Source organism: Passer domesticus, chromosome 8 (assembly GCF_036417665.1).
Source record: "Passer domesticus isolate bPasDom1 chromosome 8, bPasDom1.hap1, whole genome shotgun sequence".
Lineage (NCBI taxonomy): Eukaryota > Metazoa > Chordata > Aves > Passeriformes > Passeridae > Passer > Passer domesticus.
The window spans coordinates 35,500,338-35,781,447 of record NC_087481.1 but is presented as its reverse complement, the minus strand read 5'-3'; the positions used below and the strand labels follow the sequence as shown (position 1 = coordinate 35,781,447).

At 38.4% G+C, this 281,110-nt stretch overlaps 3 protein-coding genes and 2 long non-coding RNA genes across 13 annotated transcripts; 1 reads left to right on the top strand and 4 right to left on the bottom strand.

The window, feature by feature from the left end:
- Positions 1-37,667: 37,667 nt before the first annotated feature.
- On the bottom strand, positions 37,668-133,953 carry DLG5 (discs large MAGUK scaffold protein 5). 4 transcript variants are annotated; one of them, XM_064430340.1, is made up of 34 exons: positions 133,536-133,953; positions 98,607-98,675; positions 87,636-87,801; positions 82,334-82,477; positions 80,631-80,814; positions 77,170-77,429; positions 75,870-76,182; positions 71,839-72,069; positions 70,630-70,814; positions 69,877-70,002; positions 69,088-69,220; positions 66,152-66,279; positions 65,283-65,458; positions 64,674-64,777; positions 63,850-63,942; positions 61,976-62,995; positions 58,800-58,938; positions 56,861-57,008; positions 56,238-56,359; positions 55,121-55,210; positions 53,736-53,904; positions 50,675-50,752; positions 49,854-50,016; positions 48,834-48,967; positions 48,090-48,254; positions 47,563-47,746; positions 46,757-46,905; positions 46,287-46,457; positions 45,756-45,952; positions 44,918-45,061; positions 44,603-44,730; positions 43,749-43,858; positions 41,921-42,030; positions 37,668-39,516 (listed from the first exon to the last, which is right to left on the bottom strand). In XM_064430340.1, exons 1-34 carry the CDS (start codon positions 133,834-133,836, stop codon positions 39,413-39,415), a joined length of 6,138 nt encoding a protein of 2,045 aa, XP_064286410.1. In that variant the 5' UTR covers positions 133,837-133,953; the 3' UTR covers positions 37,668-39,412. The 4 variants fall into 4 exon arrangements, with proteins under 4 accessions (XP_064286410.1, XP_064286411.1, XP_064286414.1 ...); XM_064430341.1 differs by having other exon boundaries at positions 56,861-57,005; XM_064430344.1 differs by lacking the exon at positions 133,536-133,953 and adding an exon at positions 115,561-115,630.
- A 12,086-nt stretch (positions 133,954-146,039) lies between these two features.
- On the bottom strand, positions 146,040-178,131 carry POLR3A (RNA polymerase III subunit A). 3 transcript variants are annotated; one of them, XM_064430346.1, is made up of 33 exons: positions 177,955-178,131; positions 176,996-177,131; positions 176,353-176,490; positions 175,658-175,829; positions 174,313-174,467; positions 173,147-173,386; positions 172,072-172,234; positions 171,742-171,878; positions 171,114-171,217; positions 170,288-170,429; positions 169,659-169,799; positions 168,442-168,511; positions 167,628-167,755; positions 167,018-167,156; positions 165,661-165,825; positions 165,224-165,396; positions 164,503-164,614; positions 163,081-163,199; positions 161,640-161,777; positions 160,396-160,566; positions 159,476-159,589; positions 158,815-158,850; positions 155,488-155,574; positions 155,320-155,402; positions 153,784-153,954; positions 153,120-153,213; positions 152,918-153,010; positions 152,306-152,470; positions 151,473-151,637; positions 151,002-151,133; positions 149,658-149,790; positions 147,449-147,634; positions 146,040-146,895 (listed from the first exon to the last, which is right to left on the bottom strand). In XM_064430346.1, exons 1-32 carry the CDS (start codon positions 177,996-177,998, stop codon positions 147,486-147,488), a joined length of 4,209 nt encoding a protein of 1,402 aa, XP_064286416.1. In that variant the 5' UTR covers positions 177,999-178,131; the 3' UTR covers positions 146,040-146,895; positions 147,449-147,485. The 3 variants fall into 3 exon arrangements, with proteins under 3 accessions (XP_064286416.1, XP_064286415.1, XP_064286417.1); XM_064430345.1 differs by having other exon boundaries at positions 146,040-147,634; XM_064430347.1 differs by lacking the exon at positions 158,815-158,850 and having other exon boundaries at positions 146,040-147,634.
- A 130-nt stretch (positions 178,132-178,261) lies between these two features.
- RPS24 (ribosomal protein S24) lies at positions 178,262-184,949 on the top strand. 3 transcript variants are annotated; one of them, XM_064430349.1, is made up of 7 exons: positions 178,262-178,354; positions 179,675-179,740; positions 180,306-180,515; positions 180,937-181,047; positions 181,888-181,904; positions 183,967-184,002; positions 184,853-184,949. In XM_064430349.1, exons 1-5 carry the CDS (start codon positions 178,352-178,354, stop codon positions 181,891-181,893), a joined length of 396 nt encoding a protein of 131 aa, XP_064286419.1. In that variant the 5' UTR covers positions 178,262-178,351; the 3' UTR covers positions 181,894-181,904; positions 183,967-184,002; positions 184,853-184,949. The 3 variants fall into 3 exon arrangements, with proteins under 3 accessions (XP_064286419.1, XP_064286420.1, XP_064286418.1); XM_064430350.1 differs by lacking the exon at positions 181,888-181,904; XM_064430348.1 differs by lacking the exons at positions 181,888-181,904; positions 183,967-184,002; positions 184,853-184,949 and adding an exon at positions 181,169-181,814.
- Positions 184,950-207,620: 22,671 nt separating this feature from the next.
- LOC135306434 (uncharacterized) lies at positions 207,621-223,901 on the bottom strand. 2 transcript variants are annotated; one of them, XR_010367256.1, is made up of 3 exons: positions 219,650-222,823; positions 217,406-217,468; positions 207,621-211,718 (listed from the first exon to the last, which is right to left on the bottom strand). It is a non-coding gene; the product is annotated as an uncharacterized LOC135306434 (long non-coding RNA). The 2 variants fall into 2 exon arrangements; XR_010367257.1 differs by lacking the exons at positions 207,621-211,718; positions 219,650-222,823 and adding exons at positions 222,830-222,893; positions 223,733-223,901 and having other exon boundaries at positions 216,686-217,468.
- An 18,414-nt stretch (positions 223,902-242,315) lies between these two features.
- On the bottom strand, positions 242,316-258,274 carry LOC135305858 (uncharacterized). The gene is made up of 4 exons (XR_010366847.1): positions 258,122-258,274; positions 248,956-249,018; positions 245,407-245,540; positions 242,316-242,445 (listed from the first exon to the last, which is right to left on the bottom strand). It is a non-coding gene; the product is annotated as an uncharacterized LOC135305858 (long non-coding RNA).
- Between the last annotated feature and the right edge of the window lie 22,836 nt (positions 258,275-281,110).

Here is a 281,110-nt window from a genome sequence, read left to right as displayed (position 1 = left end):
TTAGGAGAAGAGACTGTGAAAAGCTAGGTGAACAGAGAATGGCAGCCCATGTTCTGCAAAGCAGAAGGCTGTGAGACACCAACAGCCACTTCCATGTGGAGCTTGAAAATTAACAGGCAAAAAGAAAAGTTTGAAGGCTAATGAAACATTTTCTGAGATACATACAAAGAGTTCTATCAGAGTTCACATTGTTCTGACATTCCACCTTGCCAGCAGCAGCTTTAAATTGAATACATGGGGGAAAAAAAGTAATTTCATTGTTTAACAACTGTCCAGTGGTCCAAAGCAAGGAGGACACACATGTAAGGGGTGGAGCTACAAGGGCCATAGGCTTGTGCTCTCTTCCTGACCTTGACATTGTCCTGTACAAGATCTTCAGCAAACAGGACTGTTTTGGCTCTGTGTCCCCTTAACCTTCTTGACCATTTTGGCTATGGAGTATTATGATGCTACAGTTGCATACTCCTATTTGCTGTCTCTCATACTCCCTTCTGATTAGGTAAGGTTTTTAACAGAGTCACATCTCTGTAAATCTCAAGGCCCTCCCTAAATTTCCATGTTTAAATGAAAAAAAAATTTAAAAGGCTTAAAGACTGCAAATAGTTATTCTACATGAAAGTAAAAGTGATGAATAATTCAAAAGCAGAATTCAAGCAATGGTCATACTCTGGATGTACTCAGTAACCACTAGAAATAACAGTTATTAGCAAGAGGCTTTGGAAATGCCTGCAGGGTTTTTCTCCTTCAGTCCTATAAAGCTAACATTCATATTTTATTTCCTATTCTCTGCATTCTACTCCTTTGTTTTTCACATGCATCATTATATAGCAAAGAAATAGGTTTTCTTATTTAGTATTTTTCCTCTTCAAAAAAATAAGACTAAATAGGGAGAAGAAAAGGGATTTTATTTACTTTGGGGCCAGGACATATTTCTCTGGCCTTTTGCTTGCAGGCTGCACTTTAAGGAAATAACAGATTTGCCTTGTTCTTTTCCCTCAGGTTTTCATTGTAAGGTGTTCCTCAAATTTTATCTGCTATGCTTTTTTCCTGTCTAGAAAATTTTCTTCAATTTTCTCCCCTTCCCTTCTCACAGAGAGAGGAAAAGATGCTGATTTATTCTGGAACAGTTATCAAAGAGGACCAAGCTTACACATCAGTGCAGCGAAGCTGAATAAAAAAAAGCTATAGTGTACTTTAAAAGAGAGACATGAGCTGAAAGGTAATGAGGGATAGTCCACTGGTAATAAGAAACTCACTCTTGGGACCTCATGCATATAACAAAAGACCAGCTAAAGGATAGAATGCCCTAAAACAGGTGCATATATAGGACAGGACTGCAGCAGGAAGTGTCTCTGATGTGTCACTCTAATCAAATCTGACTTAAGGAAATAAAGTGCTTAAATGCCTGCACAAATGTTGCCAGCATGGTGGAATAAAGAGAGGAGGGAGCCTACAAATAGAGCCTATGGAAGGACCTGGTTGAGTAGAACAGCCAGGTCACAGGAATGCATGGCAGGATGCCAAGCTGGGGTAAGACCCTTCCCTCCTAAGCTTTATACCAGTTGTGTCACCAGCTGTTAATGAAGAAAAAAAGAAAGGGGAAGTTTCTAAAATAAAGGCCACTTCTGTGGCTAAGATCCTCTAAAATATAACACTTTTCCTCTCCCTTTCAGCTTTCTTTGCTAAATAAATGAATAATTGGATTGCAAAACATGACAGAAGAATATTAAAGGCTGTTAGCATGTGAAATGAGTGTCTGCTGGTGCAGTTCTAACCCCATGTAGTACAAATCTATGTAATTTGTAGGAGACTGATAGATAATGAGTCCTCAGCACTGCTGGAAGTCTCTGACGTGTGAAAAACAGACAAACTTTCAATAATGTTTTTTCTGCCACTTCCTTCCCAGTCCCACCAGTATGTTCCAGTCATCCACATATAACTGAACGTGTAGCAAGGCTGAAAGCTGGTTCTGAGGCAGATACAAGGGAGGCAGCAGCACTGCTGGCTACCAGCCTGGCTCTGGCCTGAGCTCCACTCTGCAAACTCTGCTGGGAAAAGCTCTGGAGCCCTGCCCACAGATTGTGCTGCATCAGCTTATCCGGATCAAACACAGAGTTGAAGTTCTCTCTTTGTCTTTGAGGGCTCTTTGCTGCCTGGCATAAGTCTAGCAAATCTTTTCCTTTCACACAACCACTGCAGCTGAGGGTAGGTTGGAGGTGAAGCCAAGACTCACATAATAGTGAAACAGGAGAAGAAACACAAGGGTAGAGCTCTGAGCTTACCCTTTCACAGCTCTGAATGCTGCTGAAGGCGTGGGAGTCATGACTGGACTCAAGGGTATCCAGACTCAAAACCTCCACCTTGAGAGGAGGAGTTACAGCTTAGCAGGTTCCTATTCTTCCTTTCATACTGAGGCCAAGGCAGGCAGGAAGACAGCAATGCCCTGCAAAATCTGGATTGCACTTCTGTGTAACAACTGCTTTAGTGCTTCATAAACTTCTGTGCAGATTGAAAAAAAGAAAATGCAAAATTTATTAGTGAACAAAATGTCTTTTTTTATTTTTCTTTAGATATCTTTTTTTCTAGCTTCTTTAGACTAGGGAATCACTCTTTGCCAAAGGACACACACTTCAACTCCTGTTCTTTACTGTAAGAATAATACTTATTCAGGCTAAAATAAAAGTTTCCATTTTCTATACTGGGACAAAATCTGTATGACAAATGTTCCTGCTGATAGATTCTGCAGCTATGCCAGCTAAGGAGACCGCACTACAGCTCTTCATACTCTGTCATCTCCTAACAAGGCTTTCAACCATGCCCTCAGTGAATACATAGAGCTCTTGGGTCTCTGTAGAGCTGATAAGAAGACATCTAGATGTGCCTGCTGTTCCAAAACTCCCCCTTTGCCCTGCAGTCCAAATAGAGAACTTAGTACTCCCTGAAGCTCTTTGGAATCCATACTCACTGTATAGACAGTGCTGGTTTACATTTTTCTGGGTAGTATTTTGCATCCTACTTCAGTCTCCAAGGATTCACAAATTGCTTACAGGAAAGACATGGTGATACATGCAAACAGGTACAGATTTACATGGACCAAAAGCACCTCACAAAATTCTAACTGAGCAAGAAGGAGACCATGGTAAATTACAAAGGTTGTAGAAAGGCAGTTTACTCTGAAGTCAGCTGAAGAACCAGCAGTACAGCTGGTGTCACACTGACCTCCCTGGCTTCCATTTCATATTCTTCCTGTTGATGTACATGTGTGTATATTCATATATATACACATGCACACATTAGCAAAGCAGCTGAGATTTTCCAGATTTAGTTGGACAAGGTTTATTTATTTTGTCATTCAGATCTTTTGCACTGTGCAAACATTTGCTGTTGGAATATCTGGAAGAAAAATCTCCAGCAAGCCAGTAATACCCCAGAGGCACACAGAACGTAGTAATCCCTAAATCTGTTACACATTGCGTGGTAGATCTAAGGAATCTCTCTCATCTTACATGAACTGTTTACTTACCTGAGCTTGAAGAAATGAGAAGAAATAAGAGCACAGAGGAGGAAAGAGGAAGAGTCCAACTGCATTAGCAGCTCATTGGGAGATCCTAATTGCTCTAAGGGCTGCTTGTTCCCTCCCCTTGGCATTGGTATTCAAATGGCTGCATGGATCAGGTCTTGCATTCTGTAATTTTAATATGGTATATTTAATAGCCACCCAGCACTGTCTGCTGCCACACTGTAAGATTTGTGGAGTCTGCCACCATCTACAAGTTGATTATCCCTTTTCATTTGGATGTACTGGGCTTTTTTCATTAGAGATTATATATTTTAATACTTGTGATAGTAGTAGGTAGCTATATATTTCTTTATTTCTTCTTGGAATATGGCTGCTTTGGGAGTTCTTTCTTTGCCTGAAGTTGCAAGATTCAGTATGATTCATGTTCTCAACATTTTGTTGGGGATATAAACTGTGAATCTTACCCTGTACATGACAGAAATACAGATTTGCTGAGCCATAGAATCATCAGAGAAAATCCAAAGTTGCATCATTCCCCAATCTATCTTATTGCGTTAGTCTCTTTACTGTGGTTGAAAGTTATTCTTTAACTTTTAACTTGTAAGTCTAGTACACAATCACTGGAGAACACCTTAAGGGAGGGGTTAGCTAAAAGCACCCAATGCCCTTGTGCTCATGCCAGTCATCTTGTTCTACATTCCCTGCAGCTCATTTTCAAGCATTAATCTTGCACTGCAGGTTAATGCACGCATTCACCCAGCTAAGTTCTAACCATGTAGCTGCTGCAGACAGATTCAGCTGGAAAACTTGCCCAGGAACTAAATAAATATTCAGGCAGCGAGCCCACACTGAGCTCCAGTCTGCCACAGCTCTGTTGATAGCTGTATTTCATTTGTGGAGTTTAAAGCTGGCTGCTTCTTGTGTGTGTGAGATGCAGGGATGGCAGTGCTGGTAATGTTCTCAGGAAGGACAGGAGAGGAAGGCAGGCAGTGTGTGACCCCACCAGCACTCCCAGTTTCAGGTAACCATGCAGGAGATACCTGCTTCAGGAGAGTCACACGACATCTATTCCTTGGCTATGGCACAGGTCACAGAACAGCAGCGCAGTAAGAATATCTTCACCATAATGTGCCTCAGGAAGGAAACAGGAGGGGTCACGAGAAATCACACCTAGAGCTTAATAAATAAAACTTGTAAATAACCCTAGTTAGTGATTGTGCAGAGATGGAGGTGGAAACCTACCACAAAGCTTCACAGCCTGATCTGGGCTCTCCCCACCGTGATTGAAGAAAATTGCTTGAAATAAAGAGTGGGTTCTTACCTTCAAATGAGAGTACAGGTTACTGTGAAAGAAATTTGAGTTTGATGTCTGGCTTCATAGATCCTGCGGCTGAAAGTGTTTGACAATTTTCTGGGAAATTGCTCTCTGCCAAGATGATCTGGAATGGAGCTAAACCTTGATGAGACCCAGGACCCTCATTTATTTCAGTTTTGACTGCAGTTATATTTAGCATAGATACACTATCTTAAAAATAATAATAAAAAAATCTCTAAACTACTTGCCAAAGAAAGTTTGTGCCCATATATGTGATTCTGTGTCATAACAACTCAGGCTCTGCTCCGTGTCTTAATGACGCTCATGTGATATCAGTTATAAATGGGAACTGTGAGAGCAAGTGACACAGTGTATCTGAGAAGGAGTTATAAAAAAATATGCTAATTCTTGGAAGATTCTTGGAAGTAAATTTGAATATGTTGATGGAACTCCACAGAAAGGAACATATTCCTCCACAAAGACCTCTCTGTTGCCAAGAACCTCTTTTTATCCACCTTAAAGTATTACTTTTTATAAATGCAGAACTGGTGTGTATTTTTACAAAAGAAAGAAAATTCCGTCTTAGCTGTGTTCACATGCTCTTGGGGATGCAAAATCTTTAATCAGCCATTATGTTGTAGAGCTTTTCAGATGTCTCTTTATCTTCCAAATTCTGATGACTGAAACATGTTTAGAACAAGAACAGCTATATCTGTAAAAACTTGTGCCTTTTTGAAAAGTCATGGCTAATGATAGTTTTTTGAAATGAGCTTCTCAGTACTCTGTATCCTCTGGAGAGCTGGTGGGAGGAAGGGATTGCATGTGTTCATGGCTGCTCCCACTAGCTCCTCATTCTACTTCTGAAAGCTCTTTTATGGCTTTCTGAAATTAGCTGTTGTGAAAAAGAGACAATAAATGGAACACTAAAGCCCTTTGTGCATTTATCAGTTGCACCTTAACCCATTTGCAAAAACAGAATGCTTTGGAATCTTCCCTACCTTGATTGAAAGTAGAGTAATAGCCAGAATATTTCAGCTCAAGCACCTCTGCTCAGGAGATGCTAACTAGTCAGTCACATGCAATTTTTTTCCAAGAATGTTGAGTTTTTGCAGGTTGGTTTGAGTTTGTATGAAAACGCATTACCTTTTATAATTACTTATAATTTCTTTCTAAAGTTTTTGCTCTAGTGTTTCACACTGCATGCAGTGTTCTTCAACTTCTTTCCTTCCCCATGAGCTGTGACTCCTCACTATGTGCCCATGCAATGTCCAAGGCTTCCTCACAAGAGGAGACTGTGCTGTGCATCTACAGATGTAATTTATCCAAAACCAGCTGTACAATAACCACACTACTCCATCTCAAGATGGAAACAGAGCTGTTTTCATTCACAATATTATATGGATTATTTCCCATGGTTTTCATTAACACCCACAATGTAAACTGATGATTGTTCATATAACAGTTGAGATGCAGTGTTAAATCATTCAGTATGGATGCTGTGATATGTAACCATGTATTCATATGATGTGATTTTGGTTCTTTCGTAGGCGAGTATGAACACTAAAGGCCAATAACAAGATTAATGAACTGAAGCACAGGTCTAATTGATTCCATTGGTAAAATCAAGGTAGTAGCTTATATCTCTCTTTTCTACAGCTTCCAAGTTTGAATAATCAGTCCAGGGTCAGTACTGTTGCCCCTAGACACCTTGCATTATGCAGCACTGAGAAAGAGAAATATGAAATCATGAAAAAAAATCCAGAAATCGATAAAAAACCCCAACAACAATCTTGCTAATTTCTTTAGTTGCTTTAGCAGCTAACATATTTCTGCCAGAAATTAAGCCTCCCCCGCTTTTTCTCCATGAAGATAGTGATAATTGATGTCAGAGCAACACAGAGAACATGCATTCCTAGTACCTAAAATATTTGACCAGAAACCCTTCCCGCTCCTTTTTAACTCAAGTAACATCAAGACAAAAATATATTTTTTTCCTTTATGCCGCTCAAATGAGGATGAAGAATAACAAACTGCAAATACAGAATGGGGAATAACCCCACTATGTCAATTAAATGGACAGTATAAGGAAAAATGTTAGTGAATTCACTATTGATGTTACAACATTTCAGCTTGAATGGTATCTCTGGGAAAGCTTCTTATGTCTACAGGGTTTTTCCAGAAGAGAACATTTATAATAGTTGTCTTGGCAACATGAGCTCTGTAGAACTATAAATCAGAGCTTACAAAGGTTCGTTTTCAAACTCTGAAATAAAACAGAAGAAAAATAAGGCAACTAGGTGAGCAGAATTTTATGATCTTAAATGCATGAAATGACCAGATCCATTACACGTTAAACTATTCCACCTTGCTTTGTGCTAATGAAGCCTCGACTGAGGTAAAGTCTTGAACAGGAGCCAGGAGCAATGCACAGAGAAAGCTGTAACAAGCTGCAGTGAGCACACATTAAAACAGCTAACAGGATAATAAGCTTAGAGGAAGAGGACCCTTAACAAAGTCAGAAGGAATTCAGAGTACAATGTAGGAGACCGAAGGAACTAATGGTTGTGATTTTTCAAAACCTAAATGTTGTTATAAAAAGAACAGTTATAAAACAGTTACAATAGTTATAAAAAGAACAGTTCCACATGGCCATCAGGATCCCAGCCTTGAGAAGCAATGCAGGGAAGGACTAAAAAAATTCAGCTGAAATGGGGTGCAATTTTATCTTGCTAATTAACATCTTTAGACATATTAAAAAGTTATCTAGAAAACCTCTTAATCATTAATAATTTTTAGGTAGACACTAAACAAGATATTTTGATTATTTGTCCTTGTGCAGTCACAAATTGCTCCCAAGGTTTGCAGAGTTGTAAAACATTCCATCCCATCACATATTTTACTGGAAAACCAGCAATCCCTTCCTCTTGTCCACCAGGAGAGCCTGGCACGAAGCAGGGTGTTTACAGTGCTGCCATCTGAGTAACAGAAAAACGGGGCACAGCTCCACCTGAGCAAGCACACAGCCTGGCTGTCATTGCCTTCATATTTCCCTTTATTGAGAGTCATGAACTTCAAACTGGAAATCAAAGTCTTGGAACCTTTCTTCTCCTGATATTTTAACTACAAGTTTCATCTAGCAGCAATTGAAAGGAAGAGCAGAGATATGTGTGACCCTGAGGGAGCTGAGCCTTTAAGAGCTGCCCCAACTCCCTACTCCCACCAGAAGTTTTTGTCCAATACCACAAAGAAAATATGTTATGAAATTTCAAAGAGGTAGCTGAAACATTTCTGTCTACACAGCATGCAAACCTGATTTCAACAGGAGACAGAAGGTACTGAAACATTAAAGACAAATCCACCAACCAGTGATTTCAGCCTGGATACACATGTCAAGAAAATTTTGACTGTGTTTTCCCAAGACCCCTGCCATGTCTTACAAAGAACTTATTTCTTGTTCAACTTTCTGGACAGCAGCAGTATATTTCTAGCTTGGCACCAGCCTAACAAGGACAAATACACTTCCTTCTTCAGTCAGCAAACACTAGTAAAATGATAAAGGAAACAATCAACTAAAGCTCCCATGACACCAAAAAGAAATCAGACCAATTTGATAGGAAAAATGCCATTTATGTGATCCCACTGCTGCTGTTCCATTTAAAACTCAACTGTGATCTATTAGGAATAAAAAGAGGTAGTCAATGGCTAAAGTTACACTAACTCAGAATTTCAAAAATTTCAGTAGCACTTTTTGTCAGAACTTTTGTCCTTCCTTGATCTCATAAACTCATCTCATTATAGCTAATGCTCTTAAAACACTGTCAAGGACCTTGGTAGATGAAACCTAACACAGAAGCAGCATGTCTGGATAGAAATCACTCAATGTCTCAGTAGGGCATTTCTATTCTTTCTCAAAGAAATGTTCAAAACCTTCTGATCTTCAGAAGGTCTCAATTTATTTCTGTAGAGGTAAAAAAAAAACCAACAAACCTCTGTGTCTCCCTGAACTTTCCTTTATTATCTGTGTCCTTTAGCACCTGTTAACCTAAGATGTAATAAATCATCTCTATGCAGTAGGGCAGACATGCAATGCACACCTGTGATCCTGAAACTTGCTCTTGTCTTCATCTCAGACGTAGGGAGGGACAGTAACAGCAGCTACAGGAAATGTTTTGAGTTTTGCTGGTGCTGCACATCACACAGTCCTGATGTGCAAAGAGAAAACTGCTCCCGAGCATGACCTGCTTGGCACAACAGCCACAGAGTAAAGATTCAAAGGACACAAGGGCACCGACTGAAGCTCTTTAAGGAAGGAAAGCATTGCTTGAAAGTATTATTTAGGAAGCTGGTACACTTTGAGATCATTCACCAGACCGCAGGTCAGACTGTTGTCTACTCACTGCTTAGGAGTTTGCCTTGGCTAAACTTGTTAAATTTCATCTTTCTTGAGGAAGCTGCTATCTTCCATTCTTCCCTGTTGCCCATTACTGAAGTATCTATGAAACTTGAAATTTGAGATGTACTTGTCTTCAATGCATCACGGTGAAACAAAGATAAAGTACAATTTCCCCCATTTTATGGGTGGGTAACAGAGCTGAGATATTTAAGATTGTACCTAGGATTCCAGGAAAACTGTCAGAATGAAGAAAAGAGCTCCACTTTCCCAAATTTTCATCTGACATATGAAACCTCACTCCATTTAATGCTTTTTCTCTCTTTTCTCTTTTTTTACTATGCCAGTTAACAGTCTGCGAGTGATTTCTTGATAGAAACAATATAAGTGCAGGGGAAATAAAACCTAAGATACATTTAGAGATTACTGATGCACAAGAATATAGCTCCTTATTTGTATGGGGATGGTTTTCAGTGTCAGCCAAGTTTGGTTGTGTTAAAACAAATAAGACTGTGTTTGAAACAGGTGTTTTTACCAGCTCGAGTACCACAGCTACTGTGATGGCTGGATCATTCAAATATTCTCCCAAAAGCTGCAAGATTTGGTTTTCTTTCTCATTTCCAAGGTGGAAGGATGTATACTTACATGATGGAAGTAAGAAGGAAAATGTTTAAGCTGAGGAAGGCAAATGTTGAATTTTCACAATTGCCTGCAAGGACGTGTTTTCAAGAGACTCCAGTCTAAAAGCTGCTCTTTCACTTGCCATCTTGTCCTCAGAGACAGGCTTTGCTCATGTCAAGATTGAGTGATCTCAATATCTGAAATGGCAGCATGATGACAAGCACAGAAGAGAATGAGAAATAGAAGCACTCGCTCTCTATTTCAATCTCTTTTCATTTGATGCTTGCTGCTGATGCCACTGCAGGTGAAATCATTATATTTCTGGTGCAGAACCTTTAGCTGGAGACTCAGAGGTGGTAGTTTTAAGGAAAAAAATAAGTGGTGCTGTTCACTATATTTTGTGATTGTCAAGAGATACTTCTGCTTCACTAATGGAATCCAGTGCAAGCTTGTTGGAGGAATTACCAGGCATGGGGAGATATGGTAACTACCAAAAGAATTTTAACTTTCTTTACTCCAAACTTTAGCTGTTAAAACAGTGGGCAGAATGTTGTATGCATTCTGGAGCATCAAAACAGCTGCAGGCATCAGAGACCAAATTCTGTAGTGGCATTAAGGTTGTGAGCTAAGTATCAGCCAGCAGGAAAATATCTAGTAAGAGGAGGTAGAAGAAGAAAACAGCTAGTGTAACAAGGAAACACTCTCTTTGACTGGCTGGGGTCTCTCTCCAATGATTATCCCTCAGAAACCTTAATTATCATCATGAATACTTTTTTTTTATTTTGCTCAAAACCCATTTAAACACCTATAATACAGGATGTAACAACTTGGATGCCACAGTGAAAAATGTCACTGGAAAGGCTGTTTTCATAATGCTTCTTACTGTCAGAAACAGAATAAAGACTAAATCAGTTACCGTTTGGGGTTAGTGGAAGAAAATTAGTTTTGTGATCAAAGTATTTTCAACATTTTTTGTATTTTTTGTGATTAAAGTGGTGTTTTCTAAATGTTTTGTGCTTTTACAAAGTGGTAACTATTCTTGAAGGCATTTGCAAAGCATAATGTGGTGTGGCAGTTATAATCCTGGATTGAAAATGTAAAAGTAAGATGCTGCACTGCAGCTGGGGAAATAGGCAATTAAATTATTCCTCCATTGTTTCTTTTTCTGATTTTTCTCTATAAAACTCTTCCCCCTTTGATGTTAGGAATTCTGTAAACCCCACTTAGAGCATTTCCAAATGTAGACATATTAAGTGACTTTTTTAATACTTTACATCTGCTGATTGACCTCCTGTCCAAGTGACTGCTTTAAAAATATGGGCTATTTTCGTCTAGAATTCAACATATTGTGGTGTAAATTTCAGATCTTATTTATTCTGTTAACCCATGAAATGCTACACAACATTAGGTGCTCTGAAAAAAATCCTATTCCTGTAAGTATGAAAACAGATTGTCAGAACCAGGGAACAGCTTTAGAATAAATAACTGCTTTTCTCAGTTCTTCATCTGTAAGTTAGGAATGATAGCATTCATTTTATCTCATAGTGACAGCAGTAATGAAAATTAATATTACACATAGTTGAGATATTTTAAAGATGAGAAAAGATCATGAGGGTAGAGGATATGTTGTTATTTTGCCATCACTAAAGATGCAGTAAATCTTATAAGTAAAAAATATACCCTAAATAATTTTTCATTATTGCTTGTCAGTTGGGAAAGGTCACCATGAAATAAGCAATTTCTATGATAAACTGATTTTGAACAGGTCTGTTGGCTGATCTGCCTCAAGACAAACAATAAGAGCCCAGAATTAATGCTGCTTTTTGTGCTGAAAACCCACACCATTAGGAAACTTCTGTGCATAGGGAAGTCACTGAAATTTTATTCAAAAGGGCCAAAGGAGGACTGAACTCCTTGGGGGAATACCTAGAATGAGTAAAGCAAGAACACACCATGATAAATTTAACATGAAACTTTTGTTTCCCTGTCAAATATTTTTTTAGCATAGGCTATGCTGTTACAGGTCTGCTACCCATTTCTGTGAGAGGGCATTTTAAGAAGTGTTCTGTTTGAGCCACATCAAACTAAGCTCTCCAAACCTATTAAAGATTTAATTTTTGTGTGTGTGGCTAATTAACAAGGGATGGGAGGAATCTAACTTTTTACCCTAAGTCATTTTGGCTGCAAAGACAGTCATGAAAAAAAAACACAGAAATTATCTTTGGTGGTAGAATACCCCTCTCCTCTCTCCTTTCCCCCAAACCCAATCAGAATTAGTCTTGCTCCATGAAGTTTATGGAGCTAGTGCTCATAGGGACAGTAGCCCTGGCAGAGAGCTTCATAATTATTATGAACAGTTTATAAACCTTATCTACCATTGTTCTGGATCCTTCAGTACTAGGACGTAATGCCACAATAAAATGTCCTCTCTTGATTTCAAAAGAATGCAGGATCACACCTTCTGGGAACAATGTTTTTCTGCTAATTATGCTATGTATTACATAGCATTAAATTAATTAGAGGGCTTGTTAATGGTCCCTAAAATAATGGCATCTTTGAATGTGAAATGAACACAAAATTAAAACCAACATTTTAAAATCCTAGCAGAATTCCAAAATTCTAATAGATTTGTAATATACTGTAATCTATGGAACATTTATTCCTTGTGTTTCTAATAGATATTATATTCTGATGCATTTTAAATACAATGAAGTTATAACTACAGCTCATAATGGGAAGTGTTCCTTACCAGATATGATTCTATCTTGATAAAAAACTCATACACTATTATGCATAAAAATCTCTTGTTAAAATACTTATTGAGCAAAAATATACACAGAGAAAAACACCCATTAGCTTTTCTCATTATAGCTAATGGCAAAACCTCATTGATTACAACAGGAGTTCTTTTCAGAGAGCATTTCTGCTTACTTTCACTGCAGGCCAAATTATACCTCTGTCATCTCTGGAACCCTCAGTATTTTCCATTGCCACGTCAACAGCTGCTAGCAAGTGCTCAGCCTTTATTCAAGTGCCTGAGCCTCTGCTGATGTCCCCAGCCAGCCTGCTCCACGGGTCACATCTGAAATGCACACATTCTGCTGCTTGAATCGTCATTCTCCTCCCATCTAATAACTAATCTCAGCAAGCGTTTATACCAATCAAATGAAAGATGGGCAGAACATGGTTATTTGAGTGTAAATCTCTGCATACATTCATTTTTGGGATAGCAAATCAATTTAGTAAAGGTCAGTGACAAGCCTATTTTAGCTAAATCAAGATTAATTACTGAAATGCTAAGTAATAACATAGTCACCAGTTGGACCTTGACAATGTTTTAAAACATGTTTTTTGTTAATTTGATTTAAATTTATTTTGATTAGTTATCATGTATGGAAGGGAAGCAGATGACTCTTTACTACATGTATATAAAATATACATGTTGTTAGCCATTTGTCATATGGTTTAAGTAAAGATGCTTGAATCTTAGCCCATTATTTTTGCTTTCTGTGAGCATGAAGAATGGGATTTTGAGTTTGTTCACATGAAGATAACTGAATTTCAAAACTTCCTAGCTATCAGCATCAGTTGCTTTCCAAAAGTGCAATTTGCCCCCTTTTCATGGTCACTCACTCTGGAAAAACACCCAAAATATTACAGTTCATGTAACCAAATGCAGCTATACACAAAATAGCATGTATTTTTAAAATTTGTAGTAGATCCTGGAGTAAAAAAATGTTTAAATAGTCATAAAAATCAGTCCCCACAAGGGGTTCTGAAATGCGAAGCCTCTAAAAAACCATGCAATAAAGATTTACACAAATTCATAGGGGAACTGTCATTTGAGATCTCATCCAAACTCCCATCTGATGGCTGCAGATGTAAACACACACCCTGTTTCTGACAGGGGTCTGCACCCAGCAAGATGCAAGGAGCTGTCTACATGTATGGGAACTAACGAGGAAAAAAATGCCTGTAATGTGAATTATTTTCCCGGCTCTGACAAACTCTTGGCCATTAATTATTTCTCACTTAGTTAGCCCTGTCAGAGAAAGGCACTGATTGTGGCAAACTCCTCCTGTCTTCATGCTAGTTATATTCTCCAGTTCTATGCTAAAGTTTCTGTACACTTTTCATTTGTTATCCTGAGTGAAATATTTTACCTTTTTTTTCTTTCCTGGAAATTCAGCTTTGTCTATTTCTCTGAAGATGACAGTAAGTTTGTTATTACAATGAAGTGATAAAATATACAGTTCTTCAGCCCAGGCCATTTGCAGCTATGGAGCATCATTTATAATGATGCCAACTGGAGATGCCAAGGGCACCATTAACCAAAGATAGAGAAAATTCAACAAAACTGCAGAACAACCAGCAGGATACATTTCCTGTTATTATTTTTCACTCTCTTTTAGTAAGATATGTTTTCAATGAGCCGAGCCAGAACAAATGCTATGGCCAAACTTGAGCTACCTTGGAAAGAATCTATCATCAAAAAGACAATCACAGCATTATCACTGCAGTCCGTAATGACAATGCAAAAAAATATTTAATTTATGTTGTAACCAGATAAAGAATTGAAGCCATTATCAAACTGACAAGGCTGCTGACATAAAGCATGCAGGCAATTTTGTACATTGATGGCTATATTTCTCACACAGGGTATTTAAGCATGATAGCTGCTCTTGTCTTTTGCTTCCCATGTTGGATTTTCATGGGCATTATTAACTACGCAGAGCAGCATCTAAGCTTGTTGGATTCACTATGCAAAGAGCTGGGCTCACAGGATATATTCTGTACAAATTCCTGCTTACCTGCCTTGCTTTTGTCCATTAGGTGTTGCTTCAGGGCCTATAAAACTGTTCTCAGTTACCTGCTGCCTCCTTGAAACAGGAGCAAGAAGCCTTGGGGATCCAAGATACAGGAAGGCCACTGGTGGAGCTCCCTGGGTCTGCAGGGACAGCAGTGGTGGACACCAACACGTATGTGTAGGGAACACACATGCAGTGGTTAGCTATGGATCACATCAGCTACACACACGTTTATTTTCTTTTTGCAAATTGCTTTGCATTTGCCATCTTACAGCTCCCTGCAGCTGGCTTTTGAGCTGATCACCTCAAAGGAACTTCGGTCAAGTCACTTTTTCTCTCTTTCACAGATAACATAGGAATAGGCTGGCAATCTCCTTCTGATAGAAAACTAAGCTCTTAGTTGTCCCCTTTCTTTTATTTTGTTCTTGATTCAGAACTGAACAAAGCCTTCGACTGTGTTAATAAACTCAGAGGTGTGAGTTTATGCCATCCCATTTACAAAGGTTCTCTCACCTCTTGCCCAGTATATTATAGCTACCTCTGTCTACTAATTGTATTCTTTATTACAGTTCTACTAATTTGCCTAGCATGCAAATCAGACTAGCAATCAACCTGCAGCTTGGGCCCAAGACAGAGACATGCCAGGCTCTGCCTCTGGTAACTGTTATGGTATGTTACCTCTGAGGAACAGGTAACATACCACGTTGCTACATGAACCATTTCTATTTAACATATTTTTGAATGTGAAGGTAAATAATCTTAAATCCTGGCACTCTTTACTCAGAGTGTAGAGGATTTCTGTAAATAACACTTCTTTTATGGTATCTTCAATGTTTCTCCAATTAATGCCTAATTAAAAAAAAAAAAGTACAGCAGAAAGAATTTCTTTTATCACCTTTTCCCTGAATAGTGATGCAGCCAATATATTTAGCTTTTCAGCAATGCCTTTTATCTTCCCCAACTACTCCCCAGATCAACAGTCTGCTCCAAACAACTCTCTCAAACCCTTCCTAAGTTCTGATGTGATAAAACCAGATTTTTATAAAATCAGATTTTTATATAAGTTTTCATATCTGTAATAGAATACTCCAGTTTTAGCTTTAATGAGCAACATTCATTGTTGCTTGCACGGAAACAATCTCTGCTTGGAAAGACTGAGTGTTGGAATTTTTAAAAATTTCTTAAATTACTTCCTTTACATGACTGTGGAATCATGTTGACCTTTGAAAGTCCTTACAATAAAATAAAATAAAATCAAATCCTACTGCAGTGGGTTATTTTCAACATTTCTCCTTGAAAGAAATGCTCTTCTTTATTGAATATATCTGCTAGATCTTGAACACTAAAATGGCAAGTCACAGCACACTATGGAATGCCATATCCCACATTATGCTCATCATGCCATTTATGTAAATGTCATTATATGCCATGAAACAGTGCATTGTTTTATTTTTAATACATAAACCATTTTTTTAAAATGTGGTACATGTTTAACATCTCCTTTCTGATTTATTGAATAGCTTGCAAGGGAAGAGAGCACCAAATTCAATGAAAGCATTTAATACAAGGAAGAAGAAAAAGAGATAAGCATTCAGCGTCCTAATTAGAGGAGCAGTTATTTTTTGGATATGTCTCATAGCCTGGAATAATTTTTCTAGAATATCCAAAACAGATGCTCTTTTAATTAGAAGCAGAAAATCTGAATTTCGGCTAGCAGCACCCAAGAGTACGTTTGAGTGCACTGGAGATAAAACATCAAGTTTACATAAGTTCTGCCACCTTCTGTTATGTAAATGTCTGCTTGTGTCTGCATCTGCTCGGTGGCATCAGCTCAGCCTGAACGTGTGCCACTCCCTGTGGCTGTCACAGCCTCCCCTGCACGGAGGATGGACTGCAAGCCACTGAAAGAGCATGATCTGCTCTTCTGGAGCAACAGTGGTGGAGACCTGCAGCTTTTCAAGCACTGGATCCTGGTGCCTGTGCTGCCTATATGCAATTTAGTTAGCTGCTGCTGTCTGAGGCTATATATAGAACCAGATTTATTACTATGGGTGTGTTACCAAGAGAGCAGATCCAGCCTGATAGGAGAAAAAATATTAATTCCATTGAGTTCAAAAAATATCTCCTGTAGCCTGCTTATCCTTGTCTCTTATTTTATAGCCATGACAGCAGTAATAGATGTCTGAGAAATACCTAAGCCATAATAAATCTCAGTAGAAAACCCAAAATGAAATGTGACCTCTCAAAAATTGTAATTTTATGACAGCAAAAATACAATAGCACCTTATTGCAAATGACAACTTCATAGACACAAAGAAACCAAACCCATCTTATCACCATAGTTCACTCCATGTCTAAATGTGGACAAGAAGAATGAGAAAAGCACAGCCTTGTTTACAATACTGTCTTCTTGAGGTTCAGGCAGCCATTCCAAAAATAATAGCCAGCAAGTCACAACAAAAAGCCTTGCCTGGACCTTAACTCCTTTTGGCTCTACATAAGGTAAAAGTTAAGTATAGCAGTTTTATTCCTTCACAACACAGGGTTGTCCATGACAACACAGTTACCACAATCCTTATCTTTCACACTGTTTTGACTGCCTGCAGTTGCATTCTTTTCACTGCATTTCCAAAGGCAGAAATATCCTCACGTTTCAGCTCTCCCCTGGCTCAAGTCTCGGCTGGAAGCTGAGAGGTGAGTGTGCAAGAGGTATCCTTGGTGGTTTAAGGTAACACAATCAATCAGGAGACTTACCTAAGCTCAGCCCAGAGCCAGTATCAAATATTCTGAAAGCCTTAGAAGCTGGGATGTCTACCAAAGACTGCTTACTCTGATAAAAGGGAAAGACAACTTCTTCATGAGCTCTTTTAGTTACTTCACAGAATGAAAAGAGGAATAAGATTTAATGGAATAGGCCTTTAATTGGCTCACCAATGCTAATGAGGCCCTCAGTAATTATCTTGCTCAATAATTTTTCACTGGATTTAATGAAAAAGGTTGGGTATTTAGATTCTCCTGCCATATTGAACACAGGTACCACATGAGCTTGCAGACCCTGGCCCTAAGCAGACCGCAGCACATGTGAACACAGACTGTAGCTGCTTGTTACTATAGAGAGGACAGTGTGGGAGGCAAGCTGTAGAGTTTTAAATAGGTTTTTAAGACCTAGAAAAAAAGCCTGAGTCAACTGCAGAGAATAGGGAGAGTGAAGGGAAGGAAAACTGATAATGCTAGATGCATAAGCAGATTGGCAAAACTGGTGACACTTGGTGCTTTCCTCAGAGCTTCAGCTTTTAGAATTAAGGGGCTAAGGAGAGAGATTGATTTAGTTTAATATTGGAATACTTTTAACTCTTGACCAGGTCATTCCAACATTAAATTTGTAACAGCCTCTCTGAAATTACACATTACAAAAAACAGTGAATCCTTTAGAAAGGGGAAAAAAACATTCAGGAGCTGCATCATTGATACAACTTATCTATTGAGAAGTGAAATGTTCTTAACATAAATAGTCTTGTTTTGTTTTGAATGTCAGTACTACTTGTTTTGAATGTCAGTACTACTTTGACAGAATCACATGGAAGTATCAAAGGAATCAGCAAAGTTTTGGAGAACAGAGGGCTAAATGAGAATAAGATAAGAAAATAAAGTGCTTTCCTTCCATTGTAGCTGCCTTGGTATGCAGAATACAAAGGCTAGCTTCAAACTGCATAGTCCTGTCCAAAGTGAATCTTGAAATCACGGTAGCTGGAGCTGGAAATTGGAAGATGCACTGTAGATATCTTCTTCCCAAGGAATGACTTGTTCTATTATAAAAAACTTTTTTTTTCTTAGAATTCAAAGAAATAAAAAGTGACTATATCCATGGTTGCCTGCTGATCACTGGGACTGCTCTAAGGCTCCTGAAGCACTCTGGAAATACAAATTCTTTCATTCACACGCAGGCGTTGCAAAACCAGCCTTGTAGCTATGTTACAGAAGAATAAATGGTGGTTGGGGCACACCACATGACAAGCTCAAGGTCACAGAGTTAAGGAGGAGCAGATCTTGGAATAAACCAGAACAAGCCTATAATTCCTGGTCCCTCTTGGTTGGCATTCTTTCCTATTCCTATGCTCGAGTCTGATGACTCTACAGCACTGTAAATACCAGCCAGTCCTTCAGTACAGAAGGACAGGGTTTGCTTTAATGCTATTTTTAGTTAAGCAGATCCCACTTTTAAATCTGCAACGCCTTCATTTTCAATATCGTGATTATGTTTAATGTTCCATAGGAAGATGAGGGGATTAGTATGAATCAGAAAGCACAATGCAGCGTAGGCAGTACCATGCTGCCTTCTGAAACACCAGCACAGAGCAAGTAGGAGCTTCGGAGGGGGATCTGCACAGGGAAAAGGCATTAGGCAGCTGGACGTGTCAGCTGGGTGCCTCATCAGGCAGCTGGTGCAAGTGGAAGGTCAAGAGCACATTTACTGTTTACTGAATTTGTAAATTACTAATTATTCAGCTCACTAAGCAAGGCAGGCTTATTGCCTGCGCGTGATATTCCCCCTACTGTCAAGCCTAAGCACATATGGAAGAGAAGGAATTCTCAACTATAATGACTTCCATCTATCAAAATAAAGTACCATAATAAAGGATGTAAAGAGCTATGATAGGTAGGTCACTAGTAAATATAAGCACACTTCGGAGCTGGTCAGAGAACAGGTGTAGAAGTCCAGCTGAGCACTGAACACAGCAGTTCTCTGTCTCTGCAGAGAGCTCAGGGGCTCCTTGCTAACCAGCAGATTGTAGGATTTGGTGTCTGTGTCCATGGGAAGCAGTGGCCTAGGAGTTAAAGAGTGGTCTGCACTCACATTCCACTGCGGGAGACAGAGGCAGTAGCCAGGCAGACACTGCCTCAGAGCCAAGGAGATTTCAGAGCTACTGGCCAGCAGAAGCTACACCACAAGGAAGGAGACTGCCAAGAAAGGAAACAAGGAAATGGTCTGCAACATGAGGGTCAGGAAAAAAAATTGTGTGGTGGGCCTTGAACCAAGAAAACACATTTGTTCTTCCTGTCCTGTCAGCAAGAGAGATTATTTTGGAAATGAGCTACTCAAGAATTTGTAAGAAAGAGACCTGAGACAGAGTATACCATCATCTCAAGTTGCAGAATGAATGAACTCTGATGTCTTTTAGTCTGCCTACATTGGAGCAGTCAAAGATGACTGACATAATGATGCTTGTGGTAGCTTGAACTGAATAAACCCAAATGAGAGGAAAACTTGATTAGGTTAGCCATGTGGCCAAATAGGCATGTCTTCTTCTGTAAAAGTGTATGCAGGGAATATCTGCCAAAAGAGGGATCAAAATATGACACTTGTGGAGTGAATAGGACTAAAACCCTCTCTACCCAGCTTTTGGGTATATGCAATATCTACCAAGACCCCTTATGAAGAGGGATACAAGATTTACCCCCTCCTGTACTTGACTGCTCAGACATGAGTAGCAGTGAAAATTAACAAGTTACCAGATCTTCCTGGGGTAAAGACAAGAAAAGTCAAGAAAAGAGGAATTTAAGTCAGTGTTTGGCATAGAGGAATGGAAATAAGGGCCAACTACAGCAGACAAATGGGGCAGTGCATTTCTCAGATATTGGAAAAACAGAGGTAAATAATCCAGGTGGGAGGATGGACTTGAAAACAAACACAATTTAAAAATCCTAGGATGCTTATACCAGTGGAAGAAAACAACGCAGCAATGAAAATTAGCTGTTAAATCCAACAGAGAGACTTTGGATAAACTGTATTCTTTCAGAAGTTCTGCACCAAGGCCCAGGCATGCCACTCAATCTATACATATCACTAGAAGCCAGGCTTTATAGGCAGGGATCAGCCACTGGGAGCAGGGGAAGTGAGGTAATGCATTGGTGAGAGGGCAGTGAAGAGTATTCTGCTAGATATGCCAAAAAGAGCTGGTTTTGTGACAGCAACTTTCATTTCTCAATTCTGGCTGGGATAATTCTGCATCAGAAAAGGGATATTCACCTGAGATGACTTGGAAATGACAACACTACACAGCTTTCTTTTTTTTCCTGTCCTTATTTTTAGAGTAGGACTACTTGAATACAGACTTCCATGGAGACAGTTCAAGACCTTTTCAATCACAGTTTGATTTCCAGACCCTGCATTATCCTAAAATGCATGAAATTGCATCTGACATTCTGAAAGATCTGTTTCAAAAGTAAGAGGCACTATTGGCTTCTCAAAGCACTTCATGCAAGTAAATTCCCAGTGGACAGATGGGAGCACCAAGGGGCTGCCAAAGCATATCTCAAGTCTTGCAGCAAACAGAAAATGCATATGCATCTACTGGTTTGAGTGTATGTGAAGATGTTCCTCTAAGCCTTCTCAGTATCATTTATTATATTAATGTCTATCTCAAGTTATGATCTCGTGTCTACACCCGGTTGCCTACCATGGCACTGTGCTAAGTGACCTTGGTGAGGTTCAAACAGCCCTGGAAGGAGTGGAACTTTGAAGGAGATTTGAAGAACTCCCTGAGTCATGATGTCGTGCTGGGCAGTGCATACCCAGATCTTGGAAAGCGTTGCTCCTACAAGTGACTGTGCACTTGCAGGGTCATGGGTCAGCGGGGCATGGATCCCCTGTGGGAGCTGACTCTGAGGGGCTTGGAGAGGAGGGAAGGCACTCTGCCTGGTTCAACTTTTATTTTAACTCCTACTTTAAAAGCTGTCAGGTTAAAAAAGAAATAACATTCCCAAGAACTTACTAAAGAGATCTATGGGAAAAATTAAGCTGGCACAATTACTGTGGGATAAATATGGTGCAAACAGCAGGCAGAAAGGCAGGCAACTATTTCCTATATGCAAGTATGGCTAGAAACTGCTTCTCCCTTGTTTTCATCTACCCTCAAGTACAAAAGGGCTAGGTAAAATCTATACCAACATCACACCTAGCAGGCAGTGTCCATATACCCCTGGATTTTGAGCAGTATCTTGACTCCCTTGTGCTTTCCCCCTTTGTTTCCTTCTGAAGTACATTTCAACTCAGTTTGTCTTTTAAGCTTAAAAGAATATTCGAGAAGTGAAACTTGTAAGTGAAAAGCAGATTTAGAGATCATCAGGCTGTTGAAAAATGGGATTATGGATCTTCATTTTTTGGAAGGATCAGCAAAATGTGATGCATTAAGTTGCAAAGACTTTAGCACATCTTTTCAGTGAACTATACATTGCTATACTTGTGATCTGCTTTCTACAGAGGAAGACCAGTCACTCCCACCACAGACTGGAAGCTTCTTTTGAAAAAGAAGGGCAACAGTGAGATTTGGAGTTTGCATGAACTGCTAGTGACCCCCTTTGCTGTTGTGTCAGAGGCTCTGCAGCACTGCCTCTGTGCCTCACCCATCCCCACACTGAGCTTTCAAAGGTCTGTTGGAAATCAACTGCAGAATAATTACTGCAGCCCTTGGCTCCAGCTCTAACTTGGAAAGCGCTAAGTCATCAGCTCTACAAGATATAAATTATCATTTCTGGTCAGTTTCAGTGAAAAATATGAAAGCCACAGCATCTTGAAAGAGCATCTGGACATAGCAAGTCCAGTCCAAATAAAATAAAAACACATGATGGGAAATGTGTAATGCTTTCTGCAGTGGCTTGTGATGGCTTCAGCACAAAGGGGCAGACAAGGATGGCTTTGAGACTGAGCAGTGCATGTGCTGTCCTGTGTACATTTCTTATGACCTAAACCTGGTCTGAAAAGCCAAAAAGACTTGTATAGTGGAACTTCTCCATAATCTTAAAACAAAACAATCTTGACCACCTTCCTTTTCAGAGTTCCATTCTTAGTGCCTGACTGCAAGTTAAAAGTCACATCTGGACAGAAGGAGAAGGTCAAGGAGATTAATGCACTGCAAAAGATATTTTGTTTATGAATTGCTATTTAACATTTCCCAATTCTCACATTTACTAATACTAAGTGATTTCTGCATTAGGTTTTCAAGCTAAAGACTAAAAAATTTAATTCTTTAAAACCCTAGTCATGCAAACCACTTGATAAAAAGCTCACGTGAGCTGTTTGCATTAGAGTGAAATCTTCTTTTGCAAGTAGTTGTCCTAGAGTTCAACATTTGCCTTCTTAAAATACTTTTATTTGTCTAAGATTAGCTGTTTCACAAACATTCCTTGCCATGATTTCTTCAAACTTCCTTGCTAAAGTACTGCTAAGATGAGAATACTGCTCATAGGTAAAATTCTCCATTTTCTTTAAACAGAGACAAAATGTACTTTCATTTATTTGTTGTACTGTGCTAACAGAATATTAATCAAACTATTAAGAAACATTTATCCAGTTATTGTGCAGAAGCCAGAACTAAGTACCTCACAGTCTTATACAGAAAATGTTTCTATGTGGAAAGGATGTAGCAAAGATCCTATTTTATAGCCTAAAAGCAAGGCCTAGAGAGGCTGAACAACCTTGTAGAGATCGCCCAGAGCCTTCGAGAAAAAGGAAAACATGAACAGGCACTCCTGTTTATGTTTTCTTTTCCTGAATAAAAAGGAGAACTAAATTACCAAATGACCCTCTCCAAACAGCACCACTCAGTCACAGAGCCCTGATGCTTGTCGGATTCTTTGAGGAATATTCCAGGCTTTGTTTTAGCCTCTCTAACACTTTGTCTAATTCCTGAATCCCAGTGGTATTGAGATAGGATATATTTTGGCACACCACAAAAAGTCCCAAGCTATTGTGAAAGATTTACTTAGATAACTTTCTGTAAAAAAAATGCAAGAATCATTACAAGTATCCGATTTACTTCTAACTTTGAAGTTAAAAAATCACAAATGCTTTAGCTAGCTAAATATTTATAATAGCTCGTCTTTATGCATGCAATGCATAATGCCTTCCAAGTACTTTAACAAGCTAGAAATAGAGAAACATCCAAAGCTGAAAGAGCCATATTTGGGGTGAAAAATGGAAATTGTTTAAAAACATCACATTCAGTTAGAAGAGAAATGACACATTTTAATGTATGGGCTATTTTGAGTCAAGCAGGCGGTAAGGAGTATAGTTAGAATTTGGCCAGAATATCAGACCAGGATATCATACTTGCAAAAGAGAGCAGCTGTCAGTAATAAAAGTAAATAAGCAATAGGAGCCCTCCAAAGAGAGAGACATCTGCACCCATGGCCAGCCTGGAGGCCGAGCTCAGGCATGACCTGTGTACAGCAATTTCAGTGCTCCTTCCTGCAGTGCCCTAGGTTTCCTGGTGAGGAAGCATGCCTTGAAATAAACACCTACTGTCCAAATTACCCACACGATGCCCAAGGCACATAGTGTAGTTGCACCCATTTGTCTTACAAAGTTCTTGGAACATGGATGCTCTTCTTTCAGCATAGGTCTTCCCTCATTCAAGCACCAGCACTCCCTTTTCTAAAACTTGGATTTCTTCCCTGAACACCCCAGCCCTTAGATTTCAGCCAGCACAGCAATGGCAACAGCTGAAAGCCCTGGGTTCTTTCCCAGTCTGTGCCTACAATTGCTGCAGATAGAAAACATCTTTGTGAGAAGTTCATGATGCTGGCAGGAACAGCCACAAGATGGGTATTCCAGTGATGCTACAAGCTGTCAATATTGCCACTCGACAGCAGTTGGCAGCAAAGCTTGTCACTGCAGGCCTGACCTCATCCTTCACTGCTTGGGTACTCGCAAATCCACCTCCCACGTCACTAAATGCTATTTTCATTACTGGGAAAGAATGAAGGGGGACACATTTGCTCTGCAATCAATACATTTATCTGTGCAGTCAAAACTTTGGGTAGACAGGTACATAATTAATTGCCCAAAGTGCTTGAAAATTTGCATTAAATTAATTTTTATATATATGTTCCATTAGCCAATTTTCTGCAGTTTGTCCATCTATGTATTAATTGTTATGTGTTCCTGCAAAAGCTTTATTCTCTATAAATCAAGAACTCCATTGTGGCACTTCTGCCCTTTGTTTTTTCTCTACTTTTAAAGTCTGTTTGCCAAATGCTGTGGTTTTGTTTGCTGAATTTTCACGACAGATGCAGACTGGTAGTGCAATGAAAATGCATTTGACCATTTCTGTGGACTCCCAAAGAGCTCAAAGCAGAAAGGCATGGGAGAAGGAGGGCAGGGAGAACCAGCACTTCCCTCATGTCACTTGGCTGTGGAGACTCAGCTGGGGGCTGTAAAGCACTGAACATTCTGTGACCAACAAATAACACTCTGTTTTGTGTCTCAGTTGCAGCTCCAGCCCCCTCCTTTCACCAGACAGGCTGTCTAAAAGCTGTTACATTAATGCTTTCTTCCACATATAACAGTTCTGGAAATTTTCATATCTGGGTTGCTCAGGGGTCACAAATGAGATCCTAACCTCTTTCTACAAGGTTTTATACAAATTTACTGATCAGAAGCTAGAGCCTGAAGTCAAATAAACTGTCAAGGAAAGAAAAGTGGTGTTATTCTTCACCTGAGTGAGACAGAGAATGACACTTCTTTGGGGTGCATCTCCTTAGTCTAGATGGCCCATGAAGAAAACACACTACAGAAGGTATAGACAGCCTGGGGCAAAGTTTCTAAATTTGAGGTAGATTTATTCCAGTTCAAGGCTAGTATGACTATAATATTTTTTTCCTTTCCTTTCAGCTCTGAGATTTTCACAGAATACCTAGTGTCAAACCAGACCGACTTGCCTAGGATAATAAAAGGCATCATTTCCCAGAAATGGGAGACAATTTTCTGAATCCCCACCTAGTACCTTATCATACCTTCCTTCCTTATTTCTGCATCTTGCAACACCACTTCCAGTATATCGAATGCAACCTTGGCTCTGAAAAAAAATAGTCTTCTATTTAGAGACAGAACAGGTCTATACACGAGTCTCTAAGCTCCTATCCTACCTTTTCCCAGTCAAGATACACATCAAGGGCTTTGACAAGGATGGAAGAAAAGTAACTGAAGTAACTGTTTCGAAGCTCTGTGGCTGACAGAAAACTGCCCCATAATATAAATATGATACATATGTACAGCTATAAGAGAGTATCTCTTTGGAAGCACACACCTGACAAATCCCTTGCAATCTTCATCTAAACTATTGTAGCTTCAGATGCACATATTCCTCCAAGACTCAGAATATTCACTGACTCTCAGTTAAAATAGAAAGGCATTACTAGCAAAGAGCTAGTATGCCAAAAGGAGATGTTGTGAACTGCTCTCAGCTGGGAGTCTGATTTATGCAGTTTACAGAAAGGCTCTGAAAGCCACACATGAACGTGAAACACAAATGCTAACAGGGTACAATGAGGCTGTTCTCACAAATGTCTCATCAATAAACATCATAAAAGACTTGCATCAAGAAATAGTACTCCATCTACACTATAAGCAAACCATAATAAATAGTGAAAACATAAATAGGAGAGCAATAAGGAAGGCAGGCAGAGAGTACAAATGTGACCACTGAAACACAAAGCAGCAAGGTGACTGGTGAAAACAGGATATTTTCCATATAGGAAATTGTGCATATCTTTCTACTGCAATAGACGTCAGTACTGGGGTGAGGAGTAAAACACATGGATTCATTCTTTTATCAAGATGCTGGAGTACAGGGAACCAAGCCCTTTGTGTTTGCAAAGAGTCACTTGGGAAAAAGTAATTGGAATTTATTTTTAAGTGAAGCACTTGCACACCTCATATTGCAATGTGAATCAGAATTCAAAGAGCTTTTATTTCTGCAGTGTAACTTACTTCAAAAAGCCTCTGTTCTTGAGTATATCCACACAGTCCATTTTGGTTTGTGCAATCAGTGTTAAATTCACCTGACTAGATTAACTGTCTGAAGCACCTCCACACAGACAGACAGTAAATAAGGAAAAGAGATGCACCATAGACAAAGAAAATAAAAAGACAGGGCTACAAATCTCATTTTATCTCGTGCTGCAGGCAAAGCTTGTCTCTAAAGGTATCAGGTGAGTGCAAATGCAGTCCTTAATTCATCCAACAAATGCACAAACCATATTAGCACAAAAAATTAATAACCTAGCATTCATATGAAAAGGCTATTGAAAAACTAAGTTGAAGATAAAAAATGGAATCTATTTTTTCTTGAGCTCTTAAAGGATTGGCATTTTCTTTAATTAGAAGCAAGCATCCACATAACAAATGCAACCTTGTAACTTTTAATAGCTGGAGCATAATCATAATCAGTTATGATGGAAATTCCAGATTGCACGCTCTCATCTCTTGACCTTGGAGTCACCATGTTTCTCCCTATCTGTAATTAATACCTTTGTATTAGGGTGAAATGACTTTGTTGGGAAAGTCAATAAATACAGGCAATCTAATGTCCTTTGTATTGTCACAAGTGCCACAGGGTGAGTCTGTGTTTGAAGCTGCAGCTGCACAGGCAGCACTTGTCATTCTGGGCAGAAAGGACAGAGCACAGACGGCCAGGGAGGTGCTCACCCCATTTGCAAGCGCAGTGGGGAGGGCACTGGAGAGGTGACCTGCTCAGCTTCATGCAGCTCCTGGTCACGGACTCCCTTCTGCAGCAAAGAAAGGGATGGGATGATGGTGCACAGAACCTGCTGGAAATCAAGGCTGTAATTCAACTGCCTTTCAGATGTGCTGCACGTGAAACTGGAGCTACCAAGCAGCCGCATAACAAATACTGATCTTCTAGCACCAAGTGGTAGTAGAGCAGAACAAAATGCATTAACAAGCTAAGAACCAACATGGTCCAGACCTTTCTCCTTCAAATTGCTCCCTTTGTTCTGTTTTGTTTTTTCACAAAAACTAAACACCAAATATTCACACGTTGTTGGGAGTTGTGTCCCTCTCTGCTCTTCTCCAGGCTAAAACTAACTGATGACTTCCTCCAACTCTGGCTGGAGGCCATGGCAACATCAATTTTGCGGGACTGTCCAGCTTTATACTTGGAAGAAACTCAATTTTACTTTAAAAAAAAAAGTCCCACACATCCAAAAAGAGAAAGAAAAAAGGAAGAAACCAAACCCCACAAACAAAAGAGCAACAAATTTGTATTTCATCAGTCTCTCTGCATTAAAAAAAAAATTAGAAATTAATGGTTGTGTCCCCTACCCTCACATGTCAGAATTATTGGGCTGCTGAAAAACAACAAAAGGCAACAACAAGTTTTGCCTTTGAGCTGCAAAAGAAATTGGCACTTGGGCAAGAGCTCAAACTCTGTGCTGAAAGACCAGAAGAAAGAGGATCAGAATGATGCAAGGAGTAAACTCAGAGAAATGCTGATTGTGAGATACTGAAATGTTATTTCCTGAAGTAATTATTTGCCTCAGTGAGTGCCCAGAAATCAGCTACACTTAAGGTAGTTTGACACCTAACCCAGCTTTGTGTAACACAGCTCCCTGGACAAGCTACATACTTACATGAGCTCTAACCTGCCTCTCCTCTTTATGGCATCATTTAGGACATTTTATTAGCCATATTTTAAAAATCCCACATGCTTTCTTCAAACCTGGTCTTTATTTGCCTTACAACTTTCTGTCTGTGAAATAGGATACAACTTCCTATCTGTATGATATCTGTAAAAAAACCATTAAGGTGCATAAAAAGGATTCTATAATCTTCTGGGATAAAACACAAGCTCTTTCAAGAACAAGAGGCACTCAAAAAAGCCTCCCACCCTTGCCCCTGCTATCACATCTGGAAATGTGGTGCTCTGACTTTCACAGAGAATTTCACTCTTAAAGAGCTTGTTTTAATTATTTTCCTATTGGAAGGAACAGCTAACCACTCATTGACTTCCCTGCCACATTCCCTCTCTCTACCGCGAGATTTTGCACTAACACAGGTGTAAACCCAGGTAATTTCACAGCACATCCATTGGATTAAAGCAAATTAAAAAGTATAGCAAACAAGGCCTCTGGAGCCTCCAGCAGGGTGATGAGAGAAGCAAGAAACACAGGCAGTGTCTCAGTCCCTTCAAAAACAGCAGCCCAAAACGTACAGAGCAAGCACAGCAGGCAGAGCTGGAGCGCGGCCACACTCCTCCTCGCGCCAGAGCGAGCCTGTTCCTCGTGCCCTTTGATGGCAGAGGTTAGCACTGGCAACAGGCACACAGAGCTTCAAAACCTGTGTGTAACCTGAATAAAGAAACTCAGAAGTGAAAGGTCACGGCCCAAGGCATGGCTCACAGAAGGAGAGACACGTAGCGCTTCTCGTGGGGCACTGGGACGATCTGCACACGCTGCTGTACAAGACAGCAACACATGGCAGAGGAGCTTGCTGACAACTTAATGACTGTGTTACTTACTCTGGTGGCTAAACAAAAGAAGATGCAACTCTGCAGTTTTATCAAGGAAATTCTGTAAGTCTAACTTAGGAAGCTGGTACCTAAAAGTGTGCATCTTGTCAGTAGGAAATATGCTGTTATCACTGAATTCTGGACCATGAAAAGGAAAAGCTCAAGGTCCAAATAATTAGACACTGGTATGTCAGAAACTTGTGCCTTAGAGGGCTTCCTCTACAAATTTGTATGAATATACTGTAAAGGACTGCAGAGAGCTCTGAATATGTCATAAAAGGAAAATGCTACTCAAGCTGTACATGTTTCCATAATGAGAAAAAGCACTGTATCCATGAAGGCTTATACAACAGTGACTTCTGCTGTGAAAACCTTGTCAAACCAGCACATCAGTTATGAGGGTTAAAATTGCCTGCTGTTGCTCCCATTGCTCAAAATACTAAATATACTTGAAATAGAACTTAGCAACATGCTTCTGAAATGTGATGGGCTTCAGCTCCTGTTCTTGCTCCTAAAAGTAAGGTGTCTGTTTTAGTGGGACAAAGATGCAAATATAAAAATCCAACCATTCACTAGTGCCAAAACAGAACCAAAACATTTTCCTGGAATTGTGAACACTTAATTTTAGTCACAGGTGGAGTCAAAAGAGTTTCCAATATATGGCATCTTGATTAGATGCCATTGCATCTTACCTGAGTAAAAGCAGAGGCAGCTTTAGTGAGCTTCTGTTGTGCCTGCATCCTAGGAATACTTACAGAATTTCCTTCCAGGGAAGAGTGCAACAACATGTTTGAAAGCCTATGCCTCTAAGAAAAAAAATAGAACATAACAAACTAGCAGAATATAATAAACGAACAGGCTTGGAAGCTTGAAAAAAATCTCTTGGTTCTATTTTTTTTTTTAATTGAGTGGTAAAAGAGCTCATGAATCCTCACAAATTTTAATACAGGCTTATCTTCTGGAAAAACAATTACTAAAGAAAAAAAACAAGCCATCTGTTCCCCATAAATTAAAACTGGTTAAATATTGGAAAGTATTTATTTGACTAAGTAAAAGAACTCTCTGCGCCCCTCTATGTTTAAAGCCAAATATTCTAACTAGTGTATTCACGAATAGGTGGAAAATAACTGTCTGCACAGGCTATACACATTAAGTTAGTCTGCATAAACCGTCACAAAGGCTTTCCATTTTAAGTCATACCTTTTATAAGAAGGACTTGACACTAAGCCAGTGAGCCTGATGCTCTCTCATGCTTTTTGCATACTTGAGAGACTAGATTATTATTGTCTGGTCTCAACTAAAAGTCTCTGGCCATACAAGGCTTAGTATGCCTTCATCGATTTAGAGTGATTGTTATAAAATAGCCCATAATAGGTGTCTGATTTTGACACACTAGAAATCTTGGATCTACAGATAAGCAATATGCAATACTTTTCAATCCCTTCAGAAAAAACAATATTTGAAATCCCACTGATTTTGCATTATAGACTGCCACACACATTATTTTAAGATTCAGTTACTTTGTTTTTCCATGCCTTGCCTGACAGCTGCTGATTTAGAGTCATCACTAGGGCTGCAAGTTCTCACCATCAATCTTGCTGATACTTTCTGTCTTATGGAAGAAATTGTCTTAGAACACATACAATTTGATTTTCATAAACCTAAGCATGTTTGTGCGCTACTTTTTTATTTTGGTTTGAAGGTTTTTCTTGTTTGTTAGTGAAGTACTTCATGATTTACAAAAAAAAAAGAATTTACTGCCAGGCTTGTGACCTTGAGGAAGATAGTTGAAAACTCTGCTCTTAATCTTGCAAGAAAAACAATCAGTGCTATATACAGCATAAAATGACTGTAAATGAGATGTTGTAACTCTAAAAATAAATAGTGTCAGAGGTGTTTGATGTGTGAGTTTGCATCAAGGGACAGGTTCTCAGATTTTAAAAGAATAATTTGATAAATGCAAGTCATATTCCACATGTTGCTGAAGAAATGCTTTTTAGTGCCTTTTCTGTTTTTTTTTCCTGTTTCTGTACTGCTGTATTAGAAAACTGTGAAAAGAAACATTTATTCTCTCTCACATACCAGAAATAATTTTTTTCTCTAATCACTTTACATTGTGTACCACACACAGAAAAAATCCACAAGCATCAGCTTTGAATGATGAGCAATTATGTAGCATAACTCCTGTTTTCAGTAGCTGGCTTGAGGCATCTTTTAAAAGGTACTTTATTTTTCAGAAATTACTGATCATCTTTCAGGAAAACAGTAAAGACCTAGATGAAATAGAACACCTTTCCTTTTGAGGAATGTGTCATTTCAATGCTTATTAAATTAAGTATCCCATTCTAGAGCTTTTATTTTCCAAATGTAACTTTCCGGCTAATACCCTTTTAAGGCAGGTATATTAAAATTAGATACAAGGCTATATTGAAAACAGAGTACCAGGGTTTCTCGATTTTATGTAACCCATCAGCTTCACTTTAAACTATTTTGCCATTTTCTCTTTCACACTGATTAACAAATCATGTATTCGTCAATTACTTATCCGTAGAGCCACTGATTTTCAAGACACTTTCTTGGTGTGTGTGGTGTCTGCAGAATTAGAATTTTAAAACTTACAGAAAAAAAAAAAGAGAGAAAAATGCTCCACTCACAAAACACAGGGACATAAATACATTAAATGGGCAGTCCCACACTGGATAACTTAGCTGGTCTAACTTGTTTCCCCACTGAGAAACATGACGCTTCAGTTTAGAGTGACTGTACAACCATGAATTCACACCATCAATCTGGTTGATGGGTTATGATAGGAAAAAACCTTGATTTAAACAAAAAACCACATCCCATAAATAGCAGGGGGTAAGAAAAAGTCATAAATCCAGAATCATTGAAATAGATGAGGCTTACATCTAATAAAACAGAAGCTGAAAGTAGTCTACATAATGAAGTACATACCCTGAGGCAGGGAAGTTAAAATAGTATTTTCACAGGAACAAGTATTAAGGTGCCACAGATGCTTTTGGTTTGGACAACAGATTTTTAAAAATAAGGGAGCCAGATATCGAAAGTCTTATTACCACAGCACTAAAAACAAAAAAGAAAATAACTTTCAAAACCCCATCTTAATTTTTTCAAGAAAGGATTTCTCTTTCTGATTGGCTCCTTATAAAACTAAGAGAATTGAAAAAGGATTTTAAAGGCCCATGACTTGCAACATTCAACAGTGGTTTGCTGCAGCTCTTGTTCTTTCCACCATATTGTGTATTATAGACTACCTGCATCTTGAAATGGCTGACATTACAGAGGGTGCTAACTAAAAATTGGGCTTTAGGGCAAGAATAGGGTGGGGAAAAAAAGATAAAAATGGTTACTTCTGGCAAATTTTAGTATTTCAGAAATCTTTATAAACTGTCCTCTTGTAACTCCAGTAATATTCTATGTGATAGCAAAACAGGTCAAAATTAGACTAGTATTAGCTCATTTCTAGTGAAGGTCGGGCACCATTTGTGGATCTCAGTAATTTGCAGCAAATCAATTCAGCTGTACCTCTGCATACCTTATCAGTCAGTGCTGGCTTATCACAGAATGTGAATAGTGCAGAGGGAAACCCAAATCAATCCAAAGACTGAAGCCTCTGTAAGCCAGCAGAGGTCACAAAAATCTTAAGGCAGGTTTGTGGACTTTCTCAAGTTGTCTTCTGTTGCTTACCGAGTATGTCCTGCTACAAATGGACTGCTGACACTGCTGGAAACATAGCAAGGCACCACTTTCAGAAACTGCAGACACGCAGACCTTGCTAAAACATCACCTGAAACTGCTGGCTGCTGAATGCTGGAGTGGATTAGCCACTGCTGCTCACGAGATCATCAGCAATGAGGACAAGAAGCATTTAAAATCAAACCAGTGATTAATACATAACCACATAGTATGCTTTGTGAAACAAACAGACTTTACATAATGTCCCAAAATACTTCAGCATTAGATAACACGGCAAGGAAGGGACGAATTAGGTTGCATCAGCAATGGAAAAAATATCTTTGAGAGTTTAGATGTGTAAGCGAAGCATAATGCAAGGAATGGGGCAAACAGGAAAAGCTGCACTGCATAAGGGACATACCTTGAAAGAAGGTTTATCTACTAGTGATAGAAATACTATAAAGCAAAGGAAAACTAAAGGCACATGTAACAGTAAAAGAAGGGGAAAGTTTGTGATGGTACCCATAATACAGCTCTCACAAACTACAACCTCCCTCCTAATCTTCACAGAGCACTTGACAAAACTCGGTGTCTGTGTATGGTTACACAGCAGAAAAGGGACTACTGAAAGGAAAAAGACAGCAGAAATTGCCCATCAGAAACCCCATTTTGGCTCTGGAAGGCAAAGAAAGAACTGCCCTATGGAGCCAGAACTGGAAGCAGTTTGCTAGATTTCACTCAATGCCTCCTCACCCCACACTGCCAGGGAACAGCTCTGATCACTGTGCAGGACAGTAGAGCAGTGTCAACATCAGACAGGAATTCAAGTGAACTCATGGCAGATCAACTCTTGCAGCTCTGAGGGAAACTGCCATGTAAAGACCAGGAGGAGGGGAGGAGTCCAACTGATTTTTACAACTTCATTTGAATTATTTTGCAGCTGTAAAACAGTCACTCAAGCACGAAATATGTGGTACCACCCTGACAAATGAGTTCTAAATAATTGAACTGAAAATCAGTCAGAGCAGGTTTCAACAGATCACATTATAATTGCAGCTATTAACAACACATTTTTTAATGCAGCACAAGTCAGAGTATAAAAGTATGAGAATTCATCTGAATGCTAGAAATATATTTTCAGCCAGAAGCTCTTCAAGGCCATACAGTTCAACCAACCCCAGATAAAAGTGATACACATTTGCCACCACGGGACCAACCTTGGCAGTTGCTGAGAACATGCAGTTTTCATCACCTTTCTAGAATTCAGCTCCATGTGTTTGGTTTCTTCAGCAATTGCACTTACTCATCTTTGCATCACAAACCTACTTGTTACTATAATGATACGAGCAATTGCTGGCACTCTTAAATCCTATTTTCACAGCAGAGGACAATTTTCTCTCTCTTACCTTAGGATCTCTTGGCTGACTTTGTTGGAATTATCCTCTCAAAATGTTATAACTAACAGTTATTTTCATCACAAAACTATAAAACTTACAATCACATTTAAACTCCTTGCACGGATTTAGATAAAAAAAACAAAGCATTTTCAGCCTTTTATTTCTTACAGCCAAAAAGACAAGCTGGAAACCTAATACCTTAAGTTTATCACAGTGGGCTACAAATATCGTCTCAACCTGGTTAAAAAAAATCTGATGATTGAGCTAACTGCTGACCTCAAATGGTAAGCATTTGCGGACCAAACAGATTTGTCAAATGAAGGAATAAAGATAATTTTAACTGATTGCTGTTATTGCTAACAAGCAAAGATTAACCTGCAGGAAAATGAGGTGCAAAAGTTGCCAAAAAAAAGGACACTTACTCTGAAGATCAAAGTCATCATCTTCAGAAAGCTGATCATTCCCTACCTTCAGAGAAAGGGCATTGGGAATATTACATAAGGTATGTCATTAACATTTGCACTGAAAAAGAAAATTTAAAATTAAAAAAAAGCTATTGCAAATATAAGTGTGATATTATCAAGAAACTTTTTTTTTCAAGCTGTTGAAAGAATTTAACATTTTGACAGACTTGTTTCTAATTCTGAAGAAATATGAAGTATGTTTGTGAATTCAGAGTAAACTGCTCTCTTTCCTTTTTCATGCAAGTTTCATGTATCTTCAGGAAGACAGGAAGGACATGAAGTCATAAAAGAGCCAAGTTGGACACTTTGGAAGTGGAGTTTGATGGGAAAGGAGTTGTTTTGTTTTGTGCATTGGGTTTGGCAGGGCTGGGGGGGGCGTTGTTGTTTCAGGCTTGGGTGGTTTGCTTTTCTTAACTAGCAGCAGCAGCACTGTTGGACACTTTATATTGTGAGCCAGGGAAGGAAAAGGGTCAAAAATGAAGATAGCATCAAGGGCTGAGGAAGTTTTCAAAGATAGACTATTTTCTTCATAATGCTAGACAAAGAAAATATCTCTGTGAACACACACATTCAGCATATAATGTACTGTTAATTAAAATAAAACATATCAATGGCAGATAATTCACCATAATATGAAGTGACTAGGCTATATAGTACTGAGATTTTAATGATTCGATTCTTGAAACAGTTATGTCTCTTCAATTTACCCTCCTACATTTTTAGAATAAAGACTCATATTTTAAAAACCTGTGTGTACATCTTGTTAAAAAAATCACCTAGAAATTCACACTTCACACAGGAGGATAAAACCTCTTCATCTTTAAGAGGTGCATTTTGTAGAGAAAAATTAATTAAAATTGCTTAATTGAATGAGATCTAAGGAAACGTTAAAAAAAACTCCAATGCACCTCTTCTTACTGTTTTTTCATGTGAGTTAAGTAATAAACTTAAATAAATATTTTTTTAAAAATTAAATAATCGTCTTCCACACTCAAAGTCTACAAGATAACTGCAGAACTGAAAATGTTTTAAATTTCTTTAGTCACAGTATGCTTCCACAGTTAACCACAGTTTATCCACAGTTTGCCTCAAGAAAAGGATCCACATAGACAGACAACTGATGAACTTGTCTAAATATAAAGTTCCAGTCCTCATCTAAAATTATAGGTACTGTAAAAAACAACTACTCTTACAAAAGCTTGTAAGGAATTGTTTGTTAAAACAGATATGAACAATCCCAGACGAAGCTGGTATTTTCACACTTAAGTAAGAGGATCCCCTGTTCACCTGGTTTTTGGATTCATGCTCACATCATTTGTGTCGTGTCAGAAAAAGCATCTCTTTGTGATCAAAGAGAAATGACAAACTGAATAGCTCAAAAGTTACTTACCAGATGTTATCAAAAATGTACTTTTTCAGCCGTTTTATAAACAAAATGATAAACAAGTTCACATTGGAAAAAAACCCAATCAAACGAGTAAGAAACTCACACTCATGGGCACAGCAGCCTAAGAAAATTTACAAGAGGCCAAGCACCTTTTTTCTGCTCTTCAGAAACTTCTGTTGCAGTTCTGGAGCCTTCACTAGCTGTTGCACAAGACCAAAGCCTATTGGGTATCTGTATTTTTCAGAGTATTCTCTTTAGTTTCCAAGCCAGCGCGTATTTCTCCAGTGTGAGTCTATTGCAACAGAAGCTGTCCATGTGAATTGTAGGCACAGAATTGTAGAAATTACATGGAGCCTTAAACAAAAGTCTAGAAAATATTACAAGATGGTATTTTAGCCACGAATACATCCATCAGAGACAGACCTAGGAGAACTGTTCAAGACTGCTTAAAGCAATGCTTGCATTCACAACAAAGGATTAGGATATGGCCTCCAACTTTATCAGGCACTGAAAAAGAACCCTTGTCTGAGGCAGAGAGATTGGCAGCTGTCACAGGGTAATTTTGGATCAGGTAAACACTTGCCCTGCAATTCAGGTCAATGCAAACAGAATGTAAAGGTTTGAAAGCAAGAAGATGTTTGTCAACATATTAGCAACAAATCACACATAGATGGGCTGCAGTATCTTCAGCCATTTTATGTCAGTTCAGCTGTAGAAAAATGAAGTCCGAAGATTTTTATTTCTAGGTAACTCTACCTGCAGTCACACATGCTCAACTGTGGCTTCTAAGCATAAGGTGAACTTTTCACACTTTTTGTTTCTAACGTTACTATTTTGAAACTCTTTTTAAAATACCCACATTAACTATATTCTTTATTTAAATATCTGGACAGAATTACTCTTTCCAGAACAAGGGCTAAATTTATGTCTGGCATATAATATTGTAAAAGAAAATGGTATATCAGGAAACTCCTGATCTGAGCTAAAGGCATCTCTTCCTAGTGTTCAGTCACGACTTCAGTTCTACTTGGTTGTGACAGAAGATATGCAATGTATGGCTGTTACCTACCTGCCAGAACCTGCCTATTCTCCTTTTCTTCATCCCCTATTAGATGATGTTACCAAGGTGTGGTTTTTTCAAGAGCAGGTAAGGTGCAAGTCCTTATGACTAAAGGCTATTACTAGTTATGCAGATTACAAGACTTGTCCATCCACAAACTGGGTTCATGCTGAAGCTGACTATCTGGCATCTAAGAATAAAGAAACTGATAAAGCAGAAAAGTTAGTACATAATAATTATCCTTCCTAGGCTTTCAGGTAACTCAGTGAACAAAAGAGACTGGAAATTCAGAAGTGTAAAAACTGAGAGCATTCTACAATGTGCCTGTGAGCTAATATTCTCATTTTTCCCTAATGACACTCCCTTGGAAATATCAGTGATAGACTCATTCTTCAGTTAAAGCCTCCATCCAATCAACTGGCACTTCCATCTGAAATCCTTGACACCAATGGGCCAGAACATTAAAAATGTTAACACAAACCAACGCCTACCTTCTTGTCTCCTACAGTTTGCAAACATCTCTGGTATTTATGCATCCAAGGATAGGCAAGAGCACAAAACAAACTTGTTCTTCTCATGGTGGGTATTTGAAACTATCAGGTGGATGTGCCAATTTTAGTCAGAAATTCAAACCTTGTATGAGGACTCAGCTAAACAGAGTTAAGAAGAGCATGAGCTCTATGCAACCATTACACACAAGTGAAGTTACAGAAATTGACCTTTATTTAGTAATCAGTTTCTTTAACTTTTTTTTGATACAAAGTGACATTTTCATTTAGTACAGAAAAATCCATGTCAGAACAGTACCTGTCTGTTTCAGTTGTACCACTGGAGTCTACTCTGATCACGAACTTTAAAAAAGAAACAAAACAAACAAAAAATTGAGATAAACAAAAAACAACTTCTGTCCCTCACCATGAGAAGTACTTCATCCATTCAATTTCGTATTTATTTATATATACAGTATTATAATAGTATGGTGTAATACTATATAAAATACTATATATATTTTAGATGTTTTTATAGTTCAGAATACTCTATATAGTGTGTAACTATATAAATACTATAAAAAGTATTTTGAACTATAAAATAGCAACTGTAAAACAGTATTTAAATTTAGGACCAGATCTTTCTTGAAGAACTGTGCAAGAAGAATCCCTTTTTTTAATTATAAAAGCTGCAACCAGAAGCAAAATTACAGCCTGTAGTGTAAAATTAGAAACCCTACATAATGAAATGTTAGAAACAGTGACTGAGAAGCAGGTCTATTCAAATAATATTTTAAAAACAATTAAAATACAGTACCCTGGAGACATGGCACATGAGACAGAAGAAACAGGTACAAAACCTGTGTCAGGAACACAGAGTCAGAAGTGCAAAAAAACAAAAAGGGAACCGATATAATAGAGTTTGGTACAACAGGTAAATAAGTATTGCAACCAAAACTAAACGATCACTTATTTTTTGACAGTGAAAACACTAACAATTTAGTACCTTTCTAAAGGCTTTTAATCAAAGCCCTAAAACTGTGTCTGCTCTTAAATAAAAACAGTCTATGTGAATGCTACACACTGAAGTACAAAGCTTAAGAATTACCCTGCAAAATTGCACCAACATAAGCTTTCCATATTTACAGTATCTAAAAGTGATAGAACACAGCATGCTAGGCCTAGTTTATGATTCTACCCCACCTGTACTTAATCCAGGCCCAACAACCAAAAATTATTATTTGTCAACACATGTTAAACTTGGATTGCTTAGATACATTATGATGTTTAAATATTAGCTTCATGCATAAAACAAGAAACGATATCTTTGACAGACAAGCATTGACAGGATACAAACAGTGGTCTGCCCTGTGTAGGAGTGTACTTCCTTTTGAGCTTACTCCCAAGACGTACCGATTCAATCCCACGTTATTACCTGGTTGTCAAGTCAACAATGTGCTTAGAAATGGTCAAAATTGTAACTAAGAGTCACATTGTGCATAAACTGCCCGCTCATACTCAGAAATTTCACTCCACTTTGGAGAGTTACCTCATTAAGTGAAAGGACACAGAGTTAAAAAAAGAACAAAACAAAACAAAAAGACATTCAAGTAAACAGCAAGAACCAAATACTTTGAAAAGGTTTTTGTAAACGTGTCATTCTACAGGGTTTTGCAGCATTGTTAAATTCATTACTCTTGGACAAGTACACACAGGTCACAACCCTTGTGACAAGCTGTCATGTGTACACGTACGATGTGAGAGACAAGCTCGGTGAAGTGATCTGCCCCTTCCCACATGCCTCGTCAGGTCCTCGTGTGTTCAGTGTTATCATTCCCCTTCACGAAACAGAAATCACTTATGGATATCTTTAAAAAGACAGAAATCAACTGAGTCCGTTGGGTAGAAAGTTAGTTGGTTATTTACACCTGGAAAGTAGTTTCACAGCAAAATAAATCTACAGTGGGCCAGCTGGGATCCACAGGACCTTGTTTTGTTCTTGGTCGACAGTCGTCATAATCTGAGTGCAAATGCTTGAAAGGGCTCCTCCCTGGACAATGCCTGGAGAAGAAGAAACCCCACATTCAAATAAGACTGGAACAAACAGGTTTGAGTAATTACCAAGAACAGTCTTCTGCATTTATCTGCAAAGTGTTTATCAACAGATGAGAATTAAGCAACTCAACTCAGTATCTGACAGATGCATGTCTCTGTTTAAAAAAAAAAATTAAACAGAGCTAAGAGGTCAAGCATTCAACACACAGTTTCTTCTACTAGCTCCTAAAACAATCCAGGGAAGTCAAGGAACTGATGGCTATAATCAGCTAAGACAACTGTTTTGTAAGTGGCCTCCATGTACTATTTTCAGAGGCATCAGGTGGCAAAGTTTAAGTCTAAAGATGGTCAGAACCTGCTATAATAAACTTTCTCTGTTCAACATGTGGTGCTAAGAGTTTTATATTTACGGGGTAATATACATAGAGACTATAGCTGTAGCAACTAGACACTATTTACAAATATTAGAAGTAAATTATGAGCAGCTCACAGATCGCTGAGCTAAATAAAACAGCAGTGGTTGCTACTCCAATTCTTATCATCAACCAGATGCAAGGAACAAAATGCCAACAGCAAGCAACTCCCTGAAAATCAATTCACAAGATAAATGAACACCTTTTATTCTACCCTTGTTAAACACAAGAAGTAAAATGCCACCACTGACACATGAAAGGAGAACATACTGTCTTCAATACTTAAAAACAGAGGAACTTCATGACTTGAGAAATATGTCAGCCAGCAAAGCCTCTGGCTACAGCTATCACTAATGTTGAAAAAGTATGGAAAGTCTTACACAGCTTAAGGTATAATTTTTCTTTTTGAAAAGAAAAAATATGATGTCACATAAAATATATAATATTTGGCTCTGCAATATACACCACAGTTAATGATGTCTGGTGACTTTGGATACAGAATACAGTAACTGTATTCTGAAAAGGTCTATGAACAGTGACAAATGGCAAGCAAGAAGTTATTAAGATTACACACTGTGTTTACAACTTGGTAGAGGAAACAAAGCCAACTGTGAAGTCATTAGTCAAAAACTGATGTCCATGAAGCAGTTAAAGAGCTCTTAGTAGTTAAAGAGAGCGTGACTTATAGCTCCATGACTAATCTAACAGGGACAACATGCTTATATCTAGCTACATGCTATCTACAGGCTTATTTCATGCACAGTATTGTAACTTCAACAAGCTTCAATGTCAGTGCAATTTGAACAGCAACCCTCTCTGACTACCAGCATCTGGAAGTGCTTCAGACAGCTGGAGTCCACTGCACAGTGGCACCAACAGAAGGAGGCCCTTCCCACAGGGCACGTGAGAAGACACATGTAAGACTCTCTTGGACTGAGTGCCCCTTCCACTGTCAGGGTCAAACTAAAATGCCACAAATGACTAAGCAAGAAGCAGAAGATAACATGTGGTGAAGCAATTTGGCCATGTGCACGTCAAGTTCTCTGTAGGTTTAGTACGCATCATGTAAAAAACATTTGTATGGCTATTACATAACACTTTGTTGAGAACACATGGCTTCTCTCACGATGCACTGAGAGAGCTCTAAACTAAACACACCCTTTTGTCTGTCTGCACTTGGCAGTTATGCCTCAATATATTTCTGTAAGAATACCATTGTTCAGGAGATGAAAAGTTAGGTTTTGGCTAGCTAGGGTGTTTGTTTTTCTATTTAAATTTTGCTGCCATGAACATCAAGATACATTCAGAAGAGTGGTGATAAAATTCTAGATATGTGGAACCCCATGGAAATATACTCTGAAATGAACAATCTCCAAACACTGTTGTTTTTTTTCCTCTAGTAAAAATACTACAATCCAAGACTGATTTCATGATTTTATGAAGTTAAAGAGGCTTCTAAAGTTGAATTTAATTATTCCAAATTACAATACATGCTCAAGAAACCTTGGACAATTTTTTTCCATTGTTGAAACATTTAAAGTATGGCTCACGAATCAAAATCACACAATTACAGAAGGGTTGAGGCTGGAACGGACCTTTGGCAATCATCATTTGTTAGTTTAAACTACCAAGGGTTTCCGTTGTTTTGTTTGATTTTCACAATTGAGAAAACCCTTCTACTCCTTACATGGTATAACACTGACAATACAATGTCAAATCATCAAATCTTGACCATACTTTCTATGCTACTGGCTAGTAATAAAAACCTTTTCAGAACCTCTTTAGACCATAAGATTATAACATTCAGAACAAAGGAGATTTCTATCTTGACATTTCCTCTTCTGGTAAAATAAAATAACAGAACATGAGTTCATCAAAAGAGAAGGCAGAATGAAAAAATCAAGATGCTCATTGAAAGGACATTGATCATCTGAATTAAAATGCAAATGGATTAAATTACCACTGCGTTCCTACTGAAAATTTGATTGAATACGAACCTGTAAAGTACTTGCTATACTCCTGTTCTATTTTTTGAGCTGTCTCAAATTGTTCTTTGGAATGCTTTTGTGTAACTTTGTCCCTCAGGAAGATTGGGTCTTTTTGCTCTCTGAAAAAAAAAAAACCACAAACAAAAGAGAAAAAAAAAAAAAAAAAAACCACAAAACACCTTCTATAAGTAATTTTTAATGGACTTGAAAAGAGTGCCTCTAGTTGGGTGAATAGGAAAGGCTAATTCACATGCAAGCAGACTCCCAGGCCCAGAGTGCCATCTACTGTGTTTCAGCAGTATCAGCAGTCATCATGATCATTTCAGTTCTTTAAAGTTTCAGAGACTAGGAGGCAGCAGATTAAGAAAGAATATTTTTTTTTCCAGTTCATATGAATTGGACCATCATCTCATATACATGCTAGTAATTCTTACACAAAGCTGGGCACAAGTACCACCCTAAGGGCTGGGGAACTATCGAGCATCAACTAAATACAGTATTTCCATGTTATCATATCTATGACACATTTTTGAGATGTCTCTTTTTCTATTATGCAAGCTCTTGAAAATAAAATATGAAAAAAAACTCCAGAGAAATGCAAATGCCAAAATAATTATTTAAAAACATAATTACTAAACTAACCTATCACTGCTGTGTGCATTTCAGAGAATGCCAATAGAACTTGTGCTGTATGTAAAAGGGTGTTTGGACAAACTTTTGGTGCACACAACAAGTAGCCAAAATGTGCCACTGCAACTTATACTGATGACTGCCAGAAATTCTTACTTGATTAGTTTGACCACTGTACCTTTCCAAAAAAAGGAAACAGCTGTAATGGTCACAATTTCACTTCCAAAGTGGGTCAAGACATGACAGTACTATTTATTATTTAAGCACGCAATCCTATGGTGGTAATGAAATACACCTCATTGCTCTATGTCCTGTTTCCACTTTACAGTAGTAATAATTATCTTTTTTATTAAAGAGATAGTAAACAAATTTACCTACAGATCAAGAATATAAGAAGTCTTCAACTTTAGATACGAAGACAGCACAAGTATAAGAACTCTTAGCAAAGTGTTTCTCAATATTCATGTTGGGAGATTATTTCCCTTCTTGCCAAATCAATCTATCACACTGTGTGAAAGCTTTTTCAAACATCAGGGGAGGGACTGGCATTTGCACATCCTGTGCTCTGTTCCTGGCTATATTCAAACAGGAATTTCACCATTACTGAAAGAACACAGCCTGAGAAGACCACAGCATGTGCACTTTGTGGCAAAAGGGGACTTCCCTTGCTTTGTTTACTGGAGAATGAAGGTGGGAAAGCTGAGGCTATGAAACAATTGGAACTGCATCCATACTCTTGGCCCTTCCAAGAACGTGAAGAACACTTCTTTGTCATGGTCAATGCATCAATGGATCTCATCTGTATCAGTCTTACAATGTACCACAAAGGTCAGCAAAGATCCTCCTAGCGGACATTCAGTTTGGTCTTGATGGATTTCTTTGATAGAGTCACTTAACTGTCATGCAACCCAAATGAAGTTAAGACCATATACCTCACAGTGGGCTTTATAAGGACCATTTTCCCCATTTTACAGAATCACAGTACGTTCAGAGTTGGAAGGGACCCGGAAGGATCATTGAGTCCAGCTCTTCAGCAAGTGGACAGAACCCACAATCCTGGTGTTATTAGCACCAGGCTCTGACCAACTGAGCCAACCTCAGTGGCCTTCCTAAGAGATTTAAGATTACTAGGATGAAACAAACAATAAACTTAGACTTATTTTAAGGTAGAATAAACATTCCTGAACTATACCCCTCACAGACTTACTTGATTTGTTTAGCATTTTTGTAGCGAATAAAAATTACAATAGGGTAGATATGAACACTGTGGAGCCGTTCGATGGCATGAGGAGCGATGTCAAGCAGACAATGACAATCCTAAGATCAAATGTAAATGCAAAACACTCATTCAGTTAAAGAGCACAAGCACACATGCAAATCCCCCATTTCTTCCCCTACTTAAAAATCATAGCAACCCAACAGAGTTTTGCCATACATACAGCATTTTGGGACTACTGAGCAATTTGCACCCAAAGGATTTATAACAAAAGAAAAAGATGAAAAACCGCAAGAAATTGCATTCATAGTACCAAAACCATGCACTGACAGGAAAAAAAGTACTTGAAGAACTTATGAAATGAAAACTCAGACTGAAATATATGCATTACATTTTTCCCAAGTTTAAATATTCCTATTAATTTTCTCATTCAGAAATTATAAGCAAACACAAGCATTAATGGGACTTTCCATGTGGTTTGATTGAAAACTGTAAGCAGTGAACAGCCTTCAGGTAACATTTGTCTCCAGGATTATGATGATGCTTATATTCTATAGGACTGCATTAATGGAATAGTTAAAAAAATTAAATCCTTTTTTGGAGGTGATAGAGGATGAATTAAAGAAAATTATTTCTAACTTTATTTAGTAATACTGTAAAAGTTTCTACAAAGGTGAGCTCATTTTAAATAGTCACATGCAAAAGTAAGGTAAGTTTTATTTTATTTAACAGCCTGTGTAACAGTTCTCTGAATGTCTTAAAGGATGATGCTGCTACCATAATTTCCACCCCCCAACATAAGTATGTAAATTGTGCAAAGAACTACAGCATTAAAATTGACTCACCTTTTCTGTTATCTCTTTTATTGAAGCTACAGTTGTCACATCAAAATGTCCACTCCTCCGTTTGTAGTCAATAAACAGACAATCCTTCACACCTCGCTCAATGGCTTGCTGGGAAGCCTTCATCACCTCTGTTGCACAGAAGAGATCCCCTTTCATTACTGTTCCTTAGGCACAGAACAAGGCTAAGAACACAATGTCTGCAAATTCAGATTCTTGGGGTGTTATCCATCCTCGTGTTGTCATTTTGTTGATTTATATAGATGTTACTACTGTGTATCCCAAACATGAGTAAATTTGCTATATTTGCATACTTACCAAGAGGACATCTGCAAAATTTCCCAGGGGATTCTTTGACCAGCATGTCTTTCACAGCATCAAGTAAAGGTCCTAGAATAAGTACAGGCCTAGGGGAGGTACAGTCCACTTTCTGGACACGCTGATAAGCCAAACTTGCAGAATCTACACACACAGAAGATATTTATTTGTAAAAGCACAGATTTCCAGGCATTCCTCAAGCAGGCACAAACATCCTTATAGGAATTATGAGAAGACCTCCTCTGCAAAGGAGGGCAAAGGGCCCTTGACAAAATACAACATATGGTCAGTCATCATTGAAATTTTTCCACTTGACAGCTGAAACTAGGCATTTTTCTAATTGAACCTATTGTTCAATTAAAAAAATTGAACTCCTCACCATTCCCAATCATCCCTAAAAGTGTAAACAATACACAATATTTGATATCTCTGGCTTGATTAGTTAAGCTCTTACAAGAAGCAAGTATTCTAACCAACATGATTTTTCTAAAGGAGTGAAGAAAGTGAAGATTTTGAGTGATGCACAGGATTTCTGTCGACACTAAGCAACCTGGACCGAAATTAAATTGTTGAAAGGAAGATCAAAACCATGCATCAAAAACAATCTCCCTCTCCAAATGAAATAGTAACGCTAATAGGTCCAGGAAGAAATTACGAAAATATTTTGAAACACACTGGATTGTAATTTAATACAAAAAAATTCTTGTTGGAGATAATGATCACTATTTGTATTCACAGCAATTAGAAAGTAACATTATTTGTTGTGCTGTGCTGCACCTGATTAAAAATGAAAGGGAAATAAAGGCAAAGCCCTCCCAAGTACAACAAAGGTACTTGCCATCCAAGAAAGGAATCGAGTCTGTACTGATTGTATCTAGAGCCAATAAATCTTTTCCATCTTTGGAACCACTTCGCTTATGTTTATGCTTTCTTCTGAAGAATGACCTCCTTGCTGCTGCTGACAATGTCTTAGATGAACTGTTTTCATCTTTAGCCTCGGACATGCTGTGTCTCCTGTAGAATTCCTGATCCATCCTAGAATAAAACAGACAAAATGGCTGGTATTTAAAGTTATATTTTTAATACTTTTGACAGTATCACAGCTGGTGATGCTGTGCCTGATGAGCCCCAGGACATTGTCATTTCTAGTTTACTATTTAGCAGCATTAAAACCAACTTGATACAGCAATATATTTAATTCAATGTATATTAAAATGGAATTTAAAATGCCATCCTTAAAATGACATATCTAAGAATTACCATCTCCCAGAAAAACAGAAGCAAACAAGTCTTTTATATCACATCTCACTAGTCAGACTTGTAAAGACATACACTTTTTAAAAATTAATCCTGTCACTGAGTCACTTACATATATTTACTGGGAATCTGCCCTCTTTCCAGCTTCTGAGCATTCTCATCTAGCTGCCAAGCCATCCAACAACCAAAATTTCCCTGCGGTAGAGTGTCATCCACATACAAAATGTCATCTTTCTTAAAGCTTAAATCCTGCTCCATCTCTGCCACACGGTCATAAAGTGCTCTGGAAAGGAAGACAAACAGGCTCTGCAACTGGTCTCCATCAACTCAAGGGAAGAACACAACTTTTCTGAAAAAAGTTAACAGATTTGTGGCATCCTCTTCACTCAGGAACACATGAGTGAAAAGGGAAGACCTGCTATACTAGACTGTGCACTTGCTGTGAGGGAATAGCTGGATAAATCAGTAAATTTCAAATTTAAAAAAAACATGGCAAAACGTATGTTCCCCCTCTCTCTCATATGATGGTCAGCATATTATCCTAACAGCCTTATGCTGTCATCACCAGACATGCTCAAATACCTGATGTAGAATCCATCTCCAGGAAGTTCTTTTATTTTATTAAACTCTTCTATTCTGTATTGAGTCTTTATTTTGATGTTTTCTCCAGGCTTCAACATTTCAAGGTAAGCTTCCTCAGCTGTTTTATTTCGCATGTCAATGGACCCATACTGCAAAACACAAAAACAAACCTTTAGATGTGAAATTGTATTTTAACAAGCCATAGAAGTAGGTGAGCTTGCAAAACAAGCAAAATTAGTTTCTCACTTACAAGTTCAATGGGAAAGTCTCAGTGCTCACTTGTATCTGAAAAGCTCACAAAAATGTGTGTTTATCACCTTAACAGTCTTGACAAGTAGATAAATATTCTCATTTCAGACACAGAAAGCAGAGTCAAAGACACAATATATGGTTTTCCCTAAATTCTCTTGAGAATTTCACAGTGGTAAGATCAATATTATTCTCTGCTTCACAGTATTATTCATATCCTTGCCTTTCTCCTACATACAGCAATTGGGTTCAAAGCTTCCCATTTAGCTGAAGGGAGCAGGTGTTAGTAATTACAGGTAGACATAGGTGAGTTCTTCCAACTTCGGGGCATCTTGCGCTATCAACAGTGATAGCTCCAGATTCACATCATCCAGCTCCTCGTGTGCTGCAGCCAAAATTCAAGTTTGCTTTCTAACCGTTCTTACCTGGGTTTTGTGGCAGGAACTCAATGCTCACAGAACATTCCACACTGTGGGACAGCACAGCACTTGGCACCACTCTCTTTATGCCATCCCAGCCATTAGCCAGTACGCTGCCGACATTTCTGAAGTGCTTACCTCAAGTATCATGTCACCCAAGACTAGTCCATCAGGTCCTTTTGCTGGGCTGTCGTCATCTACATCTGAGACAAATATTCCATACAGGTTTCCACCACATATCTGGATCCCAAGATCAACTTGGGATTTTTTAACAACAACAATTCTAGGTTCAGGGGTCCTTTTGTTTGTGTCGACAGGGCCCCTTTTGACAAAAAGAAACAACACACACACTAAAATTTAAAAACTTGCCATCTAAAGAATATATATTTATATAAATTACTCAGAATAGGTCACCTACAGAGTCTTAAACAAAACATCACCTTTTAAACTAAACCAATCTTGCAGAAAGCTTTCTTCACTCCTTGCAGATTTTTCAGAAACAGTCTGAAAACATGTACATTTCTATCCTGGGGTCCACTTAACTTGTCTGCTGACTTATTGCAACCAGACACAGCATTCACAGAAGCATTCACTTCCTGATTTAATACCCTTCATATCCACCCTGACCATTTATTTTCCTTTAAGACAGAAGTTTCACTGTCTACCTTAAGGAATTCCGGGGACTTGTAGTTGGAGTGGTTTGTTTGGATGGGGGTGTCATTGTCCCTTCGTCCTGCTCACTCACAGTGTCGATTACGGAATGATTGTCAGGCGTTGCAGCTCCGCTGCCTTGAGGGGTGGAATGGTTACTCACAGGTTCTAAGCGAGAACTGGGACAGGCAAAAAACAGTAGAAAAGATTGGAGGGTTAATGCCAAATATTTTCCACTCAAAATTTTTAATTTGGTTTTAAGTCAATTTTAGAGTAAGGGAGACAAAAGCCAAACCCAATAACTCAAATGGGCATGCCAAAAAACATATGTTCACCGTAAGTCTATGAGAAAGACAAAGCTCTGTTTTGAAGTGTGATCATGCACCAAAATAGGATGGGTAATTTCAACGGGTCATATACCTTCTCTAACTGGAAATTCCAATTCTAGGGAAAAAAAGTAACAAATACTTGAAGTATTAAAATTTCATAATCCTACGAAGAAGTAATCTTGGATTTTATTTTAGTATATTTAGGGATTATAGAAGAAAAAATAGAAATAGAAGAGAAAATATATTTAGATGCATCAAGCATCAATCTTTTGACAAACATGTATTCACACATTATTTTTCAAAGCAATCACACTTATCAGCACTCGTGTGCTCACGTTTGCAAACATGTTAAATGTACAGAAGTAAGCTACTAGCTAAATAACTGTGTGGACAGCAGAGCTGTCTTTTTCCAGTTCTAGCCAGCCTTACCTTGACCGTGAGTGATTGCCAAGCTGATACATGTGTGGGTTATACTGAGCCAGAATAGTGATGGTGTCACATTGTTGCCCAATGATTAGTCGAGCCTGTTGCTCTGTTGCATTTCTCAAATTTATTCCATTAAACTATGGAAAAATTGCACAAATCAGAATGTCAATTTCTGAATGGAAACCAGCAAGCTCATTCTTTCAGTGTCCTAATTAGTGTAATGTCTAAATGCTCACTTATTCCCACTGGAGAAAACAAGAGAATAAAAATGTTGCTATACAGTGATTTCTAAGGTTTACTCCTTGGAAGGAATCATCATAATTTTCAAGTATTTTGTAACCTGACAATGAGTTTAACAATACTTTCACTATTAAAAGACATACATATTCTGAGCTGTGCTATGATTTGATATCACTGATTAAATACAAGTTGTTTCAGATCACCAATATGAGTAAATTCAGAATTTAAAGATAAATTCAGATCTATTCAGGTCTATTTTAGAATAAGAAACACACTGTGCAACAGAAGGTGCTTTAACATGATGTTACACTTACAAAGCAGTCCTGTACTTTACAAAATGCTACTCCATGTGTTTATCTAACACAGTAGGCAGAAACATCATTGAGCCTACATAAGTAATTTTTTAACCAGGTATCTTAGCTAAGAATATGGCATAGCAACAACAGCATGAAACTTGGCAAAAGCCAGCTGCTTGAAAATGTACTCCCCTTAATAGGCAGAGTATGGGATTGGGACTATTTTGTTTTAAGTACTGAAACTAACTAGCTTTAAATTGAATTACATCTATATAAGATGCAGAAATACCATCAAAAGCTATTTTTATGACAAAGCCTCAAAATGCCACAACAATCACAATTATGGATTATTACAATAGAGTGTATCCTTTGCTACATCTCACAAGTGCACAAGGTTTCACAACTTAGTTGTTTTAGAGAAGGCAGTTATGGCTGCAGTCATACAAACTGATTTATTAAACCTTAGCAATAGGAAGCAAGCAATTACCTCCAGTAACTGATCACCATATTCAAGGCCAGCTTGATGGGCAATGCTCCCACCTGTTACTTTAGAAACAAATATTCCACCATTTTCTCCGCTCACAATGGAAATCCCGAGCGGCTCAGAACCCTTCTGCACTTTAACATGGCGTGGCTCTTCCATGTAGGGCCTTTTAAAGAGAAATTTAAAACTGAGTTGGAAAAAATTGCACTTGAACCACCACAATACCATAGTTACATGCAATATTTATGTCTGTCTGAACTGTAATAATAAAACAGCTTTGAACAGTTACTTAAAAAGCCCCACTAATTGTCAAGGGTCTTAAATGCATTCCTTTAACACCATGCAATGTACAGTGGCAGAAGTAAATGTATACCAGATACATGACTGCTCCAAAAATGATGGTAAATATGAATTATAAATAGAATGGTCATGAAGTTGATAGGAAAGAAGCTTCCAGATGCATATTATATGAAAGTAATTGAACCGCTGTATATAATATGTCTTTGTCAAACCATATTCCAGAAGGGTATGTTACAAATACAAATGCTGGGAGTCTTCACTGCCAGTGAAAATAAACATAATGAATAGTAAGGTGGTAAACCAAAAGACAACAAAGCACAAATAAAATATTTCATATTTGTATGCTGGGAAAAACAAATTAGCAATGAAAATTAAGCAGTTGCAAACTCAAGCCATTAAGACAGCAGTTTGCATGGTAGCATTACAATTACCATGCAAATTCTCCTCAGGGCAATTATCCAAACGTAAAAAAAGCACAAAGTGCGCAATACTGCTCGAGAAGGACAACCTTAGATCAGGCCAACCTCAAACTCCTTAGTGATGAGAACCTAGGCCTAGGAGCCACAGGGATTCTCAGAAAAGACCTATTACGGAACAGATATCTGAAAGATGCAGAAGATTTGAGAAGACAAGAACACTTAGAACAAGACAAACAGTAGTAAGACACTAGTAAGTATAACAAGAAAAAGGCTTATACAAAAGAATACCCTGAAACATTCCCCTTTCCTACCCCCATATTTGGGATGTATCCACCTGTAAAAATGAGGCTGGTCCATCCATGATGTGCATAAACTGACAGTAGCCTTCTAAAAAGTCCTGGTTTTCACTATTATAAACTTAAAAATGTCTACACAGAAGAAGCATCACCAGGCACTAACAGTTGAGCTCAGTGTGAATGAAACAGCTTGGGCACCAGGTGTGGTGTATTTTTTATTTTAATACCACTATACTGCATTTGACATGCATTAATTTGAATGTTTTCCTTCCTAGAAATTCATTATGCCATATAGATGTTCTCTAAATTGTGCTAACTGCTTAAACTATTTTATTGTACTTTTCAGAGACCAGAAAAGTTAATTGGACTTCACTCACTACCACTCAAGTGAGTGAGACTGAAGAAGGATATTTTTGGGAAAAGTAGGATTTGGGGCTGGGAACAGAGGGAAGAGGACATTGGCTCATAACCATGCATATTGCCAGTCTTTGAAGGGATCTTTTTGGTAGCCTTCTGCAGCAGAGGCATAATAGTTTGCCAGCTTATTAATGCCTATGAGAGGAAAAACTGTTGTCTACTGATATGAATGCAAGTCTGGAACTCAGACATCTTACATCACCATTAGAGGGAAAGCCCTCAGCAATTGTTACCCACATAGTGAACTTATTATAATGCTCACATTTTTTGCATGTAACCGAAATTAACTAAATTCTGATAACTTGCAGAAAACTGATTATTTTTTCACTCGCTTATGAGAGTGTAAGCAATATTTCATGAAGTTTCTTCTTGTCACAAAATTTACCAAGGTCTATTTCCAATTTAAAAACTAAAACTGCATCTTTCAAAGCTTTGTTTATTGTACCTTTCTGCTTTTTCATCTACCACACCCCTTTTAATTTGTTTCAGATTGGAGTAAGATGGAATCAAACCTATACAAACATATCTGAGAATTCTAGAAAGAACATAATGACATATAACTATGCCTGTATAGCAAAGCACTAATAAAGTAAAAAAGAAGGATAACATTAAAAAGGTGTTTTATTTGATAAGCAGTTTTATCAAAATCAAATGAAGCACTTCTTTATAATATTCAGACTGCCTGCCAGAATCACTAGACATGGAGTAGAGAAGAAAAGTCCTTATTGATCAGATCTTTTCATTTTAATTAACATCAACAGAACAAATAGAAATATTGCATTTTTTCAATCTATTTAATTATTAATTTCATCTGGGGAAAGGCCAAGTGAATTATTTGTATTTTGTGGGAAACAGAAAGCTTATAAAACCCCCCCAAAATTTAAACATTTCTTAGGATAGATTTAAGTAGCTACTTCCTTAAACTGAGAACTGCTTAATAGTTAGTTTTCTTTTAAAAACCCACCACCAAACCTTAGCATTATTCTCTTTTTAGAAAGTCAATATGGCTTACACATAAGCACACATCAAGAGCGATGGAGCTGGAACCTGGATGTACTTCAATAATATGATCAACATTAACAAAAAATTGTTATTTCCCAGAGATCAGAACGTGTATCTTGTGTTCAAAGACACAGAGATACAGACTGCCAAAACTCAGCTTGTTCAGCTGAACACTCACATTATTAGTCATGTGAAAGAGAAAAGACACTTGGAATTTGCAAGTGACAATCAGAGAAACATTTATACGAGAACAGAAGTTGAGTACATGCAGTACAAGTGTCACACTGAAGAAAGAATGTAAATTCACAAAAAACGTCTTTACGTTTCCTTTCAAATAACACTGTTCTTTGTATACAAGACATTCTATAATTGCTACAATAACTTAGTCACAAATTCTTCAAACAAGACAAAAGTTTCATGTATTATTTTATGAACAACATTTTATTAATATCAGAAAAGTTAAAATACAGAATATCCTCATAATTTTATAATTCACATTTTTATGGTCAGTGTTTTCACATAAATTAAGCATACAAAGGGGTCTTGAAGTTGACATAAATCTAATCTATTTCAACACATCAGAGCTCCTTTACACTGCCAGAATGGCATTTAGCTGCCTTATTGGAAATAAAAGTCTGCTTCACATTTATGTCTTACTGTTCTATGATTTGAATTTGTGTAAAGCTTTTCATATATTCAGTCTAGTCAGACCATGATAAAATGAAAACAGATGTCCAAGACTGATACTATAAGCAACGTATCCTTGAAATATTCATTGTGAGATATAAGGTCATTAAACACAATGCACATGTTTTTAAGAAAGTTATCATATTAGATTCCAATTCTTCAAACACCTACACATATACTGAATGCTATTACTAGCAGTGGTCCAGGTACAGCCAAAGGGATCAGTCAGAGCAGTGAAATTACATCTGTACATCTTCTGTACTGTTGGCAGTAAAACTGCACCTGTACTGTTCTTCCACAGTTATGTGCTCAATTTTTCATGTTATCTGGTTATATGGAATCAAGGCACAGTGGTTGGAGCACACAGTCTGCAAGGCTAAGGCACCTGATATTTAGCTATCAGATGTTACTAGGTCTTAATTTTGTTTAGATTTCTAGAGTACAGAACAAGGCTATCATAAATAAGCATGTGAGGTAGTTAAACTGAAAGGGTATATTCCAATTAAACTGCTCTTACTTGGTGTTGCCATTAGTCTAACATGGAAAAAACAAAACCTTTATGAAATCACCTATTCTTAAAATCCACAGAGATCTCTTACATACTTGCTAAAGAAAAAAACATTCAATAACATGACTTAAGATGCACCTCTGCATCTCATTATTTTTCATTTAAATTAAATGCTCACATTCCTTCAGACTAATAAACAAACACAAAATTTTCTCAGTCACATTGGTATTAAAAACAAAAAACATGGGGACCTTACCTATCTTTTCTACGTTCTCCGACAGCTACGGGGCTAATGGAAATCCTAGGTAATGTAGAAAGGGAGTTCTGAGACTGGCTGCTGGTGAAGGAGGATGTTTCCAAGTTAAGAGGTGACTGGGGAGGAGTTATCAGGCTGGGACTGCTACATTCTGAATGTGACAAGGAGCCTAGGAAGAGGCAACAGTTGAGTTTTAGTGTCCTGCATCTGTCACAGCTGGCAGATCTACCCAGACACAGTGAAGCACCACACACATCTGAGACAAGAAAGAGGACTGACTGATCACTACCTATTAGTCATTTAAGGCGCTTAGGAAGACCAAGTAACTCATTTCAGACAGTGCAAACTTACTGTCCTTAATGACTGTGTTAAACCTGTCCTCTCCAAGTGCCAACAACTACTGCCATTTTCAACAGGAGACAAGGTTACAGACAAGCTACACCATGAGCATGTCTGAAAAGCACGTTAAAGAAAAATAAAAGACAGGAAAGAAGTAAGATAATCTAATATGTAGGTTTGTTTTCAAATAAAATATTTATGTTCAGCCCTTCTCTTTACATAAGATGTATATTATGTGACACCTGAAAAAGATAATACAAGTCAAGCATGCACCCTACAAAGAGACAGGAAAGCTCTGAAATTTCAAACAAGCTTGATATTACTTAGATTGCATCTTTACCCTGCTTGTACTCTTCTTAAGTAATCTACAGAACAAGTGCCCTGACAGTTTGCTCCCTTTGAAAAGCTACAGAAAATAAACCTCAAATTATTAATCACAAATGAAAGCTGTTTTTCAGAACTGTCTTGGCCCAGTTAGGAAAAGCACTGCACACAATACATTAAGGCTGCAGAACATCTGAGCCATGATGGCAGCAAAGAGTTGCTGATTGCTGTCAGCAAACTCCTGATTCTACAGCACTCCAACTACTGCTTGTCTTTAAACATCTTCCACGAAACAATTTTGAGTGAAGTACTGAAATATTTTCACTGCATTTCAAACTATAATTTACAATCAGTGATCAGTAAGCAAATAATACACTTAAAGAAACAACAAAAAAATACCCGCATGTCAGCTCACTGTTAAAATTTTCAGGGCATCATTCTAGAAGAAACAACAACTACAAAACATACAGCAATGCTTATTCTTACTTCTATCTGCACCTTTACTCAGTGTGCCAGTATTCAAGCCAACCATCAAAAAAAACCAACTTTCACTAGAAAGTTTCTTCTCTTTTTTTAACATTTCTCTGGCAAAATGCAGATTTTGTAGCCTTAATAAAATTGTCTTACTTAGACGGTGGTACAACCTGATTTAACAACTGCAAGGGCTTTGTTTTGGTTATGCTGAAAACAGTATGACTAAAATTAGTTATTAAATAATTCACCTCTGTCAGAGCCCATCATGGACCTTGGATATCTTGGTGTTAAAGGGATCTTAATTCGTTCTGTTCTATACTGCAAGTTACTCGAAGAACCTATTTTTAGAACAAGGAAAAATTAAAAAGACAAAGGTAAAAGCACTAATATTAAGAAAAAAAGGTGCATTTAGATTGTACTTCTTCAATGAGCATTAAAGTGGCCTCTAAATGATCAAGGCAAAATCTTGGATGATTATCCTCATAAATGTGAATATGACAATTAGAGCAAATTATCTTGATTACACAGTCAGTATAAATAGAACACAATGCAGCTACACAGTATATATGCACTGTACATTCTTGTGTGAAAAAATATTTTTAGTATTTTCCAACGAAATTAAACTTTAGTCCAAGTCCAAGCAAGAATCTAACACCTCTATTTACTAAGAATTCATGGGACTTTGCAAAGGGCATTTAAAATATTCTGACTACATTCTGCTTGGATGAATATTACTGATACTGGTGGAAATGGTTATGCCCCTTTTTGCTTATAAAGCTACCATCCTCTACTCAATCTTTGAGGGAACACAGGAACACAAACACATATAAAACTGCAAGTTATTATATAATTTAAGATTTAAATAAATCTAAAATATTAAAATGCCACTGCTACAAAGCATACATAAAAAAAGGCATAAAAAAATTACATGTCAATCAACTAAAGATAAGTATACTTTATTTTCCAAGAATGCAATTTACATTTGGCCATTACTCATCACTGACTTGATGTTCAAGGGGCTCTCTCCTTTCCTTTCTTCTCATCAGCACATTGAACCTCAACCTTTGGCCCTGTGTCCCATCTCTCTAAGGATACTTTTAAAGAGTAACAGGCATGGAAAGGAGAATCCCGCACACACAGGGGATTTCAAAGTGTCATTTCAAAGAGACTCTAAAGAACAAATTAAAATACAGCAACTTCCAGGGAGCACTTTTAGTCACAAACACACGAGAAATGAAGCAAAGGAACACTGGAGGAATGCCAACTATGAAAATCCCATAACAAGGGTACTTAAGGAGTTTTCAATTTATAACTTTCTCCAATATACAGGAGTCCCACAGAAAATAACTCAGAAAAGCTGGTTACCAAGTCTGGCACTAGATGGCAATGAATTTGAGCCGTGAGATGCTCTTGTACGTGAATTTTCAGAGTAGTCACTGGAGTGTTTATGACTTAGGTCCAAACTCAGGCGACCTTGATGCTGGGAACTACATAAAAAGAAAAGCAGAATAGAGCAACAGTTAGAGCTGGGCAAAGAACCTCAGCAAACAGAAACTGGCCAATAAAAAATGTTGGTTAGCCCATGTACTGAATAAAGTGAATGCTTCTCTCATTTTTCCTTCCACGTTGTCCCATCATTTTGTGAATTATTAGAAGCCAGAAGAGAAATAGCCCTGAAGTACTATAAAACAGAAAAAAGCTTTGTTTGGTTTGGCAGTGACAAGAAAAAAAAATAGAAATTAGTTAATTAAAGAAATTAATTTCTTTGTCAGTATCAGCCAGCGGGGCAGAGGAAAACCTAATCCATTAGTTACTAAAAGACATGAAAGCAACTGGCACATCATTTACATGCCATAATGGTTTTGAGACCACTGGATCAAAATAACACACAGCAAAGTGCATGTTTCACTCTGCACTCTACCAGACTACTAGAAGCAATTTTACCCTAATGAAAACAAAAGTTTAGGGAGACATAAATTTTAAACCACCTGGGATGCAGGTGCTGATGACATATTTGGCTGGCAACTGATGGGCAATTGCTGGTGTGAACTCTGTGGCTCCAGGCAGTATAGATTGGATTTCTCATGACAGCAGTGACTGCAGGACACGGTGCCAAGCTTCTTGGTACTGTCCCTGCTTCAATGATATAAGCATATTCTTATCAACATTATTAGCATACAAAGTCCAGATTTAAAATATACCTTAATAATTCATAATTATATAGTTTAACATTTACATGTATGATAAATAAAAATATTAGTATATAAATACATTATTAAGCACCATACGACGCCTTTTTGATAATACATCCATGTTTAAAATCATCTCTATAATTGTGTCATGAGTCATAATAAAGTGGATTATATTACCAAAAATGAAGCCAATCACAGCATATGATTTTAATAAGTGCTAGTAAATAAAAGACTGTTTTCAAGTACAGAAATTTTTTAACCAGGAACAGAAATCCCGAATTTAGTCATCCAACCAGCATGCAAGATTTTATTTGACACTTGAACTGACTGCAGCTATAATCATTCTGGTTCCTCTCTTTTGTTGCCTCAATGAGTCCCAGTTGTATTGTGACTTCAAATTCTAACATTTATATCTGAAATTCATTACTCAAGCTGCTTTTTAAAGTATATTCATCCTTCAGTACTAAACTGAAGTAAAACTTAATATTTCCTCTTAAATGACTTGGTAGTATAGAACACAGCAGCAAAAATTTCAAGACAAACTCATATAGTCTAATATTCTGTAACGTAGGTTTGACTTAGTTATTGTGCAAAAGTATCATGCTAAGATAAAAATTAACTACAAGGTTAGAAATAATACTTTTAATACTATTTCTACTCCAATTAAGAGAGAAAGTGAGAGGAGAGTAAAAGAAATCCAAGAACAGAAGCTTCTTGGTCTGAGCTACTCTTGAGCATGTCTTTTCAGCTGATTGGGGCACCATTGCTTGAAGCTGTCCACTCTTCCAGATACAGATTATTACCTTCATGTTCTCCAGTAAGAATAAAATCTTCCATAAGTTCTAAAACTTACAGGAGTTTGGGGGCTTCACAAGAAGAGAGGATAAACTCATAAAAATCAGTATCACCTGATTAAAAATTTAATATACAGCTGCTGAAAACTGAAACCTAAAATCAGACACTAAAGACTGAGCTATCTAACGACTTATTTACCAAATGTTTCTTACAAATTAACTCTCACAAATTAACTAGCATACAATATCCTAGTTACGTCCTTAAGCACTCTATTTAGTCAGTGCCAATTCAAAACCTGCTAACATGAACTTCAATATCAAAAACTGTTCTGTCAACTGAGACAAAATGCTGTTTTCTGCTCCACCTGATTATACTGATATACAATGAACTTCTTGTGAATCTCCTCTCTAGTATCTTAATATCTCAAACACACTCACATTTAACCTTTCACTTGGATTAAGATCACAGCCAGTTTGGGCACTCAACATCAGATACCCCAAAAGCTTCCAACCGGTAGAACTTAATGTTTCACTTCCTGAATATCAGATTTTTTTCCTCGGAAGAATTTCAGAAATAAAGCAGCTAAAGCCTGGGGTACCTTCATTTACTTCAAAAATACTGAAAATCTTACTTTTCCTCCTAAAGGACAGGCTACACCTTGTTCTGCACTAATGTATTGAGAACTCCTCTGCACAGAAACTGATGAAACACAAATCCTTCAGCCACAAGTTGCTCAGCTTCCTTAGCAATTCTTAATGAGGCTTCACTTCTTTACAGTCCAAAAGCTGAGCACACCATGTTCAGACTACAACAGACCATGGAAACAGGTTTTGTGAGTCGTGTTTCTTCCCTACTTAACACGACTAATGCCCAGTCTTGTCCAATGTGGACAAGTGCCTTGGGGCTTTCCTAGAAAGCAGTCTGGAGTTCTGTCACTCACCTGCTGGCATGCTGCCAGGGTATAAGGCAGCAGGCACAAAGCCATCGCTGTGCCTAGCAGAACGTTTGGGGGAATATGGTGCCCATTCCTGCAGCTCTGGAGACAGGTGCTCCTCACTAGCTGGAGCATATTTCTGCACCTACAAGAACACAAAAACTGAATTACAGGAGGCTGGAGATTCAAAAGAGTAAAACAGACAAACTGTGGAACAAAAAGCAACATCAAACTTTCCAGTACCTGTTACAGAATGTGCCACCACAGAACTTCTTAAGACATTTGCCTTTCAATTTCCTTCTATTTTTTCTCCATCAAACTTTGTTACTATTTATTATTACTTTGTAATCTTCTTAGGCCAATATTTGCAATTTAACTGATACCTTTCACATCAATGAAACACCCAGCATACAGTCACATTTCTCCTTTAAAAAAACACTTTCACAGGATATTTCAGCTGCTATTGTCGCAAGTGTTTACTATAGAAAACCTGGCTAAAAAGCCAGAAAGCATTTTCCTCTAAGCCTGCATTTCCAGACACATGTAGAGTAACCTCTCTTCAACAAGCAATTCAGGTTTTAGAACCTCACAACTTCTGTTTTATATATAACAAGTAGACACTGGTGAATTGAGAACATATAAGAATAGCTCAGACATTGACAGTGATGCAGGAGAGCTGCAAGTGCAGGGCTCAGCACATTGCATTCACACATTTGAAATCTACAACACAAAATATGTGACTGATGCGTGTAAGAAGTGAAAAAATAATTATTGAAAATGTGCTTACAGTTTTTTATGATAGCAGTATTTTAATTAGATGAAGAATTACTGAGAGCACAAAGACTCTAAAAGGCAGAGGTGCATTCTTAGAACCAGTACTTGATCATATTCATGTCTGCACTAGTAATTGTTCCACCTACTATTCAGGAATTAGAGCATGCCTAAATTTATCAACTTACCAAAGTACACAAAATTAACTGTGTACACACACATCTAAGTAAAATGACAACACCCAATATGGCTACAAATTTAAACTACGCTATATTTTGCCATTACAAGTACTACTTCAGGAGTGAATGCATGCAGACTGGGCACTACTGCCACAAACACCCTGATGTAGTTGCAACAGACAAGGGCAATTCCACCAGAAAATAATTTTCAGAGTGACTAATGCCCACATTTTGAGGCACAGTACCACTTGTGCTCTCTGGCCAACAACTTAGAGCTACAAAGCTTTGCCTATTTTCTGGGTGGACAGGGGAAAGAGAAGAAAAATAAAAAAGAATCATAGAACCTAATTTTAATTTAATCCTAGAGACAAAAAGTAGCAACAACAAAGTAACCTTAAAAAAAAGAAAATTAAAAAAAAGTCATTGTAATTCTATTATATAATTTTCTTCTTTACCTCAAACCAACACCTACTTGCCACCTGTAACACAGCTTGGGCACCACATCGAAGCAACCACAGTAAGTCCCCAAATTCCCTCTGGTCTCTTCAACAGTGAGTGCCAAAACCACCCACTCTGTTCCAGCTAACAAATCTCCTGGGCATAAGTCCCCACCTACATGTGTCCTTGTCACAACTGGCAACTCTACTCAGTACACAAATATTCCTACAATTATAACCAGGGCGTTTATAATTGTAGGAATATTTGCATATGCCCATGACGATGCACGACAATGAAGATGGGACTCTCAGTGCTAATGGATCAACTTGATATTCTATATAAAGCAAACACCCCATATTCAAACGTGTTCAGTATCTTCATCTTGTTTGGTTGTTTACACACATGCTAAAATATATGACAATATCCCCTCCTTCACTTCATGCAGTGCAGTTCCTGTGGCCTTCCTCTTAGCCATAATGCTCTTCAGAACAAATCTGCTGATTACAGCTACAAAATTAAACTCATGCTTTTCAGTCATTTGTTGTGCTGGTTTTGGCTGGGACAGAGTTCATGTTCTTCATAGTAGCTACTATGGACAATGGTTTTCTTGATTGTGCCGGTAATAGAGGTATGTTTTAATTTTTTGCTGAGCAGTGCTTACACAGAGGCCTAAAGCTCTCCATAACTATTTTTCCCTAAAAATGTTTGGGAATGCATAAGGAATGGAAGTAGACAAAACAAAATTGAAGCAAACCAAAAAAAAAAAAAAAAAAAAGGCATAAAAACCTGCCAGGTATTCTCTTGTATTGAGAATCCAGTACTTTGCAGGATACGGCTCTAATCCTGCACTGCTTCCAATTCAGTTCTGCCATCTGTATTGCTTCTAAAACTCTTTGAACAGGGTGGAATTACCCAGGTATAAACAAGTAAGGGAAAAGAATATTAAATTCTAAGTCATTATGATGTAATTATATTAAAAAACCCAAAAACACTTCTATAAACTTCTGTTTTCAGTTGGAAAATTTTTTAAAAAAATCTCTATCTGCCAGTTGAGCAAATCTGAGGCAGTGGACGTGAAATAACATTATTGATTATACGTCACTTTTATATAATGCACTCATATAAACAGGTCCTTTCCAGAGCACAAAACATTTTCCTTCCATCCACTCTGTCAAGACATGGCCCACCATTTTCTTGGCAGGGTTGTTTATTCTAACAAATTATATGCTGATTTTGAACATGCATCATATTCTAATAAACAGTTCACCTTTATAGTGCAATGGGCCTCATAGTGCAATGGGCCTTTGAGTTTCAGGTAAGATGTACAAAATTATTTTGACACATCAAAAGACTTTAAAAAAACCAACACTATGGGTGGCACACCTTTGTCCATTGAATTGTACGCTGATCTGGACAACCAATCTGACTTAGTAAAACTTCAGAAACCCTACTTTTACTTTTCACTTCTAAAGCTGATACTTAGTGTTTTTTATTTATGTATTTTCATGTTGTCAAAAACATACAAAAGCCCAGATGTTCCAACAAGCAGCATTAAAACCTCAGGTATGGCAGAAAGCAGAATACCATCTTTCTGTTCGGAGGCCACCACTGCCTGTTAAATACTGGAACTCCACATACTGGTTTTGTATTTTGTGATACTGCTAAGTGCCAAGTGAACCTGAATTCAGAGGATGGGCTACGCTGCTCCTGCTCTGGTCCATAACTAGGCACCCAAAACCACACTGTTAATATCCTTCAAGGTCTCTAGTTTTGAGCTATATACCAAGGTTCTACCTGAAGTGCAGGATTAGGAATGGGCACAGGGGTCATTTTATGCCTCAGAGCAGGAGCCGATTTTGGCCGCGGTCTTTTGATCTCTGGCTCTTCAACTCTTTGAAAACCAATGTCATCTTCACAGGATTTCCTTGAAGACAGGTGAGTGCAGTCAATTCCCTCCTCCCGATAATAATGCCCAGCATTCCTGCTGCGCCCCTTGAGAGTAGCAGAGTCCTGTTTAAGTGCCAAGGAAACTGGAGCTTGGGCAGTGGCTGGGCTGGTGGGTGGGGATCCCGTTGTTACTGTAGACTCTGATGCAGAGCTTGCCTGCTGTTTATGTTTAAATTTGATGGAGTCGCTTCTCTTAGGAGGAGTTGGAGGAGTGGAAGCCACTTCAACTTTTGATGGCTGAGGTGAATGGCCTGTCACCTGATTAGGAGAAAGGTAGTCCAGTTTGGGAGGAGTTGGTGGCCTTTTGAAAGTATCAGGGTCAAAGATAGATTTCCTTTGTTTTGGCTTTTTATACACAGAGAACTTTTCCGTTTCTGTTGCTGAAATATTAACCATGACTTTTGGCCAGGTACCACCGCTATGCTTAGTTCCATGTCCTTTGTCAAACGCTGTCTCAACCATCACACAGTCAGTTCCTGTTGGTTCATAAGGCAGCCTCCTGCTGTCCAAGTCAACAGCTCCATAGCCTTGGTCCCCATATGTCTCTGGGCTGAAGGAGCTGAGACTGTGCTCTGAATTACTATGGCAACTGTGCACTGTGTTCCTACGAGAGTCAACTCGTAATGTGTTACTAGGGAAAGGTTTGTGATCGCAAAATGAAGTGCTGCCCTGATCGCTCTGCTCCTTCTTGCCATCCATGATGTCTGGATTGAAAATGTCGGTCTGGGTTGAACTGTTGAGTTTCAGGTTTCTTTTATTTTGTGCTTGTATCTCTGATGCATGAACTCTACAGTTTGATATTTTTTCTGGATCCTTCAAATTTTCAAATATATTTTGACCACTCCAAGATGAACTCTGAGGAAAAACCTAAAACAAAAACCACACGTGATCACATTATTGTGGCTGATTTCTGTTTAGTATGACTCATATCCTAGCCTTCTTGATTTATCTATACCTGTATATACACTTAGTAATACCTTACAATTCAAAGCACAGAACATGAGATGACATGAAGCTACCAAAACTTTTGTAACATTTTCAGAACAATTCCAAAAGGGCAACTCCACATGGTGGCAAAAGTACTCAATTAAAAGTGAAGGGCCCTTTGTTCTACTTCGGCCTCTGATAAGTGATGCCAATAAGATAACTTTCACTGCCCATTTCCCTCTAACATAATCTTGTTACGTTCTTAAAACCTCAAGCTCCCTAGTGCTGAAATTATGACTCAAAATCCATGTAACAGGCCCAGAATAATGGGATTCTAAACTCAAAAAGCAAAACAGAATAACTATTTTATAGAAATAAGCGTGAAAATCAAAGCCTTAATCTTCATGATAGCAAGAGTTCAGTTTTCTGCACAGCTCCCTCCTGACTAAAAGCTAACTTTCTTTAGTCAGCAGGCAGTTTATCTTTCAGGTACAAAAGTGCTGCAGCTCTGAAGCAAAACCCAAGAAGCAGCAAGCAACTGTGGTAGCACTCATTGTAACCACCAAACAAATGGGAAAGAAGACAGTAAGTTAGTCTCATTTCCTACTAGATGGCACAAGAGCCTTACTTTGGAAAAAACTGTCGAGGAAGCGTACCACCAGAGAAATGCATCCAGATGGTTGTCTCCTTCCCATTTTGATATACCCATTTTCTTGCATATACTCTTCCTTGAACAACTACAGTAATTCTGCAAAAATTAAGAGAATTCTGCAAATTTAGCTTCTGCTACTCACCTTCATGAGTGACAGAGTAAGGGAATCCCTACAGTTTCGTAGTAGAGCTTCGCATTCAGTAAGTGACTTATTATCTAGTGCAATGCCATTGATCTGCAGACAAAAGAAACCACAACACACATCTGTAAATCAAAGGTAATAGGTAAGGAGGATTTAAGGTAGATGATCTCTGAGACAGGGAAAACACTGGGCTGCACATGTATATGTGACTAAAGTCTGGTTGATGTTTGTGAATTTTCAAGAGTGGAGAATGGACAACTCCTAAGTCCAATCTGCTACTGCTGCAAGGACACAGGGGGACACCACCAGTTCACAACACCCTCTGTGCAGTTGTACCAACAGCAACCACCTCCCCCTTGACAAGTGCACAAACCACACCCCTCCTGTAAGGCTGCAAAGGCAGCAGGGACAGAATCCCTCCCCAGAACAGATGACAGCTGTGGTACCAACATTTACAAGACAAGGAACACCTCATCCAATGAAGGGATGCCTTTTTGAAACTGATCTTTCCTAGTCAGTGTAAGAATGACAGGTATCACTACATACATATATATATATATACATATATATATAAAAGCCAAGTGTGAAGAATAAGCTAATGCTTCTGACAAAAACTCTCATATGAACTCAGGAAATAAGCTGCACATCATATTCATCGCTCAGCATACAAAAGCTTTTAGAATAAATATCCAGTGAATTTACAAAAAGGACTTAAGGTTGCAAAAGTAAAAATTGGAATGTTTGGCATCTTAAAAAGTAGCATCAATAGTAACACTTCAAAATAAATAAAAATTCAGAAAGACAAATGTAGTTTTAGGACTTACAGCAATTATTCTATCTCCCACAGTAAGGGAACCCTCTTTGGCAGCGGGGCTTCCGGGCACAACAGCAGCAACAAATACTCCATTTTCCAGACTGACCCCACTATCTGAAATAGATAAAGAAGAAATTGATTCAGCAATTCAAATATATTGCTTAAATGGCATGTCTGACCTGCCTGCACAAAAAAGAAATATGACTACCAATCTAGCTGAATCTCAGTTTCTGAAAGCCCTTTCAAAGAAATAACAAGACAGGGAAAACAAGGACTTTCAATATCCCAAAAATACACAAATACGGGGTAACTGGGTTTAACAGACTTGTTTACACTCCCACGAACATTCTAAACAGGCAGCCAACTAGAGACAAGTATTTAAAAAAACAATCAACTAAAACGCACCAAGGACAAAAAGAAAACCTGTAGTTACAAGATGAAGCTATTATCAATAACAGCATTCTTGGTTTGCTTAAAAAAGTATGAAAACTCCCCTCTAGGACGCCATTAACATGTAAATGTGATTTAAGCAAAGGCTCAGAAAACATGTACCATTATGCCAAGCCTTATTTGGTTGAACAGACATTTGCCATTTACATCTGTCCTTGTTAGTCATTACCTTTATGTCCAGAAACATTGATGTGAAGAGGTGTTATCACTCGCCCACCTAAAGACTTCCTCCTTCGAACCACCATATTAATAACACCTCCTCCATTCAGAACAGCTTTTATAACTTGCTTTTTATCCTTATTGGTAAGATCCACATCATTTATCTTCAGTAGCCAATCATTCACTCTGGTAGATACACAGAATTAGGTAGGTCAGTTATAAGCACACTTTGCTGGACACACCACATGAATAACGTTCCATGAAAAGGCATGCAACAGAGCTGATCTCAATAAAATCATCCTTCATTATCTGGAGTTATCCATTCCTGAAAAAGCATTAAATAGCAGCTAAATGAAAACCAGGACTGCTAGTCTGAACTTCACCAGGAAAAGTACATCCTGAAATCAATAATTACTACTTCTTGTTTAAAAGCAATGCTTTGTACTGAGAGGAATTACTAAAAACCTTCTATCAACACCAAGAATTGCAGAGGGTTCCATATGATCCCTTGCTCTACTCTCCTTTTCTCTTGCCCTCCCTCAATAACTTACCCTCATGTCTTTCCCAAAATTTAAATGAATAGATACAGGTTTGAGGAGAGTATAATAATGGAGTAAACAGGGCACAGTGCAACAAAAGAACATTTCAAATTCTTTTGGGTTTTGAGTGCTGAGTCAAACAGTGTTTAATTTCTGTAATGCTTTTAGGCATCAGTCTTCTCAGTGTGATTTCCCAGCCAACATGAATAACATACACATGGAAAATGATAAAGAAAACAGAACTTCAAAAAATGAAAATAACGGTGACAATTTCCAATATGCACAGATTTAGTTTATTATGATCAAAAACCAACAGGTATCTTCTGAAGTCAGAGCCTACCTTAACCGACCATCAGCAATACTTCCTTTGTCTACTTTGGTAACGAAGATCCCGCAGTCTCCAGGGAGGTACGGCTCATTCACACCTTCTGCCACATCAAAACCAAGTGCTTTCAAGTCCATATCATCCTAGAGAATATTAATAACAAGTGATTCCACTGCACTGGCAAACACAGTCTGTTACCAAGAGGCATTACTGCATGTTTGCACCACATACTTCTATTTACAGTGTTCTTGCATCAGGTAAAGTTTTTTTTTTGTATGTAAATATATAAACTCCCATTTCCACTAGTCTTCTGGCATTAGAATGATCCTTCTCTCTCAGACTAAGGCTTAAACAATACAAATGGGGAACTTCACCAAAGAGGAACAGAAAAGCAGCTAAGCATGTGAAAAAGCCCATTCAGACTCATATAACCTGTTGTAAGGTACAATATCGGTTGTGTAGTAAGAAATAAGGACATGTTTGCCAAGAACAGGGGAAAAAACAACCACCAAGGTAAGGAACCAGCATTGTGTGTTAGTGGTGAACTCAGGCAGACCTCTGCTGTGGTATGACTAGAGACCAGAAGTAAACAGGGAAGACAGCTCAGACATTATGGGGGACCATTTCTAAATACAGATTTAGAGGTGATATTCTACCAAGCCTGACCCAAACTACATCATTCTTGATGTGAAAAATTACAAACATCTTTAAGAGATCGGTCATTGAACAAAACAGGGAAATTTTAATGTAGTGCTTGCTTTGATAAATAATAAGGCCACTGAAAGAAAAAAACTGATCCAAAAAAGAGTAAACTGGTATCAACTGACCACAAACTGAATTATTATTGCTATTTTCACTGTTAAATAATACACTTGTAAAAATTAGAGAACTCTACTTGAAGCTGTCTATTGGATCAACCCTCTCAGCAAAATGAAGGGTGATGGTACTTTAAGTTTAAAATCTAACACGAAAAAAATAGAGTCTAAAGTAGATGGGTAAGTACAGTTCAAGTTAACCCTTCAAAATCAGAAGAGCATAATGTCTTCAGGGAGTACAAACGGTGCCTGATAAAAGCTGAAGATAAAGCATGCAAAAAGGTCAAGATTTACCAGAAAATAACTTGAGCTAAAACTGAAAAAGAAAATTAAAATCCTTATGATTCTTCCACATGTCCTATGTAAGACAAAAATTTAATAGGGAAGAGCATGAGGCTGCCACAAAATAAGGATCACGTAGAGATCAGACTATCATTACACAGCATCAGAGTTGACAAGTGAGTATTATTTCTCTTCGTTTTGAGCTGAGTGATTATGTATAACACAAGTTTAATCACAGAGGTGAAGTTTAAGCAAAAATAAAACGACTGAAATGTATTAAACTCTATAATCTTGACCCTGGAATTCAAATGCTGGTAGGTCAGCAAAGATTTTTCTCTGTATTTGAACAAGGTTGCACAGTATTATTACTATAATTTGAGAGCTGCAAGTGAAATACCTATGTTTAAAAAAGGGAAACATATTCAAATGACAAAGTGCACATATTTGATCTCAGTGAAGCAAATATGTAGAGCATTCTTTGAAGTAAAGAAAAACTGAATAACTACACATGAATAGAAAATTCATCATGCTGCAAAGTTGTTTAGCACAAGCACATCTTTTGCTAGACTTACTAATTAATTCACTAGACAACAGAAAAGCAAAATTATTAGTTATGAGTTAAAACAGAGGAGATGGCAAGGAACAAAACTGATGGAGCTGATCAGAAGTGCTGAAACAGCTTGGTCAAAGGGAAGAATTCACATATGGCGATTCTGATGGATCAACATTGGTACTGAGTTCACCTTATCTTTTCAATATGAATTTCAAAATATAATAACACTAAAATCTATTTTTGTGTCAAAAAAGGAACTTATTAATGATTTGCAGGGATGGACTGTCAGAACTCAGACAGATTGGAAGAGCATAAAAAAGATGACCCCTGAATACTGAAAATAAAAGGAATTTAATTTGACAGAATTTAATCACTAAAGCTTGTCATTCAGGAACGACCAAGAAATTCTGGTATATACAGAAGTTACTGTAAATTAATCACAATCTGGAAGACTACCTGTGTATTTTATGTGTTCAAAAAAGTTACTAATAACAATGGGATGTACCAACCAAACATTTCACATAGAAGAGCATTCAGAAATTACATACATTGCAGCAAATCAAAAATTTTAGACTACAATGAAAAAATGGGAAATTATATGGAGAAAAATACTACTAGGAGAATAAGAAGCAGAGGTTATCTGGATTGCTAAACTTAAGAACCTTACTTAATACGTAGGCCAAAATAGAAAAGAGATTTAATTTCATCTACAGACAAGGAAGAGATTAACATCTCCTTTGATCCCAGATTTTCAAAAAGATCAGTAATATTACCCTAAAATGCACCCTCACCATGAGTAAGTACTTTTAATACTTTAAAATTTCTAACCAGCAGATCTGAGCAAAAGTGGGAGAAACAGCTTAGTGTAAAACATGAACTATTTTACGCATAGATTTTAAGGGTTATTCCCAGCAAAAGACTGGCCTCTAATATAACGGTTTCCTTCATATTTCAAGTTTTGGCTGCCTTAGCACTGCCATGTCTGCAATGAATCACAAACTTAAGAACATTATACCATACGGACCTGGGTACCCTGCAACATTACATGTAGGAACTGTTTTTATTTATACTGCATATGAAGAAAATTATAAAGCTTGTATATAACAGCTTGGTTTTATCAATTACTTTAATGTAGCTGTAACTGCACTTGCTGCCTCCATGTGCACCTACATGGTTTTTTTGTCAAACAAAGAACTAAAAAGACCAAAATCATATTTTTAATCTTAACTAGTATTTAAAGACTATAACTGGCTTCAGAGCTATCCAATACACAAGACAATGCAGTGTATCATTTTACTTACTCTGTCTTTTTCAAATTCTACCACTTCTGTTTCCCATTCCAGAGAATCTGTATCTATGGCTGAATCATGGGAACTATGGGCCATCAGTTGACGAAATCTGGCCTCTTTTTCCAATTGATTTTCCATCTTTTCCCTGGGCAAAGAAAATTATTACTCATAGACACAGACAACCCCCTTTTAAATCAACTGAAAAATAATGTTAGATTGTCATGGATATTGTATTGGTTTGCTAAATACAAAATGCAAGCTGTCAAAAATTTCCTCTGGCTTCTGTCTTTCCAATATGCTTGGTTTGCTACCAAATTATCTTTCCATTTCTATATACTGTCTTAACATAGTCTTACATTTTTTGCAATATTTTTACACAAGTAAGTGCACAACTAGGTTTCTCACATCTTCCAAAATGCATTTACCCTCAAAAGAGCTTCATCAGTATGTAGGGCATGAGAAATACCAATGGCAAAACCTCTCATATAAACCAGTGAGTAAACAGTTGAGAGGAACTAAGCTGCAGTTAATATGATTTCCGTGAAAGGATCCAAATATTGCTGAAGTTTATCTCCACAGCACAAAGCTCACACTATGAGTCTCATTAATAAGATCAAACAGATACTGTCCAGTATAATAATTTCCATGATAACTAAAAATTTAGGCAATGCTTCTACACACAATAACATGAATGCCTGCTGCCTACAGCTGCAACAACACATGGCTCTCTTAAGAACACAGCTAACAAAACAAAGTTTTCATCACAAACTGTAATGCAGTTTGGTCATTTCTCTAACATACTTCAGTTCCTTCAGCTCACGAACAGCATCATTTTTCTGCTTTCTCATGTCATCCAGGTTGCGAAGAGCTTCAGCCAAGTCACTCACAGCTCGGTCTCTCTCCCTCCTTAAGTTGTCACACAAAGTTCTTCAAAAGAAAAAGGTTTCAGTCTAGTTACTTAAAACCCCATTAAAGTAAACTGGTTTTACCACATTGCATAGTTAGCGTAAAATTTCAAAGAGAAGTTTCATAACGTTTCTATCTGCAAAATAAAAAAGGCTAAGGAAGAAAAAAATTACATATGCTAGGTCTTAGTTTTTCATCCCTTCGTCCCTTTCAGAACCTTATTTCTACTTATCGTCTTTAAACTAGCAGAAAAAAAAAACTTAAATAAGTATTTTTCTTAGTTCCTTAGATATATTTAGTAGCAGACACATTGGATACTTTTTGTGCATGTCCCCACAGGCAAAGAATTATGTGCAGGACTAGAGCTACAGCAGGATTATTAGTATAGCATGCCTAATATATTGCACAATTGGCTGTTCCTACACAGCAATGCTGTTAGACTTAAGGGTATTTACTAGAGACATTTTGGTTATGATAGCACAGAAAACGACAAAGATCTTGTAAGGTGGCCTCAACATTTTTTAAAAAAATCACCATGTGATAGCTAATGCAGAGGAAGTGCTGGCAAAATCCAGCCACCCTAGAACTGAACCAAGTGTGCACCAGGTGTTACAGAGATCACTCAGGTATCATCTAGCAGTTGTTTACCGTATGCTTTCCCTTTCTGCAACAATCTTATCCCGCTCTTGAAAGGCCCAATCCCTCCTACACTTGGCTACTTCTGCTTCCTGGACAGCTTCCTTTAGTTCTTGTGACATTGCCTCATATTGCTTCCGAAGCATTTCAATTTCTTTGTTTGCTCTTTCTATGTCTAGAGTAGCAGAATCTTGTATCTAGGAATTAAGAAACACAGATAAGTATTTTAGGCACAATTTTTAGGTAAATATGCACAAACAGCTTTTGTTATTTGTATGTTGCCTGATGTATTCAATTCTTACGATTTCACGAAAAATATTCATTTATTTCAGCAGCAACTTTGGGAGGGTTGGGAGGAAAGATAAAGCCTGCTGTAATGCATTTCATCCAGTAGCACACAAATTTGTACAACTATGTGAATAAGAATCTCACTTGAAAATAACATCAGTGAATGTGTCATATTTCAGAGATGACATTCTGTGCTACAATCTTGATCTGCTTAGCAGACAGGAAAAACCTTCAAGTACACTTAGAAATCAAGATACCAGCATATGCAACTGCATATAGTATATATATAGTACAGATGAACAGCACATATTTCCTGCATTAACATCTATTATTTACCCTGAGACAGCAATCCCAAGACTTGGGACTCATACAGGTCCCTTAATTCCAAAGCAATGAAACTGAAGAGCAATGGAATTGAAATAAAGTTTTTATTTAATGTTTCTTGTTTTAGATAAGAATTACTTGATTCTTAAGTTAACTTGCCCCTCCAAAACTCCCTACATTGAAGAGAGATGGTGACAACAGTGAGACAAATACACAAAGAGAACTCCAAGCTTGCAGCACAATAACACAAGCCAACTACAAACAGTACAGCCCACCAGAAGCTGTGGGCTTGCAAACAACTGTGCGTGGTTAATTTCAAGAATGTAAAACAAACTAATGAATCTAGACTTATTGACTTCCAACTCGGTTAAAATGTAAACTTTTTCTATTTATATTTACAATCAGAATCTTAATACGAAGCACAACCACATTACTTCCGAACAAGAATTTCTGTCAGTATGTCTTGAAGAACACACATGCACGTGTTTGTGTTTTAGAGTGACTTCAGGAGAAGAGGGAAGACTCCCAATGTGCCCAGACCTTTGTCTTGCAAGTTACTGACCTAATTAAGATAAAAAAGAAAAAGGCATTAGTAAAGACTTGCAATACCTGACGGGCTTGATAATATTCCCTTAGCAGATGGTCTCTCTGGATGATCGCTTCTGTTCTCTCTTTCCTGGCAACATCTCTTTCTTCCTTCACTGTCTCTATATCCTTGCAAGCTTGATCAAGTTCCTTCTGGGCCTCAGCTTTGTCCTTCACTTCATGACAGTATTTTTCCAGTAACTCATTCCTCTCACAAATTGCTCGATCTCTTTCCACTAGAGCAGAGTTTAGCTCCTAAAACAAGATCCATTGTTTGTAGAAGGTTAAGTTCAGAAGGAAATAGTTCATCTTTCCAACTGAATACATATCATGACACCTTAAAAGCCTAGAGAGTTTACCACTAGTGTTCTGAAAAATGGGGGCAGATCACATTACATACAAGTAAGTACTAGCAAAGAATATTAAATGTGGTATTAAAAATATCACACCATCACATGAGCACAGGGCTCTGCCAAAAGTAAGCAAGATTCTAGGAGCACTGATAACTTTCAGGAACCTAAATGAAAAGTGATTAACCAAACAGACTTGGTGTTTAAAAAAAGATGTTGTTAAATATGTCAAATAGTAAGCATATATGACAAATATTTTTCAACAACTGCTTCAGTTTTACAGGACTGAAATAATTTAGACAACTTAGCTACATAAGCATCTTACAGCTTCTCCATGAGCTTTAAAGGAACATTAAGATAGCAATATGCTACAGAAGGTTGAAGATAAAACCGCAAGATTCGATAAAGCGGAATGACAGTACATCTTAAGCATGGAATTCAACAGCATTGTAATAAAAAAGATAAGGCAAATGGAGAAGTGCTCTAAAATAATATCTGCCCTTCTAAAATTATTTAAATTAGACTCCCCATTAGAAGAATGGGTCATTGAAACAATCCAATTTCATGCCACGGCATTTTCAGATGGCTCAGGTCTCTAGAAGCAGTCAGTCAATGGCTAAAAGAAATCCTAGCTGGAAGCTACTGATGTTTTGACTGCTAAAAGCTCACCAGAGACAGTTGGCATCTCGAAAGCAAAATAAAGAAACAGCTGAAGTGCTTAAGGACAGAAAGACATCACGTCATAAACTGATTTTCATTTTATTTACTTCTACAGTTTGCAAAGAATAAAACTGAATATTTGAATCCCAGTTGAAAATTGCATTTTGCTGTACTAACAGAATTGTTTTTGAGACGTGCATCAAAGTAAGGCTAATCAGACTGTTTAACAATGACATTAAGAGTGCCATTTCTGCTGTAGAGTAGGAGATGAGCACTGATTAATGACACACTCTGTAGGTGAAATCTCAATTACCATTAACACCCAAGTGCATTCAACACCAGTAAGACTTCCCTTGCTCAGTAACTCTGAAGAGAGAAAAATCCCTGAACTGTCTGTTGTTGCAGGCTAGTTTTAGTACTGAAATCAGCATTTTGCACAGTTTAACTATACAGATTGTATAAAATGTGCATTCAAATGTGTGTATAAAACTTAAAGAATAATATTAAGTCTTTTCACACAAGCAGCTGAGACGAAAGTCACCAAGGCAGAGGGAAAACTCTCAGCAAGACCATCACTAAAGAGGAATTTACTGTCCTTTAAAGTGTTTGGAAAAAAATACATATGACCATGAAGTTTAATTCAGCATGCTCAATATAAACCCTCTGAATAGGAGCAGCCATTGCCTCTGGTGGTCAGTGATAAAATTTCACCTCTGTCTTTTTCCTAGGACATTTGCACAAAATTACAACTACACAGCACAGGGGAATGCACCATTTGGCACTGACTAAAACAGATTCTGTTTGATAACAGTAGAGCAGCTTGAGTTGGATGATTCTGAATTTATGAATTATTTTTATGTTTTAAGGAAGTTCTCACATCTGAATGTAACATAAGGACAAAACATAATGGATCTCTTAAACTGAGGGGAAAACTGACTATCACTGAAATGAAACATAACATTCTAAGTATTTGCCAGAGTAAAAGATTATGTCAAACAGAAAGAAAAGCATTGGAGAAAGGAGAGGGAGAAATCTCTAACATCCAATCCCTGACTTTGATTGGGTGAGTTCCTAAGACGCTAATCCAAAATTGTCCATTAGTGCAAAAATAATGAGATTTCTTCTATCATTTATAAATACTAAATTAGTACATTTTATATGTCTATTAAACCAATAAGTTTGGACATGTGTGACTAAAGAAAGCTTACATGTCTAACTTGGAAATTAACTGTGTGACCTCAGCAGTAGCTCTTCAGATATAATGCTTTAAAAAAAAAAAATCAAACTCTTCTCCATTCCAGTTGCTTTACAATTTCTCTAGGACACCAATGGTGCACTACAAAACATAAGCTTCAGAGAAAAAACTACATTTACAATTACCTAAATGAGTTCTGAGCTGTTTTAAACAATCAATGAGCGCAGCACTATAGAGCACTTAGAGGTGCCATGTATCTCAAGAAAAATGAAAACCACTAAGATGTCTTTTCAGAGAGCACCAGAACAACTTTGCACTGAGAGGGCAATCCCACTTACAGGGGACATATTCCAGGACACTATTTCAAGTTAATCAATGCATTTGATACATTTTTTAAATATTTCCAACATTTTCCTTAACAGATCTACAAAATCCCTTATGCACTGAACACAGCTGCAGCAATCCAGTGCTATGTGACACAAGAACATACTTCTTTAAAAGAGTCACAGCTACAGGAAAGAAAAATGGGAACAAAAAGACAACTGAAGTATGGCTATTTTACACCTTGCAGAATATTACAGCAGCAGTCATTTCTGATTTCTGAAGAGCCAGTTCTGGGACTGAAGAAAAGCACATGTCTCTGCCTTGCCAGTACCACACTTCCCAGATCTAGGCTCCTGCTGATTCTTGTTCAAACACCTCTGTAAGTCAATATCCATGCATTTAAAATTTTAATTCCCTACCCCTTAAGGCACTTTGGCAAATTACTCATAGTGCCACAATGACAGATATAACAAATTGGAACAGAATGACTAATTGTGGCTATTTCCATGAGTATTCCTAACCTACCCTGATCCCACTGAAATCAATAGGTATTTTGATTGGCTTAAATGCTTTGATGAAAGTAGAGGAGGTATGAAACCTCACTCACTGTATAGCTGAATTACTGAGCTGACAAATATGCAGGGCTGGAAAATATGACTTATTAAAACCAGAATTTAGTCATACTTAGAAGCTCTGATGCCACATGTCACAGTTCACTTATGTTCCTCAAAAGATCGTGTTATTTATTTAAAAGAAAGCTCCACCTTTAATTTTTTGTAAGAATGTTTTGTTCAGATGTAATGCTGTGAAAAGAGTAAAATAAGATTTATAGGCAATGGAATATATTTGCTTGTATCTATTTCAAGCTGAATTATTTATGAACCAAATAGTAAAGTGAATGCATGTCAGCAGAAATGAAACTGAGCAGCAAACTGTGTTCTGCAAATCATAACAGGTTCATTCTGACAAGGCTGTCATATAAGCATTTCAAGAACATATTGGAAAGTTCTGGTTTTTTACACAGTTTCAGGCATGCCTAAATTCTAAAGAAAAAAATCCTCAAAATAGCCCCTTGAACTTATAGGCAATAGAAGGGCAAACGAGTAAGAACGTGCATGTCAGCACAGGCTTTGCATAAGTATTTGAGATGACTTGATCATGTACCGTCTTAAGTCACAGCAGATAGTATCCAGTGGTTCCTGTAGAGGTTAAAAGTTTAAAATAATGAATATTTAGAGCTATGCTATTATAGAAAGCATTACTTAAGAAGATATGAAAGACTAATACAGCAAACGAAAGGATTTATAATATGCAAGTCAATTAAGTGTATAGCAAATTTCAACTGGTAGGTACTCTGTTCAAACATGGAAATTGACGGTTAAAAACGACTGGCATAGGAAAACTTCAGAACACAATTACCTCTTTGGAGCAGATTCCTATTTTCCCTTAATCAATTCTACATTCCTGATTCCAGCATCAACAACATACACTCATTTCCCTTCCCCACTAAAACAATAGCTTAGTACCTGTCTTAAAGCTTCCATCTCTTCACTGGCCACTCGCTTCTCAGAAGAAGTGTTCTTCAACTTGGACTCGGCAAGCTCCAGTTCTGTTTGAAGCTTATCCACCTCTTTGATTACTTGATCTCTCTCACTCATTATGAGGCGGTACTCATTGAAAACTGAATCCCTTTCTTCCTTGTATTTTTCTGCATCCTTGGTTGCTTTCAGCTGCATTGTTTTGAACCTTGTCACCTCTGACTGTAATCGCTCCATCTCCCTCTGCAACTCTTTGTTCTGTGCTGTGGCGTTGCTTAGTTCCTGCTGTACTGATTCAAACCTGAAAACAAGCGGAAACACTACTAAGACACTTGTTATTCATTTCATACATTAAGGATTTGGCTTATGTATCCACGGGTAAAACATAACCACAGAGGACTTGTTAGAAAATGTATTCTCTCTGCTGAAAAATAACCACTGCTTTGAAACCATTTTTGACTTTGGTCTGTGGGAGTTCTGCATGACCCCTAACAGTCAATGAAAACATTCTTAACACACCCATGGACGATCTCTGCAGTCCTCATGTGTGCTGGTCCTTCCTACCCCATACGGTTGACTAGGCTTGGTATCAAGGAGCAGAGAGGGGCTAAGTGTTCTAGGAGTGTCTGTGTCCTTCCATTTTAACACACATGCTGTTCATAGCAGCACCTTCTCAGTGAAGCAAGACTCCCAAACACCTGCAGCCAGAGAACTCTGCTGCCTCCCCAAAGCCCTGTCTCACAGTCCTCCACAGTCTGCAACTCTAATACCATGAAAAGTTAACTTAGGCTTGAGATGATCTTCATCTGCAAAACACCTTTAGAAATTATATTCCCTTACTGATTTGCTTTTATTATTTAAGTAAGGAGATATATCTACAGGCTTGCCATGAGTTGAAGAATTTGTTTGGAAAAAAGTCTGAGGTTTAACAAAATTCTGGTTATATTTGACTCCTGTATCTACAACTAAAAATAAACATATGTTGAAAAGTAGAGTATCCCATTCTCACACAAGGTAAACAATGGTTAAAATTCCTCATATAATTCCAAAACCACAAATGGGAAACCCTTCTCTGAAGAAAATGCACCATTTCTCCTATTTAGCATCCCCATCACACATTCTAGAACCTTCCAGAAAATTTTACATAAATACACATGCTTAGTCATCACAGAAGATTACATACACTAGAGGAACATTTCAGAAAAAAGATTAGAAAGGTATTTGTGATTCAAACACAATGGAACTACATTAGCATTGATAAGTCAAAGGCATGAAAACTCAGTTATACCTCCTCAGAGAGGATGAATATTGCTGCTGGAAATGAATTGCTGTGTCCCTTTGCTTCATGAGCATGTCAATCTGTTTCTGCAGACGCCTGTTCTCCTCCTCAGCCTGCTCCAGGCGGCTCAGATCTGTGTTGTGGCTCGCGATCTTCTCGTTGTACCTTTTCCGCAGCGCATCGTAGTCCTTCTTCACTCCCTCCAGCTTGTCCATGGCTGTGTCATAAAGTTTATTTAGTATCTCTGATGATCCATTTTGCTTCATAACCTGAAAAAAATGCCAGAAACTCTATCAATAACCTTTACTGTTAATCAGTTCAAGAAATTTGATTTAAGATACAAACATAAGAAACAAAATTAGAACTAAAATATATAGACTGATTTTAGTAATCATTCTTTTTAATGACAAAAGAAGTTCAGTCTTTCCTTAAAGTGCCACTGTTACACTAAGGATTGTCACATCTGCTTTCTGTTGAGTTAAAAGTCTGCTTTATCACAAGTACAAGTGTATGAAAATCTCTCTCTTATGGCAATTCTTATGAACACCTATTAAACCCATGTTGTTTTTGAAGTACTTGTACTTTTAACAAGTGGTAATCACTTGATCACCAAAATGATAGTGGTAATTTAGGAGATGCCCACGAGGTGGCATTCATGGTAGGTTGCCTGTACCCTCTGAATGAATTAAATAATTAAAAGCATAATAAAAATAAAATCTACCCAAAATGTGTTATACATTCGGGCATATTATATTAATATTCATACAATATTTCATCTGAGAACTTCCCACAGAGGTTTGTGTTTCAAACAGCATACATAAAAGATGAACAGGAAGAGAAAAATCCATTTAAACATGAATAAATCTTGACCTGATTAATTTACATCAACATAGGAATCTTGCTGTAAATTGCAACACTGATGATACACGACCAGCAACAACATAACAAACTCCTAATGAGAGTCAGCAAATCTAGTCCTTGCTCATTCTCAAAAGGCAAAACACATGCCTGAAATAAAGCACTAAGCTTTTTTTATTTTTGTTCCATATTCCTTTTTTCTGGTTTTGTCTTTTATATTGAAATCTGGCCTTGATGGAGCAGTGGGAAGAAACAGGAATGCTCTATATACAGAGGTGCCAGGAATTATATAATACTAACATTAGCCTGCAGAGGTATGTCCCTAACTATCTGAAAATTTAAAAAAAGTATTAAAGAACTAGAAGGAAGACAGAAGAAAATACGAGCGCTGTAAAAATTTGAAACCCAACATGCAGCAGCTATCCTGCACAAATTGGCTCCTGATCTTTTGTGTCTTACATTCGAGTAAGGACCAGTTCCTGAACATGGAGGAACCTGGATGCCTGCAGAGCAGAAGGGAAGGGGAGAGCAAGAGGCTGCCCACTCTTCACTGCCCAGAGGTAAAGGCTAACAACTGTCACTATTAATAAACCACTTTGCTACACAGGCAAGATAACACAACAGAGACAAAAGTTCTGCAGCCTGGCACTGGTCTCCTTTATATAAAAGTGGCCCTGGAACAAGACTGTACTTAGGCTATTTCCACACACATCCAAATCCTCAATGGATTCAGCAGCACAACATGCACAGAGCTGGACACATGATTAGCCAGCATGCTTCAATGAACCATTTCAGATAAACTGAACACGTGGTAAACTGTAGGCATATGTAAAATGCAAATACATAGATTTTAACCCACTCAAGAAAGCCATTTTCCTGAAAACTACTTTCCGAATGAGTTTAAGAACAACTTGGAGAACAAATTATTTAAGAACTCAAACAAACCACTTCTCACTATCTAGAGCATATATGGAAAGCATTTATGTTGAAAACACACTAAATAATTAAAGAAGAATTAATACACAAGAAATTTGATGGGATTCAGGACAAACTTGCTAACACAGACCTGCCAAAGGAAAATGGATGCACCAGTGCAATAAACATCTCCCATTCAAAATCCCAATGAAAGAAAGTAAATAGTCCCAGCTGGCCCAAGGAACACAGCCATGGCAACATGAAACTCCATATGTGAGAAGCAGAAACTTAAGCCGGTCAGCTGCTACACAGCAAATCCATGACAATCCCACACAAAGAGTAATTTGATCAAAAGCTTTTGCTCCCTGAGGCCACCAAGATGTATTTTGTTATGGCCTGAGAACGAAACAACACGTCAGAGGGATCAACAGAAAGTTAGACTAATTCATATGTGAAATTACAGGGACAAGATAAGACTTTTGGCACCCCTTCAAGACACCATGAATCACTCTGACAAGCTGAGAAATGGAGTTAGACGATTTTCCCACTAAGAGTCACATACATCATTTTCTTTAAAGGTTTAATCATGATGTTGACATAAGACTGGATTTCTTTAAATCAATCCTGACAATGATACATCAGCCTCCTTCTGTGCTTCCAGATAATTCCAAGCTTCAGGACAGAATGGCAAAATAGAATAGCCTTCTCTCAGAGGTTTTGCATCCCTACCTTGCAGACTGGGAAACTGAGGCACAGACCAATTTAGCTATTTGCCCAGGCTGACACAGGAAATCATTTCTGCTATCTTCTGAACCGAGCCACTAAACAGTTTCACACCAGAACTCACAAGACAGTGTTAGAAAAATGGATAACAAGGAAGAACCAATCTTCAAGCACCTCCTAAAGTACCATTCAGCTTGCTTTGACCTTTGCCCCTCCTGCCCTAGCAAATAATTATTTTGGCTTGCATAGATTTTGCTTCTGAAGCCTAATGTTTGACTTGCAAGTTTGCCCTGTGAATCAGCCTACATACAGTGAACCCAGACACTCTGTTTAACCATTCCACATGCTACTGTAACAATTCTAACTAAATGAACAGACTTTTTCCGTAGCTGAACAGTGAACCTGATACAACCAGTTGCTCCTTAGCATTACTCTTTTTTAAATTTTCAGAATATGTGAACAACGCTGACCTGGAGACAGCCCGTTCTGAAATGACCAACTCTTCCAGTCCTGAAAATTGTCTCTTTTTGTTTCAAGTTCAAAAACATGAATCAACCTTTTGTGATTCTTCCCAAAAAATACAATAAATATTGCATGCAAGTTTAAAGTAAACCCTGTCCCATAAAAATACCTTAGGAACACAGTCATCTTTTTAATCACTTTACAACTTTAAGTGAGATTTGTGATGACTTTCTACCCATTTAAAAAATATATTGTACAAATACCATCTTCATGTACACTTTTTCATCTCTGCATTTAAATACTACTTATTCTTTTCCTTTTTTTTCCAACTAGACAAAGAAAATCAATTAGTAATCAAGATGTCATTGTCTCCCCTAATACTGTACAAGGCAAGGAGGCTATTTGGGACCCAGCGAGACACTCAAGGCACCAACGCTGCACATTCCCATTTCTCTATGAAAGGGAAGCAGCCACGATCTCTTCCAGCACACACACTCCAGGCCGTGGCTCACCTGCTGCTGCTGGCTGCGCAGGTCTGTTATCTCCTTCTGATCCTCATCGTGGAGCCTCTTCATCTCCTCACAGGACTGCTGCAGGTGGTTGTGCTCCCTCACCAGCTGTGTGTTCTTCCTCTTCAGGGTATCCATGTCCTCCTTCAGCTGGGACTGGTCGCTCAGCAGCCGACTGTGCAACGTGCTGCCACGGCACACAAAAAACGCTCTTAGAGGCAAACTTGGAAGGACAAAGTCCTGGAGTAATTCATTTCAAGCATGAGTTTCCTACCAAGAAAGCAGGTCAAACTAACTCAAGTCTGCATATCAGTGTATTCCAAGCACCAGGAAAAAAAACAAAACCTGAAACAAACAGGGGCTTAAGTGTGAAAATACACAGACATACACAGCACCCTTAAACCTCATCAGAAGAGATGATGAATTTATGCCACCTGTCAATGTCACTTCACAGCCATTAAAAGCAGGCAGACAAACACAAATAGCATAATATTATGATTCCTGAGATAATAGCCATTATCCCACCGATCATTTCCACTTTGTCTTGAGCTCCTCATCTGAGCAGAAGCTAAACAAAACACACAGGAAAATGACAAATATCTCCTTGTGTGCTACTGTTTTAAAAACAAAAAACCTATCAAACTATAAAAAAAACTCCACAACCAAGAAAACCACACTATGTATGTTTCAACTACACTCAAGATAAAAATTTCCTCCAAAGTTCATTATGCCAGCTATAATTATGGAAGAAATACACTCTCACTTAAACAACTGAGAGGTACATGAGAAGGCTATTATTCAGATTAAAATTCAAGCTACAAGCCTAAAATTATACTAAACCAATGCTGAAAAAGAGCAGATAAGTCAACTGAATGTATTTTACTGCTACAGATCAAAAATTAAGTTTTAGATACTGACAAGGATTTCTATCATTGAAACAGAATGGTTCTACTTAAACTCTCATACTTGCTAGTGAATATGTATTTATATATAAATATGCAAATATGTATTTATATATAAAAATTTGTGTTCTAAGATATGTTGCATTTCTTCCTTATCAGGTTAAATACCAACGTTCCTGCACAGAGTGACCAAAGCATTAAAAAATTTTCACTAAAATTAGAACAACCTGTTAAAAAACAAAATGCATTTTCACAAATTATATCCCCACAATTAAGCATATGTAATCTTTACATGCAGATTACTACAATGCTGTCATTCAGATTTCAGTGCAAATGGTAAAGTCTTTAGAAAGCGAACTTTCTTTTAAAAAGAACACAGGGTTTTAGCAACTGCTGCAGGAGAAAATAACAGCTGAATTAAACCTGTTATAATTTAGATCATTACAACAGCTATTTCAATCTATTAAAAGAGAGTAAGAAATCCCACTCTCTTGGATTATATTCTGCTCTCTAGCCTGACAGTAAAACTGTTAGACTGCAACTTCAAATCAGTAATCAGGCTTTCTTTTCTGAGCCTATGAACACATTGGGGATTTCTTTCTCAAACGTCTAGAAGTAAAACAGGCAGTCCATACATAATCATTTCAAATGGGCCAGAAATGGTTTATCTGATGGATTTTATCCATCTTGAAATTGAAGTGGAAAAACAGCATTACAAAAATTAATTGATTACCACGTTCTAATGCTATTTGATAGAGCACAGAGTGGTAAACTCTTACCTTGCACAGCTTTACTAATACTTACTGATAAAAATCTGCCTCTTTTGCTGCTTCTTCACACCTTTTCAATGTCTTGGTGTGCTGGTTCTGCAGAGACTGTAGGTCTGACATAGCCTTCATACACTGAATCTTCAGTCTTTCATAATCATGATTTGGTTTTGGACTAGGCCTAGCATAGGAAAAGAATATGGGGTCAAACATCAGGTACTAAAGTGAACGGAAAGCCTGGGAAATTATTATCCAATTCAAAAATGCTATCACACAACTGTTGATACTTAGGTTATAATATGCATTAAATACTGACCAGTTCCCTTTAAGATGCAGCCACTAACAAAAAGTCACTGACTTGAATTTATATTAATTTTATATTGTGATGTATATACATCTCATAATGGAATGATTCTGTCTAATTATCACTGACATGGCCAAAATATACTGAACCTGCATGTCCCTCTCTTCTGAGCAACAACACTAGCACAGAACAGAACTTCCATTGATAAAAGAACAAGTCCATCACAGCACACTTGGCTTTCCTGGGCCACCACATTCAGCTGGCAGTGCCAAAGCCCAGACCTGCAGGGAGGGCAGGGCTGGAAGAAGCTGCCCAAGTCACTGGGTGTGAATGGAGACCTGGGCTTAACAAGGCTTCTCAAAGGCAGCATCAAGAGGACCTTGCCTTTAACTCCCTAGGAAGGACAGTTAGACTTCCTTCTAAAGTTGGAATACTCCATTGGAAGATAAAGGAATATTCCACTGGAAGAGAAAGACTTCCAATGGAATATCAAACACACACATCTGTACTGGCAGAGTTTGACCTGTTTGACCAAGTCATTGTGCTGAACTACAGACCTGTTTGTGTGCTATCGTATTAATTTAAGCTACTATAAATAATGGAAAAACATGTCAGAGTCTACCTCTACTTCTATAAGATAATTATTTGAACAAAATTTGGGTTTTAATTAATCTCCAACACAACATAATCGCCAACAAGAATTTTTTCAGTAAACAGAATAAAATAAAAGCCAAAACGCATCAAAATAAATTTTTTTACTCAAATTTCTTTTGGATGATTGGAAGAGCAATTTTCTAAAATAAGATATATGGTCAAGCAATTGACAGCATAGATTATGTCTAGAATGTACGGTACTTGCACATTATACCTTTTTTGGTAGATTAGAATTAATTAGATTTGTATATCATGCTAGAAAGTAAATTAGCAGGATTATATCTTCTTGCTTTGTAGTACTAAGCTTCTAAGAGACTCTGAATTTCTGAATTTAATTGTTCCTCCTCTGTACAGTCACAGGATTTTTTGCACCATTGAATTTTCCAGTTTCAAAATGAAGCTTCAGACATCTGTCCCTGTATCATCTCCTGAGTCTCTTATAACCCCACAGGCAATGAAGAAAAAAAACAAGCAAACTATCAAGAGAGGAAACTAATGCCTCCAAAAGAAAACTAATACTTTCTAATTCAACTCTGCTTGTTCTCGTATCAGATTTGCTCCATTGCTGCACAGATCACCCTTCTTCCCTCAAACCTTTTCCAAATGGCTTCTCTATAAGCACAACCTGAAAAGCCATCATAATTTTCTTTGCCTCATGCAAAAAACAGCAACATGGATTCTGGAACTGAAATGCAGCTGGCAAATGAATCAAACTGAAAATGGTTTTGCACTACTGAAGTGGTAACAGTTGTTAGAAAAATAATAATAATAAAATACCAAAACTTAAAAAAAGAAATGCCAGTCACATCTGGTTCACAGATTTTCTGTGGGTGTGTGTATGATATAAGGTACTTTTTGGCAACTCAGTTGTACATGGGTTGCTGAATAGTGAGGCCTTCAAATGTACTTCCTCCTTTTCTCCTTTCTCTAGAGAGGTGCTTCTGGGGAAAAACAAAAACTCCTTCCTCGATTAATAAACTCTACCAACAATCAAAATCCAAAATCACATAAAGCAACCAAATGTCAAATGTCAAGTCTTGTCTACAGGGGTGTCTTTTATGGTATTTTTAAATTCATTCTTGAGGGGTATCAAAAGCAGTATGTTACTCACACAGCATTACAGATATCACTGCAACTAGTGAAGGGTTATTCTTTTAAAGCAAAAATGTAGTTAGCACAAGTTAAACTTGATTTGAAATGTTTACACACTTGACATCAATCACTAAAACCCAAGTTATTGATTTAAATTAGACCTCAGGCAAAATTACTGAAAGTAGATACCATCTGTCCACCACAGTCTTAAATGACAGGATTAATTGGAGTACAGTTTAACTCTCAGCTGTGACATTAAGCTTACTGAGACCCTATTAACAGATGTTCGTATGAAACTATTAGGCCAGTCTGAAAGCTATGGTGAAACTTTTTCTAGAAGTATAAAATCCATCGTGTGTTTCATATGTTGCTGAAGTAACACTGACATTATTTTAAAAAAACCCAACCAACCAACCAACCACCCACAACTAAAATCAATCAACCAACACCCAAACCAAGATTAAAAAACCCAACTAACCACCTATAAACATATGGAGACCATGTAGGTAACTACACAAGTTAGCCAACCTACACAGGGAGGAAGGACCAGCAGTGCCACCAACAACATTCTGCATTCTACCTCATATACATGAAATAAAAACCACATGGATATCTGCGGCCATATGTTCCACACTGCTGCTCCAAGGCTTTATGTTTCAGCAAGGAAAACAGAAACGAAGAAGGAATATTGGTCAAAAGTCAAAAATCAAAACTGTTACAAGACAACAGTCCATTCCACTGCATGTAGTGGCTGACTGTTGTTTAAGCAAGAACACCAGAATTTTATGACAAAATGCCCCAGAAAATACTAAAAGTTACTATTTCAATAAAGGAGACGTATTGCTTTGTAAAGTATAACTTCGGAAGCACTTGTTCAAACATTAACAAAATTTAAAATGATAGTGTCAAAGGCCCAACTGTTTTTACTGATATTTGTACAAGAACTTCAAAAATCCTTCATGCTATAGTGGAATTACCCTGGCCATAAAATAAGGTCACAACAAGACTGACATTTACATATACCTGATGCTCACATAAAAGCTAATTCCAACCACAGGTCCAATTTTGTGGGCAATCCTACCTAACACCTTCTATTGTAATTGCAACAATTATAGATTACACACAAAACAGTCTCTTATGAAAGACAATTTTCAGGGAGTTTATTTGTGTTGTGGATCTCTTCTACTGTTACTATTGCACGAGTAATAAAAGCAGGTTTAAGTCTATAAAGTGCAACTTGAGCATGCTAAATTACTTGGTCAAATCTTCACCTAATCTGCAGCACACATACAGTCACTGTCAATCCACAGGCACAGCATGAGCAATCCTACTCCTGTCCAGCAGGATGGCACATGCTGATCTGATTCAGCACATCACAATCCACTGCTGTGCCTCCTCTGCCACTGCTCTAGACTTAGTCAACATTTGCTTTGGAAAACAGCTCTCTGTTTTGCAACCTCCTCATCCAGCACAGTCCAGACTGCAAATGTGCTGTGAGGTATTGTGAAGCATCCAAGGTGACGTGCCAAGGTCTGCCTCTGCACCACCTGTGTTTGGTACAGCCATAGTTACAGCAGCACACACAGCCAGGAAAATAAAGCCAGGGTAGTGAAAGTCGCCACCCACATCATCATCTCTCAGCTTTCACACTTTAGTATTAACGGTTTACCAAGTCTGGGGCTTTGACTCCTAGAGGGATGAAGATTAGTTTTACAGGAGGAAAGAATTCAAGAAGTAAAACAAATACCAGCAAGATTTCAAAACACATGTATGCAGATGGGAGCAGTAGCTGCTTTTACACTGAAGGAAGAGAACGTCAATAATAATCTTCATTCATTTCACACTCTTCAAATATTTGATTGTTTGGAAGCCAGCATTCTCCATCTAATACCTACTGTCCAGGGACTGCCCAAACACAAGGTTTACTTTGATGGGTTGTTCTGGAAGCTGTCAACATTCATGTTTTATACAACATACAAATCCTACACTGAAAGCAAAGGATTGATTTGAGAAAGAAAAAACTAGGGCAGGCTAAAGGACTGCTCATCAGAACTTTATTAATAGCATCCAGGATTATGCAGAAGATTATTGCAAACTATGAAATCCTCTATGCCTAAGCTCTAATAACTTCAAAGGAAAAATCCTTCTATTTAACTAACTGGAAGCTGAGCAGAAGATGTTGAAATTTGACAATCTTTTCCTTTCCCATCCCCACAATGCTTTGAAATGGTTACAGAGAACCTGATGCTCTTAAAGGAGCCCTCAGAACTCAAGGAGGGAAGAAGGGGGCATTAAGATGAGAAGCTACTGAATTTATAAAACCTCCAGATTCTCTCAATGCCAGTTCACTGGTTCAAATCTTAACCTTCTCACACAGACAAAAAATTTCCTTAACCACCTGACCTCATACAGACACAGATGATTAAGTAACAAACAACAATAACATTAAAGTTCAGAAAAGGTACACATGATGGCAACACCTCCCAGAAAAACTGTTCTTTGCTCTTATTTCAGATTCAGCGACATACAATTTTCCAAGGTTCTATACATGTAGAGGCAAAAAGTGCTCAGTGTATCCAGACACATTTGAATATCAGCAGATCTTCAACCCTTCAAAATGAACTAATTCTATTGCCTAACTTATACTTGGACTACTGTCTTCCTCATAACATGTCAGCCCCCAAACTAGAATGAGCTTGAGAAGTCTGCTGGCTGTTAAATGACTTAAAAAGCATGTTCATTGGAGGAGAATTCTTTATTCTCAACATATTTCTGCTACAAGTTCCCCAATGTATGTATACCAGAAAGCTGATCTTATAAAAAAACACTTACTCCACTCAGCAGAAATCCAAAACTCTCTCTTTGCAGAAGCATAGGAATAGCTGAGATTTTTTTCCTTTCCTCATTTCTGTTCTCCAGCCAAGTATTCTGAGCTATTTCCCTTTCTTCTCTCTTGTTTTCAAAACACCAAATACTTCATCCACTGTCCTCCCTTCTCTTCCTACAACAAAGCCCAGGAAGCCTAAGCAAATTCTTTGCTTTCTTTTCTCAACATAGAGATGAAACCTTCTCCCTTCAGTCCCACAGAAAAATTGCTGGACCAAGTGGGATAGGCACTAAACAGGAAGCTCTGAAACATGGATGTAGCCATCACACAAGGCTGCAAGTAGGTTATAGGCAACATGTACACACTGCGAGCTCCTTAATGCTTTCCAGGCAAGCAGGTGTCAAGGCACTTGAAAACACTACTAAAGACTAAATGAAAATGCTACATTTCCTTCCTGTTTACCTGCAGTCATCGAAGGTTGACCCAGGAGATGAAAGTGCAAGTTGCTTGCGCAGCTCATCCCTCTCTCGAGTCACCTGACGGAGCTGATATAAAATAGTCTCCAGCTTCTCACTCATTTGTCTCGTGTCTACCACAGGTGGTGGAGATGATGCTTTACCAGTCGTACCTGATGAAGAGAAATACTTGGCAGTGAGCAAATGCCTCTAAAGAACAATACAACTTCACCAAGGAAGTGAACACTGATGTTAAAAAATCCTGTATTTCTGTTTGCAGAATCCTGTTCAAAAATGAAGCAATTCATATAAGTTTTCATCAGTGAGTTGAAAGAATAATAACTCCAGTCAGATCCCATGCTAGTAGAAAAGCCCTGTGTTGCAAGTTCAGTTTGCATGGGTGGGTTCCTTGCTTATTCAGGAACTTACAAGCAGCTTGAAAGGCAAGGCAAGTTAGCAGTAAAAATTGCAAAGCCCTCAGAAACTCACATACTGATAGAAGTCAAGTTATTTGAAATGAAGAACAATGCCCATGCTTAACCGCCCGCGCCTTTCAAAAAAAAAAAAAACCAACCAGTAAAATGCACCCATATCAACTTATTCCAGAGATAGCAAAGAAACTGCTACAACACAGGGGCTCTTCTCTTTATAGCAGCACAGAAATACCATTCTGCCAGAATGGTATTTCTACAGAAAACATTTACTTTTAATGAAATTCTATGCTTTCATAGTTCACAATTTCTCAGTCTTGTACGTGAAGTCAAGGATTTCACTTAAAACGAATCATGAAAACTGGGCTTCATTTTTAACAACACGGGCTAACACAAGCACATAACAATCACTGCAACTGCACTACACATCAAATTTCCTCTAAGGGGCAGTCATACTTTAAAGTGCTTTGTGGGACTTTTTAATTCTCAGCTTTCCTAATATCAGAGCTGAACAATGATGTCTACTGTCTTCTCAGACAACTGTGAGAGCACAAGGCTGTCTCCTTCCCAAGAGAAGAGAGTCTGGTATATCACTTCCTAACAACTGCCGACAAGTAATTCAACTCTAATTTTAGTTCTCTTCATTTAAAATTAAGCTGCTAACGTAGTTTTGCTCACGTGCCTCTCAGACACATGAGAGCAGACTCAAAGATACAGGTCACAGATGTGAAAGTTAAAGGCTTAAACATATTCACGCGGTAATTTTCTACCTGAAAGAGAAATTTTAGAAATGCTTTGTAAAATTATACAACTGAAACAGGTTGCTGACATATGTATTAACTTGTTAGGATGTACTTTTATTAGGACTTTTTTAAAGTTAATTAAGCAACAACAAAATAGAAAAACAATGCTCTCCACTCATTGTCTTTTCAAAGAAAGAAACTCATAATTATTTCACTGGATCAAATGCTAATGAATTACAAGGACTGTTTTTTTATCCCTAAACCCAGTTCATGAAGGTATTGCAGAATGTAAAAATCCCCTCCAAATTTTCAGCAAAACTACCTGTGCTTTGAAGTTCCCACACCAAAATAACTGCAGCATCAGGACTATCCTATGTACAGAATCTACAATAAGAGGATCCCTGCTTTTATACCTTCCAGCTGCTACTGTAATGAATTTATGAGCACAGACTGTTCTTTTTAATCTAACTATTGCCTAATAATGTATGCAAATGCTCTAATAGCAAGCTGAAGAAATAAAAAATAGCAGAAAGAACATGTATTCTGGAAAAGACAAACTCATAACACTCTGAAGAATTCTCAATGCAGGCTGCTTTTCTTACTACTTTGTTTCACTCCTGCATCCAGATAAAGCCCCTGCATCCATGAGGACTGATTTCACACTTCTATAATGGAGTGATCCTTTCTTTTAGATGAGAAATATTCTACATGCTTTTATGTCAAGATACCAGTAATAATACACATGATACAGGGGATACAGACAATAAAAGAAGGAAATAACTAAGTAGATACACAAAGTCAGAACATGTATTCATTTGAAAGAGTCTAGACACATCAATGAAAAAGAAATTTCATAAACTAAATATAAAGGCAGACAAATCAAATTCAGGTACTGAAAAGTTGCATGGTCTTTGATAAATTCAGCAGCAACCTGCACATCATCTCACTTGAGCTGACACATCAGAGGATGTGTAACATGGAAAAATCCCCTTCTCATCCTTCCAGTGAGGTTCAAAAGCTTATGTCATCCTGGGGCTGTTTGCAAGCAAAACAGATGAACAGGATGCAAGAGGTCAAGAGGAAGGAGAGAATGAATCAGGAAGGCTGCTGTGCTTTCCAGGGAGGAAAGGGCACTGGAGGAACAATGTCCATCACTGCAAACCCAGCAGCATTCCCACGGACAATGTCTGCTACACAAGACCCAGACAGACACCCAATGGCTGCCCTGGGGATCTTTAAGCACAATAAAAACTGGCCAGAGATCTACCTCTGCTCTTCAGCCCCCTCTGACAGTTTTAACAGCATTCAAGTGACAATCTTCTTCAGGCAAGAACATTTGTGCACAGTCCCAAAACTGTGCCAAGAAAGAAAAGTCTGCTTTAAATAAAGACAGGCTAATTAGCCTTAGGAAAGAAGCTTTTTTCACAATTGTGAAACCATTTGTCTTAGTACCAAAAAGGGTTATTTTTCATTAACTTGTCAATTTTTACAAGTACATCAACAGATCCTTTCATCTCTAATGCAATGATACTTTTGACACAAAATATCAGCCACAAGATGTACACCTCTTAAGCGCTGTAGAAACACAGATCAATATAATGCAGTTCTTCCCACTCCTATGCTTCGAAGAAGACTCAAAATTTACCTCTGCTTCATTTCCTAACAGGCTTCCATTTTCAATAGTTGTACAAAAGTTCTTATAAAGCTTAAATCAGATTTCTGAATGCTTAAAAAATAAGCACGCACATTCAATAAAATCATTTTTCACCAGAAAAATTCCAGTCTTAGTTTCTTTTAAAGGAGCTTTTAGAGCTGGATGTTAAAATCCTTTTATTGCATGTGACATCTTGATGCAGCAGCAGGAAAGTGACCTATGCTTCCAGCTTCATATTCTTTTTCTACCTGACTACATATTTTACACAAAAGTACTTCCTTTTTGTACTTCAACCAGTCACATGGATCTTAAAATGCACAAGCCTGAAGGCTAAATCTCCATTATCCAAATTATGCCACCTTTCAGTAACTCACCTCCTTTCTCACACAGCCTGGATTTCTGAGAAGGCATTTGCTGCATGTCCTGCCAAGTGTAACCCATTCATCTGTTTCGATGAGCCTCACAACTCACTCCTGACATGAGCTGCACTTGGGTCCTGAGGACTCAGCTGCCTGGCCAGTCTCCAGGTGAGCAGCACTCACCGAGTCCTGGAGCAGCCCACAGCAGGGGTGTGTGGTGTGGGGAGAACACCCACAACGCCACACAGTCGCTAAGTCCTGAGCGTGCACCGACTTCATCCAAAGTGAGATTTTGCAGGATTTCCATCACAGGTTGTATAAAAGAAAAGCCTTAAAAACAGAAGCTGGAGCAATTGTATCTTCCCTATTATAGCCCAAATGCTGGACTCCACAGAAACCACAAAGATCCATTATTGTAGCACATACTGAATATAACTCTTGATGATTACTCTAATCAACAATGACTGAAGAGATAATATATCCACACAGAAACTACTGCTTAAGAAGTTAACTTCATATGTGGGGAATGGGTAGCATATTTTTGGAAGAATAACAGAACATTTTAACAGAAACAGGGCTGAAAAACTTAACCTGACAAAAGTGTACCATAATGGCAAATGAGTATGTTGAGATAAGAAAATGGGTACAAATGCATAAACAGCCAATTTTAAGAAATATCATTAACATACTTTGAGTTATAATAAACTTGGTCTTTGAGAAATAAACTTATATGACAAATTCAAGTAATTTGTCACACGCTAACAGAATACCTTAATTTTACAATGTTTTTTCTTCATAAATTTGTGCTCCTTCCTGCATGAAAACCAACAGGAGACTACTCATTGTACAGTCAAGTCTTTTCCATTGTTTTCTTTCATAAAAAAGAAAATGACAAGTGATAGTCAGGACATTATTTCTTCATGGTCTCATAAATCATGACAGAAAACGCTAAAAAATACTTGCAAGATGTATTGCAAGACATGATCAATGGAGTTTCTCCCCAAAGCTAGGGAAGATGTCAAGAGTAAAGACTTATGCCTGATGCAGGAAAACTGCATTCTAAAATATTTACTTTCTTTCACTAATTTATGAGCACTAGAAGAGGGTTACAATCTAAATTACATTCTAGTTATCATTTAGACACATTTCTTCAGATGTACCTTTTGAAGTGATCATGGAACAGCAGAGAGCACAGAACAGAAATGCATGCAGGTGAAATAAAACTTCAGAAAAAACAAGCAGCAGTACAGAGAGGAAAGCAAAATGAAAGGTAGAATAATGAACTGTAGAAATAGTTTCATCTCATGGACAGAAAACCTAACAGATTATGAAAGCAGTGACAATCATGTAACATGCAACGACAAAAGGATGGGTAGCATTTCAGTATATTGTTTTAATTCAGAATGCAAAAACCTAAACAAAGCCAGCAGCATCTAAAACAAACTTTCAGCTTCAATAAATTTAAGACTATAGAAAGAACTGAACAGTGGTTCTAGAAAGGTCAGCATGAAAAAAAAACCTACAAACTAATAAAAACAGCAGAGGAGATGGGGGGCAGTGGGGGAAAGGCAGACACATCAGTTTGAGAAGTCCTTACAGAATTTTGCTGAGCTGAAATACAACTTGGAGTAAAATCTGTTACTGTGACCAAGGCATATACAGCTGAAGTTTCTGGGTTTGAATTTACAGCAGTTCCCTGGCTCAAATCCCACCTCTGTCAGGCTTAAAAGTGTGTACTGAAAATATAACCCACACTGAAGGGTCCACACTGAACCCAAAGGGGACAGTGACAATGGCCAGCAGCTGCACACCAACCAAAGGGATGAGACTCCTCCAGCACTCCATCCTTTACATCATCTCCTGTAGGAATTGTGAGCACTGACTCACCACATCAACTTCACAGCTCCAAAAGAAAACCACTGTCACCAAAAGGATTTCCTAAATGTACAGACTGATAAAGGGTCTCAAGGAGCAGTGAAAGACACCATGCTCCAGAGGTGCTGTCTAGAGTGCAGGGGATGAGCATTCACATGCACTACTTCCATTCACATCATGGAGGCCAACCAAATCTTCAAAAACTACCATATAGAGCTGCCAAATGTTAAGAAGATCCTATAACAAGCAAAAAACCATGAAGTGATCAGCTCTATTAATAGTTGTTCTCTCACCACAAAATCCCCACTGTCCCTTCTTCAAGACTGCATCAGTATAAATGAGCAAAGACAATTTTTTTTTTGTTTTTGTTTGTTTTGAAAACAGGGCATGATGTCCATGGAGTACACTCAAATACCTTTGATGAGAAAGAAGTTGAGAGAACCCTGTGCATAACTAATATCAGACTGCAGCTGCCTGAAAATGGACACCAAAGAACACAGCAGTAACACACTAAAGCAATTCAGAACGTTTATTACTTAAGACGAGATGTTTATTAATAAGCACACTAAAAATCACCTAGAAATTAAGGATCAATCCTAGAGACAGTTACATGATTTGCAAAACAGTAAAACCACAGAGTGAAGTTTACTTAAGTGCATCAAAGTGTTTATTTCCAAGTTGAAAGTCTTGTTTCCAGCAAACTAAACAGGTAGTTTACTATGAAGGAAATAAATCTAGATTAAGAGTTTTAATCCAATCACTGCTACCAAACTTCACAGGAAAACAACTTCTGAACAGAAAGAGTGATGGGTGAGGAGGCAGGACATGAAAGGCAATTACTGCTGTACAGAAAAGAAGTATGATGTGGTATCCTGATAGTGTTCCTAGTACCTCTCCTTACTCATTCATGGCCTTTCAATAAGTGTAATATTGTCACTTTTTCCTTGGTGTTAACTGTTAAGGTGTCTTCAGCAAATACAAACTTGGTGTCAGTAAAAAAAAAAAAAAAAAAGGCAAGAAGTACAATGAGAGACTACTATAGGCTGACAGGGAAAATAAACAATTACTTCAGACAAGGATAGAGTGTTTATTTTAGACTAAAAGAGCATCATAAGCCACACCTGCAACTGAACAGTTTCTGTGAATAGTGAAAACAATTACTTTGTTACATCCAGCTGTAGAAAGTATGAAGCAATAAACTGAAATCACAACAACATGAAAGGACACTTGTCAAAATGGCCAACATGAAAATGCAGAGTGAAAGACTAACATTGTTGGGAAGGAATCTGATGGGAGGGTAGGAATGTTTGCTTTGGACTAACAATTAAGACTCTCAGATTAAGCAACTTGAAATGCAATTAGTGAAAAACTATCTGTAAATAGCCTGTCAGGCTGATAAGCTAAACAAGTGTTAAGCAGGAAGTACTGCCAGTTGTAGTTAAAGTTGGACAACTTGGTGGAGACAGATGTATGACCACCGGATGGCTGCAAGGAAAGGCATAAAACTGTAGAGCCAGTGGTGGTGCTCATGACAGATTGCCGTCCATAGCATGGGGCTTCAAACCAGATAATCTTCAATGTCCCTCCAACCCAAACCATTCTACAATTCTATGTAAGCTCCCATAGCAAAATGTAGCACAGTGATATGAACAGAGTAAGAAGAAACACTTGGGAAGAAAAAGATGATATACCATTTGCAAAGAAATGAACAGCTGGAAAAGTAATAGTTTGTTAGAAGAGAAAGGTGCTAATATGCAATGTGGAATGAAGAGGCTACAAGATTGACAGCTATAATCAAAACAATGCAAAGAGGTCTGGCTGTGGAAAGAAGAAATTTATACATGTGAAAAGATGGAAGGACTTTTCTACTCCAAAATTCATTTGATTAGGAACTCAGTACACTTGAAAAGAATGGAAGAGTATGCAGTGCCTTTCTGTTAAAAACTCATTACAAAAACTATTACAGAGAATCCTCTCAGAGTCAACCTGTTGCCTGCACACAAGCTGCTGTGTTCCATTAAAAACCATTTCCTAAAACCAAACCAGAACAAAACCTAAACATCTGTGCATTGGGGATGGGAGGAAAAGCACTAAAGAAAAACTCTGAAGCTTCATTATGGTACCAGGATAGGTTAAAAATGGCTTGATACTAGAAACCACAATCCTATGATGGCATCAAATGTCAAATTATTAAGTGCACTATACAAACTGAAATTTTAAAAAAATTTTTTAAAAGGGGTCTTGATTCTGTGTTCTACTCCTCTCTGCTATCATGACTGGTCAAGTGGAGACTTGCCAGGGACTGTCACATAGAAACCAGTAACACAGCCCTATCCAATTCCTCAGTGACACTGTTGTTCCGTGCTTGGCGCGACAGGCACCAAATCTCCATAAATAATTGTTCTGATATCAGAGACACAGGACTATAGTTCTCTTCAGAGAGTTTGCTGATCACAGGGAGTGGGCAGATGAAGGACGCTTTTATTTACACACAAAAAACTTTGTCATCGACCAAGAGCAAAAAGAAAGGATATACAGAGAAAGACCATGACAATTTAATGAGGATTTGTTCCTTTGAGGGAGGAAAGCTGGGGCTGACAGACGGTGGTGGTACTATACCATCACAGCAGTTTATATTGTACCTCTTTTGGAAATAAACCATGAGTATGTGCTCACCATACCATCAAAACAACCTGTTTTACACACACAGCATGAATTTTATTAACACATCAGAAAGAAATGGAAGCAAGCAAAAGAGAAAAAAAAAATATTGCCATCTAAATTAATTCTGAACAATAAAGAAAACACACAAGAAAAACCTGCTGTCACTCCGCATTTTTATTTACATACTGATACAAGAACTGGCTTCCACTCAATTGCTTATGCTATCACATGCACACGAGGATGGAAGTTCATTCTTGCATCCCTCATGCTCTGCAAGCCCCACAGAGACAGGGAAAGAGAAAAAATGCTCTGATGACAACAGTACTCGGAATAGACTGGCCCTAAGCTTATCTCTGAGTCACATTATGAAATTGCATCATTCCTTGCTCTGCTTTTATATTGACCTTACTGAAGACTAAGAGAACTCCAGAATATGCATTTGTTCCCCATACAGAAGCTGCTGGATAACTGTTAGTTCATCTGTGCTGCTGCTCTCCATGCTGGTTGCACTCTTGGCTTTTAGTGAGAGAATCAGAACTACAAACACATCCAAGACTTGAGTGCATCATGGCTTTATATAGTGATCAAAAGATGTAGTCTTATCTTTCCTCCTTTCAAAATACTAACACTATTCTTTATTTATTGGATTGACACCATGTTCTCAGAACTATCTTCTAACAACATTAGTTCTATTTAAGATTTCTTCTTAGATCAGAGTCTTTTTCTGGAAAATAAGTCCATTGTTATATACCATAGCTTCATAAATTAGCTCAAACTAAGGATAGCTGTAAAATGTATAGCAGCATCTCCATTTCACAACTTCCTGACTTATTTGGAAGTATTTCAGAAAAAGATAATTTAATTAAAAATGCTGGCAGCAGAACCATCTCTAACAATGGCTAGGGTAATTAAGGTTTGGGAAGAAAAAACAAAGCACATGGACATATGAGTCTCTAGCTACATTTAGGAACCAAGGAGTCTAAAGATTACATATGAAAGATGGTATTACCTCTTCTAATTAGACTGTACTAAGCTTAATTATCTGAAGATTTATGTGAGTGTACTTCGTAGCCCCAAAACCTTTGTCATTTCCCCTCAAAAGTCAAAGTGCCCATCTGTTTCTGAGCTGTTCAACAAACAGAACCAAAGTATTAATTTTAAACCAGTGTTTTGAACACAGCTATAATAAAATAGATCCCTTATCTTTGCTGTGAGGAAGGTCTGTGTGAGTGAGGAACTAAAAATACACCTTTATATATGTGTGTATGCACATATAACTACCGATGTCAAACTGAACATATTCAAAAGCTTGCACTGTCTCCAGAGCATGACCTATTTACCTCTCTCTCTGATGCATTCATTTCATAGGTTAAACCTACTATTTCTACTGCAGAGAATTACCTTTGTGAAAATTATTTCAGTGAGATGGGACAGAGTAGGGAGGAAGATGCATGCCAAATTCTTCAAATGCTACAGCACCTCAGTATTTGCTAGGATTCCATTCAAACTAGTCATATGAAGCCTTAGGGGAGCTGGCATGCAGGCAGATTTAGATATGATGGTTTGTCATTCAATAAATCCGTCAGTATTAAAATAATCCTTGAAGTGACTTGCAAAGATGTCTATTAGTATATGTCAGTTATTAAGCAATTTTGCTATTGATAATGGATCACAAAAAATACTGTCTCTTGCAGAACAAGACGTGAGGGTGAGAAAACAGTTGGAGCAAAAATCCAACTCATTAATAACAAGTCTATAATCACACCGTAAAATAAATATGCCAGTTTCAAACAAAGAACTCTCCTCGCTGTTAATCTCTTAAATATTAAATACCAAACACTCAATAAATTGAATAAAATAAAATTATGGATAACAGCAGATCACCATTTTTGTTTAATAGCAGGGCACTTAATTTTCAGGTCACAAAACTTCTATCACTGCAAACTCCAAAGACACATTAATTCTGAGGACAGCCTCTTATGTCAAATGCACAGATCCAAATTCAGCATCAACTTCAGGATCTTAAAATATGAACAAAACAGTTTGTGGGAAGTAACATAAAATTAAAAAAAATTATGATTTAAATGTGCCACTCCTTTTTAAAATTAAGAACATGGAATTAGACAGTACCACCTGCATTTCTCCTATCTCAGCCATCACTTCATCCAATTATCCTACAAACTTACTAGATTTCATTTTAGAATAACCTTCTTTGCAAGATGCCTTTCTGATCGTCCTAAAAATTTAGGAACTGTTTTCTATTACCAGTCCCCAGTTTACTTTCAGCAAATGAAACCTACCCTTCCTTCAGGCACTAGCACACAAGTGTGGTCTTGATTAAAATCAAACTAACGTGTCACAGCTTCCGGTATTTTCAGTAAATACTTCATTCAGGCCTAAAATCTTGTTCCTGCTTGCTGGAGTTAAAAGTTCAACTCAATGACTGCAACAGATGTCTACCCACATCCTTAAAAAGACAACTGACTTGACTGGTGCTGTCAGGGAACTCTACAGATGTCTGACACAACACTGGAACTTTAAATATGCAAGAGACTGCATTCCCTATCCAGGGCAAATGACTTCTACACGGATTTCACAATTGAAGGTATTTCTAAAAGTAAAGATGAGGAAAATTGACAGTTAACAGAGCTGCTCCAAGAGCATCTTGTGGACAAAACACCTCTAATAATGTTTCTCATACCTCCATTTTTTTTCCTGAGTATTTAGTCTTTCCCAATGATTTTAAAAACAGAGAAAATGAAGCAATTAGTTGAACACAGGGAAAAAAATGCTACAGCTTTTAGCCACTGTCAAAGGTTTATAAGGCTATGACCTTGGCTAACATAATTCATAACTTCTATGTTGCTTTTGACTCTGACCACAATTTTCACATCTACATAAATACATACATAGACATGCTTAAACATATTCTCAAAAGCCCAGACTTATGTAAACAAAATGTTGCCATTTCTACATCATTTTCCAAGGTAACACAAAGCATACTTAGATCATTTGATATATCCAAATGTAACACATTTTACATGCAGCAACTGCAGGCAGCAATGAAAAGGCTCAGCTTGCACTGCACAAAAGTACACTTGTTCCTGGTGAAGATGGATGGTTACATCCTATAGTTCAACTTTGATTTTATGACCACAATCTCTCTTCCCTTCCCAGAGGCAACCTTAAAAAGTTGTTCTCTCAGTTTCCAAAGACACACCCATCAAGTTCTTAGGTTAATACTTTACTCACCAATGCTGCTCAGAGAACTGCTGCTTTCAGAGTCAGAAGGCATTATGGACAGCACACTGTAAGTAGACCCTAGAATCAGGAAAATAAAAATAATATTACTACTTCTCCCCCTTTTCCTCTCTCCAAACAAAGCTATGATTCATTTCCTTGATATTGCAGATGCCAAATAAATTAACTAAAATGACTAAAATTATTCAAATTACTAAATTAGAGAGAACACACATGACTGAAACAAAAATCTAACAGGCAAAGTATAACTGCTAAATGAACACTTCACTGTGCACTTCTTGTGGTAGGAAACCATTTTTTCTATGATAATATGGTAAGAAGGAGTTCAGCAAAATATTAAATAAATCAGTTATTTCAGACAGACTGAAAACAGAGTTTCAAGTCTATTATAGAAGATTAGGAGTGATACTTGTGACAACAGTGGCAATCTATTTTGGTTTCTCATGTCTTTACATATACCAACTCCTAATTCATTGTGTAACTAATTCGTATTCTTCTTCTCAAACCTCACTCTAAATTAAATATTTCATTTGTAAATTTTTAAATAAAATTTGCTTACATCCACTTACAACTTTCAGTATCTGGTCTTAAAAGCAAGGACCCATAAAGCAAGTTCTCACGTATTAATAGACCACTAGACAGTGAAGCTTTTCATTTTAGCTATTTTACAAGTATGCTAGATTTTATTTACCAGAAGAACTAGAAGGACAGGTCCTAGTTCAAAACATTAACTAAACAGCTCCACCATCTCTCACAGACAGGATAAACACACCATAGTAAAGACAGGCAATGATTATGTACAAAAGCCATTAAATCCAGGCTATTTTCAGCACTCGCCAGGATGCAAGAGCTGTGCTCACAACATCCAAGCCCTAAGGTCATTTCAATACTTCCAGCAGCTTGCTTTCCTAGAGTCTCCCCTTCTTATATTCCAATATTTCTTTCTTCAAGTTTCTTGGAAATTAAGAAATAAAAGCTGAGAAGCAGCAGAAATAAATGCATGGAATAGACTGAAGGAAGGCTAGGCTAGAAAATAATTATGAAATAAGGTTTTGTTCATCTCCTCTGCTTCGTACTAGAGAAAAGCATGACATATTAACTACTGTGGTGTTAGAGGAATCAAAGACAAGATGTGATAAAATAATTCTACTAACACAAGTAACAACAGAAAACTCAATTTAAAAAAAAATTGAAGCAAGAATAATTGCATCTTGATGTAGACTGTTTAATCTCACAAATCTCTATGAAAAATTATTTTAAATATATCAGTTACAAATAATTCTCTTCATTGTAGGGAATATAATTTTTTTTGTTTTGTCCAAATTTTTAAACAAAATACAACGAGTACATCACTAACAAACTGTCTGGCTTCAGAAAAAAATCTGCTGCATATTTGCTTCTATTTCAGACATTTTCAAATAATAATTTAAGCTGTATTCCTATTTAATGAAAGCTTATTAAAAGCTAAATAATTTCCACATTAGTTATACTTAAACTCCTTGCATATTCTAAACTCATATGACTTGCAGTATTTCTTGCAGTCTGGACCTAGACTGATTAGCATCACAAGTTGAAAAAAACAAATCAATATATTAAACAGTGGAGGACATCTTTATGACAGACCACACGTATTGAGATTGTATCAAAACTGCGTGGGACTCAGTCACAACAAAATCTTGTGCCAGGAAGTGACACTTAATTATGCTCAGCAATTGAAGGCAAAATTGCCCAGTTCCTCTAAAAGATTACATAGGAGTTCCACACCTAAAGAATCTTGTCGTAATTGTTAGCTGCTTTTGCTTTTAAGAGTGAAGAAATATAACTCAAAACCTCATCATCTTAACTGATCTTCATTTTATGTATCTTGAAGACACTGATCCTCTTTGTATTCCTGTCCTGTATTACAAGCCAGAGGCAGGACTTAAGTTAAATTCTGCTCTCTCGAATGGACAGAAAAGTTTTGTGAAGCTGACTTCATCAATGGAGAAATATAACTCTGGTATGCATGGCATGCCATCAAAAAAACCTAAAATTCTGAAGAGGGGAGGAATCATCTGACCCATTCCTAATTCCTCAGTTGCAATAACAACAACAATCTAGTCACATTGACTGGTTTTGTTTTGTTTTTAAATTGCACAGGTACAAGTTCATTATTTGTAGCAAGTGCCACCTTTGTCATTAGAAGTGGTATTAGTAAGCATCAGAAACAACAACCAGAGGTCTCTACACAGCTGTCACAATATTAAAATTCATCTTAAGGTACTGTACTGACACACATCCTTGTATTAAAACCAGGCTAAAGTGGCAGTGTGCTTGGCATATTTTGCTTGATAACTAGCAATATAACATTAGTACCTGCAAATGCTGCAAGAAACATTTCCCCATTCATTATGATGCCTCCTCGCATAAATGAAAACGCACAAAATCAACACAACAGCAATTTAGATACAGGTTAAAAAAAAAAAGAAAAGAAAGGCAGAGGTCAGTTTCTACAACCAAATGCACTAGAACATCCTGTTTATTTGAAAGCTGCACAACCACAGTATTCTAATTAATTTGTTGAAAACTCACCTTCCCCCAAAAGAATTTTCCACTTTATTTCCTATTCTTAATGTTTTCTGACTGTCCATCTTGTCAAATTGCACCAAAAGAAAGTAAGATCTGAACACTAAACCCAATAAGAAAGCATAAATACTTTCTTAGATAAACGTTCAAAGTGCTTCACACCTAGTCCACATGCCTTTCACCACACTTTTCCAAATAGTTCACTTCAGTATTCACTTTGCATACTGAAATGCCCCAGTGGTAAAACTTGCTACATTCAATTTCAATTCACTGATTTATAATAATTGCTGACAGGTTCCTAAAGTTCAAAACTACACCTTGCAATGACGGGATTCTGAGAAACACAGTAGAACCTATACCTACTTGAAAACAGAAATAAGAAAAAACCCCAAACTCAATAACTACATCAACAAGAAAACCCCAAAAAGCACAAGCTCACCAAAAACTAAACATATCTACTAAAGATACACATTCATCTGCTGAGGGAAAATACATAACCATCCTGTCTTGACATGGCAGACTTGCTTTCTCTTTTACTTATCCAGACATAAGCTTTGGATCAGTTCCTGGCTGTATTAAACAGCTTTGGCAGAGCACAGGGATTTAGAAACTGCTACAGTATATACTTGAGAATCTTAAGAATCTCATTTCCTTCTATTTTCAACAACTAGAGCAAGTCAAATTTCTTTAAGTTATTACTGCCTTTATTAATCAGATTACAGGAAGGCCACTTAAGAACCTGCAAATTCAGGAAAGGAACTTGTTGCTTAAGTATGGAAGCCACCTCCAGGGACAACAAAGAACTGTGCTCCAATTTGCCTTCATCTTTCACACAACAGCCACACAGAAAGAGTGACATGTATTTTCCTTGCTACGAAAGACAATGATGGAGGAAATAGGAAAAAAAAAAAACAACCAGAGAAGAGTTACACATCCTGAGAAGATAGCAACTGTCTAAACCAGCAATATCCTCATCAGCAGTATCAAATGAAGACGGGTAGAATTAAACTAGTCATACAAAATGGAAACATAGTATTTCTCTCTTCTGTCTTTTTCACTTCTGAATTGTGAAACACCATGTAACACTGGACATGACCTGTTCTTAAAGGAGAAAATAAAAAAAGCCAAGTCAGCTAATCTCCAAATAATGTCTCCAAAATAAGCTTGCACTTGGAAACTTATGTAAAAAAGTAGTAAAAAGGATCAAGTATGATACCTTCTGGGATATTTCTGAATGACTTGTGAGGAAAAATACAGTGTTCAGTTTAAGGGAACTAAACTGTCAACTGCCAGTACTACATAGAAACTTCTCATCCTCCTCCATACAAATACACAATCTTTGTTCATAGCTCTAAAGCTTAGTGTATCCAAGGGGACTGGAGTGGCCAAAGAAGGGACATGGATTTACCTTTCCCAAACTCATTGCACATATGCTTTCAATCCTCTAATTATCCCCCCTCCCAGCCCTTATCTACAATTCGACTAAAAGAAAGCTATTTCATCTTCCAAGCTTCATTATATGAAGTAAACTGTGTCACAATAGTTCCTCTCTCTCTGATAAACACCCTCAGCACAGGGCAAAGAGACAAATACACTAAACCTGCTTCAGTGCGTGAAGAACAAGGGGATTCATTCAAGGAGCATGAGCTGTTTTACCCCACATGATGGGGAGTGCTCAGATCTAGGCTGTACAGCTCTTGGTAGGTCATCCATCTTTAGGGACAGCATTTAGATGTGCAGTATTTAGGCTGACTCCTAAATAGGCACGATTTCTGCCTAGAAACACTTAACTTATTGTAGGACCGAGACTGGAAGGAGCCTTTGCCTGTACAAATTTCTTTTGCTACTTCTCTGTGTTTAAGGATAAAGTTAAACAACCTTCCATGCTCCTCAGCTGCAAATTTCCACTGTTAATTGAATTCTGCTCCTCCTCCCACCCTCCCTTTGCAGTGCAGTGGCTGCCAGCTGATTCAACTCATCATCAAATGATTTTTCTGACGGAAATCCAATGCACTGGATGAGAGGGCAGCACAACAAACATTGCTTTATCCGCATCTCCATGCACCAAACCAAACTGACACTGGCAGGACTCCTACGTGCTGGAGGGAGCAGTTGTTTGATTACAACTGGAAACGACCCAGAATTCAATGTTCCCTTTGCCTTTACAAAACCAAAACTGCCCAAGGAGCTCAAGACCACATGGATCTGCCATGCTCTGTGTCTGAAGCTATTCTCTCCATGGCAGCCCGCGCAGCCAGGTTTGTCACAAACCACACGGCACGGTCACTGCTTGCAAGCTGTGTCAAATTCAGACACTAAATTCTCGTCTCATACAAAACCTTCAATTGAGTATTTGCTTCCATCTGTGTCACACTTATTTCTGATGTTTCACAGTCATTTACCCTGAAGGATATGAACAACTCCAAGAACGAATGTACAAACTTAGCAGTAAAGGTCAAACAGAAGTAGATGCCATCCACCAAAAGTTTGCTATTTCTTCCCCATCTGCTTTCAGGCACAGCTTTGTTATTTATTCTATATATCTATTTTTAGGACACCATGAAAACTAAATGAACATGAAATGGATTTTTAAATAATTAAGCAGCTAAAAACCCAAATTTTTTTATTTCCCAAATAGCTTTGTCTGGACCAGTTTTACAGAAATGGTGAGGGTCAAAAAGCTTATTTTCCTTTTCAATAGAAAAAAACTTTTTATAACAAGATATTAATGAGATATTTAGATATTGATATTAATATTAAAAGAGCTGTCTGGAAAAACACTTTACTGTTTAAGTCAAACTTGAATTCCAAATGATTATAAATACACTCCTGTTAAGGACAGAACACTTCACACATGAAAAAGGACTGAGGCACCTTTCTCTGAAACATTTAGTAAAAATGAACCTAAAGTCAGATTGAAGTGATAATCGTGACTTAATATGACAATTTATGTTAAGGCCTGGATTCAAAAACTTAAGTAACCTGCCAGAAGCCAGAGACATCTGTAAAGGTGCCCTGAATTCAGTTCCCAATTGTCAGTCAGTACAGCATCAGATCTTCAACTATTAAAAACAACACTAGACAAATACCCATAAAACTCCTATTTTCTTAGCAACATCTGAACAAGAGAAATATTTACTTTTATAGGCTTATGCACAAAAGGTAGAGAAAAGTAACTGATTATGAATTCTTCAACCTCAGTATTTAGTACAGATGGGAAAAATTTGCATTTAAAATCGAGTTTTAGTAAAAATGCAATGCAGGTAGGCGAAGTAAATTATCCTGTATTTCAGCTCATGTGGATTGCAAAGGATCTGATTATTATCAATGCAGCAGCGCTGTCTTCTGTTTTAAAACATGATGTGGCATTACAGCTGACTATCTTATCAAATAATTACAAATTCTTTTATAATTATTTTAATTTTTATTTTTAACACAGATGCTTTAACAATTCCCATTAACCTATTCCAAGGAATCCGTTCCACTTCACTGGTAAAAAGGCAAAGGTATACATTTTTTCTTCCTTCTAGCCATCAGGAAGATTTCAGTTGTTTGCTGGATTATGTATGATAAGCCAAAGACAAAAAAACTAAAGAAAAAAAGATAAAACACAATTTAAAAAGACTTTTTTACCCTCTCCTGACACTATCTCTTTTTTCTAAACTCACTTGAGTACAATTTAATCTTCTAAAGCTATCTATCTTCTCTGAATATGCTGACTTCTATAACCCTAACACACTGACATAGGCCAAACTTATTTTTCTAACGAGAACCAGAACAAAGTAGTTGGAATGCTCTTCTCAGAAAGCAGCCCATTACTATTGAAGCACCAGACCAGCAACTGACTGAAGAAGTTACTTACACAACACCTCCTCACAGGAGCATTTCTAGTCGGGAATCCTCATTTTGCTACTAGTTACAAACCAGTTCGCATCTACTGCTCTCAGGACTGCAAGAGATGTATCAACACAACCAGCCAAATTTGGAGTCACTACTAAATGTGCCTCCTTTGAAATTAAATCTTTGGAAGATTTGACTTTTCCAACTCAGGCATCTCTCAAAAGAGTGGTTCATGTTACTTGGGGTGAAATCTGGCATAATGCTCAAGAAACTTCCTTGCAACCTTGAAAGCAGATACATACCCCCCCCCCCCAACTAAGCCCTGAAAAAACAAACTCTCCCTACATAGCTCTTCATAGCATGCTGCAATACTCAACCGTTACTCAGAAAAATACAAGGGGAAAAAATGTCCCAAGATGGTTTCATTAAGCTATGTTACAGAAGGATTTTAAATTCAATTTTGTTGTGTTGTTACAACGGAAAAAGCTATACACACTTTCATACAGAAGAGCACTTACATCCAAGCTTCTTCTGTCTCTGTTTACAGCAGTTGTTATTTAAAATGCTAAGAGAAAAGATATATCTAAGCTAAACAATTTAATTTAAATCTTCTTGTTGCCTTGGCACGTTAATTTTATTCATTGACACTCAACTTCATTTAAGATAGCCAAAGTAAGGAAGAACAAAAATGCCAGCTTTTTCCCCTCCTAGTGCTGTAGATCAGGAAATCCTACTGCCAGCAGTAATTCCATATTAAATACCTATATATTTATTCTGTATGCACAGAGTACATGACTCTGCTCAGTAAAAGAGACGTCAATCCTTGCCACCTACGTACTTCAGGTCCAAGTCCTTTTCAGGACATCTGGAATTACAGGAAGGTCATCAGAACTGTGTGAATGCTACTTGCACACACAAAGTACCACAGACAAAGGAAACGTCAAATCCATGGCCAAGTGACCAAGACCCTTCTCTAAACCCAGACAGATTGGAGCAATCATTCTGTGTGCATCTACACAAGATCTTTCCAGAAATCTATCAGTTTTCACACAGCTAATATCTTAACCAGACAACTCTTGCAAGTTCCAAGCACTGCTATGACCTCATAAGAAGGGACAGAGAAAGTAACAATATCAATTAAGAATAATATATTTGATCCACAGACTGTATTTTTTCCAAAGACAAACACACAGATATAAAAAAGTAACCACACCTACGCTCTCATTCAAACAACACAACGAAGTATGTCCTTAATTGCTCTGCTGGACTGAGTAATTATTACAGGAGTCTATTACCTATGAACTATTTACAAAAATAGTTTGTTGCAGAAATCCCCAGGCATGAACTTCATGCCTCCTCTGGTTACAGCTGCACCATCCACAAGAACCTCCCATCCCTCACCAGAGGTAACCTTCGGCTGTGATGGGGCAGTCACAGCCCAACAACCTCATCCACTGGCACTGCCACGTTGTGTGTGAGCAGATCTCTCCCTGACACACACAGGGAATACACAGAAAAACTGTGCTTAAGCTTATTAAAGGCAAAAGTAACACATGTAACTAAATAGAACAAAAACCCATCTTCTTCCCCCAAGTACCAGAGTGCTCATGCATACAAATGTTCACTCTACCTAGCAGCTAAGAGCCAAGACTGCTGGGAAAAAAAGGAACTCATCTGGAAGCAATTATAGCTCAAACTCCTGCATTTTGCCTCTTCTCTAGAGGACACAAGTGCTGCTACTTTTCCTTCTCTCTCAGTCATGGCAGGACAAGGAGGAGACAACGTCCTCAACCTCTGCTGTGACTCGATAGAGTGGGGAGGCAGCCACACGGTGCTTTGCAACGTCAAAGGAGCTTCCTTGCTCAGACATAGATATTCCTAGTGGCTTCTCAACGACAAGACCCTGCTTGGAGACTAAATCCATTTGAGTGTCTAGAGAGGACTTTTCCTACATAGCAAGGGTATCAACATGCTAAATTGGCCTTTTAGCTTTTTTGTAGTTATTTTGGGAGAAATGTAACTGCTGGAAGTGTAGCAAGGTCTGGATTACCAAGCAATCAGTTGCTGTGTATGTACAAGCAATAGGTGGGAACTTGAGGTCCTAGTAAGAGGCAGGCAGATCATACTAAGGGGAGGATTTTTAGAACCCAAATTTTCACTGTAAGAGCAACTGTAAGGGCACAGGGAAAGGGAAAGGGGTGGCAACACCTGCAATACAGGCAGCCAAATGCTATTGGCTCTATCAATTCTGGAAAAAGTTCTAAAGCTTAATGCACTAACAGTGTACTGATAAAAGCCTGAAATCACACTCTGACAGGAAGCAGTAGCATTACAAGACAACACACACTAAGCTCTATGGAGTGCAGCAGACTTCCTTGGAGTCTGTGGAGGAGACACAGGCTAAAAATTCAGCAAATGCACTTGATGTCCAGCATACTACTCCAAATGCAAATATAATGCCCTAGTCCACTAAGACAGTGACAGGAGACAAGAAGAAAGAAAACAAGACTACAACACAGAAGAAGAACCGCATGGCATATCAGACAGCAGAAGTCAGAGCTGTTGAGGGGAGAAAGACTGGCCTCTCAGCCAAGACAAGCAACTAAAAAAATAAAGAAGTCAAGGCTTGTCATGACTGGGAAGTCACCTGCCTGTGAGAAAGGTCTGGTTTCTCCTTAACCATATCTCATCTTCATTTTGGAGCAGATGCTGCCTCCCCATCAGTACCACTTGCCAGGCATGAAGATGGAGTGGGGACAGTTTTAACATTCAGGTTCACCTACTGATGGCAGCACAAACATGCCCTCAATAAACATGCCAGGTGGTTGGGCACAGCAGACTGAGCAGACTGCAGAACTTGGCAACCTCTTCATTTAACCAAATAAACACTCACATTTCATTGATTCCACATCAGCAACAGGAGAGGCAGTGAATATTGTGCCTCCAAAGGTAGCCTTGAGGAGGCTTTGCTGTGCAGGCTTCACAGCTTGCTTTGACTCTTGAGAATACTGGCTTTCGTTAGATTTTCCTCCTTGAATAGGTTCTGCAGATATTGGGGGTTTTCCTAAAGGAGATGGTGTCAATAAAACCAGCTGCCATCAGGATCAAGTGTTCCATTGTGCTTCCCATTTCATCAACATCTATGAGAAAAGTGATGCTAACAGTGTTCAGAGGACAGAAAAATCATGAGGAGAATGGTAGTAGGATTAAGATAAACATTCATTGCATCCAATGTTTTCCTCACATGCAGTTTCCAGCATGAAACTAACATACAGTTAAACACTAACTAAACTATAGTCAAAATCAAGTCCTATAAACTAAGAAAAGGCTTCCCCCTAACAAAACCTTCCTAAAGCCTGAAGTGTGATGAATTACAGTGCTACTGCACCCACAAACACCAAATATTTGAAAGACATGACAACAAAGACCAAATTCAACTAACATGTAACATAAAAAACTGCTTAGGAAATTACAAAGATGACACAGGTTGAGAAGGATCACCATTTATCACAGGATTAAAGTCTTCCATTGTGAACTACAGCCATCTTTTATACTGCAACTCTTCTACAAGACATCTTCCCCACTTTTTCCTTTATTCTCTCATAGTACTGCTGCTGTTACAGAGATAGTCATATTCTACATTGCCATTAGATAAGTCAAGAATATTCAAGATATTTAAATTACAAACAAGTGTAACGTGGGTTACATTCAATCACAATTTTCCCAAATCCACCTATTCTCATGTTGCAGCATGATTTTAATGTTAAGAATACAAAGGAGAAAAAAAAAAAGGAAGTCTAACTATATAAACAGAAATATGTAAAAGCAAACAGATGACTGGTACTCAGCTCAATAGTTTCATCTTGCCTAAGAGTGCTATAAACCACAAATTCCTCATGGGAAACTTCAGCACTACATCTTCCCTCTGCTTGGATAGCATCTTCCAAAAATCGACATTTTGAGAACATTAGAAAATATGTCAAAAACAACTGTGAATATTACTTTGGATCCATTAGAAAGCAGTTCACATTTCAAAATCCACAATGTAACAAACCCCAAAAGAGTTTTAATTTGTACAAAAGCATATAACTATCTCTTTTCTTTCACAAATAGCATCACAGGAAGACTTCAAAGAAAATTTAAATTCTTCAACTGAAAAGAGGATTGATAGCTTGTAGCTCTTTAAATCGTTGCTTTCCCTTCCCATGCTACCCTTTATCCCAATGAGAAAATAAATCCTGAAACTTCTCACTTAAGGGCTAAATTTGCTTTTTAATTAAAGATGCTTGTTTTGATTCTGTTTTATTTAAAATGCAGAGATCCTTCCTGCATAAAAATACTTAATAAATCAGTACTTCAAAATAAAATAAATGCACAGAAGATAATTGAAATAAGTGACAGAGAAGAAATCCAAGCCACTGGAAAGATCCTGAAAGTAAGAAAAACCAACCAAACAAACAAAAAAAGCCAAACACCCAACAACTTGTTTCCAGCCAGAGGAAGCATTTACAATTTCTCAGAGGCCCAGACTTTTTTGATCAAAAGCACAGTCAGATTACCTACATGCTACTATCTTCAGAATGTGGACAATAGGATGAACCAAAAATATTTAATCCCATGAACACTTATTTTTTGGTGTGTTCTCTGTATGTATCCAGTCACGTGTCCTGACAGGTGAGAGTTTGAGGTTGGTCATATTTATTTATCTTTCAGCTTCATAAAGTATACTTCTCTCCATTCTCTAGACAGATTATCAGAGGGAAGAGTCTCAATACACAAATGCACATGAACATTTGAGAAAACAAAGAAAACCCCACACAAGCCCTCTTCACCCACCCAAATAGGGCGCCTGTCTCAGTCCCCTGCACTATTAACAAGTCCAAGCATCAGAGTCGTATAATATAATAAGCAATACAACACAATTGGTAGCTTCAGGTAGACTAACAGGGAAAAAAAGAAAGCCATACATAAAACCAAGGAGCTGATTAATATTTGCAACTATCCAAGACACACTACACAGAAACACCCTCCCAGGAACACAAGGAGCTTTGCAATTCAAAACTGAGCTCAGTTTGTATATAAGAACATCTGGAACCTGCTCATTCTAAATTAACAAGTTTGTCCATCAAAAAGCACAATACTCTTTGGTGATCACACAGCAATTATCACACATAAAGAGAAGCCATCAGGAAAGCTTTGAAAAACGAAACCCTGAATATCTGAGCCACCGTGGCCCTTGGAAGAGATGAGCAACACCCCATTACTAAAAATCTGTATCAGGGAAGTATGTTGTTTTGCACAAGCCAGAACAAGCCCTGCCTGGTTACAGAACTTACCTCCCTTCCTGCTACTTTTAGGCTGAACCCCTGTAATCATCCCTAGAAGTGCAAATACTAACCACAGTTATTAATCACTTGACATTTAAGCACAGTAGACCAGCATCTTCTGGCTTTCAAGGCAGGATGATTCTAGTCACAACTTAAGTGTTTTTAAAATGTCACCTCCCCGGTTCCTCAGCTCAAGCGAAAAAGGACAAGTATTTGCACAGACTAAATGATCATTCACTGATTCATACCTGCATGGCAAGTAGTGCTCTCTGGGCAGAACTCATCAGAAACAAAGCGTTGGCAGATTGGGAATTGGGATGCTTTGTCACACACAGAAACCCAACTGCACATTTATCACATACACAAAGTAAGAATAGATACAAATAAAAGCAATATCCAGCAAATAAACAGCAGTGATAATGGACAGCTGAAGAGAACAGAAGACACAAAATGATTCAAAGAAATTGTGGAGATATATATTCAAACTGAAATACTATACACAAAACAACCATTATGTTTCACTGGCACATCTAGTGAGGCATTGGAATTTGCGTTGTGTTTTCAAAACTACAGTGGATCTTCCAAAGTGTTCCCCTTCTACTGGATGGAGAAAACCCCAACTACTAGAACCAGAAGGAACAGGATAAGGAAATCCACATGACACCAGCAAAGTTACTCTTCGTCCATTAGGGCAATGGAAAGAAACACCCACACAAGATGTTCCCCCTGCTAGTAGAAATCAGAGCCATAAGGAACCTGCTGACCCCTGTACTTAACAGATCTCTCCTAGCTTTTCATCATCATCTTTCACAGCTTTCTGATACACTCTTGAGCTTCTTACTGAAGCCAACCTCTAAAATTTTCCTACTTGGAATTTTTTCTTTGTCTTCGCATGAAAGAGGTAAGAAGTTCCATTATTGTGGGGAGAGGGAGCTCTTATGATTTGTATTTTTGGAGAAGAGAATGAAAAGCTGTATACTGAAAGCAAAGAGAGCAACTTACATATGATAATCTTACAGAACACCCATCACCTCATCAATATCCCTGTTTCCTACTCAAAAAATTTAGTATTCTATTTTCAAAACCAGAAATCATGCCTGTATCTTCTACTTTTCAAGAAATGAGGTAAGAAAAACACTTGCATACTTTTGGTTTGGTTTGTTTTGGTTTTTTTTAATATAGAATGCTGTATCTGAAGGATGTATATTCATTAAGCAGAAAAAAACCTGAAGTCTTAATTGGCAACAAGAGGTAGCACAAAGACAGGTGGATTGCATATTTAATTCAATTGACCAAGGTGGTTTTTCTGTGTTATGAGTTAAACAAACAGATGTCACTTGGAACAAATGACAACAATTTTCTGTTGCAAGCCTTGGCGCAGAACAATAAGGTGGCTTGATTAATTTCTTTAAAACTAAATTTAAAAAAGAATGTCACTGTTGATACACAGAAGCAAGATCATGTTTAAGCTTGCCTTCCCAAAACTATGATATTTTCAAAAAAAATTCCAACCTCTACACCTGAGGTCAAGATCAACAGTATCTTATGTTAAGTACCTACATTTATAACAGCATGAATACAGATCTAGTGATGACTGAAAGCATTATTACTGGTTTTAAAATTTCAGATTAAAATTCGTTAAAACATAGTATGTCCATAGACTATATATGTATTGTTCTTCCCACAAACAATGAAAATCAAGAAAGATAACAGATGGGGTTTTAACAGCCAGAAATTTTAGCCAGCAATATTCAATACGAAAAGAACAGAAACCAACCTTAACAACTGTTAAATGACTGTTTATTTTCCCCAAAATTAATAGGAAGCAGAAACCTTTCTGAGAAACAGAACCACTCACAGTAGCTCAGTCTGTTCTCTTGTGGCTATCCATAAATCACTGCATTTTAGTGAGTGGCACAGGCATAGGAAAAGAGGATAAAAAGAATAGGGAGTAGGATATTCGCAATACTACATGCTAATTAACAGCAGGAATAGGTCTGGACAAATTGTTGTGGTGTGAAAGGAAATGTACACCTATCAAGCAGTAATACCAACGTTAACACATTCTTTAGTGTTTTGCTTCCTATGCCAAACTTCCAGGGCACTTGACACCTCCTGTGTCCCTGTGAATAGAAGGTCTAAGCACAGATGGCATCAAGTCAAAATAATGCAAAGAACAAGGGCAGGAGGGATAAGTAGGGAAGTTTTCTCGACGGCACTCGGAACTGTGCTCTGGCACACAAGCTCTCCTGCCACTGTGATCTCATTGCGACAGCTCAGCCTGAAACACAGCTCCCAACTTCATACAAAAAGCAGGTATAGCATAAGAAAAATCCAGAAACCAAAACACAGTCATGTAACACATAAATCTTTAAACTTTTTTTTTATGTGGTCTGGTATTAAGCTAAATTATGTTAACACCTAGACAACAAAACACCAATTTGAAAAGCAAAAATTAATGCTAGCACATCAACTTTTTTCTACTAAAAAATTTGCAGCAAACTCAAAGCAAAAGAATATCCTGGATAGAACTGCCTAGAGTTGCAATGTAGCATGCATAAGTTCTCTAGGGGTCTAGTCAAGCAACATTAAAGCTCTAACAGTGTCTTTTAAGAGGAGTAAGATTCATGACCCAGAAGCCCTAAACAACAAACCACAGCTTTTGTTTTAAGAAGTCCTGTTGCTTCTGTGTTTAGTTGTGAACAGCAGAATATCTGTCAGCATGGCTTTTACACACAAAGAAAACTAGAATGATAAAACCCACTCTTGTTACCAAGACAGAAGCTCCAGTATGGCAGTATTGTGGTTGTTAAAAAGGCAGGCCAATAAAATTCTTCTTATTGTCTGAATAGAAATACTACAGAGGAATGTTGCAAAAAAAATTCTGCGAAGGATGTTTAAGAATGCTTTTAGATTGCTGGACAAAGGGAAGAAATTGAGAACCTGGAGAAACCTGATCTACAACTGGAGCCAATGCTCATTTGTCTCGATATTCTTGTTTCTGCTCAAACAACAAATGCTCTAATGCAAAACACAGCAGAAGAAAATTTACATCCCACAGAAATTGTATGTCTCACACAAGTAAGTTCTATATCAGTGAAGCAAACAGTAAAGGCACATTATCCCTGTTCCTGCATTTCCCTGCAGACTGCAAAAACTGCCGACCTCAAATCTTAGTGTTCGCACCAAGGTTACAGAGATCCCCATTCTGTTTAGTCTTCATCAAAACAGATTTCTTTATAACTTGCAGGAGACACAGGCTCCTCAGAAGCTGAGCCTCGGCACAGCACCAGCAGATGACAACTGCTGTGCACCATCTAATGCTTCTTTTCATCCTTAAGTGACTTGTTTTTTGGTGTGGAATAATATGCAGGATGAAATGCTACTCATGTTCCCAAAACTTTGAGCCTTGATACTTTATCGCAATTTGCTTATTTTGAAATCTGTTCTCGCTACTGAAATACTACAGTAATTATTGCACCAGTTAAAAAACTGAGAACGGGTAATATGTCAGCTTCATACATCCACTAAAAGCATCATGTCCTTTGTCAGAATGTCTCACAGTGGTGTACACTACAGATGTGTCTGGGAACGTGTGTGTATACACACAGGTACAAAATCCTCTGGAAAATGTTTCAACATCAACTACAGATGGCATTTTTTTAAAAATATATTTAGCATGAAAAGTTCAATTATGAATGACAGTTTCATTAAAAAAAATAGCTCTGAACTGCAGCCCCACTTATGCCTTCAGTACAGGTTGTCTAGAAGAGCCTGGAAAGCTTCAGAATCGATTATTTCAGCCATGCCCCACTTGGCACAAACTGTGTAGAACCAACATTGTGCCAAAAAACTTCTACAACAAAAACTATGGCACTCGCTTCATCTAAAATATAGGCTGCAGAATGCCCAAAACACACCAATGTCCACGTGATTCTGCAGCTGCAAGCTGAAGACTTCCTTACATACACTGCCAATACAAAGTCCCCCATGGGATTCCCAGGAAAAGTCCCACAAGATTTTAAGTCAAGGAACAAAATAATGGAGTGTGTGGGAATGATGATACAGAAAGGAAAACACTATGTCTGAATACAATGACTCCCAAAACCTCTGTTCACATACAAGTCACTTGCAGAAAACCCTCATGTCAAAGCCAGGTTTGCAACGCTTTCATTTTCCAGCCTCACCTGCTGGTAAGACTATACCCTCTATACATGATTATAAATGGAGGAAGGTATAAATTGATACATCACACTTGCACACTCATGACTTCAGTGCCACACTTAGAAGGACCCTTCCCTTCTATCAAATTCTATATGACACATGCAGACCAATGACATGCTTGAAATGTTTTTGGCATACCATTTTAGGTACTGGCAACCTGTTACCAGAAACCACTTAATTTGTCTCTAGAAAAGCTGACTGCCGGGGAACCCACATAAGACCTGAAAAGCTACCCAACTGCTCCAGGTTCTATACAAAACTAAGAAGGTAATGTGGTTCAAGGAGAAATTACTTCACAGCACATATACAGCTATAGAACATCCTGGGCTGGGATGGACATAACAAAGACACAAATACTTGTCTTGGAAGGGAAAAAATAATTCTCTTCCCCCACATTTTGCTTTTAATCAGTCTCCCCACAAACACAGGAAGCCCAGGTTGTTGGGACTTCAGCTGAAGAGCTTCCCATGCTGCTGAAAACTGAAAGAGGGAAGTAGGTTTTGAACTACCACAATCAAACCACTAAAAAACTCTGATTTTGGCCACAGAATGTTTCACTTCTTCATGCTGCACAATTCTTAGCATGAACCTTATAAATTAAAAGCTGTATTGATTATTCAACTTTGATTTCCCAGTCAAAATGTTTTTCCTTCTTTAAAGGAATTTTGGCAACTTATTTCCATTAGTTTCTGCTTCCATTAGTAAACTGCAATTTGCTGTATTTCACAGCCAACTTACTCAAAGGAATGGCTGAAATAAATGTATTCACTGTTCATCTAACCACAGATCAATGCTATGAAAAATAGAACCCTTCAGAAAACGAGAAGAGTAACATAAAGCAACTACAAAAGGGAAAAAGAAACATTACTCGAAATTTTTCACAGCCATTAACCATTTCCTTTCCAAAACCAAACAGAAAGCCAGAGGAATACTAACAAAGAGCCCATAAAGATACTCAACACCAATGCAACCACTCAATTTTCCCATACCTCTCAGTGAAGCTTGACAGTAATGCATTTCTGCTTCTGCTCTCTTCCAACTCATCTTCCTTCTCAACTCCAAAGATTACAGGTTGATTGTACAGACAGTATCTCATATATGCTGCTCCCAAATCCTCCCAACCCTGCTAAGCTTTGTCATTATCACGTTGTTATTGTCTTCCTCATCAAGTCCGTGTTCCACAAACAGGTCTCTGATTAAAGACAGACAAGTTTGCTTAATAATCATAGTCATTATCACCTAGTTTCAGGTGCTGCCCGCATAACACTTCATTTTCCTTATTTCTACTATGTTATAGCTATAATTGTATTTGTTGTCCTCTTCAGCATTGCTTTTGGGATAGATGAGATCAGCAAGCAAGCTCATAACATGAAATAAGCCTTAAGCTTAAGTTAATGCAAGCTGGAAAACAAAAGGTTGGAATAAGAAACCATGAAAAAAAAGCACACAGGAAGCATTATTACAAGCAAGCATATTACTTTTGCCAAGCACCGTGTATGTACCAACATATATTCTATCAGTATGATCAAACAATTGAGCTCAGTCCCTGTGATTTAAGAATATAAGTTAATACTGTGGTCGGGGGTTAAAGAAATTATAGTTCTGTATGCTCAACAACCAAGAATTACTGAAACACTGCTAGTCAAGCTGCAGAATAAATTTATATTAAAGTGGCAAGAAATTATAAAATCAGCACTAACAATCCTAAGAGCAGTATCTGAATAAATGAAACACAAATTCATGTCTTGCATGCCAATCAGTTTAGATACAGGTTCGAAATACTTCATGCGCATCCTGGCATGGCAATATTTTTTTAAAGCAACATCTCTGTAACCACCTAGATTTCTGGTTTTCCAAATACTTGGAATCATGAGACAGTGTGCATATATCAACATTTTTCTGTTCAAAATTTTTTTCTTGATAATAGAACATTTATCAACACAGGTCTGGAGACGACATTCCAGCATTAGTTTTAACTATAAATGTGTAGAAGCCTTCGTCCAAGAGTGGCTGAAGAGAAGCAGTAGGGAAAAAACAAACCAAAACAAAAAAAAACCCCAAAAACCTTCCAAAGAAACAACCAAAAAACCCCGGGCAGCGCCACAGCCCGGGCACAACAAAGGGCTGTTGTTCGCGGCAGCAGCAGGCGGCAGCTGAACCAGTTGGCCCAGTACCCTACCGTGGTCTGTGGCACATCAAAGGCTGGCTGTGACCTAAGCAGACAATTAGGATGTGTGGGTGTAGAGTTACAGAGTTCCAAGAGGTCACTCACGGATGAATTTTAGCGCTGCAGTACAAGCCCTTTACAGAGCAGTATTACTGGCTTTGCGCAACCAGCCTTCGGGCTGACCCCGGATCTAGGCAAGCGACTGCAACACTGCTTTATTTATTTTTTTTTCTGCATAAAGTTTACTGCAAAATTAAAGTGCAAATCCTGAGATGAGCTAAGTAACTTAAACATATGTGTAACAATTTTAGTTTGCAAAGATACTGTGTTACCTCCACTTAAAGAGCCGAGTTAACCAAGACACTGAGGAGGGAAGGAGGGAACAGCTGCAGAGTCATTAGCAAGGACAACAATCACACCCTATTGCCAGACACTCAGGCCACAGCAATAAGGTAACACACGCCAGCACAAACTAAGGCTTGTCAGTTCTGTACACATGGTACAAACATAAACTCAAGAGATAGCTCCTTACAAAGAAACCCAGTGTGCTTTGTCCTCTGCTGAAGACACCACCAGCATTAACACCATCTATCCCACCACACGGCACTGCCCTTCTCACCACCTCAATCCCAAGGTGCTGTCACAGGACTATTTCTCCTCTCAGTTCTGCTGCTCCCCAAGACACAACTCTCCTCATCTAACCACCAGTTCCAAATGTGCATGCCAAACTAATAAAGACAGATCTGAAGCAAAAAGTATTGGGCAAAGATCACAACACCTCTATACCATGCCATGGTCATTTAATCACAAAGATGAAAAGCTCCCAGATGATGCAGTAATAAAAATATCAGAACAGATTTTTTTCCTTCTTCACTCTTAGTATGGCTCAAGCAGTACAGCTAAAAAACATCACTTGCTAATCAGAGATGAGTTTAAATCAGGTAGTCTGAACAGTTACACAGCCTTGTGGCAGACTTTCATGCAATCCTGTACTTGGAGATTCACAGTGACAACAATCAGTACACAAATCTGCATATTTTTGTGTTTTCAAAATACCTTATGTCTGGGGTAAAAAGCAACTTCATTTTCCCAATTTTTAAAGGATCTTAAAGGTGCTTAACAAAAGTTTTAAATAAAAATACTGAAATCCTGAGGTTTGAAAAAATATATATTCATGCTTTCGCTTCAGTCCAGCATCTCCTTTCCCATTTAAGATGATGCCCCTGTAGGATATCCAACAGCAACAAGGAATCACCAAGCTAGGGCATTTACCTTCCAAATGCTGCCAAACTGGAATGCAACTGACACTATGAGAAAGCAAATTTTGTTTGCAAATTATCGTATCAGGAACTCAGGCACTGGTTTAACAACATTAGGGTCATACTTAATCATCTTAACTCATGCAAGCAGCAATATCTGAATACAACCCAAGAGACAAAGCGTTCTCTTGCTAAAGAGGAGCATATGCTTATGCACCTTGCTAAACTGAACTGAATTTTTCAAGTGATGCTGTTTAAGGAAGGTCTTTAGGACTTGCTCCTTTTTCTTCTCCTCTTTATTTTTTTTTAAAGAGGTCAGCTTATTGAAACTCACTTCAGCTGAAAAAAATCTCTAGGGACCAAACCACTGTTTTTACAAGTTGAAAAAAAAGAAGCAAACAAAACAAACAAAAATAGCCAACACCAAAGTTACAGTAGCACTTGACATGAAATTAATCAAAATGAAACATAAGACTTTATTTTCCTCCTTTTTCTTTTCTTACACAACCCATGAAACAGACAGGATTTCTGGTTTTCATCGAATTGCATCCTGAGAGCTCTCAGAATGTTGTAATTGTTAATTCCAGCACATTTAATTAAATACTTCCAAACCACAACTTTTAGGAACAGATCTATTCATAAGAGTTAAATGTAACAACCTTACCAAGGATAGTTCAATCTCCGCATGGTAGTTCAAGAAATGAACTATATATTTCTAAAAAACATTTGATTTTACAGAATAAAATTTGATTAATTACACTAATTAGAATATTATACACCCAAGTCAAAGGGATTTAGTATGTTCATGTCAGAGCTATGTTCAACAGCAGTAAATCTCAAAACATAGAACAGCACTATTTTTCAAAGCATTCAATAACCTTTGAAATGTTACTGTGATCACAAAAGTAATTTCTACTGCTTTTTCCTTTAATTAAAAAGCCAAAGAGCAATAAGCAAGATGACAGAAGCCAAGAGTAAGATGAAAAGAGAAATAAGCCAGATGGCATGGAAATATATTTTTATATACTTAAGTTATTCACAAATTATGAAAAAAGAAATATCCAAATCTTTTCATTTAACCTATAATCAGCATTTTTTTCTAAAAGAGTTTTCAGATATTTTTATGTAAAGATGATTGTGAATTCTAATTAAGATGTAGCTGTAAGCCAGGATCCTCCATCACACAATTAACCTTAAATCCAGCCTCTAGCCAAGCAGGGTACAGATGGAGATAGACAGATGTAATTACAAAGTCCATCAGCAGTAAGCCACTGGGAGAGGTTGCAGGCTTTCCTGTATTTCTACTTTGTATTTGGTAGGCTATTTTTATCAAAATATGCCAGGAAGACACAGCTACTGTGATACACTCCCAGCACTTTTATATTAGCTTGGGTTTGCATCGCATACTTTAAGGCACTAATTTTGAAAAAAATTACAACTGCACTCTCATTGCTGCACTGTCTCACAGAGCACTGGAGTAGGTATTGCATTCCCAGCTTCATTTCTATCCTTCAGAATCAACTCCTCTCTTCTCTGCTTCAAACCTCTCCAACTGTAAAACTATTTTTCCACCATTCAGAATCTGTAAAGTAAGATTAATTGTAGAAAAAACATGATTTTGAACCTAAATTCTAAAAAAATCCCAAAAAACCAAAAACAAGTTGAAGTTGTACCTTGGCACATCATTTCTCATTTTGTAATACATGTTCTGCTCTGCCATGGGGTCTGCATGCACATCTTAGTTTCCTCCAAATAACAGAAACCTCTCCACAAGTCTTCAACTCATTAATGTCACTAAACCCACACATTCACATAAAGTCACAATTTTTGTCAATTTTGAAATAAGAGAGAATAATATCATGATCCATCTAACAATCATCTAAGAATCAACTACACGTGAATTTTGTAACCCTACCTCTAAACATGGTACAGCAAAGAGAACTCAACTATCCTTCTATAGTTTCTTATAGCAAGAGTATTGAAGAGGAAGATCCAATAGCAAGGTAGGTAAAACATGTAGTTTGGCATTTTCCACTAACCACAAACCTACAAACAGTTTCTGCTTAGTGTCTGAACACAGTACTAAGATTGCACATTTTAAATGTTAAGTTTGCATTTAAGATGTGCAAGTAGCATTAAAGCAAAGCAAAAAAAAAAGTATCTTCACATAATGCAGAGAATTCACATCCCACCATAATAGATCAACCATTTGCTTATCTGAAAGCAGCAGCAAAGATGAAATTTGCATTAACCATTTTACCACAATTATCCCATCCAAGCAGGGCAAATCAGCTAGACCTCCCATGCACTGCAAAGGGCTTTCTTTATGAGTTTTACACAGGAATTGAGAAAGGAAGCACAAAACAGACTGATGTAATGGTAAAACATTCAGACTCAAACTCTTAACTCTAGGGTCACAAAGTGACAAATTTAAGAACAGAAGAATTAAGCGTATTCATGCACATTTTTAATTATGGATCACTGAGTACCTGACCATGCCGAAGACCTAGACAACAAATATCCTGACCTTCATGTTCAAAATGATATGCCAAAACCAGATGTACTTCACTAGAGGCAACTACAACAGTAGCAGTAAGTAAAAAGCTGTTTTAAAAATTTATTATGTGTGGCAAGGAATTCTTTGTGCAAACTCCAACCTTTAGTGAGGACAATCTCAGCTCTTTAACTGACTTTGTAACAAAGCACCCAGGAAAAGCTCACAGCCACCATGGCAGAGGAAGTTCAGAAGTTTGCTCTCACTTCTCTCAGCCACCTTCTCCACATCTCAGCCCTGAATCCCTAGAAAGATCATCATCACTCCACCCATGCCACCAAGCTGACAGACCCTGAGCCCAGGCTGGCTGGTGCACTCCCTTCTGACCCTGAGCTCACAGAACACCTGATGTGCAAGGCAAGTTGAAAACACTTAAATCCCACCCCAGCCTGAGCCCATCAAAGGTCACTTACGTCTGCCAACAAATTCAGGGCTTAAGCAAGCACATATAATTTCCCACTATGTATTTTTTTGCTCTTAGAGAACTCCACCTGACTTTCATCATGATAGCAGTTCTTTCTATCAGTTGCCTCATACTTCATTAACAATGCATTATTCACATCCTGATCTCAATACACATCCCTTCCCTCTTCTCCACAGCAGAGAAATCCTCCAGAGATGATCATTCCATGAACAACATTCTTACACTTGTTTCCATGATGTTCACTGTCTACTTTTGCACTGGAAAACGAACACAGAGCAATTACCATCAGAAATGCTGGATGTTGACCTTAGATATCCAGAAAATAGCTAAGAAAAAAACTATCAGAAGGCAGCTGGCAAAGAAAGCTGCTCTCTGAAGTGCCATTTTTAAAGAACATTACTTGAAGATGAAATTGGTTTTTATATTGAGAGGAAATAAGCATTTTTAGCTTAAGCATTAGCAGGTTCACTCTTAAATGAACACAGACCTAGACCTGTTTGGAAGACTCAATGGCATAATTTCCCCATGATGCCACTTACAGACAAAAATGCAGATACACACTATATCTGTACACACTACAAGAATGAAACTAAGACTCCATGTTACTTTATTTAAATCCTAATCTTGATCTGAAAAAAATTACAGGAAGAATTATATATATTTCATTGCTTTCATTATGATAACTAGTCTATGCTTACTGAAAACTAGCCTTCAGGTAATTCCTGTTTAGAAAGAAGTCTGTCAATTTCTCGAGGCTGATATAAAATTAAGAGAAAAAAAGCACCACAAAGCACTTTCTTTGAAGTGTTTTAAAAAAAGAAGGAAAAAACCCCTTTAAGTTCAGCAAGATCCGTGATAGGAATAAACACTTTGGCAAACCCAAATTTTACATTCAGCATGCTGCAGATTTATATATTTAAGATGCACTTATTAAAACACCCACACAACACAAAAAAACTGTTGGAGCAGAAAGACTAACTTCCACAATTCACTTCTGTACTTTAAAAAAAGAGAACTCAAGAGAAATTTTATTTCTTCAAGGACTTTGAAAAAACCTTTCAGGAAATGCCTAGCCCCTGGTGTACCCTGCAATCCAATCATCAGACCCAGACAATTTTTTTCCCCTTTCCAACATGCCACACCATGTATTAGCTTTATTTATCAATGTTCAGAACAACTTTGCTAACCAAAATAAGTTTGTAACATGAACATCAGAAATTTGTGTTTTACATAATTATAACTTTTGAGTCTCACTGAAGAAGCTGTGCTTGACATAAGGATCCCTCTTAAGGCCATACAGAGTAATTTGTTCTATTAGGCTCTTTCTTATATGTTTATCTTCCACAAAGCATACAGGTGACAGAGATAACAGGTCCTCTACCACAACCATCATGAACAGTGGGTACCCAGTGGGAAAGCTGAGAAGCCTGTCTTCACAGCACACCACATGTGAACAGAAAAACACATGAGGACAGCAGAAAATGGAGAACAGAGATCAGCTAGCCAAATGAGATTCCACTCCATAAACTAACAATGTTCTGTTGAAATCAAGCAAATGAAGCACACTTTTGGTTATTTTCTGAAACAGATCACATAAAATGCAGATACTATCTACATCAGGCACTACTTAGAATTAAATCAAGGCCAAGGTCTCATGATCTAATCCATAAGGTCAGAAATCCTACAGCCTCAGTGATCCAAATTCACCTCCTCTTACTGTCATATGACCAGGGAATTATTCTGAACATTTATTATGTCTCAAAAGCTATTATTTCACCACAACGTGAAATAAAATGGTTTTAGCTATTGCTGTGCATTTGCATCTTACCCTGTAACAAAAATATATGCAACCATACTTCAGCAAAGCCTTAATTTAGGGGTACACTGTAGGAACAAGTCAAAATATTTTGATAGGGGAAAGCTAGTCTTTAAAAATCTGATCTACTTTCAATACATATATTTCTTTAAAGTACTTCTCATTTATAAAGAAGCAGGTATTAATTTCCATGCACAAATGTATATATACAATGCAATTGACGAGATGAAGTCACAGAACTTTTTATGTGGATTTCCTCCATCAGCTACTACAGCACTCGGAAAGGATTTGGCTCATGTGCCCATGAGAAAGCTAAACAGATACAGGGCAAAACAAATGAACTCCACACTGTATTGTTGCAATGCAGAGTTGCAGAAGGAGAAAAAGAACTTCCGAGAGATGCTGAGCAACGCGCAGTGTAGCACCCTGAAATTCCTTACAAGAGAGCACAGTACAACAAAGCGCTCATTACTGCAGCCAGGCAAGAGCCACTGCAATCCTTCCAGTTCCACCAGACTGCCTTTACCTTCTGCTTATCACTGGGATAGAGGAAATCACGAGCCCCAAAAAACAAGCTCAGTATCAAAACCACACTAACAACCTGGCACTTTGCAGCACTGAATAAATTTGCTATAGTTGGCTGTAAAATTAAATTGAGATTTGACATTCTAGACAATATAATGAGGTACTCCCTGACAAATGAAATTTTATGCAAGTCATGTATGCACAGCATATCACTGAAGATCAACTCAGCCAGGGATAGAAAAACAGCTCAGCATTTACTCTCTTTTCTTCCAGTCCAGCACACACTACACACAGGTTTCAGCCAAACATGGTTGTACAGAACAGGACTGCCACCAGCCTTGACAGACAAGTTTTTCTTGTATGTTTTTACTGATTTTCATATTAATACCCATGCTCTTGACATCCTACCAAGTCCTAAAATTCTGAGGCAGAAACTATCTCCGACCTTAAGATCTGAAACTACTGCTCCATGTTATCAAGGAACATTCTGCTCAGCCAAAACACTGCTCTAACACTTGCAGCAGTGCAGACCCTGAAATACTCCTGAAAGTATTTCAGGAGCTCAAAGGTGCCAGCAAAATAGGAAAGGTTCATGAACCAGGATAACAAATGAATATATCTGAAATATAACATACCTTCAAGTGCTGGTCCACACATTTTCAAGGCCAACAGTTTAGAAAAAATATCTCACTGTACGTCTCTCAAAGTTCATGTCTGCAGTCTATACCTAAGTCAGCCTTGGGTTATTCAGCAGGGAGGGAGGCAAGGTTAACCCCTTGAGGCAAACTAATCAGACCCTTAACCAAAGTAGTCAACGCATCTTACAGAAAGTGTCCTTTCCCAATATGCCCTAAAGGTAACTAGAAGCCTCAAAACTTTGAATTTCCCCATCAAAAAAGCAAGGATTGCTCGTGCACTGTCAAAGCAGCAAAGGAAAGCTGTGGCAGCATATCTAAATACAGAGGGGAAAATAGGCAGCCTGAGCACCCTAAGGTTGATTGCCACAGAAAGCAGAAAAGGGATTGAACAAGTCAGATTTTCAGTATGCCTTTCATTAAAAGAAGGGGAACAATACCAATACCTCAAGGTGAAAATAATAGAATTGAAAGTGAAGGCCCTCTTGAGAATACCTATTTTGTTTTCTTGAGAGGATTTAGTGCTGCTTTTTGTGCTTTCAGTACAATAAAATTCAGCATACATACAGAGTTTGTTCAGAGTCCAGCCCTACATCAGAAGCACATGATGGAACAACTGATGACAAAAACAAACCAGTTAAACAATTACAAAGGAAAACCTACTGTTAAGACTTTTTGTTTGTTGGGGAGTTTTCCGTTTTGTTTTTCTTTAAGACCTTAGCATTTTACGTTCTTTTTAACCACACCTACTTAAGTCAAATGGCCTTTAAGCTAAAAGAGTAAAAACACATCCTACATTCAATTAAAGCTTAAGCAAGCTCTCAAATAACATCGCTCACTCTCAAAGTGTTCAGAAAAGAAAAACCAGACTGGAAATTCATGACTACTTTAAATATTGAGAATTGAAGTTAATAACTGGGTATTTTTGTTGTGCTGATGCATTTAGCCTCAAATAAAACCTTTAGATAACCTGATTTCACCACCATTAAACACACACACTTGCTCACCACCTGAAAAACACCATCACGACCTAAATTTGAATTAGACCTTCTTAAAAATCACTGCAAGTGTTCACAAGATTATGCATGAAGTGTTTAAGAACTTTAAAACTAAATATCAAGATTCCCTGAAAGAGGTTACTAAAACAACATCTGTCAATCTTCTGTCACTTTCTAGTTGAAGAACTCCCAACAACTCAATCAACCCCTCCTTCTGCAAGAGGATCATAACTGTGGAAGGCAAATTCAGATTATATAAGTGCTCCAAAAAGAGCTAGATCACATGGTTACCCAATCTCAAAATTCCCCCTATGGTGATTTTTCCACAAAAGCATGCAACAGAGGAAAGCTAGCCACAAGAAAACCAAACACAATCAAGAAAAACAAACAATAAAGATGATAAATATACTTTTGTGCTTATTTTAAAAAAAAACATGAACATCTATATAACAATTCAGACAGATTGGTAATTGTCTACACCAGCTTTATTTCCCCAACCCAAAAGTTCTGATGCTTCTACAGAAAACCATACTTGTCAGCTGGCCAGTCTCAGAAAAAGAGAGCAGAGTTGAAAAGGGATTTTTGTGCGCCAACATCAAAAGAACACAGTTCACTTACACCAAAATTGAGTTCACAATTCCCATTACATTTTACATCCATCCCCAAGGAAAATACCTTCCTACCTACACCACAGCTATCTCTTCCCACACAAACTCCATTTTGAGCACCACTGAGCAGCAAACAACCATCAGCCTCACTTTCTGAGGTACAAGAGGTACTTTACTGATGACATTGTTCAACCCAGAGAGCTTAGTATGCAAGGCCTGGATTCTGCCAACATTTGCACATGCCCAACCTGATACATATAAATGAGGATTACTCACATGCTGGAAGGTAAGTACATGAATAATAAACATGTTTGTGAATCAGCAATTTTGTGCAGGTAGAATAAAAAGCTAGAGTGAAAGGACATTTTTAGGAAACCTAATTTTGAAATAAGCTTAAACAATACTGGCTTTGAGGGTTTGGAGGTGGGGAAGAAGTTTTTTGGTTTATCATCCAATACATAATAAATTATGAACTACATAAAAAGTTTGCAAAAAAACAACCCCTCAACTCTCCACTTAATGGCTTTATATTTTCACTTGCTTCTTGTCTCCAGCTGCAGGTCAGCAAATCTTAATCAGGGTATTTAAAAGGCTACAGGCTATTTAAAATACAATGCCTCCATGAGACAACTAGAAAAAAAGTTATGATTTTCAAAAATATAAAGAACAGCTCTCCAGAACAAACATATTAATGCTGTGAACAAGCAAACTGCTGAGCAGTTCAGCCCATGAACTGTGAAATCAGAGGTTTTGGAAGCTGTGAGGAAGAAGAAGGTGGTGTTATATACATGAAATAGGCTGCCTTTAACTTCCTCTGACACCAGTTTGGGTAAGAAAAGCTTTCCAGTTGTAGTAGTTATTCTGTATTCCCAGTAATCATAGGCTGTCTAGAAATATGTTCAGTGTTGACCCCAAGAAGCCAAGTACTTCCATCAACTTCAAGGGCCATTAATTCTTGCTATCACCAGCTTCTGAAGCCTGGAAAGGGTGTCCCATGGAGATCAGACTCTTGCACAACAGCTGGCAACAGGAGCTCCCAGAGTTAACCTTATTTGTGAGCTACAACAGGAGTGGATGTTGCCCCATCAGCACCACAACCTGTGACAGGCACATGTTGCACATCATACTGTGCACTGCCTATTTTGAACTGGTTTCTAAGTAATAGCACTACGGACCTCCTTCAATATTTTAGGAATTCTGTCTCCCATTGACAGGAATTAATATACAGAGTATCACTGAGAACTCCTAAAAAACATCCCATTTGGAAGAGCCAGGCTCCAACATTTGAGACAGACTAACAACACCAGTCTCTTCAGAGAACAGCATCCTTCTTGTCTGCTTCCATTAGAAAAGCACTGTTAGCCTCAAGCCAAAGCTCAGCCACTGCAAACTTGCCAGCTCCTCCATCAGAATGATTCAGCTCTAAATTGCCACTGTTCACAAAAAAGCCAACGACTTGCATCTTGAAGGTGACAAATAATGTTTCACCATGAACTACTCAATATAGCTCAACAGCCTAGATGTCTCACCTACATGACTACAGCTCTTCTCACAAAAAGTTAGATCCACTAACAACATGTTTTTCTGTCTCCATCAACACTATGAACAGTTTACATGAAGAAATGTTTTAGCATTAATATATGTACAGCATTTTACAATTCTTCTTAAGAAAAGAACCCACAACAGGAACTAATTGCTTCACACTACCACCCACTATGTGCTGGTGGTTTATCACGGTTTAACCCCAGCCAAAACCAGGACCGCACTGAACAGCTCTGAAAGACACCTCTGTCCTGGTATTTTACAGAGTAAGGAATCCTTACAAGCAATTTATCAACACCTACTGATATCCAACAACTGGAGTTTTGAATAAAGAATTTTAATGCTAGAAAAAAAAAATGAAAGTAACAATTAATAGGAGCTAGGAAAACTAAGAAAAAAAAAAGGAAAAAGAAATGAAGGTAAAAAAAACCAAAAACTGGCAAAAGCGAGCAATAAGTGGGGGAAAAAAAAGGACTTAGCTCATATTGGAGAACACTGAGAGAACTGGAAAGCCCAAAGTCAAGTGGTGGCTTGGTTCTCACCAGCCAGCCAAAGGTTCCGAAAAATCTGACAAACCAGGACTGGCTACAGCTGCAAGAGAACACTGAGACTGAGAATGGTAGTTAAAACATGCTAAAGATCTGAAACCTCTGAAACAAGCAATTTTTAAGCTTTAACAAGTAAATAAGGAGCAAGTTACAGAAAGCTGTTGGCTTTCCTTAGTGATCATGTCTAATTTTGTAAGACACCAAGTCCTGTGTGTGTCCCAATCAACTTCATAGCTGGATGCACCACAAAAATTGTTATTATTCCCTTTACTCTGATAAAAACAATGTCCCCAGGACTTTACTGTGGGCAGCTTTCCTTCCACTCCCTCCCAGAGTACAGTAAAAACGTAATTGAGAACTACCACCCTTGGGATTTATGAACTACTAAAACATGCATTTCCTTCTTTGGAATTCAGAGCTTACTTTCATGAACTTACTACTATTAGACATTTCATTGGGAATACCCAGTCGGAATCTTGCCAGAATCTCCCTGCATTTCTTCAGCCTGGCAATTCCACGAGATACCAAAAATCTGAGATCATCAGAAAACAGGTACTGCTAAACAACTGCCAGGTATTTTATCGAGGTTAATTACTACTCAGTGCTGCTGAGGAGCTGTACTCCTCCAAAGGTGACTTCTGAATGCTGCCTGCTTTTTCATCAACACGATTTAAGAAATCCTGCAACAAGGCTTGCATAGCTACCCTGGGAACTAATAACAGGTCTGGAAAACCCAAACATACTGCTCTACTTCTCCCACTCTTCAATTTTCAGTGACAGAAGGGAGTATAAATTGTACTTAATTACAAAATTGTCAGTTCAGTCCTTGAGTCAGTAAATCATGTTTTTACAATTTCTCCTAATTCTCCCCTCTCCCTGGGAATGCACACTTACAGAACTAATTTTCATCTCCTGGAGAAGGGTGTCTTCTCCCCTTTCTCTCACCTTGCTCCTACAGGAGTATTACAGCACATGCCACAGTCCAGACACCACAATACACAGAGTATTACCAAGCAGTATCAGAAAGCTTTAAGCATCACCATGCAGAGTAACACCATACCACTTCAGACGACTTGAAGCTTCTGCCCTTCTTGTTCTTTAGCTGAACCTTTTACATTCTTCATCTTATGCTTTGCACCTGAGTGCCCTCTGCTCCCTTTGGTGGTTGGTCAGTGCCCCTGGGCACTCCCTGGCTCATTGCTGTCAGTGCTGCTCACCTGCTGCTCACAGCTGTGCCCACTCGGGGTGAGGCTCAGCCCCACCCCAATCACCACAAACTGTGTGCCTACACGGAGAGCACAGCCTGCCTCCCCACCTCACACCCTAACTCCGGAGTCTCTCAGCTCCTCACTAGCACAAATTCTCAATCCTGCTCCTTTAGCCAGTCACCAGCCAATGCTTTGTGGGGATGGGTCAAGACTTTGTGAGAGATGAGGATGAAGAAACAAAATGTGGATGTCCCAGCACCAGGTCCAAGCAGTCATGATTGCAGCTCTTCAAGGTCAACCCAGGAATTACTGCATTTCCTGTGGATCTCCTGTGATGCCGTCAGAGAAGTGGGTCCCAGCTGCCTATCTCCTAAATTTATACTTACAGAGCTTACTTTTTGTGTTTGGTTTTAAATATGCTGAAAAACTGAAATATTTACAATTTTGTGATTTCAAATACCATATTGTCCAAAACAACTTGGTTCATTTTTTTATATACGAAGCAGACAGAGGAAGTTGAGATAAGCCCTCCTTTTTTCTCTACTCTTAAACATGTCTACATTTACTTTCTGACTGGGAATTAACACTTTATGTCTGATCAAACACAATTAGAAAAAATAAGTCTTAATAAATAATAGAAGAAAAATTTTCAAGGTCAATCTACAATTATCTTCTTTCTTTTCTGCCCCTTTAAAGATCTTATTCAATATGCAATCAATTTTGAGTTCTAAAACTTAAATTCTCATCTTGAAACTGTTAAAGAAAACACCTTTAAAGCCTAACATATGCTCAGTGACTGCAGCTGGAGGAACACAGGAATACTGCTAATACAAAAGAAAACAATGACCCCAAAATTTTATTAACTGTGTGAGCAGTAATGAAGCTTTTGAGTTCAGCAATCAACTCAGTTTCAAGATAAAAGTGCACCTCTGTAGCCCCATGTATTCATCTGAAAACAAATTCCAAGCTCAAGAACAAAACCTGCCTTCTCCCATCTTTGTAGTATCACAAAAATGTAAGTACAAAGCTGTACGTTATTTGAAGAAATTTGAAGACCACATAGGTTCCTCAGATTTCCCTTCCGGTCTTTTAATTACATGTAAAGAAAATACATCTTCATAGCACTTCTCCCAATGAAGTACCTTCTGCTGCATTATTGTCACCGACATTCTACATGACACAAAATTCACACAGAGCAATACTAAGAATGAAATATTTTCTGGTAAGCAAGATATCTAAGAGACAACTGAATGCTCAGAAATAATTTATTTTCATATTAGAAAGGATATGTACTTCCATCAGGATAAGGATTTCCCAGATGCATGATGGAGGTCATTTGCCAAATCAAGTATTTAACGGTGATCTATAAGTTTACCCCCAAGTAAATAAACAAAAAACTTAGCAGACTACTTAAAGAATTCATCCACGTGTAAAATACTAGATTTTAAATCAGCCAAGCAACGACTCTCACATGGGCAGAGCCAGTTTCTCTCAAATGTTTACAAAGAAGTGCAATGTCGTAATCAAAGGTTTTACTCAAGGAAGACCTAAAGTCTCCAAACATGATTAAATGAAACAGAAAATCCCACTTGATTTTAGCTTCTGCTTTAGAGAAGGTAATTTCCTGTTTGATTTTGCACTCTTAACTAACACTGTTGGGTATACTCTGCTTTATTTCAAATTTGAGAAAACTTAAAAAACATACATTTTATTGGAGAAACTATACAGTTTAAGGTTTAAAATCAGCAGCTAGAAGTCCCCATAGAAGACAAAAGTCCTTAAATGGTGACTGAACAGGGGGAAACTCTATAAAGATAAAAGGGCTCTTTGTAAAGTAGGGACAGAGTGAAAAAATCTTTCAGCAGCTACCAGGACCCCAGTTATTTCCCTTGAGCAGTCTGCCCAGCTGTTTACCTCCCTCTGTGTGGCACAGATAAATACTTATAAAAGTGTCAGCTCTACATTGTCCAGCCAGTCACAAGAACTGCTGGTATAAATAACAACCAGAGTTCCCATCAGAGTTCACACACCGCCTTTAAAGTACAAAAGGAGGCAATATTTAAACTGAGAAGGAAGAAAACACAAAGTAATGGCACATGTTGTACACATCAAATGGATGAAGAAACACTCATCCTACTGTAGTGAGTGATGTGTATGCTGATTTCTGAAACTTTGAACAAAATTATGTTGCTAAATTACCTTCTCACTTCCCTCACAATAGCAGCACACTGGAAAAAAGAAATTAGCAAACACCAGGACATTATTGATTACAAATAGTTTTCATCTCCAATAAGCATTCAGGTGATGTGCATTTTATTAGCCTCCTCTTCTAAACAATAATAAAATTATGTGTAGCACTGTAAGCTATCATTTTTACATACACTAATGTATGTAAAAAACTTATTCAACTCCAAAGATGTAATCAAAGGGATGTTTGATATATATATTTTTTACTTTTAAGAATAAAGGCATTTTACGTGACATGGACTGTTTCAGTTTGGCATTTTAAATACATAATCAAACACTTCTCACTGCCACATGTACATTTTACTTCTTGCCAAAAAACAAAAAGTGACTTGACTCATCCACCTACAATATCTCCAGTGAAAAGGAGCAAAACTCCCAAATGGCACAAGAAGAGCAGAGGGTTGGTCAAACTTCCTACAGGGAGATATTGGAATAAAACTGATTACGTGTTCAACACGAACCTTTCTATCACAGCTACCTTCAAACATTAACTCTTTGTGAAACACATCCAGGACAAACCCGCAAAAAGACCAGGAATGACCAGAGGCTTTCAGTGGACACCCAAGCAGTCTCATGACTAATTACCATAACACCTCTTCAGGAGGGTGCTGGAATATATACACCAGTATTTTAAGGCTCAGGCCCACTACCTTTCTACAGTTTACTATTAATTAAGATTGCTGTCAGCAACCTCCTGTGAACTAATTTTTAAACATGTTTATCACAAGGAAAACAAATCCATAACTCTCAAAGTCAGCTTTTCTTACCACTGATAAACGAAAGCCATAACATTTCAAAACTCATCACATCAGAGAAACACCTCAGATTAAGCCTCCTGAACACAGTCAGTCAAACAGGCTATAGCTCACTTTGACAATCAAACTACTTTTCCCTTGAGAACTCAGTGTTGTGAGACATTCTTCAATTCCAACTTGCATTTTTAAAATGAAGACTATTACTCGTCCAACATATACTTTAGTTTTTTTCTACTTTTCATATTTTACACCTTTGATTTTAAGCCTGGGAAGTGCTGGTAATACAGTACCATCAATCCATCTTCTCAACAAGACAAGAATGAGCTTTACTCTAACCATACAAAGACAACCTGGGTGCCATTCTGGAAGGCAGTGAGTGCCCTCATCTCCCATTGATGTCAGACCACATAATGTTTCAAGTATTGAGGTCTATTGTTCAGTCCATTTCTTCCCCATCTTGTGAGGTCCTGCCATATATTCATGAGAAAATACACTACACTACACTGAAATAAAACAAAACCTAAGACCCCCAAGTATTCGCATTTACAGAACTCTTACCATTCACAGCATCATTCAAGTAAGGGCAGAGTACACAGTGCAACCACACATGCAGGGACTATTTTCCAGACAGAAGCAGCTCTTAAATGGCTTTATTTTCTTAAAGAAATTGTATCATTTTTAAGAGTCAGGAAGCCCTTCCAAAAAGCATTTCCTTGTGCAAATAGGTAGTGACACTGTAAATCCTGAATTCAGTAACAACAGCAGAGAGAGACCCCACATTTCTGAATCAGTCAACTTGGTCATGCTGGATAAGAATACCTACACATCTCTACAATACAGAATTACTATTTACTCCAATTTTTCTTTTAGAAACAAAGCTGCACTTGCAAGGCCTTATGTACTGTCACCAACTGTAATTTTAAAGCTTTGGTTTGTACACATGAAAGCAGAGTGTGACTTGTTTTGGAGGGAGGAGAATAGGGAAAGACCTGTGGATCAAAGCCCAACTTACTTAAGTAGGTGTTTTACACCCAAGATCTTCTCGTCTGGGTTTGCAGTTAAATCAATGTTCTAACCTGTTGTAATCAATGTTCTTCCCTGTTCTAACCACCAAGAAGCATTACAACAATACAGCCTCAAACCAGCACATGGCTGTCCAGAGAAAAAGAGTTACACTATTTACTCGAAGGCACATCTGCTGGTCCTGCCCGCCGGCCAGCTCCGGCAGAGTGGCTGCACGGGGGAATTTCGGCTCTGCCCGGTCCAGAGGCGGCTGTGTAACACCGGCACCGCTGCTCAAGGGAGAACAGCCCCTTCGGGCTCGGTTTTCCCGAGTCCCCAGACGACAGCCGACTTCGGGGAACGGCAGCAGCCGCAAGAACCAGGCTAGGCTGGCCTCTCCAAAGGGCAAGGCGCAGCATCCGCGGCACCTCTCGGGGACCAGTACCAGCGCTCCCGCCAGGACAGAAAGCGAAAGGGTCGGAAGCAGCAAACAAGCATCGAGAGCCCAAGAACAAACACGGGAGAGTTTAATTCTCCACCGGAAAAGGAGGACCCCCGCCCGCTCCCTCCCCACCTTCGGGCGGGGGGCCCGAGGGGCCCGCGCTGCCCGGCGGGGTGGGCGGGGGCAGCCGCTGCCCTCCTCCTGCTCCCGCCCCGCGCCCCCGGCCCCACTCACCGGCCGTCTCGGCCGCGGCCGGCGTCCCCGCCACGCCGTTCAGGTACAGGATGGAGAGCAGGTGGGGCTGCGTCTTCTCCAGGGCCACCCGCAGGTCCTGGAAGTGGTCCCGTTCCTTGCCCAGCAGCAGGGCGATGAGCAGCTCGGCCTTCCCGCTGCCCGCCGCCTCCAGGTCGCGCAGGTCGCGGGGGCCGAGGGCGCCGGCGGCCTCCAGCAGCTCCACCACCTTGTCCACCTCGGTCATGGCCTGCGCCAGGCTCTGCCGGCACTGGGCGAGCAGCTCCTTGTGCTTGGGCTCCATGGCCGCTGCAGGGCCGCCGCCGCCGCCGGCCAAACTTCGCCCGGCCCCGCCGCTCCGCCACCGCCGCCCCCGGGGAGGCGCGGGCCGAGGCGGGGCGGGCGCCGCCGGCCGCCCTCCTCCGGCACCCGGCGCCCCCGCCGCGGCCCCCGGCGAAACTTCGTCCGGAGAGGAGGAGCGGAGCCGGGACAGGACCTGGGCCGAAGGCGGCTTTGCCTTCTCCTCTTCCTCCTCCTCCTCCAGCAGACGGGGGGCGAGCCGCCGTCAGGGGCTGCTGCTCCTCTTCCTTCTCCGTCTGGCGCCCCGCTCGCCTCCTTTCCGCCCCCCCGGGCGGCGAAACAACTTCTCCTCCTCCTCCTCCTCCTCTCGCCTGCCCGCGGGAGGAGACCGCCGGGAGCAGGAGCCGCGGGGAGCGCCGCCGCTTCCCGGCACCCCGCACCCCCGCGGGGCAGTCGGATAACTTCTCTCCGCCGCTCGCCGCAGCCACACGGCCGGGAGGGGGTGCGGGGAGACGGGCTCAGCTCCAGGCGCCTCCTTTCATCGGCGGGCGCACGCAGCCATATTGGCTACACAAAGCTGCCGCCTGCGCCGAGACGGGGCTGCGGCATCGCATCGCCCGCCCCGCGCCGCCCGCCCGCCGCAGCGGCCGCCGCTCCCCGGCCCGCGCCGGCCCGGCCGCCGCCCGCCCCCCGGCCGTCAGTCAGCGGCGCCCCCGGCCCCCGTGCGGCGCCGAGCGGGGCGGGCCGGGGCAGGGCCGGCGGCGCGGCCTGCCGGAGGTTCCGCCGCTCCTCCCTCCGGGGCTCCGCCGGGCCAGGACGGGGTGCCCAGCCCGGGTGTCTCGGCGGCGAGACAAAGGCGGCGCTGCCGCGCTGGTGACGGCCGGGCCGGGCCGGGCGGGCCGCGCCGCTGCCCTCTGCCGAAGGCGGGAGCGGCCGCCTGTTGAGGCTGCCGGACTCGGCACCGGGCGGCAGCTTCAGGCGTCAAGATTCATTTCATCTAACCGGGAAACGCTAAACGTCAAAATAATAGCAGGCTGCTTACGGGCTTTGTCCATTAGAATTTGCAAAACGAAAGTTTGCAAACGAGATCCAAACACTAGTAAGAGCTACTGGCCCATCTTCCTTGTAAATTTCTTCAGCGTTTCGTGAATGACCAGAGACCAGGTAATTTACAAGCAGAGTACAGATGTTGCCCCAGTCAGACGTAGCAGGAGGACGCAATTGTTTAACAAAGAAAGAGGAGAGTAACAACTTCTCTGAAAGTAAACGGGCTGCCAACATCACTCGCACCAATTTGCAAACAGACTGCAGAATGACCACAAGCAGTTCGCATCTTAAATTCACATTTCATACGTTTCAGTTGCACTGAAAGGGCTTTACTGGTAGTGGTGGAAACCTAATTATACCAAGAAGGAACTGCAATTATCTGACAGTTTCCGGTCCAACCAACCCCGTGGTTCGTTTATTGTCCAAAGACCTGGACTCAGTGAGGTGCAAGGGAAAGCCTTTGTTCCCTAAAATTTCCTGTTAACATACCCATTGGGAGAATTCAGGTCCTGAACTGAGTTTCAAGCCACTTGATGTAGCTCGGTAGATGATTTCTCTCATGTGAAAACATCTTGGGTTACATGCAATTGTACTATGCACTCTACTTCTGGCAAAGGCAGGCAGAGGAGTTAAGGATTATTCTCAACCTTAAGTTATTACTTACAATACTTGAAACTAGAGGGCGATTTTGAAATAAGTATTTTCATGCTTGGTCCATTAATTTTCATTTAATACTCTCGTAGACTAATTTTTTCTAATTTTACATCCATGTTTTTTTCAACAACTTTCTTTGCTATACAGAATACAGAGAGATTACCTTTGTTGTCTAATGACTAATGCTACAAATTCCTGCAAACTGTGTTAGTTCTAGTCCATTTGAATTTATTAAAAAATTGCCTATTTCTCTGTAGTTGAGGTTGGGCAGTTTAGCTGGTCAAGTAACTGCAGATTCCACAAGTGCTAGCTAAGCAGTGTGCATGAACAGCTGGCCTCACAGCACGGGTGAGAAGTGAAAGGTGCCTGCTGTCACCCACTCGAGCAGATGTCCCTTGGCCAGTGCCACAGCAGGGCCCTCTGTGCCTGCCACAGGACACGGTGCCATGGAGAGCTTTTGGAAGGCACATGCACAGGAAGGCTGAAGAAAGACAAGTTATTCAAATATGTCCTTTTTTTAAGGACTTTCTAATCTCAGCTAATCTCCTTTAACAATATTATTTCATTGTGTATGTGCTTAGTTTCCTGTAAAGGAAAGGAAACATGCCATCAAATTTCATTATGAGGCATTATGTTAAGAGCCCTCCCTTAGGTCAGTGCAGCAGTTCTCTGCTACTTGAAATAATAAAGACAATCTTGAGTTCCATCCTCTTCTTGCCTGGGCACTGAAGTGCACCTTTCACCAGGGGTTGCAGTAGCACAGGAATGGCAGCATTCAGGCATAACTTGGCTATCTTTAGTCTCATTTCAAAACCTAGAGGGAAGTGGTGGCTCTGGGTACTGCTACTCCTGCCTTTCCCAAAAGTGTTTCTTAGTCCTTTGCCTTCTCTTCAAAATAAAATACTCATCTTCTCATCATGCCTTGCCTGCCCCACCTTGTGCCTGCAGTTCCACATCGCCCGCTGCCCTTCTCAGGCAGTGCCAGGTAGCAGGTAAATCTCTCTTGTACCAGGTTTCTTTCTTGCTTTCTGGAAATGCAGTTTCTACCTTTCTGTCATATCCGAGTCTCTAACACTCCATTTGTTGTGCAAATGGCAAGTCTGCTCTCAGAAAAATTCAGATAAATTTCTCATTGCACAAATGTCTCTTCCATGGGTCCAGCTGTCAGACCCTTGCCTGTCTAAGAGAGGGACCTTGCTGTTACCTCTATTACCTAACTCAGTGTAGACCTTCTCTAGCAAGTGCAGGGAAAGTCTTCTTAAGACATGGGTACACTTTGAAGACTCAAATTATGAAATGGATGCAAATTTATTATGCCAAAAGTTTATACAGTGACCCAAATTCAGATCACTACAGAATCCCAGAATGCTGATATTTTCTGATAGGACACCCTTTAGATATATCTAGCTTATTATACTCAGTCTAATGGAACTTGTCATTGCACAACACTCTTCTGTGCAAAATTAGTTGCCAGTCCTCAAACATTTTCTCCTCTACACCTGCCTGTTTACTGCTGCCCAATTTGCAGCAGCAGCAGCTCTGCTGCTATAGATTTCCTGGCAAATCCCCTCCTCAAAATCCTCAGTTTGAATCAATGACAGCTTCTAATGGCTAAAAATAGAGGGTTTTCTTTAAGATTAGGGGATTTTAAAATTATTTTTAAATACGTGGGAGACATTTTATTTGCTTTTTGGTATTGGAGCCCTTAGGACACAGGTCTTCAGGCTCCAGTGGCAGTCATGTATCCTAGAAATGGCTTTGTAATGAAAGCTATGTTTCTCATGTAATCACACGATTCAAACAACTGTGGTTTAGAGAAAAATATTGAGAGATTTACCATAAGTTAATGGAAGGGAGGTTATGCAATCTCCAAGACAGGCATATGAAAAGTAGAAGAAATCACCCAGTTAAGATTAGAGCTCTTTAGGTACAACGTGAACACCACAGAGACTTTGTCATGGGTGTAACACAAAGCTCTAGCAGCTAAGCAGCTCTTAACAGCTTATTTTTTCATATTAATGTAATTCATAGACTATTAATTAGCATTTGCAGGATAGGAAGGTGTTGGTTTAATGTGCAAGCAGATCAAAGGATCTCATTTAGCCATTAAAAAAACCCAAAACCATAATGTGAGCAGTCTGGGCAGTGCCCAGGGAAAACATTTCACCTGGCAGTATCATATCCATGAATGGGCTGTGCCCATAAATTCTGAGATCCTCAGAGCTCCTGCTGCAGCTGCAGACTGAGGGAGCTGCTGTTGGACACTCCCAGAAGCACAAGGATCATTTATCTTCCCAAAAAATGTGTAACCGTGAACTTCAGGAAATGGTTTAGCTCTTTCTTCACAGAACTTCTGTGACATACCATATGAGGGAAAGCAGACCAGAGGATTATATTGCCACTTTTTGCCCTTTTTTTTTCTTTTTTTTTCTGTAGCCATAAAACCTACCAGTCACTTCATCTTGTACTGCACTAAGCAGATAAAAATTATTATGGTGTTTTCCCACTCTGGGAAAATTAAAATGAAGATCAGACAGTTATTTCAGTCATTTGAACAAGCTTCAACAGAAAGAAAACACTATGTTGAAGTTTTTAGATTCCGCCCATGGCAGTTCAAAAAGCAAATAAAAACTTATTTTACTTAATCACCTGTTAAAAGAGAAAGAAAAGGCCTTTCTCAAGGGTGGAATAGCTGGTAGGAAGGGTGTTTGTTTGGGGTGAGAAGGGGGAGAAGAAAAGGGTAGGTAAATCGTCTCCTCCTGGAGCTGTGAATACACACAATCACTTCTGTTTCTCAGACAACTGCTTCCAAAAACAGGCAGCAAAAAAAAACCAGAAACCTTATGGAGGCACATTGGTGGCAATCCTGCAGGGGCGTAAGAATTTCAGCTTTTGAAGGGAAGACACTCTGCAAACAAATCCCCAGTACCCATCTGCTTAGAGCAGACCAGGGGCATGATTTAATTTTCTTTGGGAGACTGGGCTGGCTTGTGATGTGGTTAACTTCCATAAGCAAGCAGATGTTAAACAGTTCCTTTGAAAGCTGTTGCTTGCAGCTTGTTATTGGTTCAGTTTCTAGGTCACTTTTCAAGTCAAGGCAAAAGATTATTTATACCAATCATTTGCTTTTACTTTTAGCACTAACAGGGAGATAAAAGCAAATGGGTGCCCTAAACATCCATGGGCAACTTCTATAAACAAGCCATGCAAAAACTGGGAGCTTGTAGGAAGAAAACCAAAACTGCAGTTGAAGAAGATAGTCAAATACAATAGTAATGATTCCAGAGAATGCCTCAGCACATTTTCACCACTTTCATTGGTTTTGTCAGCAATGCGTATTTTCAAACGCAATTTGAATCTAAAGGCTCTTGAAGAAGCAAAGACATTTCCTTATGTTCCATCTCTTAGCTCTGCTAAGAATGACATATGTACTCCTCACAGCAGGTAGTTGCCCTGCTCACTGATCTACAAGGGTTGAAGAATTGGATCCATGTCAATTACAAGGTAAGTTTTCCAGGGACTCCAGGGGCAGTGCTTTGATCATGGCACAACTGAACTCCAACAAAATGGCTCCACAAAAGTCAATACTCCTCAAAAATTCCAGGGTAGTCCAAGTGTCTCTAGTCCAAGCCCAAAGAACTCCCTGATGAAATGGAGACAGGTGTGCATGCAAGTGTGGTTCTCTCTGTTTCTCTAGAAACTGTGCAACACTTGTCTTTCCACACATGCCTGAAGAGCTCATCTATTTTGCAGTGCTTAAGCCAAGGGGATAACAGAGGTGGCAGCCCCTTTCCTAAAAAAACCCAGAACCCAGCAGATCCACATTTGAGAACAGACCAATACCCAGATGTGGTTGAACTGAAAAAGCTCCTCATGCGTGGAAAAAGATAAACAGGATTGTAGGGAGCTGGAGAGGATTATTATTGATTCATAATAAATGCTCTAGCATTCTGAATTCATCTGGTTTATGATAGAGGAGAAGCACTTCTAGTGTACTTCCATGAATTTTGCAGAGTTTTACAAATGCCTGTGAAAACCAGACAAAGGTAGATGATCAGAACATTGAAAAATTTGCAGCAAATTGTGTGTCATACTCATAGCTAAGACTTGAACTCCTACTTGACAGGGATACATGGATTTCTGTTTACTGAAATACTGCATAAATTCAATATGCTTCTAATTTGAAAAGAAATTTTTACTTTTAATATTGCAGGATATTCCTTGAGCAGGAGAGGGAAATGATTTTTGTAGGAGGAAAACATAACATTGGGAAGACAGTGAGAATAAAGTTAAGAGAGAAACCCTTGTACAACTTGCTGTAGTCAATTTGCTCAGACAAAGCAGACTATGCACCAAGATGAAACTTAAGAATGAAGGGTGGTTAAAATGACAAAAATACTGGACTGAACTAAAATCAGTTCTGAAAACAGTAACAAACATGAAATGAAGCAACTCCTAAATTACACTGTCATTTGGAAGGCAGAAGTACTACAGTACTTGGAGGGATGGAAAAGCCATCAGAGAATCCTTCAAAAGGATTTAGGTTAAAATTATTCTTTTTGAATCAAGTCTGCAGCAATGATATTTAGAGAAGTGTTGTTCAACTCTTAGAAACTTAAAAAGATGCATTAACTGGTGGGAGTTTGATGGATAGAAATATTTAATATAATGCATATATCAAAGCTCATCCAGTTCTGCTGAGTCCTCTAATTGGTTTCCAGGGGACTTGGATTAAGCCCCACTTTGGTAATAAAAAGACTATGCAAAAGAATAACCAAAATAAGAAGTCTCCAAATCTGCTAGGGATATTCCATGAAGGATAAATACACTTCATCAGCAAGGCAAGCCAAATATTATCCTTTTTACCGTGGGCTATTTGTACTTCTAGAATTTTTTTCCCTTAACTCACCTTCAGAGCTGCCACCCTCCCCAAGATCATTAATGGCAGCCTAGAGCTTCACTGCTTTTCCCTCTCTCTTTCCAGCTGAAGTCAGTGTCTGCCTTGCAGCTGACTTCAACAGCACCCACTATTAGTCTTTTTGACTTTCTTTGGAAGATGAACGAATGAAAAGAACTGTACACAGCAGATGCTAATCACATTCTTTAATCCCCACATCCTGGCCATGTTATTTACTAAGTACTCCTTATAACATGCATGTTTTCACAAGCATAGTCCCTTCACTCACCTTGATAATTCCATCATCTCCTCTCACAACCATATTGCTCAGGAGAGACTATTGTAATTTAAGAGTCTTTAACAGTTTGAATCTAAAGTACAGAGTCTAAAGATTTCCCCAGGTCTTATAAGTCTGTGGCAGCAACTGTTCACTGATTCTACATTTTCCAGCTACTTCCCAAGCTGCTGTGCTGCTCATCCTTGCCCACACTTATTTTCAACAGAACACATATAAACACAAGCAAGGCAGAAGATACTTGTGCCAGCTAAGTAGGAAGGCTGAAGAAGAAAGCAGAAACAGGCTAAAGACAAAAGTAAGTGAAGATCTAAAAGCCTGAATACAGTTTTTAGTGCTTACAAAGAGCCACATGAAGCAGGGATGCTTTTCATTTCAGTTTACAGTACAAATATATTACCTTATATAATAAGGTCATTTTTTTTCAAAAGTTATTTGACCATAGTTGTAATTTTGATGGCAGTAGATTTCCACATCCAGATGTGCTGAGGAGATGTTTCTTCCTTGAGTGGTTAAATTATCCTGCAGGCAAGTGTTCCCAGTAACCTTGCATGGCTGAGCTGAATCCAGCCAGTGGCACAGTATGGTTGACATAGCACTGCTGCAGGGAAGCAGTGTCACCAGCAGTGACAGTCACTGCAGGTCCAGAAGGGAGGAATCTGTGGGAGAAACAAGGACAAGGAGACAGGAATAAATGCAAAGGGAACTAGAAAATGCACAGCAGGAGCATAAGTCAGAAGAACTATGTATCTTCTGAAAAATAAAAATTTAAAGTAAGTCTCCAATGTAACTGGAAAATATTTGCATGAGTGGAAAATCTGGAAGAATGGCATATGGGAAAGGCAGCAAGTTGCTGTGTGGGCTTGTCAAGGTACCTGTGCATACAGCAGACATTTTAGCATTATTGAACTGGAAAAGTGCAGAGATCAGGGAAGAGTAAGGGGTGAAGTGTGTCCTTCCTTCCCATAAAAGAGATCCCCTACCCACTGTGCCCTACAGAAATCAGTCACACACTGTCCCTGCTTCAAGCCTGCACCACGACATGGCCAGAGCCATCCTCATCGCTCCCAACACCATCAGCAGTTGAACATGGGGATGCTGTCAATCAGCCTGAACCAAGGAATCCCCTCCCTGTGACACATCAGGATGAATCATACCACCCCAATTCCCAGAAACCAACAAACCCTGGAATCATAAATCAAGAAAAGTAATTTCAAAGTCTCAAAACTAATTCTGGCATTTTCTGGGACTCATGACGTTTACCAGCACAATTTCACTATTGTTTTTGCATTTCTTGGCAATTAATTTTCTTTATTTTTCTTCTAAAAATCTATATGATTTAACATATAAAAGGGATGTTATTATCATGTGTATCAAAAGATTAGGCAAGCAACCTACACTTTCACAAAAAGGAGAAAAACATGCCTGATGTTAATAACCCAGGTACCTGCTGCTTTTGCAACAGCTTCATTTCAGGCCAACTCTGTCTCCACCTGACAAAACACCTCTACATGGAGGAGACAGAACTCTGTAGGATATCTTGAGGGGTACCCCAGCTTTCTGTGGACCCTGAAAACCACAGTGAGAAAGGCACCTGCATGTCCTCTTTTACCCATGGACTAAGATTCCTCTGCACTATCTGGTTCTGAAACCAACACAAAAATTAAGACAATTTGCAATGAGTGTCTGCCACTGCAAGGCTACAATCAACAGCATACACAGAATAGCTTTTGTTCACAGACTTCCTTGAACTACCAGTGTGCTCCTCATAGATGATGTCACCTCTCTTCTAGCAAGAGACACACGAAAGGAACTGATGTAATTTGTAATTGAAAGTAATTGATGTAACTTCTGTTTCTTGTCCCAGTAGCATAACTTACATATCATTAAAAACACCTCAGCTAGGGATTTTCTAAGAATATTTCTGATCTAACTGCATGTACCATCACATTTTACAAGATTCCTATTTGCCTGCTAATTATAGTCACAATCTTCCACATGAGCTGTACCAGAACCCATCAGGAACAGCAGTTTTTACACTTCACAGTAGCAATCCTGTAGTTCAGCAGCTGTAATTATGCACAGTTGGTTGAAAGAGCTTTCTAACTAAACAGATACAATACCTGAAGGAATTAATTCAGGGTTAGTGCTCATTATTAACAGTCATCTACAAAATAAATCATAATTTAACTATCATTTGTCACAGCCACTAAGAGCCACCCCCAGGACAAATGACAAAATCTTAGTTCTCAGGAATTAATAAATACATGTCCCTTTCCCAGCTATTGCCATTGACTAGGACTCCTTAAAGAGATTATCAATATCTATGTGGCACTTTACCCAGCTGCCATATCTGTTTTTTCCCCAAGCAGTCCTGAATTTCTACTCTGCTTCCATACACACTTGGTTACCTCTGCATTTTCTGTCTTGTCAGCTTTCTTCCCTCTACCCTCAACACCTGCAGAAACCACCATATTCCTGCACAACATCAGCCCTATCTACTGTCCTTGCTTCCAAAAGGAGCATGCAATTATTCCTGATCCTGAAGGCTTGGACTCACAGGACAGACCTTTTGGATGAAAAAACATCTTCTGCCATAGGAGGCACACAGAATTAACAGTGGTGATGAAAGCAGAGAAGCTCAAGGCCCACAGAACCCCTAAGCACAGCCAACCAATGCCAGGCTCTCACAAATCCAACAGAAACTAACAAACTACAGGCACCCTCGTAGCTTTCTTCCATAGCAGTCATCTTCCATAAATGTTGCTGGTTGCAGCTATCTATGCACAGAGAGGAGCACGTGTTTCATTTTATTTCCAGTCCTAAGCATTGGTCACTTACATGGATAGCATCACCTTCAATTGTTTTAAATGCAGCCTTGCCTTGGAGTTCTGCAGCAGCTGAAGGATGTGAGACACTCCCCAGGCAGCTGCCAGAGCTTCATGCTTCAGAGCAGCTGCATTTCAGAGGAGCTGCATTTCAGAGCCTGCTGGAGACTGAACGCAGATTGGAACAATCTCGGCTGCATGGAAAATGCTGCTGCAAAAGACAGACTCACTGCAGACTCCTGTTCTATCACTTTGCAGGAGCAACTCACATTCTTTTGGGAATGACTATAGCCTTTACTGAAATACTGCTTTTTGGTTGTTTTAAGCCAGATAGACAAATGATATACAAGTGAAAACTTTACTAATTAATCAAAAAGCATATGTGGACTCTGCTCTCTCCCTCTTCAGAAAATAAGAGTCCCTTCATCCCCTTCCTTATGTACATCATTTTAACGGATAATTTTCCCTCTCATAGTTACATTTCAGTCCTGATATTGCAAAAAACCCATTTTTAATAGAAAAAATAACGAAGCTACCCAATACCTCTTTTCTCAAAAGAAAGTGCTGCTCTCTAGTGGAAGATGACAGCATGATGTAATTCCATTAGAAGGAATGTTATACAATTTTCATTTAATCAGTCACAAGAAACTTCAATTCATTTCCACAAGCACTGAAACAGAAAAGTAGCAGGGCTTGTTTATTTTCTATCAGTCTTTTGGATTGGCCTGTGAGATTTTGGTATTCATTCTTCAAGATAAACTTGCTATGCATTTATATCAGTACTATAATCACATCCAAATAACCTGCCAAGTATTGGTGCATTAAAATATTAACATATCTTTTAATCTGGTCCCTTTTAGTTTTTCTGTTCTTAGACAATATAATAAGCCAATTGTTCCTTTTTTAACATATTGAATTACCAACAGACTTTCCTAGGTCCGAATGCAAAGCTTAGTCAACCACTTTGAAGCTAGATTAGTTACCTACACAGAATAATTTAGGCAAACACTACGAAAATCTGTATCCTGTTTGCTATGGGCTTCTAAAACCATTCCTGTCTACAAGCACAGTGATACAAAATTGAGGAATTCCTGTTGCAGTGATTCTTTCAACTTGTACTGAAACAGTGACAAATGCTCAGACATCAAGGAGTATTTGTCCTGAAACAGCCAAATTTTTTCCTACTTGTAGTTCTTTTATAAAACACAGCATTCTTATGCTTTTTTTCTTTAAGCATAGATAAGCAAAAAAGGGAATAGCCCTCTACACTAAATTTCTTCAAGTTATGGACCAAAGCAGCACAGTTCTGGCTTTACTTCCAGCTTTCCATAGTCATAACAGAAAACCTATTTAGCTCATACAGCTGTTTTCTTTCCTCTCTGCAGATAAGAGACGTGTGTGAAGTAGTTTCCTGATAAACACACCAAGAAAGTACTTCATTTATTAACAAGTTTAAATTTGTTTTAAAACAGATGGAAAAAATGAAGATTATGAGAAAGCAGGATATGGTTATTCAAAAACATTTTTTTCTTCAAAATTTACACTTAACTAATTTCAATTAGCACATTAATTGGAAAATAGAGGAAAATGTGAAAAATATTATTTATTTTTAAAAAATCAAACCAAAACTAAAGCAAAAAATTTTAATCAAAATGCAAATTTTAATATTCTAAAGTTCCATTTCCTGACTGTTACAACTGATGCTTAAAAAAGTTGCTTACGAGTAAAATCCAACAGCTAATTTGTTTACTGACGGTACAGAGAGCTCAAACAATAATTACTAATTCAGAGTGCTCTTGTAAACAATCTATTTTTGGTTGAAACGCTCATGAGGCTCAGAGCATGCTCGAAGGACAAGACATAATGGCTTTAAGCAACATAGGTTTTATATTACTTACTCATTTATGTTGTAAATACCTGAGATTTAAGCTTAATAATTCTCTACTGTCTTACAAACTACACAAAGAAATGGAGGTCAGCTTATCCATAAATAAATTATGTAGAAAAATAATACATCCATAAATAAACACAAGGTTCACACGTTCTTTACCTCTGCCTCTTTTTATTGTCATGTTTAAGACAAGGAAAAAAGATGTAATTTTAGTCTTAATTTTAAAACATACAAGAGAGTGAACCCAGCGTTTAAATAACGCATTTTTCTATATTTACAAAAACACAAAACCAAACCAAGCAAACCCCCCCCCACCAACCAACCCCCAAAACCAACCAAGTAAAAAACCCAACCAACCAAAAAACTGACAAAGATGTGGTTATTTGTTCCACTACAAACTCCACCCATTTAGACCTTGAAAAGAATCTTTATTCACAAAAATGTCAAGCACTATCAGTAGAATTTCCTATGATAAAACAAAGTACTTAATCAGAGGAAAGGTTTATGGGCTTCCTCTCCATGAAGCCCCTACCCACGTTAAATTGACATCTTGACAAAGAAATAAACAAATGAGTAAGTGGCAATCTCACTGAGATCACAAAGAAAACTTTAATTTATTGTAAAATTTCTATTGTTAAAACAGAGATAGCGAAATATATGTAACTTTTAGAGCAGAAAATAAATGCACTACATTCTCTATTTTCACCCTGCCAAAATGTAGGCAAATGTGGATCTTAGCATCACACTGAAAATATAACATAATTTGAGAATAGCTATGTTGGATTTCATATGACATCTTGCCTGCATGGAGCATTAATTAAAAAACAGACACCTGAAGTGGCACCTGAACACTTAAATAGATTTACAGTCTCTGAATGTAGCCTTACACTTTGGTGGACATCGAGACAAACTGCAGCACAAACATGTTCATTTTCAATGCCAGAATACTCAGCAGCCTGCTTTTTCTTCATGAGGGCACAACTTCAGCTTCTTTGTCTATTTCATTTCTCTCCAACCCTGACCCATGTCACGAGCACACTGAGTATCCAAACACTGCTGAGGAAACACTCAGATACTTTCCCTCCATAGCACCACAATACATTTAAACATACTACACTGAAATGATTTGAAATCTATATTCATTCTGATAACTGCTTTAGTGGACTAAAGCTAAAAATACTTCCAAATTATTTCCCAGCAATGCATAAAACCAGTATCCCCTTCAATTTCTACTTTATATAACAAAATCAAAGTAGGTTGCTCAGATCCTTCTCAATTAGGAAACTTTCCCCAAACTAGGACTTCTGTAAGTTACTGGTTCCAGCAGTTAAGACAGTTGCTGTCATATGAAAAGCTATCTGTCATTTGCAATAGTCTTACAACAGTCTTCTCAGAATTTAGTAGCATCCACAATGTACAGCTTCTTGTAGATATGGTCCCAAAACAGAATCCTGGGGAGGAAAATAATTTACTGGATAATAATTTGCGATAAAAGAAACCCCATTAAAACTACCAAAAGCAAAGAGCAAATATTTCAAACACTTCGAACAGTGTTCCTGAACTCACAAAGAATTAATCACAGACTCAGTTCCAGCTTTCTGAAGTCCCTGTTCTTAAAGGCTGTACACTGACCTCTGCGGCTCCTGCTGACAGGACTCTTCCAAAAGCACTCTGGGCAAGCTCACAGAACTCTCTTGCAATTTTCTTTTTGGTTTTTAATAAAATCTGAATACACGTTAAATAAATACTGAGTTAACAGTACTGCATACATACCGCTTGCACCCACTAAGGTTAACAGAAAAAGCTGACACTATCACATGAAAAAATATCACTTTCAAATTGTTTCCACTCTCTGATGCACTCTCTCCTTTGAGGATCTGGACTAACCACAGGTGGTGAACAACTGGGCAATTCTTTTGATACAATTTCACTTACCAATTCACTTCTACTGAGACACATAGAAGCAATAATACACTTTGCTTAATTTAAATAATGTTTGCTTACTATTTCTTGGTTTGCTATCTTGTTTTCTGTCCAAGTGCTATGTAACAATGGGAATATGAAATTCATTATGATCAAATATCAGAGGCCTCCTGGGAGGGGTTGACTCTTTGTCCGCTTTGTGTAACAGTTTAAAGAGACCTGTTCCAATATTCATTGGAATTCCCATGATGATGCACTCAGAAACACCTAGGAAAAAAACAAACAAACACAGTGAACATTTGAACAGTAAGGATTTACAAAACGACTTTCATTTGCCCATTCTGTTTTGTGTTGCCCAGAAAACATTGAACTTCACATGTAAGGACCAAGGCCTCTTCATTAGACAAAGTTAAATGTTATGGTCATCAGACCAGTATGTTACTTAAACAGTTAAATGCTACAGGGAAAACTCAACCTAACCTAACCATCATCTCCAGTAATGAAAACCCTTCAGAAGGTTGGTTTTTAGAGAAGACATGTCCCATGCAGTGCTCACAGCAGAAGATGCAATGCCAACTTACTTCATGTTCATTCTGTGACTCAGTGCTAAGGTTTCAGTCAAACCTGGCAGGGTTCCCTTGAAACCTCCCAAGTTCCCAGTGAGAAAGGCACAGAACTACTCGAGCTGTAATGCTCCTGGCATTCTCACCAGTGAAAAAGTGCTTGTTTTGAAGTGAAAGATTGAGTCTGTCCCAATGATTTTTGATGGTTATAACATTTTCACTGCAATGTGCTGACACATTTCTATTCCAGATCTACCAATGTGCACAACTTTTCCAAAGAAGGTTCTACATTCAAAGCAAGCTCTTAGATGCCAGTGTTTCCCTGTCAGCATGCTGTTATGGCCTAAATGACATTTTTGCACGTTCTCAGGAGTGTAACTAGCTTGTCCTTCACATAAATGTTTAAGAAGGTAACAATAAATAGCTGTACATTTGAATGCAGAAAGGATGAAATAAATTTGCTTAAAATTCTGATTTGATTGACATTTTGAATGTATACAAATGAAGATTCAGAAAACACTGTGCACAAAGCACTGTTTGAAACTGGCTACACTAAGACTACCTAGATATACACACAAGTATATCTACTTAACTAGCTAACTTTTGCATAACACATGCATATTTCTGTATTTCATTAGTACCCAGAAACTCCCAATTCCAACTCCAGGAGGGTAGGCATTGCATAAACACATCTTGATAAGAGTGAAACCTGCTTTACTTCTTTTCTCCATTTAGCCTATTAGACAGACTTTTTAACAATTCAGTCCCAAAATACACGTAGCTTAAAGGAGAAGAATATCTGAGACGAATTACAAAATAATTTTGGGGGCATTACAAAAACCCCAAAATTATTTCAATTCCAAATATTAGAGCACATAGCAAAAATACAAAACAAAGAGACAAACAGAATGCCAGAATTCATTGACTGGGTTTTCTGTTTGCTGTGTGTGTGTGGGCATGCATACACTTGTGCATATGTAGCCATGTATTTTCACAATTTAACAGATTCTTTCATGAACTCTCTAAGATGATTCAGTGTCTGCTGATGTACTTAAAATTCAAAACTCAGAAACAGATACATGTAAAAAGAAATTTCTGACAGGTATCTTGTCTGCTGTAATGAAGTGAACACTGATAAACAAGACTTCTGATTAAAATACAAAGGCCCACAATTTTCATCTGTTTAGATTAGAATTAAATGAAGATATGAAGAACTTGGCCTGTTAATTTCTAGGTGTAAGTGCTAAATGACCTAAGCAATCAGGTAAGAGTATAATCTTCAGCTAGACTGAGATGTACCTGTCTTCCTATTCTTAGATGGAATGAAAAGGAAACCTAAATACCGAGTAAGGTATTAGATTTATTCAACAGCTCTAGGTGTTGAAGATAAACTTCGACAATTGAAAAACTAGAACTACTGATAGTGGGACAAATTTCCTAGTATTTCACTGAGAACTAGGGTGAGAAATAAAACCAAATTACTCAGTCTACTTTAAGAAACATCCAACAAATATGCAACTGACTTCAAGATCTCAGTCTGAGATGAGAACTAGAGAAACACAACAAACTTCCAGGACTTGTAGAACAAATTAGCCTGAACTTAGCCTGAAGTTTTTGACATACCAGCTGAACAGGAAGCTTAACAAAGACAAAACTCCAATGCTTTGAAGAGGTTTTACAGATGCTGGCTAAGGACCACAAACTGTAACAAACTTTGCAATACCTACCACAAACAGAATCCTTCTGTCCAAAGTAGGCAGCATCAAAGAGATGGTCTGCAGTCTTCTCAAAAGAAGCCAGCATCAACACACTTTCCTTCATTTTTGCCAGTCCAAACCTGGTAATGCCCAGAACTTCACCCTTGATTGATGGAAAAACCCAAAGAGTAAGCCTGAATAAATAAATAAATATACTATCTACAATATTGTCATAATACCCTGATTCACAGTTGAACATCCTGAAGGTTAATAGTTTGGTAGTAATGAATATTTACATAAAACAAAAGTCATACTTAATATACAACATAAGCTGCTATAAATGGTTAATAGCTCTTGAGTATTGAAAAAATTGAAACATGGCCATGAGAAAAAAAAAAAAAAACCACAATTATAAACTGGGTGCTGAGCTACAAACTTCAGTGGGGTCTGAGAGCACTATGCTGAATCTACTGCCTATTATCTACACATAAATCTGACCTCAGCTGCCAGGAGACTAGAGAAGATGCTAAATCTTCATTTTTTGACTCTCCAGGAAAAAAAAAGGTAATTAGCTTTTTAAACTAACTTGACTTGTTCATGCAAATATTTCTTAGAAACATCCTGATGATATCAGATTCCACACAGTCAGCAGTAGAGGCAAAAGAATGCATGGTAGAAACCCACCAAGTTGAAAACATGGCACTCTGATGCCCTTTTCTACTGCTGTGCTGCAGCTTCACAGGGTCACAGCCTTGGGGACTGCTGCTGCTCAGTACAACAAAGCTCTGCAGTCTGGGAACAAATCAGAATTCCATCCATTTCACCTAAATTAAACCCTTGCACTCCGGGAGGCAAACTGCAAAATCTTAACCTCAACTAAGTGTACTCAACTCTAAAAACCATGTTGGATGTGAAAGAAAGAAAATCAATCAGTAAAGAGCAGATGATTTTATACTAGCACATTGTGTAAGACTGTTCATGTCAGCTGATTCTTTGCCTCTCACATATGGTGCAGCTGTTACAAACCACTCCCCGTGGGGTTTTCTGCACATCAAGCCTTCAACTGCATGCATGGCTACCCAGCTGTTTTTCACACCATCACTTTTAAGATTCCTATTTTCAATTATGAAATTATCATTCCCCACTCATTATATCAATTTTTTCTCAGTCAAAATAGATCCACACTCCCCTAAAGAACTGAAGTAATTAAGTATTTTGTGTAAAACACAAATAACAGTATTAGGTCAGCACAACTTGGAAATCTAAGTCCAGAATGAATTTCCATCTCCTGAGCTCACCCACCCTTGTCAAACATGGTAAGATTAATGTGTTTAAACAGGCCAATGTAACATTTAGAAAAACCATAGTACAAACCTTGTAAGTCATTAGATCAGACAATAACATGACATGTCTCCTGTCAATGCTCATGCCATGGTTCACCATCGTGTATTGAATCTCATTGATAATGGTCGTCCGAGCAGCTTCAATTCCCAGAGTTTTCTCTACCTACACAAGAGATGGTTACATGATTGTTGCATGTTACATGAATGAAGAACCAAGTGCTTGGAGCAAGTATATTCCTGGAATAAATACCATCTGATGGCATATTGATATTCCATTTCTATGACTACCCTTTTAAACTTCTCCATTTGAAAAATATTTATAGGAACAGCTGCTTTGTGGTGAACAGTGCTGTCAGTGAATTATTCTCTTGTGTTAATGCATTCTGAAACGTATTAGTGGAATTGGGCTTCATTTCATGTCAACTGCTGCATCTGAGCACAAACAAGCACTTGTAATAAAGATGCTATGGGGAAAATCCCACAGCATCCATTTAGACATTACCTCATAAGTGTTGTTAGAGGATGTTTTTGTTCCTTTCACTCCATGAGTAGCCATAACAGCTCGTAGATTATCACCTTCAACCAGAAGTTTGTATTTTTCCTTTCCACTTTGTTCATCAACATGAATGACAGCTCGGGAAACCTCTGGTATGCCTTGCACTACAACCTTCACAAAACAAAAAAGCCCTAGTAACTTTGATGGATACAGTAACACAGTATAAAAGGGCAACACCAGCATTCAAACCTATTGACAAGGTCTACTATATGGAGTAAAGGCTCACTCAAAACACATATCAGTAAGATTTCTTGCTCTTAAATACACTAGTGTAAAACTGACACTGCACTATAAACCTTACTCACTAGCTACATTCTATATTTTATGTCATATATTCCCACACTCTGGTTTGGGTGGCTGAATGGTGGCAGACCCATACAAATAAAAGGGCAAGCTGCTAACAATAAAGGTTCATTTATCTCTGTTTTAAAATCTAGAGTAGACAGTTCCCTCACAGAAAGCTGAAAAAATGCCAGATACTGTCATGTGGTACAATTTTAGATACAGCTGAAAGCAAATGTAACTACTTCATACTGCTGCACTTGGAATGCTTCAAAAAATGTTATAAGGAAAGGATCACAGCTTCCATTTTATTTACAAATATTAGTAAAGGATGGCTTCGTTTCAACAGCAAGGCAGTACCATCACAATCTAAAAGTTACTGACCCAGCCTATTATCACTGTCAATACTGACAAGAATTATTTCATCTTGCCACCATGGAACAAATTATTACTACTGATTACCTCCCACAAAAGCACAAGACAGCCTTGCCTTTTACCTTTGGTAGCTCTTCCTTGAGGGACTGCAATACATAATACATGGAACTCTTGCTATTTTCACGAGGGGTCACACACACAACTGCTTCTCCATGGACAGCAACATCCCCAGGCTTCACTCTGAGTTTAGAGATGCAAATTGAGTAGCGCACAGTCTCAGCATTCACCTGTGCCAAAAGGCAACCAGCAAACATCAGGGTTATCACAGCAGATACCAATGTGCTCAAATAAATGCAGCAATTTTGCACAGACAATAAAAAGGAAAAATGTAAGAACCCCCCCCCAAATATTCTCTTCTAAATTAGTCTTGTAAACTGCATGAAATAGCATCCTATGCTGAGGGTACCAGCCCGTGCATTAACCAATGGACAGAAACGGCATCCCTGTGTTTAGGAAAACACAAATATATGTTCTCTCACTTCCAAATAAAGGGGAAATTATCCATTTTGCAAGGAATAAAAAAAAGTGACCCTTCTAGATGTTATGTAGCCACAAAGTGAATCTATCATTCACTTCGTTTTTTTAGCTTCCCCTGGTGTGATGAGTGACACAGGATTAAGAAACCCTTTGTAATGTATCCAAGGTATAACCTGTGTAAGAACTGAACAACTCACCTCTAACCTCAGCAGTCGAATGCGCTCTAAAGACAGCTTCACTAGGATGAAACAGTCATCTGGAAGAAACACTTCCTCAATATATTCAGAAATCTTTAAGAGAGAAGGACAAAACAATTAGCATGCATAAATGGCTAAAATGCCCCATTGCAATTGGCTAGTGAATACATTTAAAACATTAGCAATAATACAATTTTCTTACCTCTCCTAACAGAGTCTTCTCAATCCTTCCTTTAACCAGACGGGCAAAATCAGGATCATCATCTTTGTCCAACTGTGCTGTTATAATAGGGGTGCTACAAGAATAAACACACACACACACAGGAAAACCCAGGTAGGAAATTGCTCAGCTGGAGTACAGATAGCAATTTGAATTACAGCCTCCCTTATGGAATTCCTCTCTTATCTAGAGCAGTATTTAGTAAGAATAAGAGATCTTCAGCTTCCTCAGGTGTATTTAAGAAAAATTACCGTTCAGGTACTTCAGGGTGGTAAAACAAGCAAACACACAAGTACTAGTGCCTGTTTTCATGTCACATGTTATTCTAGTACTATTTAAGTATGGCTTCATGCATACCTAGACATAGGTATACTTCACAATAGTGAAGCACTTCACAATAGGAGACCAGTCTAAGGAAATATTATACTTAACAAATAATCACTTTCCTTTATTTGATTTTCTCTGTGGGCTTAAGTATCACAGTTGGGCAGACATCAGATTTTTGTTGTTTAACTACTTGCAATGAATGGTGTCTAGTATATTGCTGAGGACAGGAAAATGCTATCGTGATTGATGCAAATTTATGCATCAGGTTTCACTGGGCAAAGGAAAAAAAAAAAACAACAGATCAAAACAACATTTGTACCTAATAGCCTTTGAAGCATTAATGATTTCTTTGATTCTTGGCACACCCAAAGTAATATTCATTGAAGCAACACCAGCAAAATGGAAAGTCTTCAGAGTCATCTGTGTGCCAGGCTCACCAATGCTCTGTGCACAAAGGGCTCCTACTGCAGAACCAGGCTCCATCTGTGCCCTGATTAAAAAAAAATAGAGAAAGAGACATGGAACTGGATGAGGTATAAGATCCTAAGCAAACAACAACAGAAACTATTCTGGTAGATATATGAGAAGTTTGTTAATATATTATTTTAGTAAAAAAACAAGAGAGGTTGAAAGGTCACCAATACTGTAAGACTGATCTCATACAAAGCAAGAAGATGCCCTGTCATATAAGCATTCCACAGATGCAGTATAACTTCCATTACAGATTACAAAATGCTTGTCTTCTTCCTCCTAAACATCAGGCACTAGATACAGCATTCTCCCTTCAGGGAAATCCTGTATGCTAGCATTTACTTATTACAGTAAAAGTGATAATTCACATCAAAAAACACTTAAGAAAAATGTAAACAAGTAGTCCTAATAAGGGAAAGCAAAAAACTGGCAATTGCTTTAAAAGAGTTTAGAACTTAATATATACATGAATTTTCTAGAAGAATAAAACATTAGGAAACAATTGATGCAGGTAGGCCACAAAGGAGAGATCACCCATGGCTGCACCTGAATGTCCAAATCTGAGAAGTCTAAGTAGATGAAATAAATCTCAATGAATAAAGAGATTAGAACATCCACACTAGTATTAACTTGGTAGAAGCCAAGGATAACAAACAAAAGGATCCTATGAATGCATAAAAGATCAAAGAACATTTTAGAACAAAGTGTGATGTAACTTCTCAGACTGTAGATCAAGAATAGCTATCAAGATTCATATGAAATTGGAACTCCTCTATATAGACTTTGTTCTGCATGGACTCATGGAAGGTTTTCAAAATCCTCCTGCAAGAGAGGGAGGAAGGAAACATGTCTGGCAGTGGGTGTAAGAATGTCAAGTGTTTAAACAATATCCTCCCTCGCTCTGAATCCTACCACTTTTGGCTTTTACCAGAATGTGCTGTCAAAACACAGTCTGTGGATAAAGGTCGTAAGTAGCTAAATGCCTAAACTGTGCTTGTTGGTATGATGACTATTACTTCAGAAAGAAGGTGCTTAAACACAAGCAGGTAGCTTTGCATGTTCAAGAAATATAAAATGAAACAAAGCCTTTTTTTACAATGTAAAAGGATATGACAGTTTGTTAATGAAAGGATCTGATTTTGACTCAAGACAAACGTAAAAATCCCACCTGTTAGGTCTCTACAACTTTTGTGCAAGACTGCCTTAACAAGTCCACCTTGGACAGTGACACTTTTTTTTTTTATGCCATTGTAGCCAATTGTTTCTAATTTTTTTTTACTGCATTCACAACAGAACTAACATTCATACAGTAAAAACAGCAAAATATACCCCAACATTACCAACAAAACAGCAGCACTGCGAACACAGGAGAGTAAACACTCACCTCATGTATTTGTCTCTGCAAGTCTCTAGAAACTTCTCTAGTTGTGTTGGAGTAATCCTATCCAACTGATATAAAACTCTTGGCTGAAAAGAGAATGGAATAGTTGGAAAAGCAACCACTTATGAAGATTGAAAAGAACTATATCATTACCCCATTAAAATTATTTACCTCTGTTGTGCCATTGTCATTAATTCCATACTTGTCCCTAGTTTTTTTTATCTTCTCAGAAACACCTTTGATGAATTTTTTAATTTCCTGAAATCACATTAAAACCAGAGTAAGCAAAGACATGGTCTCCATATTGAAGCCTTGAACAGCAAGTTATTTACTTTAAGCTCCAAGTATTTACAATAAATTAATAATGCACAGTATGAAGAGAGGAACATGAAAATTTAGACAAACACATAGAGTTTAGCAATCCAGATCCACTTGGGTGTAGCCACAATTTAGTAGCAATACATGAGGACTATGGTCCATGCTGAATAAAAGCATCCTTCCTGAGCACACACTGACAGATGAAGACACCTGACTTGGGTTGATCCTTCCTTTCTACCCACCACTTACTGAAAGTGATTTAAAAACTAAAAAGACCCCTATAGCCACATTTCTCTTCACAGAGGAAAAAAAGGCACAACGTCCCAAGCATATTTCTGGGAATCACAGCAAGGGACCTCAGAGAAAGAAAAAACAATTTTTATCTCAATTGCTGCTCCTCTGTTGTTCACAAGTGGAATTAATTGTAGAAGACTGTTTACCCGAAGAGAATTGGTAATTAGATAGTGTAAGTGTTTTGAGTCATTGACCAATTGAATCCCTGTGTGTGTGTGTCAAGACTTTCAGCTGACAGTCACAAAACTCTGTTCAGTTGAGTGGAGTTGAATGCTTGTGTAGATTCAGTTTAGATGTAGTGTAATATAGTATAGAATAATATAATATAATAAAATAATTAATTAACCTTCTAATATCAATAAAGTCCTCCTCGTCATTCTTCCCTTTGTCAGGGGTCACCTTGCTTTACCATAAATGCCAACTCAAAACCCTTATTTTTTGGTGATACTGACACAAATACATTCTCATTCCTTCCTCAGTATTCAAAATAGTCAAAATGGAAAGACTCTGGCAAGGGAGCAAGTACATGAAGTATATCTGCTGGACAGATTTCAGAGATTGAGGTGCACTTGATTTTGAGAAAAAAAAACCCTCAAAACTATTATATGCATGTCAGTCTTTACCTAAAATATAACTCAAATAACTTGTCTAAGCTGTGGAGAGGTCTTGAAGATAATTGCATTTAACATGTCCCACTACATAGGCCTTTCACTCTCTTAACAGGCTTACCCAAAAGAAGCTCTAATTGTCTTTACTGGAACATAAACTGAAAGAATACTGTTAGAACAATATCCAACCTTTAATCTATAAAGGTCATTTGGTCATTACATGTTGGATATATACATGTACACTAAAAGTCATGAAATGAGATCCATGATTGAACTCTTCCACAAACATGGACTTGGTGCAAGTTATTACCATAACACAAGGTTATCAAAACCAAAATATAAACAAAAAGCACGAGGAAACCCTTCCCACCTATTTCAACCATGATTTAGAAAAGCCTCCATAGAGAAACAAACACTTAGATTAATTTTTAGAGTCCTTTTAAACCTTTTCTACCCCATTACTCCTACCTAGCAGAGTGATGGTTACACAGCATCACCTCTTCTGCACTAGGTACTGGACTCCCTGCAACCAGCACAGTCAGCTGAGCACTGACAATTACTTGCAAAAATGAGTAAGTATCTGAGGGACTGGCTTTTTTTTCCACAGATGAGTTCATAGAATCATTATGAAAACACTTATATCACATTGTAACAGAATTCTCTCTCAAAATAACAACATTCTTGCTGGCATTCAAGGTATTTCCAGAGAGTACATGATTTTCTGTGAGTACCAGAACCAAACTCAAAAGGAAGAACAGACAACAGAAGTGCTACTGGAATGGATGCTTTCAAAGTTGCTTCCCCACTTGGATGACAGGATGCATTCCTATGTTTTTCCCCTGCAGTAAGTAGCATTATTCACAAATAATATATTTGAACATTTTAAAAGCTTCTGACCTCAATATATTTGCAAAAAAATGATAATGTGATTTATTTCCTAAAGTAAGTGTTTAGGCAATAATATAGAGAGTAGTTAATCTTTTTACAAGTGCCTAAAAAAAAGCAATGTTGCAGGACTTGCTGAAGACTCTTCCTCTTTGATAGTGCCTGAGTTACACAGCACTTGAAAAAAATCCAAACAATGTCAACACAATAAATCAATTATTATATATCATTCTCAATAAGGTACTCAAATTTATGTTATTTCCATACACCAGAGTTAGAAAAGGTGGAAGATAAATCTCTGAAAACTTATTTTTCTTTGTCAAACTTTTATTAATGCACAAGACTAAAAGAGGAAATTACTTATTCTTCTCAGCTTTCAGGTATCTGTTGGCTGTTTATCCAAACTATGGATTAATTTTTGCTACAAGTAATGAAAATGTAGCGCTTTGCTGAGCCTAGCTCTCTCTCTGGATTTGTGATCTTTAGTGCAACACCGGACTCTGAGCACAGCTCTAACTTCCAGAGTGGACTCAAAAAAACACTGATTTTTTTTCCACAACTTCTAAATCCATGAAGTCTTAGTCTGGACCAGATTAAGAAAAAGGCACCAAACGGGCTCAGTAAGATGTGGCTCAACACAGGCCTTGCCAGCTCCTCCTTGCTGTTTAGGCAAAAGGGCAGTTCAGGGTTTGGTCAGGTGTCCCAGCAGCCAGGTTAGTGGGGTCACCTACACACCAAAAGCACTGCTTGCATGGCACTCCTTGCAGTCAAGGAGCCACTGGAATTCACAGACAATGCCATGAGATTCAGACAAAATCTGCTCCATTTCAGGCAGACCCAGTAGGCCAACTCTGCATATGACAGCACTGCCTTGCTGTGTGCTGAGCTTTTTCCATGTTTGCACCACATTGCCAGACTGCTATTCCATCATCTCAAAAAAAAAAACAAACCACAACACAGAAAAATTACTTTTTTTTTGGCTATTTAGACACACTGTGTTCTGGACTGGAGTGAATAAGCCCATTAGAGGACCCTCTGACTAAAATAACAGCAGTAAGAAGCATCTCTGTTCTGGAATGGAAAAGTAGAGGAAGGGAAATGAAAACACCAGAAAAACATGCTCATATCCCTAGAGATGGAAAGAACACCTTTTAGGAAAAAGTGTCAAGTACTGAAAGAAAGCTTCCTCAAAATCCTTGAATATAGCAATGGTTATTGATTAACACATCACAGTTTTCACATTAAGTTAAATAATTGTGATGAACACCTATGTCATAATTTAACAAGCAATAAAGTATATATGCTAATCAATTACTTGAGCACTATACACACATCTTCAGCTAAAAAGCACTAACATTAATGCTCACACAGTGCACACACATGCTACAGTTACCTCATTATATTTCTCATAACCTGTCTCAGTTAAAGTCTTCAAGGATGAACAGAAAAAAAAGGAAAGAAGAAAATGTAACTATCTAAAACTTAAAAACCTTAAGCTAATTATCACTAAGATGATGTAGCCATATCTGTGCTTCTGAAATGAATAACAATTAAACTTTCATGATATAATTTAAAATACGTATAGTTCAAATAACAGCTTTATCCCCCCACTCTGATATTAAATTATTTGATTTCTTTCCCTTCAGACTTGCAGTAACTATTTTTCCACTTGACTCTATCCATGGAAGTGCAATTCATGTTTATCTTGTGCTCTGAAACACTGATCTATTAAAAAGAAACCCTTCAAACACAGATCATTAAATAAATCTTGCTCTCATCACTTTATACGGATGTAAGGTTAATTCTATAGGCAGGTTAATGCTACAGTTTTGATCAGTGATTCTCAAGGAAGTCTTGAGAATGGTTGCTCTCATAAATATTAAAATTTCCCAATGCTCTTTCAAACAAATTGAATTTTACAATTCAAAGTGCAGTCATGTAAACCTTCACTCACCCTTAAAAGCCATGTAAGTAGTCTCCAAACAGGCTAAAGTCCTGTCCTTAAATCACAAGGAAAAGTTAATCACAGCATGATAAGGAAATGAGATAATTACCTGTAGAAAACTGTCTTGGCAGCAAAGAAATTCATTCTTTTTCATGATGGACTCGGATGTTAACACCAACTCATTTTTGCTAAGGGCTGGTTCACTTCGGCACGGATAGACAGCCTTCACAGGAAAAAACACAACTTAGCCACAGACAGCACAGGCACAAAAACTCCATTGCAAAGACACAGAACACAGATATGTAGAACTGAGTAACAGCATTCTTTATTTCTGGTTGTGTCTTTTTGTAGTTTGCTTAATGCGGTTTTTTTGGTTGGTTTTGGTTTACTATACTATATATTAGACTACTGTGGAAAGAAGGGCCACATCCACTCCTACTTATTTCTGCAAATCTTTAAGTATACACACAGACATTTCTAGTTCTACCCATTTTTTTACACTCATATGACAGAAATCTAACCAGTCACTTCAGCAAAAAGCTTTTTTCAGGGGGAAGGGGGTCATGACACCCCAACCAACCACAAAACCAAAAATGAACAACACAAGTCTTCAAACATGACTATATTATTGAACAACCACCAGCCAGCTGAACTCAAGAAACATCCATGTCTTGATTTAATAGAGAATTAATCTGTGCAATGGACCAAATGAGTACGCAAATAAGCCAGTAGTAACTTATCTAGTGAGTTGGATATTAGGCCATAAACCTATGTTCAAGCAGAGAAAGAAATGTTACTTTTCACAGCTTATACATGGTTTGGTCTCTGTACACAAATCGCTCTGTTCCACTGGAAAAAATACCTATTACTCTTAGAATACATACCCTGAAAGACTGACCAGGAGCACTCAAAGAAGGCAGTTTGAAAGTAAATACTTCCAGTGAAACAATTTTCCTTATTATTTACTACTGTCTTCTCCCTGCTTAACAGTATTTTCACACTTTCAATAAGGATTTCAGCAATCCTTACCCTGATATTGTCTAGAACTCTCTTGAATTCCAGTGGTTCATCCTTTCCTTCCATAGCTGCAGGATCCAAGCCATCTCCTCCATAAATAAACTGTATAATGTCACCAGTAGAACTTCTGACTGTTAAATCATACTGTGAGCAAAGATCTTCAAGGGATTTTACCAGACGTCTCTGAAGGCAAAAAAAAAAAGAGGTACAATGAAAGTAAAATGGATCTCTTTAAAAACAGCTGTTGATTTGCAATACAAGAAGTACAGAAACCAGACTCAGGAAATAAATCTGACACCGTGATGAGCAGGCATGAAAACCCTCTTAAAATCATACATTTCTCCTCAGGCTTTACTGTACATTCCACAGAACATGAAGCCAATAAAATTTCATGCAACAACACAATACTCCACATTTAGAATTCCATTGTATAGAAAAGCTAATGACTTAAGGCTAAGCTGCAAAAACCTATTGTGTTCAAGGGATTTATTTGAGTGGGTATTTTTTACTTAACACTCATTCTTCCAAGCAGATTTATTTCTCAAGGGATACAATACTTTTTGTATATGAAAGCAGAACCACTCAATGATTGTTTTCTGTGAGAAAAACCAATGAGGTCACCTGCTAAAGCCATTTTTCTATCTGGGTTATCTGCTTCTCCTACATGAACTCTTCATATTGGGAAATCTCTTAATTACCATATTCCTTTGCATTTCCAAAACGAAAGCATGCTATGAAACATTTTAGGTTAAAACCATTTTTACTTGAAAGATGGAATTCATTGTTTCACGAAAGCCAATTAGATCACCCAGACTAGACTATAAATTGGTATTTTTTCCTCACTGGTGAGAAAAAAGGTAAGACAAAATAAATGCCAAGATTATTCCATTAGTTTTGGAGACAAATGGTCTAATTAGTCACACATACCAAACGGTGGTTTTTTTCTGTTTTGTACAGTTACTTGTGTGTCTTGGGATGTGTTCCCAGCCCCAAATTATCTTGGCTTTTCTACTGTCTGTTACACTGGGAAGAGGGTTATAATTTAAATACTTCTTAAATGTTGGAATGGGAATCTTAAGACTGCACATAACAGCAAAAAGCTTTTTGGAGGGACATTTATTTCCCAGTGTAAATTACCCTGTAACGTTGAAAACATACAATATTTGCACTTGTCCCTGATCCATCCCCTCAACATGAACATAACAAATATGCACATCTTAGCAGACTGATAAAACCCTCACTGTGCTGACAGTTACCTGCATATACCCAGTTTCAGCTGTTTTTACAGCTGTATCAACCAGACCTTCTCGACCAGCCATTGTGTGGAAAAAAAATTCAGTGGGAGTCAACCCAGAATAGAAGCTGTTCGCAACAAAGCCTTTTGCTGCAGGGAGCTGCAGGAAGAGCGTGAAAAACACAGTTAAAATGCAATACATGTTCTGTAGATTACAGAAAGACATGGTCCATGTCATCAAAATGCTTTCTGGAAGTTAGCCAATACCCCCCACCAACACAGGACAATGACCTCAGCGTTGCTTGGCTCTCAAGTTCCATATTTCTATTTTAGATCTGAATAAATTTTTCAGAAATCCTTGCCTAGTTCTTCCAAACTAATTTACCAGAGTTGCTCCTTCCTCCTGGTCACATTTCCAGCTATTCCTTCCCAACACTACCAACACTTCCATTAAACTTGCAGAAATTGAAACTGCAATTAAGAACGTTCATTTTGCTATAGTAGTGCAAAGGTATTTGCTGAAGACTTAGGAAGCTAGGAAAAACACAACTGGAGATATGTATATAATTAATTTTTTTTAATGAATTGCCCTCACCCCGGAGGAAAGTTCTTGTCAATGACATTTATACAGGCATCCTTTCAAGTAAAAAAATCACTTTTTGTTGTTATTTAACAACAGGTAAATGATTTCTAAATCAGAAAAAAAGCTAGAGCTACATTTTATCTTCTCATCTAAACCATTAAGTATTGTTTCTTTATCTACTTATTCAGTATGCTACAGAACTCAGAAGTGGAAATTTGGCCATTTAGTCACATATGTAAGTGTCATAGCTACCACCTGACACTTGGCTAACACAAACTAGACTATGGGTTCATACCCAGAACCTTTGCTAGTGTTTATTAGATTTCAAACAGCACTTAAAAAGAAATTAATCTCACTGAATTATATATTAACAAGTGCTTAAGAGTCATTATTGCTTCATGTAGGACTGAAACATGAAACACAGAGTAACCCATGGCACCTATCCTGGAGGAAAAAAAGAAAAACCAGAATGATTTATCTGGCATCTTCTCACCTGCTTATAAAGACACCAACACACATTCAGTAGTTTTCTTGGAAAGTATTAGTGCAGTCAAACGTAATGCCAGTGAGAAACTTTAACAAATTATTTTTAGGATTCTCAAGAGAACGAAAAATGTATCATCACTTCACTTCATTAAATTAGAAAGGTCAAAGCAAGGCTTAGCTGTTAGAAGTCAAGCTAACTAGACATCCTACAGCAATTCAGAACACTGTTGTTAACTCCCAAATCACACAAAACATTTTATTTTACACTGACCATATATGATCCTTTTCCTTCAGCATATCATGACAAAACGTTTCATCATGCATTCTCCTCAAAACAGCTTAAGGAAACTTCTTTCACTTTCCTTCACAGTCTGTTGTAAACACCCAGAATTACCTTAGAATGCTTCTCAAAGTGAGGCAAGGACCTGTTCTCAAAACCATCAGGAACACGGGACCCACTGATAGCCTGCTGCCCCACACAAGCAATCATCTGGGATATGTTAATGAAGGAGCCTGAAGAGACAAAGAAAGTCCTCCACTCACAAATGAGGAATATCCTGCTTCCCTGATGAACTTATCTTCATTTCCGAGAAGGCGAATTACTTAGCCTCATAACTGCTCAGCAAAACAGAACTCCAAGAATTAGAGAAGCTTTTCTGTTACTTGTCCTATTAATTTCAGAATTTATGCCAAGTCTTAAGTGTATTTATGCACTTAAGTCTATGATACAGCCAACAATTTTTCATTTTTAATTCCTTTGGGTCATAGACATTCATGCCATTATTCAGCTCCCGTCCTTATATTATCTAGGGTTGTATTACAGATTGTGTTGTACACAGCCCATGATCCTAACCCACATATTTGGCTTCACAATTTCTTCAATAAACATAGTTCAACAATATTTTTCATAAAGGGCTCAGTGTCTACCAGGACTCCCAGAACAAATTCAGTCCCAGAGAATTAAGTCACTAACTCAGAAGTTTTATTTGCGGAATATGTTTGCAAACAATGCCTCCCCATCACCCCCACAAAAATTAGACAATATAGTGTCTTAGATTTCAGTATTTCTTTAGAACACAACATGTCACTGTGAGGCTTTCCACAAATTATTAGACAGATAAAGGCAAAAGTGACTTCTTCAAATTCTTAATGGAAACAAATGAAAACTCACAAGAATTCAAGACCTTACAGCACCTTTCAGTACCTAAAGAGGGGCTACAAGAAAGGCAGAGAGGGACTTGACACAAGGGCAGGTAGATAGAACAGGGGGAATGACTTTAAACTGTCAGAGGGCAGGTTTATATTAGATATCAGGAAGAAGCTCTATTACAAGGGTGGTGAGGCACTGTTGCAGGTTGCTCAGAGAAGCTGTGGATGCCCCATCCTTGTCTGGTGAAGGTGTCCCAACCCATGACAGCAGGGTTGGAAAGATGATCTTTAAAGTCCCTTCCAAATAATTCCACAGTTCTACAAAATGTTAGTGCCAATTCTGAATGTATCATTTACTGCTGATTTTTCTATGTGATATAAATATTGAAGTAGAAACACAACTGAAAACTTTTCACTGAGTAATTAAGTCCTAAGAACATCTGCAGTTCCAACAAGATGTTTCGCAACTTGTACTAAAAATCCAGACACATGAATAGCAGAACATCAGCTTGATTTTGGCTAAAAACCCAACTTACTGAGCAACTTGAAACAGCTATGACATGAACTTGCACAACTGGCAGTATAAAAAAGCTATAAAGATGGAATAAGTAAGTTTCACATAAGTGAAGCGGTGAGCAACCTACATGTCAAGTTCAGCTGTCCCTACCTTTAGAACCACAGAGAGCCATGATCAGGGGACTGTTGCTCTTGTCCAGTTCTCTGAGACAGGCACTGCCAGCATGATCTCTGATAACAGACAGTTCTTTAAGGATTAAGGCCTGAAATACAGTATTTCAGAGGTTCAGAATTTGCTAAAAAACACTTATACAAACAGAACTCTATCACTCCCAGCAACACCTTCAGTAGTAAAAGGGAATTCAAAACATACTGAAGACAAAGAAACCCAGTTGTTGCTTCAGGCAAAACAATTTTAAATTTCAGCTTGCCTAACTTCCAGTTTGCTGAAGAAAATGTTTTTGTTGGGATAAGACAGAGGTATCCAAGAACATGACAATCTCTTATCAGCATCCAACACATCAGCTAAATTGAGCTTTGCACTAAGCTCTAAGTCACGCTGTGCTGCATGGAAGATAAACATGAAAATCTTGATCAACATAATCAACTCCATTCCAATTACCTGTGTAATTTCATTCTCTTGTATCACCCCAATACACCCTGGAGGATTTCAGTTGTTCTGTGTTAAGCTAACATTTTTTAGATGCATACAAACATCTTAAGCCTGTACAGACTCAGCTCAAGTTACATGCCTAGGGTCTGTATTTGCCTGTATTTTTAGGTTTCAGAAGACAACCATAGACTTTCAATGTACAAGAATCTATTTGTCAAGCCTCTACTCCAAATCAAGTGAATTTAATTATAAATTTTACCTCTAGTGTCTCTTCTGCAGTACAACCAGGCTGCTGCTGTAGCTTGCCAGTGTTCAGAGCTTCAATATACTCATCACATTTCTTATAGCCAGCATTCAGGAGCTCATACTTAGCTTTTAGCAGGCCCTGCCCAGGGGTTACATCACCAATTCCAATTGAAAAGCCACGATTAGCTATTATTAAAAAGAAAATAAATTTTGACAGTTCAATCTCATATAGAGAAAACAAATTAAACATTATTGGGAACTTTAAATTTTGCCTCCCATCATGTGATCATCACAAGCACTTCATAACCACAATAATAATAGCTTCACTGGCTCCCACCTTCAAAACAGGCTTATTTTTTTAAAAAAGCACAGCATGTCATATTTAAAGCAAAAATCTTGCTTGCTCACTATTTCTGCATTAAAGTATATTTTACAAGGAAATGTACTTACAAAGATAGACTGGAGCAAGTCTGGCCAGACGTGACATGGCATCTGCAGCTTCCACCTGGCCCCAGTCTCTCAGCAAGATGTAGAAGATATTGTTCTTGGATCCTGACCCCAGTGTTCCTTTGTCCATACTGCCACTCATTAACTCGCTGTTTTGAATTGTGACATCTAGAAATGAAAAGGCAAAAGAAAATTCACCAGTTTTCTAAAACATTCACTACCCACTAGTAATCACTTACAGAAAGAATTTTTAAATAAAAGCTCTATCTATGCTCAATATTTTCAACGTGAATTCAGGTATCATCTTCTTGAAGCATAAGTCACTTCTCTATCACTTATTACGCCAAAACAAAACATGATCCAGGTTTTCTTGAGACTTTTGAGAATTTTCAGAGAACTTTCTGAAGAGCATTACAATGTCTTCAGAAATGCATTTTTTTCAGAGAACTGAACACAGCCAATAACAAAATCTACAAGTTTTCAATATCATGTGCTCCTGTTAAACTCAGAAAATGGACTCTTCCCATATTTTCTACAATTAATAGACTGTGAAATAAAGACAGCAAGTTATGTTCACAGGAGTGTGAGCAGGATTGCTTTGTGGCCTTTTGTTCTACAATATTTAGAGGCTTAAAAAAATTGTTCCACCATGTTCACAACTGACTTCATAGCACAGAGTGTTCCTTTCAACTACAGAAATCACTCAGTCATCTGTGGAGAGGACTTGAGCGCTAACTGGAAAATTCTTTCTTGAGGCAACATTGCATGACAGAATTAGTGTAAATCAATGGTTCCCCAACTTACAGTTCTGAGCAGCAAGGAACCAGCCTAAGCCTGCCTGCTCAAGTTCCTTTCCAACAGTCACCACACAAATGTTAAATTAATTCTAAGGTAAGTCTTGCTCATCTCCTACAGCCTTTTCAACCATGGTGCTTTGCATTCCATCTGACAACTGACATCCCTAACTGGAAGGACATGGATGGTTGGATATCCTAGGGATTTATCTTCCCTGCATATTCTAACTCTTTACAGTGTTTGATTTATAATCCCCTGCATTAGTACCCCCTGTCAAGAGACTGAGCTTTTTCACTTGCCCTCTGGACAACCACCTCCTAAGCTTTGTTTTCCTCTCTCTTGCCTTCAAACAATAAGTTAGCATCACGACAAACTAAGCATCATACAAAAGACATTTTAGTTTAAGAAAACAGACTTCAGCTCTCAAGAAAAACTGCAATATTTTATTTTTCATTTCAAGAACACTTATGTAAAGTACTGCTTCAATACCTACACCTAGTAAGCTCAGTAATTTCTATGTTTTCTTTGAAGACTTCCAAAACATGGCTTTACAAGTGTCACTCACAAGAATCATTGTAACACAGGTCCTCCCCTTTGCCACAATACTGTTTGCCCTTTGTTCGTAGGTTGGCTTTTACAGGACAATCATCACTGGGTTTGAGAATGAGGCTGAAAACCTGTTTTCCTGTCCAGAGTGTTACAGGCTGAGAGAAACAGAAGGAGAAAAACAACAATTACAAGATTATGCTACAACTACAGAAAGAGTAAGCAAGCATTTAATTGTAAAATTGCTTGATAGAGCATGTCTAGAGAGAATCCTACTTGTAGAAATGCATAGTAGAATTCCTTTGAAAAACATGCTCTTTCATAGATTTGAACCCCCTGGGTGCTGAATGGTTATCCTTTACAACAGGGTATGTGCACACACCCAGAGAAACGTGCATAACTGCTCCCTCTTACTGTCATGTTCCCCTTTCTGACTAGAAAAGGCAAAAACCTCAAAGATGCTGCTGTCATTTTACTTCTGAAAGAGGTTCCAACATCTATAATTACTTCTTTATAAAGTACCTTTGATTTAAAACTTTAGGAGTTTAAGGATTCATGTAACATCACTATGGGTCAAGAACACACAATAGAAAAAGTCTTATTAAAATAAAAAAAATAGTTTGACACACCTTCAGAATTGCTGGGGGTGGAAGACGAACTTTGATCTTTTCATCCTTGCCAACCAGGATAGATGCAATAATTTGACAGGCTTTGGCTCGATCAAAAAAGGTATCTTTCAATGTAAGAAGATAAGCACCTGGAATTAAAAAAGGATTATGATAGCCTAAATTTAGATTCAATTTAAAAGCCATTGCTTACTCAGCATCAATTATTGCATTCCAATACTAATCAGCTACTTATTATGCAAAACAACAATACTTTAGACAGCTTCAGTTGTAAATCCTCTCCAGAATTTTGTTTTAATTAAGTTGCCCACACTAAATGCCTGAAAATTTGGAGCAGTCCATTTCTAGAACCTGCTTTCTTGATCTCAGACTCTATTTCTTTAGTGAAATAAGGCCTTGGCATTTATTTTTACTTTCATCCTTATGTTCATTGAACATTTCCCAAAGAATTAAAGACACTGAAGGTACACACTGTAGGTTAAAGCTAATAGTTATTGAGTGAAATCAACTCCTCTATCATAATCACAAGCAGTTTGCACTATCCACTGAATGCAGAGAAAGATCTCAAACACTCATTTGCAGAAAAACACAGCAAAGTACACTCAGAGACAGCAATAACTGTAGCTACAAAGGTAGACAGCATCAGGAATTATTCTAAGGGCATCATTACATTACAGGAAAACAAGGGCCTTATCTAATAATGTCACTTGGACTTGTGAAAGGAGTTATTAATTAATACAGAAAAATTCTGAAAAAGGAAGTGATTCTGAAGGAACAACTGTCAGATCACACAGCTCTGAAATAAGCTCATACACACCTGTGAGGAAATCTTGAATAGCAGCAATAAGAGGCTCTCCATTTCTAGGTGTTACCAAGTTTGCTTTAGTCTGCATGACACAAAAAGATATTATGCATTTGAAGACACTGATATTCTCTTGGCTATTCAAAATGGAACCTACCATTTAAGACATTCATTTTATGGTGAAATGGTCAAAGCTTATTCTAAATCAAAGTATAGCTTTCTTCAGAATGATGGAAAAAAGAAGTCAAATTTCAGTTCACTTCCATCCATGCACATCTACTGACACTTAAGGAATGGCCTGAGGAAAGTTCCTGGAAATTACATATTCTGTTTCCAAAGCACAAGTGGCTAACAACTTGATGTGTTTTGTTAGGACAGGGAAGGGAAGGCAAGCTAGCTTTGAGAACAGGGGAAAGGACAAGAGGGATCAACTGGGATACTGCAAGTTGTGTAATCCCTCCTGATGGGTAACAATCAAGCCACCTCTAGCCCCCAATCTTTTGCTCAAACTACTGCTCCAGTTGATCACCCCATGGAGCAGTTTTGCCTGAACCCATTCCCATATAGCCCTGAATCACAAACTGCAGGTGTTATTTTCAAGCTCACATGTCAGTCAGAGCTCCAACAGGCTGGGCCAACAATTGCATGGGTACACCTAAAGTAGGAGGAGCATTGGGTAACCCTAAAGGGTCAATGGATTGGTAAACCCTCAGCTTGGTGCTATCAACTCGCACCACAGATCAAAACCTGCAACCATCAGATCCCTATTTATCTACCCTCCCTTCTCCCTTTTTGACCCTGCTCTATGAGCCCACTCCCTCCTGCCTTCTCTGGGAAGCTGCATTCTCCAGTATCACCATCTCTTTTCCAGCTGGTCCATCCATGTGCAATTCCCAGGCTGTCAGACCAGAAGCAAATGATGGAGCTGCTGGTAAGAGAGAGACCCTAGCCCAGTAGCAATCTCTAAGGACAGTCAGGCAGAAGCATACTGATGACATCTACCTACACTGCATTTTCCCCAGATGTAAAACCTAAAGCTATTAGATTAACAGGTTGTAACAGTCCTAATTTATTCTGAAGTCCTTTTTGCAGAGTTTTCAGGTAGCTTTAAAGCTACCTGACACACCAAATCATCTCAATTGTATTGCAGATTTCACGTGCAAGTTAAGAACTAAAGGGCTCAGCCCATCTGTCACCAGCAAAATCCCAACATGTGTATTTTATCTACCCACCCCCATTAAAACAAGTGCTTCTGCTTTTGCCTCTTCTGTCTGAGGAAGGTGAAGGTTCATCTCATCTCCATCAAAGTCTGCATTGTATGGTGTACAGACACATTCATTGAACCTGAATGTCCTATGAGGTTTTACTCTAGCCTGGAAAAGAAAAAAAAAATTATTCACACACAGTCAAGCATGGCTGAAAAAAAAGCCATGCTCAAGTGCTTCCTTTTTATATTACAAACATGAATAAAAATTCCTGATTACAGGATTCAACTCAACAGGAACTGACAGGAGTTGTAGTCACATTATATTATAGAAATGTAGCTAATAACTTTCATTATGAAGTATTTATAAAAAGCACATAAGACAACATGCTTTATAAGAGATCACATTAATGCCACAAAAATGAAATGCTCACACAAGAAGAGATAGCGAGGTCAATTATGGCTCTTGGAAGAAGTGTGCACACAGCACCTGCCTGGGCACACATCAATAATTCCCACGCACAGGCACAAGCGCACTGCATTCCTTCTTGCTCCACACAGTTTCAGCAGGAGCAGGTATTTTTTTGCTTGTGTAAGACAAACACCATAAAGGCCAAGCGCGTGATATTGCAGGCTGCACTGTCTGTGTGCACTCACAATGTGAGCCATGATGCTCAGCTTGTGCAGAGAGGGCTGCCGGTTGAACAGGACGATGTCACCATCTATCAGATGTCGCTCCACAATGTCACCAAACTTCAGCTCCTGGGCCATCTTCTCTCGGTTCCCGTATTTCAAAAATCTTCATAGGAGAGATAATAATGCAGTCAGAAGATAGACAGACACTAAACAGAAAGACAACTAAAAATTCATTCTGTCTTTATAATGCTAACTTTTCCATTAAATGCTGGAGTATTTGTATTACAATAACTACAAGATGAAACTGGCACGGACTGAACATCAGCCACTGCCATTTTAAGCAATTAATGTATTTTGACATTAGTCAACAAAGCTACAGTGATTAAACATCAAGTAAAAAAAAAGTCCATTTGTAAATACACAGAATTTATTTAAATTGTATCAAGGTATAGGAAGTTTCACTCATGTATTACCCTTCCTTCTTACATATAAACTGACTTTAGCTCTCACGTGAAAACAGCCAGTACAACTTGCCCAAAACCACCTGTTTTCACTTGTGTCTGTACTACATCCGCCATTTCAACCAAGATGGACTCGGTCACAAAAGAATGTAAATCCAACTGCAGTTCATCACCATTAGTATATGCCCTTTAGTTTAAATGCAAGAGACTATTTCAAAAAATCATACAATAAACCTGAAAACATAAAGACAATTCTTTTTCTACTGCTCTTTATGTAAGATTCTAAAAATGTATTTTAATCCCCGCAGATAAAATTCCTTCACATAGCATCAGGAACAAGTTGATGGGAGAAATAAAAAGTGAACCATTACAGATAATCATAATACCTTTTCATTTGGGTGTGCCTCTGCTGTATGAAGTTTGCTCCAGGATGAACATCAGGACCATTACAGACAAGTTTCCTCATAAAATTAATATTTGCTTTGTTCACCTGTTACATAAAGACTTCAATCAGAAAAAAGCAGAAGATGATTCAGGATCTTGTTTTTACTGGTGGCTTGTGTTCTCAAATTTTAGGCTCGACTGACAATCCCCTTACACAGCCTCCAGCTGCTGAGGGGAATTTGCAGGAAGGAACAAAGGAGAAAAACATCAGCCTATCTTAGAGCAGAATATCAGAGGGAAATTAAATTAAAAATCTGGGGGGGAAACTTAGAAACCAAAGTACCCAACCACTCCTTTATAAAAACCTATGAATGAATTGAAAAAATATGAAGCAGATCTCTTAGTTCTAGAGATGTCACTCCTTACACCACATCTTGTCAGAACTTGCATGTATACAATACTACAGATCTTTACTTGCCAGCAGCAAGAGAACTGGCAAAGCATCAATGAATGGCATTTCAAACAGAATGCAGTATATCCACTCCCTTTTAGAGTGAGTAAAGAAACAACACTGAGGTCTGACTTGGGGAAAAAAAGGAATAGAAAAAGTTTGAGTCCTACACTACTTACCTTTTCAGGAAAGGTCAATATTTTAGCAACATGAATAGGCACTGCTACTTCATCTATTCTTAAGTTAGGATCAGGTGAAATGACTGTTCTGCCAGAAAAATCCACTCTCTTTCCAGACAGATTGCCTCTAAACCGACCTAACAAAACAAAACAGTTAAAACTCTTTAAATAAACAGTTTTCAAAATGTTATGTACTAAGACAGTACATTAGAACATCTTTTAAGGTACAGCACTGAGGTGCAACACAGCAGTAGCAGAAGGAGACTTGGCAATAGCAAAGATTTGTGGTTCAAGTTAAAAAATTAATTAAAAGCAATTTTTTAGACAAACCTTGCTTTCCCTTAAGTCTCTGAACAAAACCTCTGGTCCATTTTTTAGGTGCCATGTTGAGGGGTATGCCAGAGAGCTCACTATTAATGTACAGGGCACACTGCAGTTGAAGAAAATCCCAGTCTTCCATTATCATCTGTGTTTTGGCTCCTGATATCCTATGCTAAACAAAATAGCAATCCAATTCAGAAAATAAATATAACAACATGTATTAAACTAGAATTTTTCTGTTATGAGTATAACTCTTGCTTTGCAAGTATCATGAACTTCAATCAACTTCAATCAATGAAAAAGGCAAAATAACTTTGTAAGATGATGCATATTACTATAGCATAAGGCACAACACAAGGGAAGCCAGCAAAAAAAAATCTTTTCACTAATATGGGCTTTGAACACATGCCCACAAAATCAGGTATTTCTTTAAATTACCTTTTTCCCAAACCACTTAAGCTAATATAACTTAACTGACAGGAAAATCAGTAGTTAATAGTTTCTCAACCATGGAAGAGCTGGTTCTCAATTCATTTTGTCTGCCTGACAAAGGAACAGTTTTTAGAAGTGTGAAAAGTATTATTCTGGTAGAAGTGCTCTCCTAAGCAAATGATAAAATGTCAAATCATCTTTTAGTCTCAATTTGATGGCTATGCTAAATGAAACCTGATTTCTCAAGAACAGATGGTGGAATAAATAAAGGACAAAGACATAAAAAAAGAGGAAGGTCTACAAGGAAAAAAACCAACAGAAATTGACAGGTGTAATATTTTCATAGTAAGTAACTATGCAAAAAGTGTGGCAGTCATGGGAGAGGGGAAAAAAATTAAAAAGAGTTAACAGACCAGAGCTGAAATGAAAAAACATTTACTCCTGTAAGAATCCAAGCACACCTTCAGCAGGTGCTACACCACAAGCAGCCAGTCAGCCAGTTCCATCTGAAGTAAGCTTCCCCTATCTTTCAGTAAAATGGCCAGAAACAGAAATACAGCACCAGACTGTAAGCACTAAACCCACTGGCTATATTCAATCCCACACAAATCTTTCTGAAGGCAATAGTCCCAGAGGGCAAAGGCTGACTCACCTTTTTTATCACATCATTGAGGAAAATGATCTCTGTCAGTTTCATTGTCAAATCATCCTCATTGGTGCCAGATTTCAAATCACTCACAACAGAGGGTCTGATACACAGCGGGGGCACCAGGAGTCGTGTGAGGATCAGATCTGAAGGTTTACCTGCTTGGGGGTTCATTAGAAGTAGAGGGATGTCTTCCACTGGGATTCTTTTAAAGAGGTTCAATACCACCAAAGGATTCAAGTTTTCCTACAAAATCCATTGGGAGAATGGGGAGAAGAAGCCATCACATCAAGTTTCAATGCTTCCCTCCTCCCCTTATTTTACTGCTGTTCAGAAATAGCCTTTTTCAAAAGCAAATAGAGAACTATTCATGCAAACAAAACTATGCTTTATGTATTCTGAACCAAAGCCTTCAGCACCTCGAATGTTAACTTGCTATATATTCTTTCCTTCCAGTTTTTCCATATGTATGCATGTTCACTTCCTAGCATGTTGCTTGCTTGTCTCAAAAGTTAATGGAGAGTATTTCATTGTCAATAGAGAAAGCAACTCCATATTCTACAACAAACTTACAGTACATTGTATTCATTTTGTTAGCAAAAAAATCACATGATTACAGTACTACCTAGGTATTTCTCTTGTCTTAGTATAGCTACTGCTGCGTTCACTACTTTTTCTATCCAAGTATGTACCTGGAAATCTTTCCAGCTTGCTAAGAGCAGAAAGAAACAAAACTGCATACAATGAAAAGCTAATGAAACAAAAAGTTAGCAAATTAGGCCTCCTCTCTCTCTCTCAATATTAAGAACTTCTGAAGAAAAAAAGGTGTGAATTGGAATTAATACCAGTGTTACAGTGAACCTATATATACATAGAAACTTTATATGGACCTGTGTTGTTTTTTCCTGGTCTAGTTTACAGAAGCACAACACAGCAAGAACATCCCTTTCTTTACAGGCATGTAATGGTGTACCAGAACATGCTAATATATGAAATTTCTCATTTTAACAAAGTTAACATGATTGCACCAGATATAAACATTCTTCATGTATCTTTTGATATACAAAATTCTTGGATAATCACAAGACTTTAGCTGATACATTGCAACCCTTGAAGGAGTTTTATTTCATGCACAAAAACTAGCAAAAAATGTAGATTATAATAAAATTCACCTGAGCTCTTCCCAGTAAGGGTTCTACTTCTTTGTTATATTCAATGGCAGTTTCAAAGGACTGGAGAAAAGTAGATACTATTGGATCTACGACTTTCTTATTTGTCTTGTACTTTTCATGTATTATCTTCAACAAACCACACTTCTTCACAGTTCCTGCAAGGAATTACGTATAGATTGCCTTGGGATTTTATTTCAAATAACAAAAACACAAAACACCACCAAAAAACTTAAGTTACAGTTCCAAAGCAAGCTAAACTGAGTGAACGCAAGAACAAATTAAAATTTATCAGCTCTATTAGCCAGCTTCCTAAACTCACAGAACAACAACAAGACAATTAAGTTACACCTTTTTAGATGGATGGCTTGGTGTATCTATATGATGGTGCAGCCTCTGAGGCTGAAAGTAGGTGCTTTAGCCCACACCTTTAATTCAGCTTCACCTCATTCACAGCAGATATTTCTGAAGAGAAGTTTCCACACTAAAAACAAGACTAACAAGTGCCATTTACATATCTTACCAGTACCTTCTGAAGTAACTTTGGAAGTGAATTATCAGAAAAAACCTGATAAATATTTTCATGTCATTGATGAAAACTTCCACAGACAAGTCCAAATGCTCAACTTATTTCACTGAAGTATTCTGACCCATCATGTAACTTTTCTAAATGCCAACTCCTTATGCCCCCTATGTGCAGACAGAACACGTATGATAACGCAGCTCTCCTTTTATTTAGCTGTTGAACATTTCAACAAAAAACTCACAATTTCCATGAACTAGAAGTTTTAAGTTATGGATTAACCATCTACTATGAATCTTCATACACCAAGTCCTTAAACAGCAGTAATGTGTGATCAGTGTAAGTGAAAAAAAAACAAGACCAGATTTTGAAAACCACATACAAACTCTTACAAAAATATTCTGCCTTGAAGAAGGAATAATCTTAAGGTATATAATTTAATTCAGTGATGAAAAATGATGCTCACTCAAAATTACAAATGCTATCAATGCTTCTACGTGAACTTACTGATGACTGCCAATAGCTCCTAATATTTTAAAAACACATTTAAAAGGTTTTTTTGGTCATTATTCAAGTATCAAATATTGGTTACTAACACGATACAATACAACCAACTAGGAAAATTTCTGTATCCACACATATGAGAAGCGAATACGCATGTGTCTGGCCTTTAAAAATGCAATTACCTGTTTCTAAGTGAAGGCTAGAGAACACCCATGAGCTGTGCAACGAACGAGCATACTCAAGATTTTGATCCCATCACAGCCATCAAGGTGAAAACCATCAGAGCAGACAACTTGACAAATTGCTCATGTCAATACTCACCATTAAAGGCCCCACAGTAAGGACACGTGTTTTTCTTTCGGCACTTCTCAGACACTTTCTTTTTTAGCCCTCTCTTCTGAAGATAGGTAAGGCCGGGTCGTTTTAGGTAATCTAAAAACTGCTTTTTTTCTTCCACTGACAGCATGATGCGGCAACAGGTTTTGCAGATCATCTTAAAGGTAAATATGTATAAACACAATTGTTTCAGAGACACTTTCAGAGATGTAACCTCTTGAACTACAGCTTAAGTTCTTCAGCACAGTGCATTTTTTTTGAATGAGATACCACTCTCTTGATTGGAAGACCAAATCACATATTGTAACACACATTAAAAAGGACATGAGAAAAACACAGTCAATGAGGCAAATCTTTAGCAAAGCTCTGCAGAGCATTAAAAATCATTATAAAGTAAATAGAGCTTGGATTTACTTGGATGTTCTGAAAGGCAAATTATTCTACACATATTTAATTCAAACTGCAGAAAAATAGTAGATTGATTTTTTTTGGTCTGAGATTACACAGAATATCACCAAGACTGGTCTTTAAAAACATGTAATTTACAAAAGAAAACATACACAAAGATAGATTAATAATGCAACCTTATTTTGGCCTTCTCAGTTAATTTCAAACATATTTTTTTGTGAAAATTGCCTTTTTTAGACTAGAAACTGACAACAAATCATGATCATGTTTACCTGTAAGATGCCTATCACAGCTTTGAAGTACCCAACGTGAAAGCATGGTAGCTCTAAGTCAATGTACCCATAATGTCCTAAACAGTCAGCTAGACTTTTCCCACAGGTTTCACAGGGACGGTCTTTTTCACTGGTTCCCTTTGGGAGAAAGGGAACACACATAGAGAAAAAAAGTTAGCTGTAACTGATGGGATAGATACAAAATACAACAGTTTATAAGCTAGTCAGGAATTCTAGCAGCAGAGCCACTCCTTTTCCCCATCATCAGAATCACCTCAATAGTATTACAGTCATTCTAACTCTTAAAAAAAATGGTTTTTACACACAGCCCCTGCTGACACCAATGGTCTGGACTCAGGCAGCTCTTGCAAATGATTTACAGTCCATTAATCTACACCGTGGCATTTTGGTGTCCTAGCAGTTTAGCAGAAAAGTAACTAACTTCTTGCCTCAAGAGAATGCATTCCTGCCCTCCAAAAGTGTGAAAAAAGTAGCTGGCACTGCAGCTAGTAGTCTATGAAATTCAAGTAAAGACTCATCTGAATTCCCTTTGGACAAACAGTATGTTTCAGTGACCCCAACCTTTTTTTAACCACTCCAGCAATTCCCCAGAAAGTTTGGAAAACAAAAGCAAGATTCTCACCATGCGATGGTCCAGCACTCCATACTGCAGTGGAGAGTGATGGTTGTCCTGACTATACAAGTTCTTGCTGACCACTTGGATGTGAGCTTGCTGACGCATCTCTTCTGGAGATTTCATGCCAAAACATATGTGGCTTCTAGGACAGGAAATTCCAAATGGATGTATGGGCACACATATATGTATAGACTCAAAAACACTTCTAATGGCAAGCACATCTACATGCAAGTAGCACAGAACCAACTGGGTTGAAAAAGACCTCGTAGACTACTGAACTCAACCTATGACCAAACATCACCCTGTCAATTAGACCATGGCGTTGAGTGCCACATCCGAGCTTTCCTTAAGCACCTCGAGGGAGGATGACTCCACCGCCTCACCAGGCAGCCCATTCAATGCCTAACCACCCCTTCGGTGAAGAAGTTCTCCCTGATGTCCAAGCTAAACCTTCCCAAGTGCAACTTAGGGCTGTGCCCTCTCATCCAGTCACTAGATGAGAAAACCAATTCCGAGCTGGCTACAGCCTCCTTTCAGGTAGTTTCAGAAGAGTGATAAGGTCTCCCCTGAGCCTCCTCTTCTCCAAGCTGAACACCGCAGCTCCCTCAGACGCTCGCCCCTAGGGCTGGTGTTCCTTCACCAGCTTCGCTGCCCTTCTCAGGACCCCAAAGTATCCAAAAGCAATGCAAAAGCGGCTAGGTTTATTCGCAACATTACTGAAACAGGTTCTTTTCAAATAACTATAAAAAACAAAGCTGCTTTATAGAGAGTTGATGGTTTTTATCTGAGGGAATTATCCCCACAGCTGGACACAAGCACAGCCGCCCGTGCGGGAGCAGCTCCCAGAAGCGGAGCCGCGCCACGAGTGCCCACCGCGGCCCTGCACGCAACACTCCCAGCTCCGGCTACAGCAGTTCTGTCCCCCGCAATTCCGCTGCTCCCCGCCTCCGCCCGCGGGCACTCACATTTTCTTGGCCACATCGGTCTCCCTGAACTGCTCCTTCACCATCGCGGCGGCGGGGCCCGCTCGGCGGCACGCGGGGCCTGGGCCGGGGCGCCCAGCGCGGCCTCCGCCCGCAGCGCCCCCTGCCGGCACCGCCGCGGAGGGAGCCCCGCCGCCGCTCCGCGCCGCGGCAGCGCCAGCACACAGCGGGGCCGAGCTCAGCCCGGGCGGGACGGAGCCGGCCCCGCGCCGGGTCTCGCTAAACACACAGCCGGCACGCCCACCGCTCTTTCCAGCCAGGACCGCCTCTGGAAAGCGCAGCTCCACCCCTGCCGGAAGGGCCCCGCGCCGCTTTATGATTGGTCGCGGACCGGCGCCGATCCTTTTCTCTTCCGGTCGCTGGAGCCGCGGTCGCAGCCATGGTGAGTGCCCGGGCCGGGCCCCGCCATCCGCCCCGCGCCGCCGCCATCCGCGCCCCGCCGCGCCCCCGCACCGCCGCGTCCCGCCGGCCCGGCCCCCCCGCACCCGCCCGCGGGGGTATGGCGGACACCGGGCCCGGGCTCCTGCGGGCGGGCCGCCCCGCGTCCGTGCCCGCCGGCAGCAGCGAGCTGCGGGGTGAGGCCGCGCCGTGTCCGTGCTCGGCCGGAGCGGCCCCTGCTCTGATAGCGCGGCTCCGGTGCGCTGCTGCTCCGCGCGGCTGCCGCGGGTCACACCCGCCTTTATCGCGGCTGCTCCTGTGGGAAAACCCTGTGGAAGTAGCGTAGTAGGCTCTTTTTTCAGAGAAGCTTCCACTTTGCTTTAGGAGGAGCATGGCCAGCAGCTCGATGGAGCTGATCTGTTTTCTCAGCCCTGGTGAGGCTGTGTCTGGGGGGTAGTGTCCACTTTTGGGCTCCTCAGCCCGGGACAGACACGGGGCTCCTGGAGCGGTTCCAGTGGAGGGCAGTGAGGATGGCTGGGGGACTGGAGCGTTTCTCTTATGAGGAAAGGCTGAGAGAGCTGAACGTCTTGAGCTCCAGAAGAGGTGACAGAAAGGCGACCTTACCAGTGTTTGAAGGGGGCTAGCAGAGGATGCAGCCAGGCTCTGCTTAGTGGTGCCAGGCGAGAGTACTCGAGGCAGGGGCAGAAACTGATGCCCAGGAAATTTCACCTGAACATCAGGAAGAGCTTTTCTACTGTTCCAGTGCATGCTCAGTCACTTTTCTATATCCTCACTTCCCTTTCACTCTGCCCTTTACCTCCCACCCAATGCCATGTCCTTACTCTGGGGTCATGTACCACCATGCAAAGTGTGTAATTTTACTGAAAAGATTTGGTAAGCTCTTCTGGACCAACTGACCTGGTTTTCCTTTCAGCCAGGAGCATCCAGGAATCTTTGTGCTCCTTTGTCCTTAGAGGTGGGAAGCTGTAGAGGTGGTAACTTTTGGGCTTAGGCGGAAGCTTCTGTTGTGTTGTTAGAGTACTTGGGATTGAGATCCATGTCTTTTACAAAAAGCTGCTTCAGCTTTTCGTGGTCATGAAGGTGTATATGCTGCTGTGGTGTTTGGGAACTTGGGATGAGTTTGTCAGTTTCTCACTGTATCACTTAAAGGTGTTTTCTTTAGACCAGCCCCCTTAGGTTGTGAGCTCACTGTCAGTATCTGAGGCTCCTGACTGTTGTGGTACCATGCATTGTTTATGCTCATATTCAGTTTCTGTTGCATTTGTAGCTATTGTTTTGTTTTATTTAATGTTTTCTTTTGCAGAATGACACAGTGACCATCAGAACCAGGAAGTTCATGACCAACAGACTTCTGCAGCGCAAGCAGATGGTAAAAGACTACAGAAAACTGCCTTTATTTGTTTGGTGTTTCTGAGCTGGAAGAAGGTTTAGCTGCTATAAATATGGGGCCCTTAAAATGTCCAGGGTTCTTAAATAAGGAATTGTAAGAGCATATGGGTTTAAATGTGTTGATGTATGCTCAAGGTAAATCTTGACGGTGAAGTTGTACCAGCTTGAGACTGGATGTTGAGGAAAATTTCTGCACCAAAAGGATTATTAAGCATTGGAGTAGGCTGCCCTAGGAGCTGGTTAAGTCATCCTCCCTGGAGGTATTTAAAAGACATGTTGGTGTAGCACTTCAGAACATGGCTTAGTACCATTGAGACACGTGATGGGATTGGGTCTGCTATTGGATTTAATAATTTTAAAGGTATTTTTCAGTCTAAATGACTTAGTGAAGCAAGAAACTTCTGAATGCTTTTGTGTCAAATAAATAATTGTTTGTTTCTAAGGTGGGTTAGTTTAAGTGTTGAGCTCATGATGGGACTGTAGCACCTGGTGGGGCTGTGTACTGGATATTGACCTTTTATCAACTTGTTAAAATTCTTTCTTAGGTGATTGATGTTCTTCATCCTGGGAAGGCCACAGTCCCCAAAACAGAAATCAGGGAAAAGCTGGCAAAAATGTACAAGACAACCCCTGATGTAATTTTCGTCTTTGGCTTCAGAACTCATTTTGGTGGTGGCAAGACAACTGGTTTTGGCATGATCTATGATTCCCTGGACTATGCAAAGAAAAACGAACCAAAGCACAGGCTTGCCAGGGTATGTTGTTTTCTGGTGTCTTGAAAGCAGGATTTGCATTTGCAAAAACTCACATTTTGTGAAAGTACAGTTGTATGAGAGCTCCTAAAATAGCACATGTTAACTTCTGCATTGACAAAATAGGCTGTGTGCTTTTATTTTATATTACTAGGGAATTGGGAAGGCAAAACTGATAATACCAGAGGTGTTTAGCAGTAACTTTTAACAAAACAGTAATGGAGGTCTAAAGTAAGCATAAGAAATGGGGCTCATCCATGTGCCTCTTCAATGTTTATGTTCTGTGTTGAATCATTCATTTGTTAATGATCTTGCTATTTAGTTAATATTTCAAATGTAAACTGTATTTGAACACTCAGAACTTAAATTCAGGAGTTGTTAGTAGAGAAACAATGTTAAAAGAACTTTTAACTGTTTTTGATAGCACGGCTTGTATGAAAAGAAAAAGACTTCCAGGAAGCAGCGAAAAGAGCGTAAGAACAGAATGAAGAAAGTCAGGGGCACAGCCAAGGCAAATGTTGGTGCTGGCAAGAAGGTAGGATGAGAATTTCTTTTAAGCTAGAGTGAGCATATACCTTTGAAATGTTGATTATGAATTCTTCAACAGAATAACATTGTTTTTCTTCCATTTTTTCACCTGTTCTGCTGGATAACAGAAGGTAAACTGTGTGTTGTATAGCTTGTCATCAGCTCAGTAGCTTAGTTTTGCTCCTCACTGCTGCCAGCCTAGCTGATTTGACATGAAACTATGCTTCCTAAATTACTGTTTCCTGTGTGTCACTGTTAAACTTCGTAAATCTAACAGTGTTGCTCTAATCACATAACTCAATCTCGCAGTACACACACTAGATAATCTTAACACTTGTTACTCAGGCTGCCTAAACCCCTAATGCTTACTCCACCTGTTACTGTTGGTATGGTGTTCCTCACCAAGGTAAGTTTGTAAGGATGTGTGGTGTAGGCAGTGAGGACAATGTGTAAATAAAAATAAGGTAGAATGCCTTGGGGTTTGAGGGGCTGATGCCCAAGGTAGTGGAGTCTTCCTCTGGTGGTACTAGACTGATGGAGCCCTCCTGGGCTGTGACTACAACCTGGTATAGGCAGGTTAGAGGGAGGCAGATTTCTCCTGTCCTGAAACAAAACCAAAGCTCAGGAATAGGTTGGGTGGGAAGCCAGTCACTTTCCTTCACATCTTCTGATGGAAATTGAATAAGCTGTGCAGGCAAGTGGGTTTTTTTTCCAGGTGTTTTAGCAAGGGGAAAGAGGGTAATGGGTTTTGATGCTTAGTTCTGTAGCTGTAAAAATACCTTGATATCTTGAACTTTAGTAATCTTCACTTTTGCTTTTTTCCTACTTTCTTGGAACTCTTCATCAGAAATGAAGTATCTGCAGGTACTGGAAATGAGCATGGATTTGGTGCCTGAATTATACATCACTGAAATGTGTCTATCCTTTTAATTGAAGCACTGTACTGCCTTGTATGCATGTTTCATTCAAACTTATATCTGTCCTGTGAGGGTTCACTTAATTACATAATGAATTTTATTCATGTGACTTGGAAGTAAAATTTGGCTAGTAGTAAACCAGACTTTGAAACTAGTGAATCACCTTTAAAATGATTCCCAGTGAGAAGAAATCCAAGAAACCCAATCTTGTTGACTTGAGACATTGGTTCAGTCACCACAGGATCTGATTCAAAGTAGTACAGTGCAATTGCATGTGTGACTGGACCATTGTGTGAAAGGAGTGGTGTACATGAAAGCTAAGTCACATCACACTTGGTGCATTTGAGATGGAGCTTGGAAATGGCACAGTTGTCAGCATTAAACTGTATTTAACTGTTGCCCTGCAGTATTCCAAGTTAAGACACAAATTACAGTGGAATTTGAAATCTCAGTTGTGGTAATCGGCCAAAATCCTCCACACTCAGTGAAATTACATTTTGTAGTTGGTGTGGAGTTGAAGTTCTTGTTATCTCTGGATGGAAAGGAACCAGTGTTACTGACAGTTACCAGATCTGGGAACTACTACTGCATTAGGAGCCTTCTTCCTTTGTGCTTTAATGCTGTTTTAATCATGAAGTCCTACAATGGTTTATGCCACAAAATCAGCATTTGCTGTAGTAGTAACACCTAGTGTACACACACTTCTGTCGATGCAAAGGAGTCATTTAGTGTTGCACCAATCCCAGTAGTATAGAGGAACTTCTTCTAAGACTTTTGCACCTGAAGGTAGCTGTTGTTGAATGTCAAGGAACAGTGATTAAATTACTCACTTGAATTATTAATGATGTCCAGTTCATAGAAGCTCTTAAAGCGTATCAACAGTTCAGAAATTGAAGGCAAGGATCATGCCCTGTGGTGATTATGTAGGAGATGTGATTTCTGTATCAAGTGCTTGTCAAACTAACATGCAGTCTTAGTGGAAGGTAAACTGTGCTTTTGATTAGAGATATTTTGATGTTTTTTAAAGTGATCTTTCAGTTGATAAGTATGCATGGGTTAGATGTGACTTGTTTGCCAGATTTGTTAATCTTTGCGTTGTCACTTAAATTATTTTGTGCACTTGCTGAACAATTTACTTGAGAAGAATTCTGTGCTGCATTGTAGAAAACACTTGTGAAATACTCTAAGCTTTGTCTTCAGAAATGCATGTTCAAAGATCATGATGTGGTATGGTTCGTCATCCTTATCACAGCTCTGTGGAGGAATTTTTAATAGGAGCCCTGGAATACATTTTTGAGTCCACCTGCAGAATCTGTGAGAATTATTTTACCTCTTAAATGTGTCAGTACTTGATTCTGAGAAATGTTTAGGCAAGTGTATATTCTAAAAGTTAAGTATGATGTAGTTATGAAAAACTCAGACATAACTATTGCTGATGTCTTATTTTCTTTGATACTTCCTTTCACTTCTCACTCCTTTAGCATTCCCATTCTGTTTTCCCTGCAGTTTCAAGAGAAGTATTTGCAAGTATTTTGTGTTATTTAATATATTCTGTGGCTCGAGAGCTTGCTAAAATTTGGAACAAGGATATATGTATGTGCCTCACTCGGTCTTTGCATTCGAAATAGTGATACTGAAATGCAGAAAAATCCCCACCCTCCCTTTTAATGTCACAGCTGTAGCTGTGACAGCCTTTGACAGGTGGGGCTGTCAGACAGAAGTGTGGATGGATAAGCACTTGGAAGCCATTGTAGCCTGTAGGTGTAATTGAACAGGCAATTACCTTCTGAGCACTAGTTAAACTCTAAAGATCTGTTGAGTTTAAGGGAGTAAGTGAAATCTAGTTTTCAGTCTCTGCAGTAGTCAAAACTTTAAGTGTTTCCTACCACATTTCTGTGTGGTTAATTGAGAAAAGCACATGAGTGTTGGTAAAAACCCTCAAAGCTCAATTTTCTATGGTAGTAGAATTTAGATAAGATTCTTACTAATTGATGCTTTCTCTTTTTCAGTAAATGAACATTCTTCAGGTGGAAAACGGATAACAGGTATGCCTTCAGAATGCTTTGTAAGGGCAGGCATTCAGCAGTGCAGTCATTATGATAACGAGTCTGAGGTTCATTTATGCAAAGGCTGTGGTACTTGTGCAGACATAGAACCCAGTGCAAGAGTTTAAGGCTAAGAATATTTACAAATCACTTTTGCACTTATTGCTACTGAGTGGGTATCTTATGTGACTTTGACTTCCATTAAATACCTGAGCAGTATAGTAATACATTAGGTACTTCAGATTTACTGTTACCAAAGTTGCTGATTGTTTAGTCTTACTGTAAACAAAGCTTATATTTTTCATTTGTAGGTATGCTAAAGAGGATAGTCATTTGAGTTTTATTGTCTAGAATAGATTGAAGTAGTACGAGACCTGTTTTTGGAATGGATATATTTGTTTTCTTACAGGTACTCATTTCAAGTAAAATACTTACAACAAACAGGATACTCTTATAGACAAGTCAGACTACATTTTTATATCTTTGCTGCAGGAACCTAAGTGTTGTGGTCAATAACTGCTCCAGAAAAAACTGGTTTTATTACAAATGGTCTGAGAGATTCAGTTGCAAGGAACTTAAACAGTCTGTCTGGGAGCTGATAGTGAGTGTAATGTCTTAAACAGAAAGCTGTCAAAGCAGTTGTAGCTTGTTGATCTCTTCTGCAGAATTACTATAATCTAGGCTCATTTATTGCTATGGCAGTGCTGGGAAATGTTAAGCTTTACACTCTTACAAGAAGAGCAGTGTGGTTCACCTTTCTTGTTTGGGAAACAGTTTTTCAGGCTTTATAAAAGTACAAGTGTAAATATTGTTTTAATTGTGTGTCAGTGATCTGTTTTTTCCTTTACAGGCAGCATCATTCTATGAAGAAGTATAGAATGAGTTATTCTGGAAAGCAGAGGCTGCTCATCTGACTTAAACATCAAATAAACTCTGTCAATAAAATACTGGTTTGCCTTTTAATTTTGATTGAAAAGCTACCATTTTGTAAAGTTTGAGAAATTCAGTATAGGTGTACTATTTGCACTGGATTAAAATCTTTTCATAATTAAATAAGTCTTGTTTTGAGTATCAATTTGAAGTGAACCACAGCTTCCTACAGGTGGTAGTAAAAGCTAATTCCAAGCAGGCGGTGTTGGAGGTAGGCATGCTCTTGTTCAAGTTGTGTTTGGAAAGTCCTTTTGCTTTGCTGCCTCTTTTATATAGACCTGTAGAACATAACAGAAGGGAGAAGGAAACATGGAGACAGACGCTCAGAGCTACCTACTTTCACAGTTAAGATTTTGGCTAATAAAGGCATTAGGAAGGATTTTGTTCTTGGGTTGTCAGGACAGGCTCTGGGTCTGTCTCTGGCCTGCAAGCTGTGTGGCACACCCCTAATTTTTCATCTGATAGTGTTACAGGAGCCATTTAAGATAGCAGTGTGAGCATCTGGTGCAGGTGTTTTGAGGAGTGTGGAGAGTGTACTTTAAATATGGCTGAAACAGTGGGCAGCTCTAGCAACTGTTGAATAAGGCTCTGACTTTTTTACCTAAATGCAGTGTTACTGAGTTGCACTACCTTTGCACTGGGCAGCATATTGTAAGATAGCTGAAGTCCTTTCAGTGTTTGAGGGGGAAAACCAGCTCTACCATGGCTGTGTTGTTAAATGATGTGAAAGGGGATGTACAAGATCTGCTAAGTATAGATGAAACATTTAATGCCTCTTGTAGTACCTTTAGTTGGAGTCTTGGGCTAGTGGGGTTGCTGCTGTCTGTGTTCAGCAGCATCACAGTTAGCTGTACAGCTGATATAGCTGTGGTATTGCACTCAACCCTTCCCATATATAATGCTCAGCATGAAAGGAGAGAGGAGTGACACTATTTAGTATAATTGAACAATCACTAGGGGGTGGTGTGAACACAGCAATACAAATACAAGGAAGACATGCAGCAATTTTTCGCAGAATAGGCTGAAAGGAGGCCAAATTGTCCCCTGTCAAAGAGGTCAATTTCTTTGAAGACATGCATTAAAAATAGTTGTGTGGAGGAGCTGAGATGTGAAGTGATATGCTTGTTTCACTCTTGGTTTGAATTCAATGGAAACCATCTGTTCCAGTGAAGACCATAGAGTTAGTGTTTTCCAAATGTTTACTAAGTGAAAGCTCTAGACTCCTGGCACAAATTCTAGTTGCTCTTTTCAGAAGCCTCCTTACCTTAGTTCTGTGCAGTCAAGAAAGGATCTATAAGTGCTTCAAGGTATGTGGCTTAGTGCCTTGTGTAGGATTGATGTTTTGAGTACTGTTCCAGCGGAGGTCTGCCTCCAGAAGAAATGATTTCTGGAATTTGAGTACTGAAGATTTCCTTCTTCAGCTTTGTAATGTCTTACATTTTATTTAATACAAATTTGTTTATGTGGGTAGTACAGGAACACTGCAAAGCAGATGGAGTGAAATAGTTACAGCTTGGTGCCGTATTATTGTAATCTTCGTGCTTCAGCAGTTGGGGGTTGTACACATGTCTTCGTGTGAGGTTTGCTCTGCCAGTGTTTGCCTCTGCACTCCAGTCTAAGCGAGGTGTAGCAGGGTTTCTGTAATTCAGAGGTTTAATGCACATGTCATGCTGTGAACACTAGGTTAATCCCCTTTCCTGTGGGAGGTAAAACAATTAAGTGGAACCGGAATCTTCACTTTTTTCCCTACTCTGTGCTGAAGGAACCCTTTCATTTCCTGCTGATCTTGGCACATCCCATCACTTAGAGATAGTAGCTTTGTCACTGTTGCCTGCTTGGCCTGGCCCTCATATTTCAGGATCTCAATAATTTTATCTCTTTAACAGCAGTCTGGAATCTGGATTAGAAGATGAAGGAGTTTTGGAGAACAACTAAATTACACTGGTGGCGAGCAATTGCAAATTTATATATGTCGAAAGACTTGTATTAGTCACTATTTACAATGGCTGGGACTTGTTCAAGTTGCACACACAAAATGTTGGTGTTTTCCTGTAGGAAGGACTCAAAATTGTATAGCAGGCCTAGTAAGAGCAGAGATTACTGTCCTGGCTGCACAGAAAAATAGAGCTTTGATAAAGATGAAAGATGGCAGAATTTTGCACCTCCTGGGTGCAGTGAGGTTTTGTCTAGGGACCAGCTTGTAACAAGTTTGAGAACAAATATTGAAGGGAAGAAATGAAGCTGATACCAACAGTGACTTGAAGTAAATGAGGCATAGTATGCTTTGAGAAGACTGCAGTACCAACAGTCAGCTGAATGGGCAGTGTGAGTTCTATTGATAGTAAATGTGTCATTTAAGGACTGAAGTATGTAGGTCACTATCAAATCTGTTTGCAACAGTCAGAAGAAATTAACTTGTTCATATTATTCATATATAGAAAAAGTTTTCGTGTCCTTGGTTACACAGATGAAATAGAATGATATCCAGTAACATCTGTTGATGATACTAGATTCATATAATGAGTTTGAAATACCTGTTGTGAATGCTTCTTGCTCATGTGCTTCTATTTGAGCAAAACAAGATCTAGTGAACCTTTTTTTGGATGGGTATTTTGATACTGCTAAGAAATGAGATAAGAGTAGTTAGTTATTTTTTCTATAAATGCTGACAAAATTTCATCAAGCAGGTAAATTTTCCAGTATAGGTGGCAAAAATTTCTTGGGTTCATCAATGTCCCTAACAGAATAGCAATAAGATTAAATTATTTCTATGAACATATTTGTTGTAATGCATCTAAGATGTAAAATAGGGAAATAAGGTTGGAGTAAACTTTAACAAATCAGTGTCAGGAGTAGACACATCTGAGTGCATTCATGTCTTTGGACACCTTCATTATAAAGGGATTAAACGAAAACTTGAGTTTGTTGCTAACGTTTTTGAATTCTAGTTACATCTTAAAAATATTCCCTGGGAAGTTTTGTCCACATCTGGAATTCTGTATATGTCCTCTTAATTTATTCTTCTCTGTAAAGGCTGTGGCTAATTAAATAACTGCAGAAGTGCTAAAAGACATCCTGTGTGGTAGAAGGTAACTGTGATTTCCAAGAGCTGGGCATGGGCAGCCAGTGATTCTGACACATTTTCTTTGTGTGGCTGCTGTTCATACGCCCAGATCTTGGGTGAAGTCCAGTAATGTGCTGGGGCAGAGGATTCAGAGCACCTGTGCCTTCTCTTAACATAGGAGATGTTGCACAGCCAGCAAAAAGCTATGAGTGCAGTGCTTCACTGGGGTGGATGATAACAGTTTGTACTTGTGCTCACTGGGTTAAAATACAGCTGTTATTTAATGAAGCTGGCCAGGCTGCACACTGACCCCCATTAGGAGAAACATGCTTCGCTGCCTTTCATGATGATCTGATTTGATTGTACTGGAGCTGCTACCCTGCTATCATTTTCTGTCAATTTTTGCTAGCCTGTTTGTTAAGCCAGGCATCATTTGTGTTGATTTGATAACAGGTTTCAATCACTGATAATAAAACTTTTCTGTGACAGATGACCTCAGATCCATATCTCCTGCACAGTGTTGGCTGTAAGTAGAAAATTGGGACTGACATTTTGCTTTTTCAATGTTTTCTGTTTGGTTTAACAGCCAATGTAAAAATAATAATCAAAACAGCTTAATATTTTTAAATTAAAAGAGTGGAAACAGTTGAATTCTTAAAATGTTGGTCAATAGTTCTTGCATAGCTTCTTTCCCTGTTCTCTTCATACTGTGATGGATCCTGCCACAAACAAGAGGTGAAATTAAGCGCCTTTTTTATTTTTAAGGGAAGTAGAAGGGTATCAGAAAATATGAGAACTGAGATTTTATGTTTTAAGTATTTATTTTAATTGATCAATTCTGGTTATTGTACAGAGGTTAATTTAGGCCCTACTGCAGGGCTATAGAAAAGGAAAGAATAATGTAAGGACCTAGGACTAGGAGAACTTCTTCCTATTCACATATTAATACTAAACTTGTATGTGTTTGAGGAGTTAATTAAACCGAGAACATATTATTCCTAGCATTGAACTGCATGGTGCTTGTAAAAACAAGCACTGAAGGACTGTGCTCGTGCATAAACCACAGAAAACGGTGAAATTGAATTGTCCAGAGTCAAAGAAATGCTAAAAAATAAACATCTGTCATTAAACACTAAGTGCAATATGCATCAGGAGTTTTTTTTCATTTTTATTAAACATGAAAATCTTCATTTGTGTAAATGTCTGTTAGTTGCCTTTTGTGACTCTGACTTGTGCTTTTGAAAAAAATTAATCTCCCCTCAGCATGGTGAATGATTACTTTACAATACTTCATTTTGATTCAATAGTGTTTTGGCTCCTGGCAATACTTTGTTGGTATGAAGTGTCTGATGACCTGGATGAAAGTCTCAGTGTAGGACTAAAAAATACTTCTACAGAAGCTTTAACATGGTGTGCTGCACAGACAGACCCAGGGGAGCCTCCTTAGAAATACCTGGCCTGCTGAAGAGAAGTGAGGCACTCCTACAGACCTGGCAGGATGTCACTGGACAGCCTTACAATTCCCTGGCCAATGCCCTTTGTATCTGCTTTAAGGTCAGCCCTGACTCAGACCATTGGACAAAATGATAATTGTAATTCCCCTCCAACTGAAATAGTTTATTCCATATTCCATGTGTTTGTACAGAAGTGTATTTGCACTTACACCTTAAAACAGTGAGGTACTTAAAAAAATAACCTCCTTCTTTATTCTTCTGTGCTTTTTTTGTTCCCACAGACTGTAAGAATGATAATAATCACAAAGCTGATACAAAGCAATTTATTTATCACTGTTTTTCCTCGTGGTTCATCTGTGCTCCACTGGAACCCCTGTGAGCACAAGTGCCAAAAAACCCGGCAGAAACCTGAGGGTGCTGTCTGCAGGGTCAAGGGAAGTTTGTAAAGCATTTTCTGTTGCTGTTATGTGGATGAATGGGGATAGACTTCCCAGGTGTATCAAGGTTCTACACGTCTTCAGTCCTACATTAACTGTATTATTTAGCAAAGATACAAAATAATTTTTTTTTGTAGTGAATCTTCTTTTGCTAAGTTCAGTTTAGTTCTCCCAGACTTTTTTTCTTTTCTTTTTCAATTATTTTACCACTTAAGTGGCTATCTTCAGATATGAAATGCAGGAGCATGTGCTAAATTTTTTTCATGGAGCTTTCTGAGTATCCAAAATGTTTTTATCTAGCCATTTTTAATCTACACAAATTTCAAGAGCAAATACCTTGCTTTTCAGTGAAGGCACATAGAAGAAAACAACCTAGATTCTGAAAGGGGTGGTGCAAAGTAATCCTTTAGCCAGCAGAGGACTGTAGAACCACATATCACACAGTTATGCAAAAATGTTCCATCAGAAAGAGTAGGAGAAAAAACCCATGTACCAAACTATGAAGTGGAGATAGTCTTTTAAATATGGTAAAATACTGAAAAGGGAGGGCTCTTTTCATTGTTTGTTTCTTATTAAGGAATTTAATTTGCCTCAGGTTCCCCTTGTCAATAAAAATCTATGGGAATTTTGTTTACATTTTGAAGCACATTGCCAAGAATAGTACTTCATATGGTAAGTATACTGAACCTTTTGGGGGAATGACAACAGTACAGAAATGGTGGTGCATTCCCTAAAGGAAAACATACTTCATTTGTAATGAACATTATGTCTGCAGAAACTAATGGCACAACCTCCTATTCAGCTTATGTAAAATAAAACAGGCCCATATGTTGCTGCTTTTAGGGTTTGGGTGTTTAAATTAAATGTTGTTTAATGAATATTCAAGTCCATTTGCTCAGAAGTTGTGCAGAGCGTAGCATATTTTTCCTCTGTCTTTGGTCTTACCTAGAATATTAAGCCATTACAAGAGGGTGCTAAAGCTGAGGCATCTGTTTCTAACTAAAACTTGGGTATTTAACACACCAGAGCAGATGAGAGGGTGAAGAAAGACATATAGTAAGAGTATCATATTATTTTTTGTTTTGTAATTAAGACTGAGAATGGCATTGACTGTGCTGTTACAGCAGCTGCATTTTGGATATGTTATTGTGGCATATTCACTCCCTCCCACTTCCTACAGGACTTCATTCAGCTTCTTCTGTATGTGTGGGCAGGTGCCTGAGCTGTGCTGGGATCTCTCAGCAAACTGCTTTTGGGCAGGGACATTTGTGTTTGCCTGGGGCTTTAGGGCTCTAGCCTGGGCACGTTGCCTGGGGTGCATTCCATAAACCTGGAGTTCCCATACTGGCAGTAACGAGGTCTCACCTTAGATCATCTATCTCCTGCTCAAAGAAAAGGAGCAATATTAGTAGTCTGGAAGAATTCCTCTGGAAGCCATACCTGTCCTTTTGACTGCCCCAAAATACACTGGGCATTTATCATCAAAGGTGAGCAGTTCCTGTGAGTTGGGAAGGAACAATGGCTATAAACTGGTGGCTGAGTTCACTCTCATTGTGCAGATACTTGCTTCTATTTAATCGATTTCTTCATTCATGAAGGCACTCCTGGAAATGTTTAAATTAATATCTTTTCAGGAAAATTTCTCAGTAAGACAAAATGTGAAATAGATGCTTAAATGTTTTCATGAACTTTATCTCTGAGTCCAGAAATTGACGGCGCTATCCTCTTTTTTTAATGGCATGGAAAAAATCTCATTAGAAGACAGCTGGAATGTAAACACAAATCACAATAATTGGCTTTTATGTATTTTCATGAGGGTTCTTCAGATGCTTGTTTTTACTGCACAAGTGCAATATTGCAGATATACAGTGAAGCCTCTTCAGAGAATAATTGATACATGGATAAAATACTTTAAAACATTCCCTAATGCTGTAAATCTAAATGAAGGCCGAGACTATTACATGAGAAAAACAAATACACAAACTCTCAAATTCTTTAAGGTTATGTTATTTCCTACATCTTCCCCAGCCTAAGGAATTCCAAGGTTAACCATTAGTGCAAAAGAAAACAAGAAATGGCCTGTCCAAGGAGGTGACACCTAAAGATAGTTAACCTGTTCTGGGAATTTCTGTACACAAAAATTCATCACATACATGACTCTTCTAGTGTGTTTGTTAGGGATGTCCAATTAGAAAAACAAATCTCTACATAGGTTACAAAAAACTGGAGTTAACAATACCATCCCTTGTCTGCAGTGTGAGTTTCTGAGAGGAACCATATTTTAATTTCTATTTAATTTCTAATTTCAACAGAAAATTACTCTGTTCAGGCTACTGCACAATAAGCAGTGAGACACAGTTCTACCTTGAAATACTGATTCTATTTAGCATCTCAATTCTCAACTCTTGAAGTACATAGAAGAGTATATCTTTAATTTAAAAACTTGATATGGTAGGGAAAGCCTTAGTAGGCTAAGTACGTACTTTTAAAATGTATCTGTATGTTAAATATTTTTTATACAGTCTTTCTATGTATATTCAGTATATTGAGTCACTGGAGTGAAAGAGTTTTTTTGATTTTAACAGTTGTTGTCTTTGGAGTCAATCCAAGACCACAAAGGGAAATGAGCTGTCCCAAGTTTGTTATCAGTGTGATTGTTCAGTATTTCCCATCAGCTGCTCTCTTCTAAACCCTCTGTGTGCACAGGGCTATCCACAAAATCCCCAGAATGCTGGGATATTTTGACCCCAACTGCACTGCAGGTGAGTATAGGTGTGCATGCTGAAATTTCAGGTAATCTGCTCCTTTTAGCTGTAAGATAAATACAGTCTGGGCCATTTTATATTCTATTGATAGGATCACGAAGTACACATGGCCTGAAGTCACTAGCAAATGGCTTGCCATGGTGCCAGTGTCTGTTTGACTTCAAGTTTCTAGACCCCTCTACCCTACACCATCCTGGTGCATTCAGGATTTAACTGACAATTCCCATTTTGTTTTCCCGTGTTCCTTCTTTTGAAGGACTCCCACTCTTCACCAGCTACAATCTGTTTAAATTGCACAGCAAAATATTCTCCAAACACTGGGAAAATATGAAAGACTTGCCTTTTTTTTTTTCTTCTCTTATCATGCTTTAAAACAGACTGGCTCTTTCTTCCTCACCTTTCTTCTTGTCAGCTATAGTAAACACAAACTGTCCCCAAGGAGAAAACAAACACTTGCTGTGGTATGCAAACACTCCATGACTCCATGACATCAGTGCTAACATGGCTTGTTTCAGCACCAATTTAAAACTCATTCTACTGCACCTTATGTCATCCCTTCCTGGCTATCTATCCAGCTTCTTCCAGGTTTGTCAGATTAATCTGGCACCCACCCCTTTGAATGCTAAAATGCCTCATCCCCCCCTTCCTACAGTAGTCTGCATGTTAAAACATTGAAATATTTCTGCATCCTCCTTTGCTGTATAGGAAAGATGAAAGAGGCCGTGGAGAACAATTGTACATCATGGATCTAGCCCTCAGGATAGGAATGGTACTGATGACAACCTGTCAAAATGCTGAACTTGTGTTGTTGTTTGGATGGAAGAGAGAATGCAAATGAGGGATAAGGAGAAAATAAAAGCTTCAGGATAGGCAAGGGGGATTTTCCAGCAACAGAATAGCAAACACTGTCACAGCACTTGTGATTACAAGTCATATAGCCTCCACAGTTGGGCGCCTGAAATGTCTCCTCCTCATTTACACTTCTTCCCAAAGACTTGGTAATGCCTGAAAGAAAATAAATCTAGACAGATTCCACAAGCTACAGAAGAGGAGGATTTGCTTTTAAAAGTCTTAGAAAAGGCTCTTGGAACCTGTTGTGTACTACCTGCCAGGAACTCCCTGGTGTAGACTATGAAAGTTTATGAATTTCAAAGACGTTTGGGTTTCTATATATGACAAATTCACATTATTAAAAATAAGTAAATTGATACATAATTGAAAAATATAATAAATTGTGGATGGGTGGAATGTAGGAAAATAGAGCTCGTGATGAAGGTAATCTCACCCCTAAGGAGTTACAGCTGTGCTAATGATCAAGCATTAGGAACAGGCCTGCGCTTAATAGGCCACAGCTGGATCCAGTTAGGGTGGGTATTGTAAAAGAGCAGGTTGGCTGGTGGAGAAGGAAGATGGAGTTTGTTGGCTGTGCTGAGGAGGAGTCAGTGGTGTGGGGAGCTGCACATGAGAAATCACCAAGAAGGTAAGAAAACTTTGCAATAAGATGGCAACAATAAATTGGTAAAGAGGTGTAGCACCTTCAAGTTGGTGCTCTCACTTGCTTTCAGATCAATTTCTAACAAGTTGTCTTAGCGAGATTAGACAGTTAAAGCAGCACTGTGTTCTGTAATAACTGTGACCTTTAGGCTTATAAATGACAGCAGTAGTAAGGCTGCACTAGACTACTTTGGGAGACTGAAAGATGTAATAATCCTAAATTTGTTTCAAGGGTTTTTGTGCTTTACTGTAGACACGAACAAATATGCTGTAAGACCTATACTGTTTTCTGAAATGCTGTCAGTGATTATGCTATGTATGAAGAAACTCATTCCCTCAGATTATATGGGTGTTTTTAGGGAAGGAGGAATTCTGTTTCCCACCTAGTTTTTTGGTATCACAGGGCAAATACAATCAAAAACGGGTAAGCAGCACTAGGTAGAATCACTACAGAAAAAAAGTTGATTCTCTCCAGTCCTATCTTTTTCTGTGCTGTTTCTCCCCATTGCCTTGCAGGTAGGCCATTAAAAGAAGCTGTATACAAGGAAGTGAGAATAATCACAGCACAGCAGTCTTTCTTGATTTATTACTTCATTCATTAATCCATATATAAAAAGCAATCTAGGACAAGGTTCAGAAATCCTCACTCCTGACAGGTTCTCACATATTTGATAAATGCTTTTGCTGTAAGAGACTTGTAGGGCATTTGCAGTAAGTTCTGCTGAGATGTATTTCTAAAAACATTTTTACAGTTTCATATCAAATTAGAGGCTATCTCATAAATGAGTGATTGAATTTCTATCACTTGGATACAGGTGGAGGAGTATAAACAGCCAGCACCATAAGCAGCCCTCAGCTTCAGGACAGTGCATTTGCAAGTGATCCTTGGAATAGTTTCTTGTTTCCTTTCAGCCCAAAACAGCTAATTGCCATTGAAAGGTTGGAAGGCATTGCTATAACTCTTGTTTTCTTTAACTGTTCAAAAGGAAGAAGCACTGTGATATATGCATTCCATTTGAGTTATTCCAGGCAGAATGTGAATTCTTAATATTAATTTGAGACAGCTGAACCAAACTTTTGTGTCAGTCACACAATCTTATTGGAACAAGTTGCTTAGGGAAGCTGTGGATTCCCCATCACTGGAAGTGTTTGAGGTCAGGTTGGGGGGGGATTTAAGCAACTTGGTCTAGTGGAAGGTGTCCCTCCCATGGCAGGGGTGTTGGAACAAGATGATGTTTAAGGTTCCTTGCAACCCAAACTATTCTATGATGATTCTAAAATCTGAACTTTAAAAAGAAGTGTTACATTCATTTTCTAAGTATATAAGAGAGAGAAGCTCAATTTTCTCTTTTGATTATTTTGTTGAGGCAATAACAGTTAAATTAGACAATTCCAATGACTCATTCTTTCTCTTCTTCTTGTCAACCCTTTAGTTCAAACATCCTTTGTCTATTTCTCAAAAAATTTAATATAAAATACTTTCCTGAAGATGAGATGTAAATTCAGAGATGCTGGTTTCTAGTACAAGCTTAGCTGCAACATCTCCACCTCTGTAGTGGACATGGTGTGCTGAAGATCTCAATCATGTGTTTAAATTCTTTCTGAATATACAGATTATTGCTGCTGTGCAAAGGAAATCTTTTTACTCCCCTTGAGTAATATCCCCCAGCCTTATGCAGCCAGGCAGTATTTATCAGAAAGTCATTACAGCTGTTTTGTTTGCATATAGCTTTCATTCCTTGTATTTTCATGTCTGGACAGTATTAGCTCAATTAATTTAATGAGTGAGTAGGTCTTCTGATATTTACTATCTAATTAGTTTATTGGCCTAGATGTAACATGCTAGGTCTGTCTGTGCAATGTGTCTAGGCCAAGTCTCTTCTGATGAACTTTTGTATTTTGGCTCAGCTGTGTTTGGAAAATAAAGAATGGACTACATTCTGCATCCCTTTTCCTAAAGGATGTCCAAGCAATAAATTCCCGTAGAAAATATGATACTCTTACCCTTCCAAACTGCCAACCAGACAACTCTGAATCCCTTCTATGCAGGGCAATCTGCTTGTGTTGGCTTACACCTGAGAGAAACTAAAATAGAGCCATCTTTGGATTTCCACATAGCATCCACCAACAGAAGTGGAGGACAACACCATTGAATATATACCAAGGATCATAAAATATGTATCATACTGTATGCTTCTCTTTCTCCAAATGGAATAAAATGATTAATGTTTGATAGATGTTAGTTGTATTGCTTATTATTTACTTGAAAGTGCTGACATCTTACCAAGAGGAGCTCATATCAAGACACATGCACTATGGAAACAATTAGAAAAAGTGTGATATGAAATTAGAGTACCTCATAATGTCTCTTAAAAAGTAGAACAACAAATTCAATCACACCTTTTTTTTCCCTCCCTATTTGATCAATGAAAAAAATATAAGTATCAGTAAAAGCCTCTTCCTCTCACCAGGGTGAAGAGCCTTGCAGGTTGGCCAGTACCAGCCCTAAGGAGAAGGGTGGTAACTCCTCACAGCTGCAGCTGCAGGTTCTGTGCCAGGCCCAGCTGATGCCCATTCCCTGTGCCCCAGGGTCAGCAGGGTGGTGATGCAGCACAGCTGCTTTTCATCAGAGCCAGGTGAGGCAGGGAGCTTTTCTTGCTGCCAGCTGCGGGGCCTGGCCTTCCTACCCCCACTGCTGCTCAGACCCTGCAAGCCCAAAGAAAGGAGGAGTGGGAGGCTGAACATTCTCCAGGTCACTTCTTCTGGATATGAAGGTGGAAGAGTGACTGCTTAACTACGATATTCTGAATGCTCTGGGCATTAATCACTTATCCTGAAATTCGAGGGGAGCAGCCCTAAGAAGTCCTGAGTGCAGATAAAGGTAAGAAAACTCTGGGATTTCTGCTTAAGGCTGAAGAAGCTTAATGGCTTTTATTCAGAAGTTGGAAATGCTGAAAACAAAGAGCACAAAGTTACATGTGTGAGTGCAGTAGTGTCTCCTTTTCAGTTAAAAGAGGTGGTTTGCTTTGCTTCTAACCTTGAAGTTGTCCTTTGCAATGTCAAAAATGAACAAATCAGTAGCTAGTAAAGTAAAAAGGACGTGATGTTAAATGGGTGAAGTGAATGCTGTAGGAAAAAATATTTGTAAGTAAGGCTGCTTTTTGTTATTTTTAGTTCTTCACCCCTTAGTTTTTGACCCAAAAGATGGCTTTATATAAAGGTCTTCTTTGGTTCAATCTGTATGGAAAACTAAGATTTGAGCTGGTTAAGTCTCTTTAGTAAGAAAAAGTAACATATCTCACAACTTGGAGGCTGTGTATCACTGCTAATGATGCTGAATGGGCCATCCCAAATAACTAGCTACTGAAAGCTAAAGCAAGCGGTGAAACTTCTCAGAAATTTTTGTGGAAACCTTGGGTAGATGTGCAAATTGATATGAGAGAAAAAGCAGCCTCATGAAATTAATTTCTATGGTGTCATAATTACTTGTTTGTGCCACATTCATTAAAATGAAGAAATGCATAACTGAAATGCAAAGAAGGGGGATAGACCTTGGGTTACAGTGTTGCTTCCTGGCTTTTGGGAAGCTGTTTATGTTTGGGTAGGAGACCAGAGAGAAACCTGGTCTTTCATATGACCTGGTCTGAGAAATCTTGACATTAATTGTAAGGGAGGTCTCTGATTGACTAAACTGTGAAATACAGTTAGCTGCTGCTGTATTTCACAAAAATGGATAATATGTAGTTAATGCCTGTGCTGTTACGGGTAGGGATATGACACTTGTGTTCAAATAATCAGTGCTGTGTTTCAGGATTAACATGTCATAGTAAGTGGTTAAAAAAAGACAAACCACTGTTTAAAGTTTTCTTGTAATATTTCAGGGAACTAATTCTATAATGATACACGGTTGGAAAGTTCAACCAGTGAACTGAACCCCTGTAAACAGATAGGAGGGAAAGTGTTATCCTGATGATGAAACTTGGTGAAGTTGTATGATGTCCTAAAGTGGACAGTCTGTATTGTTAGGTACTTCTGATGCTGTGTTTCATTCTAGTACAAGTATTCATTTTTATGGTGTGCCAGCATGTCAATGTGTTGGAAAGCTGTTCTGATTGCTGCACTGGTAGTATTGAGTGACTGGGATCAACGATGGTACAATCAAATGTAGTACAAGCACTGCTTACCCTTCAGCTTTGCATCTGGCTTTGGCAAAGTGGGAGCATTTCCCTTTCTGAAATTTTCACTTTGAGTGCCTTTTATTCTCAGCTAATGCTGCTTCTGCTTTACTCCTGTGTCAGCTATGATGATACACATCTAAACCAAGTTTGACTCCTGCTTTGTAAACAGTTATAGATGTTTGAGTTTGCCCCAACATTTTCTGTTGTCTCTCTGTGTTAATAGAGTAATTTCTGATTCCTTCTACTTCATCAATATACACTCACATAAATTCGTGTTGCAGTTTAGAACCAATTAAAATTTATAAGCCACAAATAGTGAGTGAAATTCTGAGGATTAATTTACTCACTGAAGTATTAATCTGTGTAATGTAGTAGGTTATCCTTCAGTAAACCTGGTTATATGGAGATGGGGGGATAGATTTCCTTGCATGTTTTACTGTAAATGCAGTAATTGGTCCCACTGGGCTGTTGAGCTTGGATGGTTACAGCCAGCAGTACCACTGCAGCCTTGGTATGAACCCTGGGAACAAGAACCAAGTTGTGTTTACATAGCAGCATCCATCTTGCTTTCCATTCCCTGCTCAGACTTGGAGATCAGGAAAGGAAAAAAAATCAAAGGAATAAAATTAATTAAACTTTAAAGATAAAGGGAATCTTTGTGGATATCAGGAAGTACAACCTATTAGCTTTACCTGCCCAAAATCTCTGTTTTTAAAGGAGCAATGGAGAAGGGATTGGAAAAGGGCAGTAGTGATCAAAAATTGCATAATACGTTTGGCAGAAGCAAGTTCCTCCATAAGGCTTGTGAATTAGGATCCTCTTACTCTTGGAAAACCTAATTGATGAAGCCTAGCAAATCTGACTTTTGTTAATGGGTTTTTAACTATCATTTATTCAGCTAATGATCTTGCTGATAGGGAGCAGGGGCAGAAAGAGATTGTGGCTTATGACAGCCCACAGGAAAAGCTAGTGCCTGATCCAATACTTTAATTTAGATCCTGTCCTTTCTGCTTCAAGATGTGCTTCCTTTCATCAACTTCTGCCTTCTTCCTGAGTTGTTAACTGTGAGCTTGCGGTGGTAAACCCACTGGAACTCATGTGTGTTTAAAAAAATGTAAGCTGGGGAAAAAATGTGACAAGGAAGTCCAGAAAGATAACTTTTTTTCTTCTGTAAAGACCCAGCCAGAGAAAGGAAATAAATAGGAACTCATATTTTGGAAGCACGGAGGTTTCAGGATTGACTTGAGGTAGAAGTTCCCCTCATAAAAAAGGGTGAGTCTGGTGTTCAGCCCTGCTTTCATTGCTGTTGCTGGCTGTGGTTTGAAAGCCAGCATCCCTGTTGTCTCACTTTATTGAGTTTACCTGCCATATTCCCTCTGAGAGGGATGATGCTAAAAGACCAAAACTCACTGAATTGCCTTTATCTGGATGATGTGTGAATTATCCCTGTCCAATCCCATAGTTCTAATTCTGGTGTGTGTCAGTTCATGAGGAGCAGAAATACAGGTGTAAGAAAAGGTCAAATGCCTTTTGCAGCTAACTCCATGTCAACTGGGGCACAAGATCTTGCTGAGCCCTGCTCTGTTTGCTAAGATGTGCCTCCTTCCAAACCCTCTTTGTCAGGTCCTTGGGGAACTCTCCAACAACTTGAATCCCAAAGGAGGCAAAAATCACAGTCTGGGCTTACCAGTCCCTCACTGTCAGATGAAAAATCCTTGTTAATGATGCATATCCAAGCGGGCAACAACTTGTTGGTTTGAAGTCTTTTCAGGACCCACACTGAAACAGAGCCCAGAATAAAGGTGTAGGATTTAAAGGGGTTTCTTTGACTGAAAATCATGGCACTGCACACTCACTGGAAAGACCCTTGATAATGCTATCCAACTCAAAAAAATTTAAGAATGATGAAAATAGGGTCATATACAACAGAGGTACTTTTGGGGAGGAAAAAAACCAGCAGCTTGGAAAGGTGTACTACAGAATCTGTTGTTATGAGTGGAAATTACCTCTTGGGTTTCATATATATATTGGTAAAGCAAATTGGTAAAACTGCTTCTGGTTTTTAACAGTACTTTTTGTACTGTGGTGAGTTGACCCTGGCTGAATGCCAAGTGCCCTCCAAAGCTGCTCTCTCTCCCCTACTCAGCTGGACAGGAGAGAAAATAAAAGTTCTTGGGTTGAGATAATCACTCACTGATTACTGTCATGGAGAAAACAGATCCTGCTTGGGGAAAACTGATTTATTGCCAGTCGAGTCAGAGTAGGGTAATGAGAAAATAAAACTTAAATATTCAAATGCCTTCCCTCACCTGTGGCATCTTCCTGGGCCCAGCATAACTCCTGATTTTCACTGCCTCTAAAGTGAATTGTTTTTCCTCATGTACTCACTCCTCTTTCCAGCTGCACTGTCCATTTCCCCTCTCCTTCCCCCATTTTTGCTTGTGCTAACTCAGAGGTGCTACCAGGTGCTGCCTTGGAGCTGCCTGGCTTTGGCTCTGTCAGACACAGGAAGCTTCTCACAGAAACCACCTCTGAAGCGCCCGTGTGTCCAAAGCCTTGCCACACAAACACAACATTGTGGAACATTTTCAAGTAATTTGGGGGAGAAAGCTACCTTGTTTCATGCCATGCTATTTCTAAATTGTTAATAGTAATTCTTTTCTCCCACCTTCTTTGTCTCCAGCTACTGAAGCTTGCACATAACATATTTTTGTCTGCACTGCTTTCTAATTATCTGCTATGAGGTATTACTATTATATTCCTACAGAGAATAATAGAAGTTGGTAGAGACTCATAAAATGCATTTAAAAACCCTCTAATGAATATGGGGAGAACAGTGGATTTATTTTTCTTTTTGCTTTTAGATATCTACCTCCATTCAAATAGTAGCATTCAGGAGGAGGGGGATTTGATTAGTATGGTTCTGTTCCATGGCATTACTTTCATGGGAGAGAGTCTGGTAAGAGTTGTCTTCTCCAAAGATCCCCATCATGAACACTGATGCTGCTTGTTCTCATATTTCTTGGCAGGCAATTTCTTTGTAATTGTTGTTGGTTTTCTTTTTTTTTTTTGTTATTCAAATTAAGACACTTATATAGATTTTTATCTTGAGTATCCAAAAAGGATCCTCACTTCCTGGAAATAAAAATGGAAGGAAATTGCAAGTATGCAAATGCAATTGTGAATACTGTGGACTTAATTTACCCTTGCAATTATTTACTATAGTCACTTTGTATTTGAATGAATCATGCTTTTTTCCTGATGACCTGAACTGAAATATTCTCTTACCAAGGACTTCCCGACTTTTACTATGAAATGAAGATTCTTGCACTTCTAATATTGGGCCTGGGAGGTTGGTTCTATTCTTCATTGCTGAATAACTTCCTTTTTATTTGGTTTAGATTTTCACTCAGATGTAGCAGGGTAAGGGACCATGACTCTGAAAGCCTTAGCTGGCCTTAAAGGTATTTGCTGTGGATTAAGATGCAGGATGAGCTGGCTGATATCGCTCTTGGCAAACAATACTCTAGTTGCCAGGATGGAGAACACATGGAATAATGAGCTTTATTCCTTGTTAATAACACAAATGAAAGATGCAGGTCAGCCAGCCTTGCTTGTTAGAAAAGCCTGGTTAATCAAGCCTTACCTTTTGTAAGGAAGTGTTGAAGATTGATTGGTGCTTTTTGTCCACTGCTGTTTGATTCCCATTTATTTTGTTTTGACCTTTGTTCCCAGTGAACTTCATTACATGTTAGCAGACCTCCATGTGGTCTTTTCCATGTCAGAGAACTGGGTTGTTGGGCAGTATTTCTTCATTTTTTTAACTTGTAATTCCTGTTTGTGCCCCAGCAGGAAGCCAGTGCTTAGGTTTGTGTAAGGAGGCATTTGTTGCAGGCGTTGGTCTGTGTGTTGGAGAAGCTGGCACAGCTGGTGCCCACAGTGTGAGGCTCTGAGATGGGGGGTTTGCCTATAGCCATTGGTCAGTGGGAGCTGATATCCCAGGCTTCCTTCCACGACCCTGCCGGGGTTGCCGAACAAAGGTCCTAACTTGGAAATTTCATATATGCTTTTTTGTTGATGAGGGAGATGCTGTGGATGATGTGGGGCCCCCTCACCTTGCCCTAGGCCCCATTCCAGCTGGCTCGTGCCTCTCAGCTGCAGGCTGGTGTTGAAGTATGGGAGCAGAGCACACCAATGCCTGAAGCTCTGGCAGTCAATTATCATCATGATGCTTTTGCTGCTGTGTCCTTTGCTCTCCTGGGACGGAGAAGATGGTGTATTAAGCAGCTGTTTGGGGCTCCTCTGCTGTCCCTGGGCTCTGCCTCACTCAGCTGCTGCTCACAGGTTTGCTGTGAGGCGTGAGAGAAACCCCTTGGAGCACTGTCAGGCTCTGTGTGGTTCTGTGTTCCTGCGGTCTGGCTCCTCTGCCATCTGCTGTAGGACACAAATGAAGACTATCATACAGTACTCTGTGCTGTAATAACAAATGTCTTCCGGTATTTAACATCTACCAAGGAAATTTAAGTGTGTGCACATGGGAAAATGTATTATATTGGAGCTTTTCAGGCAGGTCCATAGAATTACCTTAATAAAGATGTCTTTTTAAAGCCTTTTAAATGAGGTGTTTAAAATATTTTCAAGGTATTCAAGTACAGTGTTCTTCATCTTTTGCAAAGAGTTCATACAACAATATACTTTGGTACCAGACTTGTAGTGAAGGGGAGGGAAGGCCAGCTTTGCTTTTAGCACTTGGTTTTCAAGCTAGAGCTGCTTCTATTTATAGCCACCACAGAGTTTAAAGGAGGCTTATTTTACAGGCTGGGCCATGAGCTGCTTCTATTGGTGATATTTTCCAGGTCCTAATTTTTGTATCATAAACAGCTAGTCAACTTTACACTTCTTATAGCTGTCTAGGTGAATTTTGGGAAGAAGAAAATCCAATAACAACAAACTCCAAAACCCAAAAAAACCCTAACAAAATAAGCCCCAGCCTAAAACTGCTTTGGGAAAAAGAAACAATGAACTGCTAAAGCTTTTGTTCTTGATGAATGATAATTGAATTGCATATTTAATGTGAACAAATTACTAGGATTTGCTTCTTTAAGTCTGCATGCAGGGATGAAATGAATATATTACAGTGGGATTACTTCAAAAGTTTTGCTTTAACAAAACCCAACTAGTATGCACCAATGAGTGTATGATAACTTCTACCACAAGGCCATGTAAGGCCTTTCAAAACCATTGCTAGCTTGACCTAGATGCTTAATTTTTAGTTCAATTCCTGTCCTGCATGTGAAGTGAAAATACAAATATGACTACTGTAGAATGGTAGGCTACTTTGTCTTCTGCAGGGACTTGGGTATTTAGGTACTGTCAGCTTATATCAGAAAGTGATACAATAAAGGTCTGGCACCTGGGTAAATGCAGAATTCACTACATTTGAGCCTGAGGCTGCCTGTAGCCTCAGGCTCAAATGTCTTGCAATTTTTGTAACAGTTTATAGATTTATTTATTTTGGTACAGGCATATGTAAGTGTAAAAGAGAACTCATTTACTTTTGACATTTTAATTAAGATGCTGAAGAGGCCCAATGCCAAAATAGTTAAAGACTTTTTCCATGGAAAGCAAGGCATGGGTGTAGGCCTTTCCAGGCTCCATGTGAAGGCCAAACCCTGATGACCCTGATTGTCACCAGCTAGGAACTCTAATTGGCCAGTGGGATGCAGGCACAGCTGTGCTGTAGGTTGCATGCTCCAGCAAGTCTTAGCTCTGTGGTCCAGTTGGCTCTGGAGAAATCATATCTTGAGTAAGAAAAATGTGTGTGTGAGTTATAGAGAGACCACAACACAGTCAAGTCTTAGGAGCAGTTCAAGCTGGTGGTTTTTAGTAGGATTTAAGCATTATCAGTAAGTAGCTTCTATATTTGAGTAACTATTTATGTATATAAACTGACATCCTTGCACTTGATCAAGAATTATGGATATGCATGAGTGATAGGGGTTGGGGAAGGCATGAAGGATGCAGAGCTTCACACAGGTCATGCTTGTGCTCTTGACACATCCTTCACAAATAAGATACATTTGGATAAGCTGTTAAACTGTCTTGTTCATTGATTGCTCCATGGGACCTTCAAGGAGTCAGTCACACATGCAACACAGGAGAGCTGTACCCCTCTGAGTCCTTGCAAATGACCTCTGCTGAGCAAAGGTCGCAGAGATACTCTGGCATCCAGCTTTCAATGACTCTTTAAACACTGCAAGCTGAAGCTCTACCCACCAAAACTAGAATTCCCTGTGCATTGCATTTCTGGTGATTCTTGGGTGCAATTTGAGCTTGAGAAGTAAGATGTGTTCTTTCCTGTGCCGCCTGTTGTGTGTCCCAGTGCTAGCCATGATTTCTTAACTAAATCCTCTGTGGAAAGAATCGCTACCTGGAAGCTGCTCTTCCAGCTGTTTGTTTATTTTTGGGTTCATGCTGCACTTGGGCCCCTTCCCCTGCAGCAGGAACACGCTTTGCCTTTGTGACAGAGACTTAAAACATGAGAATGATGCTACTGGTTCACACCAGGCCATGGTGGCATTGCTCTTTCTCCTGACTGCATTCTCTGTATCCTGGTGGCCTGAAACACTACCTTGCTCAGACAAAATAAATGTATGCTCACATGTAGATCATGGTAAATACTTTGTTTTGTCTGTGTTCAGGGAAATCCAGATTGATAGCCAGTCAGAAAGATTTAGGTTTTTAACCTTTTTAAACCCTCTGTTGTGAGCAGACATAAGTGGATAAGTTTCAATCTACTAGAAAAAGGAATTGCTAGGTTTTCATTCTTGATATAGTGGCAAATTACAGGACCATATTTGTCTACCTTATTGATTCACTTTTAAAAAAAGCAGTAATATGGTATGCTGTTCTGATCCTCAACCATTACAGCATGTTACATGAGAAAATAATATAAATGTGTTGTAATTATAAGGATTCAGCATGTTTGTGTCAAATGATTGTCCAGTGTTTATATCTCTGGGTATATGTTAAGAAATATGGAGAATTCTTATAGTCGTACTTCTTGGATTTATTGCTGTTTTGGCGTCATTATGGAGGGGCTAATTCACTTTTTGGAGCAACCCTAAGGAGACTGTGATGTAAATGTTAATTGTTTTCAACTCCCCATTACATGATTTGGTAACGTCAATATTTGAGTCAAAAGATTAATGCCAGTGTTTATTTCCAAAAAGGCAGAGATGCTGCAGGACAGCCTTTAACTTTGCTACTTCAGAAAATATTACCAAGGAAAATATTCATGCTTACAAATATTCCTTTCCTTTTCCTTGCCTCTCCTGAAACCTCTCTATTCTCTCATTCTTTATTCCTAAAAATAGGCCATAGGGCTCTAATAGAGACACTGATTAAATATGCTGCTCTGTAATTTATGCAAAAGTGAATCCCAACAGGAATCAGGGACTCTGAAAATCTGTTGTGAAATAATTATCCTGAATGACATTGTAGAAATGGTCCATGAAGATGTTGTCAATAATGCATTACATAAAATTTGTTTGAAATAAACCTTGAAAATTACATGATATTCATAGGAACCTGAAAGAATTATCAGTAAACAAATTTAATCAGCCTGATGTTATGCATACCACTCAACCTCTTATTATCTGATCATCTAGGTTTTAGAATACTGTGGGGAATTGAATGACAATTAATATGGAGAGCTGTAGGAGCTCATATGGTGGTTGCAGGACTACCTTATTTTCTCAATTTTTGCACATCTCTGTTTATCTGCATTAATTTCTTGCTGCCACAGTCATCAGTAATGCCCACTGATAGCGTCCTGGCTGCTGTTGTGCCTGTTCCCCTAACAAGAAAGCACTTGTAAACAAAGAATGAACCCACTTGACAATGAAAATCTTCTTTTTCCCACTTATGGAGAAGAGTTTATATCAACCAATATCTAGACACTGCTGATTGTGATATCCAAACTGCATTGTGAAAATGGAACTCAAACTTTGAAGTCAAGTGCAGGGTGAGCATGGCACAAATGCAGACAGGTGCATTTGTGAAAGAGCTTGAAGATCAGCAGCAGGCAAATCAGCTATTACACAGTATTTTCTAGCTTTGCCCAAAGACTGTCTAATGTTTAGGCAAGTCACAATAGAAATTACTTCTGCAACTTTAAATTATGAATTTGGGATTTCTGAAATATACTTTATTATTCATGTTAGAAAGATATGTTTTAGTAATTCTTTTGGGTCTTGAAACAGATTTGAGTCATTAAGATCACCACAAAGTGTACAGACTATCTTGTCTTATGATAGTTTGAAATATTTTCTCTTGATAGTATCATTGTGAAGAAACCTAGAATGGAAAGAGAAAATTGCCTGTGATGCTTTGTTTGCTGAAGCATCACAGATAAAACATACTGTATGTTAAATGTGGCACCTGCCCATATTGCATTTCAATGTGTGCTACTCTGGATGAATATTGGTCAAAAGAACAATTCTGCCTCAGAGTCTTTTATTTCAGATCTTTTATTTGATTCTATTTTTGTTTTCCATGTTCAATAGTTTTACTTTTGCATCACCTTTGATGAGCCATGGAAACTTAAAATGAAAGTTAAATACTCAAGTGAAATACCTAAAAAAAATAATGACATGATATTAATTAAAAAAAATACATAAAGTCAGGCCTGAAATCAATTAAGTTGTGAGGGACAAGATCACATTTATTACCCAGGTAAAAACGTCTTAACCTGTCCCTCTGAGGGATGATGACAGAGGCCAACCAGCTGGTGTCAGGAGGAGATGTGATTTAGGTCTAATGTAACTGTACTATTTAAGTGATTTCTCTGCTTAACTGACACAGATTCATATTAATAGAGATAATATTTAGTCCTGTATCACTTCCAGGTTTTGCTAATAAAACCTTGGTGTTGGTAAGCATGGAGAGATAGGATGGGACTGCAAGCATTTAGGACTAGGGTACTAATTTACTATTACTGGAATCCCTTGCTAGGCTTTAAGGGGTCCTTTTGAGGTTTATTATTCATGTATGGAGAAGAGAGTTAAAACACATCTAGACTCAAGAATGTTAGATGTGTCACCCACATGGAGAAACTTAACTTTGAAAAAGAGAAACTGTTGTTTGAATTACAGGACTTGTATTTTACATATATCTGTATCAAAATCAAACAGCAAATTAGTGCTGAATTGTTTAGATTCCAAGCTATGAGTGATTCACATGCTTATAGTTCAAAGATGTTTGTAGCTCTTAGCTTTTGGCAGAAATATCTCAGTTCATGTTTGCTGGTATCCTTGCAGTAACAAGTTCACAGAAACTTTCTTTTCATGTGTGGACTGCACTGTTGAAGATAGTAAAGAAATCTTCAACTCCCTTTATTCAAGTGCTTTAATGAAACAATTAGTCAAAGCCAATTCTATGATGACTGGGGTTGATAGGTCAGTTATTTGTGGATGATAAGGGCCACAATTTTCAAGTCATTTGTACACTTAAAATGTCTACGTTTTTTTCCCCCCAGCTTTCCTGAAGTGCTGCTGTCTACAGAAATAATGTGAAGTGAGGCGCTCTTATCTTGTTACCATTATTTTTTAGTGGTGTGCTGTTAAAATCAGTTCCCTTGCTGGAAAAATAACTATGCTAAACTGCTTAGTTAACTATGCTCTCTCATATGTACTAAAACTTGAAAGAAATGTTTTTGGCTTTGAATATAGGTAGATGAGGTTCCTCTCTTTTTCCACAGGAGAAACTCTGATTTAATCCTAGATAAGATTCAGGCAGGTCATTTAGCTAAATTGTTCCTTGTAAAGTGCTCAAAATTGAAACTCCACCCATTAGGGACCATTTAGAAATATCTTGTCTGGTGATTAACCTTTGAATTGTCCAGTATTGTTAGCAAACACAAGTCTTAAATGGGGTACCAGACTCCTCTCACCCTGAAAGTACTTGGCCTGTCAGACAATTTTTATTACCTTGTTAGCTTCATGAAGTTAATAAGACTTGGCAGCTCTAGCACAATGGTGAATGAGAAGAACCTACTATGAAGGTCATGGTTCACTACTGCATGAAACCTGAACATGACATCCTATTGCAGTGTGTATTAAACACAGCTGAAATGTTTGGTTTTGATATGTGAGGGATGTGGAAATGCTGTCTTGAGCAGAACAGTCATCTTCCAGTCCTAAAAATTAAACTTGTATTTCTTGGGTTTTTTCCTTTTTCTCCCCAGTGTTAGCAATGCCACTTTGTTCATCAAATGTTACACTTCCTATATACACATTTTTCCCATCAAAAGGGAGCCATAAGAATTTCAGATACTGACAGGCATTCAGGTATTCTGTTGTTCAGTTTTTCTGGACTTGACTAAAGCCTTTTGTCTCCCATTCTTTGTTGCCACTGTCAGCTGGCCTTCCTGCTCCATTACCTTCCATTTGACATCCTGAAGCTTCCTCCCTCCTTCATACTATCGTTAGTCTTTTCTGTAATTTCTCTCTGACCTTCCCTTTGGGAAATAACTGAATCCAACAATATGTCTTCTGAGTGAATATGTCAGTTTTTCAAGGTATATCCCTCATTGCCTTCAGTATCATTTAAATACAAGGTCTTTGGTAATTTTTGGTTTTTTTCTCTCTCTTCTGTAGTTGTTCTAATTGCCATTTATGCTGCATGATGTGTACTTTTGGAAAAATGATGGAATAGTGGAGGTAAAGCACAGCACACTGTGCTCCTGTTTTTTGACACATACTGTCATTTGTGGAGTTTGCAATACAAACATTTGAATTTTCAAAAGCTCACAAGGTGTGATGCTTCCTGGTCCTTGTGATGTATTGTGAGAAAAAGCAATATGTACTTCTTGAGATCTTTTTAACCTGAAAATGCTTGTGAAACTTGATATGTATAAAAATGTGTCCATAATCCCTATGAATTATTTGCCATGGTAAATAATGTCTTGTAAATGATAGAATAATTTAGGTTGGAGAAGACCTTTAATATCAAACCCGACTGTTAACTCAGCACAAACCCATGTTCTTAAGTGCTGCAGCTACACCTTTTCCCCTCCAGGGATGGTGGTTCTATCATTTCCCTTCCATTGCTTAATGATTCTTCTGGTGAAGAAATGTTCCCTAATATGCAGTCTAAACCTGCCCTGGTGTAACTTGAGGCCTCTTGTTCTGTCACTTGTTGAATGAATGATATCAAGCAATCCTTCCAGTATGATGATTTTATAGATGATTGTGGAACTTCTTGCAAGGATTTGGCCAGTTATCAGGTTAGGTAATTGAATTAGGATTATTTATGATCACTTTATTTATGGCTACTATTTTTAGCACCTGAGAAATTTGCTGCCAACTGAACTTCTGGTAAAATGTTTTTCCACTCATGTGAAACTTGAATACTTGGTTTTTCTACCAGATGTGGGATGCTCAAGCTACAAAAAAATAGCAAACTTGTTAAGGTGAAACAAGACAAGTTGGAAAAAGGTGCAGCAGCCAAGAAAATGGATGCTGTGGACACACAGCATATCTTGCTTTTAATTTCAGACCCTAGCAGTGAGGTGAGATGTCCAGGGAGTTCAACCTAATTTGAATGCTTACTGTAAATAGCACTTGTGTAAAATGTATTTTATTATGGCACAATGAAAACAAAATTAAAATCTTCTGGAAATTAGGACTCTTTGTGCTTTGAGGCAAAATAAATACACTGGGGAGCAATAAAAACTCCTGTTAGAGTGATTGGAGATAGTATCAGTCTGATTCTGATCTGCAACTCAGTTCTTAAAGGAATAGTTTGCAAATCTTCTTTCAGACTTGTTTTTCTTGTACAGGTTCAAAAGCAGGGACAGATTGTGTACAGTCTTTATTAAACCCCAGAAGCTGAGGGTCCCATATCTCATTGTTATATTGATGAAATCTGTGCCTTATCCATGTTCTTATAGGAGGAAAGAGAAACTCAGTTATGTAACCCAGGAAAGACAGAATGTAAGGAAAAAAATCACTAACATCCTCTGAAATGTAGCGACTCCAAGTGCTTTAGAGGTGGTGTGTGATTGAATGGTGTTTTTATTGTCTAGCTTGCTGTTCTGTGTGAGAAATGTTTCTGTGGATAATGTGTATTACATACTCAGATATACATAGGCACATGTCTGAATAGATGTTTATCTGCACTCATCTGAGCTGTTAGTGATAGTGGCTATATTTTTAATTAAATTAAACACAGTCTGTATAATTAGTGGTTTTTGCTAAGACTTTCCACAAGATGATGTCAGGATTGAGAAATATTTGAGGTGAAACATGCATGAAGATGTAAATTTTTATTTGAATTTCCATATCATATATCCTCTCCAGACATTCTCTCAAACATGAACTGTAATTGGATTCCTTGGTTGTGCCTTTTGGCGGAAGCAATATGTTAGATTAATGATACTTTTTTAACTAGAGTGCATCAGGAGCAACTCTGAAGACTTTCAAATGCAACACCCTTTAGTGAAAGCAGTGGTTGGGTGGCAGAACAGCAAGGTTGCTAGTGTGTGTTTGCTCATTTCTTTCTACTTGAATGCTAATTCCACTGATCTGTTTTTTTCTTCCCCCCCACCTCTGTCGAATAGCACTAAGTATGTATTTTTATTTAAAGAAGTAGTTGAGAGACTGACAATCCTTTATCTTCAGTCACAAGCCTTGTAGGAAAATAATCCACTCTCAAGTTAAAGCAAATGGGAGATGAAGGTTGGGTCATGTTTTGTAAAGTGAGGTGGAGTTAGCATGTTAAAACTGGGCAACAGAATGGAGTGTGAGCCATCATCAACAACAAACACAGCCCAATGAAGATTATAGATAAAGATTATAGGAACTGCAGGAAAAATTTATCAGTGGAAGGATAAGAAAGCTGCTGAGGCAGAAAAAAAATAAAAGAAAATTAGTTATAAATAAGGATTTAGGATGGGTGGGGTGTTAGAATAAAAAATACTTAATAATTATTGGATTTATTTTCAGTTATTAAATTGCAAGTAAATTAATTACCTGGTGTGTTGTGTGTAGGATGGTAGAAAAATAGAAATAACAAGTGTTGTCTGATTTCCAGTTGGTATTATTTGTCCTGTTTCCCACATTCATCAAGCTCTTGCCTAGGTCATTTCACTGCTGATAAAATAGTTGAAGATATCTTCTATTTCCCACTAGGTATAAGAGGTAACCCTTTTTAAGTTCAGAATTGCTTAGAAGCACTTGCTTTAGAAATAAGTCTCCACTTCTCAGGATTGGCTCCTTCTCTGGAGGAAAGTTGTTTATGAAGTTTATGAATCCAACAGTGCTTTGGGAATTGTGTAGGTCCCAGAGTAGAGCATGCACATCACCATGGACTTCATGATCTCACAGACAGTTCTGCAAGACAGCAAAAGAATACTGATGCTTAAAACTCAGTGTATTTTAGTATTTTGTTCAGCATCTTGCTGACCTGGCATTCTGGTTCATTCCCACAGGTTGTTCTGATTCTCTAGTCAAAGAAAATTAAAAGCTGAATAGTAGAGCCTAGTAAATAGTTGTCTCACATCTTGGTGTTGTTATTGTGTACAACAAAGCCGCAGGAGGAATAAATCCTTTATGAAAAAGATATTAGTAATTTCAAAGGGCCAGAAATTTGTTATGTCTGAGAAAATGAATTGGTTAAAAAGGAAATGACAAAATTGGTCAAAATTGGACAAAGTTGGTAGTTCAAGCTCACTCTTGCCTCTGAAATGTCGGGTTTGATGCTTACAGCTACCAACTGTTCTGGCTTTATTTTGTGATTAAAAAAAGCTGGGAGCCTGAATTTTCTAGGTAAATGTAAGCTTTATGATTCTAAAATTTTGTAATAAAAGTACAAAAAATTGTGCGTCTTAAAAGCTGAAATGTAAGCTGACAAATTGAACCATATGTTATCAAAATCATTCTTGGGAATCTTTGCTTTTGATCTGGGTTGATGGTTTTGAAATGTGGAATCTTCCAATCAAACCTGACGGGGAACTATTTGTATGCACCTGTGGCTCAGTTAGCAAATAAGAACATTTTCAGTGAAATGTGCTATTTCTGATGCATATTCTCAATAGACTTGGAATGACAATGTAACTGAGAATGGCCCTCTTGTTCCCCTCTCCATATCTGTACCTGCTTAGGCCACTGCTCTGGGTTGGAAGTTCAAGCTCTGCTCTGTGTTTGAGTCAAACTAGTGGAAGCCTGAGGAACGTACCTTTTTGTCAGCCCCAATTGTGTTAAATAATTCGATAATCCTACTCAAAGAAAAGCTGAAAGACTGTGTTCTGGTGGTTAAGACCTTGCCTGGCATATAGGAAGACCATGAATTCAACTCCAGAACTGGTATATATACTATATTCGTACAAAACAAGTTGCTGATCTGTTTGTTATCCACAGATGATTGTCTGTCCCTGTTTCTGTCTGTAAAAACACTTCAAAAGGTCCTGGAGCTGATCAAAGTCTGAAGAAATCAAGTGCAAGTGAATTTTTGGCAAAATGCACCCTGTTATCACAGTTAGCCCTTCTGGCAGTACTGGATCTCCTGGTTTAAGACCATGCTGGACTTGATGTTCCCATCACTGCTGATAAATGCATTGCTCCTGAGTGCCAACAGCTTGCAATCTCACGACTGTTATGCTCTCCATTGAGTTTTCAGAGATTATTTCAGTATGCATACCAATTCTGATTAGTAATTAATCTATGTACTTGCATTCCACTGTAAATTTTCTACACAAACATCTACTTGTGCAGTTGTCCAGGTATTTGTTTACCTGTGACTTAAGAATCATTCTCTTGTCTCTGCTGCTATACTGCTGTGAGTGAGAACTGAGATGATGGATGGATTTAAATAAAATGGGGAAAGCTGTATGTTACAATAGTGCAAACAAGTTAACTTGATTTCCTCTGTTCTCCAACTGCTCTGCCACAAAGGTTGGTTCAGTGCTGCTGCCCAGAAGCTGTGTGGGATGGGGGCTGTAGTTGAGCTGTCAGACTAATCTATGCTTTCAGGGCCAATCTCAGACTCTTTTGCTGTCTTGAAGTTGTACTTCAGCAGTGCTAAAACCCTACAAGTCAGTTGCAGTCCATGTCTCCTGCATCCAAGATGCACCTAAGTGGAGCTTTATGTTGAGTTTCATCATAGTTCAATCTGTCCTGGCGAACAATTTTTGCCCCTCAAACAGTAGAAGGCCAGTCAGTTTTTCTGTGAAATGTAGAGGTTTTTGCCACTTGGTATATAGCAAGTGAGAAGGTAAAACCTGGGGGAGGGTATTAAGATAAAGAGAGAAAAAGCTTCCAAGTAGCTCTTGACAGATGGTGCTTGAAAATGAGTATCTCTTTGGCACCATGAATGCTCCCTGAGGGGTTCTTCATTCTCCAATTCTTTCCCCTTTCTTTTTTCCCTTCACTTGCTCCCTGACATTTCCCTTCATTTGCTGTAATTTAAATGAAAGCGCAGAAAAGGCATATTTGGTTTTAATATGTAAAGAGCTACTCCTGGGTTTGAAGCAGCCATTTAACATGCAGGTTGAGTGAAAAGAGAAATGGAGGCTGGGGCTGCTGGCTGTCAGTTCCTGCCACAGCAGTTGCTGCCATTGCTTGGCTGCTATCAAAGATTCATCAGGGGGAAGTTGCTGCTTTGCAGACAAAAATAACAGATGGTCGTTCGTGTTTGCCTTACTCCGGGGGCCTCGCCACAATACACGAGGTCCAAGAGAATTTGAATTACTGGGGGTGGCTGCTTTCTCTGTGTGTGTTCATGCATATTTGAACAGATTTTTTGTTTTTGGATTTTATAAACTTGCTAATGAATTTAATGATGAACCTATAGATTTCCTGAGATGCTTACACGATGTGTTGGTTTTGAAGTGAGTTTTAATTAAATTTTCCAGCACTCATCCACAATTTAGCACTGTTCTGTTGCAAAACAAGCTTCTTGCCACAGGTGGCAGGGCATGGATGTGACTCAGGAAAAAAGCTCTCCCTGCTGCCAACCCAAATAAACATGGTTCATTTTGGAAAACTACTGATCACATTTTTGTCTCCAGCAAACTAAATACTGTATAGGCAAAATAAATGTCTGTTTCTGTATAAGGTAAGTAGAACAGAACAGGATAATTAAATTCTGAAATATCTTACTTTTATCTCTTTAAATTTGGATTATTTTTTTCTTGAAATTTACTGCCTTTATAGAGAAGTTCTGTTATGTAAAACTAAACATTAAACTCCTCAAAAAGATACCTTCAAATACTGTGTATGGCCAAGGAACATGACCTTTAGCCTTTTTGCCCTAAGTTTTTTCGACATTATTGCTTCCAATTAAGTGACTTATTTGGTATTCAGACAGGTTTAAAAACCTATCATAGTTAGAGTGCACATATGAATGTGCAGTGTGTTAATATTGACCAAGTATTAAGTTGATGAATTGCAGGAGCACTGATGAGAAGTCAAGGCCAGATCTAGACCCAGTCTATTGCTTGGTTCCAGAAAGATTGTCTGAGTCTCAAATAGCATCTATGTGTACATGTACTTGTGCATACCACGCTGGCAGTTCATGTTTGGTACCCCCACTCTGGTGGGTGTGGTGGTTGTGTGCAGGACATGTCTCAAACTGAGGTGATGTCTGCCAAGGCAGCACTATGTCTCACTTAATGCCTAAAGAACACTGTGTTGGTAATCACAGAATATGCTGGGTTGGAAGGGACCTACAAGGGCTGAGTTCAACTCATGGCCTTGCGCAGGACCATGCACAAGGGTGACACCACGTGCCTGGGGGTGTTGTTGAAACACTCCTTGAACTCTGTTCAAGGCTTGGTTAAAACCTTTTACTAAAAATGTCAATTTGTTGTTACCAAACACCAGCAATAAGGTTTGGTAGCCTGTTTGGATTCTGTGGGTCCTGACTCTTTGTCTGCTTTTGCAGTCTCTTGGGTCTGGGAAACATGCACAAAGAGAGTTGTATGAGCAAGTCCAGGATATAGCATACTGCTGGCTTTTGGGATAGGGTTTTCTTCTCTCAACTGGTCACCCCACTTACTTTGTGCATGGCAGAAGAGGAGCTAGATGCATAGATAACTAGGTGTTAGTTGGCTTGTTTCATTTTAGGAGTAAATTTTATGTTAATGTAGTGGCTATTGAAGCATGACTGAAAATGCATATAATTTGGCTTGGATTTTTTAGGATGGTTGGCTGATTCTCAAGTGAATTTTGCTAGATGAACTGTGTAATCAAGTTGTACTAGACTATGAGATGTGTACTCTGTGTATAGATGTTTGGTAAATTAAAGTTATTATGGTACTTTTGAACTCTATAGACCTTTTAATGTCAGAAGGAGAAAGCCACCACAGAACCATCTGTCATGATGATGGCCAAGATAATCTATCAACAAAGGTCTGGGTTTTAATTTTAAATTTGCGGAAGCATGGCCAACTGGTGAAATGTTTGTTTTGTTAGTCAAGCTTTTTGAAATCTGCAAACAGACAAATTAGGAGACAACATAAAATAGCAAAGTTGAAGGCTTGTTTGCCCAGTGATGAAATTACATACTCTTCATAACAATGCTGATATACAGAGTTTTCTCAGTGATACTTCTTGGAATCCTGTTTCTGGCTCGCACAGTGATGGTCAAACAGAAAATATGATTAATAATCAGACTGATGCTTTGTAGCAGTTAAAAAGTTTAATATTTCAACAAATATTTTCTGGCAAAATGCAAGCATTGATTTTTAGATGACTACTTAGAAGCTTTGCAAACTGTTATGCTGATGAAAAAAAAATTACGAACATCCTGAATCCCAGACAAATTCAAATAACCTTAGTGTCAGTACTCATTTGATCCAAATATGAAGACAAAATACTCCACAGCAGACAAGAACATGGGTGCAGTTTAGAATTCAGACATCTGAATTTCATGTCTCCCTTCAAATAAGGCAAATTTGCTTTTTTTTTTTTGTGTGTGTGTAGACACATTTCAAGGAAATGTCTGGGGTTTCATATTTTTTTTGCCTGTAAAAGAGGGGGGTTTTTTATAACTCTCCAATTGGAAGAGATACTAAGGCCATCTGCACACAGATGATTCTTCATGCATTTCATTGTCCTTATCAAAGAAGTGTTGGCTGTCTTAGTATTTAAATGCTTGTAGAGTATTTAGAGACCCTGAGATAAGAGGATTCTAAGTGAAGTTTGGAGTAACTTGGCCACTTATGCTGTGGTTAGAGATGAATGCTTGTTTACTATTTAAGTTTTTTCTTATCCTATGTGGAAAAATCCAACCCCAAACATAACAAAATTCCAACCCAACAGGCTGATCTGTTCACAGAATTCAAATCAGGCAGAAAGTGTTTGGGGGTAGGAAAACTCTTTATTCTTCATGTGTGTTCATCTGCCAGCTCTACAGTTTCTGGCTTTTGAGAGGCCTTACAGGAGGTGTTTGTGTACTGGTGACAGACTGCTCTGGGTTCAAGTACCAGTGAACAGCATTCATTGATCTGTTATTTGGGGATGTCATTTGATTCAGTATATTTCAAGAAGTTGAGTTTGTAGTGTTTATTACCTGAATGCATGGTGGTGAAAGGGTCTGGCAGAAGTAGTTAAAGGCTTTAAGTTCCTCTCTCTAGACCACCAGATGATTTCCAATGTGCTAACAAGGGTGGGCAGATTAGCAGGTGCCTCATGCAGGAAAGCTAATCAGGTTCATTGGCAACTGGGGATATGAAACAGCAGGGGAGAAGTTAGGAGAGGCTGGGGTCTGGAAAAGTGATGGTGGAGTTTCTGGCTCAGTAAGGCTGCCTGATGTGTGCTACTGCCTGTGTTGTTCTATAATATGAGGTTTTTTACATCTATATTTCATTGGTACACCACTGCTGACACATACTGTGAAGTTCTTTCTCCTTGCTTGTGAAAACTGGTGTCTATGAATTAATTGCTTGGTCGTCTCTGGATTGAAGTCCTTATGGTTTAAATGAAGTTTTGTATAACAATATTGCCTGTGGTTGTTTTAATGTACTCTGTGAGCAGCTGGGACAGTACTGAGATTGTGTCCTAAAGCACCAATGACTCACCTTACTGGGGTGGGCTGCAGATGGTGCAAATTTCTCTTCCAAAGTTGCTCAGCTCTAGCTGGGCTGCCAGGGAGAGTTAAACAGAATAATTTGGTCAGTGCAGCTTGGGTGATTTTGATGCTACCAAAGTTGGTCAAAGGCACTAAATGAAATAGCTCTGCCAAATCCTTAACTGTTCAGGATCTTCCCATCCCCTCCTTCCAGACAGGCAAGTTTTCAGCCCTCTTTCTATTCAGAGGTTATTTTCTGGAGACAAATAAAATTGATTTTGCACTCTTTCCCACCCATGTAACAGCAGTTGTTGAAAAGAATTTTGTAGATATAGCAGCTTTTCTCAGACAGTATGAAAATTTAAGTCATTAGAGAGTTATAAGATGGGCTAGTCTATCAAGCTGATTTAGAAACAAATATCTGGCATAGATAAAGCTGTACTGTCTGCCTGGTTTCTAGAATGTCTGGTGTATTTGTATTTGTTTAGATTACAAGGTATATTGTCTTCAAAATTCTCTGAATCATCTGATATGTAAGAGAGCATGTTTTGAAGTGGACAATGGTAATGAAGAGGCACAGTTTGTCTTCTGATTCAGCCAATAAATATTGTTCTTAGCCTCAGTCTGCCATATTGGGACCAAATCAATTACTTGACTTAGCTTTCTTGCTCTTTTAACCAATTATGTTAAATCACCTGTATGAAAGTGGTCCTGTTTGTTTACCAACTAATGGACCTTTATTGAATTTTGGGGATTTAGAAAATAGGAAAGAATAAATTGTCACTGCTGAAAGAGGAAGAAAAACAGCAGCAGGTAAACCCAAGAACAGGACGTGCAACAGCTTTGTCTGCAAAACACTTGTGTAATTATCTCCTGTGTGTGATACCCCAAAGATGTATCCCCTTTGACTAGAAACCTCCCACTCCCCCACCAGTGGGAGTGGGAGAGAATTGGAAAGGTAAAAGCCAGAGAGCTCATGGGTTGCGGTAAAGACAGTTTAACAAGGAAAGCAAAATCACAAGCAAAATAATCAATTCTCACTTCCTGTGGGCCAGCAGGTGTTCAGCCATCTCTGGGAGAATAGAGCCCCATTGCAATAAAGCTGTGAGGACAAACACCATCATTCCAAAAGTCCCCCCTTCATACCTCTTCCATCCACTTTTCTACATAGCATGATGTCACATGGTCTGGAATGTCACTTTGGGTCACCTATCCTGGCTGTGTCTGCTCCCGACCTCCCATGCACCCTCAACTTTGTCACTGGTGTGTCAGTATGAGAAGCAGAATGGCCTTGGCTCTGTGCAAGCCCTGCTCAGCAACAACAAGACCATCTCTGTGTTATTAACCCTGTGCTCTGCTCAAAGCCAAAATACAACCTCACACCAGACTCTGAAGAAAATTAACTGTACCCCAGCTGAAACCAGCAAAGACATCTTGCAGGAAAAATAATGTATTGCTCAAATTGAGCTATGGCTCCTCACACCCGGGTCTAGGGATGTGAAGTCTTATAGAGTTTTGTGGTTGTTGTTGAGATACATAAGGTCCTTGGGTTAGTCTGAAGCCTTGTTGGATTTTTAGGGTGTTCTGGAATGGGCAGAGTTACCTAGGCTAGGATTTAATGCAGCTATCCGCTTCTGGGCCCGAGTTTGTTGGGTGGTTCAGATTGCTGCCATGGCTCAAAAGGATGGGAGTTAGCAATGTGGAGGAAATAAAGATGGACCTATGTGACCCATCTGGTTCAAGTGACTGGTACCTCTGTGCGGCATGACCTGAATATAGAGACTATGTAGACATGTAAGGTTGATGATGTTAATGAAAAGTGGCAGTTCCACATCTCTAGTGCCAAGTGCATTGCTGAATAATTCAGTCCCTTGTACTGTACATTTCACTTGATTTCTCTTGTAAGGGGATTTATTATTTGGCACAATAATTCTGCTGCTGTCCTTGTCACAGTTTGGCCATAGGAATGCAATAAGGTGTGCATGGAAGCAGGAAAGAGATTTATAGGAGATTAAAGCTACCCTGTTCTCATCTATTGTAGACTCTATGAGAGATCATGGGAGCTAGTCTAGTTTATAGTTGAGAATGAAAAAAGTGAAAATGCCTATTCAAATCAACATCTCACAGACCAGTACTTCCTAATGCATGTTACTCAGATTATGAATTCTTGTAAGGAGAAGTTCTTTTGAGTGTGAAAAATTGTTTCCCCAGGAGTTTTTGTTGGTATTGAATATGAGCTCAGATTTCCACCTACCTTTTTCTGTAGTGTTCACATTTTGCAGTAAATTTGGGCCAATTAGTATGAGAACCCAGGAGTCTGAATGCAGAATAATCTCACAGTTCTTTTGAAGCAGTTGGCAGTTTAAACTTACTGGGTTCCAGCTTGGGAAAAGTACAGTAGATCCCACAGTTGAAAATGTCATACAGGAACTCCGAAGGTCTATCAGGTGCTTCTTCCAAGTGCTGAACACCAATTAGAAGTACACTGTTGTTTTTCTCTTCGATGCAACTCACTGCCATCATTTCGTATCACGGAGGAGAGCAGTGTTTGTGTTCAAAGTCATGGCTTTAATTCCTGTGCTTTATTGGCCGTGGACTTAAACATAGCAGAACATAGGATCTTGTTTGTACTGTCTTGCACTTCACAGAGGGCCTTTGCAAGGAGCACGTTCATTTAACTGTATTATAAAAGTACAGGCTGTTTCTTTAGATGGTGTTGGCACGGTGCATTGCTAGTTTGCACAGTAAGCTCAAATGATAGTTAAAATTGATGGAAGGAGGTTCAGAGAAGTAGCTCAAGGTGCTTGTCACCATAGTACTGAGATAATATTGTCTTGACCGATTCTTAGGCTTTACCAAAAGTTAATCAAGTTATGGAAATATCTTGATACTTCAGCACTTGAGAAGAGGGGAGCGGTGTTCTTTCTTTGCCAATAGTGACAGGCTGTTATCTGCCTTTTGCACTGCTAATGGCAGTGTTTTATCTATAAGTATATAGGTTTCCACAATTACTTTGATGGATTAACACAAATGCTCAAATTTCCCTCAATTGTTTTTTGTTCCTGTGTTTTTAGCTGGCTCTGTATACCCAACTTTGAGGTTGTATCTCTCTTTTTTAGTAAACAAGTGAGGAGATTAATTTGAGTTATCCAGGGTGGCATTCAGCCATCTGTTTAACAGGATCTTTGGCTTGCAGAGTTGCTCTTTGATTGTATGGGTGGTTTGTTTTTCAGGTGAATTTTTTTGATAATAGGGAGCATTTTACAGTAGACAGTCTCATGTTTTTCCTTATATTACAGAACTTGGAGGGAAGTTTATGGCAATAAGCATAAGAGAGTCAAGGCAGCACGTGAAATGGCTCTAAGAACTTATGAGATACAGAAGTGGAAAAGAGAACAGGGTTTCCTCAGAGGTAGATGGGAAATGGGGGAGGACTGAAGAGGAGGGTTATACTATTCAGCTGCAATCCTCAGCGCAACTCTACAGCCAGGATCAGAGTAGTGTCTCTTATGTGAGAAAGAACTTTAAATCTTACTGTGTTCAATTGCTGCTGGGGAGAGCAGAACTAACCTGCTAGTTTTGGATGAGTGAGCTCAGGTACTGGAAGGAATCGAGCCACAGAAGCACAGAGCATCAGACCTTTGGAGAACAACCTTGTTTCTGGTACTCAACTGAAATACAGCTTCTTAAATGCAAGTTTGTGTGTTTCCCCACTCAAGGACGTTCTGTAGTTTAGGCTAATACTCAGACACATACTTAATTATCTATCTGCATAAGGGACAGCAGCATAAAGAACAGTCAAGAAGAAAGGAAAGCATTCTGGAGTAGTTGACATCATGTGACGTCCGTTCAAGTAACTGTTTTATTATGTTCCTGGCAAAGTCAGATATTGAGGGTGAGCTAACCCATGATTAGTGAATAAGGAGCTCTCTCATGTACAGCAGTGATTTTGTGGACACTGAATTGGGAGCTGTGTCCTGTACAGCAGTGGTTCTGAGGACACTGAACTGGGAGATGTGCCTGTACAGCAGTGGTTCAGTGGTTTTGGCAATAGATTAGTGACTTAGTATGAGCTCCAAGTGTGCTGCAGTGCAAGATGTCCAATCTCCCCTCAAATAGGGGAGAACATCCCTGTGTCTTTAAGCACAGTTTGCCAGTACTGGAATACTTTGCACTCAATCCAAATTTACGATATACTGAGGGGAGGAAGGAGGAAAAAGGAACCATGATTTAGTTGAAGTCTGTTCTTCAGTGATTGATTTAAGGATATGTTTGGGTGGTCAGAAGGATGAAGCAGTACCTTGGTGGCTATGTTGTGGTACCTTCACTTGAAGGAAATTATTATAGAAAAGTACCTATTTTGTCTAAATAAGCATAGATGTCTGAAAGCTGAACCCAGAAAAATTCAAATTAAATGGGAAATTTTTGCTAGCTGAAGTTGGTTAACTGTTGAATCGAAGTGTCAAGAGAACTGTGGAGTCTGTTTGCCTTAATTCCCTCAGGTAGGGACTAGAAAGTATAATTTGATCAAACAAGTTTCTGGCTTAAACACACAGGCAATTGGTTAACATTTTAAGTGCTATCTCAAGCAGAAAATTATATTACTCTGTAATGGCATTCTTTGCTTTTAATATGTCTGATCAGTTGGTGGAGAAAAGAACAGAGCATTTTTCTCTGTCACTGAAAAATTAAAATTCATTAGAATTTGATCTAGAGAATAAAATAATTTTTGTAGCTTTTCATGTAGCATTTTGCTGCTGAAGAAAACCAGAATTTCTGTATTTCTGCCAAGTCAGTCCTATATCATCAAAAGCTAATGCCCAAGTATAAATATCTTGTGTGCGCATGCATACTGTATATTTTGAAAATGCATTTCAAGAAATTATGTTGTATAGTGGATTGTTGCATATCTGATAGCTTAAGATCAGGAAGATATGACTGAAGCTCCTTGGTGAAAGGTGTATGGTGTTTGTTTACCACCTACTGCTGTTCTTTTGAAACGCATCTGTGAGCAGAATATTCTCAAGGGATGTTTACAAAATAAGCCAGGAGCCTGTCAGCCACTCAGCCTCTTCTCTGTGTTCTGGTGAATAAGTTACATTTCCTCTGTGTTTTCCTATCCCTCTTGTAACATAAAAATAATCTGAAATCTGCAGCAATGCAGACAGCTGGGAACCTGGCAGCCCAAGTATTCTTTTAGGAGAAAAATTGGGCCTGGAAAAAATCTTCTCATGCTGGGAAACTGTGTGCTGTCTTGCTGGAGTACTGGAAGCTGCTTGCAGTGCTTTCACATGCAACCCTAGATCTGTTTATTGCTAGAGGGTCTTTCCTTAGGTCCTCAGTTTTGTGCAGAGGTCTTTTTGTGACATTTTTCATCTTGCTAATGTTAGAGGTTTTTATTGAAGCACACAATGAGTAAACTGGTTTTGCTTACATGTGATTCTTTCCTTGTTAGTTCTACTTTCATGAGCTTTTCTGTTGCTGCTTCAGGAAAGTCCCTGTTTTGAAGATCAACAATGGAGTTTCTCATTGGAAATGAAAAAGCTATTTCTTAAAAAGAAAATAAAATATCAAACAATGATCTGATAACTTGTGTGGTGCCAGCTTTTTAATGGTGCCTCCTGCCTGATTGAAATAGCATTAATTATGGGCATTTGAATTTAAAAATAAGTCTGGAGATCATTTTTCAACTCTGGACTTAGTTACATATAGGCTTTATCTCGCATTTAATTTGAATTTGATTTTGTTAGTAAATTTCTGTTTGAAAATTATAAATTACTCAATTAAAAACGTTCAGTTGTCTCTGAACTTCTAAATTCAGTTTTAGACATGGATTGTCTGCTTTAGTATAACCTTTATTACTGAAAGGTGACAACACAGCATCTGCTTCCTTCATTCTAAATAAAGTGGAAGTAGGTGTCATAGTTCTCATGTAGTGTTTTCTTAGGCAAATGATAAATTCAATTTACCCATATTGTTAATCAGTGCTGGTTTGTAACTTGCTGAGTATTTTCTGCATTGAAGGTATAAAAAAAGGCAAAACAAAAAGCCACAAGGACCAAACAAAAAGCCTGCAACAACCCCCCCAAACAAACAAGCAAAAAATTGTGGAAGCCTTCATCTAGAGTAGGAATACTGAAACTGATCCAAGTGCTGTGAGAAGGGGAAGATAGAAACCCAGAGGAGTGCAATTTTAGTTTTTGATATGTTAAGTCAGGAGAGGGCTATGTTTTTTAAGAAACCAAAAGGTCCCAACCAAACAAGCAAATGATGTAAAATAAGCCCCAAAGTGAACAAAGAACCCCCAGCAGCACAGAACCCCCAGCTGGCTCCTCACATGTGTCTGTTGGGCACAGTCTGTCGCTCCACGCTGATCACCTGCGGCCCATGGCTGGACTGGGCAGCTCCCGTGTCCTGCTCCGGCCTCAGGGCAGCGGTCACTGCGCTCCGGTGTCCGGCAGAGCCCACGCCTGGCCTGGGCAGGGCATGCTGGGCCACACCAGGATAGAAGGATGCAGAGATGAGCAATGGAGGACAGGTGAGGGTCCATCCCTGGCAGGAGCAGTGCAGGGAAGGTGAGGGTCCCTCCTCCACACAGTGCCTGGGCAGCTGAGGGCCTGGAGCACGTGCCGGGCTGTTTGGGGCAGACTGGGCCTGTGGGCGCCCACAGCGCGCTGGTGGTCTCAGGGCTGCGCCAGGCTCTCCCATGTACATGGGATGTGCTGATAAAAGTTGGCTGAGCTGCTCTGAAGAGATGAAATGGGGGCCAAACCATGGTGACCCTGTGAGCTGGGTGGGCTGGGGCTGCCTGGTGCCACCTTGTGCTGTGGCAGAGTCCCGCCTGGCCTCAGCTGTGCCCTGCGGACAGGGGCTGGAGCTGTCCCTGGGCTTCCGCTGACTGTTGTGCTGTAAACAGGAGCACCAAGCAGACTTTGGTTGTGCAAATAAGTTTTATCATACTCTTTATGCTGCTTGTTAATGAATAATCCTCTGTTAGGATGTCCTATGTTCGACTAGAGTTTTCCAGTCATCTGGGAAAGGAGGAGCGTAAAGGCCATGTGCTCAAGTCCTTTGTACATGTTTAATGAAAATATTTGCTTGATGTTGTTAGCACAGACATGGTTCATGAATCAGGTTGCAACCACTGCAGATGTAAAGCTAGTTTTTGTCAGAAAAACAAGGCAAATGGGTATTAACTGCATTGTACAGTGTGTAGTGCTTTTAATTAACTTCTGATCATTTCTGTGAGGGTTTTTTACAAAGGCTTGGTGGGATTCTGTCTTGCAGCAATGGTTGTGTGAAGCTTCATCCTGCAGTTGTCTATGTGAATGTATGTTGCATTTAGTGCCATGAGTCCCAGCTAGGGACCATGAACAGTACTGGCGCTTCCTGAGGTTTTGCACTTCATGAAGTGGCTATTTATTGCATTGGTATCCGAGTTTTTAGTTCCATTTCTTTTGTGATAACACATTAGCAGCAACTTAAATGAGATGTCCAAACTCTCAAGCTCTGCAGAAGCTCTGGGGCAAAACCATAGTAATTTGTTATTATCTTTATCCCATTAAAAAAAAAAGTAGACCATTAAGCATTCAGTGTCATTCAGGACAGAATGAGATGTGACTGCAGGGTCGTTAAAAAGTTTGTCAGAGACCTTTCACAAGAAATGTTGAGTGCAGTAACACTATCAGTGGCCTTAGGCTTCCCTGTATCTTAGTTCATTTGAATTTATTCACCTAGGACCTTGGTTTTGTGCAACTAAAGAATTTCAGGACTGTGTTAAGGTGGTGTATCTAAACTACTGGTTGAGCATGACCTTCAGGACTTTTTTGCAGGCCTGCAATACTGAATGGAGGCATATAATTTTACAAAGGTTCACTTGGAAGGAAGCAGTGCATCAGCCCCAGGTTTGCTGGCTTAGCCAGGCCCTGATGCTTCCTTGCAGGTGTAAACCACTTTACCACACTCTAACCTCTGACAGAGGAGAAAACTGGATGATGCAACTTTTACCATTGGAATATGGAAAACATTGTTTCTGGGACCTTAAAAAGGCTTGTATTAGGCAGTACAGACATGGAGCAATGAGAGTCAGATTACGTTCTCTATATGTACCTGCTATTCCAATTTGTGTACAGAAAAGCTCCAAACAGAAGTTGCCAAGGCCATGTGGAGATGGTGATTTGTGACAATACTCAAGGTCAAGAAGTTATTTTTTGATCAGTAATCAGTTTAAGTGTGTTTGACCAACCTTTTTTTTTTTTTTAATTCAGTGCTTCGAGGCTATTAGGCAAATTTTCACATGGTGGCAAAGATGATGAGAAAACACATAGAGTAAGAGGTAGAGCCACAGTACTGAAAGCACAGTAGCAAAGCAGTGATTCAATAGTGTTTGTTCTCACTCCTCTTTGCAGCACTCTTTCATTCATTTATTTCATGTGTCACACAATGCCATTGCTCAGCTAGAGGCTAAAAGGGGGAATGTAGGTAGACTGCATACCTGCAAGAGGCCTGCAATGCTCCATCTGGAGAACAGTATTTGTAATACAAAGACAGGATCCTATGTCTTGTGGCCCTGGTGTCCTTGTATTTGCATCCAGGCACCAGCATGGATCAGTTCACTGCGGCAGCAGTCCAGCTGATGTGACTTGCATTATTATCAGATACCTGATTGCAGTCTCTGGATGGATGGAGGCTGGGACGTGAGGAGCATAACAATGTGTGTGCTGCTGCTGCTGTGTGCTAGTAATCTGTGATGAGGACCCAGGCTCCTGAGCACTGCAGAAAAGTTTTATAAGGACATGGTGAAACTGTTTTGTAAAATTTTAATTGTTATTGGGATTTTGAACTCTGATGTACTGCCAGCTTGTCCAGGTGTTTTGACAAACATGTTTAGGCTGTGCAGAACAAGAAGGTAGAGGGCTTTAATTCTGAAATTGAACTAAATTTTCTTCTCACAAAGACTTAATATATAATTTGAGACAAATTTTGGGATTCCAAGGCTGAACCAGTCCAAGTGTTGGATTCCAATGTGGTATTTAATGATTTTTATTTTCCAAAATTTTAGAATTTCTTGCATAACTGTGTCAATAAAAGTGACAACATTTTTGACTTTTAACATGCTGTGGTAAATTGTTCAGACATAGGATTTTGATCTTCTGTTTATTGATCACAAATCTGTGGTCTTAGTGTTTTCAGTGGAGTAATTCCTGGCACCTGGTGGTTGCAAACTGTGCAGTGTGGTATTCAGAAAAATACTTTTCTCAACGGAATGTAATTGCCAAAACTCATTTTTTGAACACTTCTTAGGGGTTAGTAGAAGAAAAATACTGACATAAGGTCTTTGCCTTCAAATTCCTTTTGGAAATTAAGACAACTGGATAAGTACAGAAAACTAACAAAAAGAGAAGGAAATATATCACGGCCTTTATATTCAGAGCAGAAGAAGCTTTTCTGAAATGTACAGCAGCAGAGCAATGCCTCAAACTCGGATGTATAGAAGTCCTCACTATAGTGGAGTGCTGCATGTACTCTATTGGCCTGGGGGCAGCAGTCAGTGAAGGATATTGCTGGCTTATAAATTGGTCCCTCAAACACCTACTGAAATCAGAAATTACTCACTAAGCAGAGGTGGGACAACACTCCCCCCCTCTGCCCTTGCAGTTGCAAACCACTTGAAAAATTTCTCTGAGCTGCTAAATTTGCATTGCAAATCCACTTGTAGATCTTGTCTGAGAAGAAATTATGATGGAAGAAATTATATTAGCTATTCAGAGTGTGGAACAGTCATCTGGTAGGAGAAAATAAACTTTTTAATGTTTTGTTCTACTGTCTCAGACTTCTGTAAATTATTAAAGTGCATCTTTTGTAATGACATGCTTTAAGACAGTTTTATTGCTGTTTGAGTACAGTAGAATAGGTGACAAGTTTTCATCCTCTTTACCTTGTTAAACCTTTTTCTTACATTATGTTCAAGTGCTGTCTGGGCCTGTGTACCTAAGAGCAGTGTCTTATCTCCTAGCCTAAAAATGTCAAGGAGAAACAGAATTACTTATAAGGAGTATATGCAACAAATGGCATGGATCATGAGTTAGGACATGGTCAAAGACAGTAAGTGTTGGAGATGACAGGTGCTAATGAACAAGACTTAATCACAGCCCTTCTACTGAGATAAAAACGTTGGAATGGGACTGTGAAGTTATAGCAGTCACACTACAAGTGTTCCTTGTTGGGCTTATAAGCAATTTATTACTGCTATTTTAAGCAAGATTTTTTTCCTCTGACTCATTTGCCCTCTGGTGTTTCCAATTCTATCATTTTCATAAAGTCTTCCTAGTTGCTGCTTGATGAACATTGACAGTGTTTGGCCTGTGTTACGGACGGAAAAGGAGAAAGCAGTCATGTATAGATGTTTCTGTCTGATAACTGAGTCACTGGTTTAGTCTGCAATATAAAGTTTGCAGGTCCATTTGATAGGATGTATTTAACATTGATTTGGTTTTCTTTTTCTCTGATAAAACTGGAATTTTCACTTTTACAAGTGGAGGAGAAGAGAGCCTACCCATAGGCTTTAGGAAAGAGGTTTTTCTCTAAGACTTAGCATTGTTGTGTTCTGGTGGTTTTTTTTGTTTTGGTTTTTTTTTTTTGTTTTGTTTGGGTTTTTTGTTTGTTTGTTTTTTGGGGTGTGTGGGGTGTTTTTTTGGTGGCTTTTTAATTTTTTTGGTGTTGTTTTTTTCCCCCAGAATTCCATGGGCTGTAGATTTGAGTCCGAACAAAACTTCACTTAATTTTGGAGGACTCAATTTTCAAGTCTGTTTTCAAGTGCAGGTTCTGTAAGACTACAGTGCCTACATTTTTTAACTCTTCAGATTCTACTGTATTTTGAGTTGCTTGTAGAAAACTCAAAGTTATGTTCCTTTGAACAGGTGCAGAACTAGCACACCTTTTCTATTTGTAGAACTATACTGCATCATAGTGTGTTCCCTGGATCATCCATTATCTGAACAGTCCTTTGTGAGCTGCTCTCTGGTTCTTTGCTGAATTATTTATATCTTGATTTCAGCATGCCCCTTGGACAAGGCACTGCAAACTCCAGGACTTCTATAGTCACATTCACAGTTACAAAGTGCAAGATAAAACCAAGTGAAGCTTTCATAGTAAAATGTGAGTTTACATTCTAGTAATAGAGAATATAAAAGTTTTAGGGATATGAAGGAGAAAACCACATTCAATAGAGGAAATTTTAAATTTCTCTGTGTTGGACAGAGCCCTAATTAATTTGTAAAAACTATCTAGTTTGTGAAGATCTGTTCTGTTTCACCAGAATGTCTTATTCAAAAGTAGGATGAGGCATTCAGACATTCTTCCTAGTGTTTGTTCTTTCTCAGTTTTTACCTAGTAAATTATTTGTGTTGGTTCTTAATGCTTCTGTCTATGCTGATGAGACAGTGTTTAAAAATAAGCTAATAAATGTCTTCAAATGGGATGAAAATACAGCCAGGTCTAGTGAAGTTTTAAAAGTAGGTGGTCCCAAGCCTAGGCAGAGATTTAGCCTTAGATCTGAATTAATCTGATAATCAGTATATATATCATGCTGATAGCTGATGAGAAACCAGGTGCAATTGATTGTTTTGCGTTGTCAATATAGATTTAACACCCTCTGTTCTTAAATTACATGCAAAGGGAATTTCTATCTGTAGTAAGAGTAAATATCTGATATTTCAGAAATTCAATACTAGGCTTGACCAGTGTCAGATACTTTTGAGCTTGGCATTCCTAATGTTACATTGTCAGTTATTTGCAGTGTGTTTTGAGAGTACATTACCTTTGCTGCAATGATCATTACCATTCCTATGTTTTAAAAAAGTTAGTGATTAGTACAGTTAGATAAGTTCCTATTTATTTAACTAGCATGATAAGTACCTTTCTGTAACTCACTACTTTAACTGACAGGCAGAAAGCAAAAATTCACCAAGTAACTGAAACATTTTTCAGTTGCAAAGTAATTTTTAATGAGGTACGTTTTGTCTGCTAGGAAGAGGAATGAGGAAGGAAAAATAGCAAGTACAATACACAAAAGGATCTTTGTGTTCCTAATGCTGGCTGACACGAGAAGCTTGCCAAACAAAACCAGTTCTTTTGCAATGGAAATGAAGTGCATGCAGAAAGAAGAGACCAAGGGTGAAATGGGAGGCAAATCAAGTCGGTCATGTAGTTTTGTTTGTACCTGCTAAAAATGAATCCTTTTACTTGAGAGTTAGTAACAAGTTGTACGCTTCAAGAATTACAACTAAACTGATGTGGTCGGTTTGCATTGGGAAAGCAAAAACTAGGAAAAAGCAGTCTCTCAGTAGTACTATTTCAAATCTGGGTGTTAGTTGGGATGTTTGGAAGGGCAAGCCAAGTTGCAGCACAAGAAAGAAAGACCAGTAGTACTGGCTTCTTGCAGAGATTAGAATAGATTTGTCTATCACACTGCAGATACTCTTTCAACAGCTGTAGCTTTACTAAATCATGGGTAGTTCTCCAGTGTCTTCACGGTGCTCCTAGCACAGCAGTTGTATGGAAAAACAGACTACGAAAAGCCAATGTCCATAAAGGAGACTATATCCAAATAAAGGGAGAGAGTCCACTGTGAACTGTGTGAACACATTTGAAGAAACTGCCACCAAATCTTTCCAATAAATATCTTGCTGAGGCTTTCCTGAGTTGAATAGAGATTATTTTTAGTGTTTTTATTTTCACAGAGAAATGTCTTCATGGTGGAAGAACTTTTTTTCTGAGGCTATGGCACCTTACAGTAGATTGTAGGCTTGCCTTGAAGCAGAAGTAAATAACCCTAAATAGAGGACATAAAGCATTAAATTGTTGAGTGTCAGTCCTTCACCACAAGACCACAAAAATTCATCTTGCATGCTGTAGATAAAACAGTGAAGCAATAAGCTGGGCTTTTTTGGACACATGCACACCAGACTGAACTGGAAATAAAAAATACTTCAGAGTTGTTTTATTGTTTATCTTGGGGAACAAATAATTCACTGCAGAGGAGAATGAACTTCAGATAAGAGCCCTGACAGTGATATAGTATGATATAGTGTATTAACACTTTATTTTATAGCATCTTTGTTGAAAATGATATCTCAGAGTCTTTGTGTGGTTAGATAATGCAGATATAAAGTTAAATGGTAGCAAGGAGAGAGGAATTAAAACTTCTAAGGAAAGAGGGGACAATGGGTTTCCAGACAGCATTTAGAAGATAGATGGCATATCAGTATGGCAGAGGCTTTTTTTTTTTAGCAATGTTTTTCTAGATGTGGCAGGTAGAGTGGGAAAATATCTATTTACAGAATGGCAGGCAGGGATGTGCCTGTGTAAACAGACTACTGAAATTTGGTCTTGCTTTCTAGTACCCACTTGGTAATGCACAAGCTGACTTTGGCATTATTTACATCAGTTTCTTCCCTTAGACCTAAATTCATTGGGTTGTATTTGTGCTTATTGTTGTGAAATAATTCCTGGCTTGTGCTGATTGAAGTGAAGTAAAAGTAGACTGCTTTATTCATATGCCTCACTCTTGATATGGTGAGTTTTAGCTTTTGCTTCTCTTCCTCAGCTTTTTGCTAAGTTTCCCTACAAGACTGTCCTGGGCAAAATAGAAACTTTTTTGGAATTTTTTTTTTTTATTCCATATGTTGCTGGTTAACATGATCTGCACTTTACACCTGATATATAGTATTTTACACCTGATACAGATTATTCTGGAGATGGTTTTCAGAAGCTTTTGCTCAGCATGACATTCTACTGCATACTGGAGAGCCTCTTCAAAACTGAAGCTGGATTGAGCTGTGAAATCTGACTTAGAGAAAAACGAGAATGTGTTAGACAGGAATTTATTTACCCTGTTGTTTCTTGCCCTTTAATTTGATCCTAACTCACTTGAGTATACACAACAAAGGCCACTGTGAACGTGATAATAGCCTTTCAAGTTGTTCAAATGTTTGAAGTAAATGCAATGTGTGTATGGTCAGGATGTGCACAGTATTGCTTTCTGTGGTGTGGTCAGCTGGTCTGTGGCTGCAACTGCCCAAAGGTCTGCTGCTCACTTAGCTGCAGAGTTTGTTATGTGGGTACCCTCAGACTTGTATGTCCATTTCCCTGTTTTGTACTGGGTAGGAGCTTCTCTGCTTCTGTCTATAAACTTCCATCTGGAAGACTTGTTAGAGAACAGGTTCTTTCACCCAGTGAACAAGAGGCCAATCCCCACACAGTCGAGATATTTGAACAGAGATTGGCCAGCCTTTGCTCATGAGGTGCTAGTATCTTAGTAAACCTGCTTGCATCAGCTGCAGCCTTTCTGTTAACATGAGTCTTTGGAATGGATGCTTATCTGAAAAAAATTTCTAGTCAAGTTTTTCTGCTCTGTATTTTAACATCCCAGCTGCTCATTTCTTCAGTGTTTTTATGAGAATGTCAGGACTCTGCATTTCAACATCATAAGGAATTCTCATGTGAGTTAGTGTTATGGAGTGGGAAGCCCACAGGTAGGGTGTATGAAAGAAAATTCTTTGCTGTTTTAAGCAGCAGAAGTATGATATTGTGCTATTTCAAAGCTGCAAATCACTGTTAAATATCCACGGGTGTTCATTACTTACTGAAGGCTCAATTTTCATAATTGGATATTGGAAGTTGTTAATGTAGAAATTCAGTTCTTAAAATAAGATTACAGTGTTACGGCTGTTTCTCAATTCTAATGTCTTAATAGTGCGAAGGATGTAGCTAATGTTTTGTTCAATTTCCTGTGTACACTCAATCCAATTGCTACTGAACCATTGGGAAACTTACTAGCATGTCAGTCTTGACATAAAAACTTAGCAGGTTCTATTTGAATATGAATATTCCATTCACTCAAATTCAATAATAGTACTGTCGGTGCTTCAAAATGAATCCCTGGAGACAAGCTAGCAGAGGATACCTGGGAGACGTGAAGCCAGGGTTTAAGTCTGCCTGATCTTAACCACATCTGTACTCTTTGACATCCTAGTTCCACAGCTCTTGGGAGATACTGACAAGAGGGTGAACATGGCACATGTTTTGTGGAGATGATTCAATCAAACCTCTTGATGACAGTCTTGACAAACTAATAATGTGACAAAAAGAGGTCTTTTTCCTTTTATCTCTTAACTTATAATAAGGCTCTCCAGATTTGGAAAGCAGAATGGACTCTGAAGTTGTACCAATAAGGCAAGTACAGCCTCAGGAACTTTTTCTGCAAATGTCAGGGATGGAGAGTTTGTCATTCCATGTGAGCCACAGTAAGGGATGCTTTTTGCAAGCTCTGCCCACAGGGGAGTTCACTGTTGTTAGTATAATTAAAGATTATCTAATTAATATAGAGGAAACTCTTAATACTTGACAGAGATAAACACCTAGAGAAGATTAAAATATCTTCATGCACTTTGATGCCTATTCAAACAGTTAATTTGAAGGTTTTCAAAGGTTGTGCAAACAGGAAGAACTCCCAATGTTTTATTAGCCCTTTGCCCTAAGTGCCTAGATGTAATACTGTTAACTGGAGAAATGTACTTCTGTTTACCAGGTTCTCATAAGGATGATGGAAGTTTATCCCAAATTATTAGGGCTTTGTATATGAAATGTTAAATAAGGCTATCCTAGCATAGTATATAAACATAGGCTATTTCTAAATATCTCTTATAATAATAAAGCTATGTTGGGGTTGTTTGAGATGACTGAGGTCGAACTTGACAACCATATTTCTGATGGGATGACCCCTGTGCTCTGGAAAACAGTCAAAATAATGAGAATATTTTTGGTATCTTTGTGCAGGGTTTATTATTCTGTTGGAAAACTGTTCTTGGGGCTAGTTTTAGTGTGCTGATAAATTATTTCAGATGTCAAAGCAGGATCCGCATCAGAAAGTAATGGCTGAGCAGTCTCATTCTAGATCACTGAACAGTTTTCAAAATGCTGAACTGTTTGAAATAGCAGAGCATGATGACTTAAAAACAACCTCATCTTGCCGTATATACTGAAATGCAGCATATTTAAGTGATAGTGAGAATGGTTCATATGTGTTTGTAAATTTGTTTAGTGCTTTTATTCCTGTTCCTAAATGTTAAGTAAATGTGGCTATCAAAACTTCTGTCTATAAATCCAGAGCCCCAAATAAAGGATGCTCAAGGGAAAAAAAAAGTTCAAGTGTGTAATTGGTAAGGATAGGTGGACAGGTAGTGAAATTTAGGCTAATTATTGTGTGTGTTCCTATGCATCATTTTGAAGGGTCTTTTCTGGTTTGCTTAAAAAGTAAATATGTAGCTGCACAATAATGATTTTCAAGACTTAGTCATTATTTTAATGCACAAACTTAACTGGCATCTTCATTGACAGTGTTAATAAAATAAGATGTGGATACTGCAAACAGTGTTTCATCCAGCTTGAGGAACCATTGGGGGAATCCCTTGAAATCGTATTTTTATGGAGCTGACTTAACTGATAACAGATCCTAGAAGCAGATATGTGATCTACATAGAAAGGCAGCTGCTCCCAGTGTTGGGAAAAATACCAAGTCTACCTTCACCTCTTCCACTAGTATTACCTTTGTTCTCTTTTTCAAGTTCTTAGTCTCCTGGATCTCATGCAGGTAAATGAATCAGGCTTCTAAAGATTGGAGGATGACAATATTCCCCAAGGATGCAGAGAGGAAAAAAAGAGGAATGGTTGAGGGGAGCCACCTTGGAGTAGGGTGCAGAGGGAGTTTTGTTACTGGAAAAGAATGGCAAATTCTGATCACAAGGATGATGAATACAAAAGATAGCATCTTAAGTCAGCCCAGAGGCAAGGATGGACTTGTAGTATAGAGGCACCGAGTAGGACAGGTTTGCCTGTAAGTCAATAGGGCATTGTCAGAATAGCTTGATTATATTTCAAACATATAATTCACTATATCCCCTAATAAGTTAATATTATTTGGTTGACATAAGCCTTTAAAACTCAAGATTCCCCCTTAAATAGGCAGATGAGGGACTCAGAAACAGCATGTAGTCCATCTCCATTTTTGACCTTGTGCCTAAACAGAGATCATCTAAAGGAGGGGGGGAGTAGGCACTTTGGGATACTAATTCAGCTTAATGCTGAGTATGATTGAAGCTGTCTCTGTTGGCAGTAAAGTATATTCTCCATAAGGTCTAGGAATAATGACGTGTTGTAAATTCATTTAATTTTAATTTTAAAAGCTTGCTCAAAGGTAGAATTACTAGAAGCACTTGAGGTCTAGTGTGGATCTTGGGTCTGGATTTTTTTTTTTTTTAAACCTACAGACTCACCAGGCACCAGTTATTCAATTAGAGCTCTGGCTTTAAATGTATAACAACCTGAATACAGATTGTGTTACTAGTGTGGAATCACTTAGAGCAGAAAGCACATGAATTATTTCAGTGGTTTGTAATTTTCCTCTGTCAGAGTTTTGGGTTAAAAAAACCCTAATTTTTAAAAAATATGTAGTCCTGTGCACTTATATCTCTTTAGTATGGAGTCTAAATTCTACCCATACAATGGATGTATAGGGCAGTAGTAGAAAAATGAAATGTAACTCATTGTCATAGCAGGCATGGGCTTGCAGCCTATGTAATTGCCTATCTCTAGCCAGGCTGAAAAAAATCTGTAACCTCAGAGTGAACTCTAGCCCTGGACCTCTCCTCTAAGAGTAGAGAAATGCCATGCTCCAGCAGTCACTTAGATGAAACACAACATCAGAATAGGCTGATTTCCTCCTGAAGGCACGGACACTGGTTCTTATCTTATATTGGAAATGCAGTTTACTACAGATTAATTTTCTCAATGGGTGCCTCTAGGCTTTCAAGGTTATTATTATGCTATTTTTTAAAAAAACACTGAAGTATAATTTGCTATTAAAGGCAATTATGATCACTGCTGTCTGAGAACAGTCATTCTTGGAGCCTACCAGCACATTAGATATTGCTGCTAATGCTGCATTTCCACTATCAGAACTCACCCATCCTATTTGTGCTGCATGCCAGTCCTATGTATGTCCCTCTACGCCATTTTGGTACAGATAGATACTATAAAATTTTTGCCATTAACTTTGTTTTGGGTAGACTTTTGTGCATCTTGTTTCTGTACCAGACTCCGGTTTGACTAGTGACATAATCCATTTTCCCCATCCAGTGATCAAGCCTTTGTGTTCTCTGCAGATTCTAAGGTGTGAAGGAGTTAGGATGCAGCAGTAAATATTTCTTTGGATATTCTTAAATGATCAGATGTGCAACCAAGCATGTTTGCCACCAGCAGTGGCCTTAGTTATGTAGAGAAATTTGGGTAGCCTCAATCAAAAGGGAGGCAGTTGTCCACTTTCCACTAGGGACAGGTTTCTTAGGAACTTCTCTGTGTAAGCCGTAATGCTGGAGAGGCTATGAATTTGCTTTTATCAGTTCTTGGCAGTTCAGCTGGATGTTTGCCATGAGACAGCATGGAATCCTCAAGTTTGAGGGTATAGAGATTTGGGATGGCTCTGCCTGCCTTTTGACCTTACTGTTTGTGAGCCTCCTTTGCTTGCACTCAGGGAAATGCAAATATCTGTTCAGCTTCTATGGTCTTTACAAAACCATGTTGTGAAGCAACACTGAGTTATTTTTTTAAGTAACAGTAGAATGGGAAGTATTTATTTATCTGATTTACTCCTGATTAGGCCTTTAGTTTGTGCTTACAGGGTGTTTTTCTACAGATATTCTTAGAACAAAAAACTGTGTGAGTTTTCACACAGACTGTTTGCATTCAATCTGATGTACAGCTGTGATTATAGTTAATTCTGAACTCTTTTAAAAAGTGAGCTATACAGGCCGAAGTTTTATGACTGATAAATGCTCAAAGTTAAAATCAGCAGAAAATTCATGTGCAAGCAAGAGCTCACTGTACCTACCATGGAGCGGAGCAGTGATGATTATATAACTCACAAATTAAGTACTTATATGTTTAACATGTTTCCTGAACAGAGAGATCAACTTATTCATGCACTTGTGCTAAACATCCAAAGGGACAGGTATGTCACAATGAATGTAGTTTAAATGGTGCTATGTAAAGCTATTTGTTCAGGAAGGAGCAGGGGACAGCTTTCTTTCAAATGCAGGAGATTCTGCAGTAAGGTAATGTATCTGAATGTAATTCAATAGTTCTTTTAATTCTAGCACCAACTCCTGTTATAAAGGCACTGCTGGGATGTAGGAGGTTAGTTTTTTTAAGAAGGCATTTATTAAAATATTGTCTTATGTTAGGGTTGTGATGATGTTATACACTGGTACGTCTTTCCTTTAATGTGTTCCAAATGGAAGAAAATTTTGCATTCATCAGCAGTTAGAATTTAAGAGCTGTTAAGAGTAAGTTCTGTTAGTCTCTTAAATAAAACCACTGCGTCTCCGAGAGTTTGGAAAAGTGTTCAGTCCAGTCTTGCATTTGAATGGGAGCTACGCTCCTACTCTGCTTCATTAGCCTGCCCCCTGCCAGACAAACACGGTGTATTGGCTGCTGCCTGGGAAAGGCACCTGCCACCTATGGGGAGAAAGAAGCAACATAGATAGCTGGGGACGGGCAGAAGGTGTGTGTGTGTCATTCTGCGCCAAGAAGTGGTTCTGTTTTGCATTAAAAGCTATTTCAGGACATGCAAGTGGCTTGTGTTGTTCTGCAAAAAAGACAAATTCTTGTTTTACAGGTTTAACCGGACAGAGACCCATTGACCACACCTACTTCTTCCTAAAAGCCATAATTAACTGTGTGACTGGTTACTGGAAATATCTTTGTATATGTTTTTTTTTTCTTGAGCAGAAAATCCTCATGTCTCTGTTTAAAATATCAGTGTCTACTGAGGCCTGAGGACTCCATAATGAGGAAGTCTGTCTTTTTTTTTTTTTTTCTTTTGGTCCTGTCTGAATAGCAGTGAAGAGTAAGTACACCTATACTGTTCCACAGCATGCCTTTCATGGAAGTGACTCAGCAGGGATGTTCAATTCTTTGACCTCTGACAATCCCTTAAACTTGTGCAAAAGAAGAAAAAATTCCCAAATACGAATGTTCTCTTGGTGGATTTTTATAGCTGCTACTCTACATGTTTCAAAATGGTAAGTTCAGTTCTTAATTCTAAGGAGAGGATCAAGTGACAACAGAAGTGAACTCTGTACTTAACTCACAGCTACCTTCTGGAATAGTTTTTCCACAGCTTGACATTTCCCTTATTGTAAAATATATCACTCCTCATACATTAGGCTCTTTTAATTTCAGAAGCCTGCTGGGATTGATGTTTCGTAAATCCATCTACATGTGTAATCCTTTCCTATTACTTGGATAAATACTTTGACTCTCCTGCTCCAAGCCAGAGAACTAGAAAAAAATGGATCAGTTCTTTCATAGGAAAGGAAAAAGTCAGTCTATAGACGGAATTAGTAATCTCTTTCTAATCTTTTAAAACTATAGAGATGAGTAATACATTTGGGTTTGTTTGGGTTTTTTTAGCAGAATTGGGAAATTATTTCTTGGTAAATGCCCAGCCTATAAAGTTACAGGGTATTTTGCTCCAGTTTCAAGGGATTTTAGATCTGTAGTGTAATTTTAATATGCAGACGTCCTTGTCTAATCATCCCACTGTTGCTACAGGTGTTTTATGCTTTCATCAGAAAGCTAACATGATTTATACATGCCTGAGCTTGTACATTTGAATTTCAGAGTGACTTTGGGGTAGCTATGTATACAGGTTGCCAACTGATGTACCGGGGCTATGGTAAATAGTCTTCTCTGTAAGTTCTCACTAATTTTTCCTTATGTAAATATGAATTGAAAGCAGTCCCATAGTTTGATGGAGTATCATTTGTAAGACATTTCACTCACACCTATTGCCAATGCAGGATATTCTAAAAATCCTGTCCTTCTCATTACTGCTTTCTACATAATATGTTTATGTGAACCCTACCTTAGATAAAGAATGCCGAAAGAGACAAAGCAGACTACTCTGTCACCTTCTTAACACATTTATATAGTTAGAATTTGTCTTCAAATAGCTACAGTTACTGTGGATTAGAAGTGTATTTCTATTTGTGTCATCTTTGTTTTAAGGCTTATTTATCCATACGTGTACCGATTGAGCTTATCCCAGGAAAATTTATATTATTGTTTGCATGCTAGTCGATATGTAGCTGGAGCCTCTCTTTGCTAGGCTCTGGACATGCCTATATTACAAGAAAATTGGTGCAACAGCTGAAAAAATCCACAACTCATTTTTCAAGTAAAAGACTCAGGTGGCCCCTATCTCCTTGTTGGGTGGCACCAATACTTCCTGTACTTGCTGTGTGAGGTGAATGCTATCTAGGGACAAGTACAGGAATGCTAGGGGCCAGTTAAGGTAGAATGTTGCAGAGAACACTAAAATGTAAATGATCTTGTTGCAAGACATGTTTTGGATGTGCTTATGAAAACCATATAAATGGTAGAGGAAATGGGGGCATGATGCCAAACACTCATGGAAGAGGGGGTCATGTCTTTCCCAGTTGCCACCATCTAGTGTCTGATGTACTTGAACCCTCGTGGTGTGTCCATAAGTTGATTATGTGCTGGTTTAAATAAACATGCAGTTCTGAAAAGGAATTTAATTCTTCTGGACTCTAGTTTTCATCTTATTAATATTTGGGCTGGTTTTGTCTGGGTTAGAATTAATTTTCTTCATAGCAATTAGTATGGCCTGTGATTTGATAATATAAGAAGGTTTTTTGTTACTGCTGAGCAGCAATTTCTCTGAGAAATTCCTCTGAGTTCTTTCCAGTTTCTCATCCCAGCCCACCAGAAAGGAGGCTGGAGGTGCATAAGAAATTGTGAGGCTACAACAGCTGACCCCACTTGATCACAGGAATATTCACTACTGTATAGTGTCATGCTCAACATATGAAACCAAGGGGAGAGGATGAAGGAGAGACATTCAAGTGATGGAGTTGGTTTTCCCAAGTCCTCATTGTGTGTGAGGGAGACCTGCTTTCACAGGGATGGCTGAACACCTGCCTGCCCATGGGAAGTGGTGAATCAATTCCTTGTTCTGCTTTGCTCACACATGTGGCTGTTGCTTTACATTTTATTGGACTGGCTTTACGTCTACCCACAAGTTTTCTCACTTTTACTCTTTTGATTTTTCTCCCCGTCCCATTGTGTAAGGGAGTAGATAAGTGATTGGGTTGTGTTTAGTGTCCTGCTGGGGTAAACCACAACAACATTTTATAAAATAAAAGGACCCCAAACGTTAGAGGTTAGAGGGAGGATGCCATTTTTTGCTGAAGGATGATAGATTTCATTTAGTCTTAGGAGATGTTATAAACCAAAGAAAGTACAAGATGAACAAAGATATACTTTATATATTTACTGTGTACAACGCTCTTGCCAAAAGGTGCTGCTTCTCTAGTCAACCTTCTATGCCTCAAACTGACAGTAATTAGGATTACTGTAGTAAAGGGGACCCTGAAGAATATTAAAATTAAGCTTGTGCTAAAATATGCCTAAGTTTTATAGATCAGACCTAGCTAGCAGTTTGAATATCCTTTTGGAATGAGAAGAGTCCTGTAATATATAAAGCATCAGCTTAAAAATTGCCCTCTGGGGAGAGAATGTTTTGGTTTTGATTTTCATTTCTGTAAGGCAAAATGCTGTGGGCAAATATGGAATCTGAAATGCTGCTCTGGGAGATAAAAGCAAAACCAGTTTCTGACAAAGTAGTACAGTGTTTGGTCTGTTGTGTCTACACCTCACAGCCCCCTGCCCACGACACTTGGAGTTTGGTACAAATGTTTTCCCAGAATTCATGGAATTGGAAGTAAAGACTTCAAAATCAAGATGTGGCTTGAAAAGAATTATTCATCTCAAGGTTGCAGATGTTTTTCCCTTGCAAAGAAGGGGTTAAACTTCATAGGAAGTTTGGCTGTGAATTTGGACGCTGTAGTCTAATTGGATTTCATTTCATGTGCACATTAACATAAGCTGTAAGTGGGTCTGAAACAGTCTAGCTGATGGATGGCTTTCCTTCCAAAAGTGGCACATTGCCACTAGTGCCAGAGAAACCTTAATGCTCTAGAGGAGGTGTAGCAGATGCTATGTTCTTGCCAAAGGCTTGGAATACCTGCTCTGTCTGGCTGCAAAACTATGGATGTGTCCATGTTATGTCTTGTGGTTTCTAGCATTTCTCTGACAGTTATGATTTTTAAATATGACTTATACAAAATATAATTTTTTACCAGGTACTGGATTTTCTTCTCAAGTACAATTAATGGCTGAAACTACTCATTCTTCTGTATATTTTATTTGCTATCAGCATTTTCCACTTGGCTGGCTTAGTCACAAAATAGGCAGACAGAATAAAGCCAGGAAGTGGTAGCCAAATTGGCAATATCCTGAATCCACTGCCTGCATCTTTTTACATCTGCCTTGAACTTTCATGGCATCAAAAGTTGTATGTGTGCTTTCTGAAGAATTATGCCCTTTTCTAAGAAAAAAAGATTAAAAACTTCCTAGTGTTTATTGGAAGGCATGTGCTTATAAAAGGTCGTTGGGCCTGATTTGATACCATTGCATTTTGGAAACAAAACCACAAACACACTCCCCTTCCCCAAAACAAAAAAAAAAATGGAAAAACACCCTCCCCCTATCTCCCAGTCCCCCAGTTTTTTTTTTTCTTTGCTATTTTAGATGCGTTTGTATGGCCTCAGTTGCCAGTTTTCACTGTTTTCAGGAGCAGCAAGGTAAAACTGTAAAAATTGTGACTAATATTACTATTGGAAGCAAATTACAGCTTACTATCACTTTTGGCTGTTCCTAACACTAGTTGCTGATAAGTGAGTTTTCACTTCTGGTAGTTTACTCTAGCTACTTACTAATGCAAACCAGTGAGTCCCTGGATTTATTGACCCGTTGGTGTAAACATCTTATACCAACATAGGAAACATAATGTAATGCTAATTTTTGCCTCCTATTCTATATTCTATAGTGTACATAAGGTTAACATAAATTTCCTTGTTGCTATCTATTGAGCAGAGAGGGAGAATACCAGAGTTGGTGTTAGGCATTCATAGCTAATGTAGATGTATTACAGTCACAACTTGTAATCTGAGTATCTGTGCATCTCTGGCTTGAAGATGTGCAAATGTTTTTCTCGTGGAATGGTTTTTGGTGGGTTTTTTTTGGGTTTTTTTGGTCTGTGTCCATAGACAGTAAAATGGTCAAGAGCTTTCCCTGTTTGCTAATGATTTGGACTTGAGACTTATGATGTCCCCATTTAATTTTGGGTCACTCAGCTGAACAGAGGAATGTGATCTTTATGTAGATTGCTACCTTCAGAGGATACACAAAGCTCATTGCATGGAAAATATGAAGAAAAAGGACTTGGCAGGGTTGGAAGGAAGAGAATGGCTGAATGAATTGAGATAGAGGTGTTAAGTGTGAAAGTTTGGTAAAGGGAAAGGTGAAGGGTGACCAAAAATAGAAATGGGAAGAGGGGGAAAAAGAGAAGAATTAAGATAAGAGTACCAAAGAGACAAGGAGGATTGACAAGAAAGATGTGTTTGTGCCCAGCACCATCAGTCTCTGCCCCAGGCAGAGAGCAAGGCAGCAGTGTGGTGATGTAAATTAAGCATTATACTTCCTTGGTAAAGACAATGACTGCCCCATATGCTGTTTCTTAAAATTTTCATATCTATAGTCTTACAACACAGTAAGTGGTCAGAATGTGCTTTTTAGAACTCGCTATGGAGTGATGTTGCTTCTGTTCATTATCTTGCAAGTTGGTTTCCAAGTAGTTTGAAGAAGCATAAAGCCTTGCAAAGGATACACAAACCCTCATGGTCTTTTTTTAAAGCACAATTTCTGCTTAATTCTTTTTATTTTTACTTGTCCTTTCAAGAAAGCAGCTGTTGGAGTATGTGTTCTCAAGCTGCTTGGTGAACAGTCAGGAGTTGAAGGAGCTCCTTTTGACATGCATAAAAGTATTCATGAGTGCAGCAATTGTCACTGTTGTAACAGAGAAGTAAAAATTAACAACTCCTTTGTGGTTTTAAAACCATAATCTCAAATATTGATTTTTAGCAACTGAATATGAGTTTGCAATTAAAATCAACTACTCTAACACTATATTTGTATCTGGAAACATATATTTGTTAATAAACTGTTTTTTTGAACTCTATTTACAGTCAAGATGAACATTTTTAACAATTATAATACAAATCAGAAAAGTGAGTCATGCCTTAAATGGTGCTTTACGGCAGTTTGTGATGCCCCTTTGCTGCCAATTACCCAACTGCAAACTCTCAGGATTTTCAATTTATTTTCCACATAATGCCTCAGCAGTGAGAGAAAGAAGCTTAGCCACAAACAAATCAAATGGGCCTTGGACAAACACTGTACGTTTTTTTTGCTGTGAGAAATCTGGAGCAAGTTTTCCTACTGAAGGCAGGAATTATTTCAACCTGCTAGTTGTCTTTGAAGTTACCTGCCAGGTAATTTCCCTGCTAGACCATGGATATCTTGTAGAAGTGAGTGCACAAAAAGGACCATGCTCCATAACCACTCTCTTTTTGTAAGCCGACTATTGAATGAATAAGCAAGTTTTGGGAAGGACTTTCAGACTGGCTGACCAAGTAGCTGCCTAGTTATTGCATATAATTTTATATTGGGCATCTAGTTGAGAGGGATCCACAGAATATCTTTTGCATGCATACATATAAATGTATGTATATAATACATGGTCTCCCTGTGATACAACAGTAAGAAATATTTTATCAAGACTTAAAATATGTCTGTGTATGTAAGACATAGAAGGGCAATATCATACATCAGTGATCCTGTTGTGACAATGGTGTTCAATAGGTTTATTAATTTAGTTACAAGGTGATTCTTTGGATTGCAGCACTATAAAAGTAAGAGCAAAATAAAAACCACAAACAAACATCAAAAATCCTCAACACCAAAACAAAGTGCAGATCATCTCTAAATATAATCTTGACAAAGAATGTTATAGATAGAATGGTCTAGATAAATTAAATTTTAGCTGCAAGAGGAATATGTTACTGTCATTAAAAGCATCAGTACCCAAATTCTTTAATGAGCTGCATGCAGTTTCCACTAGTTCAGAGGAAGTGGTTTTCTTCCTCTTTGATTCTTTTATGCAGAATGGACTCTGTGCTGACTGTGGGACAAGTGTATCCTCTCCAGATTTCTGTAGGTAGCCGTTACGGTCTGGAGGTAGGGGATTCATGGGTGCAGTGATAATGAAAACAAACAATAATCTAGTTGCATTTTAGGTGCTCTCTTTGAGAGGCCACATCAGATACATGGGGATTCAAATACAAAGATGGTTTCTGTCTTCAGCTTAAAAGAACCCAAACATATTTCTTGTACTAGCTACTCTGAAGGTGTACTCTTGCAGGACTAGTTGGGATAGTATGTGTGACTAAAGTGAAGATGTTTGATCTGTAATCTGTCTTAAGTGGTTTTTATCCCTCCTTGATATTATGAGGTCAGATATTCTTTGTCAGAATTAATTTTTTTAGCAAAATAAAGCTATCCACTCTTAACTACACTTTGCTGATACTCCCTTTTTCCTAATCACTGTAATAGGTCCTTTTTGAATTTGTTCCAATTGAAATTGCTTTTCTGTGCATAAATGTGACAAAAACTATGTACTATATTAAGTGACATCTTACTGAAGATGTTTAGAACAGTGTTCATTGGATAGTCCTAAAGTCAGAGTATCAACCTGCATCTCTCAGAGCCACCTTTATTCCTAGGCTGCAGATGAATACACACTACTTCAAGATTGATCCTATGTAGCATCCAAGAATCTGCTGTTTTTAATTGTTGAATACAAATGGATATTTTTAGAAGTGATGTAGAAATGGTGGCAGTGTGGATTATATGCAGTTATGTAGCTTTTAGGTCTCTGCTCTCTGTGATAAAGGAGTTAAGCATGTGGTTTATGCTCCTATGGGTAGTGGCTTAGTGATAATATTCAGAAATTATATATGCTAATATGAAACTAGTGCTCTACCTTGGACAGTTCTAATAATTGCTTTAGATTACACTTTAGTATTCCTGAATATGGGAGGCTGTGGTAATTGCCAGGTGAGTCCTCTTTCACTACACCATTTTGTGATTTCTGGGTCACTAGTGCAGTTGAAAATCAAGCAAAAACTTGATGTTTGTCATTTCAAGATAACCTGAAAGCTAGAATTATGGAACTATAATTTTAGACTATTTTTTTTATTTCTTTCATTTAGTTGATGCTTCAGAAAGAATGTCCAAATGTTGTTTTTTAACTGGGGGTTTGTAACAGCAATTGATTTTGAAAATTTTTGTCACATTTTGATCTCTAAGGCCATGTGTTCAGTCCCTCTTTAAAGGCAGCTGTTTCCTCAAATGCATGAATTAGGAGTTGTATGCTTTACCATACCTAAAGTTAAGGATGTTGCCCTTAATGTTTCAGTGCCTGATAAGTTCATTCATCTGTATTAAGAAATTAGAACTTTATATTGTAAGGATGTTTTCCATTTTAATTCCTTTAATGCCTTAAAAAATACTTCCATAACCTTATATGAAGGTGCTAATCAGTGGCAAGTGTTAACAAGCCCAGGTGCTCTGAAACTGTCTAGTACTGAACTCCAAGTATGAACAATATGCACATCCTTTTTATCACATGAGTTTTCAAGGAAATAGTTTACTTGGAATTGCAGTATGTTGGGATTTTTTGATGTTAGTGGAAAGGCTAATTTCTGTGCAAACACTAACTTTTGTATCATAACAGCATGAAGTTTTTTACTCGGTCACAGCAATAGAGCTTGAAAGAGCACAGAGACATGGGAAGCCTGAAGGCTTAGATCTCACCTAGTGAAAAGATATGAGAGCTTAGAGCTTAGTTATTCAGAATATGAATAACTGTGCAGGGGATATTGTAGCAGCCTTCAGTTCGGTATCTACCTGATTTAGAGTTCCTTTGCAGAGAGCCAAGGAGAAGGGCTCCTTAGGGATATATGAAAAATCTGGCTTTCCAGTATTTTCACCTGATCCATCTATATTGAGTGAAGTCAGTTCACAAGACAGAAAAGCAGTGCCTTAAAAAAAGGAAAAAAAATTACATTATAAGTGTACAAGTAATTAATGGATGTTTTTCCATTACTGTCATTAGTGATGTGGCTTTTTATAGTTTTACCTGTGACATAACACTTTGAACTGCAATTTCATCATGGTTTAGAAAATACAAATCAATCGGCACTTAATTTTTGCAAAATTACAAGTCATGTAGAGATATTAATCAAAAATTAGTGATAGAAGTAGCACAGAAATATCCTTGGTTCTGTTAATAAAAATTTACATTAATGCAGTATTTTCTATCCATTTTGATTCATTTAACTCATGTTGTGTTTGGTTAACTGCTAGGTTGATATGCTTGTAATGAGTAACTTGATTCACTTCTGAGGTGGTGGTGATAAAATGGCTTGTAGCAATTGTAAAGCTCGGCGGAGGTGGAACTCTTGGCCCCAGGTAAAGGATCCAAAAACCAAGCGCTGAGAGCTACTTTGCTGTGATTAGATGGGATGTCAACCTCATTCATTTGGTCAGCTTCAAGTCTAAGACATTTATGCCAGTATAGAAAGCTTGTTCTACCCACATGAGGGGTGAATATGTTGTTTCAATATATTTAGCTCACTTTACTTGTGTTAGGGTGGATTTTATCATCATGGGCATGAAGAAACCTAGCTTTGTTTTTGACTCCGTGTGAGTTCAGTTCATCTTCTGCTGTGTGAACTGTTACACCTGTTTCTCAGGGTCCTGTGAAAATTGTAGGAAGACCACCTTAAAAATATCCTGTCTCTCTCATCTGAGCTGTAGCTATTTTAGGAATTAATAATATTGTCTTTTGGACACACTCAGGTTCACTTATCTCCTGAACATATTTTCATGTTTTCACTAATTACTTCTCATTCTCATGAACACAAAATGTAAATACCCAGGTTAGGGTTTCCTACTGCCCTGATTGTCTTATAGTTTATAATGAAATTTTATCTTAGTTGTTTTTAAATACTGTAGAAATATCTTGGGAATTTTGCTGTTGATTTCTGTGACGCACAGGTTGTGGCAGTGCAATTTGTTCTGTTTCTTCAACTGCGAAACCATTAATCTGGAACCTGTAGGAGGTTCTTGTTAGAATCTCAGTAGTAACATATCACACTTATTAATGAGCTGTTCATAAATTAAGCTCCTAAAGGCATTCACATGTGAGCTCATCAGCATCAGCCTATGAGGATCAGGGTTTGTATGAGGATTTCTTAATGCAGATTGCTGCCTATTTACTGATCTGGGCGGCACTACAAAAGCAGATAGACGCTGGAACAACAGACTATTTATAACACTCCGAATCCAGCAGGGCTGTTAAATGATGTTTGTTTGTTTCTTTGTTCCTTTCTCTCTGTAGCTGTTTAGTCTTTCCTTTGAATGAAGGTGTTTGGCTAGATTTCGGGAGGTGGAGAACAAGCCTGTTGGCTGGCACTGTTGGACACGTTACAGCAGGTGGCACTATTTGGTGACTTTTGCTTAACACTGTTAATTATTTCAGTGCTCAGGTATATGTTGATATATGATTATTTTTTCAATTGGATTTTTATGGAAACACTAAATAAGGTACCCAGTCTAAAGAAGCAGGTACATATGTCCTTTTTCCTAAGGAAAAATAACAACTCCTGTATATTTCAGTGTCGGTGAAGTGTGTCGAAGACTGTTCTGTGTTATATTGTTAATAAAGAAAAAGACCTAGGAACTAATTTCTGAACTGATGCTTAGACTAAGTGTACTGGACTCTTGTGAAAAATTCTGGAGGAGTAATCATGTTTAGGTTCTATGTATCAAGGGTTAATTGTTTTTAAAGGGCTTAGAGGTCTCTACAAAAAAAATCGGTTTTTAACACATAGCTTTTTTTCATAGTCAGTTTCATTTTGTCGTCATGTCATGAGAGTAAGACAAAACGTGGGCTTGTGAAGATGATATCTCTGTTTATGATGGAGGAGAGATTTGTTGTTGCATTGTTTTTCCACTGTGGTAACTTAGTCAATAAATGCATATTCTTATTAAATACACAGATGGAAAAAATGTGTTTAGGTGTCTGCAGATATGTATTCACTTTGAAAGTCACTCTATCCTCACTAGTTTTGCAGCTGGAAAATTTCTTTCAGCCACTTGACAAACAAAGATGTCAGTAAAAGCAGAATTGATCTGATTAGATCTGCACAAGAAAAAATAAATAGTTTTCGGCTTATTTCATATTGAGTATGGCCATTTAACAGCTGTGTTAAATGTGTCTGAAAAGCTACAGATAAATTGTTTCTATCAAAAATAAAGAATGATGTGTCTGGGGGAGAGAAAGCAGTTTGCCAGCAAGCACTAGTTTCTGACACTGCCCTTTTTCTAATGTAATAGTTATTTTTAGCCCTAGAAAGTGCAAAACATGTTTAAGAGAAATAGGCTGGAAAATGTGACATTGCACAACCCATCTTAGTGGGTGGATGAGGTTTCTCTGTCTGGATTGTGCTGTTTGCTCTCATTTACATCCTCTCACTGAAGTGTCACGCTCTTATGAATTACATATATTTGTGGCTTAGAAGCCCTATGCAAGCATATTGATATGACTGGAAAGTGTATTTAAATGGTATAACATACAAGCTAGTGATGTTGTTAAAATCAATATTGTAAGAAATGATTCCTCATGTTTTGACTCAATAGTTATATTTTGTTTATCAACCTTACATAATAGCAGAGTTAGAGAAGGATGGATTTTACAAGGTATTAATATAACTTTCTATTTAGTAGGAGTGGGAAAAAAGTAGGTGGTTCATGTTTATTTCCAAGGATGAACAGAATAATTTGGAACAGAACAGGGAAAGGAGGACTGGAGATGTGTATTTCCTTGCTGCTGGCCTCCTGGGATAAGTGTTTTCATTTCTGTATGAGTTGCATGCCTTAACCTTTAAAATGGGAATAGCAATTATGAACTTTCTGTTTACCCACTTGCACATGTTTGGATGAAAAGCATTGTGTAATGGTTTATTAATTCTCATATGTTTTGCTGCTGCCATTTGCCTATTTGCTGGCCTGCTTATTCAAATGGAAGGACCTGGGCTGCACCCTGAATTTTTTTCATCTTCTCCTCACTGTGTCCAAAATCAAGAGCTTGGATGATGCTGATGAACTTGTGATTGGGTAACTTAAGTGGGAAAAATCAATTTCTCTGAGGATTGAGTATTTATAGTGCTCAGAAGACTGGGGAGCACACAGAAGGTTTCTAATTCTCCAGACACACAGTTAAAAGCAAGTTGAGAGGGAAGATTTTTCTGTGTATGGCATCTGCAGCTCCTATGGTCTTCTGGTCAGAAAGGGAGAATTTGTGTCCTAGAAGCAGAAGCTGCTTCCCTCATTTACTGATTCTCATACAATTAATTTACATGTCTTCCAGCTTATTCTTATGGTTATTCTTACCAGGTAGAAACTGGATTCCTAGTTTGAGCAAGATACCATCAGTATTTTTCTTCTTGGCTTCCACTAAAAGCAAAGCAGGCTAGTATCAGTGCTGATGTAGACAATATGCAGTATTAGTGAACTAGTACTAAAGGTGTTCCAGCAGAGAAAATCTTAAATTAATAGTAATTATAGACAACATTAGGACTGGTGTGGGTTTTTTGTTTTTTATTTTGTTTGGTTTTGTTGTTGTTGTTGGTTTTTTTGTTCTGTTTTTTGTTTTGGTTTTTTTTTTCCTAGAAGCCTAATTTTCAGAACTAAGAAGAAGAATGAAGTTATATTACTGCTACTCATATTAAAGATGTTTAATAAACAGTTCTCCTGAAAAGGGGATTGAAGAAAAAACTCATCTGCTTTATTTGCTTTTTAGTGTGGCATTTTTCACCCAAATTTGCCTGTTAGCTCGTGCCAGAACAAAAATGTGTAAATATCCTGTTAGATATAAACTCTCGCACAATCATGTAAGCTCTAGTATCTAGTATAGCTCTGCAAGTGCAGTTTTTAGTACTGAACTGTTAAAAGTGTAAGATGTTAATTTCAGGAGGAACATGGGGTATGCACAGAAGGAGAAATAATTTCAACTTTGTGTAGAATAATTCAGATTATCTGAACCTTAATTATTTCAAGCTTTGTCCAATTTTTAACTGTGCTGAAGCCATCCTTGAGTATCTGAAATCTATTCCCTAAATGTGTGTATTGGTTCCAGTGACTGAGATACATAAAGGTTACAATCTTGATTAAGTTAGACACCTAGCATTTGGGGTAACTCCTTGTGATATTTCGAGATCTTCACATGAAAAAAAACTCTTTAGGGTTTTGAAAGAGATTCTGGCAATCAACTTATACAGCCTTGATTAACAAGACTCGGGTTTCAAATGTGCAAGTTGACAAAGCTATCTGAAAAGGTAAAGGTCTGTAGAGGAAGAGCCACAGTGTGTTTTTCAGGCTGACTGGGTCCTGTTACCATCTGTTCACATTTGGGACAAGTGATGTTTTTGTTGCCTTTCCTTGAAGTTGTGTTCTCCAGATGCTGCATTACATTTAGTGTAGTTAGCTAAAATCAGAATAGAGGTATCTGTGAGGGAAATAGGCAAATACAGGTAAAACAAAAAATAAATTCCAAAACTCAGAAGATACAAATTATTTTTTGGATTTAAATTCACACCATGTTACTACTTTTAACATGCAGAATGTTTTTTTTAAGTGTTCTGTTTTGTCAGCTTTGGATACCTTAATACCCACCCTTGTCATTTCTCAAGGAGAGATGTTTAGATCTTACTGCAAAATTAGTGTCTCCAGTTGGGTGCTCAGACATGCTTCCAAATTCATAGGCCATATAGTGTTGCTTATTGTCTGTTGTTCAGTTTCCTATTTTCACAGCTTTTATGAGAACATGAATGATTAAAGCTCAAAAGAATAAACTGACAGAGGTTTGTTATCTTAGAGCCATTTGTAAAATAACCACTTTAGATGCTTTATGGTTTACATAGTGTTGTGAATATTAGTATGAATTTCTCTTTGCTTCTGCAGGTGCTGGTTTGCAGAGACAAATATAACCTCCAATTCCCAGCACACTGATCTGTCTAAACACAATTTGACATGCATTGCTATTAGCTTAGCACCTTATCAAATAATGTGCCCTGATAGAGATAAAAGGTTTTACAACCTTACCGCCTTTGTTTCTGTGTGCGTTCACCCACAGAGACAGCTCTGCAGCAGCTAATAATTAACACAAAAGACAAAGACAAATCTATATGGCTCAGTGTTGGAGGGTCCAATGTGCATGTTAAGTAGCTGGGGAAGTGAAATATACAGCAAGAGGATCTAAAATGGGGTCTTGAAATGAGGGTTTAAAATGAATTGAAGTTGGGCTTTGTCAAGTCTCATTTTTACACGATGGAGCAGATGTCATAGTGTTGTCTGGAAATCACCATGGTTCTGTGTGGCAGAGCATTTACTCCGGTGTGCAGAGAGGCTCTCACTGCTCTGTTAGCTGTAACTCTGTGTTGCTGAGCATTCCAAATGTAAGCAAAGTATCTGAGTAAGGAATTAAGTGTGCTGAAAAACATCACCAGGGTGATGATATAAAATGTTCTGAACTGAACCTTTCCCTGCTAACTTTTGTCCTTGTGGGTACACACAGTTTTAAGTGGTAGCTTGGGGGGTCTAAACACAAAGCCATGCTGCCTTGTTCTGATTCTTTTCCATTCAGAGGCCAGTGAGGGCCTCTCATTTTCTTGAGTCATTCAGCATCTTTAACCTACCTGGCAATAGAAGAGTCATTTTAGCCAGACTAGGTACTCAAAATGGGAGCTGTTTTGACATGATCAGCAAGGTGGCTGGTTCAGCATTTTACAGGACAATGAAGCTGTTTGTTTTCCCTCTCCTTCCAAAATCTAGTCAAGTATTTCAGGAGTAAGAATCTTGCTCATAGCTGCTAAAGCTCTATTTCATCATCTGAATAAACCTCCAGCCCAAATTAGGTGAGAACAATGGGGTTTTCAGTAGTTTTAAAAATCAGATAAAAATTCTAGCTACCCGTAAATATTGTTATATTTTCAGCAAAGTTAATTCAAGCCAGACTTCAAGATATTTGACAACACAAGTACAAGTAGATGCCATGAGGGATTTTCAGAATTGACTGTCTTCAGATGCTTTTGAAACTCAACAACCATCCATCTTCTATGTTTCAATGCTTATGAATGTCTCTACAGTTTGAATCTGGGTTCAATTCAAATTTTGCTTGACTATGAATTCAGAGGCATGTTGTTCTTATTCCTATTGAATGTGAGCTATCAAAGAAAATGATCGTTAAGTGTTGAAAGGATCATGCTGAAGTGAAAATATTTAGGAATAAGGGCAACATGTGACTTTTTTTTCCTAACAAAATGATTAGGAGAAACTTAAGTTTATTATCAATTGTATTGCTATACTGAGTTTTAATTTATTGCCCCATCAAAATAATAAAATGAAGCAAGAAAATCCAAATGAGTTCAAGCTCCAATTGCCCACAGAGGGAGTAGGAAGACTAAGTCAGAGAGCCAACAGTGCTACTTGAAGGATGTCTATAGAATAGATATTTCACTTGGAAATATTATGGTGTCATGCTGATCCCAACATCCAAATCAGATTTTAATAATTATAATTTGGTTAAAATTTATTTAGGTTGAAATTTATTTAGGAAGCCTATGGAATTTTGGTATTAATTTGCCATTGAATTTCGGTGAGACTTTGTAGTCCTTTGGAAGTTTTATTGATGCTGGTTGTAAATTCAAATTTTCCTGTAACACGTTTCTGAACATCTTCTTAAGGTAAATTTGCATGTTGACATAGCTTTCCAAAGGGATATTTTCCCCTGGTATTTAGTGTTTGATATCTGAGAAAGCTGATGAGGGATGTCGCATCTTATGTCCTGACTTGGCTGGCAGTGGTGACAATTAGTTTTAATTTTGTGAGCCAGCACAATGTCAAGCACATTTTGTGTGCAGTAGATGTGTAATGCTAGGACCCAATCCTAATTTCTGTGCATTTGACAAATGTGCATTGGAAGCAGGCTGTGCTACTGCTCATGGCCTGATTAAAACTTGGATTTTTTTTTTTTTTTGTGTGTGTGGGTATGTGAACGCCTTAGTAGTACAACAAATGTGCCAAGCCTTATAAATTCCCCATCCCTCTGAGTGCAACGGTCTGTGTTTATCAGCAAACTAGGCAAAATGGTGCAAAAAATCCTTCTTACTGAGTTCTTTTTATCTGTCTGAAATACAACAGCTCGCCCTCTGCTTGCTTTCTAAACCATTGAACAAGATCCAAAAGATTACCCAGCTACCAAAACCTACATATTAGTCTTGCCTGAGTTGAAAAGAAAAATAGTGAAAGACTATATGGGCCTGAGTAGCTGCTTCACTGTGATCTGTGTGCTCAGCCGCTCTCTCTTCCTAAGCACTGATGTTACAGAGCAAGAATCTCAGGGAAGGAAGATCCCCTCATAAAGTCAGGGTGTCAGGCAATCTGTGCCCTGATCTTTGAGCATGCTGGTAAAACCAAGTAAGGGAAGAGGATGGAGAAAAGGAAGAAACCTGCAAGAGCAGTGTTGGGCTGGGCTGATGACAGGCTACTGCCCTGCACCTTCTCTAATTTTCTTAGCTTCAACAATCGCTAAAATTTTCCAAACTGTACAGCAGTGAACAGAGGCCAAGTGTCTGAAGAGTCAACTGTTGTTCTTCCCAGTGAGTGTCTTTATTTGCAAAAAGAAAGCTTATAGGCTAATATAAATTTTAAGATAATTTCATAAATATTCATTATTGTGCACCTAAATTAATATTGTATTAAAATAACATATTTGTGTTTTAATATTTTCTGTTCTATTAGCTGTGGGATTTACCATTTCTGTCATGGCCCACCTGAGTACCTCCTCTTTTTTTTTCCTGATTTATAGTTCACAGAATGAGGACAGATAAGTCGCTGGGTTGTGATAGTTCCTCTGCCTGACCCTGCTCTGGCAACTTAGCTTTGTTTCAAGGCTTTTATTTTGTGTATGAAGCTTTTTGGGAAGGATGCTAGCAAGGTGCAGCATGACATTCTGGTAAAACAAGCAGTCCTCTTATATGGTTTCACACTGCACAGTAAGTTGTGTGTTGGAAGCATTTAGTCCTGAGAAGACTAATATTCAGCATCTGTTTTTATTTGCATTGATAACAATTTAGAATTTTTTTTCAAGTATGGGAGCTCTTTTGTAAACTACACATATCTAATAAAACAGTAACTCCAACATCTGATGATACATTGAGGCTATAGTAGGGGAGTGCAAAGTGCTAGAAGAGAAATGCAACATAAACCAGAGGTGATAAAAACTGTTGTAACAGAAAGGAAGAGTGCATCTTGTTGCCTGAAAGGTAGCAAGCAGTAAGAGCAAAAACAGAGCCTCAAGACCCTCCCTGGAAACTGCAAAATGAAATCTGAAGCAACAGCTGTGTTGCTGTCTCTCGTGGAAAGTACAGATGATTCAGAGGAACATAATGTTATCTTTTGACATCAAGTCTTTCTTGGCAAACAGCCAGATCAAATACATATGGGTCTGTGTCCTAAGTTATTCAGGTTCCTCTGTGACCTTGAAAACCTCCCTGGAGGATTTTGGGATATTTCTTACTTTGAAGAACTAAGGGAAGAAATTGCACACACTACAGCATTCTTCCTTTGTCACTCATGTTTTGTTTTTCATTGAGGAATTATGATTTTTATCTTGTGAGCTTTTTGGTGGATGCCCAACACCATCTTAAGCAGCAAACTTTTGGCTGATAAAAGTAATTTTATTAAGGTAGCACACAAGCAGAGGTGAATTAATAGGAACTAATGGTAACTCTAACTTGGATTAAGTTTTAAAAACTATTGTGTTAAGCAGGGAAGCTTTTTGATTAAATTATGAAAGACATGATCTCTGTGCAAATTGTATTATTTGTTGCATTTCAAATCAAGTTAATTCATTCCTATCAATGCTTCTCCCTTTAGTGTCTTGGAGTTTCACAGACATAGTTTTGTGACCATTTGCATAATTATCGAAATGGGCAACTCTTTGTCCTTCATCATACTTTCCCCCTCAGGATTCCTTAATATTTTTTTTTCTGCTTTGCTGCAATCTTTTGAAGTCCAGCCCAGGATTTCTGAAGTGTAGGTATTGGCTTGATTAACTTCAAAGCGACACACCGCTGACTATCATATTAGCTTGTCACTTGGCCTCCAGCAGACACTGCAATTGTGAATGCAGTTGAGTGGCTTTACTGGAGCTGTATTTTTTTTTCTTTCAGAGCAATGGGAAAATAATTAAATATGAAGGTTCAACAATGTCACTCAAGTCTATGTTCATATGTTGGCTAATAGCATCTGCTGCAACTTTAAATGTAGAGAGGTATATAATGCCAAAATCTTTTTGTTTGCTCTTCTGCTACCCCAAGAAGAACCCAGAGAAATGTGGAGATTTGGCAGAATTGTAATGAAGTCCCTTTCCCAGGACTTTGGGGTTTGAAATAGCATGAGATGTAGATTTATTTTTTTCATTTTTAATTATTTTTTTGTAAACTAATTTTTGATTGACATCAAAACATTTTCATGGGTAGACTGGTTTAATTATATACTTGGCAGTTATATACTATGATTATACCTCAATGAGGAAACACTATGTCCCTGTTTTCTGTGCAATACTAAAGCTCCAAAGGTCAATGCAATGTATCTCATTCTGACAAAACTGTAAATCATCAGTTGCATAAAATAATTTTTATAAACTGCATCCTCCTAATGGCAGCTATATGATGCAATTGCATTTCTTGCTGAACTAGTTTCCCTACCTTATTTTTGTAATTAAAGATCTCAAGATATAATCTGGCCCTGGTAATAGTTTTGTCCTAATGATGAAATAGTTGTGGTAATCTGTGGGAGGTGAAAAATTTTCCTGAAATGTTGACAAAGATAGTCTCTATCAAGAAAATGTCTCCATTCCTTAAAAATTCACAGCTATCTCAGTATGCTGTTTTGAGATTATATGGCTGCATCTGATTTTGCCTAAGAAATCCCTTTTTCTGTCATTAATTTCTGTATGCAAATGAAAGATACCCAAATGCAAACTCATTTAAACATGACTAGATTGAAAGTCAAAATGCACAAGCTGGGAGAAAGGTTTGTTTTTCTGAGATTCAAAGCAGACTTGCTAGTGAGCATCATTAGATTTAAAGGTTCTTTGTAATGTGAAATATATGAAGACAATAAGGGAAAACATATATTTACAGTTCCATACAACTGCACATGTAGTGTGCTTGCTGGGATGGTGAACACAGAAGCCTTTAGAAGTACTGTATGTGTTGGACGTACAGGTACTCTCCGAAGGGTTTATTTTGTTGGTAATTACAAATCAATGGAATCTGAGTTAGAATAATAGGTCACAAATGATCTCAGGATATGAACAAATTTGACCAATGAGTTTTTATAGGGTACTTAAGGTATTTGGATGATACAGATACACCATGCCTGCCTTTCTGTCAGCCTGTTACTCATTTGATACATTTCAGTGATTTTTGGAAAGGCTGTCTCTTGGAATGTAGTTTCATGCCCTCCATCTTTTGCGGCTTTACGAATGAAACTGTACATGTTATGCAATAAAGTCTTGTTACTGACATCTGTAATGAAAGGGGAAATGAGAAATTAAGCATTCAGTCCTAGGAAAGCACTTGCATGTGTTATTCCAGAAACCAGGACTAACATAAAACACTCCAATTAATACTGAATACGGCATATTATTTGATTACAATTCAGAAAACTTTTTTTGGTAGGTCACAGTAGGGTGACTTGATTTAAATCACCAATTTTAATAATGATTTAAGTCAGCAGGCAGGAGACCTGTATTTAGATAATTAATTTTAATCTGTACTTAATTATTTTCTTAAAGAAATTTCAGTCTTGTTGGTAGGTATAAACAATTAAAACATGCTGATTTGCAAAAAGATGCAATCTTATGTTAATAATTAATACTATATATATTTTTAGTAGAATATATTAAAATACGCATGAGTAATTACATCACTTAATATGTGTTTAATCATATTGTTAATTTTTGCATTTTCTGGTATTTCATTAGAGAATGATGAATTGTGTCTGCTTTGAGGATACTTTCTTATGTAGGGTTTTTTCAAGAAGCATACCTTATTTCATGAAATGTAATTTAAGTGATTGGTTAGAGTATTTAAGAAAAAAAACATAAAAGGAGATGGATACATGATTTTTAAAAATACATACTAAAGAAATGTAAGTTAGTTCCCTTGTTCAGTAACTGCAGCACATTAGATGTAGTGAATATCTATGCTCAGCACATTGTATTTTCAAAGGTGCAGATACCAAAAAACCATCAGCCTATCTCTAGGTGTCTAAACAATTTTCAGTATCTTTCCCCATGTATTGCAGAATTTTAAAACTTCCAGTCTTGTAGTCTTTTGTATCTTTTTAAAATTACAGATGGAAGAGAACACCATCTCTTTAGAAAGTAAAATTGACTTCTTCAATGAGTTTAATCCAGTGAAGAAAGCATTCTTCCAATTTTTAGTAGATGTTAAGAATAAATATGAATTTAAGTAAAAATGTGGCTTTAATATGACTAATGAAGAAGGCTGAAATGATTCAACCCTGCTTATTAAAAAAATAAAATCAGGAACACCAAGAAAACAGCATGTGTTTGGAAAAAAAACAAATAAAAAACCTCAAACATTTGTTCAAGAAAACAGCTCTTCTACAGCTGTGTTTCTCATGGCAGCAGCCAAATGGATCTAGTAAAAAAGCTTCTAAGGGGAGCTTATACCATGTTAGAGCAACAATTTATGAAATAAAGATTCCTGTTTGCAAGTGAGAGAGTGGCACCTCAAACACTGTCATGGATAGACAGGTTTAATTATATACTTGACAGATATATACTGTGATTGTACCTTAATGAGGAAAGAATACACTCTCTCTGAATTCTACATTTGTGCATTTATTGGATGTGTAATTAAGGAATTTTCAAAATATGTATAATATACTGTAGAAAGTTTTAAACAAAATATTCTGTGCTTATTTTATAGCCAGTGTTAGATTAGCCACCACTAAAGCAAGGAAATGAAACAGTTTTTAAACCCCAGTTTTGCTGTAGATCACAGCTTTGAAGAAAAGTAATGGGAAAGTCTGTTACAGAGAGAGATGCTGTATGAGGTAGGCTGAATGGTGTTATCAAATGCTTTTTTGATCTTCTTAGACCACATCAAAAGAAATATTTTCTTATTGCATTGATCTTGTTAAGAGAACAGTAACTGAGTTCCTTCTAGACACACAGATGCTCCAGACCCTAGAGAAGGCTGCACTGAGATGGCCCTGATTTTCCAGTAGGTGTGTACTACCTCTGCAGCAATTGGCTCCAAGAGAAGTCCTTCCTACCTGTAGCCAGGAGGAAGGGTTTGCATCAGGGCTCACTGCTGTCACTATCATGTCTGCATCTTTCACCTTATCAGCTCTGCAGCCTTGGGTGGAATGGAAGCAGATCCATGACACGTACCTAACCCTTCAAGTATCACTCCTGCTACTAAATGCCCTCTCCCCAGCCCAGTTTTATCATTGTTACCTGCTAAATAGGACTGCCTGGGGGTTTTGGGCAAAGCTGTGCATCTTCACGGTGAGAGAGCCTTTCTTCAGGTTAGTGGTATTTACTATCCCAAAGGAATTGAACCTTTTTCATGAAGGAATATACTTGAAGGTGGTGGAGTGGGAGTATTTTCATCCTTCTTCCCTACAATTATGACTTCATGAGAAGCCATACCACCTGGTGCTGATTTGAACAGTTCTATGAAGTGGGGAGGAAGGCAAATCTGCATTCCCTGCGCTAAGACCCAGGGCACAATCTTAACTGTCATGTCAAATGAAAATTCATGAGGCTATGCTGTCACAGTGTGAGGCAGCATAATATAATATGGTCTCATTCGTAAAAATTTCTGTTTTCTTCCCCCTGCCACTTGTCTTTTTAGCTATTAAACAGGGTTAAGGGTCCTCTTGTCACTGTTATTAATGCAGAGAATCTACATCAAGGAGATTTTTTGCCCTTCTATTCCTTGGAAAGTTTCTCTCAATGCTAGAATTAGAAGTGAAGATGAAAGCAGAAAAAAAATAGACATTGAGAAAAGGATAGATACTCAGCAGCTCTTTTTCAGGAAAGAAAACTCAATGGAGATGATATATGTCATCAGATAGTTTAGAGAGACTTCTCTTTGCTGCTGATTTAAGAGAGGGAAGTGAGATGTAAACAACAGATCAGTGGCCTCACCATGCAGCATGTTAGAATAGACTACAGCCTAAATCCTTATCAAATGATCTTGAATATTAGGGACTTGTTGATTTCAGCAGCTAAATTATTGCAGCTACTGCAGGGATTTGCTCTTTAGATTTCCTAGCTCAGGGAGGTGAACTTTCCCTTCAGGAGGATTACCATTAGGTCTATAGGACCTAATCAGCATAAACCTTCAGCCCAGCAGGCAGGTGTCACAGTAGCTGTTCGTTTGCAAGGTAAGTAGGTACAGAATGTGAGAAGTTCAGAATTAGTAATGCAAGTCTTCTGTCATTTTTATCATTGGACCCTGCAGGGAGGATCTGATTAAATGGATATTCAACTCTTTGCATTAATGTGAACCCAATTTTCATTTGCATATAATTAACAGCACGGAAAGTATAATTTTATTATTTGCTGTTGGAAAGCAGATCTGTGGTAGCAAGGAGCTACGTACGGTTGCTGAAGTGTGATATAAATGACTTTATCTCATACCTCTTTCCTTCTATTTCTGCTTCCTGCAGCTTATTAATTTCAACATCTGTTTTGTTTGGTACAAAATGCAACATCCAGATTTTTCCTAAACTAACTTGCTTCACGTGTTTCTTTGTTTTGTAGGTCCTCTATGTAAAAATAACACCTAGTAATGTTCAAATGCGCTGTACAGTTTCACAGAGATGTATTTCAAGTTCTGTGGTACAAAACACATCCAAGCAATCTGGTTTGGATTTCTGAGGGCATTGATTCTGTCCACAACTTCTGACATGGATTTGGGAAGTGACAGGGAGCAAATCAGTTCACCTCACTGCACCTTGGTTTCCTGTCTCACTGTGGCCTAGCTGGTCAATTTAGACTCTTTAAAGCAGGGTAAGAATAAGAAAGGAATAGCTCCACTTAGATGTTCACTAGATGGACCTCTGAGCATAAACTGTTGTAATTGAGAATTCAGTTGTCTACTAAAAGGGTTTATTTATGAATTAATGTTATATTTGAATCTAAATGTGAAATATGCTGTTATCTTTTTATTATTATTATTTAATTTTAACAGTGAATGCTCTTGTGTCTGCACTGGATAAGATAGAGCTTTATTTCATTCTAGTATGACAGTTCTCATAATCTTATATTAACAGCTATAGGTCCTTCTACTTGCTGACTCGTGGGCATGAGGTTGCTGCTCAAAAATCATGCTCCACAAATCCATACCATCAAGATTTCTGTAATGGACAGCTGTAGTAGTGCCCTGAAACATCATGTGCTTTGCTGTACCAGTAGTTGGAAATGCTGTACTTCATCAGATACCTGAAATGAAATGCTAGAGTGTAAAATCATTTGGTATATGCTGACTAGATGTGAAAAACAACACATTCCGTATGTTCTGATATGTTGAACTGATATGCACACATATGTTGAATCAACAGATGAACCAAGATACAGCAACAGTTAAGAGAACTGGATGTGCTAGGAATTGAAGTCTTACTAAAATGAATATATTATAGACAAACTGTAACTTAGGTTAATTGAATTTTCTAGAAGAAAACACTTCCACCAAAGTTTATTGGAACTGATTTACATCAGAAATTTAGTCAAAAGTTTACATGTTGAGTGTCATGCCTACCCAGATTCAGCAAAATCCATCACAAGAAGTTATTTTCCTGTAAGGTTGTGTTGAAGTGAACTATCTGGGGCATGAAATATACAAATACATGTAATAAATGCTAATTGCTGAACTGCACAACTTTGATTTCAAGCTTACACTTTTCTTAATCCCTGATTTGAACAATGCTCATGGATGTATCTTTCCATTCACTTTTCAGTCATACAGAAGGGAATAGATTCTACTCCAGTAATTAGCACTTAATATTTAGAGTCTGGAACACATAAGCACATTAGCACATAAACATTTAGAGTCTGGAATCTGGTGTTGCCATATTCTTTTTAGCTAACTCTGGATAAAAATAGAGGTACATAGTGTCTCTTTATTTACCTCCATTATTTTGTGACTATTTTCCTAAAAGAGTAAGATGGATACAAGCCATCAGCCCTATGAATGTTTGCCATGAGACTGGAATGTTTATAGTTTGCAAAACATAAGTTTTGCAGCATAATAGAGGTAGAGAAGCCTTAAGTCATCCACTTTCTAGGCAGTTAGAAGGCAAGAAGCTCCTTGGAAGGCTGAGGGGTTAGTTCAGCAGCTGTTGCTTATGTAATTCTACCAGGATGCTGAAGCTAATTACGGCACTGTGATGTGAAACTGTTCTAATCTGGTTGCATTGATTATTTTAAGAAACATCTGTAATGCCATAAAGAATTTTTAAAAGTTATTGAAGCCCTTGCAGTTTTAATTTGAGCTGTCTCTCCCCAGTTTGGTACCCAGTACATCTTTGATTTATCAACATATGGTCTTTGTATCCTGTTTAGTGTATCCTTCCTTGGGCCTGTGTGTGCCAGGCTCTAAGCAGAAGCAGCAGATCACTGCTGGAAAGGAATTACAGTAATTGACTTGTGAGGTCACAAACAGTTAACTCTGTGGGAGAGATGTTAATGCTAAATGATGCTTTAATGGCATTTCTGCTCAAATAAATGATACCAGCATAGCCAGGTTTAGAAGTAGTTTCCAAATGACCAGGAAATGCAAGTAAGTCATAAACTAAAACGTACATTCTCTCAGCAATGAAAAAGCTGTGTCATGTGCTGCTAGTAGGGCTTCATCAGTGAGCAAAGTGTATGGCTGGATTTAGGAGGGATGCAAGTTTCAAGGTTATTGAAAAGGGACACATGAGGCAGAAGTTGAATTCAGGGGCTTCTCTAAATGTGTAGGCTGAAAGTATATACAGAAGAGAGGACTTCTGGGTGTGCAGAGTGTCCTTTAAGTAGATTGGTCCTGTTACAGGCAACGAAGGGTGGGTGTCACTGATTACACTGACATTAAACTGTTCCTCTGATGGCTTTTTCCAGCATTCTTCATCCAGGTCCCCAGTGCCTCTTAATGTTGGTATAACAAGGTATATTACAGTGTTGGCTATGTGTCTCATCGTCCCATATATGTGTGCTTTATATCCATTGGTGCAGTCCACGGTGAGATTCTCTCCCATGGAAGGGCATGGGACACAACTGGAGCATTTTTTCTTGTGTGGATGTTCATGGATGCTGTACTTTTTCATCCAAGAAATTTCCATGTTCCTCTGTAAATTAAAGAAAGATTTCTGCTTCTGGGTACTGCTGCTGCTGGGTTGCAGCTGTATTTGAAACTGAAGGTGGAAGAGGTAGAGATTTGTAATTTCCTGTTGTCTTCACTAGCTCATTACTTTGTCTGATGTGACTGGGATCAAGTTGTAACTGGACATACTGGACATGACAGACTTTTCTTTGAGTTCTGGTAGGATACTGGCAAATTCATGTACCCAAGACTTGTCTGGTTCATGACTTATTAACCATAATTTGAGTCTAAGTGATTAATAGTTGGTAGTAATTAGCATATTAAGCTAGTATTCAGAAAGTAGATTTTTCCTGAGGCACGTAGAAAGCTTTAGAATGTAATGAACACAAATTATAATAAAAAGGTAACCCTCCTATGCTTTTGTCCAAGAAGGAGTTGGGCTGAGCTGGATGTTCATACTAATATACTGTTTTAATATATTTCTGAATAAGTGGTAACTAAATAATGTAAGATTATCATAGTGGCTGGCTACACTGAATAAAAGCAACAACATCATGAGTAATTTACACCATTATAAGGCTGAATATAATACAAATTGGTAGGTGTACTTTGTGTCTGAGAGATTAATTGTAAACTTCCAATCTCCTGTAGGAACTGGGAAACCTGTGGGATCCCAGGAAGATATGACTTAAGAACAAGATTCTATTGGCTTTGCCTGTATGCATTGTGCAAAATTTGAGTATTCCTCAGTGAGTCTTGATCAAATATTCACTGTGTTCTTGAGGTTTCTTGCTTTCCTTCTCTGGCACACTGAGCTGTGACTTTTGGTCTTTTGTCACCAATCAAATATTTGTTAACTTTTCGGAAGTATTTTGTGTCGCACCTTGTAGCACATGTGATAAAACTGTTCTTTGGACTTTTTCTAGCAGAAAAAGGAAGACGTTTGCTTTTAGCAAAGGATGGCCTGGGCAAATGCTCCCAGGCATACATTCTTCAGCTCTGTGTGACACAGGACTTTCATAAGCAGAAAAGTAATTTAGGAACATGGAAATCTTTTAGTTGAAGCTATGTTTCTTGAAACACAGCAATTATTTGGGAATGCTGTGTGTAATGGAAATATAGTTTTCTTATTAACAGGTTCTTATGTGTAGTTTATTTTTAAAAGTTATTTGCTAAACCTTGCAAAAATATTTATTTTATGTATGCTTGCTGCACGCAGACTATCTGCAGCTGCAGGTGATGGTGGCAAATCCAGTCCATTTCAATACATCTGCAGCTTTATTTGAATAAGAAATGTGTTGAATTTGGAAATCAATATAAGCCAAATACTACAGAAGTTCTTTGTATTAGAACTTAGAAAGTACATGGGATAAAGCAGGTGTAGTTTAGCTGCAAAAAGTCTAAGGCTCTGAAAAATCTATACATGAAATATAATAACTTATTTTCAGATCTGATGGAGGAAAAAAAAACATTTTCTCCAATAGTCACTATTGTAATTTAGTAGAAGGAAGCTTTTACAAGGTTGTTGTTGCCAAGGTAACCACTTCGTTCACATCCATGTGTTGAGCATATGTGTATCACTTTATCTCAGCTCTCAGAGGCAATATCATGGCACTGCACTTGGGAAATGAATTTTTTTTTTAAATGTATAAAACCTCTTAACATCTAGAAGATTCATTAAATGTTCTCACTCAAGACAGACTTAAATTACTCTTTTGGGGTTCTTTTATGCTAAAGTTCTGAATGTGACTGAGTCTTGTTATATCTTCAAATTCCACACAGATGAAATTTAAAAAGTAAACAAGTTGTCAATATTTCATTTCAAATGCATAAGTTCAATGATTTATGGATCATATGTGCACACAGGCATATATATATATAAATGGATTGTATTAATATTTGTGTGCAAGAAGGACTGACAAAAAGGAAAGAAATCTTGCCTTACTAATCTTTCTTGTGGTTGATATGCGTTGGAGCTAAATTTTATTAACTGTGTAACCACGAGGACCCACTTGACACTGAATCACTCAGGCCATTGATATCAAACAGAAATATTCATTACATGAGTATTTGTGGTGCTGTAGTGGTTTTAGGGAAACTATTTAATATTTATTATTGTGTACATTACAATCTGACCAGCAAAGAACGAGTGCTTCTGCAAATTTTACTATTTGCTGATAATCTCAAAAGTTCCTGGCAAGACAGTTAATATGGAAGTTAAAAAAAACCCAAATAAGGGTAGGGGGAGCATGCAGACTAAAAATTATGGCCTAGACAGGTGTATTCTATGCCTCATTTGAAAGATCAACAGTATCATTTTTATTCAAGTTAATATCTAAACTTTAGTTCCTAGATATGTAATAATGTCCTCTTGCTACTGTGTGTTATACTGGGAAAATCTGATGTGTGATAGCACCTGTAGGTTTTACAGCTGTGCAATACTGAAGCTGTGTCAATTTTTGTTTTACTAAAAAACACGTGGAACTTTTGCCTTATGTTTAGCTTTTGACTAAATTTCCCATCCTTAACTTAAAATACTCTATTTTTTTAGTAAAGACAACCATGTTGTACCATCTTTGAATGTGGTCAGGGTGGCTATTTTGGCTTTTGGTATGGGGAAACTCTCTATGATCAGTAACTTTTTGCAGAGGGACAAGGTAGACAGTAGAGGGTGACACTGTTAAACCAGCTTGAGGTAGATGTGCTGGGAGATGTCTGGCAGAGCCTCAAATTTTTGTGATTTCTCTTAAAGGTCAGAATAAGACTTTAGGTCTTTGCTAGAGTCTAAGAATGTTGATAAAACATTCAGAAATGCTTCTGATGAGCACAAACTCAGCTATTGGTAAATTGCACAAAGTGGGTTGGTTTTTTTCCCTGCTGTAGTTTTGAGATTTGGAGGCGGGGGGGGGAAGTATTCTCGACAGCTCTTCTTGCTGAACAAGACAATGAAGGGAAATAAGTTGGTTTTTATTCCTTATACTATTTCTAAATGTATTTCAATAATCTTTTCATATGTGGAATGCATGCCATCAGAACTGTCTTTTAACTCTGAGTATATCAACTGGAAGGAAATTTGTATGGCATAAGGAAAGACTAAATATAAAGCAAAAACCATGAAAGCATTTATTTAAGAAATATCTTGTTGCTATCTCTTGTTTAAAACAACAAAAATTGAGTTCACCATTATACTCATGCCACTGTAGAAATAAGCCACCACTTTTTTAATAATTACTGCTTGGTAGTTCACTGTTTGGCTCTCACAGTCAAGCTGTGAGAGCAGCTTCCCCCCTCTTTCCTATTCAGCAGGTGCTTGTCAACTTGTTGAATTGCATGGCTGCCATTCAGAAGTCTCAGCAATTCTTACTCTGCCACAACCACACAGTTCATGTTCAATGTGCCCTCTGAAGAGTTTTTTCCCATCTTACGTGACTGCGTGGGCTTGTGCCTGCAACGTTCAGTATTTGGTTTGAGGTTTATTTGCACATGAAAGAGTATGAGATCCCTGTTCAACCTACAGATCCCTGTTCAGATCCTTTAATAAAGAGAATACTCAGGGGGATGGCAATGTATTTTCTGATGGAAGTGGGAATAAGATATCCTGATATAAAGCAAGATGGCACTGACATAACTTCAGATACACAGGGGACAAGGGCTGAAGAGTGAACTAATTCAGAGACATTGGTGCAGGAACTGTGTCCAGACAAAAGTTATGGATCCAGATCTCAATGCCATGATGTAAGTGCAGTCATATGGGGTTTTTCCACTGGCTTGTGCAGATTTGGGCTTGAGAACTTGTGTGAAGCTCCAGGCGTACAAACATGCACCAAAAAATTGCAAAGACCAAACAAATGTTTATTTTTAAAGGATGATAAAGATGACCATCTGCTTGAGGGTTTATTTGATTTCTTTTTTATGATGATGCTCTTTGGACTTGCACATTTTCTTTAAAGCTGCCTCAGTACTGAAAATCATTACACAGATGATTCTATTCTTCTTTTATATGTCAAGATGTAGGGCATATATATATGCCTCATATATAGGGCACACTCTATATGAGCAAAAATCACTCTACTGGGTAATCCCATACTTTTGTTCTAATCCAGTTAGCTAAATAACTCATGATATTTCTCTAGTTCTAATTACCTAAGATAATAAGTGATTATTAGCTTAAAACTAATACCACTTGGGATGAAGATATTGAAAGTGGGGATCCTTAAGGCCAATATGTAAATACATAACCCTTAGTCCCCAGTCATATCTCCCTACCTGCCACTTCATCACAGAGAAGTCCCCAAAGGATTTCTAAACAGCTCTAACAAGGCATCTGCACAGATCTACCTACAGTACCAAGGGTGGTAATCCAAGTTAGGCAAATAGATTGCAAGTAACTTAGACACTTTGCTCCTTCTTCTATGGCTTCTTTAATAACAGGAGATTTCCATAGCATTTTATATTTAAGAAAATTTTGCTTGGTCTTTCTGAGTAGCAGATTTAGAATACAGTTAAAGGCAAACTTTACATTGAGTGTTCATTTGAATATTTTTATTTTAATTGGCAATTAAATGTTTTGGATGGAAAATCTACTGCATTGGATGACAGTGGAAGTCTCTGATCTAATTTTTTCTTGCCACTGGGGACTTGATAAACAGGAGACTCATAGTGGTTCCTCACTAGTGGAATAACAGGAAAAATAATTTAATTTCAGCCTTGAGAAGGACATTTCAAGAGCTATAAATCTCCTTGTGCAGTGATTCTCTGTAAATAATAATGATACCTGAGGTTTCCACCAATGCTATCCAAAAGGAAGACAGGTGTATTGAGATGACTAGTATTTGGAGTACTGTCACATCATATTTGGGAAAATGGAGAGCTCTTCAATTTCTCAGGTCCTTTAAGGACTCTTTCTCTGACAAATCAAGCTTTCCAAAAAGCATAACTTTTTGTAAGATGCAATTATAGAGTTAACTGGCCACTAACAGTGTTCCGTTTTAGATTGTTGTATAAGTATTTGTGTCTTATTTGTCCAGACAGGATGCACTAGTTTTTTAAAAGCAATGGCTGTGTTTGCCTAAGCTGTATGGAAATGGTAATTTTAGTACAAGTAGATTCTACATTTGATAAACACTGATATATGTGGCTTTGGAAGAAATAATATGGTCTCAGCAACAAAAATATCGACCATTGAATGTTGTTTTTTTTCTTTCTTAACAGCTTTCCTTTGAATTTTAGTTTAGTCTAAGAATCTGATGCATTAATTGAAGAGGTTAGGTTTGTACCTGCTCACTTCATTAACAGCTGTTACTAATTAGTGAAGCTTAGTCATTAAGGAGCCTGCTGGGGTTTGAGGAGAACAATTTCTATTTTTTCATGGCATTTAAGCACACAATATGCTTGTGAATAGAAAAGTTGCATTTGGGAGCACTCAGTTTTAGCGGTATTAGCATATCTCTGGTGGGCTAGACTTGAGCTAATATCCCTGGGGCAAGGGACACAGGAGAGCCCCACTACTTGAGTAGGTGCTCCAGGAGGGGTTCAGAGCCTTCTTCTGGGCTGTAGCTGTGCCTGTGGCAGGAAGAGTCACAGGGCCTGTGCTGTTTGTGCAGGGTGAAGCTGCATCAGTGCGAGCTTTAGCCTCAAGCAGCCTTTGAACAAGAGTTTTCATTAAGCCTCAGTATATGGACAACATGGTGTCTCATAAGGGTATGGGGGAACAGAATTGCCTCTTCATGAGTTGTTCAGGTCATGGCAGGCTGGGCACACATGCTGTAATCCATTAGAAAGGTGTAGGCTGATTTCCCTAATTAATTATTTTTGTTATGTGAAGCAGAACCATTTTCTCCCCTTCCTTAATCTAGTCCTTACTTCCCATAGGTAGTGGAATGTTTTGTGTCTGTTTCCAGAGCCTGCTTTGTTAATAAATCCCAGTATTAATTCCAGGAGCTCAGAGATTTTTTTGGTGTGTGTTACTGTCATACTTTTTTGTACAAGTTCTTGTGCAAGTTAGCCTGTGGTGTGTGAGGACAAGAGTTTTCATTAGTTTCTCTGCTGGGGACAGATGAAAGAGGAAGCCTTCCTGCTCCATTCTCCCCTTGAGCAGCTGTGTAGGACAAGTTGCCCACTACTGGGCTGATGTCAAGATTAATGTTTTGCTCTTATGAGGTCTCTCTAATGGCACCATTTAATGTACTACATTACATTACTGGGTCAGTGCTCAAGCCTTTTACTGATGGACTTCCAGGTCTATCTGGCTACATTGGATTTAAACTTGAAACATGTTCCTAACATATGCTGTTGCATGTCCTCACTGCTGGTATGCATGTAATCATAGAATCACTAGGTTGGAAGACATGATTAAGTTCAACCTAGCCCTAACACCTCAATTAGATCATGGCACCGAATGCCACGTCCAATCTTTTTTTAAACACATCCAGGGATGGTGACTCCACCACCTCCCTGGGCAGACCAGTCCAGTACTTTATCACCCTTTCTGTAAAGAACTTTTTCCTAATATCCAACAGATATTTCCCTTGGTGCTGCTTAAGACTGCATCCTCTGGTTCTTCTGTTGCTGCCTGGAGAAGGAAACCAACCCTCACCTGGTTACAACCACCTTTCAGGGAGTTGCGGAAGGTGATAAGATGAACCCCGAGTCTCCTTTTCTCCAGGCCAAACAGCCCCAGGTCCCACAGTTGTTCCTCACAGGCTTGTGTTCCAAGCCCCTCACCAGCCTCACTGCCCTTCTCTGGATGCTCTCAAGCATCTCAATGTCCTTCTCAAACTGAGGGCCCAGAACTGGACATGGTTGAGTTTTCCCTTGTACAGTTTTGTTTAATTAGAAGCTGCCTACAGTTCTATTGAAGTATTTCAGCTCCATATAATATAAATGTACTGCAGCTAGGTACAGCTCCTAGATGAATAGTGACATTCTCTCTGGGTAGAGGCAGTATTCATATACCCAGCTACCTAGTTATAATTTAAACTACCAATTTAAAAAAATCAAAATAATGAGAGCTGAGCTTGGGACTGAATGCACCCATTAACAAAAAAGTAATTGAAAAAAGGGAATTAACATTTTGGTGACTGTGCCTCTACTACTAACAACAGGTGATTCCAGTTTCCTCCTCTGCCCCAACTTGCAATCAGCCTAATCTCTTCCTAGCTAAGTCTCTGCAGTGTATGGCCATGTAGAAGTGACAGCTTGCTGCTGTTTCTTGGCTTGCATAAGGGCTGCTGGAGATCACAAGAGGAGTCCAGTGCCATCCTGTAAGCTGCAGAAGGGTAAAGCTGGACAGTAGAGAGCATTTCTGTTTAAAGAAGCATTACAAAGCAAACTGAAAATAAAAGGTTATTGCTAACTAAAAATTTGACCTATTTCAATCTGGAATATGTCAAAATATTTAGACAGCATGGGAAAATCCCCTTCTCCCCTCTCTGCAATTTGTTCCAAAAAAGCCTCTTCTGACTGAAGGAAATTGATTTTGCCAATTATTTCAGTTTTTATGGGAAATCACAGAGGCTGTTTAAATTTCTGAAACTGGCTCTTCTGGGAAGTAAGTTGGGACAGAGGAGCGAAAGGATAATAGGATTTACCAGCGGAGAGGAGAAATAGGTGTCTGTCCTCATTTGTGCCACGTGAATCCCCAGCCCCTTGTCTCCAGGCATGCAGCTGCCACTTGGGTCAGGTACAGGAGTGACAGGTGATTTCCTTGCTGGGAGTAGGGGCTGTGGACTTACCTTCTGTTCTTATCCTCTCTTTCATCTCCTTATGGGTTACCTCATATGTCTTGTAGAGAACTTCAGCTGTCAGGAGTTTCACATTTGCTACAAACTGCACGCTGGTCATTTTGATAAGGATCCCTTGGCAGGAGCCTTTTCTTTGGGCATAAAAATTCAAGGACTGAATTGGTTTCATTGGCTGTTAAACCTGGCTGTCAGACTGTTTTAGAAATGTATTATGGAAAGGAACTTTATTTCTCCATGCCATTTTATATTGCTGAGTCTCTTGGACTGTTGTTTGGCTCTCATGTTTTGCATCTTAGAGAAACTTGGGTGCTTTCTAGAATATTGTATTTTCTTTCTTTTTATATTTTGTTGAGATGTATTTCAAGTCTAAAGTTAATAGTAGGAATGAACACCTGATCTTATGGAAATAATTGGAAACTTTGTCTTTATGGGCAGGCTTTCCCAGAAAGAGTTTTGTCTTAAATAATGTGTTTGGTACTCAGTTATCTCTGGAGGATTGTCCAAGGTTGCAAAGTATGCTTCCCACATATTAAGTACAAACACAAACAAAAAACTGAAGAAAACCCAATCCCCTTCATCAGAACTATCAGCAACAACTCAGGCATGAATCCTTAACTGAAGCAGAAGTACTTGCCCTTGTCTTTGTAGACTCACTGACAACATAGCAGCAGCTCAAGTTAACCTAGTGGATAAGAATGATTCATTTGGAGATGAGAGGTTCTTCACATGCTGTATAGTACTTTAAAATGCTAAGTACTTCCATATTTGGAAGTACTTATCTTTTATTTTCTACAATAACTTAATCTTTTAAAAATGCCACAGAAATAATATTAGGTTTTCTTAAGTGTTTGCTTTTATATTAATAAATCTTCAGAAAACCACATAATTTTTCTGATTGATTTTATAATTTGACACCTGCTTCTTGTGACTTTTTAAAAAACATTTAAAGACAGTACTAAGCCATCTCTAATTTCTGCCATCGTGTGACAGTAACAAATTACTGCCTGCCAGTAATTTCATTAACATTTCAAATTAAAGAATATAAGGACACACACTTTATAACAGGACATTTTTTCTGGTATTTTTTTTTTCCTTTCCCTTTTAAGGGTGTTCTAAAAGTAATTTGTAATTTATGATGTTGCTAATCTTCCTGATATGGGGTGAACTTCCTTTTCAGGACTTAAGGAAATTGCTACTGATGAAATGTGCAAGATTTGCAGAAATGTAAACAAAACAGTGGCATTGGATGACAGAACAGGCAAACCAGAGGCATCAGAAGTACAGAATTTTCTTTTATCCCTGGCCAAATCTGCCTTGGTCTGATTTGATGGGCAAAAGGAGGTAGCTAAGCCTCCCCTTGGTTCAGACTCTTGACTGTTTGTTGAAGCTGATAGTACAGGAATGGTCACAGCAAATTTGACAGAGTGTTTTGTGTCACTTGTGCTCAATTCACTCCAAGTCCTTCACCAGCAGCCTCCAGAGGTCTTCAATCTTTATAATCTGAAGTAGTCATAAATCTCAGAGCTGTTTCCTTGCAGCTAAGCACTGTCAGAGTAATACTACATTACTGAACAGACGCCAGTTCATTGAGCTTAAGAATTAACAGATATGTGATACTGAACTTGGAAAAAAAACATTGAACAGTCAAAATTTCTTTAAACAGACTGAGTGGGTATACTCAAGTACCTGCTCCTCAAAATTCTGTTCTGTACTCAGCTGAGACCTGCTGGCAACTTCAGTGCTCTGTGAGTTTTCACATAGTGATACAAATATGAGAGTTTAAAATGTATGAATCTGGTTTGAATCAACTGAGAGCTGGTTCAAGTTAGTTTTTTTTAACTTTAAAATGAGCTAAGTTCATCAAATTCAGATTCTGAGCATTCCTTTTCATAGGCCCTGCATTTTATGCTGTCTTTACTATATATATATATTTTTTACTAAAAACTTGCAAAACAAAATATGAATTCTACACCTGTTTTTCTCAGACTTTATATTTCAGGGTTACAAATTACTTTGGGATACTTAAGGGAAAAAAGTCACCTGAAATATGCACTAAACATAATCGTGACAGAACAATACATCTGCTTTATTGATGTGTCACTGCAATTAGCAGGTAAGAAAAGCCCAGTAGAAAAAAAGCACAGTTTAGTGTAATGCAGTTGTTCTATCAATTAATTGCAAAAAGGCTTGGTTTAAAAATACCTTTTTATAAGAAATGGAGGTCAAAGTGTGCAGTATCGTAAGACCTTATTTACCAAATATAAATGAACTGTTGGGCTGTGTAGGGAGGAAAAGAAAAAAACACAGGTGCAGTCAAATTTCATGGCAAATTGTCTTCAAAATGAATTTTATCATGTGTTTATTCTGTTTTACTGTGATAAAAATATCCCTAACAATCATAGCTTAGCAAATACCCATCTATTCCAGCAGAACTGCAGATTTTTCTGGCTTTGCTCTTGAAACACTTCATCTAAAAGGATTTTCTTTAAGTGGTGCACTGCTCCCCAGGTTTCCATATCCTTGAAGATTACTGGTATATTTTCTAGTTAAAAAAAAAAGGCTTCTGGATTTAGCTGAGCAGTGATCACATCTAATTCATCCATTTAAAAGGAGCGAGTTCTGAGTTCAGACCGGTGTTTTGATTGTAAATAACCTGGAAGATGGTGTTTAATGGAGATGTAAATGACTTCTTGAGGGAAAATTCCTTACTTCTGGGCTGAACAGTCATATTTGAGAAATACTCTTAAAACAGGTAGTTGTAATAGAAATAAACATTCTTTGAACATGAAGACTTTTGAATTATTTTATAAGGTTACAAATGAAGATCTTTTAGAGATTTGTAGTGAGTTATTACATCAGTTTAACAAGTGATACCACTCAGGCCCTTCTCTTTTTACCCTGACTTTTAGTCCCCTCAAAATTCTTTAAATGTAAGTGGTAGCAGTGTGCTGGGATTCTCGCTTACCCCCTTGGAAAACCCTGTGGGTACCCCAGCTGAGCATGAGGAAGAGCTGTAAAATGCTTCCTCTGACACAAATAGTTAAAGAGTCCTAAGAGAAGAGAAGGTTCCACACGTGTTCACTTAGCTGGGTTTTCATTTCTGAGGCATTTAGTGAAATAAGCTAAGAATGAAATAGCACCTGTTCTGACCAGATGGTAAATTTGTGGGATTTTATCAGATGCTGAAGCTGCGTGAGTGTTTTGTGCAAACAGAGAAGGAGATGATCACTTTTACTGCCAGTCTCACTCCTTCACCATAAATATTGCATAGGGTTGAGGAGCTTATTAAACATATGCATAGCATATTATTAAGTTTTTTTTTTTTCACTCAATCCAGTCAGTTACATGTCAGGATTGCCACTATTCTTTGGGGTCTGGTCTCTGTGTTTGACTTAATTTGTAAAATTCATGGATAAGGGGATGGAATTTGAATTAGATGCATTAACATGACTTTAGAACCTTGTACTGTTTCTGACTAGTGGGGTGCTTATGTAGCCAGTCTGTCTCATTTCTGTCAATGGCCAAAAATGCATGCCCTGGGATGAGTAAGAACGTGGCAAGCGGATGTCATATGTTACAGGGACTTTGGATCTTTCAACTTGTTCAGATGTTTGGATGTTCATTTTATATTGGTACTTTGGTACTTCTTCCTCTTTGAGGTTGTGTAGTTTTCCCCTGAGTTGTATCTCCCTGGTTCCTTTTTGTCTAGGAGTCACATTTGCTACTGATTAGTCTTCAAGTGTTATAACTGTTCTAAGCAAAACTGTTAGTTGCTACTGCTACTGATTAAACTTCCACTCCGAGTTCCCTTTGAATCCTTAGCTGAGTATAACCTAGTCCTGGGAATTTTACAGTCTGTCTAGCTTTTCCTTATTTTCTTTAGACCATTTGAATTTTAGAGAGACCCTTAGAATTCCCCCAAAATTAAGGACCACAGCTTGGGAATCTCTATTGTCTATTCCATGATAAGCAGTGATTCAAATGACTTCGATTTTTTTTTTTTTTTTTGCTGCACCTTTGGAACCTTCATATGCATTGTGATCATCACCTGACCTTCAGATTACCTGTTCTTATTTGTGTTCCTACAGTTTCTCTTATAACATTTATGTTCCTTATGTGGAGAATCATTCATTTGCAGTTATGATAATCTTTCTTTGAATTTTTTTTTGGTATACTTTGGGGAGTTTTATTTAACTTCTTTTAATCCTGTAAGAGTTTTTTAAATTGATGATAGCCCCAGCTTTCTGAATGATATCTTACTCCAAAGAGGTTTCCTAACTCTTCTTGTGAGCTGTGCTGGCTTCATTCTGTCATTTGAATTTGCTGATAGTGAGACTCTTCATTGGTAAGATTTTGAACCACACTAAGACTTTTGAGTTTTCTACAACATGTGGTTTTCAATTCAGATTTTTTTGGGAGACATCTAAGTAGCAGGCCCATGAAATATTTCTGTTTAAGGCTTAAATTTTATCTCTGAATTCTATCCTGATGGGTCATTTTCCTGTTGTGTTTTCCTGTTTACCACAGAATGGATCAGTAGTATTCCAAGGGCGAAGGAATTTGATTCTATGCAGCTCTTTTAGAATGCACCAAAATACTGGAAAGATATGTAGGAGGCAGTTAGCAATGAATTTTCCCACCTGATTTAGAATTAAGATTCTCAGCCTCAGAGTTTCCAGTTTTATGAGAAAGACATGATACATTCAGTTGGAGATGAACTCCACTGTACATACCTCCTAAGAGTTATAGGATAGCCTGTAGGAACAGAGTTCTTTGGTGTTCAGGCTGTTTCTTTTTGCAGTGTCTTAGGTGAAAAGGTTTGGGACAATCAGTGTGCTCAGTTCCACATTTCCTGTTATTCCTGTACAGAGGAAGGAAAAAAATATTACATAAGAAGACATGTAGTTGCAACACATAAAAGTACTCATCATTGAAGTAGGAATAAGTTGCCTGCCAGGTGGTAATCCTAGTATTCTTGTATGATTTTATAAATAAAAGGTAACTTTAATATTTTTACTGGAATGCTTAAAAGGATATATAATTCATTTCATACCCTTTCAAGACATGATATTCTTCTTCTCTTCATCCTTAAGAAATTTCATAAACCCTCAAAACTAGAAGTAAAATTACCTCATGGTGATCTCATTTTTTTTCTAAGCATGAAGTTATGAAGTTGCTAATCCAGTCTTTTATCTTGAATTCACCATTATAATGTCAAGATTGAATAATCTGCCTTTATCTCCAGGGTGACAGCTATGTAAAAACTTCAAAAGGGATAGTTTTGCCAGCATCTAAAGCCTCTTGTTAATTACTACATCTTGAAGTAAAGTGAAATAAAGGAGGATGAAAAATTTTATTTCTCTTTGACAACCTTGTAAAAATATCAGTGATGAAGCAGTACATTATAAGTACTTTAAGAATGCATTTACTGAGATCAAGACCATGCTGATCATGGTTCAGGTTCAAGTCTACAAGATACACTATAGGAAGATGTGTGTGCATCACTGATGGTTTAGAAAGCTCTTAACTGGGAATTAAATATTTTGCCCCTATTTTCTTATTTAAATTGATTGAGACGATTTAGTAATGGTGTTTCTTTACCGCTGCCAGAAGGGCTTGTATTCTTGTGTCTTCCAAGTAGAAATGAACTTGTCCCATTTCATATCCCAGCTTTACCCTGTTTTCACTGCTGCTGGCCTTACATGACCTTATTATGTAAAGCCAGATAGAGTGTAAATATTATGACACGTAGCAAGCACTGTGTTATCAGCAGAGAGTGCTAATAGTGAACTAACTACCTGTGTTTTCAGGATTGGGGTTTGAGGTGTTCTGCATTGTCAGTTTGTGCCCTCCTTCTGGAGATCAGGCTGTGTGGGTGAGTCAGTGGAGGGATATTTGCTCCACAGGAATGAAGTCCTCATATCAAAACTCTAGGCCAGGCAGGAAAAGTTGTGGATCATTTATTTTCTTTTAAAGGGCTGTTATGCCTATTGTCTCTGAAAATCTGAGGAAAGTTCATGCAAGCAAGAAACCAGTTAATCACTTGTTAGTACCAAGTTTTAAGTAAGCACTTCATATAGACTCAGGAGAAATAAAATCAGGGTCAGGTTTTCAGAAAATTTTTTGTGTTTTCTATATTAATTTTTTTATGTGGGTTAGTATGAAGTAATTTATATCAAAAAATACACAATATAAATCACCGTGGATAACTAAGTCGACTGAGCTGATGGTGCCAGAACATTGCTTGTTTCATGAATTTTAAGTACTTGAGGAATTGTAGTGTTGTGAATTTAATACAACAATATTTGCTATTTATATAAAATATGCTATCTGAGTGATACTCAAATAGAAACTGTTACACCTGATTGCTGATTTTCAATCCAATGGTAGCCACTAGATGATGTTTCTAAGGAAGGAAAATCTTACCAGTAGTGTCAAGACTTAAGTGATTCTAGAGGCTTTGGCTGGATAAGGGGATTGGAACCCCCTCTTTGGTCACCACAGTCCACATCTTAAAAATATTTTTCTTGAAGGAGCTATAATGCAATTATAGCTCTATATGAGAATTCTCTTTGTATTAGGTGGTCATTCCTGCTAACATTTGATTTCAGCAGTGCTGTTTGCCATGAGTATTTAGCTATTTGTGCTGTGTTCGTTCAATGTGACATTATTAAAATAAAAATAATGAGAAATAAAGAAAATCTATACTATTTAAGTGAGATAATATTCCTTCTTTGCAATGCAAAGCAAACAAATGTGATATTCCTTTTGTTAGCATAAGTTTCCAATGGTCTCATCCATAAAAAATGGATGTTATAAATGTAAAAAATGTCTGCAGTTATAAAATCCCTCATCCAGGGTTTCAGTCTGGGCGTCTCCTAGTGTAAGAGAAGGGAATGTGGTGTGTGTGGTTTTGTCCTTGTACATAGATTTCCTCATTCCTTTTACTTGTGTGAGAGATGGACATCTAAAGTGGAAGTTCAGTGAGTGGGTAATTGTGGCTTAATAAGTGGCCCTGAGGGTTTCAGGGCTGTTTTAAGGAATTATCATGGTGCCATCAAGAAATCTGTGTGGTTAAAATAAAGCAAATGTGGTAAGAGGGACATGGCAGTGTTTGCACATTTCAGAAAATTAAAGGTGTCCAGTAGTGTGGATGATGTTACATGTAAAATGGGATTTCATGTTAAATACAATGTGATCTGTAGGATATGTTTCAGTAATATCTAAAACTGAGACTCTTGGTTATTGCTTTAGGTTGAGATGGAGTTATCCTTTACTTTGTTATCATCAGCTTCTCTTTAAAAATGCTGAGAAAGTTTCAATGAGGTGCTAAAGCCCAGGGGGTTTTAAGGTACTTACAGTATCTGAACAGCTTTCAGAAGTGTAAGTTTGTACCTGCAGGACATGACTTGCACTTGCTTTGTAGTGCAAGTGTCCTTTCTGAAAGCAGATACGGAAACTTAAATCGCTTGACATATCCACAGTGGTGTCATCATGTTGAGAATCTTGTAAAGCTAGTCCTGGGACTAACCTGTATGAAGCACATCTGTGCTAACCTGCAGCAAAAGCAGTGCCTGCACTATTTCCAACAATATTTATGGTTGGAAGCATTTGAAGATGCCTGTTGTTATAAAAACTGTCATAATATATCAGTAACAAATCTAAAAAGTATTGTTAATATGTGTTCAACTACTTCTACATTTAAAATGCTTGATATCCTGTATTTTCCTGGATCAAAACACAGTATATAGTCACTGATGAACACTACATGGTATTACTGGTGCAAAAATTATGGTAGTGACTGGAACAGATTGCTCTACAGCCACCTTTTCGGGGACTGTTCAAACTAATTTATCTCATTCTAAGGAGAAGAAAAAATATTCTATTATCTTTTCTGAAATTTCATTCAGATCTTAAATTAATGAGCAGAATATAAGCTTATTTCTGAACATAAGTCTGGGAGGGGTAGTGAGTGAAGCATGAAAAACAATCAAATAATATGAATGGAAGCAATTCCCAGAGTATGCATTAATAATTAATGGTACTGCATTTTGAGAAAAATCTGTGGGTTTTCAGTTGCTGTACTTTTGGGTCATCTGAAACAGGAGGCTGGTAACAGCACTGCATTTTCACTCAACAGTGCCTCCAGGTCTGGAGTGGTTTCAGCTGAGGATTTTAGGGAGAAATTTGCTTGTTGTGTGGTCCTGTGTAAAATCATATCTGCTGTAAATATCCAGGCACCTAATAAAACCAAAGAGCAAGACTGGCTTTTTTGTTCTCTTCCATTCCTTTGTCTGTATGAATTGATTCATAGTTTTAATTAACCTCCCTTTTTTCACCAAAAATACTCTTTTGAAAAGCAAAACTTATAAATATTTACAAGATTCTTTTTTGCTAGGTACAGCCTTTGTTTTCTAAAATTTTCCTTATATATATGTCTGCTTTCCTATAGAAATGTTGTTAGCTCATTGAGAATTTCTAAGTGTAAAATTACCAAAAGAGACTGTTTCTAAACTCTTTGGGGAGGGGTATGCTTGGTATAGGGAAGTATTTTCTTTCAAAATCAGTCTCACTTTCTTTTCAAGCATCTCAGGAGAAAATCTGTGTAGAGATCTCTGTGTATTTCAGACTTCAAATGCATGGTAAACAATTGTCAACTTAGTTCTGCTGATCTGCTATCAGAAAATCTGTGGCAGGCTTTTTGTTTTTCTTGAACAGTTCAGCAAAAACTATTGTACTGGCAGGTCCTAGCCTGAATATTTAAATGCTAAAATGTTTATTGTAGTAATTAACACATAGTAATTAGATCAGTTCAACAGTGTTGGCTATATATAAATTTAGTCCATGGATACTCAAATCCAGCACAACAGTTTCATGTAATCCTATTCAAGTCAATGTAATTGAAGTTACATACATCATTAAGTGCTTTTTTGGATTAGGGCCTAAATATTTTTTATTATGAAAGAAAATGCTGCCTACTTCCTGTTCTTAGATATTCTTGCTCATAAAAATAAAAGTTGAAAACTAAATTAGTAAATAAAATGAGAAGGTCACTACTCCCAGCTATTTGTCAAGCTGGGACTTGCTTAAGCACATATGTCTTGGGTCAAGAAACACAAGATGATAGAGCTGAGAGTTTGGGGAGAAGATGACTCCATGAGAGAGGTGCTGGTGGGAGAACAGGCTGCTTTCCTTGACAGAAAGAGAAGTACAGATCAACTGTGTGCACACAAGTTTTAGGTAAATACATGTAATTTTAGAGTAACTTGTATTTTACCTTCCTTTTTTGCATGATACCTTGTTGCAGTTAAGGTCAGTAAATCTTTCTTTGAAATGCTTACATTTCCTTCAGGAAAATGCTTTCAACTTGGATATGAGTAGCTATTCCAGAAAATGAAATGGAAATGAAAAATGGAGAATTAAACACCTCCCTTCTCTCTTGAAAGTAATGCTGTGGGTATGATGCAATCACAATTAGGTGTGTGTCCTGCTCTGGCAAGGGGTTCCTGAATAAGGAAAGCACTGCAAAGAATAGTAGCTGAGAACAGAATATGATATCCCTGTGGATTACAGGGATTAGACAGTGGACAAATGAGATGTCTTTTGTGTTTTTACAGGCTTATTCTTGATATGTTTCTCTTTCACCTCTTAAACCTCTCCCTTTTTATGTGTATGACATACAAATTTAATGTGAATTACAAAATGTGCTTTGGAACTCCAGAAATTTACTTTTAGGCCTTTATATTCTAGTTGGTGTGTACAAAAGCCTCTAACTAGATTGCTGTCACTGCAGATCACAGGACCTTGTAGAAATATTAAAGCATAAGGAAAGACAAATATAATAAATGTAGTTGATGGTCTCCAAGATGTACTTCACCTCAAGCATTTTGCATTCAGTTCATTAAAAGTAGCTGCTTTGCCTGCAGGACAATGCATTTAGCATTCATGTCCTCTTCCCTCTATCTTATTCAAAATATTTTTATCTCTTTGGTTAAAACCAGAAGCATTTTCCACTTGCATAAGATTCTGTTACACAGTTCTATTGGTCTGCCAGGTTTTTTTCCTGTCTTTTCTTTCATCTTTATGCTCTGCACAAGCAGCTTTATCACCAAGCTCCTCTGTGCAGCTACTACTGCTACATTTCACAGTATCCAAGGTGCTTCAAGGACAGGGATTTTGTCATCTCTGATAGTGTTTTTCTGAGTAGCATCCCTGAAAATTCCCAGGTGTAGAAGTAGGAGCATTACAATTTTCTGATAAAATTTAAGATGAAACATAATGCAAAGCTCTTGACATTGGGGAAGGGCTAACATGACTAAATCCAGATTTAAGAGCATTCTGCAGCAGCACTAGAATCACAGCTAATGACTGCACTCAGCTTGGATGGGAGGCAGAGTGCTGTCAGTGTGTCACTCCTGAATTCATGACTCAAATAGCAAAGCCTACCTATCCTAAAGAGCTGGCACTGCTGGATCCATGGCAGCTGTTGTAATGCATAATTAATACAGCCCTGGGATACAGTTTCAAACACTCCATGTCAGTGCGTGCAGGAAGCCTGCAAAATGGGCACTACTTTCAATAGTCAAATATTTATTTTTAACTAACTTTATAATGGCATCCACACTTGTGCAAAATTGGGTGAAAAGAGGAAGGGCTCCCGAGTAGCTTGTGATTGAGAGATTCCAGTGGAAATTAATGTCATTTTCATTCTCTACAAAGAGCAAGGAAAAGAGGAATTAATGCTTGCTTACTCAGTTTTGGACAATGTATAGCATAAACACTAAAATGAGTAAAGAAAGAAACTTCTAGTTGATTATTTTACATCTAAGTAGGTCAAAAAAAGATACTGGATGAAGCAAAAAATGGTATCAATGTTTGGGTAGTGTGATCACAGATGGTTTTGGAGCAAGCTGGTAGGGGAAGGGTTTTGAAGGAAACACGTTAGTCAGCAAGGTACATAATTTTTATATTGACAAATTGTGTTTTGGAAGGTTGACAAAAGCAAAAATGGCAGTTTAACAGCATTTCCTCTTCTACTTGTTAAAAGCCTTTGCCATATGATGGAGCAGAGTCCTGTCCTTTAGCTGTGGCTGACTGCCCAGGCCGAGGATGGCACTGGAGCGTGCACTTGCACGTGGTGTGGAAACAAGCTGCTGTGATCAGGAGTTCTGCAGGGAAAATTTTTGAAAAGAAGCTATATAAAACTGATCTAAGTATGGGTTGTGCTTGTTGTGCTGTGCATTTGAGTACCTTGAGCACTACTGTGTAGCAGCAGCAGAGAATCTCTGGGCGGGATAGTAATTAAACTGTGTATATTTCTTTGTGGTTTGATGTGCCGAGGAAAATATAAACCGCTGCTATGAGAAAGTTAGAAAGATCCAAACGTAAAAATCT

Excerpts from the sequence above, each read along its gene's own strand:
- POLR3A (XM_064430345.1), bottom strand. The coding sequence starts at position 177,998 with ATGGTGAAGGAGCAGTTCAGGGAGACCGATGTGGCCAAGAAAAT. Across the intron at positions 175,830-176,352 it reads CTGTGATAGGCATCTTACAG|ATGATCTGCAAAACCTGTTG; the intron begins GTAAACATGATC and ends TTTACCTTTAAG. Across the intron at positions 165,397-165,660 it reads ACTTGCTCCAGTCTATCTTT|CTAATCGTGGCTTTTCAATT; the intron begins GTAAGTACATTT and ends TTTTAATAATAG.
- RPS24 (XM_064430348.1), top strand. Across the intron at positions 179,741-180,305 it reads TTCTGCAGCGCAAGCAGATG|GTGATTGATGTTCTTCATCC; the intron begins GTAAAAGACTAC and ends ATTCTTTCTTAG. Across the intron at positions 181,048-181,168 it reads ATGTTGGTGCTGGCAAGAAG|AAGGTAAACTGTGTGTTGTA; the intron begins GTAGGATGAGAA and ends GCTGGATAACAG.
- DLG5 (XM_064430340.1), bottom strand. The coding sequence starts at position 133,836 with ATGGAGCCCAAGCACAAGGAGCTGCTCGCCCAGTGCCGGCAGAGCCTG. Across the intron at positions 82,478-87,635 it reads TCAACCTTCGATGACTGCAG|GCCTAGTCCAAAACCAAATC; the intron begins GTAAACAGGAAG and ends TTCCTATGCTAG. Across the intron at positions 80,815-82,333 it reads AAAGAGGCAGATTTTTATCA|CACGTTGCACAGTCGGCTGC; the intron begins GTAAGTATTAGT and ends GTGCCGTGGCAG.